General features: G+C 35.9%; 1 protein-coding gene across 6 annotated transcripts; it reads left to right on the top strand.

Annotated features, from left to right (window-relative positions):
* The first annotated feature begins 155,459 nt into the window (after positions 1–155,459).
* On the top strand, positions 155,460–283,606 carry LOC149566981 (uncharacterized). Of its 6 annotated transcripts, none has more exons than XM_089820184.1 (29): positions 155,460–155,716; positions 166,976–167,088; positions 167,192–167,253; positions 192,848–195,869; positions 201,302–201,654; positions 201,854–201,921; positions 202,013–203,769; positions 205,594–205,691; positions 205,886–206,071; positions 230,388–230,568; positions 230,664–230,849; positions 230,941–230,984; positions 231,283–231,339; positions 231,507–231,603; positions 233,112–233,284; positions 233,395–233,608; positions 234,060–234,185; positions 234,294–234,386; positions 256,062–256,178; positions 256,280–256,360; positions 256,548–256,655; positions 278,675–278,844; positions 279,051–279,129; positions 279,264–279,338; positions 280,005–280,102; positions 280,229–280,336; positions 280,609–280,666; positions 280,788–280,985; positions 281,084–283,606. In XM_089820184.1, the coding sequence occupies exons 2-29, from the start codon at positions 166,984–166,986 to the stop codon at positions 282,764–282,766; spliced, it is 9,597 nt and encodes a 3,198-aa protein (XP_089676310.1). In that variant the 5' UTR covers positions 155,460–155,716; positions 166,976–166,983; the 3' UTR covers positions 282,767–283,606. The 6 variants fall into 6 exon arrangements, with proteins under 6 accessions (XP_089676310.1, XP_089676315.1, XP_089676314.1 ...); XM_089820189.1 differs by having other exon boundaries at positions 155,521–155,712; positions 201,335–201,654; XM_089820188.1 differs by having other exon boundaries at positions 155,521–155,712; positions 202,037–203,769.
* The last annotated feature ends 4,752 nt before the right edge of the window (positions 283,607–288,358 follow it).

The raw sequence follows: 288,358 nt of genomic DNA, 5'->3' as shown, positions 1-288,358 counted from the left end.
GAAGTAGCAAGAGCTATGTTATTTGAGAATGATGTACCAAAGACATTTTGGAGAGAAGCAATCATTACAGTAGTATACACACTGAAAAAAGTGCAACTTAGGAAAGGTATGGACAAAACACCCTATAAATTATGGTTTGGTCACTCACCATCAGTCAAGTACTTCAGGATATTTGGAAGAAAATTTTACATCAGAAGAGATGATGATATCAGTAAATTTGATCCAAGGAGCAATGAAGGTATGTTTCTTGGTTATTCATTGAAAAGAAAATCTTACAGATGTTTCAACTATAAAACAAAAACTATAGTAGAGTGTGCAAATGTTAAAGTTGATGAAAAGTTTGGTACCAAGGAAAAGATAATGGACTATAACTCTGATGGAGATGATTACTCTAGAAAGGCTAATAGAAGTAATGAGATATTCTTCAAGACTAACAATGACTTGTAGAATAATGTGCAAATTGAAAATGTGAGACAAGAATAGAGCATAGTACCTGAGATAAGAATTGAATTAGAAACTCCTACTCCAAATAGGAACTTGATAAAGAATCATCCTACAGATTGGATAATACGTAGTAAAGAAAAAGGGGTAATGACAAGGAGCAAAATTAATGAAGAACTATGTCTAATATCTCAAGTAGAACCAAGAAGTGTAGATGAAGCAATCAAAGACAATTATTGGGAAAAATCAATGAAGGAAGAACTCTAGCAGATAATCAAGAATGACACAAGGGAATTTATTCCTAGACCAAAGGACAAAAATGTGATTGGCATGAAATGGGTATTCAGAAATAAAATGAATGAACAAGAAGAAGTGATAAGAAAAAAAGAAAGTCTTGTATGCAAAGGTTATTCTCAACAAGAAGGAATTGATTATGAAGAAACATATCCTCCTGTATTAAGAATGGAAGTAGTTAGAATGTTCCTAGCTTATGCAGCAAACAAGAATTTTAAGGTATATCAAATAGATGTTAAGTCAGCATTCTTAAATGGAGAACTTGAAGAAGACTTTTACATTGAGCAACCAGAGGGTTTTCCTTTAATAGAAGAAAAGGACATGGTTTGCAAACTAAAGAAAGCATTATGTGGATTAAAACAAGCACCAAGAACCTGGTATGAAAGATGGGACAAATACTTAGCAAAGCTTGGATTTGCTAAAGGAACGGTAGATGGTAACTTGTACTTAAAGAAAATAGAAGATGGTTTGCTATAATCATTGTATTTGTTGATGACATCATTTTTGGTGGAAATGATGAAGTCGGTAACAAATTCTCTGAGGACATGAAGAATGAGTTTGAAATGAGCATGATAGGTGAAATGAAATTTTTCTTGGGATTGAAGATTGTTTAGAACAAAGAAGGTATTTTTATTTCTCAAACCAAGTACTTAAAGGATTTACTAAAAAGATTTGGTTTAGAAAGTTGTAAACCTATTGGAACTCCTATGATAATTGGTCATAAGTTATCTAGCAAAGATGAGATACCTACTATTGAACAAAAGAAGTATAGATCTATGATTGGAGGATTACAGTATCAGACTCATAGCAGACCAAATATAGCCAATGCAATTGGAATTGTGGCAAGATTTCAAGCTGATCCTAAGGAATATCACTATGCAGTAGTAAAAAGAATATTCAGATATCTAAAAGGAACATCCTATTATGGTATTTGGTATGACAAAAATAGTGACTTTACTCCCTATACCTATACAGATGTTGATTGGGCCAGAGATAGAGATGACAGTAAAAGCACTAGCAGAGGAGCAAAATTTTCTTGGAGAAAAAATAGTTTCTTGGCTCAGCAAGAAGCAAGATTATACCTCACAAAGTACTGCAGAGGTAGAGTATGTTGTAGCAGAAAATAACTATAATCAAATCATATGGATGAAGTAGATGATGAAGGATATTGCAATCACATTCATAGAACCTGTTATCATTTATTGTGATAACACAAGTATAGTCATCATTTCTAAGAATCTTTTTTTGCATTCTAAGACTAAGCACATTGCTATAAAATATCATGTACTGAAAGAAAAAGTTGTAGAGAAAGAAATCAAATCGGAATACATCAACGCTATGGAATAGATTGCAGACATTTTCACAAAAGCCTTACCAAAGGACACATTTGAATACCTGAGAGGTATGCTTGAGGTTATGTCCCTACCTAGCTCAAAATAGAAGATGCAGAGGTGCATCAGTCCAGGGTACACAGCACCATTGTTAGACTAGACTGAATGTTGATGCTTCCTCAATGAGGGAGTGTCTGTGATGAATAGAGTTAGTCAAGGACTCTTAGTAATAGGTAATTAGTATACAATAGTATCTTTAGATACTTGTTTTATTTAGTTATATGCAAAGATTGTAAAGTAATAGACTGGCTTGTGGTTGTCTTAATAGATTGTTATATGTTCTATTATTGTACTACCTTTGATATTGATGTCAATGGGGGAGAGAGAGTGATATGAAAAACATTAGAATGAAAGAGAGTGATATGAAACACATTAGAAAGAACTTGCACTATGGGGGAGTAGTGTTGAAGGACTTACATGAAGCAAGATTTGATTGATGAAGAAAACTCATTGGTATTTTTGGAACTAAATGTTTTTCATTTATGTTGCCATTAATGCCAAAAGGGGAGATTTTTAGCATGAATGTTGATGCTATGAGAAAACATTGTAGAACAATGTTATGACTTTGTTTGTCATTGATGACAACATAGTAAGACTAACATAGTAGCAGACTAAGATTTATGTAATGAAGACATCACATTGTGTATCTTCCCATGTGTAGTTAATAGCATATGCTACAGCATGTATTTGACATGTGGTCAAGTGTGCAAAACTTGAATCGACAGTGTACAGAAGATATTGATGATTTACTAAGAACTGCAGGAAAACAAAGTAATGGGAAAATAGTTTCTATTGTATGATCAATGTAACATATTGTGCTTGGAATGAAGGGTTGTATAGTTAACTAGAGGAAGTACACTAACCACTGATGATGTCAGCAAGTGCATAGGTACAAAAGTCACACATGTGAAAGTTTGGATACAACTATGAGCCGACAGCATTAATTAAATGTTTATTTCATTTAGTTAAATATGGAGCCAACCCAAATGAATGTTAAGTGTATGAAGCCAACTCTAAAGATTAATAATTGAGTATGGTATAAAGGAAAGGTGTTTTCCAAGTTCTAAAAGTAGTAGTTGTGATTGCAAAGTAGAGAAGACTTGCGAATTGTGAAGTAGAAGAGAAGAGTAATCTGCTAATGTGTGTAAGTGACCTTAAGGGTTACTAACAAGTTCCATATTTGTTTGCATGATCTGAAGGTGAAGGAGTTTGACATACTAGATAGAGGAAAAGAAAAGATACTATTCTACATTTACTATTCTGAAAGGAATAGTACCAAGATCAATTGGATAGTGGGTTTGTTGATATGATCCTGAAGTTGTTTGGACTGTGGGTTCAGTTGCCTTCTTCAATCCTAACAGGGTTGGAATCTCCTAACAAGGATTCAAAGCCTCCTAATAGGGACTCTTTGTGCTAAGCATTGTAAAAAACTCCTAATAGGGACTATCCTCTAACAAGGAATATTCATATTAGTACATTATTCTGTGGACATCACTCCCACTAGTGTTTTCCCTCTGATCAAGGGTTTCCCTAGTCAACATATCTGGTGTATGTGTGTATGTGCATTTCTTTATAATTTTTGTTTACTTTGGTTGATAAATTAAGAATTGTTTAAAATTGATACATAATTTATTCCCCCACCCCCCAGTTATATTGGTGAACTATTACTTCTAACAAGCACAAGTAGTAGATGAAGAGCCAAAATAGATGTCAGCCGATGAAGTATCAGAGGAGGGATAGATACCTAAAGAACCTAAAAAAACTTCTCAAGATACAAAGGCAAGGACATTGGCTATAGTAGATATAGGGACTACTAATATAGATCTCTCTCAAAAGGAGAAGACTCTAGAAAGGAGTGATAAGGGAAAGGATCCAATAAGGAAAACCTCCTCTTTAGCCAAATATGTGTCTCCCATGGGCACTACATTGTCTTGGCTAGAGAGGGAGGTCATGCTCTAGCAAAAGAGGTAGCTAAATGTAACTATTGATGAGGGAATAGAGGAGTTAATCAAAGCTATCAATAAGCCTAAGCCACCTATAGGTGATGCACAGCCATTGGCCTTCATAATGAATAACAAAGACTAGAACTTGCTTGCACATATTGCCATCCCTCCTCCACGTGATGACATTGAGGACTTGACCCCTACAGACTATCAAATCAAGGAGATTCTACTAGGGAGACCCATGGTAGATACTACTAAAGTATTAATCACTATGGATATAAAGAAAGTGTTCAGGTGTATGGATGAAGAGGAGTCCAAGTTGATAATGATGAGGAGATGAAATGAGTTTATGAGAGGTTATTTACATGGAGTAGTAGGCCCCATTGACCTAGATAATCCAAATATCACTGTTGCTATAACATTAGAGATGAGAGATAAGGGAAGTGTATAGATAGATTCATTTTTAGGCATGTCATAAATGGTATGACAATTTTGAGGACAAAGGTGTATAGATTATAAAGGCTAATTTGAACCTGTTACACATATTCAGTCTAGTACAGTAAAGTTGGTGTCTATATTGAACTAGGATTTTGGGCTATTGGATGAGGTATATACCTAGGTAAAGGACCTCCAAGCACTTCAAGAAATAAAGGGTCAAATGTATTGTACACTTATGGAGGTGTACTTGGTTGAGGAACTAGATCAGTTAGAGGATTGGATTAAGAAGATAGCAACTAGTAATAAAGTAATGGAGACATTACATGAGGATCTATAGAAGTTGATAGATCAAACACAAGAGAAGATTTTGGAAACTAAGAAGTATTACAATAATGTCTGCATTGATATTTTTGATATTTTTGAAGATGAGTCAAAGACTAAACTCATTCTAGTGCAATCAGTTGTCTAGCAGTTCCAAAAAAACCTTTGAAGATGTTTTTTTAGAAGAAGATATCAAACAAGCATTCAAGATTGAAGAGGCATTGTTGAAGCTAGACACTAAACTTGATGATTTTGTAGATATTTGTATGGAGGTTAGAAATTACCAACAAATAGTAAAAGATAAGTATAACACCTTGAATTTTTTAGATGCTACTCAAGTGATGGAGACTATAGAGAAATTGAAGAGAAAACATCCAAACATTGCTCTACTATAAAGGGGAAGAAGACCTAGAAGCTAGAAATGTAGTTTTGACACTTGGGAGATTTTTGGATTTTTTGAACCTACCACCAAGGTGTGCAAGGTGTGCTTTTCACAGAGGTGCACCAAAAATTTTGAAGAAGTCATAGTGCTCCGATAGCTAACTACCAATTGGTAATTTAGAACTTTCCATGCACTAAAAACACAATCTAACTGTAGTTCAAACCCTAGAAATACCTAGAGAAGGTCAAGCTTCCATTTTTAGAGCTTCTAGTGACTCTCAGATCCTCTTACAGCTTCCTTCTTCTTATCTACATCTTCTTCTTCTTATTTTTAAGACATGCAAAGGCTCATGCACCCATTAATTGATATAAACAAGGGTGGAGACCTACTTAGCACCAATTAAAGAGTTAGTTTGTATATAATTAGATTTTTTTTATTAGTTTAGAAGCATATGTTTGCATTAAGAGATCTCTCACTCTCAACACAAATTGAGGAGATAGTTTCTTATAAATATAGGGATGTAATATGTATTACAAGCCATTATTTTAATGCAATAATATATGCTATTGGTGCTCTCATTCTTAGTGTAGTTATTCTTACCAGATTGTGTTATTTTTGTGAATTTTTGTTCATGAATAATAATGGAGCCAATGGTTTTTTGTGTTTATTTGATTGTGCAATCTTTTTTTAGTTCTAGTGTTTGTCATGTGTTGACAAATTATGCTAATGTACCAAGTTGGAGAAGAGATCACCCTATTATTCCTACATAGCTTCTTGTCTCGCATGTGCACACCTTTCATGGCCTTGCAATTTAATGAGAAGTGAAACATCTTTTGGTTATTACTAAGTTCCTATCGATGATTGCACCAATGGAGTTGAGGAAGCATTGCTCCTATTTTCATTGGTTCCCTACCCAATCTTTTTGATGATTTAACTCACAGATGTGTTGTTACTGTGGTTTATGTTCATTAGGAATTTCCCTTTCAAGTTATTGTCTTTAATCTCTCGTTACCTTATCATTGTTATTTTCTTTGCTAACACTTGGTTAGATTAGGAATTCATATTGTTGCATTGTTAAATTGCATTTCACATAAAATAGAAAATACCAAAAAATATATCTCTTTTATGGTTACTTTTCAAATAGAAAACAAATTGAATATATTATCCAAAATTGGTTAGAACCAGCAAAGGCCTCCCTATGAAAAAAAATATTTATCTTCAACTGAGTGAATTTCAATAGGTTGCATGATTTCCTAGAATCTTGGAGTTGATCCCATATTAGCTTTTCAAGAGAGGAATTTGAAAGGATTCCTATCATTAAGCATCATAGAAAATGATAGCTCAAATCCCAAGAAATATTTCATTTCATCAGTCATACTCATCTCAATTCCATTCTTCATTTCTTTTAAAAAATTCTCACTAGCCTCGTCATTGCCTACAAAGATAATATCATCAACAAAGACTTCAATAATTAGTAATCCATCTAAATTTTCACTTAATTGCATGTTATTATCTACATTACCTTTCTTGAATCCCAAACTTTTCAAGTGTTTTCCTAATCTTGTATACCAAGCTCTAGGTGCTTGCTTCAACCCATAAAATGCCTTTCTTAATCTATAAATCATATATTTTTCTTTAGTTAGTGGAAATCCATTAGGTTGTTCAATGTAAACTTCTTCCTTAACTTATTCATTCAAAAATTTTGACTTGGCACCCATTTGATAAACCTTGGAATTCTTGTTGGATGTATATGCCAAAAACATTCTTACTACTTCAAGTCTTGCAACAGGGAAAAATATTTAAATTCAATTCTCTCCTATTGTGAATAACCTTTACATACAAATCTTACCTTTTCCCTTACTAATTTTCCTTGTTCATTCATCTTATTCCTAAATACCCATTAGTGCCACCAATGCTCTTGTCTTTAGGTCTAGGGACCAATTCCCATGTATTTTTATTTTCTATCTCATTAATTTCCTCTCTCATAGATTTTATCCAATACTCAACTTTACATGATTCATCTTCACTTTTAGGTTCAACTTGTCATACTAAATGAATTGTATCTTACCTAATTTCTTGTCAAGACTCCTTTGTTTGTGCTTCCAATTATCTATTTCTCAAAGTGATTCATTTCCATGTATCTTGGTGTTCTTTGTCCTAATATTCCTTATTCTTCTCTAACTTTAGATTTTGATTCTTATCCTTGTTCTTCAATATGAAAACCATTATCAATGTCATAAAATGTTTCTTGTTCTGCATGTTGATTAGGAGGCCTTTGACTAGTACTTGTTTCATTATAAAAATCATAATCAAGTATCCTTTATTGTAATTTGAATTTTGCATCAACTTCCACATTTGTACTTTCAACTATTTTTTTCAATCTTTGATTAAAATATCTATGTCTTTATTTTCAATGAATATCTAAGAAATATACCTTCATCACTTCTAGGATAAAACTTCCCATGTCATCCTCTCTCTTGATATAACATTTTCTTCCCAAAACATTAACTTTTTTATGGTAGGTGTATTACCAAACCAAATTTCATAAGGTGTCTTACCAGTACCTGTTAGAGTAATGAGATATTTTTTAATTAACTCTAGTTTGCTTAAGCTAAAATTTATGCATATAATAATTAATTCTTTTATTAATTATTATTATAAAACCTATGTTAGACCTTTTTAGGGTTTCAATTTCCTTTATAAGGATGATCTCTCTTTGTAATTATAATTCATTCACTTTTGATAATAGCAATCTCTCTTTTTGCTCATCAAGAATGTCTCATCTATGGATCTGGCAATTCCAACCTCCATAGCTTTTTGCTTCTCTCTTATGTGACAGGTGTTTACATGTAGGTGATTTATAGGAGTTGTCAGGTTGATCTTTCATCAACTTCAACATGATATTAGAGCCCCAAATCTTCATGTCCCTATTCTATTTGTGAGAGATTTGGCATCAGTTTTCAAATCTAAGCTTTTAGCATTTTTTATTGGATTTATGGGATCACTATTTTTCAAAGCATTGTGAGTGCAAACAAACATCATCCTTGAGCTCAGAGAACTTGAAAACCCCTATTTCCATATAAATACATCTAGTTTGATAACTGTTGAAATCTAAGGCAAAAACAATTGCACCCAAGTCGTATTAACTTGGGCATGCAAATCGAGACAATGATATTTTTTATTTTTTGTCAAAAAAATTATTGCAAATTTTTGTTTTGAAAAAATTTTTGTAGGCATTTGTTTCTAAATATTTTTTTACCAAATACATGCCCTTTTGGATCACATGTCTCAAGAACACTTTGGACTAGATGTTGGTTTTGAGAAGAGCAATCTCACTTGTCATTTGCTTTGTAAAAGTATGCTTACATTGTGGCATGCAGGGGCCCATGTTACATGTTTGACATTTTTTTTGGACATGGTGTTTTTTCTTAAGATAAGAGATGACTATGCTAGTTCTCCAAGCCAATGTCAACCATTTTTTTGGTGGTGAAGGTATGTGCTCAACCTGTCTCAGTTTCTATGCACGTTGACTTGGTGAATACCCTTTCTCTGAATTCAGTGACTCCTTCATTTTCTTTGTCCCCTACACTAGTTTTGGTGGATGTGCTTCAGATCTAATGTGCTTAGGATCTCACACATGGCTTGGTGGAGCATTGCAAGTGTTAGGAGGAGCTACAGTTTTTTATTGGGCAGTGAGCATTTGTTTTTAATGTTGCACAAAATTTGGTGTTTGTTATTTTTTTTTGGCCTTGTGCCCATTTCTTCCAACACATGCATATGAATGCCTTGACTCTTATAAATCACTATGAAGGTAACGTGTTTCCCACATGCCTTGAGCCTCTTTTTTGGTCTTGATTACTGTTGGATTTCATTGGGGGCTCTAATCACATGTCGTATTCTACCTTTGGCCCTAACACTCTCAAATGAGTGCTCTTTTTGGGTGCCTTCATAGCACTCATGTGCTCTCAATATGGTCCTTTCAAACTAGATGTGTGAATTTTTCTCTATGATTGGTGCCAAAATTTGAATTCTCATGATTTGTTTGGGACATGTGTGCCTTGGAATGCACTTGGTGATCGGCATCATTATTTTTGGAGCCCTTGCCAAGCCATCTGTGCTTCATTTGCATTGATTTTGATGGAGAAAAATAGAGATTTTGGGTACGGATCTGATCTCCTTGACCTTGGCATGCAATTTGGAAAAATTCTTATCTCCATAATGATTTGTCAAAGGTTTGACTGGTGAACCTTCACCACATGCATATTCAGTGCCTTTATTAGAGGCTCCACTTTTTATGAGCGAATCTTGATTTTACTACCTAGGATTTGTTTTGGACATCCACCAATCACCTCTTTGGGGACCTATAGCTTCTTTGGGGATTTATGTCTTAGTTATGCAGAAGTGTAATTTCCATGCGGATCCTTTTGGTGGCCCCAATGCAATTCTCCTTTTTTTGCTTTAGAATTGGGCCTTTTTTTTGCCATTGTAGATCTATGTAAACCCCCATGGGCTTGCAATTCCTCCCACATGGGCAACAAATTATCATTGTTTCATGCATGAATTTGGTTTTTAAACCCAAAGTTTTATCAAGTTTTATTATGTTTTGAGCATATGCACCATTTTACCAATAGGAAAAGTCCATCACTTGATTATCTCATTTTTTGGCTTCATGAAATTTTTTGAAGGTTTAGATAGGTAGTTTTCTCACCATTTGCTTTGACATGTCAGTGGTTTGTGCCTATTTTAAGGCATCTTTTTTAAACAACACATGTACAAAATTTGGCCACTGGATTTTTACTCTAGCACTAGCTCTTTTACTGACAATAGTTTTTTCACATCTCTATCTTGTTTCTAGCAATTAGATTTTTTTCCAATAGGAGTCATATTTTTCTAGTATTGTTTTGCCTTGATGGTCATTTGACTGTCAAATTTGGGCTTGTCACTTACTGATATCAACACCATGTCAACACTGCATCAACATTTTCTATCACCTTTTCAGGCTCTATTTGGACCCACCTTCATGTTTTTTCTCATATCTCAGGCATATGGACTCCATTTTTTGCAAATGAGATATTGTTGGAAAGCTAGTTCTAATCCCATTATAGTGGTATAGTTATATTTCTATTTTTATTCTTTTTTATGGATTTTTCCTATCAAAGTTAGGGGTATAGTTTTGTACTTTGGGAGATGTATCTTGAGCACAGATCTTTGATTTGGGAATCCTTTATATCATTGGAAAGGTCTTTCTGAACTCGTTCTAGTGATGTTGGTTGTCTTCCTAGATTCTTCTCTAGGAACATTCTATTTTTCTTTTTGTATTTTTTCATTCTAGTGGTTAACTTGGTTGTTTCATGTCTGAGGATTAATTTCATTGCTTTAAATGATTCTTCATGACTTGTACTATCTATTTTATTAGTCTTATGTCTCTTCTAATCTATTTAGACATTATTTGTATGCATTCTTGCAATTGCACTAAGATAAAGTGTCATACTGCATCTATATTTTTGTATCAATTATTTTTCCTTATTTTGCCTTTTGATTCGAGTAGTGTCATCTAAGGACACTTGTGCAAATTATTGTATTCTTAGGATTCACCATATCTTGTGTTTTATTGTACATGCACTACTCATGATTAAAGTGCCATGGGGGGTTGATCTTTTTCCTTTATTTCCCATCTTCCTTTGTCCAATGAGTGTCTCTTTGGTAACATTAACCTCATGACATGTTTGAGATTGATCACTATAATACAAAAATATGTACTCTTTTTTACATCTTGATCGTGGTTCTTTGACATGTAGTTCTTTTGGTCCATTTTTCCCAATTGCCTATCAACTCATCCTTGTTTGCATTAGGGGGGTTCTTATGTTGTTTCTCATGCTTCCTTGGTTTGATTGATTAGCTCTTCAAGCTTTAGTGTTTCATTTCATCAATATCTTTGAGTTTAGGTTTTTGCCTTTGTGTGCCTCATAATTTGATGCAGATTTAGATCAACATTCAATTGTTTGCCTTTATATGCCTCCTAATTCGATGCAGATTATAGTCTTCTCTACCTGGCTAGGTTTTATTTCAGTGGAGGTTTTTCAATTTATTAGTTATGTTTGATAGATCTTTTCAGCTTCTACATGCTTCAATGGTGATCTTCATGGTCATCTTTTTTCCCTATCTTTTAGAACATTCCCTAGTTTGGAGGCTTCTTCAGTCCTTCACTAGTTTCTTTTCGTCATTTTTTCAATCTCTTTTTGGAGTAGGGTTTTTCCATGTAGTTTTCCCTCTTTCTCCTATTTTTAGAGATTTGGTTGTGCTTGGGTACCTCATCAGGCCTTGTTTGTCGAGACCCAAATCTACTTTTAGTAGTAGCTTCTAGGTTTTTAGCTACTCCCTAAGTTTATCTTAAGGGGGGTGTTAGAGTAATTAGATATTTTCTAATTAACTCTAGTTTGCTTAAGCTAAACTTTAAGAATATGATAATTAATATTTTTATTAATTATTATTATGCAACCTTGGTTAAATATTTTTAGGGTTTCAATCTCCTTTATAAGGATTATCTCTCTTTGTAATTATAATTCATTCACTTTTGATAATAGCAATCTCTCTTCTTTCTCATCAAGAATGTCTCATCTATGGATCTAGCAATACTAGCCTCCATTTCTTTTTGCTTCTCTCTTCTGTGATAGGTGTTTGCATGTAGGTGATTCTTGGGAGCTGTGGGATTGATCTTTCATCAACTTCAATAGTACCTTGTATGATCTATACTATGTTCATAGTGTATACTACAGTCTTCATTACTTCTCTCCAATAGATGTGTGCCTTATTTTTGCTATCCCATTCAGTTGTGTTATTTTAGGAGCTAAATTTTGTCTTTTAATGCCATTATCTTGAGAAAAATTATGGAACTTATTTGGTGTAAATTCTCCTCCTCTATCTAATTTTTAACTCATTATCTTCAATTTTAGTTCATTCTCTAGACTCTAGTCTTAAATAACTTGAATTTCTCAAAAGCTTCTAATTTCTCTTTAAGAAATTCTACCCATATCATCCTTATAAAATAATAAATAAAAAGAATAAAGTACCTTTCACCATAAAATGTTCTTATTCTTGTAGGACCACATAAATTTATGTACACAATCTTCAATTCATTTGATATAGTGAATAATTTTCTTGGAAAATAGTTCTTCTATTTCACCATCACATTTTCCTTACAAACCATGTTAAAGGGTTTCAAAATCTCAAGTATATATCTCACTACATTTTTAGTATTAATCTTCACAATATTATCAAATTTTATATGACAAAATCTCTTATGCCATAGTCAACTATCATCCGGTTGAGCAACCAAACATTTTATCTCAGCGGGGTTAAATTGAAAAACATTACCTTTAGTCTTTGTACATGTTCCAATAAGTTTACCATCCTTATCCTTGATTGTCTATGTCTTCTTAGTGAATTGCAAAAGATATCTTTTATCAACAAGTTGTCCAACACTCAACAAGTTATGTTTCAATGCATCAACAAAGTACATCTTCAGTGTTATTTTTTCCATCAAGTGTTATAGATCCTTTCCCCTTAATAGGACATGGTGCATTGTTACAAATTCTAACTACTCTACCATCATAACTATTAAATTAAACAAATTTATTCCTATCCCTTATCATGTGATCTGGGCATCCACTATCTATAATCTAATCTGACTTTTTCTTTTCTACATGTGATACTAACTATTTTTCCTCTTTTTTAGGACTTTATTATTTAATAGAAACAAAATGAATTTCATTATCTTCATCATAACTCTCTAGGAAATTTATTTCTTTCAAATAAAATTTGATCATCTTCATCAACAAATAAGAAATATTTTGTAATCTTTGATTGTTCTTAGGTTTTACCTTATTTTTCTCTCTTAGGAAATTGATATGAAAAATGACCAAATTCTTTACAAGTCCAAAAAGAAAAAGCTTTCTAACCTCTAGGTATTTTTTAATGAGTAGTGCAACACCTTAGTATATTTTTCTTTCTTCTTCATGCATAGCTTCCCATTCTCTAGCATAATCTTCACTTGTGCTTGCACTTTTGGTTAAAGTTCTTTTTTCCTTTAGTATACGGACTCTAAAAATAGTTTTTGTTCTAATATGATTATGATTTTGCTTCAATCTCTATTCAAATGATTGTAACTTCCCAAACAATGTTTCATTGTTCAAGTTGGGTGTAACGGTAATAGTTTCCTCTATAACTATTACCTTAGTCTCATAAGAAGGTGGTAATGATTTCTGAATTTTACATACCACTTCATCTTTTGTAATAGTTCCATCACAACTCTTGATTCTTGCAATAATATATTATATTCTTTAATACTATGACATTATTGATTCATCTTCTTGCATTCTAGCACTATCAAGAACATCCCCTCAATTTTTTAGTTTAGATTGTTTCGCATATTGATCACCTTCATAAAGAACTTCTAATCTAAACCAAAGATCATGAGAAAGTTGTAAAATATTTAACTTAACAAATTCTGATTTAGGAAGAGCATAGATCAATGCCTTCCTGGCATACATAGTATACATGAATTGCTCCTTTTTTTTTTGCATTACATGTTCCTAGATCTTTCTCTTCTATAATAGTCTTCACATCCCTTATGATCATCCAATAGTTGATTCCCTTTCATAGAAAATGAGTATCCATTTTCTCCTTCTAGTTGTCACAGTTCTCTCCATCAAATTTTAGACTTTCCTTCTTGAATGTCATGGATCTACTTAAGTTGTTAATCTTCTTGATCAAGGACATAATCCTTTGATACCAATTATTAGAATGTAAAGTCCACCAATACAATGAGAGGGGGGGATAAATTATGTGTCAATTATAACTTAAAACTAATCTTATCAAATCTAATTCAAATAACCAATATATGCAACAACCATAACATAAGAAACATGCACAGTAATACAATATTTGTTAACTAGGGAGACCCTTGATCAAAGGGGAAACCCCTGTGGGAATGATTCTCACAAGATGATATGCTAATATTAAATTTATTTGCAAAAGGATATGACCCTATTAGGATCTAATTGCATATAATCAATAAATGTGAGTCCCTGTTAGGAGACTTTGAGTTCTTATTAGAAGATTACAACCCTATTAGGACTTGTTCCAACCCTGTTAGGAGCTATTCCAATCATGTTAGTAGCTGATAAGAATCCAACTGAACCCACTATGCAAATTTCTTCAGAACTGTTACTCAAATTGATCACTAGGATAACATATCCAAATAGTAAACTAACCAATAGAACAACTTATTTTCCAATACTATTTCTTTGAAGTTATCAACATAATCTCATCATTATCTACTACTCTGCTCTCCTCAAAATTGTATCCTTGACATCAATACTATCAAAAATCATATATACAACCAAGGAAGCAAACTTTCCTTTATACCTTATCCTAATAACCAATTGAGTCAGCCTTGAGGCTTCCCCAATTTACAATGAATAATATAGGACCTCATTAAGACATGACAATACACATTACATTACATTTACACATCCCAAAATAATACAACCAAAAAGTTGACTGACAGTGAATATATCACATGTTATCCTTTAGTGGCCTTCACAAAGTAATCTCTAGAATTTACTACCTCATAAATTTAATCATGAAAATATCTTCAATAAATATCCAAGCTCACTCAACTGAATTCCATCTTGCTTAATAGATACAGTTGATTTATTTGTAAGTTGTTTCCTACAAATTTTCTCTATGATCAGTCTTCACATATCCAACTATAACTCATGCAATTAATCAAATAACTTTCCATGAACATAACTATAACATCTAGAGATTTCCACAAACATGAATATAATACTACTTAACTCTCCATACTCTAACCTTACTAAACAAATTTTCCTCTACAACTTTGACTATCATAACTAGAATACATATATGTTGACATTAATGAAAAACCAACTCATGAATGCAACACATAAGAAATAAATCCAAGTACAAACCTCTCAATCATCTCCCAAACATGCTAATAATTCCCCCTTTAGAATATACTCAATATTCATGCTAACACTCATATGGTATGTGCTCTTCTCCTTCTTCATGTTCTTCTTCTTCCTATCCATCAAGACCCAAAATGTTCCTTAAGATAGCCTCAATTTCATCTTGACTTAATTGAGATTTAATATTGAGTAACCTTTTCAATCTTTTCTTTCTCTTGAATGCAATTCTTGTTTTTCTTAGAGTATCTTTAATTTCTTCCTTTGACATCTTAGGCTATAACTCAACTAGGACATATTCAATCAACTACTTTTCTTTAATGCAGTAAGTTACCTATATTCAACCTTATTGTACAAGGATTTGGTGATCTATCCTTGCAACTCAATAAGATATTCTCTTAGTTTATTCATATTGAATGTAATTGTATCCTCAATTTTCTTCTACTCTTCTTCATCCATATTATCATAATGTTTCCTCACATTAACTGATATACCCCACTTTTTTATTTTACTCACTATTTTATCTATTGAAATAAACTTACTAATATAAGGGTGAATAGATTTCTTGGTTGGAGAACCAACCACCTTGGAATTATTATCAATGGCCTTCAAATCCTTCTCACCATCATTAGTTTTTAGTTCATTTGGTCTCCTCACTATTTTCATCATCCTTGTTCATTTGAGCTTGTTCATATTTTCTCTTTTTTATCACCTTCCTTGTCCTAGTTGTCTCCTTGAGCTTTCCAACATTAGTCTTAGCAACCTTAGAAAATTCATATTTCTTCTTCATTTGTAAATTTGTAGAAGAATATGAGTTATCCTTCTTTGCAGTGGTTGTACTTCTAGTTTTTCTACTGATGTGGCCTCACAACACACTATTAGAATAAGTAATTATTTATTAATTATTTATTCTTTTACTTAACTTTACTTAGTTAAATGCATTTATTTATTAGTTGTAGTCTAGGAGTTGTTGACAATATGGGAGTTTGTTCCTATTTAAGTCATACTTATCCTCTCACTTTGATTGAGGATATCCCACCTTTTGTGGATGTATACTTAGTTGTCAACCTTATCTTCTAATACTTTCCAACTTGTTCTGAAAGATTCCTTGAGGCCTTTATATTTGGGCTCTCTCATTGTATTTCTCATCTCATTTTCAAGGCATATTGTATAGCAATACATTTTTCTTTGTTTGCAATATCTTCTCTCTCAATCCATTTAGTTTTTCCAAGCTCCACCTCTTCCTTCTTTGGTTTCCCTTCGACAGGTTATTTGCATGCAGGTGATCTTGGTGAGCTATGAAGTTGGCTTTCATCAACTTCTACATGGTATTAGAGCCTCCCTGCTACTTCTTGGCTGAAGGTTTTTTGAAGTCGTGAATCAAAGACAAACCCTATTTTGTTTATGCATTTTTCTTCAATTAGGGGGAAGAGCAATTTTTCGGAGCACTTTGGGCCTAAACGGATGCTGCCATTGAGTTCAAAAGGCTCATTACAGTCAAAATCCATATTAAAAAAAAATGATTTTGAAGAAAGTCACTCCGAGAGGCAAAAAAATTATTTGAGCTTGCCATATGGACGATTCTGCACAAAAAATTTAAAAACCTAATTTTTACACTACCATTGGGCAGCCACCACCATGGAACCACCACTGTACAGCCAACGTGCAGCCCAGGAGCGTCCATAATTGGTCACGCCACCGCGGTGACACCATAACTTGACCACCACTAGCAGGCCTCCCACCCGCCACCAGCGGCCCACAGCACCACCAGCAACAGCCACTACCACTAGTAGAAACCACCAATGCTTAGCCACTCTATAGCCCTACCAACACCCCTACACATGTGGAGTTTTAGCGATAGTTGGCATAATTTACAGTTTCCATGTAGCATGGGTGCCATGTTGGCATCTGCCACATGACCCCTACCACATTAGCTACATGGTCAGCTTCCTGCCATGTGGATGCGAGATGGCAAGCCATGTGGCCTCTTTTTTTGTTGCAACAAACTCATGGCCATCAATTTTAACATAGTGGAATGCTGACATCAGCATGATGTCAACCTGCATCAGCACCCCTGCCAGCACTCCAAGTCCCTTTTTGACCTACTCGTAATTTTTTTGCTATAACTTGAGTATACAAAGGTTTTTTTTTAATCTAAAAGAAGCACTACAAGATGGTTCTGAGATGGAGACATTGGTGTAGGTTATTTCAAGTTTTGATACAATTTTTTTGCCCATTTTTGTAGTCAAAGTCTAAAGTTCTATTTTTTAGTCCAGGAAGCTTTTTTTTGCATCCCATCTCTATTTCTTGAAAACATTATATTTTTGAAAAGTTGGTTCTATCTACTTTTCAGAAATGCTGTCATTTCCTTCAAATTCTACCCCATTCTCTTTCTATCATTCTTTTGGCATTTTTTCTCTATGGTGAATATCTTGGGTGTTTCAGGTCCGAGAATCATTTTCATGGCATGGGATCTTTTTTTTTGGGTTGTATTATCTTTTGTATTAGCTTTTTTCCCTTTTTGATCATTATAGCTATCATTTGTAAGCATCTTTATGCAAACACACTAAGATAAAGTGTCACTCTTACATTTTGGGTTCATGAACGTTGTTTTGAGACAATTGTACTCACACTATTTTATAAAGCACCATGGGGGAATAGTTGTTTCCATTTTTGTGCCCTCTTCCTTTGTCAAGTGAGTGTCCCTTCCATGAAATTAGCCCCATGCAACATTAGTGACCATACCTTTATAAGTGTTTGTACCTCTTCAACTCTCTCATCATTCTTGGTTCTTTCTGCAGAGGATTTTGGTCCACCTTTTCAGTTGCCTGTCATCTCACCTCATCTACATTAAGGGGGGTGGTTATTCTATTTTTCTAATGCTTCCTTGGTTTGATGGTTTGATAGTGTGAAATATGTATTCAATACTTGATCCTATATACTAGGTGATTGCAGTGGCTGGCTACCTATGCATTTCGGTGAGATGGATCATCTACCATATAGACACGCCCAATTTGTGCCTTCTCCTTCCATGGAGGTTCTTTAGATCAAAAGTTTATTTTTTATCATAGAGATTTTGGCTTCTTCATGCTTTAGTGATGCTCTTCATGATCACTCTTTGTTCTATTTCTTGGGACAATCCACTAGTTGGAGGCTTCTTCAATCCTTCACTAGGTTTTCTTACCTCTTTTTGGGGGAGGGTTTTTCCCATGTGGTTTTCTCTCTTTACCCATTTTTAGAGGTTGCATTTCTTTAAATTTTACATGGGTACCTAACATCGCCTCATTTTCAGGACCCATTCTACATTTCATCTTAGTTTTTGTGAGCTTAAGGCATTCCTCTAAGTTGCATTTAAGGGAGGGTATTAGAGAAAATAATTATTTATTCTTTTACTTAAGCTTACTTAGTTAAATGCATTTATTTATTAGTTTTAGTCTAGGAGTTGTTCACAACATGGGAGTTTGTTCCTATTCAATTCATACTTTTCCTCTCACTTTGATCGAGCATATCCCACCTTTGGTGGATGTATGCTTAGTTGTCAACCTTATCTTCTAGCACTTTCCAGCTTGTTCTACAAGCTTCCTTGAGGCTTTTATATTGGGGATCTCTCATTGTATTTCTCATCTCATTTTCAAGGAATATTGTATAGCAATACATTTTTCTTTTTTTGCAATATCTTCTCTCTCAATTCATTTAGTTTTTCCAAGCTCCACCTCTTCCTTCTTTGGTTTACCTTCGATGGGTTATTTGCATGCAGGTGATCTTGGTGAGCCGTGAAGTTGGCTTTCATCAACTTCTACCCACACACCTCATTTTTTAGCCAAAAATAGGGACCCCATTTTTTTTCTTTTAGGGAAAAGGATTCCACTCTCTAAAATAGGGCATCTAGTCAAGTGCCCCAAGGGGAGGGTCCCTTTGAGGTTCTAGGTGAGTCTAGTAGGTTCAGTTGCTCACCGTCATTCAAAGTTAGGAATCCAAAAAGCCATGTTTTGATAGTGTAAATAAAGATGTGCATAAGTGCACCCTTAAGGTATGCACTAGGAACACACAATATCATAAACCTAAGGGGTGTAGATGCACACCTAGTGTGCCCTTGGGGCACACTAGGTGTGCCCTTGGGGCACACTAGGTGTGCACCTATAAATAGTCACCCCCCAAGAACATATGCTCATTTTGCATTCTAAGACCTCTCTAGCACAAAATTATTGTGTGTTCACACATCTGCTCCTAGCTAGACCTACACTTCCTTCGAGCACCTAAGTAAATAGGGGTGTGTACATGCACACCCTTGCAAGGTTTGATATGTGTGCCACTTATGACAAGCATCCCATTTGAAATGAGCACCCAAGGAGAATGTGTATGTGTGTATGTCAAAGTCCTATTAAGTCATGATGCACACCATGTGCACCTTGTGCACATGCACAGGTGTGCTTGGTGCGCAAGGTGTGTTAGTGCACTAGAACTAGTTCTAGGGCTTTTGTCAATTTTTGGCTAGTTTGTTTGAGTTGTTTTATGTCATTTTGGTCTGATAACACCAATACACTGACATATATCTCTTGTGTAGGTTAAATAGCATCATCGTCATCCTCCATGATAGAGAATATCACACCAAAACTAGTGACATTCAAGTTTTAGGATGCACTAAAGAAGTTGTGGTTTGTAGACAAACATTCAGAAGTTTGTAATATGAAATTGGGAAATATTGGTTGGATCTCGTTCTTGATCTTGTACAAAAAATCAAGGGAGAGATTAGAGATAATCTCATCATTGATTCTAAGTGGGTTTGTGAATGCAACTTCACATCTAGTATCTATACAATCCTTAGAATTGATCATGGTACTAGCCCACCATAATATGCCCAAGGAGAAAGTAGTGAAAAGCATCACTCAAGAGATGGTCTTGGACATATGCCTAGACAATTTTAAGAAGTTTTTTCACCTACCTCCTATAGATCAGTTATAGAAATTAACCTATGATATAGAAAATGGGTGGTATCAGGAGTATGAATAAGAAGTGAAAGGCTTAGTGTAAGAGAAATACTTTCTTGTTAGACCCCCTGCTAATAGAAGAGCTGGAAAGGTTGACATGACTCAAGGGTATAAGATAGATGGCATTAGCTATAGTATAGTCCTTCTAAGTAGAGCCATGGGACTCCAAATAGAAAGTTAGTTGGAGACATGTATGGTTCACTTTATAGAAACCATCAAGAAGAGGGATTTTCCAACTCGCTAGGCTACAATCATCAACAACAAACTAGATAAGAAAATCACCTCAATGAACTCAGACCCTTAGTTCTACATGACTTCATATGTTGTGTATCTTTTGGCGGTGAAGCCAAAAAACTATCTAGGGTTAGTGAAGAGAAGAAAGATGCAAGATGCGAATGCCTGGCCATATATAGTTTACCCTAGTTGGTGCAGAAGAAGCTCCCATTCAAGAGCCAAAAATATAGATTGGTCAATGATGGTTTTGTCTTCTCCATAATCTATTTCCTTGGAGGGGATTATGAAAAGAGGTTGTATGTGGCAGTCATTTCTAGAGAAGCACAAGTGGGTGCTTACTTCATTTATTTTAATACATTCACTTACATCTGGGTGGTTGGAACTCTCTTGTGCCCCAAGAAGCTTCCACGCTATCCCTCGAATAGACTTATACTCTTGGAGATTGCTAGGTAGTTGGCCTTAAATTATGAAACAATGAGGAAGTAGCATTAGAAAACATGGTTGTGGTTGATAACCATTGGAAATTTTGAGATAAATCAAAAGAAAGATACAATTGCCTATGAAATTGAATGAGATTAGTATCCCTTGGATGATTATCTAGTACCTTACCCCTACTTCAACAACATTGGGATGGTTCACATCTCATAGGAAAGTAGTTCATACCTAATGTTGTGATAGAAGATCATTAGATGAATTGTATAGATAACTACAATGTTCAAATTGAGAACTATTGTAGGATGGGTCTACAACTTGAAGAAAGAGCCCTCAATTTCATTATACTTTTGAAGGTATGGAACAAGGATAACCCATATGTACCTGATCCTCTCTACAATAGGGACAAAATCTTCAAGAGGCCCAAAATGAATGTTAGAATTGGCTAGGAAAAAAATGATGATATGCAACCAATTGACTAAGGATTAGGTGAAGAAGCCTTTCCACTTAGATCCAATTCCCAATGCATGAACTCTAAAAGCATCTACATAGCCCAAGAAAGGAAAGGGAACTAAAGTCATAGTTCTAACATACCATAAAAATTCCCTTATGTAACCAAAGACTATGTACAAGCATGAGCTAGAAATGACATACTTCCACAATGATAGAGTTAAGAAGAAGAAGAGGAAGAAGGCTACTAAAGAAGAGGAAGCCCAACCAAAAGAGGGTCAATTTGAATAAGCACAGGCTCAACCCAAGGAAGCTCAGGCTCAACCTAAAGAAGCCCCAGCTCAAGTAGAAGCCTCTCCATTAGTCTCAAAGAGGGATAGAACTAAAACACTGGTGGTGGAAAGAAAAGGTAGAAGTTGAAGAAGAAGAGCACGCTATCTCCTCAAATCCCATAAACTATACCAGAAGAGTAGGAAGATAAAGGAGAAGAGATTGAATATCTCTTGCTAAATAAGTGGATTCAATTGGTAAGGCCCATAGAAGAGGAGAGATGGAGGAATGCAACCCAGGCACCCTCACTAACTCAAAAATAATTGATCCAACTCAAAGGATCTACAGCTTAAGAACATTAAGGGTGGACCAATTTGGTGGAAGGATATGGTTAGGATGTCTTTGACCTCTCTAAATTTGATTTTATTCCCAAGAGGACTCATTTAGAAGGATAGGTAATTAAGGACACTCCTTGTAGGAAGTCACTCAATGAAGATTGGAATCAGTTTCCTTTTCTTCTACAAGGGTCAGTGGGAATACCAACTCTACCACCTAGGAATCCACTATCACCTCCTCCTCCACCACTAGAATAGGAATCCACTCCACTACCACCTCCAATCATAGAATCTGGTAGTCATAATATAGGAGGGGATGACTTCAGGAAACTCCACACTGATGAGGTTTTAGAGAAAATACAAATTTCTTGAGAGATGGAACAAAAACCACCTATACATGAATCAAAAACCTATCCTTCAAGGACTCTAGTAGCTACTCTAGTACCAGAGCCTCCATGAATAGAGAAAACATTGGAAAGGAGTGATAGAGATAAAATGAAAGTTTTAAAAATGACATCATCATCAGTCCAATGCATGTCTCCCATGGGTACCATTTTGGCATGGTTGAAAAAAGAGGTATTAACTCACTACAAGAGATATGTGGAGTATACACAAGAAGAAGGATTGGAGGCCCTAACGAAGGTAGTGAGTACATCGACACCCCTTGAAGGTGATCCTAAGTAATTGGCATTTATCATGATGAGCACAAGCAATTAATTAGTAGTGCATATAACTATTCCTCCTCCTCATAAAGCTATTGAAGATATTGCTCCCAAATATTATCAGATAAAAGATATAATATTGGGAAAGGCTACATGAGACATGGCCAAATTTTTGATTACTATGGGCCTTACAAAAGTGTTGTGATACTTGGATGAAGGTGAGGAATAAATTTTAGAATTGAGGAAGGAGAATGATCTATTACAAGAGTATGTGAAGGAGATAATTATTCCATTAGACCCTAACCATCCTAAGATCATCCTATCGGCTACCCTTGTGATGCAGGAGCATCCAATGGTGTAAAGGCAATCCTGTATCACCCAAAAAATATGTTTAGAGATAGTTTCTATTTAATGTGTTTTCATTTGTGGATACCCATTTGTATCAAATAAAGGTTCCAACTCTCACAGTTCCACTATTAGTTTTATGGGTTAGAGTTTTATTAGTTTTTAAGCACCTTGGGATATGTGTAAATGTAGAAAATGAGTTATTTTGTAATTAAGCCAAAATTATGATGAGTTAGAGGGTGTAAGTTGGAGGGATGATTATATTTGTAATTTAAAGTGCTCCAAAAAAAGAATTAGGTCAATAGGCTTTACGATTAGAAAGTTACTACAATTTTAATTTTCCTGAAGACCCCCTAAGAGTGCTTCAAAGTCAAATTTGGGGCACTAAATGGCCTCATATGGGGCTGAAAAATGGGTAATGATTGAAGCTAGTTCATAAGGCTATAGAGCACTTCAAGAGCTTTCTAAAAATGTAAAAGGTTCATCAATCGGAGTTACAGTTCAAAAGTTATGCCTCCCAGAAGTTGAACTACCATTTCTAGATTCTTCTAATTTTACACCACCTTCTAACATGACTTTTGGAACCTTCTATTTTGGTGGTGGATGCCAACTAGCATATTCTATAATGTATTCCTAACCCTGAACCATTTAGGGCTTATTTAAGAACATTTTTGGCATTGTAAAGGCAGTTCTCAATGGAGTTAGAGAAAAGGTATTGTGTGGAGGATTTATTTCTCTAGAATCATACTATTGTAAGCCCATAGGGAATTTTGATTGATAATAAGATTTTCCTTTTCCTATGTGTTCATTTTGGTCTTTGGTTGTGTCTCCATCAAGTGGTATTAGAGCAGGTTTTCCTAAGTTTGTAGATAGAGCACCGATTGTGAGGCAGTTTGCACCAGGACTGTGAGGTTGTGGGTTTGAGACAAGAAGATGCCTCCATGAAGGGAACATGGTGGAAGGGCTAGAGTTTTTACTCCTAAGGTTAGAGCCCTCTAGAGACAAGTTTAAGAATATTAGGAGGAGATTCGTAGAGGACTAAATGTTGCCGCAGGCAACGAAAGTGAGGAAGAAAATGAAGAAGAAGAAAATATTGTACAGGAAGGGGAAGATGAATGGGAGGTTCTAAATCAAGTAGAGGAGAGGCTTTTTAGGGCTATTTCTAAGCTCAAAAAAAACCTAAAATTGATGTGGATATGTTTTCAAGAAATCTAAACCCGAATGAGTTGATCAACTAGATCAATGAACTAGAGGAGTATTTTGAGTATGAGGATATTAGGGATCCAAATAGGGTTAAGTTTGCGAAGGCCAAAATGAAAGGTCATGCCAAAATCTGGTGGCAAGAGATTCATCTAGAAAGGAATAGAATAGGAAAGGAGAAAATCACAAGGTGGGATCGCATGATGGACAAACTAAAGAAGCAATTCATTCTTGTTGATTACGAGCTTGATTTGTTCAAGAAAATTCAAGGATTAAAGCAAGCAAGCAAATCTGTCTAGGAATATACGAAGGAATTTTATTGACTTCTTATTAGGGTAGGGCATCTATAAGCAAATAAGGAGAACATTTCCCATTACCTTAGTGGGTTACGACCTAACATTTAGGAGGAGTTAAGTCTGGTTAGAATGACTAGCATTGAAGAGGCATACCAATTTTCCTTGCGATTTGAAGAGAAGCTAAATAAAAGGTTTGAAGGAAGGAAAAGAGGGCACTGTCAAGGAGAAAGGGGTGGTAGTAGGTCATCTAGAGGCCGAAATGAGACCCAAAATAAAAATGAAGATGTGGTTACTAGCAAGAACCAGAGGAATGAGGGTTTCAACCACTCCCATGATCAAAACTTTGGAGACCAGAGAGGAAGAGGTTGAGGATGTGGAAGGGTTCAGGAAGAGGAGGCTTTCATGGTACCTATTTTCATTGCAATGAAGAAGTTCATCATGCATTTGAATGCCCTCAACAAAAAGGAAGGATCGATCAGAGAGCTGATGGTCAAGCCAAGGTTGCTCATGTGGATGAGGATGCATAGTCATCGCATTTTGAGGATGGAAAAAGAGGAGAGGTTCTCGTAAATGAAAGGGTCTTACTAAGTGGTGAGACTGAACCTGGAAAAAGGAGTTTGTTTCATACCAGGTTCAAGTGTGAGGATAAGTATTGTGATGTGATTGTTGATGGTGGAAACACTGACAACTTGGTGTATGAGGAGATGGTCTCTAAGCTAAAGCTCAAGAGGGAGAAACACCCCCAACCCTATTGGATTGCTTGGGTAAAAGATGATCATAAGGTCCTAGTTAGTGAATAGTGTTTGGTGAAGTTCAAGATTGGGAGTTACCATGATGAAGTTCTCTATGACATTATTCCAATGGATGTCTACCATGTATTGTTGGGAAGATCGTGGAAATTTGACAGACATGTTGTACATGATGGTCATGCAAATACATACTCTCTAACAAAGGATGGAGTTCACCACAAAATAAAGCCCTTGATAAAGGAAGGTGAAAAGGTATGTAGTAGTGTTAGGATATGTCTTGTTGATGGAAAAAAATTTTTGGATGGTATGAAACATCAGCATATGTGTTGTTCTTTGATTCCTAGAAGAGATAAGGAAGGCAGTAGTGAAATTCCACCTGAAGTTTTAGGCCTATTAAGTGAGAATGGAGATGTCATCTCTGATAATGTTCTAGAAGGGTTTCCACCAGTCAGGCAAATTAGTCATCAGATAGATTTAATCCCTGGAGCTAGTTTTCCTAACAAGGCTACTCATAGGATGACTCCTACTAAAACTAAGGAGCTAAATAGATAGGTTCAAGAGCTATTGAGGAAGGGGTTCATTTGAGAGAGCCTGAGTCCATGTGTAGTACCTACAATACTAGCACCAAAGAAAGATGGAGAGTGGAGAATATGCACAAACTCTTGAGCTATAAACAAAATAACCATCAAGTATCAGTTTCCTTTGCCAAGAATGGATGATCTTATGGACTGCTTGAGTGGGGCTCAGTACTTCACAAAGATAGATCTCAAGAGTGGCTATCACCAGATACGGATACGAGAGGGAGATGAGTGGAAGACTACATTCAAGACCAAGGAGGGTCTATATGAGTGGTTAGTCATACCCTTTGGACTGACCAACGCGCCAAGCACCTTCATGCGGCTTATGAATGAGGTACTAAAGAAATTCTTGGGAAAATTTGTTATTTTCTATTTGGATGATATTTTAATTCTCAGAAAGAATTTGGATGAACATTTATTGCACATTCATAGAGTCCTTGAAAGGTTAAGGGAAGAGAAAATGTTGATTAATTTGAAGAAGTGTAGCTTTGTAAAAAAGGAGTTAGTCTACTTAGGGTTTGTTGTATCATCTAAGGGTCTCAAAATGGATCCAAAGAAGGGAAAAGCCATCTTGGAATGGCCTACTCCAAGGTCTACTATTGAGATGAGATCATTTCATGGTCTGGTTAGTTTTTACAGAAAGTTCATTAAGAATTTCAGTGGCATATATGCACACCTGACTGGAACAATAAGGGGGGATAGAAAAGAGTTCAAGTGGACTATTGTAGCTACAAGGAGTTTTGAATTGTTGAAGAAGAAGGTAATAGAACAACTAGTGTTGGCACTTCCTAATTTCAATAAAGTGTTCCAAGTAGATTGTGATGCTAATGGCAGTGCTATTGGGGCCATATTGAGCCAAGAAGGTAAGCCTATTGCATATTTTAGTGAAAAATTAATGATGCAAAGAAGAAGTATTTTTTTTATGATGAGGAGTTCTATGCAATTATTCAAGCCTTAAAGAAATGGAGGCATTATTTATTGCCAAAAGAATTTGTCTTGTATACTAATCACCAGGCATTGCAGTACCTAAATAGCCAAGGTAAATTGAACCAGAGACATATGAAGTGGGTAGAGTTCATGCAGAGTTATACATTTGTGTTGAAACATAGAAGTGGAAGGTCTAATAGGGTTGTAGATGCATTGAGTAGAAGACAGTTGTTGCTTACAGTAATGCAGGTTGAAGTGGTTGGGTTTCATGAATTCAAGAATTTGTACCCGGAGGATCCTAATTTTGCTGAAGCATGGAAGGCTTGTAAAGAACCTCTTACTATAGACAAAACTAGGTGGCTAGATTATTTGATTCAAGATGGTATGCTATTTAAGGGCAGTCAGTTATGCATTCCAAGGAGTTCCATGAGGGAAATTTTGATCAAGGAGAAGCACGGTGGGGGGATGGCAGGACATTTTGGTCGAGATAAGACCATTTCCATTCTTAGAGAAGATTATTTTTTGCCTCAAATGTCACAAGATGTGAAGAAGTTTGTACAGAGTTGTCAAGTATGTCAAGCAACCCAAGGATTTAGTCACAATACGAGACTCTATCAATCATTGCCTGTTCCATCGAAGCCATGGGAAGACATAAGTATGGATTTTGTTCTAGGATTACCAAGGACATAAAGGGGTAATGACTTAGTATTTATGGTGGTTGATAGGTTCTCCAAGATGGAACATTTCATTCCATGCCACAAGACACATGATGTTATACATATCACAGATTTGTTTTTCAGGGAGGTGGTGAGACTACATGGTCTCCCAAAGAGTATTGTTTCTACCAGAGATACTAAATTTGTGGGGTATTTCTGGAGGACTTTATGGAAGAAGTTGAGGATGGAATTCAAGTTCAGTTCTACGCACCATCCATAGACTGATGGACATATAGAAGTGGTAAATAGAAGTCTGGGCAATTTGCTAAGGGGATTAGTAGGAGATAAGCCCAAGGGATGGGATTTGATTCTACCACAAGTGAAATTTGCTTACAATAATTCTATAAATAGGAGTATTGGTATATCACCATTCCAAATTGTGTATGGAAGTAGCCCAAGGAGTGCACCATAATTAAGGAAGATGGAGCAAGGGGAGAGGACAAGTTTCAAGATAGAAGAATTTGCTAAACATGTCAAGAGCCTACATGAGGAGGTCCATGCACACATTACCAAGATGAATCAACAATATAAAGCTAGGGCAGATAAAAGGAGGAGACATAAGGAATTCCAAGTAGGGGATCTGGTTATGGTACACTTATGAAAGGAACAGTTTCCAGTGGGTACTTACAATAAGTTGAAGATGAAGAAATTTGGCCCCTACAAAATTTTGAAGAAACATGATTCAGGAAAAGCATATGAGGTGGAGTTTCCATATGGGATTCACATTTCTCCTATCTTCAACATTGCAGACATAATAGAATATCATGATGATGGTGCCAATGAGGGGTTGATGCTAGAGCCATGTCCAATTCCTACTTCTAAGAAGGAGGAGATAGAAGAGATTTTGGATAGTCGTGTGGGTAGGAGTACCTAAAATAGGCAGTATGAAGAGTACCTGGTGAAGTGGAAAGGACAACCAATAGAGGACTCAACTTGGATATTAGCAGTAGAGGTTTCCCATTTGGGTTTTCATCTACCATAAAGTGACAGGGTCACTTTTCAATCTACCTTGGGTGTCTGATGCAGGAGCATCCAGTGGTGTAAGGGCAATCCTGTATCACCCAAAAAAATATGCTTAGAGATAGTTTTTGTTTAATGTGTTTTCATTTATAGATACCTATTTGGGTCAAATAAAGGTTCCAACTCTCATAGTTCCACTATTAGTTTTCTGGGTTAGATTTTTATTAGTTTTTAATCACCTTGGGATACATGTAAATGAAGAAAATAAGTTATTTTTTAATTAAGAAAAAATTAAGATGATTTAGAGGGTGTAAGTTGGAGGGATGATTATATTTTTATTTTAAAGCACTCCAGAAAAAGAATCAGGTTAACAAGCTTTGTGGTTAGAAAGTTATTGCAGTTTTAATTTTCTTGGAGACCTCCTAAGAGTGCTTCAAATTCAGATTTGGGACACTAAATGGCCTCATATAGGGTCAAAAAATGGGGGACAAGAAAAGCTAGTTGATAGGGCTATAGAGCACTTTGAGAGCTTTTCAAAAATGTAAACGGTTCATTAATCAAAGTTACGTTTCAAAAGTTATGCCTCTCAGAAGTTGAACTACCATTTTTGGATTCTTCTAATTTTACACCAACTTCTAATGTGACTTTTGGAACCTTTTGTTTTGGTGGTGGATGCCAACTGGCATATTCTAGAATGTATTCCTAACCCTAAACCATTTGGGGCTTATTTAAGAACATTTCTGGCATGGTAAAGGCAGTTCTCAGTAAAGTTAGAGAGAAGGTATTGTGTGGAGGATTTCTTTCTCCAGAATCATACTATTGTAAGCCCATAGGGCATTTTCATTGATAATAAGATTTCCCTTTTCCTATGTGTTCATTTTGGTCTTTGGTTATGTCTCCATCACCTTGAAAAATGAGTTATGGCCATTGAGAAGCGTGACTCATTTTTGGATGCATGCAAAAGATGGCATTAGAGTTTTGAAGATATAGGTGTACATATTATTGAGTCAAATATGATCTCATTTCTTAGTATACAGAAGAATGTTGAAAATTTGATTACTCTACTGGACTAGTATTTTGGGCTAATGGATGAAGTGTCCACCTAGACATATAACCTTGAAGCATTGCATACTATCAAAGACTAGATGTATTAGATGTTTCTAGATATATACTTAGTAGAGGAGTTAGATAAGGTGGATGATTAGATAGAGAATATAGCGACTACTAATAAGGTAATGATCGGGTTGTATGAAGACATCTAGGATGTGAAGAAGAGGGCCCTCAATCAAATTTTGGAACTCAATCAAATTTTGGAAGCCAATAGATACTATAGTGCAACCAATTTCGAGGATTTTGAAGATGACTCTAGAACTCAATTGTGTTCAAGTAAAGTAGTAGTGAAAGAGTTTCAAGCCTTGTTTGAAACTGCATCCTCAAAAAATGATGTCAGACACATTTTTAGAACTGAGGAAATACTCATAGAGTTAGACTCCAAATTGGAATATTTTGCAAGGATCACACAAGAAGTTAGCAAATATCACCAGGAGGTGAGAACAAAGTATGAATCCTTATACTTTTTGTACAGCCTAGAAATTATTGCCATAATTTAAAATTTCAAGGCGAAACATCCAGACATAATTTTGGTATAAGTGACACAAAATCTAAATACTAGAAACTAAAATTTTGACAAATTTCTTTAGTTTTGGTACTATCACCTTTGAAGGTGTGTAGATGTGTTAGTGCATAGATGCTCTAGTGTGAAGGTGTGCATCTTTTCAAGGTGCAAATTTGCACCGACTATTTTGGATTAGTAGCGATGGCATTAAGAGTTAACTACCTTTCTTTAATACAAATTTCTTCTTTTCCTTTATTATATTCCTCTCTATTACTAGTTCATTCAATTTTATAAATAATTAGTGTATCATATCAAATTGGAATAACTTCAATTTAATGATGGTTTATCACCTATTTAATGTATTTTAATAATAAATGTGTATTTAAGAAGCATTTACGCTTCTCTCTTTATTTCTCTTAGATAGATCTAGGGTAGGATCTAATAAATCCTCCTTAGTATTCATATTCTTTAGAAAAACTATTAAGGTAGGACTTATCCATGTGGTGTCCTTTTTTTAATCTTCCAATCACAAAATCCCCTGCCCACACCGTAATGGGTCTTCTCTCAAAATTTTGCATGGAACCTCTCAAAGCTAGTTCCAATTTAGGGAATCTCAGAACTTTCAAAGCTCATATATGAGAATTACACATATTTACTATTATTCAATGGCTATCCATGGAGGCGAGAACACCAAAATAGGGAGTTGACTAAGGGAAACCCCTACATATCCACCCAAAACCCCTTTTTTTGGATATCAACAAATCTTGGAAGACATAACAGTATACACATCTAGATACCATTTTTATAAAACTTTAGAGATATGAAATAATTTTCATGATCAAGCATATAAGTTTAAAGATTCACTACATCCCCCACCCCTATAGATTAACATTTCCCTTGCAAATCAACTTTTCCCTTGAGCCAAACGATTTTTGGGTTTTGTATATCTCATAGTTTTAGGTCTAAATCCATGTCTATTCACTATCTGGAGTAGTACATAGAGCAAAAATTAAAATCCAAATAGTTTTCATCTTTTGAGTTAAGTGCTCCATTTTATTTAGTCAATTTAGTAATTTAAATTTCTCATTTCTTATTCATAGATTTAGAATCATTTCACTTTCATGCTTGTTAGGATCTCAAAGAATTGAACATTCTTTCTTATATCCCCATATCTTTTCAATCTTGGCTTGTATTAGTAATATGTTATCATTTGGATTGTAGTAACCTTCTAAGATCCAATAACCTTAGGGTTATCATAGAAATTATCCTTCTCCTTGACCCCATCCCTCTTTAAGTATAGGGTTATGTGATGTTTTGAGACTTAGTTCCTTGTATCACATTTGACCTTATACATTTTGGTGAACCTAACTTCTGTCCCTTTTTTATTGGAGTTAGATTATCACATTCATTGGTGTGTTCATCATTATTATAAATTTTGGTGAACCCCCTTATGAAAACTCATTCTTGAATTTTGGGGTTATATTTTTCTACCTTGTGAAGTTATATTTCTTCTTTGTGCATCTAGATTTACACTTGTTTTCATTAGTGGTATTTAGCTAGATCTCTTTTTCAGGTCTTTTGCAACATTGAGTATGCACTTTCCATGCTTTATTTTTCAAATATTCATTGGTTTTTTCATACATTTAAATAAAATAATGATTATTTGGATATACTCTATATACACTTATCTTTTTCTTATGTTGCAAACAACATTCTCCAAACATCATTCCCTTATCTTTGACATAAAACACCACCCTCCTATAAAATTATCCTTACCATGTGATCTTCCTCTTTATGGAGATGAGTGGTAATTTAATCTTGGCCCTTCTCCTAATTTAGTCTTTGATCTAAGGATACATTGCTTAAAGGTGATCCTATATCTTCTTTCAGTCCTTCCACCTTTATGGATCCTAATTTAACTTGTGAATACTCCTCCTCTATGGTGTTCCTTATTGATAGAGATGCTCCTTCCATTCATAATATCACTATTTGGTATAAATCTATTGATAATGATGTTGACTATTCTCTTCCTCATGAAAAATATAACATGATGATTCTTACCTTTTCCTTTCAACATGACAAGCTTGATGTTTCATCCTCTCCTAATGTACATATCCTTCTCTTAGGTATATTTTAGAGAAATAAGAAGACATTATAAATAATTTTATAAATATGACCTTATCTTGAGATGATGAACCTAGTAGAGATGAACCATCAATGGAAATCCATAATCCTTATCCTAATAATTCCTTGTGAAAATAGGATATTAGAAATCTCTTTAATGCTCTCCCTTCTACTGGTGAGTCTATGGAGAAACAAGATCTTAATCAGGTTATTGTTTCTCAACTTATTCTTACACTCAAAGGTCATACTCTATCAAATAAACCTCTCATCATCATTAAGGGTTGTCCTTCTATCAATATTACAGGGAAATTTAATAATATTTTGGAGTATCATGTGGTATCTTACACCCATTGTACAAGGAATAATTGTCAACCTACTATTTCTCTTCCACCTTCTCAACATATTCTTTCTCCTCCAACTAATCTTTCTCAAAATCTTGGAATGGAGTATTTTTTGGTATCACAATTATGTAATACCCTTGCCAAAATTTCTCTTTGGTAACTTCTTCAAACATCTCCTACCTATCAAGAAGCCTTTAAAGAAGCTTTAGCCACTCTTCAGTTCTACCTCTTGTTGTGGTTTCACAATGGATGCCACATTTTGGACTCAAAATAGGGACCCCCTATATTTGTAAAGTGTGAGATTATTTTCAAGGCACCCAGTCAAGCACCTCAATGGATCAAGATCTCCCTCTGCATCTAGGCCAATCTATAGTATTTGGTCAGTCGAGTCTGTGCAATAATGAGTGGTAAAAAGGGAAAAGTTTGGCTAAAAAAATGAAAAAGATGCAACTATGCACCAGCATGTGCACTGGGTGCAAAAAATGCACACTCACCTCCAACCCCATAGGTATACATGCACATGTGTGTACCCTCAAAGGTGCACACTCGCCAAAACATTTGCCTATAAGTAAGCCCTCCCCCCCTTCGCCTCTTTGTATTCACTTATTCACTTAGAGACTCTAGGAGCACACCTTCACACCCCTCTAGACTCTACATATCCAAAGTGTCACACCTTCACACCAACACCAAAGCCTTTTTTAGGAGTTAAAAGGGAGGTGCGCACATGCACACCTTAAAAATGTGCACAAAATCTAGTAAGGAATCCCCCACATGCACATAAAAGTGTGCATGTTGTGCACATGTGCACTTCATTCCAAGTCATTTTTAGAAACTCCAAAAGGAGTGCATTAAACACCTATGTAGGTGTTTCATGTGTGCAAGGTGTGCAGATGCACATTCTAGGCCTTTCTAGCCTTTTTGTTAGTTTCTTTTATTTTAAACAATCTTATCCCAATTGGTTCGTGTCTATAGGGTCATCTTAGGTTACTCTTTAATAATAATACTCACTTTTCTCTTTTGTGCATAAAAATGGTCTCATCTTCATCTTCCATGGCCACAAAGATTGCACCTAAACCACTTGCATTCAAATATCAAGTAGCCCCCAAGAAATCATGATTTGGAGATAAGAATTCAAAAATTTGAGACATGGAGCAAGGACATATTGACTACAATGCCTTCCTACTACTATGCAAAAAGCCCAAGGAGAGATCAATTATGGTATCTACATTGATTAGAAGCCATGGGCCTCCCTATAATTGGTCACCTAGAAACATGGATAGTACACTTCATAGAGACCATCCAAACAAGGAATATGTCTATTGATTGGGCCACAATGCTTAGTGACAATCTAGATGAGAAGCTCATTTCAATGAAGAATAACCCCACTTTTACATGACCTCTTATGTTGCATATCTTCTAGAAGCTAGACCAACAAATTAGCCTAGGTTGGTTAGGAAGGGAAGTATGTAGGATGCAAATTTCTAGTCATATATAGTTTATCCTCAACTTGTGAAGAAGAAGCTTCCCTTCAAGAGCCCTAAATATAGGTTGGTCAATGATGGATTTTTCCTTTTCATCATTCATTTTATAAAAGGAAACCATATCAAGAGAATATCAGTAGAAGTAGTAGCATGGATTGCACAAGTAGGGGCATATTTTATCATGTTCAACACATTTTCTTATATCTAGATAGCTGATTTTTTTTGTGCCCAAAGAAGCTCTGGCGTGACCAATCAGATAGACTACTACTATTAGAGATAACAAGGCAATTGACCTCCACTTATGATAGGGTACGGAAATAACAAATGAAGACGTGGGTCAAACAGAAGCAAGACATTGCTACTTTTGACTTGGAATGGGACCAATACCACTTGGAGGAATATAAATTGCCTCACCCATACTTTGATAACATTAGGATGGTAAAACATTTAGTAGGAAAGACATTTATACCTAATATGGTGATCAAGGACCATTAAATGAATTGCATAGACAACTATGAGATTTGGATCAGAAACTATTGCAGAAAGAGTCTACAGCTCTTTGAAAGGGTTCTTAACATGGATATACCCCATAAATCATGGAATAAGGATGCCCCTAAGGTGTTGGATCCCATATAAAATAGGGATAAGATATAAGAGTGACCCATTATGAATTTAGAAATCAATTGAGAAGAGAATGATGATATTCATCATAGGGCCTGACATGTTATGGAAACAATGAAGGAATGGGTTAAGAAACCTTTTTGTTTGGACACAATTCCTCAAACCCCAATCCTATAAGCCATTGATTGACCCAAGAATGGAAAAGGAACAAAGATCATAGTTCCTACATACCCTACTAAGTCATCAATAAGGCCAAAAATAGTACATTAGAATTAATGAGAGGTCAAATACTTTCAAGCAGAAAGCATAAAGAGCAAGAAGAGAAAGAGGGTCTCTTGAGGGAGAGACTAACAAGATCAGGCCCAAGTAGAGCCGACCTCACAAGAAGATGCTCAAACCATAGAAGAGGGAATATTGGTACATGTGACACACCCTACATCCCCAGAAGAGGACACCCCATCAATGCATAAAAGAGCTTGAATCAAGATGATGGTGGTAAGTGAGAAGAGAAGGGACTTAAAGAAGAAACATGCTCTATTACCTTAGGTTCTAGAAACCATCCCTAAAGTACAAGATGAGGAAGAGGAGGAGAAAATCAAATATGTCCCACTCAACAAGAGAACCTACTCAGCAAGGGTTGCAAAAGAAGAAAGGAGAAGTTTGACACAAACACCACCTTATATTCCCCAAGAACCTATCCATGTAGAGTCCTTATAAGAAGAATAAGAGATATGGATAGCAGAGATGGAAGGTGAAGGAACTAATAATATTGACATTTTATACTTCAATTTCATGCTAGTAGGTACACAAATAGTAGCAAAGAAGATACAAAACACCCCTCACAATGAGTCATTAGAAGAAGATTGGGAAAAATTGCCTCCTTTACCAAAAGGTCCCCTTGGTATACCTCCTCCACCATCAAAAAATATTTTTTCTATGCCTTCTCATTCAGAACAAGAAGCAACTACTCTACCTCTTCTAATTGAGGATCATATAAGCTAGACTATACAAGAAGAAGAATATGTCCAATTACACATAGATCAAATATCAGAAGAAGGACAAATTGCAGAGGAAGGAGACAAAGATCTTCCCAAGATAGATACTAGGTCTTTAGCTCACATAGATACAAAAGCTCAATTTATATTCCTCCCTCAACATGAGAAAACTCCAAAATGAGGTGATAAAGGGAAAGGACTGGCATTAGGACCTATGTCTTCTATATAATATATGTCACCTATGGGAATTACCCCGAAATGGTTGAAAAGGGAGGTTTTGATCTGATAAAGGAGATGTATGGAGTTCATTAAAGAAGAGGAGATGACAGAATTGATAAAAGTAGTTAAGATGCTAGAATAGCCTAAGGAGGATGCTAAAACACTAGATTTTATCATGAAGAACCAAAATGAAGATCTTTTTACACATATATTGCAATTATGCCTCACCATGATGACACAAAAGAAGTAAATCCAAAGGATTACTAGAAGAAGGAAATAGTACTGGGTAAGCTCATAGTCAATTTTACCAAGGATTTGATCACCACGAGCATGAAAAAAGTATATTCACACTTAGATAACGATAAATCTAAAATCTTGGTCTTGAGGAAAGAGAATGAGCTATTGAGGGGATACCTAAATGAAGTAGTGGGCCCAATAGGCCCTAATCATCCTAAGACTACTTTAGGGGTTGCTTTGGAAAGGAAAGAAACAAGTCAAAATAAAAATGAAGTTGATTTGTTTTTGGAGGCAAAAGGTGGTGTCACAATTTTGAAGATAGAGGGGTATAGATTATAGAAGGTAATTTGAACCTTTTGCACAACATTTATAATAACGTCAAAAAATTGGTTACACTAATAAACCAAGATTTTGGGCTAATGGATGAAGTACGTACCTAGGCTAATGATCTGGAAGAACTAAAAGCTATCCAAGGGCAGAGCTACCAAATGTTGATAGAATTGCAAATGACAAAAGAGTTGGATAAGATAGATGAATGGATAGAGAAGGTATTTGCAAGTAATAAAGTTATGGAAGGATTATACGAGGATATTCAGGAGATAAAGAATAAAGCTCAAATGGCATTTTTTAGAAGTGGATAACTATAATGTCTCTAGCATAGAGGTTTTTGAGGACAAATCAAGGACTCAACTTTCTTCAATACAAATATTCATGTAGTAATTCAGAGCATTGTTCGAGGCCACTTTGTTTGAATATGATGTGTTAGGATTAACCTCAGACAAAAATAATGATTACATGAAAATATAACCAATATCAAAAAATAATAGATCTCACATAAGAGAACACAAGACACCAAGATTTAACATGGTTCATCCAATCCCTAGGCTACATCCACCAACAGAAAGTCCAATATTCTTATTATCCAGTGATTACAACCTTATTGCAATCTGTAATCCCTCATAGCTCAATACTACTGCAAGAACCAATTTTTGCATCACACATTATGAAAATACCTAACCCTAAGCCCCTTTTATATAAGCTTTTTTCCACTTACAAACTTAGGGCTAGAATAATAGCAAAATAGTAGCCGACACCTTTTACAACATAAGGGCATTTTTGGCTTCAAGAGTGCCACCCCTGAAAACCCCTGCAGGAGCATTGCCCCTCAACCCCATGTTGTACTACAATAGGGAGTGCATCAAGGGCACTGCCCCAGGACCCCGTAGGGGAACTACCCCTTGACCTCATCTTGGGGACCCCTGTAGAAATAATACGGGGAGAAAACCATGCTGAATAAACCTCTGAGTTTGATTAGACTCCATATCACAATAATCTCCCACTTGGAGACTAAAAAAACTCCACAAAATAACCTCCCAATTGGAGACTGATCATAGCACTACTAAACTTGTAGCTCCCATTGAAATATCAAATCACCTTGGATTCTATTGTTCTTTTATTTTGTTTAGTCAAGAAGACCAACTGAAGCTAAAGAGGATTTCAGTTTCTCCCTTGTCACTACCTTTGTAAACATATCCAGTAGTTTTTCATTTGTAGGTATCTTCTCCAGCTTTAATTGTCCATCATCCAAAATTGACTGAATGAAATGGTACTGCAACTATAGTTGTTTTGTCTTTGAATGTAGAGCTGAATTCTTTTTAAGATGAATGGCACTTTGGCTATCTATGAACAAATAATTATCTCTATGTGGGTATCCCAATTCTTTCATGAAGAATTGAAGCCATATCATCTCATTGGTTGCCTCTATAGTAGCAACATACTCTGCCTCTATAGTGGATAAAGCATTAACCTTCTATAACCTAGAAACCCAACTTGCGACTGCCCTACCAATTAAAAATATATAACCTATAGTACTCTACCTAGTATCAGTATCCCCTACCAAATCTAAGTCAACATATCCCTATAAATCAATAGTAGAGCCCCCAATGTGTAAACACTTCTTGGATGTTCCTCTCAAATATCTGAGAATCCATTTAACTACATTCCAATGCTCAATACCTGGATGACTCATATACCTGCTAACAACTCTCACTGCATGTGAAATATCTAGCCTAGCACATACCATAGCATACATCAAGCTTTTTATAGCTGAAGCATAAAGTACCTTAGACATCTTGTCCTCCTCTTCTTGTGTCCTGGGACACATCTCCTTAGTCAACTTCAAATGACCAAGTAAAGGTGTGCTGACAACTTTAGCATTCTCCATAGAGAAACATTGCAACACCTTCTCAATATAATCAGCCTAAGATAATATCAATGTCATGTTCTTCCTATCTCTACAAATCTTCATACTAAGGATTTGTTTTGCTGCCCCCAAATCCTTCATAGAAAATTCATGTGCTAACTAGCATTTCAACCCCTTAATGTGATCCATATTAGACCCAACTACAAGCATATCATTAACATATAAACATAAAATAATGTAGATGTCATCATCCAACCTCTTAAAATAATCACAATGATCTAAATTACACCTGTTATATCCATGCTCATGCATAAACCTATCAAATTTTAGATATAATTGCTTAGGTGCTTGCTTCAAGCCATATAAACTTTTCTTCAATCTACACACTAAGTTCTCCTTACCTTTGACCTCAAATCTCTATGGTTGTGTCATATATATCTCTTCATCCAAATCACCATGAAGGAAGTTGTTTTAACATCAAGCTACTCCAAATGTAAATCTTCAATAGCCACAATACTTAAAATAGTGAGAATAGAAGTCATTTTAACAACAAGAGAAAATATCTCATCAAAATCAATGCCCTTTTCTATGCAAATCATTTTACAACCTGGATTTAAATATTTTCTTACCTCCATCATCTTATTTTAACCTATAAACCCATTTATTCTGTAAAGCCTTTTTACCTACATGAAACTTGCATAAGTTCCATGTCTTATTTTTTAGCAAAGAGTCCATTTCTTCTTTCATTGTAGACTCCCACTAAATCTTTGTATCCACCTACATAGCTTCATCATAACATTTAGGTTTATCAGCATCAGTAAGTAAAATAGAATACAAAGAGGGAGAAAATATTTCTGGAGGTCTACTTATCCTTGTTGACCATCTAACACTCACCAGGGTGTGTGGTATTTGTTGTTTTAGTTGTCATGGTTGTTGCACATCATGAGGAATTACTAAAACATCAGCTTTTGGAGTATCATCCAGCACTACATAATCATTTTCTTTCTTCTCATGTTGCTACAACAGATCTTTGTACAACACTTTCTCATTGAATATGACATCCCTGCTTCTTACAATTTTACAATTTTCAAAATCCCAAAGCCTATAACCAAATTCATCAATGCCATATCGAACAAATACACATTTTTTTGACTTAGCTTCCAGCTTGGTTCTATTTTATGAATCTATATGAGCAAATGCTTCACAACTGAAGGTTTTGAGAAAAATAATAACTCACCTTCTTACCAGTCCATGCTTCCTTTGGAATACCACAACCCAAAGGAGTAGAGGGACCTCTATTAAGCAAATATATAGCAATATTGACAACCTCTGCCCACATGTTTAAGGGCAATCCAGCATGCAACCTCATGCTTCTTGAACACTCTATTATAGTCCTATTCATGCATTTAGCCACTGCATTTTCCTGTGAGTCCTTGGAATAATTTTCTATCTATGAATACCATTAGTGGAGCAATAATCTTCAAATTCATGACTGCAATATTCACCACCATTATCAAGTCTGACTACAATAATCTTTAGCCCCTTAATGTGATCCATGTTAGACCCAGCTACAAGCATATCATCAACATATAAACATAAAATAATGTAGTTTTTATCATACATCCTGGGTTTAAATCTTTTCTTACCTCCATCCTCTTCTTTTAACCTACAAACCCATTTATTCTATAAAGCCTTTTTACTTATAGGAAACTTGCATAAATCCCATGTCTTATTTTTCAATAAAGAGTCAATTTTCTTCTTTCATTGAAAACTCCCACTCAATCCCTGTATCCACCTACACAGCTTCATCATAACATTCAAGTTCGCCAACATCAATAAGTAAAATAGAATACAAAGAGGGAGAAAATCTTTCTAGAGGTCTACTTATCCTTGTTGATTGTCTAACATTCATTGGGGCATGTGGTATTTGTTGTTGTAGTTGTTTCAATTGTTGCAGATCATGAGGAATTGTTAGAACATCAGCTTTTGGAGTACTATCTAGCACTACATAATCATTTTCTTTCTTCTTATGTTGTTACAATAGATCTTTGTCCAACACTTTCTCATTGAATATGACATCCCTGCTTCTTACAATTTTATGATTTTTAAAATTCCAAAGCCTATAACCAAATTCATTAATGTCATATCCAACAAATACACATTTCTTTGACTTAGCTTCCATTTTGATTCTATTTTCTAAATCTATATGAAAAAATGTTTCACAGCTAAAGGTATTGAGAAAAGAGTAACTAACCTTCTTACTAGTATATGCTTCCTCAGGAATACCACAATCCAAAGGAGTAGAGGGACCTCTATTAATCAAATATAAAGTAGTATTGATAGCCTCCACCAACATGTTTAAGGAAAACCTAGCATCCAACCTCATGCTTCTTGCAAGCTCCATTGTAGTCTTGTTCATGCATTCAACCACTCAATTTTCATGTGGAGTCCTTGGAATAGTTTTATGTCTATGAATACCATTAGTGGAACAATAATCTTCAAATTCATGACTCCAATACTCACCACCATTACCAAATCCGAAAAAATTTAATTTCTTTCCAGTCTCATTTTCAACCAAGCATTTCCATTTCTTAAAAGTTTGAAATACATCATATTTTTGTCTAAGAAAATAAACCCATACTTTCTTAGTTGCATCATCAATAAATGTAACATAATAATGAGAGCCACCAAGGGAAGATACATAATCTAGTTCCCATACATCTGTATGCACAAGCTCTAATTTCACACTTTTATTTTCCTTCCCAATTATCTTCACAAAACTCACTCTCTTTTGTTTTCCATACACACAAATTTCACAAAAATTCATATTAACAAATTTTAGACCTAGTAAAACTTTCTTTGAATGAATTACTTTCATACCTTTCTCACTCATGTGCCCAAGTCTATTGTGCCATAGCGTTGTATCAAAATTTACAGTAGCTATTTGTTCTCTCTACTCAACTACAACAATTATTCCTGAACATTCATTTTTCTCTAAAACAATCAAAGCAAAAGGAACAATATGACCTATAAAAAGATATAAGGTGCCTACTTTCACACCTTTTGCTACTACAAGGGAACCTTTTCAAACCTTCCATTTTTTATCATTAAAAGTAATGACACAACCCTCATCATCAAGTTGCCCTACTGAAATTAAATTCCTACTCAGACATATAGTAGCCAATGATTCCCATTCCACAACTTAATCTTAACTTTTCTTTTTCCAACAATCTGACAGGGTTCATTATCTCACAAATAAACAAGCCCAAAATCCCCTTGGACATAATCAATAAAATAACCTCTATGAAGTGTAGCATGAAATGAAGCACTAGAATCTAAAACCCATGAATCATCAACACTTTCTAAAGATAGAAGCAAAGCATCCTCTTTAGAATCGTTATGTACCATATTTCCCTCCTTGTTCCCTTTTGGTTTATCTCCTTCATTATTCTTTCGAGGCCAACAGTCTTTCTTCTTATGCCCTATTTTACCACAGTACCAGCAATCTCTTGGTCCTTTGGATTGAGACCTCTTTCCCGTTGACTTTCCTCTTGATTTCTTATGATGTATGGAATTATTTCCTCTCTCAGTCATTCGACCTCTGCTTTGTCTGTTCAAAGCACTTCCTAATGTAGATCCACCTAAGATTTTCCTATGAGTTTCCTCACTCAAAATAACACTAATCCCATCATCATATTTTAAGGTATTAAATTTAAAAACAGAATTACTCATAGCCATTACCAAGCCATTCCAGCTTTCAGGCAAAGAACACAAAATCAAGAGAGCCCTAATTTCTTCATCAAAATTAATACCCATAGAAGATAACTAACTAGTAATAGTATTAAACTCATTTAAATGATTTGCAATAGATCCACCTTCTACTATTTTCATATTAAATAAATGCTTCATGAGAAATACCTTATTTGAAGTGGAGGGCTTTTCATACAATTTAACTAAGGTTTCCATCAACTCTTCTATCGTCTTTGTTTTTGTAATGTTAAATTTCATTGATGGTGCCAAGCATAACTGAATGCTTCCAAGTGCCTTTCTATCTAAAATCTCTCATTCCTCATTTTTCATAGTTCCTTGGTTTTTAGTTTTTCCTTCTAATAACTTCCATAAATCCTTCTTATAGAGATAGTCCTCCACGTGCATCTTCCATAACTAAAAGTTTTTCCCATTAAACTTATCAACCCTCAACTTACCCTCATTTTCCATTGCTCCCACTCAACCGTGAGACCTTCCTACATAGGATCGCTAAAAAAAATGATGATGGTCTAGCTAAAAAAACAAAACAAAAATGACGACGGTCTGGCTCTGATACTACTTGTTAGGATTAACCTCAAATAGAAATAATAGTTAAATGCAATAATAACCAACATCAAAAAACAATAGATTACACATAAGAGAACATAAGACACCAAGATTTAGCGTTGTTCACCCGATCCCTGGACTACATCCATCAACAACAAGTCCAATATTCTTATTATACAGTGATTACAATCTGTAATCCCCTATAGCTCAATACTGTCACAAGAACCATTTTTTGCATCACTTATTATGAAAATACTTAACCCTAAGCCCCTTTTATACAAGCTTTTTTCTGCTTACAAAATTGGGGCTAGAATAATAGTAAAATAGTATCCACGAAGGAAGCTTGTTTTAACATCAAACTGCTCCAAATGTAAATCTTCAGTAGCCACAATACTTAAAATAGTGTGAATAGAAGTCATTTTAACAAGAAGAGAAAATATCGCATCAAAATCAATGCCCTTTTTATGTGCAAATTCATTTACAACTAACCTGGCTTTAAATCTTTTCTTACCTCCATCCTCATCTTTAACATGTAAACCCATTTATTTTGTAAATCTTTTTTACCTGTAGGCAACTTGCATAAATCCCATGTCTTATTTTTTAGCAAAGAGTCTATTTCTTCTTTCATTGCAAACTCCCACTAAATCTTTGTATCCACCTATACAGCTCCATCATAACATTTAGGTTCACTAGCATCAATAAGTAAAATAGAATACAAAGAGGGAGAAAAATTTTCTAGAGGTCTACTTATCCTTGTTGACCATCTAACATTCACTAGGGTGTGTGTTATTTGTTGTTGTGGTTGTTGCACATCATGAGGAATTGCTGGAACATCAGCTTTTGGAGTATCATCTAGCACTACATAATCATTTTCTTTCTTCTCATGTTGCTGCAACAGATCTTTGTACAACACTTTCTCATTGAATATGACATCCCTACTTCTTACAATTTTTTTATTTCCAAAATCCCAAAACCTATAACCAAATTCATTAATGCCATATCCAACAAATACACATTTCTTTGACTTAGCTTCTAGCTTGGTTCTATTTTATGAATCTATATGAGAAAATGCTTCACAACCAAAAGTTTTGAGAAAAGAATAACTCACCTTCTTACCAGTCCATGATTCCTCTAGAATAGCACAACCCAAAGGAGTAGAAGGACCTCTATTAATCAAATATACAACAATATTGACAACCTCCACCCACATGTTTAAGGGCAACCTAGCATGCAACCTCATGCTTCTTGCATGCTCCATTATAGTCATGTTCATACTTTCAGCCACTCCATTTTCCTATGAAGTCCTTGGAATAGTTTTCTATCTACAAATACCATTAGTGGAGCAATAATCTTCAAATTCATGACTGTAATAATTACCACCATTATCAAATTTGAGACATTTAAATTTTTTTCCAGTCTCATTTTCAAACAAGAATTTCCATTTCTTAAAAGTTTGAAATACATCAGATTTATGTCTAAGGAAATAAACCCATATTTTTCTAGGTGCATTACAATATAAGGGCATTTTTGGCTTTGGGGGGTACTACCCCCACATCGACCCCACCCTATACTACGATAAGGGGTGCACCTGGGACACTACCCCCAAACCTTCATAGAAATAATATGGGGAGAAAACCATGCCAAATAAACCTCAGTCTAATTAGGCTCCATATCACAACATGGTGCTAGATGGATCTTCAAGACAAAAGAAGAATTACTAAAGTTAGATTTCAAATTGGAAGATTTTGTGGATACCAAGTTAGAGATTAGTAATTACCACCAGGTGGTGTAAAATAAATATGAGTCATTAGATTTACCCAAAGATAAGGAAATCACAAAAATTATCAAAAATTTCAAGAATAAATATCTAGACATCATTTTGGTTTAAAGGGAAGAAAATCCAAATGCTAAAAATTAAGTTTTGCTACTTAATAAAATCTTGGTAAATTTTGATCTTGTCAAGAGGTGCACTTTTTCAGAGGTGCACTTTTCACAAGGTGTGCCAAGTCAAGAGGTGTGCCAACAATTTTGAAGATGAAGCAATGCACTGATAGTTAACTACCAATTGTTATTTTTAGCATTCCATGCATTGAAAATGCATTTTGACGATAATTCAACTCCTAGAAACACCTATAGAAGGTCAAGCTTCCATTTTTAGAACTCCTAGTGACTCTCAAATCATCTCATGACTTCTCTCTTCTTATCTTCTTCTTCTTTTTATTATTTTAAGTCATGTAAAGGCCCATGCACCCATTAATTGATATAAATAAGAGTGGAAACCTACTTATCACCATTTAGAGAATCAGTTTGTATGTAAATAACTTTATTTTATTAGTTTTTAGCATGAGTTTGCATTAGAAGAGCTCTCACTCCAAACAAAAAAGGAGGAGAGGATTTCTTTCAAATATGATGTAATATGTACTCCAAGCTAACATTTTGATGAAATAATAAATGTTATTGGTGCTCTCATTCTGAATGTAGTAAATCTTGTTGGAGTGTGTTATTTTTATGAATCCATGTTCATGAATGATTATGGAGCTAATGGTTTATTATGTGATCATTTAAGTTTAGTGTTTTCCTTATGTTAACAAAATCTATTGCCATGATGAATTGGAGAAAGGATCACTATTATTCTTACATATCATTTTGCCTCATGTGTGCACACTTTCTATGGCTACACAATTTGATGAATTGTGAAACATCTTTCAATTTTTGTTAAAGTTCTAATCAATGATTGCATCAATAGAGTTTAGGAAGTGCTCCTCCTAATTTCATTAGTTTCCTACCAGATCCTTTTGATAACTTAATTCATAGATGTGTTATTACTTTGTCTTATGTCCATTAGGAATTTCCCTTTTAGTAATTTGCTTTAATCTCTCATCACTCTATCTTTGTTATTTTATTTTCAAACAATTGGTTAAAATAGGAATTCATATAGTTTCATTGATTAGAAATTGCATTCATCATGAAATAAAAAATGCAAAAATCTATTATGTTTGTGGTTATGTTTTAGCAAAGTTCTGCAGAATTGGTAGATACCAACAAAGGCCTCCTTGTGAACATTTACATTTATGTTCAATTGAGCTACCCTATAGGTTGAAAAATAATCATCCAGAACATTAGAGTTGGTCATTGATTAGCTTTTCAAGTGAGAGATTCAAGAGAATTTATGTCATTAGCATTGTGCAAAATGACTGCTCAACAAAAGTGGCACTAGAAGGAGGACCAAAAAACCATTATGCCCAAAAAAACTAAATTTTATTTGACAATTATACAATTTTCAAAGTTTTGTATATTTTGAAGTTTGTCATAGTCAAAAGGTGCACTTTTCAAAAGGTCTGCTTTTTACAAGGTGTGTTTTTTAGAAGGTGTACTTTTCAAAGTAAATACAAACTAGAAGATTTTGAACCACTGTCTCCATTTAATAAGCATTAAGATCTTCACCTAGTGGACACAAGTTCCTAGAACTCAATCACTTTTGCAAGCCTCATAGTGATAAGAGGATGCCCAAAATCTAGCCACTCGCATTTTAAATCCCATCATCTTCATATATTCCACATTCAAACTTACCCCCACCTATCGTTCCATCAAACCCTTCATCTACGGATTTCTTTGCAAATGTAGTAGATTCACCAATCAACTTGCAAGGTCCACTCAATGACCTTCCCAAGAACCCTGAGAAATTCTACCCAAGGTTCATCTACAAAGAAACATGGACAATTGAATATCACATCAAGTTTTTCAAAGAAATATGCAATTGAAAATAGATTCAAGAAGAAAATGTGGTCCTTTGTATGTTCTCATATACATTGGTAGAGGTTGCATTTAACTAGTATGTAAATATGCTGCCAGAATCTATTCCAAACTAGGAAGATTTTGAAAATTTGTTCTTGGATCAATTCAAAATGTTCATCAATCTAACCATGATACACCACCAGTTCATATCTATCAAGAGGGATCCAGTAGAGACTATCTCACGGTTCAATCATCATTTTCATGTGGCATACCTCAAGTTGGAAACCCCTTACACCATACTAGTGGGGGTTGCAATTCAAATCTATTTAAACTCTATAGACCACCTCACTACTATCTTCCTAAGGAGGTTTCCTACTATAGACATTAGCACCCTAGAAAGGGTCTTCAAAGAAGCAATCACCTTTACTAAATAGGCTAACCCCAATGGAGGAGGTATGATGGTTCCAACTCATGCCAGTTCAGTAGTATCACCATACCATGTTGGAGTGCAAGTGATGCCTAGTCAATTAATTTCATTAACTCTAATTCCATTACAATAGGCATCAGTTGCTTTAGCGCCAGCTATAACCTACCCAAGATACAAAACTCCAAAAGTTGCCTTCTTTGAGAAAAAGGTCACGCCATTTGTTGAGGTAGACAATAATGTTATGACCGTGATAGACCAAATGAAAAAGACTATGTCTCATATAACCAATGAGCTAACTCATCTTATACTATCACAAGGGTAGAATAATAATTTCTCAAGAACTAATGTAGCCCCGTACAATAATAGCTATGGTCAAAATTACAACAAGAATTTTAGCAAAAACAATACTGCAAGGAACAATTTTAACACACCATATCACAACAATGGTTTCCACAAACATAATCGACAGTCGAATACCCATCCAAACGATGGAAGTATCCTTACAAATGCTAATAATAATTCTTAGTTCATAGATATCAATTAGCTTGACACCAGTCAAAGTACACCCAATGATGACAACCCATTTTTCAATAGAAATCAAGAAATGATCTCGAATTCACATTGTGCTAATAATAAGTCCCCTATTCAGTTCAATGCCATGTTGTTAGAATCTTATGATTATCCATAAAACACTAAAATAGGAGACCTAGTTAATGAAGAATTCATCTTTCTATTCATCCAAGAATCAAATCCTAAACTAGCTAAGATGTTCACTTTTCCAAATGATAACCAAAATACCTATAACCGATGTAATCGAAGGGAACCCATGACTGATGGAATTCCCCTTGGATTACAAAAAACACCACTTGACCCAAGAGTGAATAACAATCCTACACCCACAAGAGCACCCTTCTTAGGACAACAAACTCAGAGATAGGGGAACATACCTACCATACTAAAATATCCTACCTAGTCAACGGAGAAGTACATTGCCATTGAAGAATTAAAAAGAACCAAGGCTAATATCTCAATGTATGATATGTTGTAGAGTTATCATATCCAAAGGGAAGCATTGTTGGAAACCCTTGATCGTATAAAGACAACATCTGATGCTATCTATCAGAAGATAGTATCACCACAAGTTAACATCTTTAAGGCTATGCCTACCATGTATAAAGACAAAGTTGAAATGCCCCACTTTTTCTCAACCTCAGAATTTTTGGAAAGAATCTTCACAATTTCCTCATAGATTCAGGAGCTTCTTGTAATGTCATGCCACTTTTGATATCTCATAAGTTAGGAGTCACTCCATAACCTATGAATCAAATAGTGATCCAAATTGATAAAACAAAAGTTAAAGTCATAAGAGTGTTGAGGGATGTTTGCATACAATTGACTATAGATCCCCAGATCTAGGATATCATTGACATACATGTAGTAGAAACTCTAGAAACATATGGTCTACTACTAAGTAGAGAATGGACCAGATGTTTTCGAGGATGGTTCTCAAAAAAATTCACTCAATTATGGCTACCTTGGAAAGGACTAAACAACCAAATTAAAATAGACACCAAGCCAAAATTAAAGACAATAATCATAGAGTATAATACTCTAAATGAAGTGGTGTTTCTCAATTAGATTTAAGCTCTTATAGATTAATGACTTTTGATATAGCTTCAACTAAAAAAATAACCAGACTACTAAAAGATCACAAGAACCCACCCCATTGGAAGAAATCATAACTTAGTTCATAGGGAGCATGGTTGTAAATTTATAGTGTTTGGGAGAAGATGCAAATCCAAATATCTTGCTCCTTATAGAATTCTACAGGTTGCATCATACAAGCCATTTAGAATTTGAATTCTTAGACTATCAAGAAGAGATTTCTCAAGCTTTAACTCAAGTGACACACTCTATAACCAGCCAAACCACAAGTGGAATACCTAATGTTAATTCAAGCCACCTATATATGCCTGAAATCATGAACAATGGGGAGGAGATAGAAGAAGATTTAAATGCTTCATATAGTGACACCTCCTCAGATGGGAGAGAATTATCTTCTCCTCCACCAGGGATGATTAAATTTCTTATAAGGAGACATTTTGTGAAAGGTCAAGGATGGACCTCAATTGTCATTCAACCTAAACCACAAACTACTAAAATCATAGAGTTAATTGAAGAAATTGAAGATAAAAAAAAGAAATAAACAATTCATGTATCAAGTTTAACCACTAGTGACTCATCAAGCCCAACATGGGGTAGGATGCAATGGGTCCCCAAGAAATAATATTTCAAAGTCTAAGTGAAAGAAAAGGTTTGGACAAATAAACCCAAGTCGAGGAAACCAAAACAACAACTAGTATGGACACTTAGGTTTGATGGTTTAAAATATAACCCAAAGGTAAGTTTTTAACACTGCATATCATATACAATTTATGTCTACTAGCAATGTCATTGAATATGAAGCCTTGATACGTGGACTTCTCTTCACACTAGGAAAGGATGTCAGAGCTCTCATAGTTGAAGGAGACTCCCAATTGATAATTCAACAAGTCAATTTAATATATTTGACAAAAGAGTGCTTGCTCACGAAAAGAGAGTTTGGGACTTGATGGAAGATTTTGAAGCCCTAAACATCAAATCTATTCCAAGAAGGAATATAGTTGTTGATGCCCTTCTAGTCTCTGCCAGTGCACTACAGCCCATGGAAAGAATGAAACTCAAAAGGTTTTTAGTAGAACTTGTGGCTACCTCATTTATCCCTAACAATATTACTAACTTCCAGGTCTTCCAAGATGATTAACACATTCTAGAATTCATTATTTGGAATGGTTTGTTTGAAGGACAAGAAAACGATGACACACCTAATGATAAGCCTAAAGGGTATGACCTGGAAGGTGAAGTTGGGATCATAAATTTAAAAACTAATACTATTCCTAAGTGGATGGTGGATCTAAAACACATCTTTGACCAAGATGATTCAACATACAGTAAGAGGATCAATGAAGAAAAGGGTAGCAAAGATGTGACTCTTATAACCTAGGAACGAAAGACAACCATGAGATGGTGAGAATTGGAAAAGCTTATAATTCCCAAGAGTGGGAAAATATGATCTAATTACTCACATAATATAGAGATATCATTGTGTGGAGTTATGAGGAGCTAAAGACATATGATCCTAAAATCATCACTCATGATATTCTTTTGAATCCTAATGCTAAATCTTTTCACCAAAGACCAAGACCAATAAATCTCATTATTGAACCCTTGATCATGAGAGAAGTTTAGAAGCTACTAGATGCCAAGATTATTTTTCCTATTGGACACTCCACTTGGGTCAACAACTTGGTACCTTTAAGGAAAAAGCCTAGGGAGATTTGCCTTTGCATAGACTTCTGGAATTTGAATTAGGCATCCTACAAAGATAACTACCCATTGCCTTCACTTGATGAAGTACTACATATTATGAATGGATCTAAGACGGTGTCTTTTTTAGATGGATACTCATGATACAACCAAGTAATGGTGGATAAGGATGATAGATTAAAGACATCATTCACCCCCAAGTAGGGAACATTTTCTTATAGAAGGATTCCCTTTGGTTTAATCAATGTTGAAGCTACATTCAAAGGGAAATGGATGAAGCATTTAAAGGTTTGGTAAATAAATGCATAGTTATTTGCATGGACAACCTCATAGTCTTTTCAAAAGAGAGGAGTACCCATATCACTGACTTGAAACAAGTTTTCAACTGATGTCAAAAATAGGGTATATCTCTTAACCCAAAGAAATGTTCATTTGATGTTAACAAAGGGAAGCTCCTAGGTTACATCATTTTGGAAGTTGGTATTTCAATTGATCCTAAAAGGACAGAAGCAATTCTAAAGTTGCTACCTCCCCATAGTCACAAAAATCTTAAATCTTTCATCGGGAAGATTAATATTGTATGTAAGTTCATTAGCAAGTTTGTGGAAATAGTTTTCCCCCTCAATGATTTACTAAATAAAGGATAAAAAATTGGTTGGGTTCCTAAAGGCGAGAAATATATTAAAGCTATCAAAGTGGTCATTTCAACTGCTCAGTCATTTCTACTGCCCTAGTATTTGTGAGTCATGATTATGAATTACCTTTCAAAGTCTATTATTTTGCTTCAAATAATTCATGTGTAAATATCCTCACTCAGAAGAAAGATAAAGAAGATTGAAGAACCATTGCATTTATGAGTTTCCCACTGAAAAATGCTTAACTCAATTATCCCAGTCTAGATAAACAATCATTCATCATAGTCAAAGTAATCAAGAAAAATTTTCACTACATACTTAGGAGTAAGGTGTATGCTATTGTACCAAATCCTATAGTCAAATCATTGCTAATGTATAATGGGTTAGGGGAAAGATGACGAAAATGGATGGTCATCTTACAAGAGTTTGATTTATAAATTCAACTAATGAAACTAGTAATAGGACAAGGTTAACAAAGATGATAAATGACAATGAAGAACAAAGCATAGTGTCTCAAGTAGACACTAATGAAGGGGTAATCATAGATGTCTAGTACCAAGAAATTGTATTCTACCTTTTACAAACCAATAGCCTCAATGGATGAACAAATCCTGATGTAGAGAACTAAAAATGAAATATGAGTCCTACATGCTTCAAGATAAAAAAAAATTGCAAGAAAAACTATGAGGGAATTTATTTTAAATGTTTAGGTCATGAAGAAGCAAGAGAAGTACTAGAACAATACCATGACAAGTATGGTACTGGACATGGATCAATAGATGCCATGACCTATCAGATTTTGAGATTAGGGTACTTTTAACCTCCCATGTTCAAAGACATGTATAAATACATGCATTATTATCATGTTTTCCAAACAAGTTCCAATAGGGAAAGAAACCCAACCATGCCATTGCAACCAATATTTAAGGTTCTCCCTTTTGCCAAGTGGTGGATAGATTTCATCAGGCCTATAAACCCACATTCCTCAATAGGACATGTGTTTGTTCTAACAACTACAAATTATTGCACACAGTGGATTGAAGTTGAAACTTTTAGAAATTGTACTACAAAAGTGGTCATTGACTTCCCAGAAGAGCACATTGTGACTAGATTGGGAATGTCATTCTTCCTGGTGTGTGATAATGGATCATCTTTTGCATCATTTTTTCTTACTTAGTGGGCATTAGAGAATCAAGTCATAATCAAATTCTCATCCAACTATAATCCACAAGGGAATGGCATAGCCAAGTCCACCAACAAGGCTTTGGTAATAGTCATAAAATGCTTGCTCATAAATAATCCAAAATACTAACATACCTAATTGAAATACATGCTATGGAAAGATAGGGTCGGGATAAAGAATTCTTTGAGAAAATCCCTATATCTACTAGTCTATGGTCAAGAACCAGTATTTCCACTCAACCTCAAGATTCAAGTGCTAAAATTTATGAGAGGATATGCTGAGGATGCTGACAGGGTCCAAATCAAGTTAATGGATCTCTTGGAATTGGATGAGAAGAGGATAGTGGCTTCAGAACATATGTCAAAACATCAAGTTTTCATAAAACATTGGTTCAACAAGAGAACCAATATCAAATCTTTTAGAATCTCAGACCTTGTTCTTGTGTAGGATATGAAAAAATAAAATATAGATAGTCATACCAAGTTTCAATGCTTGTGGATTGGTCCTTATCATATTGTATAGATTCCAGGGGAAAACACCTTTAGGCTAAGTACTTTACAAGGGGAATTGGTTCCATTACTAATTAATGGAAAATTTCTAAAACATTATTTTGAAGCCTAACAAAGAAAATGTACCCAAAACAAAATTTGTGTTTGATTTAAGTCATGTGTTTGCTTAAGTTTAGTGTTTATTTTAGGTTGATTTATGGTTTTGGGTTAAGGTATGATCAATATTCTTGTTTGTAAACAAGACCTTCCCAATTGGTTTCAATTTTGGGGAAGAGGTATTTCTTCATCAAAGCATTTGAATAACTTCATTTATTATATCAACTAAAATACAAGTGTCACTTGTAGGCAAAAGGGACTTCTAGCCTTGAAAGATAGAATCTAATTTGATCGCTCTCAACACATTACAAATTTAAAGAATTTATCATCTAGGTTATCTTCAAATCTAGGTTGATGGTAGCAAGGGGCAATTCAAAACTTACCAGCGTAGGTAAAAGGTCTCCTCAGAGACCTATAAAGGTCATTGTTAGGCATGAGAATCTCCCAAAAGATCATTAAAAGAGGAATGCAAGAGTTATCAAACTAAAAATTGATCTAGAAAGGGAACACCAATGCCTTGGCCACACAATCTAAATGTGGTCAAGGTAAGAAAAATAAAATAAAAGAAAAATTATCATGGTGTCATATACAAGATTCCAAACACTTGTAAGGGTAATCAAATATAGAGATAGCATTTTAGTTGCTATCATATTCTGCATAATGAACAAAAGACTTCAAGGAAGAATCAAGTGGAAACACATGAGCTCTACAAAGCAAGTTAAGAAGATTACCAAAGATTCAAAGAAAAGAAATCGATAACTCATTAGAGCCCTCTGAACAGATTCTCTCATATGGTCATACAGTGATGGATAATAGGTTTATGGGGATTTCTAATGTCTTTTCTAATCAAAAAAAGATTATTTTTGCATTGCTAGACAGTCATGATGGTTGGCACCTAGAAAAGTCAAAAGGAATTGAGACACTAAATACACATTAAGCATGAAAATTTGAGATTATGATTTTATGGTTTCCAAGTACTTAAAGACCACATATAATGTATAAAATCAAGTTGTAACTTGACACAAATTACAAGAATGCATGTTCATGAAGAAATTACTTTGTCATTTTTCCCTTTTGTCAGGGCTATTTGTTGTGTTTTCACAATGTACACCCCATTTTGGACTCAAAATGAGGACCCCTTTTTTGGCAAAGTGTGAGATTCCTTTCAAGGCACCTAGTCAGGCACCTCAATGGATCAAGATCTCCCTTTAAGTCTAGGTTAATATATAGTACCAGTTAGTCAAGTCCATGTAGTAGCAGGTGGTAAAAAGGGAAAAGTGTTGGCTTAGAAAATGAAAAAAGTGCAGGTGCACATGTGCACTGAGTGTGCAACATGTGCACTCACCTCCAACCCTAGAGGTGCACATGTGCATGTGTGCACCCTCAGGGGTGTGCACTCACCCAAACACTAGCCTATAGATAAGCCCCCCTCCACTCTTTGTATTCACTTAGAAACTCTAGGAGTGTACCTTCACACCCCTCCAGACTCTACCTCTCCATAATGCCACGCCTTCACATTAGCACAAAAGCCTTTTAAGAAGTAAAAAGGAGGTTTGCATGTGTGTAACATGTGCATAATATAGTAATGAGCCCCCTACATGTACATCAAAGTGTGCATGTTGCACATGTGCACAACATGCACACTTCATTCCATGCCAATTTTAGAAACTTCACAAGGAGTGTCTTGCATACATGTGCAAGTGTATCATGTGTACTATGTGCACACATGCGTATTCTAGATATTTCTAGCCTTTTTGCCAATTTCTTCTATTTTGGTCAGTCTTCTTCCAGTCGGGTCATCTTAGGTTCCTCGTTAATAATAATATTGAATTTTCTCTTTCATACATAAAAATGGCTTCTTCATCTTCCATGGTTGCAAACCAGTTGTGTTCAAATATCAAGGAGTGCCCAAGAAATCCAACTTTGGAGATAAGAGCTCATAAATTTGAGACACAGAGCTAGGACATATTGATTGGAATGACTTCCTACTACTGTACAATAAGCCCAAAGAGAGATCAACTATGGTATCTATGTTGATCAAAAGCAGAGTAGTGAACATGAGCTCTCATCTAGTATCAGTCCAGTCATCATAGTGGATTATGACACTAGCACACCATTATGTACTAGAAGAGAAAGTGGTTAAAAGTGTGACCAAGGAAATTTTCTTATACATTAGGCCTCAACACATTGAGAAGGTCTTCCATATACCACATGTAGATCAATACTTATAGATCTCTTATGACATGGTGGATATGTAGTACAAAGAAAATGAGTCAAAAGTAAACGAGATGGTACAGGGGAAGTACCTTATTGATAGATTTCATTGAACCAGAGTGGTAGAAAGGTTGATATGACCCAAGGTTACATGATAGATGACATTGGCTACTATATAGTCATTTTGACTAAAGCCATGGGCCTCCCTATAGCTACTCACCTAGAAACATGGATATTATGTAAGGAAACTCAGGTGCGGAAACAGCTTCCTACACTAATCTCATAAGGAAAGTATGAAGCAAATCCTATTAAAATCTTCTACACTTATAGATTCAATATCATGTAAACAATAATATTGCAGCAAAACATGCATACAGAAAATAGACAGAGAAAGGAACACATAACACAAGGATTTATCGGTGGGGAAAAACCTTTTAGTAAAACAACCCCACCCATTCAGAACCTGCACAATGTATTATCTTCAACACGAGGTTACAATACACTTGCAATGCAAGTTCAACATCAACAACAGAAGACTCTAGTAGCTACTTGTAGTACCAACAATACACCTATTTTGCATCACTTCGCAACCCTAAAAATGCTTATAACATGCACTTCACTTTAGGGCTACTCCCAAAAGGTAAACCGTATTATGGTTTTACCATTCTCCGAGAAAATAGGAACCCCAAAAAAAATATCCCACTATTGGGGTAGAGTGTACAGTACTCAAATATCTTAGTTTCCACATGTCTTCACCTATCATTGAATCTTCCTAACATAGCTCTTACGTGTCATAGGAATCCGTCATAACCATTTTAGTCATGATCTCCTTACACACAATTCAAGATGTTGACACATCAACGTTATTTGACAGAAATACATTTTACAAAACAATAATAAGAATAGGAATTATACAAGGTTGAGACACCTTATTCCTAACATTCTCCCACTTGTCGAACACCTTGTAAGAGCAACAGGAACATAATAGGAACTAACCGCTATAGGCCGAAAGGCCCATAGACTCCAAACACCATCTGAACTTCTTAGTGCCCACTAGTTTCGTTAATGCATCTGCAACATTCTTCATAGTATCTACCTTTTCCAAATTTACCTTTCCATCTTCCACCATATCTCCCACAAAGTGATACTGCACATCAATGTGCTTTGTTCTGGCATGAAAAGTTGGATTCTTTGCAAGGAAAATAGCACTCTAACTATCACACCAAATAGTAATATGTTCTGCATCAACACCAACATCAGAACACAATCTCTTAAGCCAAATGGCTTCCTTACAAGCATGAGTAGCAGCCATGTACTCAACTTCTGTAGTGTACAAAGCAACCATAGGTTGTCGCTTGCTCATCCAACTGATGGCACCACTAAACATAGTGAACACATAAGCACTGGTGGATCTCCTGCGGTTAATATCACCTGCCCAATCTGAATCCACAAACCCATGAATACAAACTGAATGTGGAGATCCAAAAGAGTTACCATGATAACATATGGAGTAATATGATGTACCCCTCAAATATCTGAATACTCGCTTAACTGCATCCCAATGTATCTGTCTAGGATTAGCCATAAATCGAGTCAGGACTCCCACTACTTGGGAAATGTCTGGTCTAGTACAGACCATAGCATATATAAGACTGCCAACTCCACTAGCATAAGGTACTCTACTCATGTCCTCCACCTCACTAGGAGATTTTGGATAATCATCTACAGATAACTTTGTTCCCACAGGAATAGGAACACATAGTGGTCTACAATCTGCCATGCTGAACCTGTCCAACACAGACTTCACATACTTACTCTGACTCAACCAAAGTTTTCTGTTAGACCTGTCTCTACTAATTTCCATTCCCAAGATGTACCTGGCTGCCCCAAGATCTTTCATCTCAAACTATATGCGGTTTTCTCATCTAGAACATTCAGAAGGACTGCATCGATTAAACAGTCTTATGAGACCCTTAGCTTTACAATCTTTGATATCCCAATCTGCTTGAGCTATAGTTGTTGGTCTTGTAGCACTTGTAGTTGCTTCCCATAGGTCATGATCTTCTAACATTCTTCCATCTTGAGTTTCCACAACTCAAAATTAGTGCCATTAAATTTCTCCACCTCCATTCTTCCATATGATGAACTTGCCATCTCAATCTACTAATAAAATTCAGGATGCTCTGCACAAGAATCCCACTCAACTTGAGATTAGCTCAAAAAACCCTACCCAACAACTAGGATCAAAAGTTGATCAAGCTCTGATACCACTTGTAAGGAAAATCAGATGCGGAAACAGCTTCCTACACTAATCTCATAAGGAAAATATGATGCAAATCCTAGTAAAATCTTCTACACTTACAGATTCAATATCATGTAAACAACAGTATTGCAGCCAAACATGCATACAGAAAATAGACAGAGAAAGGAACACATAACACAAGGATTTGCCGATGGGGAAAAACCTTTCGGTAAAACAACCCCACCCATTCAGAACCTGCACAATGTATTATCTTCAACACGAGGTTACAATACACTTGAAATGCAAGTTCAACATCAACAATAGAAGACTCCAGTAGCTACTCGTAGTACCAACAATACACCTATTTTGCATCGCTTTGCAACCCTAAAAATGCTTATAATATGCGCTTCACTTTAGGGCTACTCCCAAAAGGTAAACCGTATTAGGGTTTTACCATTCTCCGAGAAAATAGGAACCCCAAAAAAAAATTTCCCACTATTGGGGTAGAGTGTACAGTACTCAAATATCTTAGTTACCACATGTCTTCACTTGTCATTGAATCTTCCTAACATAGCTCTTACGTGTCATAGGAATCCGTCATAACCGTTTTAGTCATGATCTCCTTACACACAATTCAAGATGTCGACAGATCAACATTATTTGCAAGAAATACATTTTACAAAATAAATAATAAGAATAGAAATTATACAAGGTTGAGACACCTTATTTCTAACATATTACACACCATAGAGACCATCAGAATAGGGAATATGCCTATTTATTGGGCCACAATTCTTAGTGAAAATATGGATGAGTATCTCATTTTAGTGAAGAATGACCCCCACTTTTACATGACCTCTTACATTGTATATCTTCTAGTGGCCAAACCAACAAATCACCCTGGGTTGGTTAGGAAGGGAAGTATGCAAGATGCAAATGCCTGGTTGTATATAGTCTATCCTCAACTTGTGAAGAAGAAACTTACCTTCAAGAGCCCTAAATATAGGTTAGCCAATATGGATTCATCTTTTCTATCATACAGTTTATTGTTGGCAAAAGCAACAACACAGATAGCATAGGTAGGGGCATAATTCATCCAGTTCAACACATTTTCTTATATCTAGATAGTTGGTACTCTCTTGTACCCAAAGAAGCTCCCATGATACCCATAAGATAGACTATTGTTAGTAGAGATAGCAAGGCAATTGGCCTCCACTTATGATAGGGTGTGGAAATAACATAAGAAGGCATGGGTCTGGCCAATTGCCATTGGAGATTTCAAGTTCAAATAGAAGCAAGACATTGCTACTTTTGAGTCAGAATGGGACCAATACCTCTTATAGGATTATCAATTGCCTTGTCCATACTTTAATAACATCAGGATGGTACATCATTTAGTAGGGAAGACATTTATACCCGATATGGCAATCGAGGATCATTGGATGAATTGCATAGATGACATGAGGTTGAATTAGAGACTATTGCAAAATGAGTCTAAAGCTCATTAAATGGGTACTTAACCTAGATATACCCCCTAAAGTATGGAACAAGGATGCTCTTGAGGTGTTGGATCCCTTATACAACAGGGATAAGATATACGACCGACCCATCATGAATGCAAAAATCAATTGAGAAGAGAATGATGATATTAATCATAGGACCCAACATGTTATGGAATCTGTTAGAAATGGAAAAAGAAATATGTAAATAAGCAATACCAGGAAAGAATCTAAGTGAATTAATGCATGAAAAGATATTACCATAAGATAGGAGAGAGAAAGCTTCAAGATCCAACACCATGATACAAGATATTTGGAAAGGGGAAAGCAAAGAAAATCCCTTGTGACATTATGAATGAGGCATGATAAGCCTAAGAATAGAGAGAGAGAGAGAGAGAGAGAGAGAGAGAGAGAGAGAGAGAGCAATGCTCATACAATAATTGAGAAGAGGAAGAAAACCTCATTAGAAATGAGAGAGGAGGGTCATCTCTTAAATAGAGATGAGAGAGAGGAGTTAGAATGTAACTCCCATGTCTATGAATGCCACCATTCATAAGTGTGTGAGGCCAAGTGTGAGATTCCTCTTAAGGAGGAATAATCTAAATTACAAATTACAATAAATATGTGTCCTCACATATTCCACTAGAGGACAAAATAAGATGTAGTGGAAAAAGGACAAAAAAGAAATATATTAGGATACCTTGGCTTATATCCTAATATATTATAACAATAAAGAAAGGAGGTCTAACCTTGGTTTATAAACACACCAAGGAAATATTACAACTTCTAACACCCCCCTTTAATCTTTACTTGGGGTAATTACATCAAAGGGTATTAAACCCATAATTTACAAAAATTTGCAACGTAATCTTCAATATGAAGTAATTTGATTGTCTTCAAGCCATATGGTACATTTGCAAATCCAAGAGAAGTACATGAGTCCTTTGAATGTGATCCAGTGGAAGCCTAGACACATCTTCAAATGTGAAAAATCGAGAAGGTTCCTTGATGGATCACCTAGAAAAAAAGTAGAGAACAAAAAACAAGAGAACTATCCACAAGTAGAATTACATTGAATGGAGAAGTTAGTAAAAAAAATGAAGTTATAATAATTTAATCAAGGAGGAACTAAGAGAGATGAGGATAAATGAATGTGTTCACCAACATGCAATGGAGTTAACATGATATCTAAAATAAGTCATAAGCTCAAAATGATCATAATATGGGTCAAAATGACCAATCTTTATGCAATAACTCTCTCATGAAAGAAACATTCTAATTCACAAATGACCATAGACAAGGCCAACTAATGAAACATGCATCAACATTGCATCAATCACATGGATATAGAAAGTCCACTTAATGAATCATCTCACTGCAAGTTAATGGGTCGCGACTCCATCACCTACATGACCCACGATCTAGGCAATAAAGAATGCAGAACATTATCACATTGTATATTTATCAAAGGAATATAAGAGAGACAATAATAAATAAGTAGAACATGTGCCTCAAGCACCAAATAATTCAAGCTACAGTTTTTCCAAGAATTATTGCCAATGTGGACCAAAGGAAGGGTTTATGAGGAGTAACAACATATTGCCTTCAAAAAGAAATCCATCATGGACAAGCAACATCATTTCCATGAGGAAAAGATCAACATGGGTCAAAAAAACTTGCTCAAATAAAGTCTCCAATATAGGAGTGCTCCAAGATATGGTAGCCCCGTCACCTATACACTCAAAAATGAGCAAAGTGTAGGAAGTCATACCATGACTAAATCAGAACTAGGAGCATACACCAAGAAGACAAGGAGATTGGAATGGGAAATCCCCATAAGTATCATCCTCGCATTGAGGAACAACACGGAACAAATGGAGGGAAACTCCATTGAAGTAAGTGCACACCAATTATAGGTTGGAGGGATACTCCACGGGCCAGATAAGGCAACTATGAGTCAGTTTAAAACTGTCGGGTCCACCATAGTTAACCTTGATAAATTGGCTCCCAATGCAACTTACAAAAATATATATAATAAAAGAATGGTATTAAACCCTGACATGCTACTATGAGCATAAAGAGATGCTATAAAAGCATAAAACTGCAACCATGTGCAGATAGATCAATAGAACATAGTAAAATCAAATCATTAAATAAAGAAGGCAATAGTGTAAGATTACTCATAAACCTAAATAAATTGAAATAAAAAGAAGTATTTGGAAGAGAAATAAGCATAAATTATTAGATATTAGTTAAAATCTCCATGCAGGGTGAACACAAGTGAGAAGATATAAGGATGGGCCCACCATCAAAGACAAGAATCCTCCTAGATTATGGCAAAAAAAAGGAAATATAAATGAGGATATTTATTTATATATATTAAAAAAAGCATAAAAACTCTTAACTTGTTATGTAAAAATAATAATAAAACTTTAATTAGTTTTAATACTAAGAAAACTTCTTTTAAAAAAAATATCCTTAAACTTCTCCTCTCTTTTTTTAAACTTAAAACCACGTAATTTTAAATAAAATAGAAGTCAAATCTAATATTAAATGGAGAAGATTTAATTAGATTAAACTTATATTGAAAAAAAAAATTGCAACAAAGGAGTAAGAGAGATTTGAAGTAAAATATTGCACTTGTGTTTGCAATTGCATATTGAGTTGTTTGGCAATGAATGATTACATGCCAAAAATAGATTGACAAAAGGCAATGATAAAAGTAAATGATGCCTCTGTCGAGAGCTCAAAAAAGAAAAAAGAATCTTGCATGAAAAGACAAGAAAACGTTACCTAAATCATTTGGGATGTTTCCACTTAAATTGTTGCTATAAAGCTCCAAGTACTGCAAATTAGCGAGCTGCCCAAGCTGGGGGACCAATGTACCAAAAAGTTGTGCATTTCCTAAGTCCACTCTTGTTACACTATTATCGTTATTACATGTAACATGAAACCATGGACATGGGTTGACAAGAGTCGGATCCCAACTCTGCAGCACATTGTTTGGATCTACTAAGTCAAACCTTAGGCTATGTAAAGCATCACCTTCTGTATTAGCTTTAACTCGCCATAGCGGGTGATGCAGTAACAGCAGCCACAAAAATAGCGATACGTCTCCACGCCGCTTGCCCCTCTAACTGCAGTAATTTGAGAGCTAATATGTGCACCAGGTTTTCACCTCTTTGTTCCTTTTGCAGCTTTTGACAGTCTCACTACATAATGGGCAAAGGCAAAGAATACTAGGAAGAAGACAGTGTGTCTACCAGCTGTATATCTTCAGAACCCACTATGCAGGCCGAGGTCTCTAGTTCGACTCTCGCCCCTCTCGGGGATGAAAAATTTCATCTTGATGAGAAGGAAGCGCACGAAAGATCTTTGAAAGCAAGCGTTGTCAAAATAAGCACAATGTTGCTTTTCATGATCTCCTCTTTTATAGCGATCTTTGCTGCTAGATCGACTGAATTTCCCTTGCATTTCAAATCTTTAGTGGATCTGAAGATAGGGGTTCAAATCTTGAGATTCGTGTACATTGTCCTGAAGGAAATCAAAACATGGGTTTGAGTCTCGGGAGCTGTGTACGATGTTTTTCAAAGTAAATACAATGTCCATTTCGCATTTGGGTGTGCACTCGCAACAGTGTTGGTGATTGGGGCTATGATTTATTCTTCTTCTCAAAAGAAACAGAGCAAGGGGGTTTTCAATTCTATTGAGGAAATTGCCATTGAAGAAGCTCTGGCTGAAATAGAGTGCAAAAATGATGGTGTGCTAAAGCCATCAGTTTACACAAGTTCGAATCCCCCAGAGGCTTCTCCGCAACTTTCAGTAGAGATCCAGGCCAGAAACCAGAATAGGAGTATTTAAATGAAGATTCGGACAGGAAACCCGATCCAGAGGGTTTCGATTAGGAAACAGGCCCTAAATACTACCTCTACGGTTTCAATAGAGATTCAAGTCAAAAACTCGATCCGGAGGAGTTCAATGAGGAAAAAAGGTCGAAAAAAAATTCAATTTCTTCCAACTTAAGAAGATTAAAAAAAAATTAGTGAAATCTCTCTCAAGAGTCTCCTTCGAATCGTACCTTCATGCAAACACTCAAAAAACAAAGATTAAACTGCTCTGATACTATGTTAGAAATGGAAAAAGAAATATGTAAATAAGCAATACCAGGAAAGAATCTAAGTGGGTTAATGCATGAAAAGATATTACCATAAGATAGGAGAGAGAAAGCTTCAAGATCCAACACCATGAGACAAGATATTTGGAAAGGGGAAAGAAAAGAAAACCCCTTGTGACATTATGAATGAGGCATGATAAGCCTAAGAAGAGAGAGAGAGAGAGAGAGAGAGAGAGAGAGCAATGCTCATACAATAATTGAGAAGAGGAAGAAAACCTCATTAGAAATGAGAGAGGAGGGTCATCTCTTAAATAGAGATGAGAGAGAGGAGTTAGAATGTAACTCCCATGTCTATGAATGCCACCATTCATAAGTGTGTGAGGCCAAGTGTGAGATTCCTCTTAAGGAGGAATAATCTAAATTACAAATTACAATAAATATGTGTCCTCAGATATTCCACTAGAGGACAAAATAAGATGTAGTGGAAAAAGGACAAAAAAGAAATATATTAGGATACCTTGGCTTATATCCTAATATATTATAACAATAAAGAAAGGAGGTCTAACCTTGGTTTATAAACACACCAAGGAAAGATTACAACTTCTAATAGAATCAATGACGGAATGAATTAGAAAACCTTTTCTTTTGGACCCATTTCCTCAAACCCCAGCCCTAATAGTCATTGCTCGACCTAGGAAGGGAAAAGGAACAAAGGTCATGGTTCCTACATACCCTGCTAGGTCACCGGTAAGGCCAAAAATGATACATTAGCATGAACGAGAGGTAGAATACTTTCAAATAGAAAGGGTGAAGAGAAAGAAGAGAAAGAGGGTCTCTCAAGGGAGAGACCAACAAGAGCATACCCAAGAAGAGTCAACCACACAAGAAGAAGCTCAAGTAGAGAAAGAAGAGGCTCAACCCATAGAAGAAGTGATATTGGCACAAGTGACACACCCTATATCCTTGGAAGAAGTGACCCCATTAGTGCCTAAAAGAGCTCAAATTGAGACAACAGTCATAGGTGAGAAGAGAAGGGACTTAAAGAAGAAACACACACAGTCACCTCAGGTTCGAGAAGCCATCTCCAATGTAAAAGATGAGGAAGAGAGGGAGAAAATTGAATATGTCCCACTCAATAAGAGAACCTACTTGGTGAGGGTTGTAGAAGAAGAAAGGAGGAGAAGTTTGAACCATACACCACCTTCTATTCCCCAAGATCTCATCCATGTAGAGGCCTCAAAAGAAGAACAAGAGAGATAGATAGCAAAGCTGGGAGGAAAAGGAACCAATGTTTTTGATATTTTAGACTTTGATTTCATGCCACTATGTACAAAAATGGTAGGGAAGAAGATATAGGATACCCCTCGGAATGATTCATTAGGAGAAGATTGAGAACAGTTGCCTCCTTTACCAAAAGGGCCCATTGGTATACATCATCTTCTATCACAAGATCTTTCATCTATGCCTCTTCAATAAAAACAAGAAGCAACTACTCTACCTCCTCCAATTGAGCATCCTATAATATAAAACATAGAGAAAGGAGAATATGTCCAATTACACACAAATGAAATATCAAAAGAAGGACAGATTGTAGAGGAAGGAGAACAAGCTTTTCCTAAGAAATATACTAAGTCTTCAGCTCACATAGATATAGAAGCTCAATCAGTAGTCCTCCCTTAACATTAGAAAACTCTAGAACAAGGTGATAAATGGAAAGGACAAGCATCGGAACCTATGTCTTCTGCATAGTTTATGTCACCTATGAGAACTACATTGGCATGGTTGAAAATGAAGGTTTTGATTTGACAAATGAGACATATGGAGTTCATTGAAGAAGAGGGGATGATGTAATTGATAAAATAAGTTAAGATGCCAAAACCACCTAAGTGGATGCTAAAGCACTGGATTTTATCATGAAGAACCAAAATGAGGATATTTTGTCACATATTTCCATTCTGCCTCCCCATGCTGACAAGGAAGAAGTAACTCCAAAGGATTACCAGATGAAGGAGATATTACTGGGTAAGCCCATAGTTGATTTTGCCAAGGTTTTGATCACCACAGGCATGAAGCAAGTATTTTCACACTTAGATAAGGGTAAATCTAAAATCTTCATTTTGAGGAAATAGAACGAGCTATTGAGGGGATACCTAAATGAAGTAGTGGGCCTGATAGACCTTGATCATCCTAAAATTTCTTTGGGGGCCACTTTGGAAAGGAAAGAATTAGGATAAAGCACAAACAAAGCTAATTCATTTTTGGATACTTGCAAAAGATGGTGTCACAATTCTGAAGATAGAGGGTTATAGATTATATAAGGTAATTTGAACCTTCTGCATAGCATTCAAAATAACATTGACATATTGGTTACGGTAATAAACCAAGATTTTGGGTCAATAGATATAGTGTGTACCTAGGCCAAAGATCTAAAATCATTGAAAGCTATCAAAGGGAAGAGGTACTAGATGTTGATGGAAGTATATATGGTAGAAGAGTTGGATAAGATAGATGACTAGATAGAGAAGGTGTCAGTGGGTAATAAAGCTATGGAAGGATTATACAAGGATATTCAGGAGACAAAGAATAAAAAACTGAGGCATTTTTTAGTAGATAAGTATTATAATGCCAATAACCTTGAGCTTTTTTAGGATGAGTCAAGGAGTCAAATTTCTTTAGTACACATAGTTGTGTAGCAATTCAGAGCATTATTCGAGGTTGTTTCATTTGAAGATGATGTTAGACGGATCTTCAAGATGCAAGAAGCATTATTAAAGTTAGATTTCAAATTAGAAGATTTTGTGGATACCAAGTTAGAGATTAGTAATTAGTGTCAAGCAATACGAAATAAGTATGAGTTGTTATATTTACCCAAAGCTAAGGAAATCATGACAATTACCAAAAAGTTCAAGAAAAAACATCCAAACATCATTTTGGTCTAAAGGGAAGAAAACACAGACGTTGGAAATTAAGTTTTGATACTTAATAAAATCTTGGTAAATTTTGATCCTATCAAGAGGTGCACTTTTTCAAAGTTGTTCTTTTTAGAAGGTGTGCTAAGTAAAGAGGTACGCTGATAATTTTGAAGATAAAACAATATGCCGACAGTTAATTACTAGTTGCTATTTTTGAGCATTACATGCATCAAAAACATGTTTTGACGGTAGTTCAACTCCCAAAAACACTAGAGAAGGCCAAGTTTCCATTTTTAGAAGTCTCAGAGACTCTTAGATAATCTCATGATTTTTCTTTTATTGTTTTAAGTCATGTTAAGGCTCATGCACCCATTAATTGATATAAATAAGGGTGGAGACCTAATTAGCATGATTTAGAGAGTCATTTTGTATATAATTAGCTTTATTTTATTAGTTTTTAGCATGAGTTTGCATTAGAGGAGCTCTCACTCTTAACACAAAAGGAGAAGATAATTTCTTTTAAATATATGGATGTAATATGTACTCTAGGTCAATATTTTTATGCAATAATAAATGTTATTTGTGCTCTCATTCTGAGTGTAGTATATCTTGTCATAGTGTGTTATTTTTGTGAACTCGCAGTAATGAATGATAATGGAGCTAATGGTTTTATTACATTGTTATAATTGTATGATCTTTTAATTTTGGTGTTTTCCTTATGTTAATAAAATTTTTTGTTGTGACGAATTGGAGAAAGGATCACTATTGTTCTCATATAGCATTTTGTCTTATGTGCACACACTTTCTCTAGCTACATGATTTGATGAATTGTGAAACATTTTTCAATTTTCATTAAATTTCCCATCGATGATTACATCAGTAGAGTTGAGGAAGTGTTACTCCTAATTTCATTAATTTCCTACTAGATCATTTTAATAATTTAAATTGCAGGCATGTTGTTCCTTTGGCTTGTGTCTATTAGGAATTTCCCTTTCAATAATTTGCTTTAATCTCTTGTCACTCTGTCTTTTTAAAAAAAAATTCAAACACTTGGTTAAGATAGGAATTCATATAGTTGCATTGATTAGAAATTGCATTCGTCATAAAATTAAAAATAAAAAAACATATTGTTCTTGTGGTTACACTTCAGCAAAGTTCTGCAAAATTAGTAGATACCTACAAGGGCCTCATTGTAAACATTCACATTTATCTTCAATTGAGCTACCCATCAGGTTGAAAAACATGCATCAAAAACCTTGGAGTTGGTCATTGATCAGCTTTTCAAGAGAGAGATTCAAGAGAATTTATGCCTTTAACATTATGCAAAATAATTGATCAGCACCTCCTAGTCAAGATAATATTAATGCCTTTTTACCATGCATGAATGCTACCTTGATCCAACCTCCAATTATTCTTACTCATGATCATTTATCTCCTAAAGATATTAAAGATCATTGTGACACTCTTATGGTAGTTGTGTCCATTAATAAAAGTATCATATGCAAGAATTTGATTGATAATGGAACTTGTTTAAATGTTTATAATATGGATATGTTAAAGGCTATCAATATTAATCTTACATATATTCATCGAGATAACATTCCTATTTGGGGATTTGATAACATTACTCAGTGAATATTGAGTATTATAATACTACATGTTAAAGTGGGTTCGGTGATATTGGATACTCTTATGCATGCTATATGTGGACCCCTCAATTATAACCTTCTCTTAGGAAGACCTTGGTTGCATTCTATGCATGTTATTCCCTCTAATCTTCATCACAAGGCTAAGTTTTTTATAACAATCTTATGTGTGTCCTTCATGTTAATGATGAGCCTAATCCCTAATTAAATACTTAATATGCTTGATTTCTCCTCTTATGCAGGAGGTGAAGGAACCTAAAACTAAAGATGGACCTAAAAAGATATAATAACCTTCTTCCTCCTCTTTATCAAAAGATGATTAAGGTACATTAGATTTCACACCAACTCGTTGGTCAAAAGAATAGTCTTGACAATTGAATGTCAACACACTTAACCATTTTCACTATATAAGCCAAGTACACAATGTATGTCAAGCCAGAATTTCAATAAGTGTCAAGCCATAGTTGGTGCCGAGCAAGTTAGAATGTAGTATGTGCCAAGTGATCTAGGAAATGTTCAGGTGCTGAGTGATCTAGGAAATCTTCATGTGCCGAGTAATCCAAAAATGTTCAGATGCTGAGCAATACAGAACATACATGTGTCGAGCAATATAATGTTTAACATGTGCTAAAAAAACTAGGAAAGTAATAGATGTTGAGCAATCCAGGAATCAATTCATGCTGAGCATCAGTAATGTAATGAGTACCGAGTAACTCAGGATCAACATAAGAGTTTGTGCCATCACAAACTAAGATGTGAAACATTTTTTGCATGAATCACAAAGGGATAAGAAGATAAGATCAAATCCTTTCAATTACCTATGAAGACAACATGCAGCCAATCAGAAAATTTGTGACAGCATGCAACCAATAAGTGAAAACAAAGGATTTGAGCAAGAATTTGAGATTCAATGTGGATCATAGATCCATACCTAACCCTAAGTCTTTACAATATTTAAAAGGAGGCCAAAAACCCATTGCATGTGTGGATGAGAACACTATATGGGGAGATTATAGTGAAATTTTAGTGTGAAGAAGGAAAGACTTAGAGGAACAAAGCAACAATTTAATACCAAGTTGATTAGAACAATACAAGGGACAAGGAGCACATACAGAGATCAAATCAAGCAAGGATCAAAACAAGAAGAGCAGATCTAGTACCTGAACCCAGCACTTTGAGATTGCACTCAATCAAGTCAAATGTTCTAATACTCTCTCAGAATTGTATTAGAGGTTGAAATCCTATGTTGATAGGTTAGCTTAACAGCTAGGTAGGAGAACCTTTAGAGAAGATGATTGAAAATCCTATGTATTCGGTGGGTTTAAAAACCTATTGTAAATCCTTTAACAGGGTGGCACTTCATGTAAGTATTTGTAAATCCTCTAACCAGGTTGCTATTGACACAATGTAAAGCCTTTAACAGGGTAGGCCTTTCACAGGGAAAACCATCAGAAGTGGTTGAACATTGATTGTTACAGTAATTTTTGTGGGTGTCATCCTCACCCCAATTTTACCTTCTTATTCATGGAGGGTTTCTAGGTTATCAATTTTGGTGTTATGTGTTGATGCATGTTTTCATTTCATGTTTTCCTATATGTTTGCATGCATATACATTGCTTTCAATCATGTGTTAAAAATTGGTACTTTTGATTCACCCCCCGCCCCCCCTAGAAGTACTCTTCCCATTTGAACATTCCAATAATTGGTATCAGAGCACTAGTTCTCATAAGGAGAAGCCTGACAACTTGGAGAAAAAGGTCAAAAGATGGAAGTCTTCAAACTTGGGAAGATCATTGACAATTAGGTGATTGATGTGCAACTAGCTCTACAAAAAGTAGAGGAAGCCAAGGAGGAACTAAGAAAATCCTTGAAAAGAAGGAAGGAGATAGCCATAGCTGTAAATGACATACACTACAAGGAGATTGACACCACACAAGTGTTTTCCAATGGAGATTCCAAGGAATTTGATGCAGCAATAGCAGAATTAATGGAGAAAAATAGAGCACAAGCTGAAGAAATTAGATTACTCAAGCTTGAACAAGAATCACAAGCCATAATGCTTTGTGAAGTGACTAAACAAAAGAAAAGAGCTATTGAAGACAAGGCCATGATAGAAGATGACAAGAGAAATCTCACTAATAGGCTAGAAGAGAAGACAATTGAATTTGAAAAGATCTCAAATATGCAGTTGGACACCTCAAGCCAGATGATGAATGTTCATCATGAGCTAAACATGAAGGACATTGAGATCTCCACCTTGAAGATGCAAAATGAATAATTGCAGAATGAATTGAAGAGAGAAAAGGAAATAGCAAAAATTTACAACAAACCCAATGAGGCCATCAAGTACTTTGAGCAATTGTTGAAATCACCAAGGGCTAGTAATGATACTTCAAGACTTGGCTACATCAACACTGAACAAGGAGAATCATCCAAGATTGCAGAAGAAAGAAGCAACAAAGGTAAGAATGCTAAACCTACTTGTCATTTATGTGATAAAAAGGGACATACCTCTAATGTTTGTAGAAGCAAGAATAGTCATCAGTATGATAAGCCTACAAATGCAAATTTTTGTCACAAGTGCAAAAAGCAAGGACATTCAACAGAAGACTGCAAAACCAAGACCATGAAGACACCAAGATTTGAGGGTCACTGCTACAATTGCAAAAAGTATGGACATAGAGCATTTGAATGCAAATCAAAGCCTATATGGACACCTAATCAGCCTACAAGAGGAATCAATCATGCACATCACTACAATTGGGATTACAATACCAGGTATAGTTTTTACTATTGTCAAGAGTATGGACACATTCCTGAAAATTGCATAAGGACACATTTCAAGAGAAGTTATAGCAGGTGACTAAACCAAACTACATGTTTTAGTTGCTTGAAGACTGGTCATATCAACAGAAATTGTCCTACAAAGTCAAAAGCACCAAAGACTGAAGTCAACAAAGGAAAAGAGAAGATTGATGTTGAACAAATAAGAGGACATATGAACAAGAATGGAAGAAGAAAGGTGAATGTAGCACATCAAATGGAGAGATCACTTCACCCAAGAGGTCAAGTGATCACACCTCATCCAATTAAGCATAAGACAGATACATGGGGCTAATACATATAAAGATGTATCATACATCAGCCCAAGAAAAGATAGAAGTACTGCAAAAAGAAATATGCATGAGAAAAGATGTCAAGTTAAAAGTTAGAAGATGATGTTGAGCTACCTTTGGTTTTTAAGTGAAACTCTAGTATATGCCGAGTTGAATAGTCTAGTGGATGCCGAGTAAGAGATGTTAGTGGTTGCTAAGTAGATGAACTTCAGTGGAAGCTGAATTGATAAAATCTTTGGAAGCTGAGTGTACAATTGTAATCACAAATGCAATAAATGCTAGGTTTTTGAACCTAATAAAGTTGAAAATCATTCATTTTTTAATCATTTGAACACAAAGCGAAGTTGAGCAAAGCGAAGTTGAGCAAAGCGAATTTGAGCAAAGCGAAGAGGCTATTCTACAGCAATCAAATAGCGATTTGTAGTGATTCCAACAGCGATTCAACTTGATTTCATCGATTCACAAGTATTTCATTCAAGTGTTGAGTATGTAGAACTTGAAAGTATATTTAATTTAAACCCTAGTTCGGTAAATGATGGCATCTGGGTCAAAAACCACTAAGGAGAAGAAAATTCATGAAATTTAACTTGTTAGTAATGAAGTCAAATAGCCTGAGTTTAGGCCCATTCTTGAAGTTGCCTATAAGAATGATCTCGTTGATGCCCTATCCGTAATACCTAATAAAGTTGTTATGGTCCAAGACATTCAAAAGTGTTATAACTGCAAAGTTGGAGCCATAAGAGATTTGGAGATTTTCAATGCATTTGATAAACTATGTGATAATGGAAAACTTAAAGATGAATTCTCAATAGTTAAGAAGAATGGTCTGACCAAAGCCCTAGTTTTTTCCCTACTATTTTCAAAATGGAATGGATACGCATAGTGTTGAGCAGAATTCGCAATGGATCTTTTTGGTTAGAAATAGGGCCAATGAAGTTTACAAAGAAAACTATCCATAGCGTTACTGGTATTCCAACCCTAGATTGGCCAAAGACCCTGAGAAGTGACAAAAGAGAAGCCATAGAGAAGAATACAGGTGCAAAATGGAATAATAAGGGAATGAAAATAAACACCATTACAGAACCCCTACTAGATTTTTCTATGAGAGTCATATCCCACAAATTCTACCAGTCAAGCAGACTAAATAATGTACCATGCATTGTAGTAGACATATCCTATAAATTGGTAAAGAAAGATCATACATATGATTTTGCAGAGCTCATGTTATAACAAATCAATAAGAATTTGGGAGCTATAAGGAAGTCTAAGGGAGCTCAATGCAAATTTGGCTCAATTTTGGTTTGTATGTTTTTCTATATTATGAAAGAATTCCCTTCAGTAGGCAAGGTGAAATGGGATTAGAATAAGACCATTTTTGAGCAAATAAATGGATTCATTGAGCAGATGGGTGAGAATTTTGATGCCCAAATGACTAGCTATTTTGAGGACTTTAAGAAGTCCATGAAACAGAGGATGAGGATACTAGTCTCACTAGTTGAGCAGCATGTAAAGGACATTTACTTTCTAGTGGATATTGATTACACTTATATACAAGCAGTCATACCTAGAGTGAGATGGCTTAGGCCATTGGGCTATGAACTTGATGTTGATCAAGCCTCAGCAACAATAACAGCTCTACTTGCAAAGGAAATTGACAAGGCTGCAAAACATTTTGGAACTTATGACATTGTCAAATCAAGGGTGGTGATAGAACTTAAGACAACCATAGCAGTGAAAAAAAAAGGACAAATTGATCAAGAAGATCAAGAAAAGATTTGGAGTTGGAGCAGCAGGTACTACTGAAGAAGAGGAAGCAGGAGAAGAAGAAGATGATAGTGAAAATGAAGAGGAAGAGCCAAAGCAAGGGCCTCTACAATTGACATAAGTCTTAGATGAGGATAAAGAGGAAGGTGCCAACAAAAAAGAAACTAAGGAAGCACCTATCAGAACTAAAATCACCAAGAGAGGCTAAAACTCCACCTGCTCCTCAACCAAAAGCAAAGAAAGTGGCAAAACCTGCACCAAAGAAGCCTACTACCAGAGCCACCACCAGAGCTACAACACAAAAGGCCAAAGAAGAGGTAGAGAAAAGGAAGAAAACTACCAAGGAGATTGATGAGCAGCCAAGGAAGAGAAGAAAATATGTAGCTCAACCTAACTCAAATGAAGAAAAGATAGAAACAAATGATAATAGTTAATTCAAAGTGGTAAGTCGTCCACCCAAGTCTATCATAGATAAATTGTGTACAAAGATTATAAATGATGACTTGAAAGATTTAAAGAATTTTAATTTTAATAAGCTCACTAAGGAAGAGAAAAATAAAATAGAGGAATCTTTGTATGCTATGATGGTCAAGTACAAGCACACACCTCTAGAGCCAGATGGCTCAATGCCCAAGGAGTTGTATAAAATCGTTGAAGATAAATGGCATTTTTGTCTACAAATGGAAAAGGAAATAAGGGAATCTACTTCAGCTAGATTGTTGCCTACTTTGACTATGGGTCAAATAACTAATGCAATCAAGAGGCACAATAGTAGATTTACTCCAAAGCATAGGGCATTTAGTATTTTGCAAAATAAAATTGAAAATGTTGTGAACAAATCCACACTATTGTAGAAAATAATTTATAAGAAAATTGATGATGTTTTTGATGAGGAATACAAGGCAGAAGCAAGTAACAAGAAAAAGGAAACAAAAGAAACAGAGAAGAAGACTGACGAAGAGAAGAAAGTGGAAGAAGAAAAGAAAGATGAAGAGGAGAATAAAGAGCAGAAAGATGAAGAAAAGGGTACAGATGAACAGCAAGAGCAGAGTGTGCAAGATACACAACTACCACCTCCTAGCCCTCCTCATGCCACCATCACACCTACAAAGATTGTCAAAATAAAGGATGTTATTGACACCTCTTGTCAAAACATCAATCCATTGACTGCAGAGGATCTCACAAAGATCCTTGACCAATCAACACAAGTAGCTAGATTATGTTCAAGCCCAATATTGGTCAGTGTTGATGAGTTGCAAAAAGTAGTATTAAAATCAAAGGAAGTCAAGGCGAAAACACAAGAATGACATTTGACCACTCAAACTACTGGACTCTTATTGCTTCCACCTCCATCTCCACCAAAAACAATAACAGATGCACTTCAAGTGCCGAGTGCAACAACAAGGGTAGACACAAGAAAAAAAGAACAGCCAACAAGCTCACCCCCAGCCACTGATAGTGAAAAGGAGAAACAAGATGAAGAGAAAGAAGAGACAAGAGATGAGGAGCAGATTACCATACAAACTTTTGTTCAACTACCCAAAATAGGTACTCCCACTCAAACTCTTCAGAAGCTGAGCACTGAAATGCTAGCATTGCAAGTTAGAACACCAGGCTCGAGCTCAACAAAAGTAGCTAGGAAACTTTAGTATGGAATTCCTAAGCTTGATGAGGAAATCACAATACCTTACTATGAATCCAGCACTCTCACTGAGGAGAAGATTAATGAAATATAGAGTGCACTGGATAGAAGAATACAAGAAGAGGTATTGAGAAAAAAATATAAATATAGGCAAGCACTGAATGAGATAAAGGAAATCTTTATGGATGCCTTCAGCTTGCAGACACTTGATGAGTCAAGTTCAATACTAGAGCAACTATCTAACATAGTTGACCAGGTGACAAACGAATACCAAGATACAAATGCAAAATTAATGGAATGGTCAGAAAGGAAGTTCCAAGGAAAGGTAAATAAGAAAATATCTAGTGATATAGCACTATCTCAAGTTGAGTTGGCTAAGAAATTGGATAAAGTAAAGATTTTATTTGGGAATATATTCTCCATGTACAACAAGTTGTGTGATTTTTCCAACTTCACACAGGAGACTAGCTAGAGGATACTAAGCTTGGAGAGAAATCTAAAAATTTCTAGTATGCAACTCCCAACTAATCCAACTCAGAGTTAGAAGCATTTTGCTTACACGCTTCACACACAAAGAGAATTAGTTGTATTAACAGTAGAGGAGGAAAATACAAAAGCTAAGTTGATGCAAATTCAGTCCTCTATAACCCCTCACTTAGAAGTACTCCATAAGGAGCAAATGTATGCAAAAACAGTCCTCAAGAAAGATTCAAATCTTTCTACCTTAGATGGACTTGTACATCTAGTAGCAGAGATTGACATCCAGCATAAGTCATTAGACATTGCACTAGCAAATTGGGATGCAGCTCTGAAAATACTCCTAGAGGTAAATAGCACATTTTTGGCTAAGCATGGTATTACTCCATAGAACCCTTTGACATTAGTGTCAAAAAGGGGGAGATAAAGGGGGAGATATATGTATAAAGGGAGATATGTATTTAGAAATAAGGGAGAATACCAAATTTTTGAAAATTTTGAAGGGGGAGACTACTAATAAAGGAGAAAGGGGAGATGCAAAAATTTTGAACTTCACATAGATCAAATACAACACACGAGCTCATAATGAAAAACAGAGAGAATCAGGTACATTAGCACAGAATTTCAATCTCAAGAATGGACAAGGCATAATCAACTCAAGGGGAGTCATAAGGTATATTGTTATTCACAATATTTTTAAATTTTTTGCATGTACGCTGAGCAGATAAAGAATGTGCTCAATAAGGTTAAGTTCATAAATGCTTAGTTAAGTTTTTTTTATGCTCATGTCAAAGGGGAAGATTGTTGGTCAAAAGAATAGTCTTGAAAATTGAGTATCAACCCACTTAACCATTTTCACTATATAAGCCAAGTACACAATGTATGTCGAGCCAAAATTTCAATAGGTGTTGAGCCATAGTTGGTGCCGAGCAAGTCAGAACGTAGTATGTGTTGAGTGATCCATGAAATGTTCATGTGCTATGTGATCTAGGAAATGTTCATGTGCCAAGTAATCCAAAAATATTCAAATGCTAAGCAATATAGAACATACATGTGTCGAGCAATACAGTGTTTGACAGGTGTCGAGCAAACTAGGAAAGTAATAGGTGCCAAGAAATCCAGGAATCAATTCATGTTGAGCATCAGTAATGTAATGAGTACCAAGTAACTCAAGATTAGCATAACAGTTTGTGCCATCACAAACTAAGATGTGAAATAGTTTTTGCATGACTCATAAAGGGATAAGAAGATAAGATCGTATCCTTTCAATTAACTATGAAAACAACGTACAGCCAATCAAAAAATTGGAGACAGCATGCAACCAATAAGTGAAAACAAAGGATTTGAGCGAGAATTTGAGATTCAATGTGGATTATAGATCCATACCTAACCCTAAGTCTTTACAATCTTTAAAAGGAGGTTGAAAACCCATTGCATGTGTGGATGAGAACAATGTATGGGGAGATTATAGCAAAATTTCAGTGTGAAGAAGGAAAGACTTAGAGGAACAGAGCAACAATTTCATACCAAGTTGATCAGAACAATAAAAGGGACAAGGAGCACATACAGAGATCAAATCAAGCAAGGATCAGAACAAGAAGAGCAGATCTAGTACCTAAACCTAGCAATTTGAGATTGCATTCAATCAGGTCAAATGTTCTAATACTCTCTCACAATTGCATTAGAGGTTGAAATCCTATGTTGATAGGTTAGCTTAACAGCTAGGTAGGAAAACCTTTAGAGAAGATGATTGAAAATCCTATGTATTGGGTGGGTTTAACAACCTATTGTAACTCCTTTAACAGGGTGGCACTTCATGTAAGTGTTTGTAAATCCTCTAACCAAGTCACTATTGACACAGTGTAAAGCCTTTAATAGGGCAGGCCTTTCACAGGGTAAACCATCAGAAGTGGTTGAACATTGATTGCTATAGTAATTTTTGTGGGTGTCATCCCCACCCTAATTTTACCTTCTTATTCATGGAAGGTTTGTGGGTTATCAATTATGGTGTTATGTGTTGATGCATGCTTTCATTTCATGTTTTCTTATATGTTTACATGCATATACATTGCTTTTAGTCATGTGTTAATAAGGGTTTAAAAGGATAAAAATTGGTACTTTTGATTCACCCCCCTCCCCCCTCTCTTAGAAGTACTCTTCCCATTTGAAAATTCCAACACAACTTTTATTGGAGAATATAGAGTTAATGATCTTTCATTGATTAAATCTCAACCAACTCCTCTTTCTAAGAAAAATGTTTCTAATTTTACTCATGATTAATCTCTTACACCTAATGACATGACTTCTTGTTATGGTATTGGATATCATGGATTCACTGATAATGCATGTGTTAAATAAAAACAACAACAATAACAAAAAAATCATATGCCCTAAAGAAATGGGGGGCATGAGCATTCTTTCAACATCGTTGCCAATAATACATTAGGATGTATGCAATAAAGTGTTCAATCTCATTATTTATCCACGTCCTCTCCTTTATCACCTAACATATCCTCTCCTACTAATCCAGAATTATTTTTTCTCAACTTCTTTGTGCTAAGGTGATTACTATATCTAAACATAGAAATAAATAGTCAAAAATTTATGAATCTTCTATTTTAAATGTATCACCATTATCATGATCACTCTAGTAATGTTTGTCAAGCTTTACAGTACAAGATTCAACAACTTATTAAAAATGAGGTTATTCACATATCTTCTGATGATGTGCTCTATTAAAATTTTGATTTCTTTAAATAACGTCTAGGTCCCTATTATGTTTCTCCATTCCATGTAACATTATTATCCAAACTCTTGGGGAATCATTGTCATACATGGTTCACTTTGTAAGTAGCATAATATCTCATATTTTCTCTTTGTTCCTAAACTCAAGGGGGCAAAAGAACCCTATCCATCTTTCTCATTATTACAAGGATCCACTATTCCTTTGGTTATGTGTTATTTATTTATCATGAGACATCTAATCTTATTTGCAATTAGGTTTCCATGGTAAATAGATCACTTACCTTGGAACCTCATTATAGTGTGTTATCCCTTGCAAGGATTTAATTTTTCACTTCTTGCATGATGTCGTGCTAAATTCTACCCTTCCATGACTTTATAGGATTTTTGACCACTTTAGTTTGGATTGGGTCTCATTTTTGGATATTATCTTGATGTTGAAATTTATTTTTCCTTCTTCATCACTTCCCCTTATTTTCATATGTTTTCATTTATTTAAAGCACATGTAGAGTACACTAGTATAACAAAATTTTCTAGGGCCAACTACTCTTGCTTTTTACATGTCTTGGAATTGTTGACTAGCATGTCACACACACTTTAAAGACCATTTGACATATTCTTGCACATTCAAAAAATCCTTTCTCATGGTATAGGAGTACTATATCATGGGGATTTAAAGCCGCTACGAGGTGCAAAATTGATTGACTATCAAGAACTCAAACTTGTTAGACCATGTATTCCTACCCTTTTGATTTTTCAACTTACAATATGCTAAATCTTGTACATGGGTAACACATTAAATAATTCAAGATGCTAAATCCCATGCACCGGTAACACATTCAAAAATTCAAACATGCTAAGTCCCATACAAGGGTACCACATTTTTAATTATCCCTTTGGTGTGGTTCATAATAAGGAACACAAATCTTGTTGGATGAGATGATCTCTCTCTCTCTCTCTCTCTCTCTCTCTCTCTCTCTCTCTCTCTCTCTCTCTCTATATATATATATATATATATATATATCATAACTTGAGATAGGTAACTCCAATTTTCTTGTGTGGTTCATAATAAGGAACACAAATCCCTTTTTTAATTATCCCTTTGGTGTGTTTCATAATAAGGAACACAAATCTTGTTGGATGAGATGATCTCTCTCTCTCTCTCTCTCTCTCTCTCTCTCTCTCTCAACTTGAGATAGGTAACTCCAATTTTCTTGTTGTAATAGGTGTTGGAATAGTAATTAAGTTATCTTTCTCCTAAAATTGGTTTAGATAAGTTCAAGAAACTTCCTAATTAGTTTTAGGAGCATTCCTCATCATTCTACATATCCAGTTCATAGGGTTTGCTATATCACTCTATTTCATCTTTCTTAACGAGCAACTCGAAATAGGGGGTGGCATATAGGAACCTATGAACTTAACATAATCATCCCTAGTGAGCCTTAAGTGATTTTTTTTTCACTAACAAGTGTTCTCCAAGGAGCGAGTACTAACAATTTCTTATAAGATCTTAGCATTGTGGACTTTGCTATGTCATTTTTCTTTACTAAAATGTTTCTTTACTTTATCGTACATATTCACTAGTGTCATATCTAGTTAATGTGGGGGATAAATGTAACATCTTAAAATGGAAGCACTTAAATTTAATGATAAGTTAGCACCTATTTAGTGTAATTTAATAATAAAATTACACTTAAGATGCATTTTCACATCTCTCTTTATTTCTCCTAGACAAAATTGGGGTAGGATTTAATGGATCCTCCTTGGTATTCCTTTTCTTTGGCACAAATATAAAGCTAGGACTTATATACTTGGTATCCTCCTATTTTTTCATCTTCCAATCATAAAATCCATTTTTTGCACCCAAATAGGGATTTTGTTGAAATCTGCACGAAAATCTCTCAAAATCAACACCTCTTTTGGAACCACAGGGGAATACCAGAGCTTTTTGGGCCCTAGGATGGGGATGTATTACATCCCTACCACAAATTATGGATGTAGTGTGTCCCTACCCTAGGTTAGGGATGTAGTGCATCCTTATCCTAGGACCTATATTTTATCCTCTTCTCAACCCTTGTGTCCTGTTTGATCCAAGACATTATTTCGATGCTCGGTTGGGTGATGGGAGAAATTTTATTATGAATCCTTTATAAGGACACTCCATCACTTCATTTTGAATCTAGTGAGAAAGATAAAGTAATAATTTTCATACTTCATGTAGATAAGTTATTGTGTACATCCAATTTGGCATAGTGCAATAGCAAGGTGGAAACAAATAGGCTTGGAAACATCCTTTAAAGTAAAAGAGTTTTTCACTTTGTCATTCAAGCATTCAAGATTCAATAAAGGAGTGGAGAATATCAATGATGAGTATGGATTAGAGTAATATATCCTTGGGTTCTTTGTATGCTTTCTTGGTTGTCCTCAAATCTATGCATTTTCACTTCATCCTCATTATCAAGTTCAATCTACGTGCTAGGGTTTTTATCTAAGGATTTATCTCTTTGCATTGTGTACTTGCAAATCTCATACATGAGCATCATACACATTTACTCTAATGAATTGGCTATCCATGGAGGTGGGAATACTAAAATGGGGGGTTGACTAAGGCAAAGCCCTATATAGCCACCCAAAAACCCTATTTTCAAATATCAGCAAATATCGAAAGACAAAACATTATATAGATTTGGATACTTTTTTCACATAACTTCAAAGACCTAAAATTAATTTCATGGTTAGGCACAAAATGTTAGGGACACACTATGTCCCCCACCCTTATAGATTAATCTTGTCCTAGATTGATACCTCCCCTGCAATTTGACTTTTCTCTAGACTTGGATGATTTATGGGTTTTGTGGATCTAATTGATAATGGATCTGGACTTAATGTTTGTAGTATGGATATGCTAAAAAACATTAATATTGATCCTTCACATATCAAATATAATACTACTTCTATTCATGGCTTTGATAATATTTCCATGACAACTTTAGGCACCATCACTTTACCTATCAAAGTACGTCCATTTATTCTAGATACTCAAATTCATGTTATGCCTGGACCTCTTAATTACAATCTTCTTTTGGGTGGACCTTGGTTACATGCTATGCATGTTGTTCCTTCAACTCTTCATAAAAAAGATAAGTACATCTATAATAATATGATGTACACTCATTCATGTGGAAACTAAACCAAATAGTTGTCTAAATGTTGAGGAATAACAAAACCAAGCATCTAATGATGATCCTTCATCTACAAGTACCCTTCTAGGTGATTATTGGGGATCCTTAGATTTCACACCAACCTTTATTGGGGAATATAGAGTGATGGACTTGCCATTCATGAGAGATCATGCAGATCCTTTTTTTACCAACTTTGTTTCCACTTCTACTCATGACAAATATAATGATAAACATCATATGCCCTTAGGCAATGTGGGGCATATGCACTCTTTTAACAACATTGTCGATCGTAGTTTAAGATGTGCACAAAAAAGTATTGAATCTCAATCTTTGCCCACATCCTCTCACATATCTTCTCCTACTAATCAAGAGTTTATCTTACCTAAACTTCTTCATACTAACATTATCCCTAGTCCTAAACATAGAAAGAAACATAGTCAAGAAGTCATGAATCTTCCATTTTTCATGTATCATCATTACCATGATCACTCTAATAATGATTTTCAAGCTTTATATTCTAAGATTCAACAACTCATTAATAATGAGGTTATTCAAATCTCCTGATAATGAGTTCTCTTTTTCATCTAATTTTTTAGATAACATTTAAGGCCCTATTATGATTTTGGACTTCTTTCTGGGGGATCATTATCATACATGGTTTTCTTTGTGAGTGGCATAATAGGTTGTTTTCATTTCTCTTTTTCCTATGCTTGGGGGGAAATGGAATCGTGTCCTTATCTCTTTTTCTCATTGATCTACTATTTCCTTTAGTTGAGTGTTATTTTTGTATCATGTCACATCCAATCTTATATAATTATCGAGTGGGATTTCATGGTAGATAGGTTACTTACCTTGGAGACTCATAATAGTGTATCATCTTTTTCAAGGATTTCATTTTCTCTTCTTGCATGGTGTATTTGCATTCTATCCTTCCATGACCTCATAGTAGTTGTGCCCTCTTTGGTTTGAACTGGGTATGCTTGTAGATACTATCTTGATGTTACTCTCTCTTTTTACATGTCTTGGTTCGGTTGACTAGTATACCCCACACACTTGCTAGACCATTTGACCTATCCTAGCCCATACATAAACCATTTTGATAATATAGGAGTACTCTATTATGGGAGTGTAAATCTGCAACAAGGTACAAATTTGTGGGTTGAATATTGGGAACACAAACCTGCCAAACCATTCAATCCTCCCCCTTTCTTTTCTTCATGGGATTAAATTCTGAGTACACAAACCCGCTAGACTATTCAATCCTATCCCCTTTTGTGTGATTCACAATAAGTAACACAAACCTTATTGGACAAGTTGATTACACTTCCCTTCTCTCACTTTCCTTCTTTTCAGTGACATCTCTCTTACTGTGATTTTGAGATTTGTTGAAGACTCAAGTTTCTTGGGGGAAAATATAGATCTCAAGTATGAGTTAGAGTAATTTAGTCTTTATGCCTTGGTATGATTTCTAGGTTATCTTCAAATCTATGCATTGTTTCTAGCTTGATGATTTCTTTGTCTCCTAAGTTTTGATAAGATCATATTTTTCTTTTGATCTACTTTACTATGAGTTTAAGGCAACTCATACTCCCACTAAAGTGGGGGATAAATATACCATCTTAAAATAGATTGCACTTGATTTTTAATTCCTTTTAACACCCTTTTCCATTATTCCTCTCTTGGACCATGGATGGACTTATGCTCAATGTCTCATTTTCTCTTCTCTTCTTCCATTTCACTCATCTTTTTCATCTCTCATTTTCTTACATGGTCTTCTAAGTGTTATTTTGGTACCCTTTTGACCATACTAGTTTGTTTCATCTATACATCCTTCTGGACCTTCTTGGGGTTTTTTCTCTCCAATCTCTAAGACTAGGTCGACTTAGGTCGATCGAGTCCTTTCTGAGGATTTTTCTCTTCAATCTCTTGGAATAGGTCAACCTAGGTCAACCTAGTCTAGGACTAGGTTGACCTAGGTTGAACTGGTCCTTTCTTAGGCCTTTTTCCTTCATTTTCTAGGTTTGGGTTGACCTAGGTTGACCTAGTCTAGAACTAGGTGAAACCAAGTCAACCTGGTCCTTAATGAGCATAAATTTTACGGCTTGAAAGGCCTTGATTTTACAAATTGATTTATTTCACTCTCTTTTTGGCCTAAAGATAACTCTCTACTCAATAGTCAACCTAAAGTCAACTCTCCACTTAATAGTCATCGTACAGTTAACTCTCCATTTAACAATCAGCTTGTAGTTAACTCTTTATTTCATAATCAACCTTAAATCGAACTTTAATTGCTTTCCCACTAGGAAGATAGTATAAAAAGTGGCTTAGGAGATTCATTTTCATATCAATCTCATCAAGTATTCACAGTTCATCAAGCGCTCAAGGCAAGGAGTTCCAGCATTCAAGCAAGCGAGTTTTCTTCATGCATTCAAGGATTCTTTGTGGGCATTTCCTCTTGAATATCTAGCTTATTATTGGCCATCAAGGAGGAGATATACATTGAGGCATTCATTATCTTCTTTATTGATGTACATTTACATCCATGGATCCATGATGTGGTTATGGTAGATCCATTCCAATTGTGGAGATATCCTACATCCTTCATACTAAATTCAAAATCTACAATACAACATATTTACATACATTCAAGCAAGCTAAATCCTAACATTTATCTTATTTTATAATCATTTATATTTACATGTCTTAATCACAATTAATTCCTTAACCTAGGGCTTGACCAAGGTAAGCCCTCATCAAACCTCAACCCCCAAACCCTTCTTTTTTTGGTTGATTTACAAGTTAGGAGCAAAAATAATTATAGATTTGGACCTACAGTTTGCAAGATTTTTGGAGTCCTCAATTTCGGAGTTGCAGACTACATCATCTTGGTTGTAGGATGTCCTTCCATGTCAACCTAGTCATTCAATCTCATCTTTTGGGGAGCATTTTGGGTTTTGTTCCTTTTTTCATTTCATTCCAAGATTCGTGGACATAAGCTCAGAAAATATTTAGATCCAATAGTTATTGAACATAAATATATCTTCCTCTATGCATTTGGAGGTGAGTCTTTCACATTTCATTTCAACTCGTGTCTTTACCCTAGATTTGCATTTTAATTGGGCTAGTTGTCTTTTCATAGCATCTAGATTTATTGTTGTCACAAAAGCTTGCACCCTTGTCCAAAGTCTTACCTAAGGATAGCCTTGTGAAACATGGAAACAACCTCCAACTTGTGGGACTTGAACTATAAGGTTGAGTCTTAGGAGAAGGTCAGCTTCCTCTACTATTAGGATGCACGTAAACTATTTTTGAAGAGAAAAGGGAGAAGGAATACATGGAAGCAACTACCTAATCTATTCTAATGAGTTGCTACACCAAAATAGGGTGTTCAAAACAGTCTCTACCTATACATTCATAGTACTATAATTATGGTAGCCCAAAGATATACTGATTCAAACTTGCTTTAATCTATAAACTACATAAAGATCAGACAACCACACGAGTGACATGACAAAAAATGTTTCACTTCTTCTCATTCACAGGCCAAAGAGATACAAAAAATGTAGACTACAGATATCCATAGTACATCGAGAGAGGCATGCAAGCTTGCATAGTACGACGGTGATTAAAAAAAGATCAGGCAAATAGTCATATAATTCAAAGGCAAAGAGGGAATTTACAGTAGTATGCCAAGGAAATACTAGAGAAAATAGAGAAGATTTGACCCCCAAAAAGAGTACAATATTTTCCTTTATAGTGCCAGTATATCTTGAATGACTTCCCTCACAAGACAAGGAAATCAACCACTACAATCAAATCTTCAGAGAATAGTTACTGCAAAACTGAAAAGGTCTAGCCATCGCGTAAATCCATATATGGGAGGATCACTTCCACACCAAAAAAATATCTGAGAGGTAAGGAGTGATGGCTATTTAATCTTTTACTGAATGAATAAATCAACTAATAATAGTGGAGTACCCCCTTTGCATTTATCAAGCCTAGGGATCAATGAGATTGGTTACAGGAGATCGAAAAGATCGGATTCATCATTCAAAGAATTATTTTTGCAGCCACCAACCCCTAACTCAATTTGATTCTTGATGATTGATTTTTAATCATCAAGTCTTACTACGTGGACCAAACACTTCTTATCATTATGCCAATCTATCATCAGTTCAACCCTTATGCTTTACATTAACCATTCATGACCGCAACCTCACCACCACCTTCCTTGGATAACAGTTACAACTTGCAATAACACAACCATTAGTTCATTGTTGCCTCACAACCTGCCTTTAGCATTCCTTACTAACCATTGTGACCCTGTGAAGGCTAATATTTGACCATATTTGCATCATCACCACCCTAAGTTCATGTCACTGTCAGACCCTACGATCAAGCGAAACAAAGGAAACTGCTCGATCGCGATTGAAAACTTGGCTATCCTTTGATCCATTGTGAACATGTTTCTATCATAGATCTAAAAGATCCAATAGTGTGAAATGTATTTTGAATGTTGCAAGCTTGCTTCTTTTTGCATTATCACAACTTAATGGCAGCATGTCCATATAACCATGTGATCGGGCAAAATAAAACAAAGTGCACCAACACCACCTTGACCCCAGTCAACACTCAACTACCTATGACTAGGTGCATCGCATGATTTTGATTTAAAAATATTCCAAGGCATAACATGAAATAAGGAATATGGCTAGTGCTAAATCATTTCATGAGGACCCTAGGTGATCGTTAAAACAGATCATCATTTGAATTTGATTTTATTTTTTTGGTGGGAGGGAAACTTTGGCTAACATTTCTGGTTACTCAAGGGGGATGCAAGCCTACTTAGCATATGACCAATGATCATCAAAAGATCCATCGGGCTATGGAGTCTCTGAAACTATGAAACTCATCAATTTACCACCTTTGTTACATCCTGAGACATAACATGCCCCTTTCCTCTGCAACTTGCAAAAACTAAAAACACCTTCAAAACAAAATGTGTGCCCGTGCACTTCTTGGGAAACTGGAAAGAAAAAGAAAGAAAAACTACTCTATCTGTATACATAAAATATTAATCTCCATCAAAAACAGGGCTTAAGATATATTCCATTAACTAGAATAAGCAAGACTTCACCAGTAGGCCTACCCAACTAAAAAGCATTAGATTGTTTGCAACTGATGATTACATAAGGACCACTCCATAAGGCATCAAACTTTGAGTGCCTCCCTGCTTTTGCTCTATCTAAATCCCACTTAAGCACAAGATCGTCTTCCCTAAAAAATTTGGCCTTAGCATTCTTATCAAAAATCCTCTATATTTGTTGTTGATGTGTCTTTAAGGTCTAGATTGCTTGACCTCTTTTCTCCTCCAGCTCCATTAGATCTACCATTTTTACAGATATAGCATCATTTTCAATTAGTTCTAGCTAATGAGCTAGCTCAAGAGCAGGAAATTCTAGTGAGATAGGAAGCCTAGCATCCCTACCATATACTAACATAAAAAGGGAATTCCCTCTGGCTCTCTTGGGTGTTATTCTGTCAGCCCAAAGGGCAGTCTTCAATTTCTAGTGCCAACACCTTTGGCTATCTTCAACAGTTATCTTGATGATTCTAACCAAATTTTTATTGGATGACTCAACTAAATCATTGCCTTGAGGATAATAATTGGAAGATGTGCTCAAGTAAAAACCATGATCAAGTTCCCATGTACAAATTTGACCTCTTATGAATGATTTAGCATTATCTAAAATGATAGTCGAAGGGGCACCAAACCTTGTGACTATTCCATTAAGGAATTCTACAATTGAAGATTATGTAGAGTCTTTCAAGGCTATTACCTATGTCCATCTTGTAAAATAATCCATGGCAATTAGAATCCACTTATGACTAGAGCTGGAAGGTAGGTTAATAGGACCAATAAAATCCAATCCCCATTCAGCAAAAGGTTGATCAACCTGGATGGGATGAGGTGGGAGAGCCGCAAGCTTCTATTTACCTGAGAAGAAGGTGCACTTCCTAGACTTAATTACATGCCTGTGATAATCATGGAACAAGGATGGCCAATAGTAACTAGCTCTCATGATTTTCATTGCAGTGGTTCTTGCTGAAAAGTGACCACCATCAGGACCATCATGAAGCTCTTTAACTACCCTCTCTGCTTGATCGGCATCAATACATTTTAGCAGGGCTCCATTGAAGTCTCTCCTAAATAGAACACCATCAATTGTAGCATAAGGAATAGACTACAATCTAAATTGTCTCCTTTTAGCTTTGTCCAACCCTTGAGGATATCCATTCCTAGCTAAGAAAGTCTTCATATCATCTATCCAACTCCTTGGATTATCACTTCTTGCCCCCTGTTGTTCTGCCAATACTAGATAACTTCCTCATTTATCTCATGAAATGAGATCATCTATTTGAACAATCCCTTTCCCCTAATTAGTTTGGTGATCTGAATATCCACATCATATTCCATTACCTTGGTGATCCAACCAGCTCTTTTTTCACTAATGTCTTTGCTTAACAAGAAATCCTTAACACTAGCATGAGGGACCAACAAATGGATTTTGTTATGAGACAACAAGTGTCTGAATTTCTTCAAGGCTCTTATGACCGCAAGGACCTACTTTTCTATATAGCTATACATATTTTCATATTCCTTGAGTCCTTCACTAAGGAAAGCAATAGGTTGCTCTTCATTTTTTTCATTTAGCTGAGTGAAAACAACAAAAATATTTGACTCACCTCCTAAGGTGTATAAAATGAAATCCTTATTAAAATTTGGATTAATGAGATTAGGAGCTAAAGCTATGGATTCTTTGATTTCTTTGAAACTAGCTTTCCCCTCCTTAGTCCATGAGAAGGCCATATTCTTTCTAAGCATAGTTGTAAGAGGTTTCACCATGTTAGCTAGGTTAGGAATAAACCTTCTTGCAAAATTTATTCTCCCTAGAAAACTGTGCAGACCTTTCTTGTGACTAGGAAGAGAAAGGGCAAGTATTGCCTTTTTCCTCTTTGGATCAATAGCCAGACCATTTTTAGATATGATATGTCCTGATAATTTTCCTTGATTAGTGGCAAAGACACACTTGCTTGGATTCAAGGATACTCTGTACTCTCTACATCTTGTAAACACTTATCTTAGATGACCAAAATGTCCTGCTACATTTTTAGAATATATTGTGATATCATCAAGGTAGACTAACGTAAACCTCTCAATCATATTTTTGAAGGTCATCTCCATTTCTTTTTGAAATGTGGCACTTGCATTTGTTAGTCCAAAAGACATCTTGCTATAGGCATAGGTACCCCATTTGGTAGTAAAAGCAATTAAATATACCTGTTAGCTTCCTTGACTAACACCTGATTATAACCTAAGAATTCATCCAAGAAGGAGAATCTCTCTGAACCACTAACCTTAGAAAACATACGTTCCATGGAAGGGAGAGGATGATGATCTTTGAGGGAAGCTTGTTAAGATCCCTAAAATCTATGCACAATCTAATCTCTCCATTTTTTTCTGACAGAGACAAGGTTCGCCACCCAAGAGGAGTGCTTGATAGGGAAAATGATATTGGCCTCAATTAATTTGGACAGCTCATTTCTCATTAGGGGCTCAATCTTGGGGTTTACTAGCCTCTGTTTCTACCTAATATGCTTGACATTATCCACTAGATCTATAGTATGCTAAAACAAACTAGGGTCAAACCCCTTTAAATCATCATATATCCAAGAAAATACATCATTAAATTATTGACATAGATGGAAATAAACTCCCTTACTTATTTTTAGAACATACCTTTCCCATGTTCAGCGTCCTTCCATCAACAACCATAATTGGCACATTGTCTCCTTTGTTCACAAAAAGATTCATGCATCTTTACCTCACTTAGTCATCAGAGTTGAAGACACTTTCTAAGGTAATGAGACCCTTAGGCAATTTTTTGGAGTTGAGGTTGATGATTTGATCACTAGATTGACCATGCAATCTCGACTAATTTATATCTGAGAACTTTGCTTCATTCTGCAAGAAACTCACAATTTGCACATCATATTCAAAGACCTGCCAATTGGTATCATTATCAGGGACGGTGGGTTTGACCACCACATTAATCTTCTACTTCCTTTCATCTTCGAGGCTCCTTGGACATCATAAGATGCACCCACCACTACAAGCCTGTCAGTGTGTCTATTTCCTCTTCTAGGGATACTTTGAATATTAAATGCACTGAAACCTTCAAGCGAATCCCACACTCTATGTTTGTAAGACTTAAGAAAATTATTCTTAGTGACATTTTGATTCCTCGCCTGATTGATCACTAGCTTACTATCTCCATACACACTCAATGCTTGAATTCCTCTTTTTGGAACAAGTAAGAGACCCTGAATCAATGCCTCATATTTAGCTACATTATTAGTACAACTGAAATGTAGCCTAAATGAGAAATAACACTTTTTTGATGTAGGAGAAACCAATATTAGACCAACCCCTAACCCATTGTTATTTCTTGATCCATCAAAATACAGCCTCCATATTCCACTTGTATCTTCTTTGGCTTTTATCAAGTTAGGGACAAGAGTATCCTTTTTTTATATACAATACGTGCCCAAGCTGGTCTCTAAAGTCTCTGATATAGGATCAAACTAATAACCATCAACCCACTCGTCCAAGAGGAAATTAGGTGTATCAGCTAAAGAAGTGACAGGCTCATTTGTTGTATCATTTTCATGTATTTCCAGGATGGTGCAATTCATATTGATGAGATTAGGAGTATAAGAATCAATGTGGTGGAGGGCTAATGGTTCTACTCTAATTGAAGTCTTGGTTCTATAGCTAGTTCTAAAATATACATATGACCAATCAGAAGATACGTAACCACCTATTTGAGTAGTGAAGTCTCTTGACAAACAAATGGAAAAATGTGGCTTGACCTCAGCAATTGATATATCCTGAACTATAGTGCAACCTGGACATGTATGTAAGGCCATTTCAACATTCCTAATGATTCCCATGGTCTTGATGGTACTACCATCTAATTGCAATACATATTTAACAATGGGTTCATATTTCATTTCTAAGGTATCAACAACACACTTGGGCATTATTGAACTACTAGCCCCTAAATCAATCATACAGTTGTGGACTGGCTTATCTCTTATAATCAAAGAAAAATAAAATGGAGGAGGTCTAACCTTTTTTCTTATTTCCACTTCCTTAGATGGTTGTACCAAGCTCATAGCATTCTCCATGCTACATGGTTGATCTTCGAGTTCAATGTTTTCCAACTCCTGCTACAGTAACCTCCTTTGTGATGGTATAGTAGTTATAGCATCCCACATAGAAATGCTTGCATTGGTCTTCCTCATCTTCTCTACCACACTAAAAGGAGCATTAGATTTTATGATAGGAGCCTTGAAAGTAGATGCTTGAGGTGGGATAGTTTGTGGGTTGTTCACATTATCTCTGCTTTCACCCTATCTTTGTCGTTGAGAAGCATTGGTGGGCTAATTCACATTGTGTTGTTGGGAAACTACTTGTACATGTGGTGCTACACTTGATGTAGAAGGTTGACTAGGAGTTTGAGGAGCCATCTCCTAAATAACTCTTTTCTTGCTCCTGGTATTGTAAGCACAGGAATCCTAGTTTACATTACCATGTTCTTCCACTAGGTAATTCATAAAAGAACAATCATCTTGTTGAAACGTATCAACAGGTTGATTAGCATTGTGTTGCTGGATAACTGCTTGCTCTGGTACAGTTAAAGCCAAGTAAGGTTCTACCTCCTGACACATACAATATCCATAGGAGTAGTTACAATAAGGGCAAAAATCTTGATCTTGGACAAGGTTATTTTTAGGGACTAAAGCCCTGTTTAGGTTGGTGTTTAAAGACTAGGAGTGGTTGATAGGTCTATTCTAATTGTAAAGGTGATCGATGGGTCTATTCTAATTGTAGGGGGAATGAATCTAGTTTGGAGGTCTACCATGAATGGGACCTTGACTCTGGAGTTGGAGAGGCTTATTATTTTGAGTGTGTTACCTCTTTATGGTTACCAACTCATTTCTCATTTTCTGCACTACTGCACTATTTTCCTCCATCTTCTTTTCTTGATCCAACATCCTTCTATCTACATTTTGCATTAATGTCTGCATCATAGCCTCAATCCTATCAACTCCATTAGAGGATGTAGAGGCTATTGGAACCATAGCTAGATGCTAACTTATAGAAGGGACATAAATAGGGGGCACAATAGGTTGATGATTAGGCATGTTGGGGAAGAAAGGCATTGGAGGCCTTGGAGCTAACTTCCCTCCCTATATCAAAGCTCTTATGGCAACCTCATAAGCATTTGGTAAAGTGTCCCCTCCCATAAATTGTAAAATGGTAGCTATATCACTATTGAAGGCTCTGAGATAATACAAGAATGCATTACCAGAAGAGGGTTTCACCGCAGTCGATATTATGTCCCATGTCTTCTAAAAGCTATAATTGAAATCGGTCATACATTCGTAGGTGGCCCTCTTGATAGTCGTCAGTTATTCCAAAAGTGACAAGAGGTCACTTTTATCCTCAAAATGCTTGCATAGGGCTGCCCCTAGCCCATCCTAGTTAGTAATGGAGTTATGAGGCAAACCTCTATACCATCATAATGCCTTTCCTTTCAAAGATGAGGCCGACAGTATAACTACTACATCATCCTCAATGATACTATGAATATTACAGACATTTGACACCTCTTGAATATTTTTAATGGGGGATGTAGAGGTTTCACCAGTAAACTTAGGTACACTTTTAAGAGTTGATACTGGTACATCATGCCTTTGGGCTAATAGGAGGGGACTCCCACCATTAAAGGTGGCAAAAGCATGAGCTCTAGCCATATAAACAAGGGTTTTGATGATATAAGCAAATGATATTCTAGGTTGAGACCTAACAATAGGAGGAGTGGAGATAGATCTTGCAGGAGTATTTGTTACTACCATGCTCCTAACTGGTGATAAGGATACTCTAACTTTTCTTCTTGAATTAGAGAGAGAAAGCTCTTGATATTGGAACTTACCTCTAGAAGATTCCCTTTTTTGTCTCTTGGGCATGAATCACAATAACTTTGGTCTAGAAACTAGATGCATTTAAAGCTTAGAGTTGCCAAGTACTTTTGAACATTGAGCCTCTTGAAGGCTTTATACTGAAGGTAGTATTATCTCTTCAACATGAACAAGGAATCTTTTCCCAATGCTAGTGAACTTTAAATATTTTAAATATAATGTCCCACCGAGTGTGCCAAAAACTGTTGTCACAAAAGCTCGCACCCTTGTCCAAAGTCTTACCTAAGGATAGCCTTGTGAAACATGGAAACAATCTCCAAGTTGTGGGACTTGAACTATGAGGTTGAGTCTCCAAAGAAGGTTGGCTTCCTCTACTATTAGGATGCTCTTAAACTATTCTTGAAGAGAAAAGGGAGAAGGAATACATGGAAGCAACTATCTAATCTATTTTAATGTGATGCACCAAAATAGGGTGTTCAGATCAGTCTCTACCTATACATGCATAGTACTATCATTATGGTAGCCCAAAGATATATAGATTCAAACTTGTTTTAATCTATAAACTACATAAAAATTAGATGACCACACGAGTGACACGAGGAAAAATGCTTCAATTCTTATCATTTACGGGCCAAAGAGATACAGAAAATGTAGACTACAAATATCCACAATACGTCAAGAGAGGCAAGCAAACTTGCAGTGTACAATGATAGTTGAAAAAGATAAGGTAGATAGTCATTTAATTCAAAGGAAAAGGAAATACTAGAGAAAACAGAGAAGATCTGGCCCCTATAAAGAGTACAATATATGCCTTTATAGTGCCATTATATCTTGAATGACTTCCCTCACAAGAAAAGGAAATCAACCACTACATTCAAATCTTTAGAGAATAGTTAATGCAAAACTGAAAAGGTCTAGCCATTGAGTAAACTCGTATATGAGAGGATCACTTCCACACCAAACAAATCTATGAGAGGTCAGGAGTGATGGTTATTTAATCTCTAACTAAATGAATGGATCAACGGACAGTAGTGGAGTACCCCCTTTGCATTTATCAAGCCTAGGGATCGATGAGAGTGGTTATTGGAGATCAGAAAGATTGGATTCATCATTCAAAGAACTGTTTCCATAGCCACCAACCTCCAACTCGACTATTATTCTTGATCAACTAATTTTTAATTATCAAGTCTTGCTATGTGAACTAAATACTTCTTATCATTATGCCACTTTGTCATTGGTTCATGTTGAAATCTAATTGAAAAGATCACTATTAAAGAAGGGAGATTGTTGAGAAGAAGGGAGATTGTTGGTAAAGAATTTTTTCAATCATTATTTTGTCACTAATGTCAAACCTACTATTTGCTAGAATGACAATTGCTTATAAGATCCAAGTACTATCACTTAGTTGATTGATGAAGAGGATTTAATCAACAAGATGTAACAAAAGAACCTAAGGGAAAGGTTGAGTTATGGTTTTGTAATAAAGTACAAGGATCAGTTAAGACAATGGTAAAATGATGTATTGATAATACACTTGAAGATACAAAGGTTGGCTACACTTAAAAACTCTAGAAGAATGAGTTGTAACAAAGTTGTCTGCAAAGCTTGACTAAATTCATCAATGGGTGTCGAGCAAGTTAGTTCATGCCAGGCAGATTATTAGTAAGTTTCGAGCAAGTGTAAAATCTAGTGTGTGCCAAGTGAGACAAAAGGTGCCAAGCAAGTTCAGGTGTCAAGAGCATCAGTAAAATTTAGTTGATGCTGAGTGAATCCACAATAGGTGTCAAGCATCAAAAAAACTTAATTGATGCTGAGTAACATAGTATGTGTCAAGTATAAAGAATTCAATAGTGCCCAGCTACTGCATTATTTGAAAAGTCAAAGATTCACCAAATCTGAGCTAACAAGTTTGTTACCTTGAATTTTGTGAACCAGATGGAAGATAAGAATGTTGCGCTGGTGGCATAGAATTTTAGGTAAACCATTTTTAGGTGAATACAAGAGGATTCTACATGACATTTCTAGAAGAAACAAGATAAGGGATAGATTCACTAAATCTTACCTAATCCATTTGAACTAGAAATTAAAAGTAGAAGATTTGAGTGAGAAAAGTATTCCAGACTTCTATTTAAGGAGTTATAGATCAAGAAGCAAGAGTGGTTGGAGAGAGAGTGTGGTGTCAAAGAGAAGGCATTGATATAGAGACTCTGCTTCAATAGGTGAGCACAAAGGTGATTGCATTGGCACAACAAGCATGGAGACTCTAAGAGACAAAGCTTGAAAGGAGGACAAGCTGTTAAGAACTGCAGAGACTGAAGGCCAAGAAAATTGTGTGAGCTGAATTGAGATCTAAACTCTACAAGTTAAGTTGTGAGTTGTATCAAGTCAAAAGCCCTTATTGTTACTCTCTAGCAATTGTATCAGCTAGGGTAAAATCCTATGGACTTAGGTTGGTTTAATAGTCATTTGTAAATCCCTCAATATGGTGACATTCCAAGTGAATGTTCCAAAGTCCTTTAACTAGACCTACTTCTAACAGGGTGGTTGAAATCCTTTAACAGTGTCACATTTAATGGTGTATTTTGTAGCCTTTAACAGGGAAAGCCTTTCATAGGGCATCACTTCAGAAGAGTGAGAAAGGAGTAACATGTTATTGGTGGTTTTTCCCAAATTGGATTTCCACGTAAATCACTGTGTTATGTGTTGATCTTTCATGTTTCATTCTTGCATGTTGATTTTTCAGTAACTTGCTAAAATAACTAAGTAGCTTGGATGCATGGTTAGTTTGGATGGGCTCACTATTATTAGTGAAAAAGTTTTATTAGGACATCTAGACCTTGAATAACTGATTCACCCCCCCTCTCAGTTATTCTAAAGCATTTTTAACAATTGGTATTAGAGCCATTTACTAATTTGGTTTAAAGGTACTAGAAGCAGAAAAGATCAAGATATTTAGGAGAGAAGTTCCCAAGCTTAATAGATATAGCTTCACTACATGGAAAATTTTAATAAAGCTACATCTTGGATTAATGGGTGATCATGCACAAGTCTCAATTGAAGTGGAACATGTTGATCCAGCTGGAGTCCCTACTACAAAAGATTTGAATAAAAAGAAGGAGCACAATCAAGCAATATTGGAGATTGCCTCTGCCCTCAACTATGATCAATTTGATGACATCAAGGGATGTGAAAATACATTCAAGATGTGGAAAGCCTTGACAGATATTTATGCAAGAGATCATAATGTCCGAAGAGAAAAAAGAGAAAGCCTTAGAGGAAAGTTTGATGATATTAGAATGGAAGAAGGTGAGAACATTGCTCAGTATGCTTCTAGAATAAAGGAAGAAGTAAGTGCAATAAGAATTTTGGGTGGTCATTTAGATGATGATATTGTCAATATAAAATTCTTAAGAACCTTGCTCCTTGTCTATGCTATTAGAGTATCAACCATCCAAGAGCTAAGATGCATACCAGGAAACAAGCTAACTCTTGAAGGTATAGTGGGAAGACTTACTACATTTGAGTTATCAACTTTGATAACTACAGATCTGAGAATGTTGAATCTTCTTTCAAGGCCAAGTAGTTGTTGAAAGATATTGAAGAAGTGAAACCAAAGAATAAGGGAAGAAAGATAAAATATGCGTCCAATGAGAGCAGCACAGATGAAGAAGATGTGGAACAATTGGAAGCATTACTAGCTAGAAGATTTCACAGAGGCAAAGGTAAATTCAAAGGTAATCTACCTATCATTCATTTTAATTTCAATTATGTACGACATATTGTTGCAAGGTGCACATAGAAAAAGAACTACAGAGAAGGCAACAAGCACAAGAACAAAAGAGAAGATGATAATAGAGATTACAAAGATAAAGGCAAAAAGTGTTATATTGTTAAAGAAGAGGATTCTGATGAAAATAATGATGAGGTAATCTATGTAGCCATGAAGGATAATTCAAACAAAGATGAGGCAATAGCACTGGTAACCTGTGTGAACAAGAATGACAGGTGGATCGTAGACAGTGGGTGCTCACATCACATGACAGGAGACAAAAGTAAGTTTGTTACTTTTACTCAATATGATTTGGAAATAATGTTGCATGTCTAATCAAAGGAAAAGGTTCCATTAAGCTTATAGAGAAAATTTCGTAATGCATATTATGTTGAAGGATTGAACTACAATCTGCTGAGTGTCTCACAGTTAAGCAATGTAGGATGCGAAGTAGAATTTGGAAACAAAACTACCAAAATCTATGACACTGGTGGAAATCTAATAGGAAAAGAAGATCAAACTAGGAGTAATCTCTTTTACCTAGATATGGAGGATGTTGCCTATCTCATTGTAAGATTTGATGATGTGTGGCTATGGCATAAAAGGCTATGTCATGTCAACTTTGATAATCCGATTAGCATCAACAAAATGAAGAAAGTCAGAGGCTTGCCCAAACTGAAGAAGCCTGACAATACAATATGCAAACAGTGTCAGGTAGGAAAGATGACCAAGTCAAGTTTCAAAAGCAAAACCTACACTTCCAAAGAAGTACTAGAGTTAGTCCATACTAATTTATGTGGCCCAATAGAAGCAAAAAGCTACAAAGGAGACATATATATAATTTTGTTTGTTGATGACTACTCTAGAATGATGACTATCATGTTCTTAAAGCAAAAATTTGATGCTTTTCAAATGTTTAAGTGGTATTTGGTCAGGGTTGAGAAGGAAACAAGGAAGAGTCTAAAGTGTTTGAGATCAAACAAAGGAGGAGAGTTCACATCAAAATAAAATGGAATTTTAGAGAGAAGGAATAGATTAGTGATTGACTATTCCAGAACATTAATGATGGAGAAGAACATTGCTCTAAAGTACTAGAGAGAAGCTATAAGCACTATTGTCTACACCCTAAATCGAGTACAAATTAAGAAAGGTACAAATGCAACACCTTTTGAATTATGGTATGGTCACTCACCCAATGTAAAACATTTCAAAGTGTTTGGTTGTAGATGCTATATTCTTAAAAATTCTGGAAATGGAAAGTTTGATGTAAAAAGTGATGAAGGCATATTCCTTGGATACTCCACTAGAAGTAAAGCATATAAGTGTTTAAATACTAACACTAACAAAATTATGGAGAGTGCAAATGTAAATGTTGATGAGCATATAGAAGTTCAATGTGATGAATCCATCAAGAAACCATAAGAGTATAGATCCTTTGTATACTTCTATGAAGGAATGCCTATTAGAGAAGAAGCTGCCAATCAACCAATGAATGTCAAGTTGCATTCAAAAGCTGAGTTGCAGAATGAAGAAAATGCACCTTCTAATTCTGAAATATGTACACATGAAATAGATGCTAAGCTACCTAAAAGAGATGTGTACAATGACTCTAAAACTGAAAGACCAAACATGGAGACAAGGACAGAACCAAGGCTATCTAAGTATGTGAGAAGACATCACCCTACTGAAAAAAGCATTGGTGACAAGGAAGCCAAACCAATGACAAGGAATAGACTAAGAAATGAATCATGTCCACTGAGCAAGATTGAACCCAAAATAGTGAAAGATGCACTACAAGATGATGACTAGTGTAAAGCTATGGAAGAAGAAATTGATTAGATAGAGAAGAAAAAATCCTAGACTTTAGTTCCAAGACCAACTGCTAAGATGTGATTGGTACCAAGTAGGTGTTTAGGAACAAGCTAGATAAGAATGGTGAGATCACAAGAAACAAGGCAAGACTAGTATTTAAAGTTTATGCACAAGAAGAAGGACTGGACTATGGGGAAACATTTGCCCCTATTGCAAGGATGGAAGGAGTAAGAACTCTACTTGCATATGTTGCTTACAAAGGTTTTTAATTCTACCAAATGGATGTAAAGTCTACTTTTTTGAATGGTATATTGGAAGAGGAAGTCTATGTAGAACAACTAGAGGGATTTCTTGATGACAATAACAAGGATATGGTTTACAAATTGCATAAAGCACTTTATGATTTGAAACAAGTGCCTAGAGCATGGTATGAGAGACTACACAAGTATCTAGTGAAGATAGGATTTGAGAAAACAGATGACAACAACAACTTGTATATTAAGGCAGAAAAAGGTAAAGACATTTTGATATCTGAAATCTTTGTTGATGATAAAATATTTGGAGGAAAAGATGCACTATGTAAAGATTTTACTAATCAAATGAAACAAGAGTTTGAGATGTCAATGTTTGGGGAAATCAAATCCTTTGTTGGATTGCAAGTACATCAACTGAAACATGGCACATTTGTGACTCAATCAAAATATATCAAGGAGATGCTCAAAAAATTTGGCTTAGAGGATTCAAAATCAATTAGTACACCAATGGTAATAGGACATAAGTTATCCAAGAATGATGAGTCAGCTGAAGTAAATCAGACAATGTACAGATCAATGATTGGAAAGTTGAAGTATGTTGTACACAGTAGACCAAACATTGCATTATCTGTTGGAATAGTGGTAAGATTTTCTACAAACCAAAGAGAAAATCATATTATGGTAGTAAAAAGAATAATGAGGTACCTAAAAGGAACAGATGAATTTGGCTTATACTACAAGAGGAGTGAAAATTTTGAGTTAAATGCCTACACTGATGCAGATTGGGGAGGCAATATTGATGACAGAAAAAGTACCAGTGGAGGAGCATTCTTCTTAGGTAGAAGATTAGTCACTTGGACTAGTAAAAAGCAAAGTTGTACCTCACAGTCCATAGTTGAAGTTGAGTATGTTGCTGCTGCTATCAACTGCACCAATATTGTATGGATCAAGCATCTATTGAAAGGTATGAAGGAAGAAATAACTGAACCTGTGATACTCTATTGTGATAACACAAGTGCCATCAACATATCAAAGAATCCTATGATGCATGTCAAAACTAAGCACATTGCAATTAAGTATCACTATGTAAGAGAATTGGTGGAAGACAAACAAGTGAAGATGGAATATGTCAACTCAAAGGAACAAATTCTTGACATCTTCACAAAACCATTACCTAAAGATGCATTTGAATATCTTAGAGGTAAGTTAGGGGTGATACCCCTATCTAAGGCTATTTGATTATCAGGAATACTGTCCTGCATCAAATGAATTGATTGTTGAAATGTTATAAATTGATGCAGGGGATACTTACTTTAGATTTTTCCTGAAGCAATTAAAGTACTAAAATTCCAAATCAGTCACAGGCAAGGTGACAGAGGGAGAAATTGGAGTTCCTACAAATGCTACACTTGCATGATAAGATACTAAAACAATATGTCTTTGGCATTGTTGTCAAAGAGGGAGAAACAGTAGAAAGTGATCTCAAATCTACATAATCAAATGTGTAGAGGGAGAAATAGCAAAAAGAAAGGAGAAAGGAAATAGCAACTAAGAGGGAGAAGTAGAAACATAGGAATCAGTCAGGATAACAGATCAAAGAGGGAGTAAAATAAAAAGGAGGAGACTATACATCAGCAAAAAGAGATATCCCTAATACTTTGAAAAGAGGGAGTTGCTTACAAAATTCACAATTCAGAGGGAGTCATAAGAAATTCAAAGTTGCTGAATAAAATGTTTTCTTTTTGGCATTTGACTTACTGTTCTAACCTAGTTAGCATTTTGGTAACTTGGTTGATCAGTTTGGTTTGCCATCAATGCCAAAGAGGGAGATTGTTGAGAAGAAGGAAGATTGTTGGTAAAGAATGTTTTCAATCATTATTTTGTCACTAATGTCAAACCTGCTATTTGTTGGAATAAAAATGGCTTGTAAAATCCATGTACTATCACTTAGTTGATTGATGAAGAGGATTTAATCAATAAGATGTAAAAAAAGCACCTAAGGGAAAGGTTGAGTTATGGTTTTGTAATGAAGTACAAGGATCAGTTAAGACAATGGTAAAATGATGTATTGATAATACACTTAAAGATATAGAGGTTGGCTACACCTAGAAACTCTAGAAGAATGAGTTGTAACAAAGTTGTCTGCAAAGCTTGACTAAATTCATTAGTGGGTGTCAAGCAAGTTAGTTCATGCCGAGTAGATTATCAGTAAGTGTCGAGCAAATGTAAAATCTAGTGTATGTCGAGTGAGACAAAAGGTGTTGAGCAAGTTCAGGTGCCAAGCATCAGTAAAATTTAGTTGATGCTGAGTGAATCTATAGTAGGTGTTGAGCATCAGAAAAACTTAATTGATGCCAAGTAACATAGTATGTGTCGAGCATCAGAAATTCAATAGTGTCAAGCTACTACATTATTTGAAAAGTAAAAGATCACCAAATCTGAGCTGACAAGTTTGTTACCTTGAATTTTGTGGACCAGATGGAAGATAAGAATGTTGAGTTGGTGGCACATAATTTTAGGTAAACTATTTTCAGGCGAATACAAGAGGATTCTACATGAAGTTTCTAGAAGAAACAAGATAAGGGGTAGATTCATTGAATCTTACCTAATCCATTTGAACTAAAAATTAAGAGCGAAAGATTTGAGTGGGAAAAGAATTCTAGACTTCTATTTAAAGAGTTACGAGTCAAGAAACAAGAGTGGTTGGAGAGAGTGTGTGGTGTCAAAGAAGGGATCGAGAGTGAGGAACAGAGTATAGAGACTCTGCTTTGATAGGTGACCATAGAGGTGATTGCATTGGCACAACAAGAATGGAGACTCTAAGAGACAAAGCTTGAAAGGAGGACAAGATATTAAGAGCTACAGAGACTGAAGGCCAAAAAAATTATGTGAGTTGAATTGAGATCTAAAATCTGCAAGTTAAGTTGTGAGTTGTATCGGGTCAAAAGCCCTTATTGTTACTCTCTAGCAATTGTATCAATTAGGGTAAAATCCTATGGACTTAGGTTGGTTTAAAAACCATTTGTAAATCCTTTAACAGGGTGACATTCCAAGTGAATGTTCCAAAGTCCTTTAACTAGGCCCACTTCTAACAGGTTGGTTGAAATCCTTTAACAGGGTCACATTTAACAATGTGTTTTGTAGCCTTTAACAAGCTAGGCCTTTCACAGGGCATCACTTCAAAAGAGTGAGAAAGGAGTAGCATGTTACTGGTGGTTTTTTTCCAAATTGGGTTTCCACATAAATCACTGTGTTATGTGTTGATCTTTCATGTTTCATTCTTGCATGTTGATTTTTCAGTAACTTGCTAAAATAACTAAGTAGCTTGGATGCATGGTTAGTTTGGATGGGCATATTATTATTAATGAAAAAAAATTATTAGGACATCTAGACCTTGAATAACTGATTCACCCCCCTCTCAATTATTCTAAAGCATTTCTAACAGTTCAACCCTTATGCTTTGCATTGACCATTCGTGATTGCAACCTCGTCATCACCTTCCTTAGATAATAGCAACTACTTGTGAACCCATGATCGTTAGTTTGTTGCTACCTCACAACCTGCCTTTAGTATTCCTTACTATCCATTGCAACCCTATGAAGCCTAAGATCTAACCATATCCACATCATCACCACCCTAAGTTCATGTTACTGTCAAGCCCCTACGATCAAGCAAAACAAAGGAAACTGCTTGATCGCTACTCAAAACTTGGCTATCCTTTGATCCATTGTGATCATGCACCTATCATAGATCTTGTTGGTCTGATTTTTACAAAATAAAATTTTCCTAGTTCTAGATATAAAATCAAAATGAATTCTATGTCTTGCATGCTAGGGTTTTGGTTTTATGTCTTTGCAATTTTAAAACCCTAAGCTTTGTGCCCAGTTACGCATGTTAGGTCTTGTTCTTTTTAAATTTTAATTAAGCATGAAGCTATTTTGAATTTTGAATATTCCTTTAGGATCTTTTTAAATTACCACTTTTCCAATGCTTGTTATCGAAGTTGTTTCCATTGTCTGATCTTTATAAGATCTACGGTGGTCATTATGTTGCATAGAGGAGTTACAAGGTTTTTAACCCATGCGACATAGTGACTACCATGAAATACAAGGACGATGTCGAAAAGTGGAAAGTGGGTGCTAGAATCTTGATTGATTCAAACTTTTTCATGATGTGATTGATGTTAGAATTGTCAATGTCAAAGAAGGGAACAGCTGGAGTTTTATACAATTTGCGTCACCAAGTTTTAGTATATTCTGGCGGGTCACTATCTCACGACTAGAAAATGTAAGTGCCCTACCGGTAGCAACATAATGCCTTACCAGAAAATAGAAAGGATGGCAAATTTTTGAAATGGATGGGCACTATAAAGTTCCTAATTGTTAGTGTAGGTATGTGACTTCAATTCCTTGTCAGACGAATTGATTCCAGTAATCATGGCAGAATGTGGATATTTTCATGATACCGAGTCTTCAAAGGGCTTTAAGGAGGTCGCTATGTCACAATCAAGAAATGAAGGAATCCAACTGATAGCGACATACCACCTTAACAGAAAAGGGAATGCAACAACAACTACAAAAGGTGGGTCCCACGTATCACCTTTATCAGTAGCAAGCCATGTCATCACTTTGTCACGTTAGAATCATTTGAGCACATGTGTGTTTTGTGCACCAGAGTTTGCAAGAAATACGGGAGGTCGCTATTTCATAACTAGAAAATCCTTATTTTCTGTTGGTAGCGACATAGCGCCTTACCAAAAAAGATGAAACATGGCAAGGTTTTGTTTTATGGTGGCACAAGAAATGATTAAAGTATTATATGACTAGCCAACATATAAGAATATTTCCAAGTCACACATGATGTGGAATCACACTCAAACTAAAGAGGAGATGAAGAATCTTGATCATTGGATTAAAGTTAAATCAACGATCATTGCCAAGTCGTTATCAAAAATTACACACTGATTATTTAATGCGACATGGCGACTAAGGAAAGGAATGCATGGACCCACCACAGTTAAAGTAAAATAAATGCAAATTCCTCACCATTAGATCATATGCACATCAATGGTGGGCGCTTTGTCACTATGAGGAGTTGCTCATTTTTTAAGGATAATGATATAGCGACCCAAGGAAGAAAAGGAGGGGCCCACCACAATCATATTAAATCACTGATCAAATGGACATCATTAGATAGAGAGGGAATCAACGACTATCACTATCTTGCATAGACAAAATGCTCACTTTTTATGTATGGTGACATAGCGACATGGCGACACGTGTCCTCAAGTGCCAGTGGGTCCAGTCAAAGCCGCCAGTAGCAAAAAAAATGCTTATGTGGAGAAAGCTTACTAGATTGATTTCCAACTTGGCAAGTGGAAAATGAGTCATCCCTAGTTTTATTCCTGGATCATCTGATTTTTGCAAATCAATGGTGTAGTTTTAAAATCTGAATGTGATGCCACCCTATTTTCCTTACAGCTTATTTATGAAGAATGAAGGCTCCTCGTGTGAACCAGTAATAGGATATATTGCAAAAAATCTTGTTATCTTTTCATACTCAAACAAATCTCCAGACTTCCAAAAGAATTCAAAGCTATCAAAACTTGTTCTTGGGGTGATCAAGACGTGAAAGGATTTCTACTTGTTCACAGAAGTATTGCAGAATTGCAGAGAAGAGTGGCAGAGAATCAAGTAAGTCCTTTTTCTCACTATAAATATTTAAGTACTCCAATTTTTTGCAAATTGTATCCACCATGCCTCTGAAGAAGGTTTTCTCTGGTCAAGAAGATTACTTGGCTAGAAATATTCTTGATGATCTCCTCAAATTTTTACCTGCATCAACAAATGAGACTGTTGAAGTAAAGAAAATAATCTCTTTAAACCCTAGGCTTAAAATTGTTGATGGATTGTATGATAAAGGAAATTGGGTTAGGGATGCCAAAACCACTCAAATAGGGCTCACCCTTTTTAAAAAGTGGTTCTCAGAAAGGAAATTATTTGCCCCTCATGCCAATATCTGGAATTTTGACTTGGGAAAGCTAGTGGTCCCTAGTGTCTTCATGGATGTTGATTTATTAATGACTATTGCTAAAAACTATGACCCAGCAATTAGGGTAGTAAGAAGAATAGATGGTCAATGCCTGATCCCAATAAGCCCTGAGGAAATTAGGGAAGTATTTGGCCTAGCACCACTATCAGATTTTCATATACCCATTGACCTACAAGGTCTAGAAAAAGAATATGTGTCTAAAAAGGATAAAATCAGGTAGGGTGCACTGAGGGCGCATATAGGCACAATTGGAAACTTGCTTGTGATTATAGCCTCCTCTAGGGAGCCTTTTAAGAAGGAATATTTCACTTCCTAGGTTGTGGAAATATACCTGAATCTATGTAGGGTTTTTGGGGAAGATGAACAGAATTTTATGCCTATAAGTTTCATGTATATGATAGCTCAGATTTCTTCTTTTGGTGTTGATATCATTTTTTATTTGTCCTCCTACTTAGTAGAAGAAATCCATATAGGCCTGGTTGGAATTGCTAAAGGCAAGATTGAAAAAACTTTTGGTCATTATTCTTTGCTAATGCACATGTTCTTTTTCAAAGGAGAAACATATTTTGGTAAAGAAATGCATTCGAATAGAGATAATGAGGGAGAGGCTCTACTGGTTCAGTTGTGGAGAGCAGATATGACTTGGGATGCAAAAAATGCCATTTTTGTCAGGTTTGATAGGTATTTTGCCTCAAAGTTGAGGTGCCTTTTATTAAGTGACAGTCCCAGAGTGCCTAAGGCACTAGTAAATTTTATTAGACCCATGGATAACCCATCTAGTTTGAAAGTATCTCATAACTGGGGAGACATTAAACAATACCCTATTTCTACTATTATTAGAGTTTATGGTTTTCAAGGGGCTCCTCATGTTTTACCTTACCAAGTGCCACTGAAGATAAGAATAGATGAGATATTATGGCAGCTAGGAGGATTGGAGGAGAAATATTTGGTGAAAAGAGGTTCAATTTTCCCAACTTGTACTATAGCCCACCATTTTTTTATTACAAAGGGAGGCTAGTTATTTTTGTACAAAATTTTAGATCAATATAAGATGGCAGTGTCTCATCCACATTTTTGTGACATTGTGGGTTTTTATGACTTAGTTTTTAGACACAGAGCTAAGTTGGGTGAAATAAAACATGAGTCTTATTTACCCTGAAGACATAATAAGGAATGAGTTCTCTTTGCAGGAGCAAGAGACAAAAAAGGAAAAGTGGAGAGTCTTTTCAAGAGTTTTGGAATTTATACATTGTTTTGATAAGGATTATCAACCTCTCAAGAATGAAAAAACAGAGGCAGATAGAATAAGCAAACTCATGAAGACTTTTCCTAAGATAATGGAAACAATGAATGAGAAGAAGCAATTCTTTATTAATGCTTATCCTAATAAAGCCAGTGAGGCTATGAAAAGCTTGGCATTCACTCCCAATGTTGGAGCTGGGCAATTGATTGTCCAAAAGAGACCAAGCTATAATATAATCCAAAATAAGAAGACCACTGTGGACAAAGGCAAACAAATAATAGGATCCACAAGTGTTGTTTGGGAAGAAAGACTTGATGAGCCCTCTCCTAAGAGGCAAAAAATAATGAAAGAACAAGGTCCTCACATTGAGGAATATTCACCTGCTCAATCTCCTTTGTGCATTGGAGAGGAGCATTTCACTGGAGAGCAGGTTGAACAGTAGGGGTCCCAAGGAGGAGTATTCATTACACAGGAAGAGTTAGATGAAGGAAACCTTCCAAAGCCTCCAATGCCAAGCATTGATTTGACAATGGTAGATTATAGAGGAAGGGAATTGGACCCTGTAATAGAATAGGCCAGCCATGAATTTTTGTCTGATGACAATTTTGTTAAAACAAGAGCCTTCTACCAATTTGCATGGAGAGAAAATATGAGAAAATATGAGGAAAGGTGCAATAAATTGAGGACTAAGCACCCAGAAATGGAGGAGACAACCATGAAAAGTCACATTAAAGATGAAATGATGCAAGAGTTCCAAAATATAACCCCTGAAGAGTGGAGACAAATGGTGAAAGCATCAAATATTCTACTGCTACCCAATTGGGATATAGCAGATGCCCTAGTTTTTAACTCTGTTTCAAATAAATTAGATTTACATGATCAAGACAAGAAGGAAATAAAAGGTGCCACCTTTAGTGAAGACCAGGTTGCTTTAGTTATTTGGTCACTAAGGAAAGGATCCAGAGTTGTATCATCACAACCAAATGATACTGGTTTAATGGGGAGTATCATTGTGAAGAGAGTTGCAGATACAACTCATGTGGAGGCTGCACATTTAAATGTTGGTACATCTCACTTAGTTTTGGCTACTACAAAGAAAGAAAAGAAGGCAATTTTTAAATTGTAGAGTAAATATGAAAAGGTTTTAGAAGCCTATAATAAAGAAGTTCAAAGAGAATTGAACTTGAGACTAAGGTGTTAGGATGGTCTACTACGCCTAGGATCACATACCCTCATCCACCAGTGGAACCTTTTAAATCCACTCCTCTTATTGAGATCCCTGATACACCACAAAGGCCACAATATTATATAGTTGAAGATTTTGAAGAAGAGAAGAGCAAACTATAGGCTCTACATGTAGAGTTAAATGTGTAGTATGAGGACAAATTAAGAAAGGCTCTCATGTATCTAGTTGATAAGATTGAATGGCCATTGTTTTATGATCAATTAGCAAAAGTAATAAACATATGGGATGAAATAAAAGAAAATGATGAGACCTTGAAACCTATTGTCAATAAGTGGAGTAAGAGGAGAAAGCAAATCACATTCTTATGCTACTCTATCATATTTTCTTCACATGATCACATTCAAATAACTTATGATCTTGCTCATGATCTCCCAGAATTTGATGATACTACAAAGAAGAATTGTTAGCTATTTGGATAAGTACAAGAGTAAGGAATTTGATTTATTCTCACTTTCTTTGGATAGAAAAATAAATTGAAAAATAAAGATGAATGGGCTAAAGAATTAGATGATCTATTTTGTTTAAGAATGAATGAAATCATAAAAGAAAAAGGACATGCATGGTGGGCAGCCACAATAGAAGAAATAGTGAAGGCCCATTTATTCTTTGATTCTTTAAAGCAAGATTTTGTTAGTATTGATAAAGAGGTAATATGTGATCAAAAAGAAAAGTGATATTTTACAGTTTAACTAGCCAGATGACACACTTTTTGACAAGTGGATGGCAGATATTGCTTCTGATGAATAGTTGGAAGAAGTTGAAACTGATGATGATGAGGTGCATGAAGATGAAATACAGGTCATTGATACACTTGCACAGGACCAGAGGAAAGAAGAAGATAAAAGCAAGCAACCAATTTTAGTTGCAGGTTCGGAGGCCCAAGATGATGACATGACAGAGGAAGAAACAAGAACAAAGGTAATTTTATCGGTTCATGATGAAAATGGTGAAAACCCTTGAGTTGAAATTGGTTTGCAAGTACCAGAACGAGACATCATTGGCCAATCTAGTAGCTGCATATCCTGAAGATTCAAAATAGCAGTAGCCAATCAAGAAATTAGTAGCATGTGAAGGTGTAACAGAAATGGGACCTACCAAAGGAATACTATGATGTATTAGTTTTCTGTTACACATTTTTTTTTTCTTTTGGACAGCTATCTTTTTCTCTAAGCCTAAAGCTTGTTGCATCTCACCCTATATAAGTGAGATCCCAAGGCTAGAGAAGGGTTTGAAAAGTTGTATAATTTTTGCTTTTGTTCAATAAATGTATAGTTGGTCCACTTGTGTGTGATTGTTTGGAGTTTACTTTTAAGTTTTGTATTCTCTAGTGTCTATATATCAATGACAGAATCAACAATGTATTTAGAATTCCATTGAGTTCTTATTGGTTGTATCAGTCTATTCAAAGGATAATACAAAAGGGTACTTACACTACATCTGTCTTATCAATTTTTGTCTCCATTTTATGAGCTTGTTTAAGTTGAGATCGATTAAATAAGGTTCAGTTGATTAAATGCAATCTAGAAGGGTTGTATACTAACTTTATTGTTGCTTTTGATTCAAGGAATTAAGGAAATGCTTCAATAAGTTAGTAGGGTATATGAGTTTATAGAAGGGATATTTCATAAGAATGGGAGTTTGTAATTATAGTTGATAAATTCATTTACAAGTTATCTAAATTAGATCCCTTGCTAAAAGTGGACTATGTGTAACAAATGGATAAGACACTGGTCATATGAATTAGAGACAAATTGAAGTAAATCATGTTGCACACATCCAATTTATATTCAAATCTAAATCAATTAATTATTTTATCAAGTGTATAAGGTTGGTTATTATCTATGTGTTGAAATTCATGAAGTATTTTTTTGCTATTGTAGTTCATGTTTGTTTTGCATATATCAGAGAAAATGGACCACATCTACTATTCCTAGGGATTAAGGGTAAGAGTCAAGAAATTAATTAAATCCCTAAGGTACTCCCACCTTGGTTTTGCAGAGCCAGAAGTGTACGAAGCATTGTGCTTCATGTTGTTGGCCCAAAGATATGATGTATTATACTAATCATGAGTATTGGCTACCTCTAGGTGTAATACATTTTATTTTCTACTAGTAACAATAATCACTATTAAATCAGGAGCCAATAGATCTAAAAGATCCAATGGTGTGAAATGTATTTTGAATGTTGAAGGCTTGCTTGTTTTCACACTGTCACAACTTAACCACAGCATGTAAATATAAGCATGTGATCGGGTGAAAATAAAACAAAGCGCACCAACACCACCTTGACCCCAATCAACACTCAACCAACTACGACTAGGCACATCACATGATCACAACTTAAAAATATTCCAAGACATAACATGAAATAAGGAATATGGCCAATGCTAAATCATTTCATGACAACCCCGGGTGACCATTAAAATAGATCATCATTTAAATTTGTTTTTGTTTTTTTTTGGTGGGAGGGAAAATTTGGCTAAAATTTACATTTCCTATGCAATTAGCTCAATTTCACATTCACATTATCTAATCAAGGGCCTAAGAGAGTATATTTATTGGTATTGATATTTATCTAATCAAGGGCCTAAGAGAGTGTATTTATTGGTATACACTTTGACACAAGATATGGTAACCCAAAAACCTTCCAGTTAGAAAGTAAAACTAGGGTGGGGATGATACCCACAAGCTTTAGTACTGCAGTATAAATTTGACCTGTTAAGGCTTACAATTGACCACTTCTGGTGATCTACCCTATTAGGAGCAATAAGGACTATGAGGTCCACCTTGTTAAAGGATTTACAAACATACAATGAAGTATGTACTCGATAAAGAAATTTAGAAAAGATTGTTAAGTCTACTATATTAAAGTATTTGATTGATGCACCTGTTAGGATGAACCATTTTCTAATCTTTGATCTGCAACTCTGATTTACTGGTTGAGATTCCTTGAATTGCAATGATCACTTGATTGTGATAGATAAACCTCTATTGACCATTATACTACTTGTAGCCTTCTTTAATTCACATTTTTTCTCATCATATACTCTTCATATACTTACTTGGATATGATACAATGTATTCCATATATATCAATCCAAATCATAATTTACTAGACTTGGCTACAATGCCAATTTCATCATAATCCACAAAGTCAGCCCAACTGTTATAACTCAAGTTTAGAAGACAAACTTGGTAATGTTCAGATGCATGACAAACATTGTCAATGCTCAAAAATCTCTGACACTTGGTTGAACTTAAAGCTTGATCCATACTAATCACTTCTAAGTAGCTTGAACTTGGTCAGCACTGTGTGACTCAGTGAATACTAAGAAACTCAGTCGCAACTAGATCACTCAGTTGACACTACATGACTCAATCATCACTAGATCCACTTCATTAACCCTGTGATCTTAGTAGAAACTGTTGGACTTAGTTAACACTATTATCTTCTTCACTTCCACTAACTATCTTGGTTTGCATTGAACTTTGCCTTTGAAGCTCGATGAACATTGTGTAGCTTAGTAAACAATGCAAATTGACTTAGGTGCTCAGTAGACACTATATCCTAACTACTTATCTTAGGAACAATTAAATCACTTGGTTAACACTATTGATTGAATGATAATCTCCGTAACAACTATAGAGTTTGATAGCAATGTAACCAATTGACTAAGTATTGAATCACTGATAGACAAATTGACCTTTATGTCAACAATCTCCCCCTTTGGTATTAATGACAAAAACGCTTATCAAAAAAAAAATTGATCATTCAAAACTATAAGTCGAAATTTCCTTTGCCATCATTCTATGTCTTCAACTCGATTTTGACTTCCATCTGTTGTGGCTTGGTAACATACTCTATTTTTCTAGTTTTTCAAAATTGCTTTTGTAGAGGTGTATTTTCCATTTATCCATACTATACTACTTCCCCATACATATATCTCACTATATACATACAAATGGAGTATAGTATATTTCTCCTTCTTTACATATTACTTATTCCCCGTTATTATTCATATAATATTCACTTCTCCCCCTTTTTGACATAAATTCCAAAGGTGTATAATAACTATATGATAATACCAAAATGTGACAGGAATTCAGAATGTACCTTCAGAATAAGTACCATTCTCTTGTCATAATTTTCTTATAGTACCTTACTTGCATGCAATGCAATCTGAACTTCTATTGATAATTCCATCATGTGATTAGCTATGGAGAAGTTGTTATCATGGATGAATGTCTTTTCATACGGAATGTGTTTCTACAATGCATCCATGTTTGGAATAATCAATCCTTGGATTTATGCAAGTGTGACCCTAATCCTAGATTCTACCTTCAATAATTCTGTATGCAAATTTTTTAGATGTCTAATCTTTCAATAATGTGTAGAACTATGGCTTGGGTCAAGTGACAGCTAGTATGCACTTTCCTTCATGTCTTCATCTATCTTGGATAATTTCTCCTTGATATCCCTTGTAAAGATAGTTGTTTCACTTGACAAATAATGATAGAACATTATTGATAGAGGTTTCTAATGAACCAAGAATAGTAGCTAACTCTACTTGATCTATTGCAATTCTTTGTGCAACTTCTTCTAACACTCTATTCTCAAATTTCCTTTCTGCTCTTCTAAGTAGCTTCTCTTGTCCATTCAAGTCTTCATTGAATTTTTGGACAATTTCTACTAATTGATCAAGAATGGGTTGAGTACTATCAACCTCAATCTTCAAAGCATCAACAAATATGCTCTTTATGTCTTCAAAAACTTGATTTTCTTTCTTCTTTCCTTCTCTAAGCTTTTGATTCTTAGCTCTCTTCTTCAATAATTCACCCAAGGTGTCCATTTGATTAGGGGTGAGGTTAGAGATACCCTAATTTGGAAAAACTATATCCTCATCTAGATCATTAGCTTCTCCTTCTTTGCCCTTTTCCTTCAGAAAGGTAGAAATAATTTATTTTCTCTTGTCTATGACTTCAGTACTTGGTTGAGACTAGTTCTCAACTGTCATTGTACTAGCTGTGGATATACTTGGGGGAATAATAGTGGAAAATGATGGACTAGCAAAAAATGTTGAAATAACACTAACAATAGAAATACCTTATTGTTGCTCAGTCAAGCCTGATGATGGAGGACTTTGTTGCTTGGTAGATGAAGTGTTGGGCACTTCAATCATTGTAATATTTAGCTGAATAGATTTAGAGCTTGGTTAGCTTGTTATAGCAGTGGTATCCACAACCAACTTGGTAGAATCTATCTCTGAGCTAGATTGCACTAAGATTGTGCTCAAAGAGTGAGGAAATAAGGTCATGACTATTGCTACAATTTTCTCTACATTTGTTTCCTCAATGCTTTGAATCTTTGGAAGGCTTCCTCCAGTGGCTTCCTATTCTTCCTCTTCATCATCTAGATTGACATCATCAATCTCGTCATCTTTTATTTCTACATCCTCTTCCCCATCTTCATCATCCTTGTTATCAACATGGACAACAAAGTCACTAGGTTGATGCAACTAATAGATGTTCTTCCATGCAATTGTAGTGACCTTCACTACATACTCAATGTCCTTAAGCAGTATCATACAAGTATTCATATTGAGAGTGAACTTCTTCTCATTTTGCTTCAAGGATTCTTTTACCTCCTTCTTACTAAGATTTGGCATGAGTTGCTTCAAGGCCTGCTCAAAGATGTCCTTGGCAATCTTCTTTGCATTCTCCCATCTAGGCTTTATTTCCTGCATAAGTTCATTAGGAATTTGTTGTGCAAGATCATTTGGTGAATACTTCCATTTACCTAGCTTGGTCATAACAACATCCTTAATCTACCTTTTCTCTTCCTAATTCCTTGTCTCATACTTGAGAAATTTGAAGTTTGCCATGCCAAATCCTTCTTCCATCTTCTTTAACCTTTCTTGAAGTATAGGTGTAGATCTTTTGAAGATTATCTTCTTGGCTTCATCTTCACCTAACTTTAATATGTTCCTTGACTTGGCTACCCTTCTGGTGAATACAATAGGGGATGACTTGGCAAGTCCAGTTATGATAACCTTACCTTTCTTCCTTATAGGTTCTTCTTCTTCAAATTTGGCTTCTTCTTCTTCATCCTTTGCATCATCATCTTCTATATCATCACCTTTTCCCTCGGTAAGCATTAGAGGAAAAATTTCTTGTTTAGTGTCTTTTAGTAGCTTTTCTACTCTTTTCCTTCCTTTATTCATTGCCTGAGGTAGCTAGATCTCAAGCTTTATTCTTTCCTTAGCCTCATCATATGTTCTGAAGTATGTAGCTTTAGGACTCATAGGCTCATTCAGTAGAGCATCTACCATATCTTTAGTATCATCAATGTTAAACTCATACTCTAAAGGCTTAACCCATGCCACTCTAGGTCTGACTGCCTAAATATATACTTTGCCATAGTCCACTATGAAACATATATCATCCTTGTAATCTTCTACAAGTGTCTTGGGGATCCTAAAACTATTCTACATCTTCTCTTTGAATGATTCAAAATAGTTATCCATGATGCTTTCAAAAGTTTCACCCATCTCTACTATATACTCATTAATATGGATTATTATTTGATTCTCTGATGCTCTCCATATTCTTGTTGAACTGGTTCAATAATAACTCGACAAGGTTGAAGGATAGGTTATTCTTTACGACCTTGTATGCGAGATAGATAGCTTCGCATGATATGTTGTTTAACTGACTAGAGTTGTAAATCTTGTGTGCAATTACGTGAATGTCAAACTTTAGCTCCATGTCTTTTATACCACTAATCTTCATACCTCTTCCATCCCACTCGACAAGAGTTCACTTTTCCCATTTGACCCAGCCTAGGGTTTTGGTTATCTCTGCTTTATTAAGCATTGGAAGCCCAATGATTCTATAAATCATTTTATTCATAATATGAATATGTTGTTCCAATTATAACTACCTATTGTGAAAATGGCTAAGAATATATCTTATCCACTTGACTTGAAAGTCTCTTGGCATATGAGATATATGTGTCAAGCCCTTGGTTTCCAAATGTTGATGTTCAAGTTTTAATGCACCATCCACACACAATTCCTTGAATGCTTAATTCATCTCTAGGGTTCTGAGTTCTTGGATAGAATAGTGATAAAAGGAACAGATGTCATGCACAAGTAATACCTTAGGCAGAATTTGTGACTATGCACCAACTGGGTCGAGCACCTCTGCAATTGTTGGAATCAACTTGAAATTAGTTGCCTTGTTGTCAACTCCACAAACCAACATTTCAGAACCTTTCTTCACTTTGTTGCTTGAAGATGCCATGCTTGGTAGGGTGTCTAAAAAACTCATAGAATTATTCAACAACAAATACTCAAATTTCTCGAGGGCTCTAAAATCGTTCTTCATAAATAGCTCTAGAAATTCATGGTGAAATAATACCTTTGATTTCTTATCTTTTTAATTAATTCCCTTTTTTCAATCACCATTAATGCTTCATACTTCATACTCACTTTGTGATAAGCTTTCCTCCACTCGACTTATTCTTTAATGCTCTAGAGACATCTATAGCTTGGTAGAGTCACCATCACTCGATAGGAACTACTAATTTGTGTCAGCAACAATATGCAACCCAACCTTGTTCGGTAAGGTCTTGTGACCCAACCCCTTGCTCAATAAGCTCTTATGCTTTTCATCATGCTCAGTGATCCCTGTGTATCTTGAATGTTGATTGGATCATTCTACTTGTTGGCTAGAATTGATATTAGATTACTTCTTATAAATCACAGTTCCAATGATCTCCATAAGGAACTAAGTTGAAATTATTGAACCATCCAACTCATTAACTTGGATGCCATTCACTTCATGATCTTGGTTTGCATTCTTTGGAGATTTTGGTACCCATTTTTGCCTCATTTGTTTTATGATATTGTTAACTTTGGCTTTCTTTTCATCTTTAATTCTACCTGTGTTCATACATTTCTTAGCAAGATGGCCAAGTTATGTACAAATAAAAAATCTCTTTATAGTATCTCTTTTCCTCATATGATTTTTTTCATAGTTTGCTCCAATGTGCCCAAATTCACCACAGTACTGACATCTACACCATGTGTTGTAATCCCATCCAAATATTTCTTTCACAATTTGTTATGTTGGGCTCCACTACTTGGTTTTGCACTCTAAAGATTTGTGTCCTTATTTCTTGCAATTGTGACATTTACCTTCAAACTTAGGTTTCTCTTTACATCCACTTGCTCTATGACCATGCTTATTGCAACTATAACACTTTCCGTTAGACTTAGCTTTACCATTACTCCAACATTTGTTTGATGTATGACCTATCTTACCACAATGATTACAAGTAGGTCTTTTATTCTTTTGAGCTCCTTGCTGAGATGATTCACCTTCTGCTATGTATCCTATTCCAGCTTTGCCTTTGTGTCTATATTGACTTTGTTCATTCAATTGATTCATGCTTTCCTAAGATTTCATCATTCTTTCATAGGTTTGCTTTTTAGTGTTGGGATTATTCTACAGTCTTTCACTCTCTGATCTTAAATTCATAAGCTCTTTAGTTGCATTAGTTCATTAATCAATGAAGTCTACTTGTTGAAGGGATGGATGTTGGATTTCATTGTTCTTTTCTTCTATCTCTTCTTTGGCTTTGTATTTTTCTGCCATGGCTTCACATAATCTGACTGATTGGATTTCTTGTTCTCTTTTTAGCTTTCTAACTTCTTTTTGAAGATTGGAATTATTTTCTAATAGGTCTTTGATTGCTTCATCAGCTTCATCTGAATTTCTTTCTAGATATATGTCTTCAATTCTTTCTTCAGTGTAGAGATTTCCATTCATTTGTACTACAAGGTCTTTCCTTCTTTTCAATGATTGAGAGAGTTGCTCTTTTGCTTTCTTGAGTTTCCCAATGGCCAATCCAAGATCCAACTTTTCATTTTCAAAAGCCTTATTTAGCCTATATACCTCCATTCCCTCTAATCTTTTCTCAAGCTGCTAAACTTTTGATGTGAGAACCAAACACTTTGATACCAATTGTTGGAAATATATAAGGTAAGCAAGGTTACGAAGAGGGGAGGGGTGAATCAGGAACTAATACAACTTTATCTTACTTCACCAATTAATCCTTCATATAATATTATGATCTAATTGTATGCATGAAAGAATGAAAGCAAATAAACATTCATAACACTTTGACACAAGATATGGTAACCCAAAAACCTTCCAATTAGAAACTAAAACTAGGGTGGGGATGATACCCACAAGCTTTAGTACTACAATATAAAGTTGACCAGTTGAGGCTTACAATTGACCACTTCTAGTGATCTACCTTGTTAGGAGCAATGAGGATTGTGAGGTCCACCTTGTTAGAGGATTTACAAACATACAATGAAGTATGGACTCAGTTAAGAGATTTAGCAAAGACTATTAAGTCTACCCTGTTAAAGGTTTTGACTAATGTACCTGTTGGGATGAACTAGTGGTTGATCTTTGATCTATAACTCTGATTTTTTGGTTGTGATTCCTTGTATTGCAATGATCACCTAACTATGATAGATAAATCTATGTTGTCATGTATACTACTTGTAGCCTTCTTTAATTCGCACTTCTGCTTATCATATACTCTTCACATACTTGGATATGATACAATGTATACCAATTTCATCATAATCCATAAAGTCGGCCCAACTGGTGTAACTCAGGTTTAGAAGACAAACTCGATGATGTTCTGATACACAACAAACACTATCAATGCTCAACAATCTTTGGCACTCGGTTGAACTTGAAGCTCAATCCATACTAATCACTTCCAAGTAGCTTGAACTTGATCAACATTATGTAACTCGGTGAATACTAAGAAACTCAGTAGCAACTGGATCACTCAGTTGACACTACATGACTCGATCAACACTAGATCCACTTTGTTAACCTTGTGAACTTGGTAGAAACTATTGGACTTGGTTAACACTACAATCTTCTTCACTTCCACTGACTATCTCGATAGCCTCTACTACGCTTGACTTTTATTGAGCTTTGTCTCTGAAGCTCGGTAAACCCTATGTAGCTCAGCAAATAATGCAAACTAACTTAGGTGCTCGGTAGACACTATATCTTGATTACTTAGCCCGAGAACAATTGAATCACTTGGTTAACACTACAAACTAAATGATAAGCTCAGTAGCAACTGTAGAGATCAGTAGAAATGTAACCAATTGATTAAGTGTTGAGTCACTGATAGACAAATTGACCTTTATGTCAACACTACTAAGGTAAATGAAACACTTTATAGATCTATGACTAGAAAACTATAATGTGTTATTCATAGCAGACCTAATATTGCTCATGTTGTGAGTATTGTGGCAAGCTTTTCTTCTAATTATGATTAGACACATATGATTATTGTGAAGAGAATATTTGGATATCTAAAATGAACTAAGAATTATGGTATATGGCATAAGAAGGATGTAGGTTTTGAGCTGACAGTCTATACTAATATTGATTGGGTAAGTAATGTGGATGACCAGAAGAGTACAAGTGGTGGAAATTTCATTTTAAGAGAAAGACTGGTGACATGGATAAGTAAGAAGCAAAGTTATATTTCATAATCTACTGCTTAGGTAAAGTATGTAGCAGTTGCAATCAATTTTTCTAATATTGTGTGGATCAAACAATTATTAGAAGCTATGTAAGAAGTGAGTGATCATGTCATAATTTATTGTGATAACACTCACAAGTGCTATAAAAATTTAAATGAATTTGATGATGCATGTAAAAACAAAGCACATTTCAATCAAGTATCATTATTTGAGAGAGAAAGTTCAGGAGAAACAAGGCTAGAGTATGTGAAGTCAAAGGAACAAATTGTTGTTATATTTACTAAGCCTTTACCCAAGGATGCCTTTGAATATCTATGAGGTAAACTAGGGGTCATTCCCTTATCTAATGTTTAGTAAAGAAGATGCAAGATTGCATAAATTCATGATTTATCAAAACATGATCTATTTGTGAGTTGATGTAGGAGTTCACTCTTTAGGAGTTGCCTAAAATTGCGAAGAAGGTGGAAATGATATAATGAGACAGAAAGTGATAAGTACATACAAGGTACTATTTGATTTGAGAAAATATGCAAATCAAATCCACAAGCCCTCAAATCACCTGCACTCAAAAAACCTGTCACAAAGAAGAAAAAGACAAGAAGAGGCAAGGGTTTGGTCTGAAAATAAGAAAATTGTGTTCTCAGATAAAAAGTAAATTGTTGTACAATATGATATGAATTTACAATGAGAGAGACTGAATATAAAGGCCTCAAGGAAGCTTGTAGAACAAGCTAGAAAGTGCTAGAAGATAGGGTTGACAACTAAGCATACATCCACAAAAGGTGGAATATCCTCGATCAAGATGAGAGGATAAGTATGACTAGATAAGAACAAACTCCCATGTTGTCAACAACTCATCAACTACAACTATTAAATAAATGCATTAACCTAAGTAAACTTAAGTAAAAGAATAAATAATTAATAAATAATTATTTACTCTAATAGGTACAAGGTACAACTACATGAAAAATGTGAAAGTTTATTGTTATGTTTGGCATTACTGTCGAAGGGCAAGAAGTTTGGTAAGAGGAAACAAAAGGTTAATTGGAAGATTTGGATGAAGTATTGGATGAGGACTAAGTCACTTGAATGAAATATACAACTAAGGGAGAGAATCACCAAAGGAGGAGAGGATGATGAGCAAAGATGAGTGTATGATGTATGATGAAAGAGAAGATGACTTGTGTGAGGTAAAAAGAATGTTGATTATTTTCAAAGGGGGATGAAGAGTTAAATGAAGCATAAGAGAAAAGAGAATGGAAGTAAGGAGGAGTAAAGACTAAAATAAAAATGAGATTATGATGAGTAATGTGTGAAGAAATGAAGAACATAGAGCAAATCAAAAGGGAGAGTATTACAGTGTTGATGTGTTGCCATCAATGAAGTGTGAATGAAGTTTGGTATTGGATGGTATATTTCAAATATGTGCTCCCATCAATGTCAAAGGGGGAGATTATTAGACACAATAGATGTGGATAAATGAAAGGGAGAGATTGTTAGACATAAGTGATACTAATGAGGAAGAAGGCCAAAACCAAGCTATGCGTTGTATGTAGAAGAGTTAGATCAATTGTTATATTATCATTGATGTCAAGTTGATTGACAATTATAATTCATGCAAGTTGCAATCATCTAAAGGATGTGGTGTTGAATTGAGAAATTAATGGTAAAGTTAGAAGATGGAATGAAGAATTGATGTTGAGTATGTGATATTAATTGGGAAATTGATGAATTGGTTGATGGTAAGATAATATTGATTTGATTGGTTTAAATGATTTAATGAAGATTTAAGATGATATAAACGCAAGTATTTTTGGTCAATTAGAAAGGAATGAAGTTGCAAGGTGGAAAGGTATGAAATCATCAAGGTACACTAAGCCAGAAGTGGTGGTCAGTAAAAGAATAAGTTAGAAGGTAAAGTAAGCTCGTATTAACCAACCAACAAATGTATCGAGTGAGAATAGTTATAATTGAGCGCAATATTAATCGAGTTTTTACCTAGGGCTTTCAAACCCTAAGTATTTCCCTCCTACTCAACTATGTGAAAAAGTATTAAAAAGAAAGCTTTTAAATTAATCATTTATTAATTATTTTGCTTTATATAATATTTAATTCTTAAAAGAGTTAAATATTAATATTTTCAAATAGAAAATAATTAAATGTCAAATTAATTTAAAAAGAGCATTAACCTCTCACATAATTAATTCTACAAGAATTAATTATTATTATGTGAAAAGAAATAAATTAGATGAGTTGATAGGAGTGGATTAGATTTGAAAAATGTAAAATAAAAAATCCTTTAATAGAATTAATTATTATTGTAATGTGCTTGAGAAGATAAAATTGGTTCGGTAAGAAGTTGTGGCAGTTGCCAAACTTCTTTGGGAAATTATTTAATGGGGAAAATCTATTGTACAGAGGTTCTTCGATGGCTATGACATGCTTGTGCATTTTTCAAGACAGGGAAGGCATTTTTAGTTTTAAAATTTTTAACAAAGAAGGGAAGGAAGGAGATTCCATTTGTTTTGATACTTGTTTATGATGTAAGGGCAAATAATTATATGGTTTTTTGCTTGTATATTTGGAATGAAGAGAGTTTTACTTCTAAATCATATGGTTTGAATGTATGTTTCTCTAGTTGGAAATGATCTTGTGATCATTCTAATCATATTCAAAATATCATCTTGCTCTAATTTATCAAGGTTATTGTGTGTCATGGAATCTTATAGTTTTATACATCATATGTGTAGTGAGTGTCAAGTCTCCCTTTTGGTTCCTCTGTAAATGGGAAGATTGATTAGATAGCCTGTATGCTATATTTTTTATTTCCTTTTAAAATTATTTAAATCAAGCTCACATTCATATCATGTTGATGAATGGATGTTACTATTCCTTATGTGCCTTATTGTTAAATGCTAATCTAAAAAATTACTTATTATAAATCAAAAGGATGGAGTTGTACCTTCATTTCAAAATTCAGAGAGTACTCAACAAAACAATTGCAAGTGACTCAAATTGTTGGTTTTAGAATTGTCTTTCAATTTGGGCATTTTAGAGTTATTTGTGAAGGATTTCCATAAAAGACAAATCTATGTACTAACAGATTTTTGGTGACTCTATTGGGGAAACAAACTAGAGTGCCTTGTACAATTGATTTGTAAAAATTTTAAGGGATGGAGGTTGGCGACTCTATTGAAGTTGAATACCAAAAAGTATTTCAAAGATATCCAGAAATCTTGAAGGATTGGATTCTTGAAAGAAATGAAAATGATGTGGATATCTTTATTTTATACCTTCATTTAAAGAGGATCCAATCCAAGAAGTCGTAGGGGATTTGACAAAAATGTAGCATTTCTAAAGTCTTTTTATGGTGTTATCCTCATCCAAAGAAAATCTCCCGTGAAAGAGTTAGAAAAGGAAGAGAAAAAATGTTTGAAGAAATTGAAGGAATGACTAATGAACAAGAAAAGGATCTTGAGCATCAATCGGGTGGCAATCAAGAGGAAGAAAAAAATTCATGCATTTTTCAGCCCCTTGCAAATATATTCCCCTCTCTTCATTTGGAAGAATCGATGCAACAAATTACAATGAAAAAATCACATGAGCAATCCAAAAATCAAAGGAGTCAAGGTATAGAAAAAGTAGTTGACATTTCATCTATCTTTTTAAAAGATAATGCTGATTTCAAAAATGTTGAAGGAAATCTTGAATCTGTATTTATTTTCCCTCCTCTACATTCATTTTCCATACGTGAGTTAAAGATCATATTGGCCATGTTGCTCACTTGTGTACAAAACCTTCCTCCATTTACCAAAAAATGGTTTGAAAAGGCTCATACTTTTTTTAGCTTGTAAATGGTCACATTTAGTTTTTAGGTTTTTCCCTCTCCATTGTAAGTAACTGCCCCGTTTTGCAAATTTGTCTTGAGTTTGTTTTCATTTTCATTTGGCTTGTTGTTTCTGTCCAATAAATTTGCATCATCTTTGAACCGTCCCCTTTCCTCAAGTCAATCCATATTGTTGAAATTTCAAGAAATAAAGGCCCTGCTATGTTGGTTGGAAAAATCCTATCCTCGCCTACTTTCAATATACAAAATCCTTAGATTCAATTTTTATAATGTCATTATATTTCTTAGAGCCATGTGTAGAAATCTTATGATGGGAAAGGGATAGTGGAAATATTGAACTCTTTTATCATTAATATATTTGGAGCCTTCTAAATATTTGACACAGATAATAGTTTTGCTCCCTTACAAGACTAATTTACAATGACAAATATTTGGTGATAAACTATAGTCTGAAATTAATATTTGAAAGAGGGGAGTTCTTTTAGTGGATGAACACTTGCAGTCCTTTTGTATTGGAATATGGGTCAAAAATTTATGTACGGTTAGCTATTATTCTACCATTTCATCTGAATGTATATGGTTGTGGATCAAAGATAGACACCTAGACTTGAAATCAATGCAACACATCTAAAATGTTTCAAAAACAATTTTATGTTGAGGGAATTCTCGATGATGGAGGCTCGGCAAGATGAATGACAAATGAATAGGGAGTGTACACAAAATTCCATCTTCTATAATTGTGGTAGTTTGCAGGTGGACACTTGACAAATGTGCAACTATCAAAATTTCAAATGGCTTTTAGGGCATATTTGGAGCAAAGAGCCTTAAATAAACTAAAGGATTTAGTTATATTGTTAACCATTGGCACCTAAGAATTTTGATAATCTTTAAATAACCAAATATGAGAGCTAAACATTCCAATGCATGAGCAATAATTTTGAAGAACATCTTTCTGTTGAAGTGCACATGATTGTACACATGGTTGAAGTTGTGCAATCAACAATATGATCATTACATCCAAACATAGAGATGTCCCATGCATATGATGGCATGATAAAAATGGGATCCCTAAAGTAATAAGTGAAAAATAAAAGGGAAAACAAAATACTTTGTGACATTTTAGGGTTGATGCTTTTGATGCAATTTCCAAAGAGATTGGTAACATGCAGTGGAGAAGATGGCACCCAAGATAGGAAGTTTCTATTGGGAGATTTGATATCATTGCACCATCGGGAGATCCTAAACACAAAGTCACCACAATACTCAAGCCAAAAGTCAATTTGGCTCATGCGAGTAGAAGCAAATTGATATTAACAATGAATGGATTAAAAAATCAAGACATGGTAGGGGGTTCTAGCATAGCAAGGCATATAATGTATAAGAACTTTGAGATGAAAAATACATGAAAAACATGGTGAAAATTTTCCATTTGATAGATCATGACTAATAAGATTTACCGTGTTGATGAAATGGCATGTTGAGAAATAAGCTTTATAAAAACCAAATTTGTGGATAGTTAAAGGTAATGGACTGCTCAAATTTGCGTAAAAATGAATTCAAATGTACAAAATTCTCACTTGATAATATTCTTGCATCATTATGCCATTATGCATGAAGAGGTGCATTTTTTAAAATAGGACAGACAATGGAATCACAAGCCTCAAAGATTAGTGTCACTCCTTCCATAGATATTCATAGGATATGTTTGATGCTCTACTACCTATGCAACTGAAAAGAGAATTAAAAATAAGATTCTAATCATCGGTCATCACAATGCATATAAGAAAATTTGTGAGATCATTCAAAAATGGTATTATTCAATGCATTTTGAGATTAATGATTTTGGTGCTCATTTACCAAAATCTTAAGAATGAGCTTCATTGTATACAAGTTGAGCCAATTGGAATTTTTGGGGGATGAATTAAAAAGAGAAATTTGATTGGTGAATGAGGTATCAAGCCTAATAAATGAATCTATACTAGAACATACTGAAAAGTATAATTCTAGGGTTTCATAACAGGTTACAAATTCATATTATCAGATCAGTAAGATGAAAACTATTAGTAAAGTTGTGGTAGAAACTGCTGAGGAATCCAAACTAAATCAAGGGGTGCCAACTCTCATGGAAGCCTAATTCAGACATTTGAATGATTTCATCAAGCCTCGCAACTTTAAGTATATGGTTTAGAATAATTCATGGTGGCTTAGCCTTCTTACATGTGATGAGTAGCACAGATGCATAAAGTTGTTTTGATATAAATGTAGTGATTCCTAAGTGTAACAACACTTAAATACATATATGGGCCCAAATCAGTAAATGTTGTTGTGAATGAACAACAATGTGAAGGTGTTCCTCAAGCTCAATGCAAAGAATAGGCATGTCTTGTTGTTGGAGTGTAGGGTTTGTACACATATTTTCAAGGTACTAGTGAACCACAGTTTTTGACTTCGCTTGAGTATTGTTTCCACCTCAACAATATCAAGATGGAGACAAAGAACATTACCAATAATCCTCATCATCATGAGAAACAACAACCAAAAGGAATAGATGAAAATTATTGATAGAAGATATTATTGGGCAATGCACATGGTTTCATCAACATGCAGAATCATCAAATGTGAAAATTGATACCCATAAGAATATTTATGTAGTCTAAAATTGAAAGATATGCGGGTGGTATGAAACATGATTTTTTGATAGTAGTGGATTTGTATTTGAATGAATCTCACCAAAAACCTTAATGGTTGTGAAAATATGAAGTTTTGTAACCATTATAATGAAATCAATATATACATAATTGTGGCAAGCACACGAGTTTGTGTGCATGGTTAAAACATGTTCCTAAATATTTGGCATATAGGTGTGCAGTAACAAAATTGAAAGATATCTAGTGAATTTGAAGATGGAGTTTACTACCTTGAAACCCACAAGATCTATAATAAATATGTGTTCATAGACATACATTGGGGAGTTACTGACCTAAGTTTATCAGGCATACTTGCAAAGCTATTGTCCCTCCTAGAACCTCCACTCTAATCACATAGATGTTGCAAATGTTAATGAATAGTTTGATTTCCATAGCATTGGCTCTAGCAGTTGCATAATTAACAAGCTAGAATGATATTTGTTTGGACTCAGAAAAGGCATGATCTTAGGTGATTGGCCTTACTAGAGGTATTCTTAGGCACTATATGTGCTATAATGGTGACACCTAGTCTTCAGAATTTGGTGTTCTTAGTAGCAGCCAACCTCAACTCATTTCTACCTTGAAGCATGTTTCGCATGGAACAAATGGAGCAATGACAGTTGTAGGCATTCTTGTTGTTGCTAGAGGAAGTGGTGTGATAAGGTTGATGTCTATATCAGTAGGTTTATTCACAAATAAAATGTGAAGATATGTGCTTTTCTAAATTGAATTGTATAGAGGGTATTAGGTTCACAAATATAATGAAGTCTCAAATGCCCATATATGCATCTTCTAAATCATATATGTAAGTGGATTTTGAAATTCTTTCATTAAAAATTTCACAAAAGTCGAGAGCAGCCCAAACTGTTATCAAAGCTTGATGAATAATTCAAATCATACCATTATTAACAAGATTATGAAAGACCTAATAAGAAGGATCTTTCTATTAGTTTTGTAGTGTAAGAACAACATTCATTGGAAAAAAGAAGCCAAAGATATTGGTAAGGGTTTTATCAAAACACTTTGATAAATGAGTTGATAGCCCAAGGAATAAAGCACTCGATAGCGACAACCAAAGATTATGGAGTTCTCTGCATCCAGGCATAGAACGCAACCCCTAGAGAGAACCACTATTACCTAGGGTTTTAAAACCCTAAATATTTCCCTCCCACTCAACTATGTGAAAAAGTATTAAAAAGAAAGCTTTTAAATTAATCATTTATTAATTATTTTGCTTTATATAATATTTAATTCTTAAAAGAGTTAAATATTAATATTTTCAAATGCAAAATAATTAAATGTCAAATTAATTTATAATGAAGTCTCAAATGCCCAGAATGCATCTTCTAAATCATTGAGTTGAAGGTAAGTGGATTTTGAAATTCTTCCATTAAAAAAATCACAGAAGTCGGAAGCAACCCAAACTGTTATCAAAGCTTGATGAGTAATTCAAATCATCCCATGATTAACAAGATTATGAAAGATCTAGTAAATAAAGTCTGTTGATATAACATTGCCCCAATCAATGAAGAAGATGCAATCACATCCCAAGAGTCACTGAGAAAAGCTTATGTTGTGAATGCATCAAAGAATATCAAGGAAATATTGCTAGTAACTTGAGGTGATCACCAAAGAATTGGGATACGAAGGAATAAGAAGGATCTTTCTATTGGTTTTACAATGTAAGAACAACATTCATTGGAAAGAAGAAGCCAAAGATATTGGTAAGGGTTTTATCAAAACACTTTGATAAATGAGTTGACAGCCCAAGGAATAAAGCACTAGATAGCAACAACCAAAGATTCTAGAGTTCTCTACATCCTGGCACAGAACATAGCTCCTAGAGAGAGCCACTGTTACCAAGGGTTTTTAAACCCTAAGTATTTCCCTCCCACTCAACTATGTGAAAAAGTATTAAAAAGAAAGCTTTTAAATTAATCATTTATTAATTATTTTGCTTTATATAATATTTAATTCTTAAAAGAGTTAAATATTAATATTTTCAAATGCAAAATAATTAAATGTCAAATTAATTTATAATGAAGTCTCAAATGCCAAGATATGCATCTTCTAAATCATTGAGCTGAAGGTAAGTGGATTTTGAAATTCTTCCATTAAAAAAATACAGAAGTCGGGAGCAGCCCAAACTGTTATTAAAGCTTGATGAATAATTCGAATCATCCCATGATTAACAAGATCATGAAAGATCTAGTAAATAAAGTATGTTGATATAACATTGCCCCAATCAATGAAGAAGATACAATGACATCCCAAGAGTCACTGAGAAAAGTTTATGTTGTGAATGCATCAAAGAATATCAAGGAAATATTGCTAGTAACTTGAGGTGATCACCAAAGAATTGGGATATGAAGGAAGAAGAAGGATCTTTCTATTTGTTTTGTAGTGTAAGAACAACATTAATTGGAAAGAAGAAGCTAGAGATATTGGTAAGGGTTTTATCAAAACACTTTGATAAATGACTTGACAGCCCAAGGAATAAAGCACTGGATAGCGACAACCAAAGATTCTAGAGTTCTCTGCATCTTGGCACAGAACACAGCCCCTAGAGAGAGCCACTATTACCTAGGGTTTTAAAACCCTAAGTATTTCCCTCCTACTCAACTATGTGAAAAAGTATTAAAAAGAAATCTTTTAAATTAATCATTTATTAATTATTTTTCTTTATATAATATTTAATTCTTAAAAGAGTTAAATATTAATATTTTCAAATGCAAAATAATTAAATGTCAAATTAATTTAAAAAGAACATTAATCTCTCACATAATTAATTCTACAAGTATTAATTATTATTATGTGAAAAGAAATAAATTAGATGAGTTGATGGGAGTGGATTAAATTTAAAAAATGTAAAATAATTAATTCTTTAATAGAATTAATTATTATTGTAATATGCTTGAGAAGATAAAATTGGTTCGATAAGAAGTTGTGGTAGTTGCCAAACTTCTTTGGAAAAATATTTGATGGGAAAAATCTATTGTAAAGAAGTCCTTCTCCGGCTTTGACATGCCTGTGCATTTTTCAAGAAAGGGAAGACATTTTTTAGTTTTAAAAATTGTAAAAGAGAAGGGAAGGAAGGAGATTTCATTTTTTTTGCAACTTTTTTATGATGTAATGGAAAATAATCATATGGTTATTTGCTCGTATATTTGGAATGAAGAGAGCTTTACTTTTAGATCATATGGTTTGAATGTATGTTTCTCTAGTTGGAAATGGTCTTGTGATCATTCTAATAATATTCAAAATATCATCTTGCTCTCATTTATCAAGGTTATTGTGTGTCATGGAATCTTATGGTTTTCTACATCATATGTGTAGTGAGTGTCAAGTCTCCCTTTTTGTTCCTTTGTAAATGGGAAGATTGATTAGATAGTCTGTGTGCTATATATTTGATTTCCTTTTAAAGTTATTTAAATCAAGCTTCACATTCATATCATGTTGATGAATAGATGTTAGTATTCCTTACGTGTCTTCTTGTTAAAGGCTAATCTAAAAATTACTTATTATAAATCAAAAGGAGGGAGTTGTACCTTCATTTCAAAATTCAGATAGCACTTGACAAAACAATTGCAAGTGATTCAAACTGTTCATTTCATAATTGTCTTTGAGTTTGGGCATTTCAGAGTTATTTGTGAAGGAATTTCGTTGAAGACAAATTTGTTTACTGACACGAGTGATGGAGGCATTTGGCGAAGCTTAAACATAGTTTGATAAAAGAAGAACAATTAATGGAAGATTGAGTAAAAGGATGACATCAAGAAAATTTCTTAACTATTCTAGAAGATTCTAATATAAGACAAAGCTATTTAACAATATCAATGAAGGATGTTGACAAGGAAATATCAGATGGTGAATATTTGAAGTGTATTTAGTGATCCAAGGTGAAGCACAAAGTTTGAGGTTAAAGTATTTTCTCAAGTGTCTAGATTCAATGCATCTAAGCTGGAGGGTGATCAAACGATCATAATTAAGTGACAAAAAACTTAATGAATGTGATGAAGTGGAAAAATATATTTATATAAAGAAGACACAAGATGAAAAAATGTTGCTAGTCTATTTGCTATAAGGTGGTGAAAATTTTGTTGAATTAATTAATCATACTCAGAAGATTTGAAGTATGAAGTTAAGAGGATTGATGATGTTAGTGTGATGGAAAATTAGTGAAGGAAATATGTGAGCGAAATGGAGATCTGAACAACCAAAGTGAGTTGCAAATCTATCAGATCATTTTACTGCTACTATCTAACTGAGTAGACTTGGCAGTCTTTATTTGCAAATCCTTTTGCAAGGTGACATTCATTGAATGTTTGTAAGTCTTTCAAATAGGTAACTCATTGAAGGGTGGTAAGGTCTAAATTATTTTTCGTGTAAATCCCCTAATAGGGTCACATCTAGCAAATGTACATGCAACCTTTAATAGGGTTGGCTTTTAACTAAGCTCACTTTAAAAAAGTTAATTATTTTAGGTGACTAGTCCTAGGTGGTTTTTACTCTAACTAGGTTTCCACATTAAAATTATTGGTGTCAATCTGTACATGAATGTTTTACATGTTATTTTATGTTTGCATGTAAAAATTATCTATATCATTGTAGTTCGTTTAATGAAGTTGATACTCAATAGGAAGTTGAATGAGTTAATTTGTGCACCAAGTGAATTTACTAATAATTTTATGTTGTTAAGAGTTGGTGAATTGTTTAAACGACACAAGGATAACCAAGTCACCCCCTCCCCCCCACACTCTCTATCAATTATCTAACAAATGTTTGTTATATGTATGTATGTATGTATGTGTATATGTATATATGTATATATGTATACATATATGTATATGTATATGTATACGTATATGTATATACATATATACGTATACATATAGATATACATATAGATATACATATATACATGTATATGTATACGTGTATATGTATATGTATATGTATATGTGTATGTGTATATGTATATGTATATGTATATGTATATGTATATGTATATGTATATGTATATGTATATGTATATGTATATATATATATACATATACATATACATATACACATATATACATATACACATATACAGATATACATATACACATATAAATATATACATATACACATATACATACACGTGTATATGTATATGTGTATACATATACACATAGTATATGTATATGTGTATACATATACACATAGTATATGTATACACATATACACATACACATGTGTATATGTATATGTGTACATGTGTATATGTATATGTGTATGTATATATGTATATACACATATATACATATATGTATATGTATATGTGTATGTGTATATGTATGTATACATATGTGTACATGTGTATATGTATATGTGTATGTATATATGTATATACACATATATACATATATGTATATGTATATGTGTATGTGTATATGTATGTATACATATGTATATGTATATACATATACATATGTATATGTATATATGTATACACATACACATATACATATACATATGTGTATGTGTATATGTATATGTATATGTATATGTGTATGTGTATGTGTATGTGTACATGAATATGTGTATGTATATATGTATATACACATATATACATATATGTATATGTATGTGTGTATGTGTATATGTATATGTATATGTATTTACATATATACATATACATATGCATATATATACACATATGTATATGTATATGTGTGTGTATGTGTATATGTATATGCGTATATGTGTATGTGTATGTGTATATATGTATACATATACATATATATACACATACACATACACATACACATATACATATACATATGTGTATATATGTATACACATATATGTATATACATGTGTATACATATACATATACATATATACATATATGTATACACATACACATACACATACACATACACATACACATACACATACATATATATATACATATATACATAAACATATATACGTATATAGATCTATATGTATATATTTATATATATATATATACACATATACACACACATATATATACATGTATACATATACATATATATACATATGTATGTATATATATATATATAGAGATATGTATGTATATATACATACATACGTATGTATGTATAGATATAGACATATGTATGTATATATATACATACATATGTATGTATGTATATAGACATATGTATAGATATAGACATATGTATGTATATATATACATACATACGTATGTATGTATGTATATAGACATATGTATGTATATATACATACATACGTATGTATGTATATATATAGACATATGTATGTATATATATACATACATATGTATGTATGTATATAGACATATGTATGTATATATACATACATACGTATGTATGTATATATACATACATACGTATGTATGTATATATACATACATATGTCTATATATACATACATATGTATATATATGTATATGTATATATACACACATACATATGTATATATATATGTATATGTATACATGTATATATATGTGTGTGTGTGTATGTGTATATATATACACATATACACACACACATATATACATGTGCGTGTGTGTGTGTGTGTATATATATATATATATCTTATAACTATTTTTTATACCCTTATATTCAATCTATGCAACACAAAGGTAGTAAGAGAAAAAAAGTGGGTATTATGGCACATGAGATAAGGATTGAATAAGAGGTAAAAAAACATAATATATTCTCATTAAAACTTAGTAGAGGGAGGAGGTCATGAAGGAATACTAGATCCATAAATTTATGCAAAATAATAAACCACTCAAATATGTGGGTGAAAACAAGAAATGCTAAGTGGTTTAATATAATAGTTGGATGATTTTTTGTTGGAAATAATATAGGAAATTTTAGGAAAGGTTTCACCATAATGCTATAATTTTAGGTCTTACTTAGATGGATATCTAAGATTTTATAATTATGCTTTGATTTGGCTCATATATGTGCTTACAAAAATGGTCTAGTTCATTAAAAACTAAGATTTAAGAATTAAGCTACACTAAGAGACACCCATCTCCTTGTCTTGGACTGAGACTCCTTCCTACACCTTTCATTCCTCCTAATTATTGTTTAATTTCATCTCCTATGTCTTATAGACACCTTGTATCCTCTAGCTCTCAACCTTGTGAGGTTCTTTTCATTCCTCCTCTTAAGGAAGAAACAAAGTTGATGTTAATTGATCCTAAACCATCTCAAATTTCATACAAATACAAATGCAACCATTGTATTAGACAGGATACTAGGGCTTACAATATTTCTTCCCAAACCATATCCTCCTCCTAGCCGCATTCTAATTCCTTCTTACCCTTTGACTAGACCATGACTACTCTAAGGGAGGAAGTTAATCTAAAGAGATCAAATTGTCTAGAAATAATGGTTGTTCTTTTCAAATCAAATATCCTATTTTGATTCATTTAGATAAAGAGAATTATCTTGATGATGACAGTAATACAAATGATACACATAATAATGTCGGTTCTAATGATTCTACTAATATGCACAAGGTTGTTGAAATTAATCATGATTTATTGCTACATTTTCACATATTTCAGCCTTGGATCCTAGTGACAAACAAAGTAATTCATAATTAGAGCATGGTCCTTGTTTGGAATGTGTAATGGATCCATATATCATGCTTGATGTTGTGTTTCTTGCATATTCCCCATTGTCCCTAAGTGATGAAAACTAAGATGGGGCCAAAGCAATATGCTTGACTAGATCCTCTTGTACGATGATTATTTTATTTATTTCCTTGTTCATAATGTGTTCCCTGTGATGTGCTACTTTATATATATATATATATATATATATATATATCTTTAGATGACCCTTGTTTCTCTTTTGGTGCAAGGTAATAAAGGGATAAAAAATGTCATGATTTTCTTTCATTTACGTTTCAATTCTTCTATATGTCATTTTTTTTTTCATTTGTGTCGCCTAGTTTAGGAAGATGCAAACTGATATCAATCATCTATTAGTTTTTTAATCATTGGAATATTGACCCAAAAAGTTGTTTTTGTGTATCTTATGTGCTCTTCTCCTTTATGCTCATTATTCTACTAATTTTGGGGGATGGTGTCAATCTACTTTGAAATAATTCTTGATATATATGAGCTATCAATGATCCAACCTAGAGTTAGCATATCAATTTGTGCTCTTCTTTTATCATGTGGTTTACTTCCCTTGGTTTGTCCTCACTTGGGGGCATATAATTGGGAAAATCACTTATGGATGCATGTATGGTCTGTCAAAGACATTATCCTATTAAGGCATTTATAATTACTTTAATGTAGGGGCATACACTCTACTCCTTGCCACACATTTTGCACACACAAAGTGACCAATATTTTGTGGGTTTCTTGGAAAGCATTACTAGTTTCTTAGTAATACTCTTCTAGTGATTTTCTTAAGGGGACAATACTTTTATTGGGATTATCATTTTATGCCCATGTACATTATTTGGTTGATTCCTTTGGAGATAATGTATTCATTAGGTCTAATCCCCCTCTAGTGAATTTCCTTATGGATAATGCTTTACTTGGTTATCCTTTTAATGGATTGGCTAGCATAGCACAAATTTCCAGACTAACAATTCCATATTTCTCACCTATCTCTCTTTTTGCATGCCCTATAGTAAGTCAACTCTTACTAGACTAGCTTGGTCATTGTCCCCTTTATCTTTTTTGAGTATTTCTTCTTTTTAATTCAAAATTTGGATTTGATAAGGACCCAAGTCACTTGGGGACTTGATGTTCCCTTATCTCCTTGACCTTGATATAAATTTCCCAATGTTTCAATCTACTTTATGATAAGTGTGATGCAATCTCATACTCTTTCTAAAATAGGGACTAAATGCATCATCCTAATTTGTACTAACATACAATTGGATGCTCATTTAGGTCCTATTTTAGTGTCCTCAAGCTTCCATGTTTGTCATGCTTTATCCAATCTCTTATTCCACTTTCCATTCCAGCAAGCCCTCCATAATTACGACCTAGAGGGAATATATTGAATTGGCCAATCTATTCCAAGGAATGGGCCAACTAGTCATCTTATTTCCCTATATATACTTTAAATATTAGATTGTGTAACAATATTGATATTAGAGAAAAACATTAAAACTACCATTGGACTTCTTTGATTTTTGAGTTTCAAAATATTTATGAGGGTTTTATAAGAAACCTACCTTTTGTCAGTTGGGTAACACAACACATCATATGAGATGACATCCTAACCTCAAGTACAGGTTCAATCTCTTTGGCATCTCAAGCATTCTAAAATAGATTTTAAGCATCCAAGCTATGTTCAAAGGCAATATTATCCTTGTAGGAATCTTCTATCCCTCAATAAAGGCCAAGAAGAAAATACCTTGCTCATGCAATAAGATACTTCTTTCACATGTAAAATATAAATGTGAATTAATTTCTTCTTGAGAAAAGTAACATTGAGCATAATAACATCGAATATTTGAGGATTATTTGTAGATATAGGTATTTTTGAAAGGAATCATTGATCCTTCTCAATGACTTAATGACTAAAAACTTTCAAGACAACTTCAAGCATCGTAATAAACATTAATACTCCAACTCCATTTGCGAAGGCATACACATCTAGCATCTACTTCTACTAACACACATTCAATTCAAGTTTTATTTCATTTAAAGTTCAAGGTTGATTCCCTAAACAAGGTTTAACTAAGGAAACTCCCTCTCTACCTAAAAAATTATCTCTTTTATGTGTGCGAGAATAGGCAAAACCAACTTCAGGATCAAATGTGGCAAGTATAGGATCTTGACTATAGTCTATAATTGAAAATAATCAAAAGTTTAGGGAATAACCCAACTTAGTCAACCTAGTCCCAAGAATAGTCTAACTTGGTTGACCTAGTCCCTCTAGTTTGTCTCCAAATTGAATATGTAGGTCAATCACAATTTTTAGGTTTTGTTTTGATAACAAAACTTGTCTTTTAGGCCTTTGTCAGTTTATGTCTATTGAAAGTCAATGTTGTTATCCATTTTCACCCTAAATCTTGTGTCTTCCCATTCATTCTAAAGTTATACAACCACTCCTCAATTGCATTGCAATGAAGGAACCATTACATTAAGTTATTTCTTTATTCCCCTTTTAATTCTAAGTGGGTCATACTCCTTCCAACACGATGTAAAAGGAGATAGGACCAGGTGGACCTACACCCCTTCAAAACACTCTCATTTCTTTGTATGTTACAAGAATAAAAAATACCTTTTTTTACATAGTTGTTTCACTACATACAAGCGTAAAACTATCATATTAATAGTTGTAACAACAAATCTCAAATATAGATTAAGAAAATAGTTATCAAAAAATAATTTATTAGTAAGAATTATATGATTGGCATGTGCAATCACGAGCTATAAAAATTCAACATTATCCACCTTCAATAACATGTTGTGTGAATTATTTTCCAAGCCTAGAATGATCATGTTTGTTAGTAAATACATTCTAAAATATAACTTTTATATTTTGTCTTATTATTTTTTTAAAAACCCTTATTTATATCTAATCTATGCAATACAAAGGTTATAAGAGTAAAAAGGTGGGTATAAGGGTACATGAAACAAGGCTAGAATAAGAAATAAAATAAAGCATGATCTCATCTCATCAAATTTTAATGGAGGAAAGATGTTGTGGAGGAATGCTAGGTTCATAAAAATATGCAAAAATAAATCACATATATATTTAGGTAGAAAAAATAAATGCTAAGCTAAGTGAACTTAAATATAATACCTAGATGGATTTTTTGTTGGAAATGATGTAGAAAATGCTATGAAATGATTCACCACAATGCTAGAATTTGAGCACTTATTTAGATTATGTTAGATTAAAGGATTAATTTAATTACATTATTAAATTACCTTTACTCTCTACTTAAGATTTCACTTTATGCATGTGCATTTCTATTTAATGATTAACTATCAATTATTAAATGTTATTTACCTCTTATGGTTTCCCATTTAGGTTTTATGATCTCCTTCTATAACGATTGATTCATTAGATATTTACTCATTACTTTTTTTTGATAATATATTCTTGCATATTTCAGAGCCAAACCCTTTCCTTCTCTTGGTTGTTGCTTGTGTGATTGGTTCTTGCATGTAAGTGTTCTACGAGATTTATGGATTTGTTCTTATTAGATCCTTCATGGTATCAGAGTCGAGTTTGTTGTAGCTTGTTCATGTTTGAAGAAAAAGAGGAACAAGGGTTTGACAGAACATAATTGGCATTTTTCTAGCATTTTTTTTGTGGAAATGGGGGGGTCTCTAAAATTTGGAGCACTTTGAGTACAAACAAACATCACAGTTGGATTCAAAGAGCGCAAAAATCCCTCTTTTAATGTAAGACAATTTGATTTTGGACATCATTGACAGGGGAGGAAAAAAAAATTGCTACAAGGGTGGTACGACCCTTGACACACATGTTGATGTAATTTTTATTAGAATAAAAATAAAAGTGCATTTAAAAAAGGTGTGTAGTGTTTAAAAAGGCACCACACCCAGTTGCTCAGTGACCAACCCACTATTGTAGCCTATTGCCCTTTCACCACCAACGAACAACCTTTGTGCTACCATTGCAGCCTTTGGTTGGGCCCCATGTTTCCCAAGTGCCTCCTCTATTGGCCTCTAGTGTCGACACACCATTGTCAGGCTACCATCCCTAGCCACACCTTCTTATATTCGCATGAGCACCCAGGGGGCGAGCTGTTGACGACTTAAGGGGTTAATTATGGTTTTTTTTTTTGCTTTCAGATAGCCTATCAATTTTTTTGTGATAACTTGAGCATACAAAGGCATTTTTTGGCAAATGAGATATCGTCAATTTTTTTATTCCAATATGGATATAGTGGTGCAGGTTTTACTAGCATTTTTTCCCAACATAGTATTCATTTTTACTATTGAAGTACAATGATCTTTTATGCATTCTAAGGGGAATAACTTGCTCATTTTCGCTCTAATTTTCAATCCAAAAGAAGTGTTGGAAAGCTCTTCTTGAGAACTTCTCAAATTCTCTATTATTTTCATTAAAAAAAAATTAAAGGTACACATAATACTCAATTGAAGCCTTTTTGTTCATTTCTTGTATACACATTCTTTCTAGCATCTAGGGTTATTTTTTTTATATGTTGGGGGTATTTTTTATTCTTATTTATGTCATTTACATCAGTAAACCAAAACCATATCAAAACAAACACCTTAAAAAATGGCCAAGACCTCTTCTTGTCTAGTTCCTCTAAACCCACATAAATATCACACATGGACATCTACCAGGACACAATTTCTTTGTTCAAAGAGCTTGTGATCTTGTTTAGATGAAGTGCAACTGGTATTTGAGAGTACCTATCATACCTTGATAAACATGAATAAGATGGATGAGGCCATGGGTTTAATTTGTTTAAGTGTTTTAAACACCTTGTAATTTCATCTTGATGGGTATGATACTCCTTGAGAGATGTGGGCCAACTTCAAGAACTTGTTTGGTACCATCAACGAGTTCAGAGCACTTCAAATTGAGGCAAAGCTTACATCACTTGTACCTAATTCCTTTCCCTCCATTCAGGACTTTTTGATGAGGTTTATGTTGAAATGATGAAAAATCAACCCCATAGTTCCCAAGAATCACCTGCATGCAAACACCTATCGCACAAAGAGAGAAGCGAAAGCTCTGGAGGCTGGAATTTCCAGATCCACAGATGAGACATTCTTGATGAGCAAAAAAAGAGATTACTATTCTCAAAAGTGAATGAATAAAATTACAAGGAGATCAATCCTTATAAAAGGAGATCAAAACCCTAATAGGTATAACCTAGGTGGCATGATAATAATTAATAAATGAGTTAATTATTATATGCCTAAATTTTAGCTTAAGTAAACTAGAGATAATAAGTGACTTAATAATTAAATCAATATGATTTAATCAATAAGAAAATACTTTATTACTCTAACACCCCCCTTAAGATAAACTTAGGGAGTAGCTAAAAAACCTAGAAACTACTACTAAAAGGAAATTGGGTCTAGGCAACAAGGCCTGACAAGGTACCCAAGCACAACCAAATCTCTAAAAAATGAGAAATAGAAAAAACATGGGAAAAACCCTACTCCAAAAAGAGATGGAAAGAATGTTCCAGAAGATAGGAACGAAAAAATGATCACGAAGAACACCACTGAAGCATGAAGTTGCAAACACTACCAAACTGCTAATTTGAAGAACCTCCACTGTATAGAACATGACTAGGTAGAGAAGACTAAGTCTAAAGAGCTGATCAATTGAAGATGGAAGGTATCTTCATGGCCTCCAAAAATAGGAATGAAAGAATGTCTATATGGTAAATGATCCATCTCATCGAAATTCATAGGTATCTAGCCACTGCAATCACCTAGTACATAGGATCAAATACCGAATACATAACTCAATCCACTAAACCAAGAAAGCAATAGACCCAACATGAACATTGAAACTAAATGCAATATCTCTTGTAGAAAGAAAAACCAGGAATATTGAGAGTGCAAAAGAAGTACAAACACCTATAATGGCACGTGTCATTGACACATCATGAGGTTAATGTCATGGAAGGAACACTCACTTGATAAAGGAAGTTGGAAAATATGGAAAACATGAAACCCCCCAAGGCACTTTATAATGTAGTGTGATGTGCAAGATCCCAAAATGTAATAGAGTGGTAGTGTGTTTACAAAAATACTACAAAAAGATGTCAACAAATATCACAATAAATATAAGCATGATACAATAGATAGTATAACCCATGAAAAATCATCTGAAAACAAAAAAATCAATACCTAGACCTGAAACAACCAAGATATCCATTAGAATGCATAAAAGCAAAAAAATGAATGGGATGTGCCTGGAGCAAAATTTGGAAAATATATGTCTCTTAGAGTGCAAAATAGAACTTCTAACTTTGACAACAAAAATAGGCCACCAAATAGCATAAAAAATCCAAATAAACTACACCATCATGATAGGCTCAGAAACAACTTTCTAATGCTTCTTTCAAATTAAAAAACATAGTCTAGATGAGCAAGTTATGGCTAAAAAATCACATGTAGGTCAAAAAAGTGCTGGAAAAACAAAAAAATCCACCTCAAAATATGTGTTAAATATTTCAAAAAGTGTGCCCAACAACACCAAAAAATGCCTCAAGAAGTGTGTCAATTCTGTACAAAACTGAATTGATTTGTGTGTCAAAAAATATCGATTTATGTGCAAAAAAAGCACAAAATCATCACCTTGGGAAACATGCAAAATCTTCACTTTCAAACAAAAAATCTCAATTTGCATACCAAAATTCAAAAAATCACCACCTCAGGAAATGTGCCAAAATAAAAAATAGTTGCCTCGAGAAATGTGCCAAATATGAGAGCAATATTTTTTAGCCTCAAATTCCAACTATGTCTAAACTGGACAAATTTTATATGAAAATAGGGGTTTTTTGGCACTTTGAGCTCAACGGTGATGTCTATTTGGGCTCAAAGTACACCAAAAAATGGTGACCCCCCCCAAATTCATTTGAAAAGAACTTTGAAAAATGAAACCCTTTGAAAGAAAAAACACAACTCTGAAACCCAAGCCAAACTTCTCATAAACACAACATGGGCATGAAGATCTAAAGCTCTAATACCATGTTGAAGTTGATGAAAGATCAACCCCACAATTCCCAAGAATCACCTACATGCAAACACCTGCCACAAAATGTGAGAAGCAAAAGCTATGGAGGTTGGAATTCCCAGATCCACAGATGAGACATTCTTGATGAGAAAAAAAAATTGTTATTATCAAAAGTGAATGAATAAAATTACAAAAAGATCAATCCTTAAAAAAGGAGATCAAAACCCTAACAAGTAAAACCTAGGTTGCATGATAATAATTAATAAAAGAATTAATTATTATATGCCTAAGGTTTAGCTTAAGTAAACTAGAGATAATAAGTGACTTAATAATTAAATCAATTTGATTTAATTAATAAGAAAATGCTTTATTACTCTAACAGTTTAAACAAAAGAGATCTTTGGTATAGGGTTGTGGGAAGAACAAGACTGATATGGAGTGCATTTACCTCATTCTGTCAAAGCTTTGAGGAAACATTCAGATTTTCTCTTCTACCTACCATTCCACTATGGATGCTTTGGGTCGTAGATTTACCATACCCATATATGAGGTATTTTGTGATTGATTGATTAGAGAGCAGGCCAACCTTACATAGTTGGATTCTCTAAGAAGATCAAAAAATTAGGCATTGGTTGCTTAGACATCTACAGGAAGCAGAAACCAAAATTGAAGCCCAAAACAAATTCAGTTGCCAGTGAGAGTTCCTTTAAGCCATCTCCTAGATCAGATACACATAAATCCACTTTGGGGGTAAACCTTCTAAGTTTGGCAAGTCTTCCTCGAAGGCTAAGAATTTTATAGGTGATCCTTGTAGTTTTTTTGGTGAGGAAGGATATCCAGTTTCAAGGTGTTGGAAATGTCTTGAGGCTTTAGAGGAGACCATGCAACAACATAGTATTTCTTCTCTGAAGCCACCACCACCTCCTTTAGGGAAATGACATGCTCTTTTTGCACAATATTCGTCTTCTCCTATTACTTGGATTGTTGATTCAGGTGCTTCACACCATATGACACACTCACCTGCTTTGGTTACCTCACTTGTTGTGAGTGTCACTACAAAGATTGCAGTTAGGTACTCCATGCAACTTTTAGTTTCATGTACTGACACTATTTCTTTGGAGGGTGGTTCCCTACAGAAAGTTTTATTAGTTTCGACCATTTCTATGAGACCTCCATGATCCTAATTTGGTTGTTGCTACTGAGAGTGTTGATTTACAGTCTCACTTATATCAGTTTGATGGCTTTGAGAACTTTGATTCTACATGTGTTTCTCTTTTTTCTCATGCAGACATAATGAGCAAAATTTGGCATGAGCATTTTGGCCATGTCAATTATAGATATCTACAACAAATGATTACACAAGAGCTAGTGATTGGACTACCTCAATTCTCTTATACTGTCAATGTCTGTCGAGGTTGTGCACTTGGCAAACATCACAAAGATCCTTTTCTGGAAAGTATATCCACATGTGTTAAGGCACCATTGGAGTTGATACACAATGATCTAATGTTATTCTTCACTCTCTCATTTTTAGGTGCTCAATATGTGCTTACCTTTATAGGTGACTTCTCTAGGTGCACATGGGTGTACTTTTTGAAGTACAAGTCTGATGTCTTTGATTCATTTTGAATATTTAAGACATTTGTGGAGAAGCAGTCTGGTCTTTTTGTTAGGCATATATAAACTAACAAAAGTAGGGAATATGTGAATTAGTGTTTCAAATATTTTTTCACTGAGCATAGTTTACATCATCAGTTCACAATTCCTCATACCCCTGAGCAGAAAGGGGTTGCTGAGAGAAATACCATAATATTACTGGAGATGGCCAATTGTATGATATTGTCTCAAGATACGAGTCCTTAATTTTGGGTTGAGGCTATAAATTATGCCAACTTTATTCATAATTGGATGCCTCACAAGGCATTATGACATTTAAACCCTAAGGAGGCTTGGACTCGTGTCAATTTTGTTGTTTTTACATTCCATATTTTTGGTAGTGAGGCTTGGGAATTTATTCCAAATGCTCAAAGGAAATTCATTGAGATGAAGAACTAACCACTCATTTTTTTGTCTACTGTGAGGATGCGAAGGTGTATGGGTTGTTTGATCCTAATTCTAGAGAATTCCTATTTGGGAAAGATGTCTAGTTTGATGAGCATTATCCTCCGATGGAGCCTCCATCACCAACTTCTCCCTCACTGCCTAGTACTTCATCTTCTCTTCTACAAGATTATTTATCCTCTAAGGAAGATCTTGATGATGATTCACCTTCCCCACCTCCCCTAGATGTTTTGTGAGTGCCCAAGTGGGCTCGTGATATTGTTGATACAGCTGGACCTTGTATTGCATAAAAATGTAATAAACGAAATAAACACTAAGCAACTAACATCTATTCCTACATGATTATGCAAATCTCAAAATATGGAAGAGAACATGTAAATGAGCAGAACATGAAATCAAAATAACTTAATCTACTAATGCAAACCTCATGAAATCACCAAGTGGATGATGATTTCATTGTTATTGGGATGTGGTTGCTCACAATTCCTGCAACATAACAATGGGCTAGATGGTAGATGTGGAAATGAGGAGAGGGCTCTCCTTTTATAGGAAAAGAGATGCAACGAAGGGTTGAGATTCAAGGCAAGATGAAGGGCTAGGATCTCTCAGGATCGATGAGGTGTCAATGAGGTGGAGGCCAAGTAGACTCCACATGGATTAGGGTTTTGACCATTCAAAGGGGGAAATATACTCACACATGTGTGAGCAACCTTTGATGGTGACATGAGCATGAGGTGTGAGAAGCATAGCTTCTCGCACGTGTGAGACAACTTGACTCTCATGCAAGAGGACAAGTGTGCAAGAGGTGTGAGAAGCATGGCTTCTCACACATGTGTGAGACACCTTGACTCTCATGCAAGAGGACAAGTGTGCAAGAGGTGTGAGAAGGCATGGATTCTCACACATGTGTGAGACACCTTGACTCTCATGCAAGAGGACAAGTGTGCAAGAGGTGTGGAAGGCATGAGGGGTGAGGAAAGTGTGAACATCTCTCACACATGTGTGAGCACACACTTAGGATTAAAAGGTGATTAGAAAGGATGATTAGGAAAAACAAGCATGATTAAGGAAGTGGGTAGCTTTAGCATGATGGGTTAGGTTAGCAAAGTGAGGTTAGGTGAGGGTTTAAATAAACTTTAGTTTATTTAAATCAAGGAAAGGCTAAGGTAACTAAATAAATGTAAATTTATTTAATTAAAGGTAGGGTAATTAAATAAATAATAAATATCTATTTAATTGGCTAGGAACTAGGATTTGGACAATTTTAGGTGTCTGCATTTTGCCCCTCTTTGATATAGCATTAGTAATGTTATATCAAAGAAGAATAAAATATAGTGGCTAGGAGGATAAGACTAGTAGCATGATGCCCCAGTCATGGAAGGATGAGGAAGGATGACGAGGGTGGAAGGGTATGCCCCCTCGAGGGGACATGTGGGTTAGGAGAACACAAATGTTCTCTCGAAATGGATGGAGAGTGTGGAAGGGAGGGAAAAATGATAAGAGTGATAAAGTTATGTTGCAATGGTGTAAACAACCTAAGTTTGATATTGTACTCAACACTAGGCACCAAGGTATGAGGAACCAAGATGACAATGTGTCAAGTACGTGATAAAAAAGGGGTCTAATACAACCAAATGCCTTGTGAAACCATGATATGAAAGACCATGATTCCTGGGACAATAGGATGTAAAGACCATGAGAAATGCAAAAAATACTATTACATACAAGTAACAAGAAATCATGCACAATAAACCAAAAGCAAACCAACATTTTTCCCCTAGTCAAGCTGAAAACCTATTAATGGATTGATTGATGATGATCGATTAAGGATGGCAAAGCTAACGATAAGCGTAATGCACATCCAAGGATTGGGAAGGATTCATCCCATGATAATGTTTGAATATGGTTAATAGATTATCAATTGATTGGGTCAAATTGATTGATGTACAAGATTACAAGATTAGATTGATTGAATTAGTATTGATTACACATGATTGAGATTTTTGATTTTTTTTGATTTTATGGTGGATAGAAGAATGAACGTGGATGAGATTGGAAGAATAGATATTGATAGGATGAAGAATGATGAAAGTAGAATTGATTTGATGTGAAAGAATTAGAAGAAGGGAAAATTGATTGAAATAGAGGATAAATGAAGTCGATTGAAGGGAGTTGGAAGAATTAGATTGAATGAATGTGAGCTAGAATGGCTAGAATGGATAGAAATGAATTGATTGAATAAATGTGGGATAAAATGGATTGGGACTAATGACAAGGGAGAGCTAAGGCAGGGTAAATGGAGGAAAAGAAACATGAGTTGGTGGATGAAACGAAGGGCGAAAGGATATGAGGGGCCAAATGATATGGTGTTGGAAAATGCAGAGCCAAGGACCATGTTTCGAAGGAGTCCCAATGCCCCATACCAAGGATAGGAAAATGGAAGGAAATATGGTGGGAAAGGATGCATGAAAATGGAAAGATGTTATGAAGGCTAGCGTATGGAGGAAGGGAAGGCATGTGCTCTACCAAAGCATATATGAACAGTTTTGTATTGTGCCTCTAATAGTGATCATGAGCATGGGTATGAAAGGGGAATGAATAAGGGATATGGGAGGGAGGGTATGAAAAAAGGATAATGATATGAAGGATATGGATGAAATGGAAGGGATAACCAAGATCAAGAACATATGAAAGGGGGATGGAAATATGTAGAAGTATGGATGGAAAATGGATGAACATGACAAGAACTATGGAGTGCAAGATTTGGATAGCATGTCAAGATCAAATATATGGAAGAATTATGGAAGTATATAGCAGAATGTATGGATAAGGCGCAAGGGATATGTTAAGTGCTTATGGATGGATGGAAGGAAAATGATAGTCAAGATCAAAGATGGAAATGGATGATGAATAGTAGATGGAAGTATGGAAGATATGTAAGGAAGAGTGGTATGGATGGAGCTTGCCCCTAGTGTAGAGTGCAAGTGGAAGAGGAAAAGTGAATGGATGGATAAGTGGAAGTGGAAGACATTAGATACATGATAGGAGAATGAAGGGAGGACTCAAGCATCTATTTTCATGGATGGTATCCCTTGATATTGTTTTGTTCTTTTTCTTTCTTATTTTCAAGGAATTTCTGCTAGTTGCTCATAGATGTTGGTAGCAAAGTGAATGGAGGACAATGACTTATGAAAAAGTTTGGATTAAGGGGTGGAGTGGGTGGGAGGAAGACATGGTTGATGGATGCTAGGTTGGAAGACTTGTGGATGGGTAGATGAAGGAGGCGCAGAGATCATCATTGGCAGACACCTTGAAGGGTGATGGAAAGGAGGAAATTGTGGAGGATATGTAGGGGAAAGTATGGATTTTGGGATATAGGGACCCAAAATGGATGAAGGAGATGATGGATTTAGGATGGTGGATTTGGGTATATAAGGACCCAAAATGGATTTGGAAAATAGAAGCTTAGATGGTTTAGGAATGAGGGAAGCCTTTGGATTAGTAGAATTGGATGTTGTTTGGAATCTTTCTTTGAGATTTATTGCTACATTAAGTAGCTTTGAGATCCACAAAATTTTTGCATTTTTTATTTTCAGCCTTTGTGCCCTTTTGATTTTGTTTTGGATCAGATTTTTCTTTTCTCGGACATGTCTTTTAGAGGGGACATGTTGATCCTTGGATTTTTGTGGATTTTTAGCTTTATTCTCTTTTTCTTTGGCATCCAAATTGCTTCCATTGGCCATGGTATGGGTGCATGAAGATAAATACGGTGGAGAGCTTATGGATGGTGAACATTGTAAGGAATTCAAGGATGTGTGCCTTTGTTGATCTTTACTAGGACTATGAGGGGATGAAGTGGAAAAGATGGATATGATGGATGGATGTATATAAGGACCCAAAATGGAAGAAAGGGATGAAGGATTTGGCAGTGGAACATAAGGACCTAGAATGGATGGAAGTGAGGAAGGAATAGGGATATGGATATAAGGTCCTAAAATGGATTTGGAAGAGGAATGATGGGAAACTTTAGGTTTGGAAGGAGGAATTGTGGAATTGGAAGGAGTGGAAGGTATACCAACATCTTGAGACATTATTTCTGCAATGGGATACTTATCATTTTTAATACAAGATGCAAGTTTAGGTATATGGGGTTCATGAGTGGATTGGATAGGTGTGATAGGATCATGTGGAGGATTAGGATAATGAGGGGGGGGTAATGGGGGATAATAGGATTTTGAGTGGAGGGGGACCATGAAAGGAAAATGAATGGGTACTTTGATCTTGACTGAAAAGAGGATCATGTAATGGAATTAGTGGATCATGAGATGGAATGGAATTATGAGATGCAGTGATTTGATCTTGACATGGAGGAATATTAGTGGATGGAGTGGAAGGAGCTTCAGTATGACGTGGAGGATCTACGGATGCGAACTCTTGAGAAGGAGTGGAAATGGTAAGATGTGTGGTACATGGAATGTCTTGATCTTGATTAGGAAGGGGATCATGAGATGGACTAGGAGGGATAAATGGATCATGAGGGATAATAGAATGATGGGATGAAGAAATGCTCGGATCTAGAGAAGAAGAGGAATCTATAATGTCATGCTTTGGAGGAAGGTCGTGAGATGGAATTGGTGGTATGACTTTAGGTGATTGGCTTACTTTATCTTGTTCTTTACACTTAGCCAAGAATGATGAAAAATACCCCTTACGAGGTGGGGATGATGTTTGTGGAGGATTAAGATGATGGTTTTTGGCATAAAGGTTAAAGTGTGGGGAATTGCATGGAGGATTTGGGTTGGATGGGACATGAGGACTATGGTCTTCAAAACATGGGGGAAGAGGACACATGGCATGGAAGGTGGACTCTTTCTGTTGACTTGCTAAGAGATAGCGCTTTAGTTCCTCCATTTCCTTGGCAAGGTCATTTGTGTTTGAGGAAGTGTGTGGGCTATGAATGGAATTGTTTGTGGTGTAAGGATAATGAGGTGGATTTCCCTTGTCAAAGGTAGAAGAATAATGAACATGAGATGGATGAGAGTTGGATATGAAGTGTTGAGGATGGATTTGATATGCAGGTTGAATGGGAGGTAGAACTCCATATTGTCATGCAAGATCGTCAACCCTTTGCTGAAGCCAATTTGGATCCATAGATGTTAGATGAAGAGTAATGAAAGATTTGATGATGGATGGAAGATGAACTTGGGACTAGGAGCAACTTTGGACTTTGTGTTGATTTGATTTGGATTTGACTCAAAATTGGTTGGATTTGATTTGATTCGATTTGATTGGATATTGATATTGAGATTGACTAGGGTTTTATTTGATGTGATAAAAACCCAATGATTTTACAAACGAGTGAATGTGGGATTTGAATGAAAGTCTAATGTGTACAATAGTACTCCTTTGTCCAAAGTAAAAGATGTGATGCAAAGTTGAATTAGAAGAAGACGTGAATGAAATTGGAAAGATTGATTATGGATGAAGATGTAAATGGATCGAATTAAGAATTGATTAGAAATGACTGAATTTGACAAGGAATTGGATTAGAATGATGATGATTTGAAGAATTGAATTAAGGATGAATTATGAGAATGACGGAGGAAATTGAATTGAGATTTGGATTATGGATCATGACTAGGATAAAGATTATGGATTAGATTGAATGACAAGGAAATGATTTGGATGAGTAGAGATGATAAAGATGTCAAGGAATGGTTTGAATGATGAAGACAAGAGATGTATGAGGGTGATGAATGTGATGGAAATAAGAAGTGACGTGGAATTGATGCGGACAACTTGACTAAGGGAACCTAAACCAAGACTTGTTTTTGTTGTTTTTTGAATATTTTTTAATATTTTTTTGAATTTTTGAACTTTTACAATTTTTTTGATTTTTAAGTTTTATGATGTTTTTGGGTTTTTCAAATTTGGAATGCAAAATCAAACAAGGAAATATATACAAGACAAGTTTAGATGGTGTTTCTCCCCTTCGAATGGGGAGGTTTTTGAACATTCAAGCATGTAGAACACACCAACAATCCTATAAGGCTTTGACTAGGATGCACAAGGATCAACTAGGGGGCGTCTTTGATATATGCAAGGTACATGAGGCTCAAATCTGTAGATGAAAGAAAATACTGCCACATAGCTAGGGGGAGACGGTAACCCAAATCTCCTCCTTCACTTCCCAAAGGTATAAAGTTCTTTGGGGCTTAGCCAAGAGTGACAATATTTTGCTTCCAAGAGAGGTGTCTTTCAATTCACCTCTTGATATTTATACTCCGCCAGAACACTAGAGTTGAGGTTGTCCCAAGGGGTGATGAAATCCCCAAGTAGGCCTCCTAAAAAAAAGAAAAATAAGACCACTTATTTCTTGTGCACCCAAGATCACCCTAAGGCGCGAGGGGAGATAATACATAAGTGGCCTCAGGGTTTAAAAGACGCGCGTTCTTTCCCAATGAAACTTTAGGTTTTGTAATCTACTTGAAGACACATGTGATTAAACCATACAATGTTCTTTCCAACTTGACAACGTCATAAAAATCGAGAGTTTTCCAATCATAAGTAAATCGAGTGTCATCAACATAAGCAAATTCGATAAGGAAAGATCAATTTCGTTTATGCATTCAAGATTGAGTGATGGTTCATTTTAAGCACCAAAAAAAAAAGTGTATTGCAATGTTCATTAATCCTTAGACATACAAGATTGTGTTTTGATTCATTCGAAAGAAAAAGTGTTCAATTAACCGTGCATTCAAGATTGAGTTAGATTGTGTTAACGTTTAACCATGCATTCAAAGATAGTGTTTAGGCATACAAGTTCATTCCTAAAATAAATTTAAGATAAAAACTTGCAAGCAATATGGTTAGTGAGAAAATATCCCTGCAATGAAAAGGTTAGCACAAAGTTCAACCTTTGACAGAAAAATTAGAGATCTAAACAACATCAAAATCTCATGAAACTAGCACCATGATGACGGGCTCGGAATCAGCTTTCTGGCAATATTTCATTTTTTAAAAACAGAGTCCGTATGCTCAAGTTATGAGCAAAAAACCAAAGGTTTCTTTTTATGGCTTAGAAAGGCATGTGGACTGCTGATGCAGTGCTAACATCAGTGACCTGCAAGGTTAAATTTGACGGTTAGGTGCATGTCAAGCAATTTTTTTTTGTTTTTTGAAAAAAGAAGAAGAAAGATATCTATCTTGGTTTATAAAAAAAAGATAAATGTGAGTTTTTTTAACAATAAAGCTGAAAAGACACATAATCCCCACAATGTTAATCTAAATATTAAAAATAAATAAAAACCAAGGTTTTGGAAATGGATGGAGGGGGTGAGCGGTGGAAGGGCAGGTGAAGTAGGGTTTGAGCGCGGGAGAGGAGCGGAGGATGTCGTAGGAAGCGGAGTGGAGGGGGGTGGGTTGAGCTACGAGCAAGGGAGTTTTGGAGGAGGGCGGCGGGAATGGGTTGCAATGGCGCGAGAGTTTGAGTGGCGTGGGGGTCTGTAGTGAAGCTGCAGGGAAGTCCATCGGGAGTGGGGAGCGGAGCAGTGGAAAGGAGGAGCGATGCAAAGGGGGTTTCGGCGGAAGGGTGAGTTAACAGTGGAAAAAGCTGTGAGTGGTGCTCAGGCGAGGATTGGATGCAGGTGGTGGTGGGTTTGTGGTTAGCAGGTGGAGGCGTTAATGGCGGTGCGAGGATGAGCATATTTGACTGCGGGATTAATCGAAGGTAGTGTCGTGTGGTTTACAAGTTGCGGGAGGGTGGCAACATGGTGGAGGAAATGCAGGGTTTGGGGTTTTGGGTGGTGCCACAGATGTTGGGCGGTAGGATGTAGGGAGCTACAGCTTATGTGAGTGACTGCGAGAGTCGCAAGTGATGTGAGAGTTGTAGTTGACCGCGGTGGCGTAGAGGACGTAGCGAATTGTAAAGCCGCAGTGGAGAAAACAACAGTGGTCGAGCGTCGTAGGTGGCGGGAAGAATAGAGCGCGTGGGTGACGGAGGAGGGTGGTACATAGTGACCGCGAGCAAGGAGGGAGTGGCACCCATGGGAGGAGATGTGGGTCGTGGTTGCGGAGGCGAGGATTGGGAGGAGCGATGTGCAAGCAAATGGCGGGATCAATGGCGTGGGAGGAGAGTTGTGGTGGAGCGGCTGGTGGGGAGTGGCCGACGATCGGCGTGGGGGCTATGGAGAGGCAGACACAGGGTAGAGGATAAGGGAGCTGTCGAGGGGTGCAAGGGCAGTGCTTGCGGGCACCGCCGCTGGTGGTGCCACGGGTGGTTGATCCTGCAACAAAAAAGTGGGTTTAAAAAAAAAAAATATATATATATATATATATATATATATATTATTTTGAAATTTTTTTGTTAAAAATTTTATTTTTGATTTTTATATAAAAAATGCTACCAAATCAACTTTTTATATATACACATGCTAACCTTTTTTTTTTTTTCAAAACAATTTATATATATGTTTAAAATGTATAAAAGAAGAAGATATAGATAAAACTAAATAAGCCCCCCCCCCCCCCCCCCCCCACCACACACCCCCCCCCCCCCTTTTCTTCTTCTTCTTTTTAGCTATTTATTTACCCATTAAGAGGGAGATTTTTTATTTTTTTTCTATTTTTCCTATTAGCAAAGAAATATATTCAACCTATATACACCCTTAAACTTGAAAATAGAGCAATAAGAAATAAAATATAGAGTGTTATATGTCAAAAAACTTTCCTTATGCACTCCAAACACGATGATGGGCTCTATGGCTTGATTAGAGGCTCCTCATGAAACTTGATTTTCAAATGCAAGTCTTCAACCTACAAGCTTGAACACTCATAAAATACTCAAAAACACATTAGATGGTTAATTTGAACCCATGAAGTGGGTCCCACCGGGTGTGCCAAAATGTATTGCATAAAAATGTAATAAATGAAATAAACACTAAGCAACTAACATCTATTCCTACATGATTATGCAAACCTCAAAATATGCAAGAGAACATGTAAATGAGCATAACATGAAATCAAAATAACTTAATCCACTAATGCAAACCTCATGAAATCACCAAGTGGATGATGATTTCATTGTTATTGGGATGTGGTTGCTCATAATTCCTGCAGCATAACAATGGGCTAGATAGTAGATGTGGAAATGAGGAGAGGGCTCTCCTTTTATAGGAAAAGAGATGCAATGGAGGGTTGAGATTCAAGGCAAGATGAAGGGCTAGGATCTCTCGGGATCGATGAGGTGTCAATGAGGTGGAGGCCAAGTAGACTCCACATGGATCAGGGTTTTGACCATTCAAAGGGGGAAATATGCTCACACATGTGTGAGCAACCTTTGATGGTGACATGAGCATGAGGTGTGAGAAGCATGGCTTCTCACACGTGTGAGACAACTTGATTCTCATGCAAGAGGACAAGTGTACAAGAGGTGTGAGAAGCATGGCTTCTCACACATGTGTGAGACACCTTGACTCTCATGCAAGAGGACAAGTGTGCAAGAGTTGTGAGAAGGCATGGCTTCTTACACATGTGTGAGACACCTTGACTCTCATGCAAGAGGACAAGTGTGCAAGAGGTGTGGAAGGCATGAGGGGTGAGGAAAGTGTGAACATCTCTCACACATGTGTGAGGATTCCTCACACATGTGTGAGCACACACTTAGGATTAAAAGGTAATTAGCAAGGATGACTAGGAAAAGCAAGCTTGATTAAGGAAGTGGGTAGGTTTAACGTGATGGGTTAGGTTAGCAAAGTGAGGTTAGGTGAGGGCTTAAATAAACCTTAGTTTATTTAAATCAAGGAAAGGCTAAGGTAATTAAATAAATGTAAATTTATTTAATTAAAGGTAGGGTAATTAAATACATAATAAATATCTATTTAATTGGCTAGGAACTGGGATTTGGACAATTTTAGGTGTTTATAGACCTATGACAGGAGATCCTTTAGATTCCAATCGCACCCATACTTAGACATTTGGTACTAAACTATTGAGTCATGCCATTTCAAATGATCCACATAATTTTTCACAGGCAATAGAACACTTAGATTGGGATAGGGCTGTGGATGAGGAGTACTCTTCTTTGATGAAGAACCACACTTCAGATCTTTGGCCTCTTTCAAAAGGAATAAAGTTGGTTCAACGTAGGTGGGTGTATCTTACCAAGTATGCTATAGATGGTTCTATTGATAGGTACAAGGCATGTCTTATAGTGAAGAGATTTTCATAGGTGGAGGGTATTGGTTACTCTAAGACCTTTACTCCTATCGCCAAGATGAATTCTATTTGCCTTGTCCTCTCTCTTGTAGCTTCTCAGGGACAAACAATATTTTAGACGAATGTGAAGAGTTCTTTTTACATGGAGACCTACATGAGGACATCTATATGAAGTAGGCTCTGGGTTTTGTGCAGGACTCTTCTATGGTGTGAAAACTTCAAAGGTCATTGTATGGTCTCAAACAAGCTCCTTAGGCTTGGTACGAGAAGATGGATTTCTTCCTGCTTACATTACACTTTCATTTTGATCCTACAATGTACATTCGGTGACATAGGGATGATCTATTGATACTTGTGCTATATTTTGATGATCTCATTATTACAAGTAGCTCACCCTCTATGATTCAAAGTGTTTAATGAGCTTTAAGAGCACAATTTGAGATGGCATACCTTGTACTTCTTTACTATTTTTTATGCCTATAGGTTGTTCAGTCTTTAGATGGGATAGCCAAACTCCAATAGAAGTATGTTATTTATATACTTTAGAGATTTAACATGCTTGATTGCAAGCCTGCTCCCACACCTTTTTAGTCTGGTGTTGTTTTATCTACCACTTGCTCTACTCCTATAATAGATTCTACTTTGTACAACTTGTGGGTAGTTTGATTTACCTGATGCACACACGTCCTGATCTTTCCTTTGCAGTTGTCCTTGCCTCTAGATTCTCACACGATCCTCATGAGAGTCTTTGACAAGCTTCCAAATGTATTTTGAGGTACATTCGAGGTACTACATGTTATGGCATTCACTATACATTAGGGGATCCTCACATTGATATTTATATAGACTCAGATTGGGTTGGTGATATTGATGATCAAAGTGTTGAAAATAATTATTCAATTGTATGTTGTCTTTGATGTTACACAAAATGTCAAGCCTTTACGGAGCAATCAATGATAGCCGAGCTCACTTGGGCACTGAAGGTAGTTTCCTATATATGCCAAGCGATCAGTTATAACGAAGTTTAGAGACAATATTGACCGAGCTCAGTCAGTTAATGAAGTGAAGTTAGTATTGATAGAGTTGGGTTGGTTAACATTAGAACTCCTATTCTAACCAAGTTCGATCGGTTAACAAAGCGATCATTTGTGTTTGACGAAGTACTCAATTATGTATTAGCTGACTGTCAACATATTTAGTTTGATAAATTTATTCGTTAGTACAAATTGACTCGAGGGATGAAAAATGTTTGATTAAAATAGTATTCAAGTTGTCTTGACAAGGTGAATCATATATATGAAAGGTCAAGTTGAGAATTGAAATGTGAAATTGAAGAAGAAGAACATGAAAGCAAATTTGGAAGGATATTTGTAAGAGGACAAAATATTTGAGTTAATCGAGCTGTATAGAACATTTTGATCAAGGAGGATCAAGTAATCAAGCTAGAACCGAGATCTAAATCAACAAAGCCAGTTGCATCAGCAATCAGATCAAGTCATTGTTACTATTAGATAATTGTACCCGAGAATCAAATCTCCTAATGAAGTTAGCCTAACAGTTATTCAACAAATCCTCTAACAAGGTGGCATTTCTAGGTTAAAGTGTTTGAAGACCTCTAACAAGGCCACTGCTAATAGGGTGAATTAAATCCTCTAATAGGGTCACACCTAACAATGTGTTTTATAGCCTTTAATAGGATTGGCTCCTAATAGGGCTCACTTTAGAAGAGTGAAAAATAGTAACTAGTTGCAATTGGTGGTTTCCCCAAATTGAGTTTCCATGTTTTGGTGTCTTCTGTGATCATGTTATTTCCTTTATGTTTCTGCAACTAAGTTAATAAAGACTAATCACATTAATATCTTAAGATCTAATTATCTTTGTGCTAACTGAGTGACAATAATATATTCAGTGTTAACTGAGTTACAACAAAATATTCAGTGTTAATCGAGTCACAACATGATTTGGTTTTATATTGTGTTGACATCTTAAAAGGGACTTGGATTTGTTTTTGTAGTAACTGATTCACCCCTCCCCTCTTAGTTACTCCTTTCCATTTCCAACACAAAGGTCTACTTTTAGCTTTGTTTTATGTCTTAATTTTGGTCCTATCACATGGTCTTGCAAGAAGCAACATACTCACACATTATCATCTACAGAGGCAGAATACAAGGTAGCTGTGCTAGCTAGTCAAGATTTTTTATAGCTTCCATAGTTGATGAGAGAGTTTGGATTTCTCTCTGATAGTTCCACCTTTCCTTGGTGTGGACAATCAGAGTACTATATACTTTTCCAGCAACCTAGTTAAGCATCAGTGGACCAAACACATTGAGCTTTATATGCACTTCATCAGGCATTTGATTTAGGATGGCTCTCTTAGCTTGGAGTATATTCCCATTGCTAAGTAGGTTGCAGAAATCTTTGCCAAACCTTTTGCATCCTTGCGGTACCTTTAGCTGTATTCTATGCTTGGGGTGAAAGAAGTTGTCCTTAGGGGGTCTTAGTGATGAGTACTTCCTTCCTTATTTTAGCATTCTTCAATCTCTTTTTGGAGTAGGGTTTTTCCCACATGGTTTTCCCTATTTCTCCATTTTTTTGAGATTTGGTCATGTTAGGTACCTCATCAGGCCATGTTGTTGGGATCCATTTATGCTTTCAACATTGTAGTTTTCTTTTTCGTGCATTGTTTTTAGCTACATTGTTGCTCATATTAAGGAGGGAGGAGGGGGTTAGAGTAAATGATTAATTTAATTACACTTATTAAATTACATTTACTATGTACTTAAGATTTCATTTTATGCACATGTATTTCTATTTAATAATTAAATATTAATTATTAAATGTCATTTACCTCTTAAGGTTTCCCTTTTAGGTTTTACGATATCCTTCTATAAGGATTGATTTGTTATATATTTTACTCATTCTTTTTGTCTGATAATATATTGTTGCATGTTTCAAAGTCAAACCCTTGCCTTCTCTTGTCTTTTGCTTCTCTCTAACAGGTTCTTGCATGCAGGTATTCTACAAGATCTATGAATTTGTTCTTATCAAATCCTTCAGATGAATATCTTAGATTTATAATTATGTTTAAATTTTGCACATTTACATGCTTGTAAAAATAATCTAGTTCATAAACTTGAACATATGCCCACAAGAATTAAGCTAATATAATTTGTTTGTTGAATCTGCTTGCTTTAGTCTTCCCATATTTAAAAATTGGCAGGGATTAACAATGTTTACATACATTGTTTTATAATATTTTGAATTTATAGGGGCATGTTCTCCTTAGTCAAATTTCTTTTTGGTTTGAGTTAATGACTTGAGAACAATAATCAATGAGACCAAGTGTAAATATGGAACGAAGACACTTTATTGTTTGATAGATGCTCTTCAAAATTTTCAAATGAAATAAATATATATACTTTTCAAAATATGAACCTAATACATAAATCAACACAAAAATGTGCTAGGTTAGTTCGCAAGAACTAGTGAACATTTTGGCAAGGCTTAAATTTGAAAATTTGATTTTGAAAGATCATTGGTCTAATCCATAACTACAAAAATCACTTGAATTGAGTCTATACAAATGAATACAAAATAGGACTATGAATATATAATTTAATAATCAAGACCATTCTTTAGATTGTAGTGATACTAAGATCATAATCAAATTTATCATATATACTAATAATTCATTTATATTTCAAAATTACATAAAAACACTCAATAACAAGGCAATTGTTTTTACCAACGTACAATTTCATAATAATAATTACACATGATAAATAAATCACATTTAAAAATAAAAAATAAAAAAAATTTCTTTTCCCTTTCCTTAATACTTGCCTTCCGTGTAGCATAAATTGCAGATGTAACCTCTCCCATGAAAATCCATCATCCCAAACTCTCAACATAATGGGAGTGCATGTGTATATGGCAATGACGATGAAAGGAAATGAAATGTTTTAATGACATCCACGAGACTACTAGTCTAAGGGACCAAAAGGCTAGCTAAGCAGTCTGCTATAATTTCTCTAGGTTATTCCTTTTGCTTTGGATTTGTATTAGGAAGCTTTTCGTCTCATGTGATGTTGCCTCTTCAAAAAGTTCCTTCATGCTACGTTATTGTGGGTTATCCTTGTACTAACTGCAAATATCTTCATAGTCAACACACTCTTCGATAAAGTATCATTTTTTTTCCATCACTCCTTTGCTACAAAAAAGTATAGATTCTTCTTCCTACTATTCTTTAGAGGCCTTCCATCTACTAGTTTCACATAACAATGCGAGTTGGTCTTTATCTAAGCAATTAAAATTTTGGCCTCTCCTTTAATCATAGATCCTGAATATTCTTTCTCCCCATGTTCCCATGTCTAATTAATTTTTTTGATGTAATAGGCCTTTTTCCTACCTATCAGATTTATCCACATGACAATTTCGAATTTCTTTAACACCCATTTCTTTTTTTCTATATTGGTGCTTGGACACTCTTTAGAGTTAATGTTCCATTTGTTCAACCACTTGCTATTTTGTTTCTTCCATATTTTTTTTCCTACATTATAGCTCCTCCCAATCCACCAATATAGTTTTTGATGTCTATGCATATTTTCCACTTTTTAAAATAGCTTAATAATTGGATAATTGTTGAATCCTCAATTGGGAACATGCTTGCCTTTGCCAAAAGGATCTCGTAAGAAACCATTGACTTGACCTTAAGATTAGTAGTAATGGGATGTTTATAGATTCTTTCTTTTTGCTGCCATTTATGTTTTGACACATTGCTCCCCCAAACCTCACCCATAGAGAATAACTGAAACCACCAAAAGACCAAAGAGGGTCTTCCAAGTTTTCCAATCCCATAGGTCTGCTTTCCTGCATCCATTCTGAAGAAGGTAAGAGGCCTTCCATCCCCCTTCTATTCTTTTTGATTTGCATGTCTCCCAACTTAATCTATAATGGAAGTTAATGCCGAGATAGTTGTACTCCACTATTTCTAACAAGTTGCCCTCAAATATGAATGTGTGTTGCTATTTTTCTTTTCAAAGAAAAGATCATGACTTTAGTCTTAGAAATATTGACTTCCATCTGTACCTTCGAAAAAAAGGACTCTAGATTTTTCAATTTCCCTCTCAAATCTTGCACAATTTTTGCAATAAGGATAAGGTCATCAACATAATGAAGTAATTTTATCACATAATTTTCCAACTTATCAATGTAGAGGCTGAAGAGAGTAGGCGACAAAGGGCACCCCTACTTGACCCTAATGTCACTCCCAAAACATTTAGACATGTCTCTTTAGTTCTTATTTTTGCTTGAGCCCATTTGTACAATTTATAAACAACCACATATTCTTCTGGGACTTCCAATTCTCCCATTCCGTGCCAAAGTTTATCCCTAGGAATAGTGTCAAAAGCATCCTAAAATCCACAATGCAACAAAAAGCCTCCTCCCTTTGTTTTTCCCACACTCTTTCAGTGAGGTACCTTAAGGTGATGCAATGGTCAATGGTGGAGTGTTTTGGTTTAAAACTAGCCTAACCCTTTTCCTCTTTCTCCCCTTTCTTTGCCCAAAGAGTTTGCCTAAAAGGGGTTCACCATTATGGTGCGGTAATTGGAGGGATTGTTAATGTCCCCACCCTTATACAGGGGAATGACCATGCTATTAGTCCAATCAATAGAAAAGTAACCTCAAATGACCTTGGTAAAAATATTTTGTATGTAACCCATCAATATCATGAGCTTTGCCACTTGCGAACCTCCTTATAACCATCTTAATGTCCTCAACAAAAAATAACTCTGCTATAGTGTTGGGTATAGAAGGTGGAACCTCTTCGACCTCTTCCATCCATTATCATTATCATCATGTAAAATCAAACAAAAATAAAAGTTTAAACATAAAAAATAAAATGATAAAACAAATTACCACCTGCAAAGCGTATCGTACTAAGTTTACCCGACGTGGCGAGGTCAGCTAAAGTTCACGGCGATCGAGAATGAAAATAAAAAGAGGCAACGTCGCCTTTACCCCTTTCTGGCTACATGCCTCTTTTGCGAAACAATTTCAGGGATATTATACAGAATGAAAATTAAAGATGCTCGGCGGTTAAGCAGCCCTAGTGATCGCAGTGCCAAAGAATTCATACTATGGGCGCTCAATAATTTCACAGTCTTTCATTGATTGTCTCACAGCTGTGTATGTAAGCCATGCCTTCAATTTCAGTCAGCGAGCTTGCATTTTAATCTTTATGAGTTTACACAAATTTTTTTTGAAAGAAATTTATGGGTTCGAACTTAAATATGCGAACAAGTTTGCGAAAATGTTGCAATTAGTTTCTTGCTTAGGGCATTTGAAGTGGACAGAGAAGAAAACGGGCACAATTGATGGTTCAGGACAGATTATTTCAATCTGGCGTTAATTATTTCACAATATTTCATATCTTTTAGGTTTTTAAAACAAAATATATATCCAAAGCTCTTCTGGTTTTAATTCGCAAGTGCCTTGGCAAATCTTTGAGTTATCAGGTTTCAGAATCGGATTTTTTTTTGTTTAATTCGATTCTTTTCTTTTTCTTTCGGCTAACATTTATTCTCTAATGGGGAGCTATGAGACATCGGGCTATTACTTAGGAGTTATCGCGTCAAATACTCAAATTCAACACACACAGATGCTTTACGCTGCGTGGGGGTTGAATCCTGGCCTTTCGTGTCACAATGCTCTGTCTCAAGTTTTAGACGGCAGCAGTGCCGAATATGTAACATTGTTTGAGGAGAATTTGGATATTCCCTGCCATGTCCATGTACTTAATGGAGCACCAGATATGTAGTGTTTTTGATTTTAAGGAAGCTGAGAATACTGGCGCAATGTTGAATTGTGCTTAGTTTTAATGGGTCGAGGAGCTTGACTTAATGTTGCAACAATAGAATTTATACGCGGTTCATTTTGAAGATTCCACAAACAATCACTCACTGCAATTTTTATTTTTTAAAAATATCTGTATATTCCCATTAGGCTTACATGATATATATACCAGCACTTATTTTAGCTAATTTCCACACTTTCTGATGTCTTGACTAAATTTGATGTGTTATTGAATCTATCGTCTGTCATGAGAGCCCCTGTGCTTTAACCATTCATGCTGTTCCCTTTTGTCTAGCATTCCTGTAGGATAAAGGTAATTTGCAGACTAGAACACGGTCGAATAAGGAGTTGCTGAGTTCATTGACCTCACCTGAAAGTTCCATTCTTATGTAGGAAAACACTTACAACTGTTTATTCTTCTTGAATAGCCACCACATTCTGACATGGTAATACTGATGCCAAGTCAACTTGGGCATGGATGAGTCTTGACAAAAGATCAACTAGGTGCAAACTTCTAAAGGACAGGAAATTGTACTAAAATTTAGTTTGAAACGTATCCACTAACAAAAATTTAAAAGCCATTATCCAATTTGAATCTTTTGGCTGAAAATCTTTGCTCTTTGTAGGCTTGTTTTGGAAATTTTAATTCATGGCAAAAACTGAGTATTGTTCAGCTGACAAACCATATCTGCGCTGCATTGACTTGTCAGTAAATAAAGAATGGGAATCTACTCAAAGTTCTGTCATCTTTGAATGAATGAGTGAAAGATTTTAATAATGTCTGTGAGGCCCAAGCAGCCTATGGGATCACCAAGAAAATCACACCTTTCGAAAAGGGCGAGAGAACATTAAGCCTTTTGTAACTGCTTCTTTAGGTCCGCTCTTCGACAATGAATGTTGATCATTTAATTTGCTATCCTGTCAAGCTGTGTTTCTTCAAAAATAGTTTCTAAATCGTCAGTTGCTAGGATATCCCCGTAGCTGGAGCAGATGTCTATGTACACTAAGCGTTCCATGGTAAAGTGTTGCTCTGTCTCCACCACTCTCACGTTGCAAAATAAACACATTCTCTCCTCCCATTCTTCCTTTGATAGTGTCCATCTGTCCGTTTCACACTTCAAACGATGAGAATCCGTTCTAAGTTGTGCTATGAGCATTTAATCTGCCAAAGATCAAAATCTTTAGTTGCATCCATTTATTAAGTTTCTCGAACGGTCCAGCGCTTGAAAAGTGTTATCTGATAAGTTCGTGGGTGTGCAAAATTAGAGAATAGTTAAGCAAGAAGCTGTTGAGATCGTTGACCCTATATGGAAATTTTCCCTTCGTGCCCCCCCTTATAGTATAAATGTTCAAAGGCCTTAGTTGTGGCGACTCTTATAGAAGTCCAGGTAGCTTACATGAGTTTGCGGTGCCTTGACAAGTCTATCTCGGCCAGTCAATTTGGACCTTATCAGGTTATCAAGGTTTTTTAAAGACGAGACAAGTCTTGATTTAATGATTATGTTTTTGGCCAGTGTAGTTTATAAGTACTTATGATCTCTATGTTGTGAGATTCACATGTTCAAGACAGAAAATAGAATTCTCCAGAAGTAGTGTGAAAATATTGCCTCATATGTTGTTGGCCAGGATTTAACCTTTTCAAACTCTCCAAAAAGAAAATTATATTCAATGTGGGATGTGTCTGAATATTCATTATTGTGGTATTTATTCTGCATTGTTATTTGTGCTCATTGCTACCACTGTGATACGCAGACCAAGGGTTTTATTTTTTGTATAGTAAGGCTATATTGTGAGGAAGTGCTCTTCGTTTGACTATGAGACCTGTTAGATCATGATAAGATGTTTGAGATGATGTAGGTGCATGTTAGTTTTGTGAAGTTTTAGAACCTATTGTTAAAACATAAGTGATGTAGATTTGTAGTTGTAGGATAGATTTGCATGAATACCTTTCTTGTGCTTATTATATTTGTTGTCTTTTTGTATTGTTTCTGGTATTCCCTTTTTGAAAATTTGTTAAGATTATATTTGTATCAAATTCTAATTTGTAAATTTTCTTCTCTTTTAGACTCATAAATGTATAAGACTAATGCACACAACCAGATGCAATTTGTTCTCAGTGTTGTGTCTAGCTACATCTTATTCATTTTTTAATTTAAAAAATCATTGATAGTTCAAAGAATTTGTCAAGCATTGGCCACAACATCAACATTGACTGGTTGCTTGTGCAAGAGTTGCAAAATGAGAGACCACATGTTTTTCAACTTAAATTTATGAATCACATGTAGAGCATGTTCTAACAATGCATGGGTGAGGAAAATCAAATCGCGTTCATCTTCATCCATATTTTGTCCAAACAATAATTTGGACACAAGATACTCATTCTTGATTGTGATGATACAACTTGAGGGCATACATCAAGATATATCATTTTGTCAGGTCACAAAATGTAGGATATTGGAAGTGCATATTAATCCTTTAGCTACTTGTGGTTTCACATCTGTTTTCTCAATCGTGAATATACAACCCGAGGGCATACACCAAGATATAATTATTTGGTCAGTCCACAAAATAAATAGGATACTTTAATTGCATACAATGCTCAATCCTTTAACTAGTTGTTGTTTTGCATCCAACTACTATGCACAGTACAAAAACTAACTATTGATAGTTGGAAAGTATTCAAAGTACTATGATGTAGCCACTTCACTCCCTTAGTTCTAAATGGGAGCACCTAATATGTTGACTTTATCTTTATTAGACATCTGGATGTTAAATCCAACATTGCATTAATCAAAGCAGTCCCCTCTATATTAAGTAGTAGGTGCAAGACCTTGAGGAGGTCTTTAAAATAAGACTTGTTGTATGTATGTATGAGATCTTCACATGACTTTGTGAAGCATTCATCCAATGTTCACCTCAAATTTGATGACTTCTAAGGAACCTTTGAAGCCTAATCAGTGTCTTTTTGTCTCAAAAAAATGAGCTCATTTTATATCTCTATCAACTTGTGTATTTGTGCTAGTTCATCATTGAAGAATGGAAGATTATTCTAGAATTACACAACAAAGGGACCATCTTCATCTAGGGATAGAAATTTTGCGCTTATCACAAGGACAATGAACATTTGCTAGAAATATTGTATCCTTCAATTGGAGAAGGCAAAGTTCCATGTAGTTGGGCAAAAGTCTCAACTGAGATTCTGTCATTTAGTGGTCAATGGTTACAATATTAAGAATAGGAAAACTGTTTTAAAACATTTTCAGTAACTTTTTCAATAAAAGAATTATGAAGAATCTGCTTTGCTAGGGTTTCTGAGTTTTTTTCTTTTGTCTTCTCTGTTATGCTCTTTGTCCTTGGTCTTACCATTCTCTTGATTTACCCTTAGCCGGTCCTAGCAGGGAGGATTCATTTCCCTAACCTTTCTAGAATTGTGCTTAGAGAATTTGGCAACTCAATTCATTATATGGAAATCAATGTGTTGCTATTGGTTGTTGGTAATTGCAAACTTGATCAATGTAGAAATAGTTTTAATTATTGGATGCCATTTTTGAAGGACTTTCCTATCATGAACATTGATTACTATGAATTTTGACAGTGTATGTTTAGCCTATATGGTAGATGCCTAATATGTAGATTCCTTGGCATGCATTTATCTCTTGAAGACCTATTCTTGGTGGCTTAAGGACTTGGAAAACAAACTGAGATTATGAGTTGCTTCCTTGTGTTAGATAAAGTTGGTTTTGTTGTTTCTTTATTTGTCAATAGATTATATAGGGATATGATCTTTGGCAGAGGTCCCCATTTGTTTCAAAATTATTTTCTCTTGACCAAGAATTGGCACATGAGTTTCTAATCCTTTGAGAAAATGCTTTTTTTACCAGGAGTAGCGTGGATTGCATTGCAGTATGATCTTAGGAGTTTTGCTGCCCTCATGTTTTCAAAATAATAGCCAAATCCTTGGGTTAAATTGTTGACATCTCTTAGCTATTCAAGAGAACGGTTTTTAATTTTATTCCAGAGTTTATGTGGAATTTTATGCCATTTTTCCACTACCAAAAGTACTAGTTTGAAGGTTGGTGGTAGAGTGGATCCATGCTTTAGATTATGAAAGCCTACCATTCAAATATCATGATTGTCATGAATATGGACATCTTATTAGAGATTGTTGAAATCTTCAAGTAAACTTGTAGACTTAGGAGGTCCAAGAAGATTCTAAGAAAGATCTAGATGGTTTTATCAGACCTAAAAAGAAGACTATTATTAGGAACATTGATCTTAGCAACAAAAAAAGGTCACTGAAAAAGTCTTTATTATAGGGAGTGGAGATAGTCAATGAGACATAATTTCAATTTTCACGAGTGATTTCAAGAACTAGGAGGATCCGTTAAAGACCTACAAATTCAAAGGTGATTCAGAAAAGTTAATTGATGAATAAGAAGCTAGGGAAGGTTCTCTAGATCTAAATAAGACGGATAAAAGGTTTAGTCCCATGAAGCATAGCATCAATAGTAAGATTAATGAAATCTTGGCCATCGTTTGGATCTCCATGAAGGATCAAGTTTTGAACTAGAGGATTCAGGTAAGGTTACTAGCTATAGACAATCTAAGAAAGGAATAGGAGAACTTGGGCTATTTAAGCTGGGAGACTTAATATAAAGACTTCCTTTCGAGCTGTAGCTTTGGCAGATGTTGCTTTTGTCAACCAATCTTGACTAGAAAGTGTCTTTGTAAGCACCAAGAGAACAAAGAATAAAAAATGTCTGTGATCTCTTGGAACATTTGGGGATGAATTCTGCCTCCAAGAAGAAGTTTCTTTGAAGATTCTTGGTGGAATTTAGTATGGATATAAAGCTTACCAAGATAAGTCACTTCTTTAAGGAAAATGGGGACTTGTGCACGATTCTGCTAGAGGGTCAACAGGTGGCTTAGTTGTTATTTGGAATTAGTCGGATTTCATTTTTTAGGAAATGCTCTCTATTGAATATTGACTTGTTGGATCAGTTTGTGCGAAGCTTGTCTCTCAGTCATTAATGTCTATCCATTGCAATCTGCCTGGGACAAGATTCATTGCTGAAGCCAAACCAAAAGTATTTTGAGAACGGAGGAAGAAGTTAACTGGATTATTGTGGGAACTTTAATGTTATATTTGTTCTGATGAAAAGCAGCATGGATATCCTTCACTTCCTAATCATGAAGGGGTTCCCTCTGTCCTCAAATACCGTAGCCAATGGGATACCCATTTAAAGAAGTGTTGGCTCACCTAGACCAATAGGAAAAAAATAAGAGATCAAATCCTGGCAAAGATTTATAAAGTTTCTTCTGCTATGTGGTGGGATTCCTTATTTTATTCAATGCCAATGCTCCATAGTAGCCCATGGTGGTTAACCAAGTTGCTTTTTGCTTTTTTCAAATATAACTTGAAGGATGGCTTGTTCTATAGAGTAACTCAGCTCTACATCTTTGTCATCCCCTCACCTCCTTTAGGTATAAAAGCTTACCCATATTCCAGTGTTGGAGATTATGACATACAAACGCTATTGCAATACATTTAGCACTAGTTTGATCAACCTTTACTTGGCAACAGGCTGAGGATATCTGATGCAGAGTTGTCAGCCAGAAAAGTGGCTTCTTCAATATTCCCTACCTACTTCTCCAAAAGGGTTCTTCACTACCCTCTTCCTAAGAATGGTTTCTAGGATCTCCAAATGACCCCCTAAACAACTCCAACCTTTTCCAAGGCTTCCCTTGCACTTTGGCTAAAACTTGGAGTTTGATGCAACTCTTGATTTTAGGACTGAAGTCCCTCAAATTGCTGATTTGGTAGAAATTCACCCTAAGCCCCTCACAGATCCTTCCTTCCACTTGGAATGGTGTCTTAGGCACTCAACTAGGGTGTTTCAACAGTTGGTTTGATCCCCACAAGTCTCCAAACCCAATTGGGGCTAGTAGGGCAATTAGGCCTCCCTAATTGGTTTTTCCTACTCAACTTCCAAGCTCTCCAAAGGACTACCCAAACAAATCACTGTTTCAGATACTCTTTTAAGTTTTCAATCTTCCTCCTGATTCCAAGAGATCAAAACCTGACTCTACTCCAGCATCCCCGAACCCCTACTTTATACGCAGACCTAATAGGCCTAATTAGGCTTGGTTTACAAAGCAAGTGCAAGTAGATGGGTGCATAGGACCAGTCTAACCCCTTGGATATGTTCCTCCAAACTAATTCACACTATTCCCCAGTTTTCATGTCCTGCTGAAATGGATTGTTCACTCAAAAGCTTGATGCTGCATTCTCTAGTGTCAAATACATTGAGATATTTGACCTAGGGCTGGCTCGTAAAAATAGAAAACCATGGAAATTGATCACCAATCTTTGGAATCTATTAGTACACATACCCAACTTGCCTTCCCCAAATGGCCGTTGAATTCCATTGGTGGAAATGCAAGTTAGGCCCCCATCTCTGTTACACACCCTAGAAATGAGGGTTTCTAGAACAGCCTGCACAAAATTTGATATAACTTTAGTTGGAAAAATCACACAAGCCTGAAATCAAATACAATGGTTAACTACTTCATTCCTCTAGCCAACTATGCAATTTGATCCAGTCTGCCAATCTGTACAATCATAGAAAACAACAAAATTGATGGTAATTCTCTGTTTTTATTTCTCTTCAATGCTTCAAATCTTCATACAACTTCACCTCTGGTATGAGAGATGTCTAATATGCTTATATAGGCCTTCCCCAACGGTCACAACAGACCAAGGCCATTTACAACCAAAATTTGAAAAGTTGCATCAAAATTGCAAATTTTCAATTATGCAGAATTGACAACTTTCACAATTTTCACTTAATTGCCACTTAAGACACTTTGATCGGTTAGGACAAGTTTGAAATGACTTGTTATGATCCTAACACCTTTATCTTAATTAAATAGACAAGAAATGTTTGAAATCCTATAGTGACTCAAGGAAATCCATGATTTATAATGCTTCATTGGATCCCTTTGCCTTACAATTTTGGATTTTCAAACCAAATAGCCTATTATCTAATTTCTTTTATTCTCCTATGACCTTTCTAGGGAATTTTCTCATGTTGTTGCTTGGGTGCTCTGCACCAATATCATTTGTCATTTTTTCTCTTTCAGGTTAGTGTATCTCTATTCACATGTTTCCACTTCCTTGATGAATTTATCAATAAAAAAGCTTTTGTGGGCAGTCCTGTGTTTTCCTAAGCATTGATCTATTCAAAACAGCCTTTTATGTTTTGCTCTGGTATTTGCTCTCCTTGACTTGCAGAAGTCATTGATTTTGAGAGTGAAATTTCTTGGTGTACTGCCTGAAGGAGGACTTGTTGCTTAACTTCAATCAGCACTGCATTCGTGTCAGGCTCTATCAGCAATTCAGCTGAAGGAGGTTCATGCATACTCTTATGGTGGATTTTTTGACACACAAATAACTTTACAACATCTTTGGAATTATTTTGATTAGCTTCTACCTAGATGTAAGTTGAGGACTTCATCTCTCATTTGTAGCCCAATATTTGATCTTTTAAAAGATCTTTATACTATAATAGAAAGGATCTATTTCTTGTAAACTTATTTGATACGTTGCTATTTTCAGTTTTTGCTGTTTTTTGCGTTTGGTGTGGCTAGGTTTGATTGCAGGCTATGTATTATCAACGATAAATAAAAATAACCAGAATTTGTACAAATATAGTAAATTAAATAGTGAATTGAAAACACAACTGAAAATTGATAATTCAATGTCATTTTCAAAATCATAAATATTAAATATAAATGAAAATGGTTTATAAGTGCAACTGCACATGTTTAATAAATGCAAATCATTTATCATAATATTGCTTCATTGGGAGCATCAATATTATCATTTGGTTGATTAGAGCCATAAGCAACACTGGGCTAGGGCCACTCCCACTGGTTGTACTGCAGTCTTGTGTAGCATCTGTGTGCCTTCTATTCCTCAATTGAAACAAAGGAAACCTGTACAATATAAGTATCCAAGTTGGCATGTTCAAAGGTTAATCCAAATGCCTTGTTGTGTCTTCCTTGTACTTGATCTGCTTGAGTGAGAGGAGGTGCAAGTTGGGTCGCACATGCAGTAACTCTAAAGCCTTTCTGGCTGCAAGCTGAATATGCTTAATTGAGTGGACTAAGGAGTAAATCCTTAAGCTAAAACCAAACTTGTGACAGGTTGATTAAGGACAAAGTCAACACAACATATAAAATTATCATTGGGAGAGAAAAGTAAGAAAAGTAAGAAAATAAAAAATGTCTATGATAGAACTTTGATGGCAAGATGCTGCAGGTAAATATATACTTGGCGATGGAGGTAACACCATGTATACAGGTCCTTATACTTGCGAAGAAGAGTACCAAGGCTTCGATTTTGTTGAACCTATAAATTTATCTTTATCTTGCCTATAGCTATATTCACACATTGATCAGGGAGCAGTGTAGTGAAATTCACCTTGAACTCCTTTGCTAATCTCTTTGTATTGCAAACCCTCTTGGGCAAAGAAAGCTTTATTGTGCAATTATGCTTAAGGGTGAAAGCTAAAGTTGGGGGATGGACAGTAGGTTGGCTATTGTGTTCAACTGTTCATTTATATTTTTTGTACCAATTTGAGAAATGTTTCAAAGGGGTCTTGGTTCTTAGCTGCTATTGGGCCCCAGAAGTTTCTCTCATGGAGTCAATGCTGTCATATATCTATTCCAAATTTGGTGCTTCCTATCAATGAACCAGATCATTTCCATGATGGTGTCAGTGAGACTAACACACTTATCAATAGTCCACCTGTTACTGTCTAGTACCAGTAGTGAGATACTCTATTCCTAGTAGACTGCCAACTTCTATTGTATAGGTCGCTGATAATCATGATGGGATTTAAACAATTTAATATGGTGTTAAAGGATAAGAACAAATTTTAAAAAATTCAAAGTTAAAAGATCATCTACTTTATTTATTAAAATATAAAAAATAAAGTAAGCCTTGTAAAACATAAAAATGTAGATTATAATTTTAAATTTGAAGTAAATAAAAATAAATTTTAAATTTTTGATAAAGTAACCTTCAACAATTGTAGGAGGACCTACAAATGGCTTGTGGCATATGATGGATGTTTTATGGACTTAATTTTTGTGCCAAGCTCTTGCATCATCAAGTTGAGTGAGTGGAAGGCACGTGTTGTCTAAAATTTGTTTTTGCATCTAGCCTCAAAACATTCTTGCATCTTTGCAAGTTTTAGCATTGGCCATGATGACTTTGATGGTGGTGTTTATGATGCTTGTATCTAGCCTCAAGCACTGATATTGCAACTTTGCATGTTCAGGCATTGTCCATTACAACTTTGATGATAATGATTCTATGAGGATTGCTGACTATGAATTTTGTGCATTCACTCACTTCTCACATCTGATTGCCTTAAAAATTAGGTGCTTATCTTTACAGTATTTCCATCAATAAGAGATGGTTGCCTCATGTTGCAATAGAGTATCTATAAACTTTCCTTCTATGGCTTATAAAAAGGTGCATACCATTTCAGATCTAGGGTTTGTGTATGATGAAGGTGCCTCATTTACACTTCTTACCCATTTCTTACTAATGTGGCAATGTTATGAGGTTGAAAGGAAGCCCATTGGTATAAATTCAATGCTCAATGTGCTCATCATCAGTAGCCTTTGCCTTCTTATGAAATGCAATGTCTAATGGGTTTGAATCCTTAGTTAGTTCTTATGAAGCCACTATTGAGTGCTTGAGGATGATGGACTGCTTGCAGTATAATTTCTTGGCCAAAGGATGATTCAATGATGTGAAAATTGATCAAATTTGTAAGTCATCAATCCTTGGCTCACAAAGCTTGAACTTCCAGCCGTTGTAGACTAGATTTTTATCTGCACATTTTGAAATAAAAAAATACTACAAAAAATATTCCATTTAAAAAAAAAAAAAAGAAATAAAAGAAGCCCTTGTGGAACATGAAAATAAATTGTAAAAAATTTTCAGACACAAAAGACATACTTACTTTGAATGAATATCCAATATTTTCCTTTATGTAATCTCGTCAATCTTCTTTAAACCTATCTAACACTCTTTAGAGCCATAGGAATGGCAAGCTCACTTGTATGGACACAAAAATAATTGCAGCCCTGAGCAATCAATGTATGAACACAAACACAATTGTAGCCCCAAGCAATCATTAGAAATGAAATTTTGGATGAGTGAGGACAGAGATTTAACAATGTATTTACACTTGGTTTTGTGTTTTTAGTGTTGTAGAACTCACTTTTCAGGGTCAGTCAGTATTACCTTTTTTGGTTTATCTTTTACCTGAAGTTCTTGAATTCATCTTGATTCTATACAAATGTATCTATATGTGATTGGAACAAGAAAGAAATTAAGCAATCAGTTTCTAAATAATGTGAGCTGTTTACAGCACTAACCAAACAAAGAAAAGTTGAATGTGAAGGCCTTTCTGTTTCATTCAATTCACTTGAAATTTTTAGATGCTGCCAAACATCTAGCAAGCTATAACTACCTTCCAGATTATATGATTTCTATTTGTTTTGTTCTTTGGCACAGTTTACAAGATGGCGTTGTCTCCTCATGTAGAAGTAGAAGCTGCCAAATTTCTTCAGAAGTTGATACAGGAATCAAAAGATGAACCTGTCAAATTGGCCACCAAACTTTTTGTAGTAAGAACAGTTGATTTTCACATGAATGACATGTTTTAACAGCTAGATCTATTAGACAATGCACTTTATTCAGTTATTTGACAATTTGGTGATATGTGTGTAGATCTGCCACCACATGAAGCTGAGTGGAAAAGAGCACTCCTTACCCTATCAAGTAATATCCAGGTGAGATGTTTTGAAAAGTATCCTGTGCTTTTAATGGAGCTGGTCAACCCACTCATGCTTTTTCATGCTTAGTTTTTCTCTCTTGGATATAGGTACTTATGATAAATTGTTAGTTTTCCTTGCAACCTGTGTATTAACTGCAACCAGTGCATTACCTTCTGAAGTTTATAACTGGTTAAAAAAGTCTCTTATTAAGTATATAAAACGCCATAGTACTTTAGATTGCCCTATATGTTAAGGGAGACATCTGACTGTTGTTTTCTAAGTTGAATTTATTTAATCTATGTGTTGTATATTCGGACACTAAAAGGAAGTAATTGACCTTATTAGGGAAAATGAAGCAAAAAAAGAAACACATCGTAGGATTTTTTCCACGTTTTGCACTTTAACACATGCTACATCATTCAATTTTTTCTCCTTTCTTTGAAAAAGCTAAGTCTGTTATTGTTAATTGATAAAGTTTATGGCTGCAATGATTAAAAACAGAAAGAATGAACTTCAAAATGATGATTAGGAACCAACAGTTAGATTTCTTTTAATTATTTATTCTATTGTATTATATCCTTAAATAGAGATAAACAATATGTCCAAAAATACGGCACTGAAAATTCTGAATTTTAATTTGAATTTAAGAAATTCGTTAACAAACTCAGATTTGCATTCTAATTATTGAACTGATTTGTCGGTTAATATAGATAAATTTCTGAGTATAGGAAAAGCACAGAAACCGAAAATCACTCTAATTCTGCCTAGAAACTTCAGAAATGATTCACATTGACCTGCTTTTATTTTATTGAATTGAAGGTAATTAGCAGTATGTGGATTTTGGCACAAATGCCTCTTTGATGCAGCACAAGGCAGGAGAATCACCAAAGGAGATGTCCTAGCCCCCAGCAAATAACCACACAGCGGAAACACAATAACAATGCACAATCTGATATCAAATCACAACTCTTTATTCATAAAATAACTGTTACATGCAATGTGCCGGGCTGTAAGGCCTTTCCGGTTACGGCCAAATACAATAGCAATTAATCCCTCAAGATCGGATCCAAACCCAAGCTAGTCCAGATCCACACTCTGGTAGAAACCTCCAAGATCTCAACTTGTGCTCGCAAGCCACCAAGCAACCTCCTTGTTTCTAAATTGCAACCACTAGCTCTTCTCACAAACTCGCATCTCCACCACAAGCCTGCTGTAAACTGCCTCACATTCAGCGCTCTGTCCACAGACTCAGGAAAACTCACTCTTCACTTCCTCCTTCTCTCCAAGCTTTTACTAAGAAGAGATCACATCTTGAAGCTTTCACACCTTGAAGCCTTCACACCTTCCTGCTTAATTAGAAATGCTCATATGCCTTGCCTATGTAAGCACTTACAAACATTTAATTCCCACCCAAATACAACTAAGCACCCAACAAATATTAAAAGCTGATTTAATTAAATATTTAATTCCCACCCAAATACAACTAAGCACCCAACAAATATTAAATGCATGATTTATCCACAACCTTGAAGAATTCCACCTACACAATATCCACAACCTTCTAGAATTCCACCTACACACCTCGATAAATGGAATGACAACCATTTTTATTTTATTTTTCTATTTATGCCTAGAAATTCCTTTTTTCTTTTCTCCTTTTTCCCCTTTTTATTTTTATTATGATTTTTTTCCTCTAATTTTCGTCACTTTCTCTCTCCAATTTTTTTTCCCCATGCAAGATGCTCCTGCATCAGATTCCCCAGGTAGATAGAAAAAAATGTGCCCCACACTTTGATGCCAAAAGAAAGATCTGCAACCATCTTCATCTTCACCAAAGGTTTCCACCTCAACAGGGACAAGAAAACCAATCTGCACATCCACATATGCATCACTCTGTCAAACACCAGAATATCAATCATCCAACCTGCATGCTCACTCCCAAGAACAAATTGAACATAATACTTCATCAACAAATCCTCATCCACATCAACAACTAGTGAATCCACACTAGTAGCAACAAACTCTACATCAGCAAGAATATGTAGATCTCCATCAACACACGTCAAACTCACAATACCAACAATCTCATTGCTCACAACAAGATGCTCTGCAACATACAGGTCACCCCCCAATAGCAACTAGATCATCCACGACCAAGTGCTCTGCAATTTCCATGTTAGACTCAACCAATTGATCATGAAAATCAATCTCCATCCCAACATCAACAAGGTTAGGAATATCTTCAGCAACAACCTCTAGTTGCTCTACAGGTCCTGCGTTAGACTCCACAATCTGATCAACAAAACCAACTTCTTCCACCTCAACCTTACGATGCCATCTTCTCTCTCGAACAAGTCTGTTAAACGGCCAGAGAACCCTCTTCCGGATCGGTAGACTCCAGCTCCATCTATGAAATGCCTTCCTCATCTTGTCCTTATCTCGATCAGCTGAACTAGTTTCAAATAGAGCAACTTACTTCTTAGTTCAATTAACCAAACTAGCTTCCAACCGAGCAGACATTTTAGAAAAATTCCTCTCCACTATATAATGGATATTCGCAATCATCTTAGGGTCCAATCCTCTCAGGGCCATCTCCTAAGATCTTTGTAAACCCTCTGCAACAAATCCTTCCTACGCTCCTTGTGACAACTTTGAATTGTTTGCAAGTCAGATTGCAACCTGCCACCTCGCATGAACAATCAGGAAACACATCACAAGTCCACAACCACCGATTTGTAATCCACAAAATCTCTACAATCATGCCTCAACAGGATCAGTCTTCCATCTTCACATCCATTGATCCATTTGCAAGCCCTCTGCAATTGCAAGTCAGAATGACGATCTGCCACCTCACAACACTACTAGATCAAGACTTGGTGCAAACTGCCTCAGCTTCGGTGATCTATCTACACGCTTAGGAACTCCCGCTCTGATACCACTTGATGCAGCACAAGGTAGGAGAATCTCCAAAGGAGATGTCCTAGCCCCCAACAAATAACCACACAACGGAAACACAATAGCAATGCACGATTTGATATCAAATCACAACTCTTTATTCATAAAATAATTGTTACATGCAATGTGCTGGGCTGTAAGGCCTTCCCGGTTACGGCCAAATACAATAGCAATTAATCCTTCAAGTTCCAATCCAAACCCAAGCTAGTCTAGATCCACACTTTGGTAGAAACTTCCAAGATCTCAACTTGTGCTCGCAAGCCACCAAGCAACCTCCTTGTTTCTAAACCACTGCTATTAGCTCTTCTCACAAACTCGCAACTCCACCACAATCTTGCTGTAAACTACCTCACATTCGACGCTCTGTCCACAGACTCAGGAAAACTCACTCCTCACTTCCTCCTTCCCTCCAAGCTTTTACTAAGAAGAGATCACACCTTGAAGCTTTCACACCTTGAAGCCTTCACACCTTCCAGCTTAATTAGAAATGCTCATATGCCTTGCTTATATAGGCACTTACCACCCAAGATGTTGCAACTACCTTTCAACAAACATTTAATTCCCACCCAAATACAACTAAGCACCCAACAAATATTAAATGCATGATTTATCCACAACCTTATAGAATTCCACCTACACAATATCCACAACCTTCTAGAATTCCACCTACACACCTCGATAAATGAAATGACAACCATTTTTATTTTATTTTTCTATTTATGCCACCTGTGCATCTTGAAAATAGAAATTCCTCTTTTCTTTTCTCCTTTTTCCCCTTTTTATTTTTATTATTATTTTTTTCTTCTAATTTTTGTCACTTTCTCTCTCCTCCATTTTTTTTTTTTTTTCTTTAATTTAAAATTTTCCCCATGTAAGATGCTCTTGCATCACACTTAATGTCTTCAAACCGTAGCTGTGCTTGCCAAAACACTTAGAAAGTTAGAGCTAGGTCTGTTCAACCTGATTCAACTTGTCCTTGTTGCTATCTTCAATGAAGCTCTTTAATATGAAGACAGCTTGCTGTAGTTAACCTAAATATGAACCTTATGCTTGAATTTCACCTTCAGAAAATGGTCTCTAAAACTTAGAAGGAATTGTAGCTCTGAGAATGATGTGCTAGGGCATCACAAACTAGAGCTCTTCCACTGAAACACACTTTTCTGACTAGGGGAAGCCCACATGTCTTTCCATACCAGGGATACTTAAGGGTTTTAGACCTTAAGCCAATGATTGGAGCAGCAATAGATAAAAGATTGATAACATAATGAGCCCTAAAATATTCTTAGAATGTTATATAATAACTCCCAAAAAGATGATTTAACCTCATCCCTTGATCCACAATAAACTCAGTCCAATGCTCCACATTAAAACACTAAAAATAAGCCAACAAGCTCCTTGAAAACCCATGCTCCTTTGGCCCTTTTATCTTTGTTTATTTAAACCACAAAGTACATGTAAAGGAGGCCAACTTAAGCCTTTAGGCTAGGAGTCACTTAAGTTGCATAAAAAGACGTGCTCACAACTTAAGAATGCAATAGAATACATGCCAAGGACTCCATACTTAATGATAATAGAATAATATCTTTGAATATCTTGTTTATTATTCTTTTAATGGACAGTATTGTGCATCTTGTAATTATTAGAATTTTTCTAATAACAACTATTTTGTAATAGAAACATTGTCTTTGTAAACTATATATGAGTGTTTTGCTCATTCATCTATCTATCTAATATTTTACCAATTATCTCTATAATATGATATCAAAGTTAGATTTTAATTTCTTTATTGAAATTATTTGCTAACCATTTTTCGGAAATTAGGTTGTTTTTCACACAATTCCATTTTTAAAAACTCTTCTAGGGTTTTTGCATTATATTGATGACACTTGTGCAATAGTTTTAGGCGTTGTTCATTGTTGTTTTTGTGCTTGCTGGACATACTGCATCCTTGTCGAAGGTTTTTTGTGCACAAATGACCATACTCTTGGTAGTTTTCTGCTGGAAAATGATGCCCTTTTTTTTGACATCTTCAGCCACCATGTTTGCTATTGGACATTGTTTTTGTAGGCTACTGGTTTAAATGACCATATCCCTAATTGTTCTCTCTTGCATACCATTTTTTGAGGATTTTTTTTTTTTGTAAACAACAACCATTCTCTCCAAACCCCATTTTTTGTGGTTCTAAGTTCTAGTGTCTTTCAACCTAGACAATTTTCTGTAGTTTTATTTTCTAATTTTTGCCCCACTTCACACTTTTTGAGCCAACCTCGGGTTTTAGTAACAAGCTTCTGTGTACTTCATTCAGTTTTTCCAGATTTGGCTCTGCTCTAGGGCATATTTTCTCCAGCCGACAAGGGTTTTTTCAACAACCATAGACTTTTTGTCGGATTCTACTTTCACTTACAAATCCTTGATGGGTTTTTCATGAACTTTTTTGGGTTTCTTTCAAAATTTCCTGGGTCTTCCAAATTTTTGCACTGGGATCCATGTTTAGGAATGTTCTATTCACCCTTGAAATCAGTTCTCGTTTTCTGCCTCAGTCTTATTCAAAATGTGATTTTTACGTGTTAAACATCTGTCTCGATATTTGAGCCACCATTTGGTCAACCACCTTTGACCTCAGTTATCTACAATTGCATCTTTGATGAATATATTGCTTGAGGGGAATTGAAAATTAAATGACAATTTACAATACTTGGAAGTTGCATATGATTACGAGTTTTGAATATAGATGTCTTGTCAAAATTGTTTTGGACAAGATTAATTGTCTCGAGGAAGAATTAGAAGGCAAAGAACATGATAAATTTGATGAGAAAAATTGAGATGCTATTATGCTTATCAAACTTTTAGTCACTGATGATCAGATACAAAACAACAGCTGAAATTTGTATGCATCTTAAAGATTTGCATGAAACCTCTGATAAGAGCCGTGTGTTCTTCCTAAAGAACATGCTTTTCACAATCATGATGGATGAACAAGTGACCTTGCAAAATCAACTCAATAAAATCAAGGACATTTGAATTTAGTTGGAAGCCATTGGATGCAAACTGGAAGAAGTCATGGTGGTGATCAACTTGAAGAGTCTATTGTCATCACATGAGCACTTTGTTGAAACTCTCAACATTGCTTCCCCTCATTCAAGTGTTTTGTTTTTCAATCTTTCCATAATGCTTCTGCAACAACATAACTGAAAGCAACAATTCAATGGTGGTACTAACTCATCTTCAAACACACAATATTTCTCAGCTGACTCTGTTTATAAACGTAACAACCACTTTTTCTGGGCCCTAGCTAACAACCAACAATTCAATGAAATAGAGATGCTACTTCATGTTCATGAGAAGGTAGTTATAACACTTATGTGCATGTGAAAGAGATTAACGGTTACAATCAGTTTAACTGAATTATGGTAACTAACAATTGAAGGCATCATCAATAAATTTAAATGGAGGATTTAAATTTTCCATACCTTAAATTCTGAAACCGGAATCTGCCTAGGGAGGCCTCTGCAAAACCTAGGTTAGTTCACATATACCACGTAGGGAAAAAAATAGTTATACCACTATCCAAATCAATTACCATTTAGGGCATCAAATACCATTGCATCATAATGACAAATACCATCTAGGGCATCAAATACCACTGTATCATAATGACAAATACTATCTAGGGCATCAAATGTCATTGTATCATCCTTTTTCTTTCCAATTGTTCATTATGGCAATATCATATAGTTAAAAGATATATTCATTTTCATTATTCACATAAAAGGAGGACAATTATAACCAACATCAAGTAGGCCCATCTCAAGCATACATATATAATTCATGTCTAATTGGAAGATCAATTCATCTAACCAATTACCATTTACATTGACGAGAAAAAATGATTTCCTTGAAGGAAATAAATAATTCAACGATATAAATCAATCTAACATAACTTCAACTTGTAATTTCAAATATCATAAAAGTAAAATACTTGTTATTAACGAATGTTTGAATGCATAACTTATCTCTGTCTTGTGCATGTCTTGGCATTTGATGGAGAGGGGAAGCATTGTTAGGGGCTTAACCTCCCAACTGTGGACCTTAAATATCCCCACACAATCTCATTCGAGAAAGGCCCTTCCTACCTAGAAATAGACATGGAACACCTTTTCCAGTCAGTGAGCATCTTGGTACTAGAGAATCAATTCCACTGCTCAACTAGGCATCAAGATCTCAACATTGGATTACCATGAGCTGACTTGGACTAATGCAATCTCTTTCTTTAATTGATCATATATTTAAGACACTGAATAATAGTTTTCTTTTCTTTTCTTTTGCAGGATTCCTCTCCTCTTCACCCATTTATACTTTAGCTCTATCGGCCTTGGGTGCATCCTAAGAGATTGTTGATAATCATGAGATTCTTTTAAATCAGAAATGTTTGTGAAACCATTTGAAATCAGTTACAACTGGTACATATCAAGTAGCAAAGAAAAACAAAAGATATTTTCAAGTCAGGTTTTACACAACATAAAGCATTATATGATTTCATTGGTTGGGCATTCCTTTCCCCAGATTTATAGCATTTGATGCTTATGAAAAATAACTGATAAAAATATGAATGAGAAATAGGGAGCAAGCTGAAGCCTCTCAAATGCTAATCGTGCTCGATGCCAACACTGCATTTGAAAAGAGAAAGAAGCTTTCTTGAATCGAAAATGCATTACTCATAATGTGAAAACATAAGGGAAAATACGTGACCTGGATACAAAAGAAAATATAAGACCAGGTGTTGGTGTGGTAACAAACACTAAGCAATATACGGCTCCACATGAGTGGCTTAGTACCTATATTGTTGTGATACGCTTATGAAGTAAGCCAAGAACAAGAAGAGTTTAAGAGAATCGTGTGAATATAGAGAAAGAACGCGTGAGGGAGAGAGAGAGAGTGTCAGAGAGAGTGCTCTCTCAGCCACAGGGAATGGAAATATAGTGTCCCGCTATGGTTACAAGAAGGAGCTCGATTTGCAGTTACAAGAATCAGTTACAAGAAGGAGCTCTATTTGCAGTTACAAGAATATTTTCAAGTTTAAATTTTAAAAACCAATGTTGATAAAAGATGACGACGCTTTTGTTTGGAATCAAATAATATATCAAGATAAGTATATATATATGCGTCATGGTATTGTGCCATCTCTAATTGTACATACATGTTTATGCACATGTTCATGTATTTTTATTATATATTTATTTTATATCATCGTATTCATACATGCACATATTGATATACATATACATGTATACGCAAGTATGGATGTCATAATAACATGGTGATAATATACTTAGGAGACTCCATAATGATCAAAGGTAACAATTTAAATTATATTTCAATTTATGCTTAGTGATTTCTGTAATTATTCAGTGATATATAATTTAACCGGTTAGCTCATGGTTGTCCAACATACACTCTTGCTTGCTTAGCCCTTTACCCTTAGTCATGGTGGTTCAAGACTCATACCTATTTGCCCAGTGACAGGTGGTGCCTTTGTGCCTAGTTCCTTTCTGGCAATGGTCCCCCCCCCCTTCGATGTGCTCGTGCAAGGAAAGGAAATTTTCCGCGATTATATCATAACCCTCAACAAAATCAAAATTACCATGACAAGTTATTATTCATAACCTTCATAATGACTAACCACCATTTCACTTTCCAAGATGAATAACAACTTCCCAAGATTTGAAGATAACAACATAATAGCATCATAACAATTAACTTACTTGTCGTGTTCATATGAAAATTATGACTAACCATCTTACCATTTCACATAACTAATTTTACCTGTCAATTGACTTTGTGTGAAACCTCAATGGCTATATGGACATTTTAAAATAAAGTCAAAAAATGGGATGTAATAATAAGGATACATGCAACTATCAATTCTCCTAGCCGTCTTAGCAAAATCCCTCAGCACAGTCATCAGAAGGCCCAAAGAAGAAAAATATTCAATGAGCCCATCATGTCTATGCTTCAATTTCTTGACATTAATGAGCCTTGTTTGGGGGCCATCGATGATGCCATGGATGCTAGAGGGAGTGAAATCGGTAAGTTTAATACAGTCCTCTATCCTTTTTTATTGAAACATTTTAGTTTTAGATCTTTAATTAACATTAGATCAAGATAACTTACATGAACATCATTTGACATCCCAAGTCATTCATAAGAGAGAGCATGATCCTAAGGACACCTTGTAGAAAAGGCGGAGTCAATTGTTCTTCATCATTGGAACAAGATGACTACACCTTTACACCTCCTAGAATATGCACTGTCTCCTAGGTATTATAGTGGCGAGATGCTATTCTTGGTAGAGTCCCACCATACAAAGATTTTAAGGTTGCTAATGGGTACAAGAAGGCATTCAATAGGCTCTTTAGCATTAGTGGCATCAAATGTTAGGAGAGAGTTTGCAGAGTTTATCTTAGGAAAAAATGCAGACCCTGATGCAAATAATGATCAAAGTAGAATGGATGGTATTAGATGGTGGTACCTATATGGGCAAGACTATATGTACCTCTAGCCTTTTGCCATTAAGATCCTATCACAAGTAAGTTTTTAAGTTTTTATACCTTTTTTATGGCCACTTCTTGTAGATTAACACTTAAATTATATTTTATGTCTAATTTTCTTAAAGTTTTGTTGGTTGTCTCTCTAGGTTGTGAGCTCTTATGCTGTTGAGCGGAATTGGAGTACATACTCCTTTATCCACTCAGTGAAGCGTAATCGGTTGGGTTCTAAGAAAGCAGAGGACTTGGTATATATTCACAACAATGGGCGCCTCCTGTCACGCAAGGATCCAAAATACAAGAAGGGGCCAGAGAAGCTTTGGGATGCAACACCTGAGTCTACTGACTTGGATATGACCATCCAGGATCTAGGTAGAGCTACCTTGGTGGATGTTGTTGATATAGCACCATCTAGGGGTAGTGGAACTAGTTTGGGTTCCAATGACGAGGATATTGATTTAGTTGCAACTGGGAATGAAGCCATTGATCCCTCATTTTTTGATGACCCATTTGACCCTTGAAGGGCATTAATACAATGATAAACTATTAAACACGTATTATGATTTTCATTTATCATTATGTTTCAAACTTCATTATTTGATGAACTGGTCTATGTTTTGAAATTTCATTTTGCAATTCAGTAATTCAATGTATGATTTTCTTTAGAATTGTGAACATAGATTAATGAGCGAGTATTTAATGTTTATCATTTTCCTTCAAGAAAGAAAGCCATTAGATGCAAATTGGGCTGTAAAGTCAAATACAAGGCACCTTAGTTCCGACGTCAAAAGTGCCTTCCTAAATGGTGATTTATAGAAAGAGGTGTACATGACACAATCTCCTAGATTCAAGGTTGTTGGAAGAGAACATCAGGGACTCAAACTGGTGAAAGCACTTTATGGCCTCAAACAAGCTCCTCTCAGGTATGGTATATGAAAATTGACAAGTACTTCACATATCAAAGTATTCGGAGGAGTCATTCTAACTTGAATATGTATGTCAAGACTACTGGCAGTAACACCATCCTTCTGGTTATGTTGATGAGCTTATCCTTATGTTGACGAGCTTATCATCACTGGTAGTTCAACATCTTTGATTCAATAAATCTAATTGAATTTATGCTATTCTTTTGACATGACCAACCCTGGGCTTCTGTACTACTATCTAGGTTTTGAGGTTTGACCAACGTCACATGACATCTTTATCTCTCAATCTAAGTTACTATAGGCTCTACTTGACAAATTCAAACTACAAGATTGCAAACCTGCTTCTACACCTATAGAGTTTGGTCCAAAGTTGTTAGGCAAATCTGGTTCTCCTATTGAGAATGAATCCACATTCAGGCAACTAGTGCAAAATTTGATCTATCGGGCTGCCATTGGATCTGATTTCAGATTCACAATGAGTTATATATCTTGCTTCATGATAGGTCCTTTTTGAAATCGTTGGGTTGCAACGGAGCAAATCCAACACTATGTCAAGGGGACACTTGTCTTTAGTATCCTTGATGGATGAACCGAAGATCCTTGACTCATTAGTTATGTAGACTTGGATTGGGGAGGCTTTGTTGATGACAAAAAATCCACTTCCAGGTGTGTCATCAGTTTGGGCACAAGTGCTATCACTTGGACTTGTCAAAGTAGGTTATGAGGCAATTTGGGTGCAAGATGCTTTCCAACATCCATGTCTTAGGTAGGCCTGTCATTCCATCTGCGATAATCAAGGGTTGCTCAAACTTGCCAAAAATTTGGTCTTCAACGAGCGAACCAAGCATATTGACATTCATTGACACTTCATTTGTTGGTTGGTTGAAGATGGATATGTGGATTTGCATTATGTTCTTGCAATGGGCGAGACTGCAAATATTCTCTCACCTAGTTACTTCTTCCAGATAAATTTGTTAAGTTTAGGGGGTTCCTTGTTGTAGTTGATAGATGGACCATTAAGGAATGGTATTAGAATAATATCTCCAAATATCTTATTTATTTTTCTTTTAATGGTCAATATTATGTATCTTGCAAATATTAAAATGTTTTTAATATTCTTTTATTCTTTCATTATTAGAATGTTTCTAATAACAACAATTGTTTAATAATAGAAACATTGTCTTTGCAAACTAGATATGAGCGTCTTTGAAAAGAAGAATAAATGAATCAAGAAAATGACAAAACCCAAGAGAGCTAGTTGATGAAGAGAATGTTACCATGAAGAAACCATAAACTAGGAGCTTGGACAAAAAGATCCATCAATGGAGACACAAGTATGTGAAAGGGGAAAAGCAAAGAAAAACCCTTGTGACATTATGAATGAGGCAAAGCCTAAGAAAGAGAGAGTTAGGGAGCATGGAGCTCATTATAGTAACATCCATTGTGATGTGTGTTGTGTTGTAGAATGAGAGATAGACTGTTAAGTTTAGCCCGGAAAATATAAGATAAACAACAATAACAAAGAGAATAAGAAATGCAAAAGACACAAGAAGTTATCATTTGAAAACCCTTCCACTTGAAGTGGAAAACCCAGCCACACAACAAAATTATCACTTTTATTGAACAAGAAATGTTCAAGTGTTCAATGCTTTTTGCTTGATGTGATATATAAAACTCTTCACATTACAACCAATGGTCCCTTCAATTTCCTAGAACATGACTCTTCATATTCCAAACGCGTGCCTCTATGCATGACGTATGGCACATGCCTTTTATATTTAATATTATCTTAAATTTTTATCACCAATGTCTTCTTCAGATGAAGATTACCATAAGGTTTTTTACTATCATATTTATTAAAATTAGAGATAATGATCTATATTGGAGATACAATCTTCAACACTCCCTCTTAATGAGAGAGAGATCTTTGGCATGGTAGTCACACATAGCTGCAACAAAAAATATCAATGATAAATTCTAATCACATAGATTTTCCTAAAAAATATGTTATCTCATCATAACATAATTCATGTAATCACTCAACATGAAATAACTGCAAGAATCATAACCAGCTTTCATCATAGACTCTCTCAACTTGATGCTGTCATGGAATCTCTTAATGTGATAAGCCTATAAGGCTCTTACATCACAGACCCTCTCAACATGATGCTTTCGTGCAATCACTCAACATGACAATCCCGTAAGGCTCACAAAAAGTTACATCACAGACTCTCTCAACGTGATGTTGTCGTGGATCTCAACATGGCATCTAACTCCCATCAAGGAATCTCTCAATGTGATGACATCATGGGCTCTCTCTACATGATGTGCACTATGATTTCCCTCATATAAGTGAAAGATTTTTCAAAGCTGTCCTTACAACTATAATAAATTTCACACAAATAAGAACTCATAATTGACAAGGAATATCACAGCTGAGACTCACTTCCAACAAAAGTCTCAAATTCTATGATTTGGCAGAGACCATAAAAGCAATTTTGACTATGGTATGCTGCTTGCTCTTATTTGTTGCATATCTTACCTTCAACAATCTCATCATTGTGAAAATCACTAATGGTCTTGACCCACCACTTATGCTAGAGAGTAAACCAAAATCCACTGCCAGAGGAACTAAAACACCTGAGATTCTTTGGATGTGGAAACAAATTTTCTTGAGGAAGGATGGTTGGCACACTGTTAAATGAATCCCTCTCATCAGGTGAACCGAATGAAAGATGGACATCCAAATTTGTAGCCAGAGGCTGATCCTCAAGGCTTAAAATTGGAGACTAAAGGCTTAAAACTGGAGAAGTATGTAAGGTCCCCTGTTTGAATTAGGATTAAAGATCAATAAAACTAATAAGCTTACATAGTAAATATAATTATAATAAAATATAAAAATAATTAAAAGTTGAAATTAAATTATAAATATAAATAATAATCAATAATAAAACAATAAGTAGTAATAATAATGCTAATAAATAATAAATAAATAAAAGACTAAAGTTAAATATATAATCAGATATATTAATACCTGATTATATCTACCAAGTTAATAAATTAATTAAATACATTCCAAAATTAATTAAATTTAATCTAACATTAAACAATATATTCTTTAAATATGCTATCATTTACAAATTATAATCTTCTCGTCAGCGACCAGTGAGAACAACCATAAACCCCGATTGATGAAAAGGCACGACTAATACTGTTGGGAACCCACGTGGGAAAAAATGTGTCCATTGGGAAGATATACAAATCTCTTCCCTTCCTTTCCATCAGCATCAGGAAATCATCCCATGGGACAGCAGCATAAGTATTTATTTGAAGCTGTTCACTCAAAGCAAAAGGGATATGCAAAGAAGTTTGAAGCTATAGCAATTTGAAATATTTCCATTAGTTCTGTTATTGTGGTTTTTTAATAATCAAGCAATTCCTTTCTGTGATCTGACTAACATGAAGCAAATATCACCTAATCAACACAACCCAGTCAGCGATCAAATAACATGAATTTTCCACTCCTATTTACCTTTGAATTATTTGGCTCAAAACAAGAAGCTCAACAAGTATGGGGAGGAACAATGTGGCCTCATCAGCACAAGATGGATATTGGATTCCTCTCAATCAACAGAACATCTGCTACAGGTCATCCTTGGAATATAAAGATACTGGGCTTGAATTGAGACTAGGATATCATCGAAACTACGTGTTAGATTGACATTGTTGTTCACATATAAAACTCATAAAGATTATAGAACCACTTCTGAATCTGCAAACAAAGGTTGTGTCCTGAAGTATATTAAGTTATTAACCAAAGCCACAGTTCCATTCAACAATATGGCGAGGTTATGAATCAGTGACCCTGCAACAAATATATCATGCAATGGATTTAACAGGAGTTAAACTATCAGAGGCTGTGTGAACATCCAGTAAGGAGGTCATGTCTTGTAGCTGGGTATAACTACAATTGATAGGAAGACTCTGTGACCAGTCAGTTTGTGCTGCTTTTAGTTTACCCCTACCTCAAAGCTACTAATGAGATGACAAATATGTATATATTCTTATCTGTTAAGTATTCATGAATAAAGTATAGTTGTCCTGTCCTGATTATACTTCAGAAGTCCATATAATTTTTTTGAAGGCCCATTCCATGAGTAGCTTTTGATGAAAAAGAAGGGTAAGAAGAGTTAGTAGGGATTTTTTTATCACATTATAGATGAGAACTCAATATATAGGCACGAACAAACCACAAATGATTTCTAAATAGTTAAGCCATTTGGTGGAATCATTGGCTCACTTAGATGTTCATATCCATGCATGAAATCCAATGCCTAAAACAAGCCGAGTTAAATGACAGAAATTTGGAAATTGCTTCCGAAGATGCCCAATTCAGTTTCTTCATGTCCACTATTAGCTCCCTCTCATTATGTTTTTTCACTTTTCAGCAACTTTTTAGATACCTCACAAGCTGTCATAATTGCATTTAAAACTTCCCATATATATAATGCTCTCTGAGTGAGATGCTCCAGATATGTGGGTGTTACAAATAAAAAAATACATAACTAATCAAATACTTCAAACAATAGGATTGCAAGATGTGTGAATCTATCACAATTGGCCCAGAAAAGAGAACTTAGAACCATGTCTTCATAATATTCCATGTTATGGACCAAATTGCCTATTTCCTACTTTCTTTGCATCCTGTGAAATGACTTTGTTTGTGTTATGTAGCTGCATAAGGTCCGGGGCATGTCTGGTTCCCTGTTAATGTAAGTCGTTGAATGTGCAGAGTTTCCTTTCTTGGCATGCCCTTTCCTCTATTTCCATTGAGGTATTGGAGCTCACCACATTGTCATTCTCTTGTTCATTTCTCATTCTCATTCCTTATCTCACTGGAACTTAGTTCTCCATACCACCAGAACTATCTGCCAAACACTATTCCCTCACAAGCATTTGTTGGAGAGTCAAACTTCCTCTCATTAGCATTAGTCCTTTTCAAACCCCATTTACCGACTTATGGTACAAATTGTGTAGTACCCTCCTTGCGGAAACTTTTTGCCTTTTTCACTATTCACCTCACATACCACCTTGCATGATCAAATCACCATTAATGCTCAATTGGGTGATGCACCTTCTAGATGATTTTGCAAGCATAGACGGATCATTGAATAATGGTGATGTGGATCTATGTGTGTAAGAGCCCCTGCTATTTTTACCAAGTTTTTTACTGTTTCTCCTTAATGTATTTCATCAAACACTTGTCATGAAGGTGTAAGTGTGGTTTCAATTTCAAGTGAGAATGATGTTGCTTTGCAAAGAGAGCAGGATTCACAATGCTTGATAGAGAACACACTAGAATCATTAATTGTTTAGACCTGATAATAGTAATTATATTTGAAAGAGACAGAAATGAACTCCCACAATAAATTTCATGCCCGTTATAAGCCAATGAACACAATTAAATATTTGTGGAATATCTGTCTATGAGATAGCCATGGTAACCGTAGAGTCCATAGTAACCCCAGGGCGTGTCCCCCCCCCCCCCCCCTTTTTGCCCCACACACCAGGCACGAGGACACACCCTAGACTTGGGGACTCCGTTCTCTCGTAGCTAGCATCGCCCCTAGATTCCACCACCTCCGCCGAGGATGGGGGTATTACAAAGTAATTGGTAAAATACTTGCTTGTTATTAACAGAGACCAAGAGGTCTATGTATACAAAAAATGGAACACACGTTCGTAAAGATTAGAAACAAAAAACTAAATATTAGAAACATTCTAATATGTACATAAGATTACAATAGATAACCATTATATACTAAACAAAGATAATAGAAACTATCTATTATTGTAATACCTTCCCGTAATGGTTAAACTATCTAGAACACAAACTTCTCAAAAAGCGTAAAAGGCATATTCTGTTTGCGTAGAGTGGTTCGCATTGTTCGTTGTGGGCTGCGAACCAAATTCCTTAGATAGGGCAGCTAAGCGCTTTCGACATTCAACCTTCATATGATCAAACTTGTGGCAATAGTTGCATTGAATGTTCTTCTTCCGAGTGCCTTCTGAATTTGGAGCAGAAGATTTCTGCTAAGACTTGCCCGTATCCTTTTGAAAGGATTTGGTAGTAAAGGCTTGTTCTATGGAGGTGGAGCTAGAACTGCTACCGAACTCTTGTTTCCATCGATCTTGCTGAAGCAAAAGTGTGCAGAGATCAGTGAACTTCAGATCAGCACCAGAAGACATGATGTTGAGTCTCGATAAAATGCTCATAGGACTTTGGTAAACTCCGGAGAGTGATAACCAAAATATCCTCTTCCTCCATCTTGCGACTGATGGCAAACAATTGATCAAGGATTTCTTGAATCCTATTCAGGTGAGCTTGGAGTGAGGTTTGCTCATCTATGATAATAGAAAGTAGAGTGTTCTTCAACAAGAAGGCTTTTCTTTTGTCAGAAGTCTCATTAAGACTTTTGAGATGTGCCCAAATCTCAACAACTGTCTTACCAGATGGAATCAGAGAGAGCTGACCATCAGCCACGAATAATCTGAGAAGCATCACCGCCTCTTGATTATTTTGATCTCATGAATCTTGATCAGTGCTAGGGGTAGTCGGACGCTTCGTAACACCCAGAACAATTTGATCGGTATTTCGATATTCAAAAATTGCTATGATTTGCTGCTTCTAAGTGCCATAATTTCGACCATTGAATTTTGAGTTGCTCTCAAGCAGAATATTTGTCAATGATGCCATAGCTCATTTTTCAATGAAAAGGCGTGAAAGTCTGTGAAGGCACATTTTTCGAGGCAAAAAAATATAAAACTTTGAAAATTTGAAGAGTGACCTAGAAGAGAGCTCAAAAAACCAAGAAAGAATATGTTGTCCGTTTTTGGATCCGTTGGCTCGAAAATTGAGGCACCCAAAAAAATCGGACGACAACCCAGTTGAGCTCTCGAAAAACCCATCAAAAACTTGTAATCAAAAAAAATTTTCAAGCTCAAAATTTAAGGTTTCAAGCAAAACCTTGGTCGGCAGCCACGGAGGAAAGAATAATAGAAAAAATGGTGATATCGGATAGCACAATGCTCGATTTTCCATAGAGAAGTTTGTAGTTGGCTAAGACATCGCACGAGTTGTAGAGGTGGCATTGGATCTGTATGTCCCTTTCTGAACGGTGATTAATTTGCTTGATGATTCTTCAAAGTTTTGTAATTCTCCCTTTATAGATATCATCAGTTACGAATGGTAACCAATGATTGCACCCCTTTAGTTAATAATATTTAATATAATTATTATAGATAAGTTTTAATTAGTTCACATTTTATAATATATATTAATAGTATTTCTCATATCTCTAATATTAAATAATACATTATAACTTATTCTATATTCGCATGTTTTTATTATATTCATAACTTCATTCTTTCTAATATTTTGCATTATATCACTAATGTAGATGATAGAATAATGCTGACATTATTTATTTGGTATTATTACTAGTATTAATACTTCCATTCAATTATTGTTATATTAGTAAATGCTAATATTATCAGTTTATATATAAATTATATTAAAATATATCCAAAAATATGTATTAGACAATTTAATATCTAATATTATTATTTATTTCTTATTTTATATTAAAACCTACTCTGAAACTAGGGACATCACAGTCCTCCACTCTCAAAATTTGCTGTCCCTCAAGCAAAGACAATTTATATGAATATTTCCATGTAAAGTTAAATCCATAAAAATATGATGTAAGCAAATATAAAACATATATTGATTATACATATTGATGCATAAATACATGAAGCAAACACGAAGTAGATACATGAATGCATGAAGTCACAAAGCATACACAATGTAGACAGATGATGCATGAAGGCACGAAGCATACATGATGTAGACATATGATGTATGAAGACACAGAGCATACACAATGTAAACACATAAAACACCCATTATGCAATTTCCTTGATTAAGTTTTGAAATTCGCAATTTTTAGGATTAGAGAAAGGAATCACAAAATTTACTTCCTTATTGTACTTGATTGTGCACCCTGTAACCACAAAATCATTAGTACAAATATACGTTCATATATAAATTTCAATGAAGGGTGTGTCACAATAAATTAGGTTCAAGTTAATACCATACTAAGCCCAAGAGCGGGACGTTGAACCCCTTGGTCTTGATGGCATGTATTAGGCATCCATCAAGGTGGTCTACTTAGATTCACTTAAAGGTTGGAGGAAGGATTACAATAGGGTGCCTTATTACCCGACCCTAGGCCCAAGGGCAAATCCTCTACCCCCTAGTAACCACAAAATCATTAGTACATATATACATTCATATATAAATTTTAATGAAAGGCGTGTCAAAATAAATTAGGTTCAAGTTAATACGTTACTAAGCCCAAGAGCGGGACTTTGACCCCCTTGGTCTTCATGGCATGTATTAGGCATCCATCAAGGTGGTCTACTAAGATTTTCTTAGAGGTTGGAGGAAGGACTACAATAGGGGCCCTGTTACCTGACCCTAGGCCCAAGGGTAGATCCTCTACCCCCTTGGCGTCATATCATATGGAGTGGTATACCTAGTGGGCCTCACCGTTCCCCCTTATTGTTGTCACCTCTTTCCGATCATTACTTCCAAGATAGTGCCTTTGTATGATGTAACTGAAGCCCATTCCACCGTAGGCCTTACCTAGTGCCCTTGTATGATGTAGCTCATGCCCATTCCACCACAGGCCTTACCTAGTGCCCTTGTATGATGTTGCTCATGCCTATTCCACCGAAGGCCTTACCTAGTGCCCTTGTATGATGTAGCCCATGTCCATTCCACCGCAGGCCTTACCTAGTGCCTTTGTATGATGTAACACAGTCCATTCCATCGTAGGCCTTACCTTATCTTGTAAAGAAATGATTTAATGCAATAAAAATATAAATACACATGGGATTCTATCCATATATCAAACAAGTATCATTTATCATTTCATATAATTTTGGCACGTACCTTTCCATAATCCTTTACTTTAATTTTGTTGCCAATATTTATTTTTATACGTGGATCTTTGGACCAATATGTCCCTCTTGATTTAGGAAAAAGATGGTTGAACAATATCTCTAATTACTGTATAGTTTATTCTTCCCCATTTTATTCATTTTCTTTAACTTCAAGGTTCTCTAAGAAGTTTAATGATTCTCTAATCTTCATTTCAAATATCTATCAACTCTTTTTAGCTCCCAATACTCGAACACTATTTTCATGTGTGATGAACAATAGCTATTCAATAGTAAAATAATCATATATGATTCCTTAATCATCCACAGGTTGTTTTTATCATTGAATATTATGAGGCCAGATGGATCGCTATTAACTATTTGGAGCACCAAATAAGAAGTTTGCTTATGTACAACTTCAAATGTCCGATCTTCCAACTATTTGCCAGACTTATTCTTGTATGCTACTGACAATATCATTGGAACATTCAAGTGCTTATGTCACTGGCCTTATAAGCAGCTTTTGAAGATAATGTATGTGCAATTGTTCACTTTATCTCTATCAAGAGAGTCTTTGAATACACCTTCAAATATTCTTTCATTTTATATTTGGGAATCATGTAGAATTGGCACTATTCTTTCTAAATACCATTATAGACTTCTTTATTTCTGTCATATATACATAATTTAATCCAAAGAGAGATCAAGGAGTTCTCTACAAGTCCTCGTGTAATGGTAAATATTGGTCATAATCGTCCGCTGTGTCACATGTTTGATTCATTGTTGTTGTCATAAAGAACAAACTTTGAATCCGAACATCCATGATACTCCTCCCGTCTTTCTTAATACATATGAATATAAACTTTCCGTTAGTGAGAGATTTTTTTAAAAAAAAAATCCTACGATCTTAACAACATTAGATGACTATGGCCAATCGTTCCCAGTGGTGACACATTCAAAGGATTTACTCCTGAAATTATATTTTGTTCTTTTCTATCATGCTCAGCGTCTTCAATACTGATTTTTGTTTTTCAACACTCGATGATTTCACTCCTTGGGCTTTATCCCAATATTTTTTCTTAAATCATGCCAAAAATCTCTTCTAGCTTATCAAAATATACTTCTTTGGTGAATCTAAGTCTGGTATATCTCCTTCCATTGATCTACTATTCCCTATTTGAAATCTGTATGCTTAATTTATATTGTTATTTGTTGGCACGCTTCCCTGCCACGTCACACCAAATATGTAGTTTCCTATAACTGAGTTGGTTGAGCATGAAACATCTTCTTTCCATACATATTCTCTCTATTGAATGAGAAATAGAAATGAGGTACTGAATGTATTCCTCCTTCATTGAGCTTCTATTTCAATTTAATACTACCCTATTATTCCATTTGATATCTTCTCAATATGCTATCCCTAAGTTTGAATGATCTGGGATGTCAAGTATCTCCTTTCTTCTTTCCTGACTTATTTGCGTACTGCTCCATCATTCCCAGACTTAATAGTTAAATGTATATTTTATATATTGATATGCACAAATTAATGCTTCACTCTATTTAAGTATTCCCCCGTCTCATATAATATTTCCCTTCATTGGCTGAATGTTCTGTATAAAATGTTCGATGTTCTTGGTTACTACGTGCTAACTCTGCGATTTTCCCATTCTCCCTAATAGCTTCAATTAAAAATTTAATTTACTGTCAATTGCACTTTCACGGAAGACATTAATTTCAAAAGCTACAGGTATAAAGTTTTGATTATGCCCAACAGGATGGCAGGTTCAATGCTCTGATACCACTCGTAACGTCCCTTTCTGAACTGTGATTAATTTGCTTGTTGATATTTCAGAGTTTTGTAATTCTCCCTTTATAGATGCCATCAGTTATGAATGGTAACCAATGGTTGCATCCCTTTAGTTAAAAATATTTAATGTACTTATTATAGATAAGTCTTAATTAGTTCATATTTTATAATATATATTAATAGTATTTCTCCTATCTCAATAACATTAAATCATGCATTATAACTTATTCTATATTCTCATGTTTTTTATTATATTCATAAGTTGATTCTTTCTAATATTCTGCATTTTATCACTACTGTAGATGATAGAATAATGCTGATATTATTTATTTGGTATTATTACTAGTATTAATACTTTAATTCAATTATTGTTATAGTAGTAAATGCTAATATTATCATCATATATATAAATTATTTTTAAATATATACAAAAATATATATTAGATAATTTAATATCTTATATTATTATTTAATTATTATTTTATATTAAAACCTACTCTGAAACTAGGGACATCACAGGATCTCTAGTGGTAGGAACAAGGGGGATGACTTGGGAGATGTGTTTATTAGTGTCCCCCCCTGCCCCCCACCCCCCCCACAATTTTTTTTCTTCGAAGTGGCTGTGCGGCTATGGGTTTATTATTATTATAACTATCGTGTTTCAGTTTATGATGCTGGTGAATAGCTGTGTTTATAAAGCATTTTCAACTTGTTTAATATTAATATAGTTGTACAGATTTCCTTCCATGTGAGCATGATTTGTGATTTGGGGGTTATCCATGTAAGCAAACAAACAAAATTGAATTTTGTAGATTTTAATTTTTTTGGTGAGAATAGCTGTGTTGTTATTTTAAAGGGAATATAGAGAAGTCTGAGTCATATTTAGGAGATGATAATGCTGCTGTCCAATTATTAATATAGTTTAGGGTTTTATGAGGCTATAACTTAAGTCACAAGGTTTGAATTTGAATTTGAGTTCGTCGATCATAAAATTCCAATGAAATTTGGGGAGCATAAAAATTCAGAAAAAAATATTGACATTAAATTTAAGTATATATATTTATGTATTTTTAAATATTAGTAATATATCCACAAAATTGTCAAAATAGTTTAACATAGCTAAATAATTTAACTAAATAACTCATTATCATTTTAAAATAAAATAATATTATTTAAATAACAGTATTATATTAAATATCGTAAAATTCGGATGAAGTTTGGGAAGGGTAAAAATTCGCTGAAACTTGAATCTCATGGATGGAATTCGATATATCTTGTGACTGAGAGGCTAACAGTGATACAAATTTAGGGTTTGTATGGTTCGAAGTTCGAAGTTCGAGAACCGGTTCACAGGTTCGTCAAATGTTTTGAAAGGGGTTTGCGTTGGTTAGTACAAAAACATGTAAAAATTATATATACAGACATGTTCATGAAGCATGAGTTAAAATTAGAATGTGCCATAGTGCATAAACACATTTAAACATCAAAAACATTGCAAGTGGAATGCTCCAGAACCCTTGCTTCAGCAGCCAACAAGCAATACCAACTTAAAAGGCGTTTCAAGTTTTGACAGCACAAATAGTTTCAGAAAAGAGAGAAAGGAAACAATGTGAGCTTGGCCAGCTATTGGACTCTTAGAAATTCAAACTTGCCAACCGGTATCCCAGAAAGCAGCCTGTGCATCTAACCCCATTGACTTTGACAACCAAACCCTAACAACCAGAATCTACACATCATTTTGTATTTTCTTTTAAATGATTTTTTGAACTAGTTCATATCCATTTCAGGGAATGCCCAGAGTAGGTCAAATATCCTTTCTGGTAGATAAGCTATACTGCAATTATCTAAAACAATCCTTAATCCTAAATGTTACCATTCAAATGCATGGAGCAACAAATATGTAACTTGTAAGTGCAGCAACAAATATGTAACATAATTGCATACATCTAAAATTTGTAAATGTTGCAGCATGGAATTACTTTCATTGAATAGAGGGGACAAAACTTATTCCAAACTTAAGATAACATCTGAAATTTCCTTTCCATGGCCAATTTTCTATTGCTTATGAAGTTGCTCAGCAAAAAAACCTGATTTTCACTGTCTGTGGGGGCCCAAAAAACAGGCCGGTTCAAACTTGGTTCGATTTTTCTGGCTTGGTCCGCCCGGGTTTGAACTTGTTTCGAACGTAATCGAACCCGCAGTAAAAAATTAGCACCCTGCCCAAACCAGAGTTTGAGCCGGACCTGAACTTCAAACCAGTTCGAACTCCTGCTGGTCTGGGGGAGGGGAGGAACCATGGTAACTGCTGGCTTGAAAATTCTGAAGTCTGACAACTATTTGTTCACAAAATCAGAAGGTATATGAGAGTAACTGATTTGATTAAGATCTGCAGAAGGTTTAATAAATTATTTGTAGTTATATAGTCTAGGGACTTACACTATGGTATTCAAAGAGTTGTAGTCCTAGAAAAAGGTGTTGTTGAGGTACTGGCTGGATTGGAGATGTCACCATTTTACAATTTCTTTAGTTGTGCCCTCCGTCAAAGTTGATTCTCAAGTGGATATTCCAGTATTGATTGTAAGAGAGTAACTTCTCATGAGCATACATGGATACCTTTCAAGGGCTCGCTAAGCTCGGTAGAAGCCATTCAATGTAATGGATATCAACCCCCCCTCCTAAATATCAGAATTGATAAAAACTCAACTGGTCTTGTAATTGGTGTCATATTCATGCATTTGAGCCTGGGACAGCTTAGTTTTGAATAGTCCCTTTCTAGATATGTCCACTCTGTTGAAATAAAACACTCATGAATCATTTGTTTATTTTGCAGACTTTACAGTACTGGTAGGATACTTGCCTTTGATAAATGAATTAAAAGATCTTTTATTAAATTTGACAACATTACTTGCCTTGGCAGCCTCCTCTTGTAAGAAACATGTTATCTGTAGGTTAGTGCTCTTATCCTTCATAATACCACAATATCCTAAAGATACAGCTCCTCTATGGAGGATCAGAGTCTGAAACGTGGAGGTATATATTTTAGAGGCTCTCTTATCTAGTCACATCCCCCAAGATCTTGCCTTTTGGAAGTAGCCATCTTTACAACCAGTTGAAGAATAAATGTAGAAACAGAATCAGCTTAGCTGTTCAATGATAATAATTACCTACCAATCAACAATTACAAGTGTATGTGTGCTTCATGTGCAATCAATTTATTGTCAGCATCTCACATGCTGCATGCTAGGCTTATGCCAATTTTGAACCTTCATGTAGCTTGCTGACACTGCATGCTTAGCTTCAACATCCACTGTAGAAAAGAAACCAGTGAGCCTACTCTGAGCCATCTTTCACTTATCTGGCAATAGTTTTGTGAACAGTGTTTGGAAATCGAACGCATTGATTTGTAATCTTCAGCAAGTTTGTGGACACACAGATATATGATATTATGAAGCACCTTGCAAGAGTATAATCAATTTGGAGAAAATTAGGAGAGCAGTAGAGAAAGAAATATTATTCCTGATTTGAGCATTTCAGAAAGCTCATCGCCTTCAAAACAAATGATACCAGTAAAAATATATTCCTGCATCCTGTATTTTATGCATTCATCCAAAAATAGAGTGTCAGTTTTACATTAGCATTCATGTACCTATCTAAAACTCAAATGATAAAAAGTTGTAATTTACTCACAATTTTTGAATTATCACTACACCATATTCAGTCAACTGGAGACTTAATTGATATCTTAAATGAAACTTAAAAATCCATTCACTTGATTGACATATTAACCCATAACCCACATAAGTGAACAAATCAATCAAACTCAAGCACTAAACAGATGTGTCAACTTTTTCTTCACTGCTGAAAAGTCCGATTTGAGGTCATTCTTTACTTAGTGATCAGTTCAGTTTGATTAACTGACTTGAACTGAATAATTGAACTAGGAGAGCTTGTGTTTGTGGCACCTTAATTATTCTACCATAGCTGTTAATATCAAGGATGATGTGTCATCATGCAAATAGCACCAGTCCAATCTCATTAGATGGCCAATTACAAGTTCATTAATTTTTCTGTTGTGCTATAATAAATGCATTTTGAGTTAGTAGATCATTACTTCTTACATAGACAATGACACGTGAATAAAAAGGAGAGAACACCAGATGAGGAGAATCTTTTTGCAACAAATAAATGAGCAAACTGCTGGACCCACCATTGTTATTTAGATATCTCATATCTGTTACCATATATTGAATTGGAACATGGAAATGGGTGGGAGGTTGCAGCAAATTATATATGTTCTTAGCTATGATTTCTCAAGATATTCATTACAGCAAAATTTTCTATTAATAGTTGACATGATTATATGCTTCCAGGGCTATGGAGACAGTTCTTGCTCGGCATGGTCTTGATCGAAATGCTCTCAGATCATCAAGTCTTGCATTTTCCAGTGGCTCCCTTTCTTCTGATGTGAATTCACAATCTACAAAGCCTGGGAATGAAAGCAGAATGCCTTTGGATACTGGCAATGCTGAAACACACAAGGCAAAAGGCAAAGAGATTCAAGAAACCTCAACTCTAGTTCACACAGATAATGTGCCCATACAAAACAGAATGGTAACTGGGAAAGCTAAAGAAGCAATGTCTTCTAAAACTGGGCCATTGACAAGTGCTATAGGTTCTGCAAGTTGCCAAATGCTGTCATCTGGAAATGATTACTCTAAGCGTGGACCAAAGGATCCTGTTGTAGATTCTAACAGAAGCTCGAAAGTCCTGCACGCAGATTCTTCTTGTTTTGAATATTCTTCTTTGCAAAATCATAAACTTCTGGAGGCTGATAATTCAGCTGTGCAAACTCTTGATAGTGGTAAGAAATTAGATTTGCAGAGGAAGGATTTAATGATTTCTGATGTCCAAGAGAGCAGAAACTGTTTGGTGGAGGGTTCTAGTAAGAAAGCATCTGCAAAGAGAAAAAGAGCAGCTCCTGGAACCAGTTTGAAGGATGAACGACCTCGGACAAGACAGCAACAAAAACAAATGTCTGTTGAGTTTACTGAGGGCAAACAAGAGGTGGTCAAAAGAGATTGCATCTTGGATGATGAGGAAAAGAAGGATAGTATAGGTTTTCAATCACCTAATGATCAACCACAACTTTCATCCACATTTTCTAGAGTTCCTCAGAACCGAGGATTGCCTCCACAAGTGATATGTGCAGTTGACAATAACTCTATTGATGGAAGTGGTTCTGATATAACAAAGGGAGATGGGGTGATCAGTCAAGTTTCACAGCTTACAAGTGTAAATTTTGATGGACACATTGGAAGGGATGTAAAGCAGATCTCTAAGTCAAAAGAACTATCCGGTGAACCTGACACTTCAAACCATCTGGTACCAGGAAACAAAGAAATGCCCATTGAAGATTTAAAATTTGACGAAACTATTCCCGAGTCTGGTGCCCAAACATCCCGTAATGAGCCATTGAAACCTCCTACAGAGAAGCAGACTAACTTGAGTTGTATGCCTGAACGTTTACAGACAACAATTTCTTCAGGCGCAGAGGCAAGGGAAAAAAAGTCTCTTGGAGGCTCATCACTGGTTGATTTTGGATGTAATATGCCATACCAAAAAATGATTAAAATAGATACAATGTCACATTCTGGGGCAACATCTGATACCAGTTTGCCGGATGAGAATCCTCAGATGATACGGCAAAGAAAAAACTTGTCATCTGGGATTGATGATAATAAACAAGAGGTGGTTACAAAAGATAGCAACTCTGCTGACAAAGGAACAAAAGATGATAAGGCTTTTCAACTACCCTGTCCATCATTACAGAATGATCAAACACAACTTTCATCAAGTTTTTCTAAAGTTTCTCATACTCAAGGGGTACCTCCACATGTGACATGTACAGTTGATATGAAATTTGTTCATGGAAATGCATCTCTCTTAACAAGTGCGAGTAGCAGTAATGGCCAAGGTTTGCAAGCTGCAAGTGTAAACTTTAAAGGCTATTTTGGAAGGGATAAAAAACATCCAAACGAGGCTTCCAGTGAATCTGATGCTTCACACCATCTGAAGCTGAGAAACAAGGAAATTCCAGCTTTTGATCAATCTACAGAAAAATCTTCTCACAATGAGCCACTCAAAACTCCTGCTGATCGGAATATTGACATAAGCTGTATGCCTGAGCATTTACATGCAAAGACACCTTTGTTGGTGCAAACAAAGAGAGAAATTACTGCTGGAGGTCCATCGTTGGCAAGTTTTGGATGTAATGTGCCATGCCAAGAGATTCTTAGAATAGATACAATGCCACAAAATGGAATGCAAGGGCTTCATGAAAGCTCTCACGGGCTTGAAACTTCACAGGCACATAAGGAAACTACAGAGAAAAGTTCTGTTCCTCAGAATTATGAAGACCCATTTTTGACTAGTTCCAATGAAAAACAAGATTCATCTGTTCATGGGCTCAAGTGTCCATTACAAGATTCTTCCCAGTCTGCACAGGTTGTTTCCAATACCGGGATACGAGATCAGTACAAAGTGGACATGGCCTCCCAGATGTCTGCAGTTACTAATGCTCCATTAAACCCTAGTGCACTACATTCAGTGGTTGATTCCATACCCCAAGAAAAGTGGCCATCACATGAAAGAGCTGATCAAGTTTCTCTCTCATCAGCAAACAGATTGGGTTCTGATAATGCACATCTTTCACCAGCTTATTCAGGGAAGCAAGAAATGCTGCCAAAGCAACAGGTGGGAGAAAATAGCAATGGCCAAGTTAATATCAAAGAGCAACAGTGCAATGTGGAACACACCAGCTTGGCTATGAAAGAAGAAACAGCTCCAAATTATGTTGAAGTAGAATCTTCTTTGGGGGTACCACATGTTGGTTTATGTGAGCCAAATCAGTCAACAAAAGTTTTGGGTCCTGACAACCATAGCATCCATGTCAAAATGAATAATGCAATTCATGGCATGTCTAATTCTTCAGGGGTGCTGCAAACAAGTCAGCATGTTCACCAGTTTCCTGGAACAGAGAACAGTAATTCAACATCAATTACATGTCAGGCAAGAGTGACTTCTTCTAAAGCTTCCTCCAGTGAACAATTTCCACAGCAAAGTAGTCCTCCAAGCAGAGTTGTTTTAACTGTCAATTCCCAGTCAAGTGACTTTAGTTGCAATAAGTCTTTAACTAATTCCAAAAGTATGACTGACAATGAAGCAGCCAACTTGGAACATGTGAAAACACTCATGGCACCAACGGACAGAGCAATAGACAAGCATCTAAGTTCATCTACAGACAGAGCAGAAGTTTCTATGGTCACTCAGAATAGTAATAATGCAGAAATAAGTGGCTCATCACCTTTGATGAATCAGTGCAGGATCCCACAGGTTTTTGTTTACCATTCTTATTTATTTCCAAGTTATGCTTCTTTTAGAAGTTAATGTGAATCTCTTATCAGAAATGGCCATGTGGCATGGCTGCCATTGTGAAATTACCATGGGAAAGGTTTTTAAATAAATGTAGTTAACTAGTCACTAATTTTTTATGTAAAAGCTCTAATTGCGTATAACAATAAAGGCAGGCAGTGGAGAGTGATTAACCGTAATTCATTTCATGATCCTTAGCATAGATACTTTTTTTGCTGGCCTTTTCTTTCAACCGTGTCTTCTATCATGCCAGACACATCTTTTGCCCCTTCATCTTCTTTTACAACAGACTTTTCATCTGTCCTTTCATCTTCTTCTGCGAGGAACTTTGCATGCTCTTCAGAGTATTCTAGCTTGCAGCATCCTATGAATGCTGGAAGCAAAATTAATTTGACCATTGAGGTTGAAACCAGAAGCAAGAGAAGTCATTTAAAAAATGGCCAACATTAGATCTTTTACAGATTTGCCTGTCGTGTCTATCATTTTCCTTTTCCGCAATTCTTCCACGATGTCTTTGCTACGGTGTGCATCACCTATGCATTCAAGAATTGCACTCAGCTGAAATTTGAGAGCTTTAAAGTCTTCTTCTTGTTCAGTTTTTGGCTTATTTATCCAGCCATCCCACCAGTGCACATGACGATTAAATTTGTTGATGATGAAATCAACTTCACCCTCTTCCATCTCTGCTCTAGCCTCACCTAGGCTCTAATACCAATTGTTGAACTTTGAACTCAAAATGAAGTGCAGAAGAAGAGGAATAAAATAAATAAATCAGAATAATAAACACTAACATAGCAGACGCAAATATTATAGTGGTTCACCTGTAAACAACAGGCTAAGTTCACTCTCAACCTGGGATTCTCAGTTGTATTAATTTCTCACTCAGTGATACAACCACCATAAGAATGGATGTGTTCATCAATATATAAACAGTGTTTATGGAATATGTCAGACTAAGAGTTTTACTCTCACAACTGAAGGACTGATCATGGCAGTCAGAATATTTCCATACAGAATATTCCTAGTCAGAATAATCCAAAACTTGTTTCTCTCCTCTTTTCTCAGTGTTTGAGAGTTTACTTGGCTGATATTGTCTTCCAGTTCTCGTTTTTGAATGCAAAAATGAAAGCACACAAACAGCAGAGGAAGTTCATATCATTTTTTTGATCCAAAATTTGTTTCTCTCCACTTTTCTCAATGGTTAAGAATTTCATTGCCTGATATTATCTTTCTGTTACTTGTTTCTTAATACTAAAAAGATTATATTTCTGTTCTTGTTTCTGAATGCTAAAAAGAAAGGACACAAACAGCAGGGGAAGTAAAAGATAGCTACCACATGTGATTGCTTTGCACCCTTAAATAGATGGATAGATATACAAGGATGAGTGTGTGCTGGGTATGAGAGGCCAAGCAGATGCAGAAAGCATAAAAGGTAAAAAGAAAAACATACAAACTGCAGAGGAAATAAAAGATAGTTACCACATCTGATTGCTTGGCACTGATAGTTACCACATCTGATTGCTTGGCACTCTTCAATGAATGATGAGCATACATAAAAAATCTAGCAAAAAGAGAACTGTTTTGAAAGGTAAGTCTTTATTGCTTGCTCATTCTTCAGAGGAGGTTGTCCTCAGCAAGTGGAGTCAATGAGAAGGTTTCTGCTAAGATAAGATAAATTTTTTAATGTCCAACAAGAGATCACAAAGGGGTTCTTAAGGGATTGAAAGCATACATATAGGGGAAACGCCAACAACAGGAGCACCTAACAGCTTCCAGGGAAATAACAAACAAGAAAGCAAAAGAACCGAAGAGGGAAGACTAGAGGTCCTTCCTAGGAAGTAAGAAGTCTAGCACCAAAGGATACGGTCTGGGGTGAGAGTGATCTGCAAATGTCTCAGAATAGCACTGGAGGTGTGGTGCCACTGCTGAGTGTACTTGTTACGAGGTCTCACAGGGGTGGTGTGACGGGAAGTAGGAGTGACGAGTGGTTGCTTCATGGTTTGGGCCCCCATAATGATCAAGAAGAATGAAGTGATAAGCTGGTTCGATGTCTGATGCGAAGGGAACATGAGTTACAAAGTGTGCTCATGAAGTTGCATAACCTCCTGGAGATAAAGTGCAAGACACTGCTGGATGGTGTATCTGAAGAAAGATGAAATGGATCTGCATTCTTTGAATAAACAATGAAACCTCCCCTTGTCATTGTAGTAGATGGGACAACAAAAGATGAAGTGAGTCTCCATTTTTGCCTCTGCCAAGGCACGAAGGTTGCAAATCGGGCTAGCTTTGTTAGAATGTGGAGCTAGTGGGAGCCGATCCTAAAGGAGCCCAAATAGAATTGAAATTTAGACATGCAAGTTGGAATCCTTTAATCTTTTGAAGAAGATGAGTGGGCACCACCTCAGCTTTATCTTGCAATCTTGGTTTCAACTCTACTTTTTCATCCTCCAAATTTTGGAAACCTTCTTATTGAGATGTTCATGAACTTGTAGTTATTATCTTGATGTCTTGGCCTTGATCTTTCTTCATGACTTTGAACTCGATTTGCATCCTCACTTTCTATATACCATGAGATGTGTATATATGCAATTCAATCATCTCCCTTGGTTGAGGTTAATAACACATTTGGATATACAACATTGGTCCTCACATCAATTATGGCTTCTTGTATCATTTTGCAAGGCAAGATGTAAATAAGGCATCTCATAATCCTTTTCCTTTTTGGCTATTGCATTTGTACTTCCATTTTCTACTTTTGATTCTCAACCTTTACGTCTTCTCATATCACTTGAAATTTCCCTTGGTCTAGCGATTTCATGTTGGTTCTTGAATTTGAAATCATATTTCATGCTGAGATTGGGTCTCCTTTGTGTTGATCTTGGAATTCCTTGTAGCTGTGATTTGAGCCTTGGTGTTTGTAATTCCAACTCAACCTTTTACTTTCATCTTACTTGACGTCTTGAAATCATGATGTTCTTACTCCCTGTCCTTCAACCCTCCCTTCTTCATTTCCTTGCAAAACAATTTCAAAAAAACATCTTTCCCTAACAATATGATTTAAAACTTAAACAGTTCGACAGCTGAATTCTGATAGCAATATCACAATATGATTTTAATTTGACATTGGAGTTGCATTTGGATGAAAGGATTTATCTGGTTTACTATCTTAACCCTTTCCATGCATTGACATTAAACAATTTCTAATTTCCATTTGAATTCTGATTTCTGATTTTCTAGGTCTGAAATACTCTATTTCCCCTTGAAAACACCCACCAAGACATTTGATTTTATAATTTTATCATTAGCAAAGTCGAGCAAAGTCGAGCCCCAGTCATACTTGATCAAAATGTTGAAAGAATTTTGAGTTTCTTGGTTTCAAGTCTCCCAAAATTCGCACCCTTCAGCCTGATCCTGACTTTAATTTGCATCTAATCAGCCATGTGCTCAAATGTTTGGTGGGAATCTGATTGAATTTGCCTTGTAATGTTTATACAATCTTCCGTCAAGCATAATTTTGTCGCTTGTTTATGTTTGATTTTTTAATTTAAATTCCAATTTCAAATTTCAGAAATGGAATTGGCCTCTCAGAAATGGAAACATTCTTTCTTATTGAGGGCCAAGATTGCCTTCCTTAGCCAAAAAATATTAGAAAGATTGACGCCATGCAAACACTTACCTTTAATGGTAGTGTTTTCCAAGAACAAGAGAGAACAAGCCTAGAAAAACCTGGAAAGATTGATGCTACACAAGCACTTACTATAAATAATAGTGTTCACTGCGTGTGAAAATTAAACAAACCTAGAAAGACCCAGAAAATTTGGTGCCATGCAAAATCTTACTATAAATAGTAGTGTTCTGTTTAGACCGAAGAGAACAAACCTTAAAAAGCACAGGAAGATAAGTGCCATGCAAGCATTTGCTATAAATTATTAAATAGTAACTACTGTTGAAATCCTCTAAAACTGAGAGTGGAGCTCACCAAGAACATTGGAACCACCCTAGTGTATCTAAGAACCTTCAAACATTCCCCAAAACTAGCCAATGCTTGCAGCACAAAATGGCATAAAAAAATGGGATCATTACATTTATTTATTGTTTGTATTATGTAATACTTGTTCTTAGGTTTGAATCTCAACATTTTAATCTAATTTAATTCTTTCATACCAAACTCATATCCAATTTCTAGCTCCTTTCCTGATATAGTATTCTCCTGCATCGCCTTAATCCTGAGCAGTAATTCTATCTCTAGAATTTGATTTCTCAGAATTGGTGATTTTCAACCTTTCCCCATCATTTTTGGAGGATATGCATCTGCTATTTCCCATTTGAATCTTATTTCAGCAGTTGACTAGAGGATTGCGCTGGACTTGTTGATTCCTTAGAACATGGTTTAGAAAGTTTCTTCAAACATTTCTTTACACAAGCAAAGCGGAAAGTACAAGAAAAAGAGAAGGCCCAAAAGATGGAAACAAGCTTCATTGCCAAAACCCCACAGGGAGCATGAAACTTAACCTGCCCGGCAAAGAAACTGTTAAAAAACTACCAGAGCATTGAAAAATGCTGAGAATGAGAATCAGAGAAGGGATGACGCAAAATAAGTTTGAAATATCAACCAGCAAGTCCTCAGTGCCCTCACTAAATCAACAAGAACCCACAAGATTTGATAAAGGAAAGCGAACACAAGGTTTTTCTAGACTAACATTAACTCTAAGTGTTCAATCCACAGAAGTTATGCTCACTGAAACTTGAAAACTTAAATGTTAGCTTGTTCTTTTAGCCACCAGCCATTGAACAGAGTAAGTCAAGAGCAGGTCGAAAGCCTGGAATATACTAACTTTATTTCCCACAAACCAAGGTCGTTACAAACTGGCCTCAAAAAATCACAATCAAGCTGAAATAAGTCATGGATACATTCTTACCAGATCAGCAAGGATTGGACACCAAATTAGACTGAGGATTGTTGGACGACTTTTTTAGCAAACTATAGAGATAAAGAAGATTAAAGTTGTTGAAATCTATAGTTAGTTGACAGGAGACTTGATTTTGAGTGGAAAGAATAATGGTTCTATGACACAGAGAGCTTTATTAACAATGATATTTCCCTTTTTTTTCCCTAGAAAATTAGAACAGATTTTCCCTCACAACAATGTTTGAAGGGGTCACAATGACTGGCAGGCCCAGTTTTATCCTCAACTGATCTATTTAACTCTGGAGTCTCTTATCTGGAGAAATCTAACAATTCTTAGTTTTATAAAGGTTCCCTTTCCACCATGCTCTTCTAGAGTGGTTGGAAAGAGATGAAATTTTTCTTGTTTGTTGCAGTATAAAGCATTTTGGAAATTCATGCTGTTGTGGTCATGATAAATACCTTATATTTGAATATTTTCTTACAGGAAATTAACAAGGGTAAATCATCATTGGATCAGATTGGAGTTGCTTCTGCTCAGGATGGTGTAATGTTTGATGCAGAAGCATGTGCAGAACAAGGAATGCAGAAAAATGAGAAGAATGTCAATGATGACAGAGAAAATGTTTCAGCCTTAAAGTCAATATCGGCAGGGTCTGTTAAAGGAGTAAAAAATGAATCAAGTGTTGCCATACAAAGTGTGAAGTCTGATAACTCGTCTTTACAGAATAATGTGAAGTATGGGTCTGCTGTACAAGGACCTTTGTTCCCAAACTCACCATTTAAGGATTATCAACTCAAACAACTCAGAGCTCAGTGTCTTGTTTTCCTAGCTTTCAGGTTGGGATTTTTCTCAGCTTAAGCCAGTTTTTATACATGATAATCTGGGTTATATTAATTAAATGTCTAATTTACTACCACGTATTATACTATGCATATTAGATTTATCAAGATATATCCATAGTTTTTAATTGTGAGTTTTCTGTATTTTATGTCTTGAGATAATTGAGAAAACCACTGATCTTTTTTTCTTTCGCAGAAATAAAATTCCTCCAAAAACGGCACATTTGGAAGTTGCATTGAATATCAATCAGACAAAAATCAAAGGTAGTGACTGATAAAGCCCTAGGGAATTTTAAATGGTAGTTTTTTAATGGGAATAATTCTTTATATCTAAACATGGAATTCAATTGATCAGGCACAAATATTTGTTTCTCAGCAGGAACTTCTGAAACTGAAATTGGAAATAGAGAAAAGCATGGGTCAGATAAGGAAGACTTCTTTGAGGGAAAGGCAGGTGAAGGGCCATCTAATGCAGTCCAGGAAAGGAAAGTGATTGAAAGTAAAGACAATGAAACTGAAAAGTCCCTTACTCCAAAGCTTACCCCTTCCACTTCATGTAGTGGAAGTCCAGTGGAAGCTGAATCATCATCAAAAGAAATGGAAACAACACAGAGAGGGAAACGTAGAAAATATCCACGTATTGATCCAAAGTTAACAAGAGAAGAGAGGAAACAAGTTATGGCTGCACGAAGGAAAGCTGAAGCTGCAGAACAAGCACAGGAAAGAACAAAGTCGAAAAGAAAGCAGTGCGACTCTTCTCAGCTTGATTCACAATCTCAGATAAATTTTGGGGGACCAGATATGCAACCTCAGTCAAAAATTGCAGGATCTGAATTGCAAGGTCAAGCAAAGGTTGCTGGGTCTGATGCACAAACTCAAGCGAAGGTTGCAGTACTTGATGATCAACCTCAAATAACAAAGCCTGGAGGATCTGATGCACAGGCTCAAACAAAAAAGGTTGCAGAATTTAATGTACAACCTCAAGCAAGGGGTGCTGGACAGGACCCACAGCCTCAAGAAAAGGATGCCAGGCCGGATTCTCAACCTCAATCAAAGGTTGCTATACTGGATACACAACCTCAAGAAAAGCTTGCGATATTGGATGCACAACCTCAAGAAAACGTTTCTGGACTGGACATGCAACCCCAAGAAAAAGTTGCAGCACCAGATGCACAACCCCAAGAAAAGGTTGCATCACTGGAGATACAATCTCAACCAACAGTTGGAGGACAAGAGACACAATCTCAAACTACAGCTGAAAAGGCTTCCTTGGTGGAACTTCAGGAAGTTTCTGTGAAGTTAATAAGTAGCAGTCCGGGGGCAGCAAATGAAAACAGCATGGTTACCTCAGTTTTAAGCCCAGGGAAGCAGCTTGAGAGGGTACCTTCTGGTGTTCTTGAAGCTGGAGCATCAAATGCAACTGCCAAAGATAAGCAGAACATTCCGGATGGTAAACAAACACTTGATAACAAGAAAACTGAAGATACAGTAATGGATTCTCAGAACAAAGATGGAAAGAAGCCTGCAAATGCCACTCATTTAGCCAGTACACAGAATGTGGCTGCAGGATCTCATATGGACAGGCCCATGTCTTCCTCCGGAAGGATGATTAGGATGCCGAATGGGGAATTTATTACATTGGAAAGATTCATGCACATAGCCAAATCTATGGGGTTGCCTATTGTGCAACGAGACAGTGGAGTGTTAATGAAACCAATGATGGGTGAAAACAGCACCATTGGTTCAGAATCTGTTAGTGCAAAAAGTATGAGCGAATCATACCCTAAGCTTGCAGGTTCATTCCCTCAACATGTAAGCAAGCAGGGTAGTTTTGATGGCCAAAGGAAAGCAAGTTCTTCGTTTACTATTAACAATGGAGCCCTGACTGATAACTCCAGATTTCAAAATGGGAATCAAAACATGGCTCTTGATCAAGAAGAAAAGGACAGTTCACCAGAGGATTCCCATGCTTTTCTGTCCAAGCCAAACTACACTACTGTTGAGAAGTGGGTTCATAACCAGCGGAAGAGGAAGCAACTTGAAGAACATAATTGGGCACAGAAACAAAGAAAGACAGAAGCAAAGATTGCAGTTTGCTTCCATCACTTAAAGGCATGTTTTTCTTGTATCAGAGATGCTTCTTTACAATTTAGGTTGATGTCTAACTTGTTTTTCTAGTAGTAGTGTTTTTCTGTAGATGAGAATTTAAATAGTATGTGCTAAATTGCCTTTTGGTCAAGGTGCATTGGCTACCTGCTAAGTTTTATTTAGTAATATTTCTGCAAATTAATTTATGCTGAAGTCATCAAGAAATACATTTGGCTACATATAGTGATTATAAGCTACCTGGCTTGCCAAATGTCATTTCTTTTACCGCTTGCACGATTTTAATCTGGCTAGGTATGCCTGTACTATAATGTTGAATATAAGCTTCACTAATACTGACAATTAAAACACAATGCATGATTCCAATAGAAGATTTTTGAAGTAGTTTATTTTATATCCTAGGATCCGAATAGAATGTTATCAAAGTAGTTTGATGCAAGGGTTATTTAAAAGTTCCACTCCCTCACTCTGGTTTTAGGTGTTATTTACCCAGTTATATATTTTATTTCATATGATGTGAATTGGCTAATGAAAGTAAGTTAGTTTGACTTTACTAAGCCACTGTTTGGAATTTCTATTCAACGCGATGGAGTATGTTATGAGTGATCCAACTACAGCAGAATCAAAGAACACTTGTCATCGAGAACCAACATAAACAAGGTGGTGGCTTTTCAGTCTTATCATTGTGGGTTTAGATCTGCCATGGTGGATGCAGAAGTATCATGGCATTTTTCCCTATATCAGCTAGAAGTCTCTCCATGTTCTTTGGCTATTGAGATTCTCTTTGAACCTTCGTAAATTATTCATTCTTTTGCACCGAATCAATGTACTGCTACCTGTTTGAGTTTTTTAAGGAGGTATTACAATTGTGCAGTAGGAGAGTATGCATTGAAGCAATTTATTGTACATTTCAAAGGTAAGGGAGTTGTTGATATTCTATTGGCATCTTTGAATTAGTGAGAAATTCTCTAAAATGTTTCCATTGCTTTCAAACATTAGGAAACTCTTCAATATTGGATAAAAGTGTCCTAGTTTGGTTCCAAAATCTGCATTTGGCAACTTAATATTCTTGTTCTTTTAAAGCATTGGGCTTTACTATTTTAATTTGTAGTTTATTTTGTATGTGTTTTAATTGCAGCATTACTGAAATGCATTTTAGGTTTCTTTCTATTTAAAACTATAAAGTTAATACATAGGTTTGGGTAAGGCCAGAAGATCTTTCTGGACCAAACCTCATTCAGTTGTTTCTTATGCTGGTAACTGTGGTATTCTTTATGCTAACAAATGGTGTCATGACTCTAAAGATTGGTCGCTTTACTATTTTATGATTACTTGGTACACCACTATAAGATGTGACAATGAGTACGTATAGGTGGGAATTGTAGTTGCTAAATTTATCTCTGTAATATGTTATAACTCACTTAGATAAGACAGTGCTGAATAATTGACATAAAATACAACAAAGCTGGACTAGTAATATGGATGAAATCTTGAGATGGAATGTGTACTATATTTTCTCATACTAAACTGTATCATTGCATTCTGACTGCTGTTATTTTTAAAGCTTTTATGCTAACTAGAATCATTGATCTTCACTGTTGGTAATTGTTACTGTTCATGTTCTGTTTTGTTTCATTGACAAGCATTGATTCAAAAGATGAATTGTTTTTTGTTTATTTTGTGGACAAAATGCATTAATTGCTATCATAGGATCATAGTAATACTATTAATTATAAAAACATAATGTTTCTCATAAATGTCAATATCTATGGTAATTGCACTAATATGTCCAGATGGAATAACTCTTACTCTGATGATATAATAAAGCAGGAGGTTGTTAGCTCTTCAGAGGATATTTCTGCTAAAACTAAGAGTGTCATTGAACTTAAAAAGCTTCAACTTCTTCAATTGCAGCGGAGATTGCGCGGGTACTCTACATTTCATTTTCTCCTTATGCATTGAGAAATTGTCGCTTTATTGTTAATTCCGCTTTTTGTTGGAAAGCAGTTTTGGTATATTTTAACCTAGATTTGATATATTGAAGTGGGAAATAGTTTGAAAGTACTTGAATGTGGAAGGTTCTTTCATCTGATACATTAACTGACTGTATGATTAATACTAGGGACTTCTTACATGATTTTTTCAAGCCCATTACATCTGACATTGAGATCTCAAAAACAATGAAGAAGAATAGACCTGGAAGGCGCATCAAGCAGTTAGAAAGACTTGAACTGAAAATGAAAGAAGAACGTCAAAGGAGAATTCGGGAAAGGCAGAAAGAATTTTTCAGTGACATAGAAGCTCACAAGTAAGAAGATTGAAATGGTGTTTCCATAATGATTTGCCCTTTTGTTGTTAGCTTAGATGTGTATCTAATTATCCCTTATGTCAAACTTTCAGCATACACATTATATTGCATTACTTTAGATTCATATCCAATCATCTCTTTTAATGCTGTAATTTTTGAGAAAAGCATTCCATCACTGACAAAATTAGTGCTAGTGAATTTCTTTTCCCCTTTATTATCGAATTCCTCTCTTCTTTATTTAATCTTTTTCTTCAGGCAGTGCTCTCTAGTGTTGTCTACTAATAGTGTGTATGGTTATTCATGAACATTATTATAATTTATTTCTTTAATGCAGTGTAAATATCTATATGTAATTTTTTTTAAAGGGGTTTTGGTAAAATGATAGGCTGGGGAATTTGAGTAATCTGAGTGGTAATGGTGTGCTTTGAGAAATGGAAGCTAACTGGTCCATCAATGAAGTACCTCAATTCTCCTAGAAGCCTCTTGTAGCTCACCATCATTACTCATGCTTCAAAAGATTCAATATCTCTAATTTTAAAGTAGAAAGAAGCTTGTTATGTGAATCTGCCCTTGTAGCTTAGGGGCTGATGGAGAGCAGCAGTTGTGGTTTGAACGCCTTAATAGCCCTAACTTCACATCTTTTCTTCTACAAGAAACCGATAGTGGTCAACTGGATTGTATGCAATAATTTTTGCAGCTATCCCTGATCATTGAAGTATAACTAGAAGAGGACCTCATCAAGAAAAGGGAACAATGAGTAAATAGTTAGGTGAACATTGTAAACACACCCAACTTGTCCTGGAATAGATACATTTTCAGAAGACATGACTGGCTAGCTCCTTTCTCCAACATAAAATTCTAAAAGAAACTTATTTGCCGCCCTTTTGAAGACTTAGTTTGACTACCAAGTCTTGGTAAAATACTAGCCACACAAAGACTTGTGTTTGAAAGAAGTCCTTGATGTTTACAAAGACCGCTAGGGCCTTTTTTTTTTGTGCTTCAAGATTATGTGGCACATGTTGATAATGCAATCAATGGCAACAGTGTGCTTTTACTTGGTAATGCAAATGTTATTCTATGTAGTTGTACAAAATCTTACCAGAGTTTTCTGCTGGCCGGATTCTTTAAGGTGCATTCCAAGAGCATTCTTTCATTTCTGTCTGGGAAGGATTAATCCGTCCCATAACTTAACTTCCCTTGCCCCTTTTCGTTTCCACCTGTTTCAAAATATTCCAAATTCTATTTGTGTCCCCTATATTTTTCCCTCCCACCTTTACCTTCCTTGTCTTTGCTTTGGATTGGCTAATCATTATTTTCATCACAACTTCTCTGATGTCCTCCAAACTAAGAATGTCGTCTTCCTCTGATGATTCAGGATCAGTAGCATCCCTTGATTCTCCTTCCAAAGAATCAGCTCTTTTTTCAGCCCTTGATAAAGAAGGTTTAACTGTTTTAGAAGGGGATACATGTATGTTCTTAAAAGATGTAGGTGGTTCCTCATCCATGGAAATCCCATGATCCTTTTTAAAAAGCTTCCTTGCGTTGCCAAGGCTTCCATCAAGGATTAGATCTTGGGGAAGGAAGGGACCTGGCCTGGAAAAGGCATCCCTCTTCTGGAGTCCTAAAAAACATTTTCATCAACTACTGACTTGATTATTCCGGATCACTTCACTGGGAATTGGGGTGAACTCCCTACAAGCTCAAACGGATTCTGTTCTAATCAACACGTCCTTTGGTTTCTCTTGTTTTAGAGGTTTGTTTTTTGGGTCATTGGTCAGGTTTTCTGCACTGCCTGAGATTGCTTTTTGTTTACCAACCATTTCAAAGGTAGGGACTTCTCCAAGAGTTTCTTTGTCTAGCATTGGGTCCTCACGAGCTTGGCAACCCACCCTTAGTGGCACTGGCCCATTGTCTGAAGCTCCATGTTCCTGAAAGTTCTCCTGTCTACCACTTTCTCTGCCTCTTAGTTAAGGTCTTTCTTTCCAACTCCCAATATTCATAAGATCGAGTGTTTCCAACTCCCAATAGTCATAAGATTGTAAAAATAAATCAAGAAGCCTATAAGGGATTAAAATTTGGAGACAAATCCTATTAAAATCACATGCCTCCCATTGTGAACAACCCATTATTTAAAATCAATTGTTTCTCTCTACCACTTTAACAAATAACCAGATAAAAATAATTTTGAAGGGTTTTGATCCCAAAGTTCTTATCCCATTGTTGATCACTCCACTGACGAATGCTAGAAAATGTTGACCAGTCTCTGCCCATTTCATAAACAATGCTCTTCCCTTCAACATCTGTAGATTCATGCTATTCTAGATAGTTGACATGAAGAATGATTGCTCAATTCGTTTTCGTCACTGGTTGATGCTTGGATACTTCCGAGCTGCATGGCTTTCCTTTTGGACGCCACACCTTACTGTCATGGCCCCTTCTCAGCACTAGTATTTTCAGCCCCAGTTTAATCTATCTCCACATCCGGATAGATTAACCATGTTATCTAACAGGATGCCCACTAGTCACAATGGAAGTTTAATTTTATTTACTTCAGAACTTTATTAAAGTGTGGAATTAAGTCATTTTTTATGTTATAAAGCTATTTATTTTATAAAGTGGCTCTAAGTGACTACATGATGAAAATGAAGTTTTAATCCCACATTCCTTGCTCCTTGTGTTTTCCCTCACTTTGAGGTTATAAATGGGAGCTTGTATTGGGATTAGAAAACACACGAGAATTTATGAACTAAATACTGTAAGTTCTGGTTGCTTTAATGTGACTGGTTTGGAAACTCTGAGGACGAAAACCCTCAAGTTTCATTTCTGGAATTGGTTGGACGTCACCCCAATCTTTTCAATCTTGGAATTCAATATTGGCATAATCGGCAAGTGGTTTAAGGATTGTATCTGGGAAATTTTAAGAGCCAGGCATACGGATTCTTCAGACTGGGTACGTGCTAGATTGTTCATTAATGTTCTGCATTTGAGAGGAAGGAATAGTATGGACGCAGGTTCAGTATTGAGGGAAAATCGAGGGTGTATGTCTTAAGCGACGGGAATAGTGTTGGCAAGAGAGGATGGTGAACTGAAGAAAAGGAAAATCCGACTGTGATTCTTGTATTTTGGAATTGTCGGCATACAGGTGGGTTAACAACAAGGGCAAGATACTTTCTAAATGTGGGTTGGCAGGAGGTTGAAAGTCTGCATTCGCCAAGGTGAATCGTGCATTAATAAGGAAGCACAAATACATTCAGCATCAGAAAAGGGGGCCACCCATATCGCCTAGTCCGCAGCAGAAGATTAATTATTTCACGCAGAGTTTTGAAGTCTCGTGAGGCAGTTCGGGGGTAAAACTTTTGCATTTCTAAGATGGCCATATGAACTTCGGGTTGGACGTGATACTTCTCTGCAAAACCAATTAACTCACCAAGCTGGGCCACATGGGTTACGAGTTTGAACCATTATGCTCCACGTAAGCTATTTTGCTGTTGTTACTCTCAGACTTATTCTGCCTTAATTGAAATGTTATCACATTTTGTAATAAAGTTGGGCATAGAATTGGGTTAAAATCTATATGATCTATATGTGAAGGAAAAATCTAGGAGAATTTTGATTAGTGTTATTCATAACATTTCCTAAAATATAAAATTTTCTTAGTTGCTCCTGAAGTGAATGTTTGAATTTTATGCCAAGTATTTGATAGAATGACTTAACCAGTTTATGGTGAGATTAGACAAACTATTGAAGTTGTTTCCAGCTTACTTGAGAATTGTTTGACCAAATTCCCCTCAGTTACACATTCAATATTTGACACAAAATTAAGGGCGGAATATTACAGTGGTATCAGAGCCACAAGACCTGCCATCTTGTGGGAAATAATTAAATTTTTGCAGACCATTATCACCCTAGAAATGACAGCCAGGAATGAGTAGAAGACATCATAAATTCAACCACTTATAGCCAGAACAAGCAGACTCCTCAGTACATATTGATATTGAAGATAGTTTTTCTGTTGATGAGGAAATAACTTTGGAAACAAGTGAACAAGCTGATATTACTCAACAGGTTGATCATTTGGGACAGGTTGAACCAGAAGACAACATTCAAATGGCACGTAATGAAGAGGAGCAAGACAGGGAAGTCCAGGAAACTTTATGGGCTATCAGAGATGGACAAAACAACATTGCAAATGCTCTTCAGCAATTAGCAGGTACTATACAACAATTGCTTCCGGTCCACAGAAGGGCTCCTAGCCATCATAGTGGAGGTGATAGTATAGCTGGGTCTCCTTGGGCAGCTAGAGCTCCTACACATAACACAGACAGACCCTTGATGCCAGTTTTTAATGTAGAAGAGGAAGTCGTACCACCTGCAGCTCCAAATTTATTACTAGATAATGTTATGGCAACATTAGATGAGTGGGATTTGTTTCCGGATCCTATTAGACAAAATTTGACCTTCGTTTAGTATTTAAATAAGAAAAGAGAGGTTAATAGGCAGCAGCAGGATTAGAGATCGAGAGCACCTAACAGGGATTTAAAACATGTTATGAACAAACTTACTCTCCCCACCTTTGATGGCAGTGGTCAAACATCTACAAGAGCTTGGATTCACAAGCTGGATATTTATTTGACACTTAAGCCCATGGCTGAAGCGGAAGCCATCAGATTTGCGACCATGCACCTAGAGGGAGCCACGTATGATCAGTGGCATCATGGATTAGTCACAGAGAATCATGGCCTCATAACTTCATATGATACCTGGTTTGACAGGAAGGATGTTGAAGTCTATTACAGGGATTTGGCTCAGTTACATCAGAGTGGATCTTTAGATAAGTTCATTGATGAGTTTCAGCATATATTAGTTATGGTGCCAGATATGTCAGAACAACGGAAAGTGATGCTATTCACAGAAGTTTTAAAGGACAGATTTAGGGGTTTGGCTAAGGTCCTTAAACCAAACACTTTGGATGACGTGATCAAGATAGCTCATGATTTGGATTCGCCCTCATCAATATTACAGCCTCCAAAGAAACCTTACAGGGGATCTACATCAAGCCAAGGAAATAAAAACCAGTAGAAATCCACTTCTCCCCTGTTGGATTTTGAAACACAGAATGAAGGAAATACACATTCTGGCTCTGAAGCCAGTACACATGAAAGAGATATAGAACTACCTGACAACGAAGTGCATAGTGATCCTGAATCTGAAAGATCAAACATGGAAATAAGGACAGAACCAAGATTATCCAAATATTTAAAAAGACATCACCCTGCTGAACAAATAATTGGTGACAAAGATGCAAGACCAATGACAAGGAATAGACTAAAAATGAATCATGTCTGATCAGCAAATTTGAACCTAATACAGTATATGGCGCATTACAAGATGATGACTGGTATAAAGCTATGGAAGAAGAGATTGATCAAATAAAGAAGAATAAAACCTGGAGTTTGGTTCCCAGACCAGTTGACAAGAATGTGATTGGCACCAAGTGGGTATTTAGAAACAAGCTATATGAGAATGGTGAGATTACTAGAAATAAAGCTAGACTAGTATGTAAGGGTTATGCTCAAGAAGAAGGATTAGACTATGGGGAAACATTTGCCCCCATTGCTAGAATGGAAGGAGTAAGAACTTTACTTGCATATGCTGCATATAAATGTTTTAAAGTCTATCAGATGGATGTAAAGTCTGCTTTTCTGAATGGTATATTGTAAGAGGAAGTCTATATTGAACAACCAGAAGGATTTGTTGATGACAACAATAGGGATATGGTTTGCAAACTACATAAAGCACTCTATGGTCTAAAACAAGCACCTAGAGCATGGTATGAGAGACTTCACAAGTATCTAGTGCAAATAGGATTTGAAATAACTAATGATAACAGCAACATGTACATCAAATCAGAAGAAGGTAAGGATATTATTGTATCTGAAATCTTTGTGGATGACATAGTTTTTGGAGGAAAGGAAGTGCTTTGCAAAAGTTTTGTTGACAAAATGAAACATGAGTTTGAGATGTCCATGTTTGGAGAGATCAAATTTTTTGTTGGATTGCAAGTACATCAACTAACACATGGTATATTTGTGACATAATCAAAGTACACAAAGAGATACTTAAAATGTTTGGATTAGAAGAATCCAAACCGGTCAACACACCAATGGCAATAGGACATAAGCTATCCAAAAATGAAGAGGTTGAGGACAGCGAGTAGGAAGAAGTTGAAGAGCAGCCCCTTAAAGATAAGAAGAAGAAAATTGTCACGGAACAACCTCCAATTATAGCCACTCTTTCTAGTGATCCGGCATGTCATCCTTTTAGAGTGAGGGGCGTGGTTAAGGGACAACGCATTGCGTGCCTCTTGGATATAGGAGCCTCACATAATTTCATTAGTACACGGATGGTATCTAGGAGAGGTTTGCAGATAGTTGACATTCTCGAGTTTGAGGTGAAGGTTGTAGGAGGTGAAGTGTTGAGGTGTACAGAGAAGGTAGATGGTCTTCAAATACAGTTTGACGATTATCTTTTGTTGACTGATTTCTACGTTGTCGATTTGGATGGTTTGGATGCCATTCTAGGTGGACAGTGGTTAAGGACCCTTCGCAGGTACACTTTTGATCACGAGACCATGCAGTTGGAATTCGCACAGGGTGATCGGTTAGTGGTCCTAAAAGCCATACCAGATGGTGGTCCCAGATTAATTACAGCTCACAGGATGGAGGCCATTTTGAGACATGTTGATATAGAGTGGGCTACGGAGTGTTTCATCTCCTCAAAGGAGACAGGATATAGGGCAGCAGTATCATTATGACATTCAAACAGTTATAGACAAGCATAGGAGTGTGTTTGAGGATATACCTCCGGGAATCCCACCAGATAGAGGTTTGAGCATATTATTGAGCTTGAGGAGGGAGCCAAACCCGTCATTACCACCCCTTATCGTCACCCCAGGCACTACAAGAAAGAGATAAAGAAGACGATCAAGGAGCTTTTGGATATGGGTAATATCAGACCCAGCTCTAGCCCCTTTGCCTCTTTAGTGGTGTTGGTTAAGAAGAAGGATGACACCCTTTGGATGTGTATAGACAACCACGCACTGAACAAGAGAACCATTAAAAATAGGTATTTGATTCCCCGCATTGATGAGTTACTGGATGAGCTTCATGGGGCAGTTTATTTCTCGAAGATAGACCTTCGATCAGGATACCACCAGATTCGAGTCCGTGAGGAGGACATGCATAAGATAGCTTTCAGATGCCACTACGGACACTGCGAGTTTTTGGTGATGCCATTTGGGCTCACTAACGCACCTACCACTTTCTAGTCATGCATGAACCATATTTTCAAGAAACAACTAAGGAAGAGTGTGTTGGTTTTCTTTGATGACATTTTGATCTTCAGTAGGACTTGGGAAGAACATTTGCAGCATTTGGATGAGGTCCTTAGTCTCATGGAGGAGCATTTCTTATTTGCAAAACAATCTAAGTGCGAATTTGGGCTAACCGAGATTCTCTATTTGGGGCATGTAATTGGTTCCGAGGGGGTTAAGGTGCATCAGGAGAAGATACAGGCAATTCTGGATTGGCCACCACCGAGAGATGTATTTGAGTTACGGGGTTTCCTTTGTCTTTGTTCCTATTATCAGCGGTTCGCCAAGGGTTTTTCCCAGGTAGTAGCATCTCTTACCGATCTGACACGAAAAGGGGCATTTAGTTAGACAGAGGATTCTGAGGCAGCGTTTGATAAACTGAAATAGGTGATGAGTACATGTCCAGTGCTAGCACTTCATGATTTTTCTAGGCCCTTCATTTTAGAGTGTGATGCTTCAGGAAGCCGAATAGGGGTAGTATTGATGTAGGACCATCATCCCATTGCTTTGGAGAGCAGAAAACATAGGGGCAACGAGTTGCTATATTCCACCTATGACAAGGAGATGCAGGCTATAATGCATGCCTTAACCAAATTTAGGCAGTACTTGGTGAGAAGTAAATTTACAGTTAAGACTGATCATAACAGCTTGCACTACTTCCTGGAACAGAAGGAGTTGAAAGAAAGGCAGCAGAAATGGGTCAGCAAGATACAAGCTTATGATTTTGACATTGAGTATGTCAAAGGGAAAAATAATATAGTTGCTGATGCTCTTTCCTGACAACCCCTAGTGCTAGCATGTTATGCCATTTCTGAGATTTCAGCAGATTGAAGGTCCCAGCTATTAGTGGAGTATTCCAAAAAATGCTCATGCTTGTCAGATTATGGATGGTATACTTCAGGACGAGCGGTACAAGGTAATGAATGATGTTATATATTACAAAAGCAGAATCTACCTAGTACTTGAATCTAAACTAAAGGGGGATATCGTGCGCACTGTACACAATGCACCATCAGTAGGGCACTCGGGGTTTTTTAAAACCTACAAGCAGATCAGGGAGAGATTCTGTTGGAAGGGGCTTAAGGATGATGTATCGCAGCATGTCAGAGAGTGTCAAACTTGTCAGCAGAACAAGTTTGAACAAGATTTTCTTGTAGGTTTACATCAGCCTCTCCCTATTCTAGCCTAGAGGTGGGAGAGTATCTCCATGAATTTTATTACTGGGTTGCCGAGGGTGTAGAGTAGGGACTGCATCTTTGTCGTGGTAGACAGATTGACCAAGTACGCGCACTTCTTCGCGATCGCCACAGATTGGTCAACCTCTCAGGTAGCTGAGCTGTTTTTTTGAGAGGTTTTTCGGCTCCATGGGTTACCCAGGACTATTGTGAGTGACAAGGACAGTAGGTTTCTCAGTACCTTTTGGCAGGAGATTTTTAGAATGACAGTTACAGAGCTGACTCCCAATACTAACTATCACCCACAGACAGATGGTCAGACCAAAATAGTGAATAAGTGGGTGGAAGGGTACTTGAGGAACTACATTGCAAGGCAGCAGAGAGTATGGGTTAAGTGGTTGTATCTGGGGGAGTATTGTTACAACACCACCTACCATATGTCCATTCAGATGACTCCATTCCGTGCCCTTTATGGTTATGAGGCCCTTTCTTTTATTGATTTACCATTACAGGACAACAGGGCACCACTGGCGAAAGATTGGATCATGGACCAACAGGATATCCTCCGAGCTCTGAGGGATAATATTTAGCAGTCACAGAATCAGTAGAAATTATACGCTGATCGACATTGCACTGAGTGGAGTTTTGAGGTGGGTGATAGAGTTTTTCTTCATCTACAGCCATATAGACAGAGTTCCTTGAAGAAAAGTGGGTAAGAGAAACTTAAGCTCAGATTTTATGGACCTTTTTATATCACCAGGAGGGTAGGAGAGGTCGCTTATGAGCTGGATTTGCCGGGTGACAGCCGAATCCACAATGTTTTTCATGTTTCATGCCTCAAGAAGGCCGTGGGTCAGCAGATTGTACCCTCAGAGAGTTTGCCTCCGCTTGATGAAGTGGGTAAGCTTATTTTGGTGATGGAGGAAGTTATTGAAACCCGAGAGAGGAGGCTGCGTAACAGAACCTTTTGGGAATATTTAGTCCAGTGGAAAGACTTACCATATGAAGACGCCACTTGGGAAGGTGAGTCTATATTGCAGCATCTAGCATTGAGATTGCTTGAGGGCAAGCAATCCTGGGAAGGGAGGACTGTCATGTCCCCTTCTTAGCACTAGTATTTTGGGCACCAGTTTAATCTATCTCCACATCCGGATAGATTAACGATGTTATCTAATAGGATGCCTACCACTCACAATGGAAGTTTAATTTTATTTACTTTAAAACTTTATTAAAGTGTGTGGAATTAAGTCATTTTTATGTTATAAAGCTATTTACTTTATAAAGTGGCTTTAAGTGACTATAGGACTAAAATGAAGTTTTAATCCCACATTCCTTGCTCCTTGTGTTTTCCCTCACTTCGAGGTTATAAATGAGAGCTTGTATTGGGATTAGAAAACACACGAGAATTTATGAACTAAATACTCAGATTCTTCAGACTGGGTATGTGCTAGATTATTCATTAATGTTTTGCATTTGAGAGGAAGGAATAGTATGGATGTAGGTTTAGTATTGGGGGAAAATCGAGGGTGTATGTCTTAAGCGGCAGAAACAGTGTTGGCAAGAGAGGACGGTGAACTGAAAAAAGGAAAATCCAACTATGATTCTCGTATTTTGGAACTGTTGGCATACAGGCGGGTTAATGACAAGGGCAAGATACTTTCTAAACATGGGTTGGTAGGAGGTCGAAAGTTTGCATTCGCCAAGGTGAATTGTGCATTAATAAGGAAGCACAAATAAATTCAGCATCAGAAGAGGGGGCCACCCATATCACTTAGTCCGCAGCAGAAGATTAATAATTTCACGCAGAGTGTTGAAGTCTCGTGAGGCAGTTCGGGGGTAAAACTTTCGCATTTCTGAGACGGCCATATGAACTTCGGGTTGGATGTGATACTTCTTTGCAAAACCAATTAACTCACCAAGCTGGGCCGCATGGGTTATGAGTTTGAACCATTATCCTCCACGTAAGCTATTTCGCTGTTGTTACTCTCAGATTTATTCTGCCTTAATTGAAACATTATCACATTTTGTAATAAAGTTGGGCGTAGAATTGGGTTAAAATCTATATGATCTATATGTGAAGGAAAAATCTGGGAGAATTCTGATTAGTGTTATTCATAACATTTCCTAAAATATAAAATTTTCTTAGTTGCTCCTAAAGTGAAGGTTTGAATTTTATGCCAAGTATTTGATGGAATGACTTAACCAGTTTATGGTGAGATTAGACAAACTACTGAAGTTGTTTCCAGCTTACTTGAGAACTGTTTGACGAAATTTCCCTCAGTTACACATTCAGTATTTGACACAAAATTAAGGGCAGAATATTACACTTACCTTTCAGGCTTTCAAATCCACCACTAAGCCCAAAGTAGATTCTTGAGAAAAGCCATTTATTCGATTTGTAGTTCTTGCATTACAATGCAATAATTCTGCTACATTTGTAAAAATTGGCTAAATTGGTTCATACTTCCACCTGGAATAAGGAAAAGTGAGTTAAGTAAAAAAAAACTGTGCATTTGGTTGGTTCCCGTTCAACCTTTCTATTTTTCTGCCTAAATTAGCAAAAATGTGGCTATATAATACAAAAACCTATTACTTGAGGTGTAATAATTTATCCAATGAGGTTTGTAATCAGTTAAAATATCAGAGAACATGCAATATGTTATCTTGCAAGTATAGACTATGTATTGACAAGTGGGCAAATGACAATCACGTGGATATTTCAGTTCAAAAGTATGTAGCAACCTAAGAATCCTTTTCCGTGATGTATCTAGAAAAAGGAATATATAAAATTACAAGATTTGTAGCTAGTTGTTTCAATGGCCATTTTTTATGTTAGCTTCAGCAGAATAATCTAGTAGAAATTGTATATAATCTTCATTTTCAAGATCAACACCATTTCATCCACCTATAGCACAAGTTGCAACCATACAATGGCACAAAATCTTGAGACTGAGAACCAAAACATTAAATGTAATGTTCCCTTTTTGGGACATTAGAAATATTGAAGCCTAATTTAATATAATGTTAAAATTGACTTTGAGACAGACTCAAAATATTAAATTGTCAATTTAATGTTATAAAGTGGACAAAAGGCCGAGGAATAAGACGAATAATCAGAGGGAAGTTGAAGAGTCACAGGGGTATAGGACGAAAGCCAGAGGGAAGGCGAAGAGTTGTAAATATGTGTATTAAAAGGGGAAAGAGGCTCATTGTTGGCATGCTTGATTTTATGATTCAGTTCAATTTTCTCTCTAGTGAGAGTTTTCAGGAAGCTTAAGCTTTCAGCTAGTTTGAGGACGTAGCCCCTCGTGTTGGCAGATAGTGGACGTAAACCCATTGTCCCGGGAAACATCATTTCAGGTGTTCCATTCGTGCTTACAGGTTCTTATTCTAGCATTCCAATCTGACTGTTAATCTGTATTTAGGATTGGGTTTTGTACTGGTTATTGTATTGCTATTGTAAAATGCAATAAAGTATTTTAAGGAGTTATAAGAGTTGGCTGGTTTTATCTTATTGATTTGTAACACATGGTTATATGCTCGATAACTTGGATATTATTATGAAATAATGGGTTATATTCTTGTGGAGAATTCTTCGGGTTTTATTATAACATTGTACTCCATTTTGCCTATATGTGAGTTTGAATGTTATATTTGAGAAAAGTTGAATAAATCCCTATTGAAAATTCTACTGGTTTTCGATTGTGCTAGAAACTATCTGCAAAGTTTTATTTCTGATTATATTGTTAAAAGAGAAATCAGTTAATATCCGGATAGGGATATTACATTAAATAAATTATTGCCATGTAACTGCGACATAATTTGCTCATGGACTAATAATATATAGTTGTTTTCGTATGAAGTGTCTCTGGGCATAACTTTCCTTGACAAAAAACAACGAAGTATTTGCGGTAAAATCATAATTCAATCAACATTGTGTTTCTTCAAGGACAAACAAACACTCTCCATGGAGGTGGAATTGTTACCACTTGAACTAGTTTGTGTTTTCTACCTACCTGAATGAATATAATAGAAGACTTTGTACCTATGCCAAAACTTGACGGAATCAATTTGCTTCAGAGACATGCATTTGTCTGGCTTCTTCAGACTACAAGCCAAACTTCAATAAAGTCGAGGCTACAAATGTCTCATGGCCAGAATTTGGGTCTTCAAATTTGAAGATTTTCTATTTGCACCATGTGATGACAAATCTAGAACATGGTATATGTATACTCAACACAAAATTTCCATATATTTGCACCAAAGACTATGACCAGGGGAGAGCATCACTGCAGTAAGGCGTATGATATAGCTATACTGCCATTAAAATCTTGTAAGCTTGTTTCCATCATATAATCCTTCACTCCCTACGTACAAAATTGAACATAAATAATTCACAATCACAAGATGGACAAAGGAAAGTAAATATTAACTTACCCATCAAAACCTAGAGTAAATTAATGACATTATTTTGCATTTAAATTTTAAACAGTTAAGATTCCATTAATATTACTAAAGAGAAATTCTGCAGTGCGAGACCTAAACATCTTAAGTTTGTGTGATCTACCAATGGTAATATTTAATGCCATCCGTAAAAGCAATCGACAATTTTGAGCACCTAAAAGTAACAAGAGACCTCAAGACAAAAGCTAGAAGTGTAACTTTGAAGGATTCTGACCAACTTATATGGGTGAACCCTAAGCATATCTTGAAAGGCAATTTTATGCAGTATGAAAATTATAAATGGCCATATGAGAGGAAGACTCATTCATTACAATAATAGATAAGCTTCTATAATTAGTTAATGGTTATCTATTTGTAATCTATTGTAAATATTAGAATGTTTCTAATATTAGTTAGTTTGAGACTCTGTAGTTATTTGTTAGCTTTCTTTAGCTTTCTTTTAGCTAGAATAGAATGTTTCTATTCTTTACGATCGTTTCCTAAGGAAACATCGTTTTATTCTTTTGTATATATTGACCCCTCGGTCTTTGTTAATATCAAGCAAGTATTTTACCAATTACTTAGTAATATGGTATTAGAGCCAATTCTTTGAATTTTTTCGAAAAATATTATAATTTCTTGTTCGAAATTATAAAAGCAATATTTTTCGAAATTATTTTCAGTGATATCTGCTTCTTACGACCATTTTTTTGCAACTGTCGTGTTTTTTTTGCGGCAAAGCTGTTTTTGTTCAAAACCCGAATTTTTTGTATTGGGTCATATTTTTTTACATATTCTTGGTGGGTTTTTCAAGATCTCAACTAGTTTGTTTTATTTTTGTGCCTCGATTTTTGAGCCAGTGGATCTAGAAATTGACAAAATATCCTTTTTGGGTTTTTCAAACTCTTTTGGGTACCACTTCAATTTTTTTGGGTCTTTCTTTCTTTGCCTCAAAGTACGTGCCTTCACAAATTGTCGCGCTTTTTCATTGAAAAATGTGCTATGGCATCTTTGACTAATATTCTGTTCGAGAGCAATTCAAATTTCAATGGTCGGAATTATGGCACTTCGAAGCGACGAATAATAACAATTTTTGAATATCAGAATACTGATTAGATTGTTCTGGGTATTACACAGTGTTTGACTACCCCTAGCATTGATCAAGATACATATGATTTGAATAATCGAGAGGTGGTGATGCTTCTCAAATTATCTGTAGCTGATGATTAGCTCTTTCAGATTACATCCGACAAGACAACTATCGAGATATAGGCACATCTCAAAAACCTTGATGAGACTTCTGACAAAAGAAGAGCTTTCTTCTTGAAGAACACTCTATTTTCTATTATCATGGATGAGTGAACATCGCTCCAGGCTCACCTGAATAGGATCTTGGAAATTCGTGATCAGTTGCTTGCCATTGGTCGCAAGATGGAGGAAGAGGACATTGTGGTTATCACTCTTTGGAGTTTAAAGATCTACGAGCATTTTATCGACTCAACATCATTTCTTCTGGTCTTGATCTGAAATTCATAGATCTTTGCACACTTTTGCTTCAACAAGATCGGTGGAAACAACAATTCTATAGTAGTTCTAGCTCCACCTCCACAAAGTAAGCGTTTGCTACCAAATCCTTTCAAAAGGATACAGGCAAGTCTCAATAGTCTTCTCAGTAGAAATCCTCTGCTCCAGGTTCAGAAGGATCTCAAAAGAAGAACATTCAATGCAACTATTGCGACAAGTTTGGTCACATGAAGGTTGAATGTCAGAAATGCTTAGCTACCCAGTTAAAGCAATCAGGTTCATAGCCCAAAGTGAACAGTTCAGAGCACACCGAGCACATAGAATCTGCCTTTTACGCCTTCATAGCTAAAAGACCTGCAGAGCATGTGAAGTCATCTGCCTGGTACATTGATTCAAGTCCCTCTCGTCACTTCACCCATTGCAGAGACTGATTCACTAACTATTTGCCTTATTCAGATTCTGTTATTTTTGGTGGCATAGAAGAGTACACAGTTGTTTGCAAAGGCAACATTTAGATTCAATCTGTTGGGAGGAATCTCATTTTCCTCAATGTGTACTAGGTCCAGGGATGGAACTAAATCTACTCTTAGTCAGTCAATTGCTGTAGCATTCTCCACAGTTGGATGTCACCTTCCATTCACATTAGTGTACCATCACTGATAGGGTGACTCAATCTATTGTCGTAGTGTGTCTTGAGGATCATGGTCTTTTTCAACATACTGATTTTGGTAATTCTCGGAACTTAGCTATGGCTGCTCGATGGTCTTCTATTAGCATACTTTGGCATCAATGGTATCGACACTTAAATGTACATTATCTCTCTTAGCTTGCTCGAGAAGAGCTTGTCCTCAGTTTGCTAGAGATTCAAACTTCATACATTCTCACCAAGCCTCTTGGTCCTAATACATTTGTTAAATTCAGAGGACAACTTGGTGTTGTGGATAGATTAAACATTAAGGGAGGATATAACGATAATAGATAAGCTTCTATTATTAGTCAATGGCTAGCTATTGTAAATATTAGAATGTCTCTAATATTAGTTAATCTGTAGTTATTTGTTAGCTTTCCTTTAACTAGAATAGAATGTTTCTATTCTTTATGATCGTTTCCTTAGGAAACATCATTTTATTCTTTTGTATATATTGACCTCTCGGTCTCTGCTAATATCAAACAAGTATTTTACTAATTACTTCGTAATATTTTGACCAACTATATGGGTGAATCCTAAGCATATCTTGAAAGACAATTTTATGCAGTATGAAATTTAGAAATGGCCATATGAGAGGAAGATTCATTCAAGAAAGGAAAAATTGATTGAGTCAATGGCAAAAGAGAAAACCTATTCCTAATCATTATTTGAATGTATTAAATACAAAGCATCAAGTTCCTTAAGAACCACCATAAAAGCGCCAACACATGATTTGATAATATAAGTAGAAAAATGATCTTGGATCAACAAACTCGGTTGCAAAATCATATAGGACAAGGAACATCTCAAAACTCTCCAAAAACCCATGGCTAATGTTCCTCCACAAGTTCAACAGAAGCCGGTAATGTGTTTATTTTAAGATTCTAAGATGTAAAGGGCAATAGTTATCTCTTTGTGCTAAAAAACAAAGCACTGACCCATTTTACCATGGAAAAAGGATTGAAGCACCCCAATAGTTTCTTCAACCTTCTCATGGACTTACAATCTCACTAGTTTATCACCATATAGATAGCTTTAACTTTTAAGGGTGCTTAACACCTCCAATAGCTTAAACAAGCTACAAGGAGGTAATCAAGCAGTCCGTCCCTTTACTTTTATGGATGCTTGACATTCCAATAGCTAAAACAAGCTACTCGGAGGTAACCAAGCGGTTCTTCCCTTGTAAAATCTAATGCCGGAAGGTGACAACTTCCTCAAGGTAGAAACCCAACCACCTCGAATCAAGATATAATAAAAGGAAAGTAAGTAGTCCTTGATTTCTGTACAACGAATAATTGTTCTATCCAATGTCACAGTAGTGTATAGGAGAGAAAGTAAAGTAATCCTCTGTCATCACTCTTCACCACACGCACAAAGATGGCAGTCCCATCACCTTAGAGAAATGGCGGTCAGCCTTGATGTGTAAAAATCAAGTGTATATTTTTAATCAACCACAACGAATCCTAAGGCTGTGAGTATATAATGGCATTGAGTATCATTGGGCTAGGTGATGGTGCTTGTTGACACAACTTCAAGCACACATCCTATGAGTAATATAACAAAGCACACTCTACTTGGAAGATAAGAATCAGTTCTCCCAAGGCTCAAATACCTTTGGTTGAAATTACTTAATCAAATAGCCAAGTATGTGCTTCTTTTACACTGAGGGTACTGTGGAATGTAAGTCTATGATGAAATCTCTAAGCCCACAAGGAATTTTGTGTAATGTGTAGCAATATTCTTCCCACAGCCATGTTTTCTAGTCTCCTCCTGCTATTTAGGATTGTGGCAACATTTCTTCAATGTAGAGGGGATTCATGGTTTTCCAATGGGAATTTCCACAGGTCTGAGATAATAGTGGTTTGGTATATTTTGAATCAATTTAACCTCAGTTAGGAAATAGGTGATTCACTAGGCAAATTCTTATTATTGGATCAACCAACATATCCTGTTTTAAAATGTACTTAAATCATAATTGTAAAAGAACCTGTAGCTCTAAATGACATTGAAAACAAGGCTGTACTATCGGAACATTGTCTACGAAGTTTCCGAAAAAAGGTTACAGAAGAGATAGAAGAGTTCAGGGTTAAAACAAACTCATTTCATAAATCATTCAAATCTTGATAACTTTTCAGTATGGCCATGGGTTTCTTCTTGTCAATGCTAATGCTTACAAATCCCTCTTCTTGGCTGATCCTCACATGCCCTACCTGGTGGTTGCCAAGCCAGGATTTTCCTGTATTGGTCCAGATGCAGCTCCAAAACCTAGTAGACTCCTGCAACATTTCTGCCATGAAACCCTAATCCTCTACTTGTCAACGCCATCTTCTAGCTGTTTGAAGTCACTAATTATAAATATTTATTATTTAACAAGAATGCATTTAAATCTAAATTATGGTAAAATTAAATATAAAGAACTAAATAAAGAATAATAACATTGGCAGATAAAAAAAAGGTAAAAAAAAAAAACTGATAAAAAAATCTTGACAAAAATAAATATAAAATTCACTTCCACATTAATTTTTAAATCTTAATTGAAAAATTAAAACTGTGTTAAAATGAGTAAATATTAATTAAAGCAACATTGAAATTTTAATATTGATTATTTAGTAATGAATAAATAATTAAATATAGAATTTTTATGTATAATTTTGTTTTGAAAATCTCTAACCTTCAAACAGCATAACATATGCAAATATAAATTTATAAACAATTAAAATAAAAAACTGTAGAAACTAAATAATCAAATAAATAGTACAGTTGTGCTGGAAGAAGAGCCAAAACAATGTCTTTTAAATAGAAAGAAATTTCATTTGTCTTCCTCATTTGGTGTAGGTTTGATTTATATAATAAAAAAAATGCACAATTGAATTCTTTTAAATTAAGTTTATGAAGATCCATATCAAAATATTTAAATCCAATCACACAGTATCTGTTATAGCTGGAAAATCAAGTTTTACTAGGCACACTTGGGTATTGTATTTGATGTGTAGCCATGCAGTATTTGATATGGATATGGTGGTACGTGCACCTAGGAAGGTGCGTAGGGGTGTCTGGCTACTCTGCCAAAAAGAAAAGTGTTTTCTTGTCAAACCAGGAACATAAGGAGCATTGTGAACACTTCACATCTTATCTTGGCTTCACCCAGATATCATTGAATTGGTTCTAATTCTTGTGTGCTTTGTCATGTTTAATGACAAAAAACGTTTCTGCAATTATTGATTTTGTGTTTTCGAATCCAGTTCTAAACACCCACATGTTTTTGGATTCTTTGGTCAAATAATGTGTGTTGAATATTAAGCAGGCCATTGTGAATTAAATAATCTGTAATTTTGAAGAATGACAATATAAACACAGAATTAATTGTCAGGAAATGATGAATTCTTAAATTGATGGTCAAGGAGTGAGTGAACTACATAATGTATGGTTTAAACTGTACAATATTTTCTGAGAATATTATAAATAAGTAGCAAGTTAAGCAGGCCTAATCATAGGGAAAGCTCCATGGTTAAGTAGGTTTGAGCCTGGGCAGTGCTGAGATAGGTGATCTCTTGAGACATGCTGATGCTTCACCTATATGGGTATCACCTATTTGAGCATCTCCTAGATGCAACACAGATAAAGTTGACCATTTAATGCCATGGAAGAAGGGTTTTTGTGAACCACTGCCCATGAAAGATGGGTCTTGAAGAGCTATTCAATCTGACGTTTCTTGGAAAGTGATAGATTATTTCAAGGGTGCCATGAAAGTGGTACTGGTACTGACAAGATAGATTGTTACCGGCACTGGTACATCTATTTTTGAAAAATAGGAGACAGTTACTTGGAGATGCCATTATATATAGATGAAAACGTGGCTGATGGGTCTTGAAGAGCTACTCAATCTGATGTTTCTTGGAAAGTGATAGATTATTTCAAGGGTGCCATGAAACTGGTACTGGTACTGACAAGATAGATTGTTACCGGCACTGGTACATTTATTTTTGAAAAATAGGAGACAGGTACATGGAGATGCCATTATATATATATGAAAACGTGGCTTGTCTGAGTAATAAATATATTTCTCTACAATTGAGAGAGAGAGAGAGAGAGATGTTAGTCTTTTATCTCATTGCACCTGTGACTCTATGTGTATAATGATACCAGCCCCGTTCCCCCCCCCCCCCCCCCCCCCAAAGTCTTTAATGATGACCCCATGCTTGTAACATGTGATACCAAATGATCTTCAGCTCATATTTGACTGATCCCTGCTTCTATATCAAACTTTGAACAGAAAAACAAATCCTCGCGAGGATGTTACATTCAAAATGAGCTGAAAATATGACCATCTAGCAGGAGTGGATTAATCTTTTTTATTGCTACCTTTTCATCTGCAACACATTAACATGGCTCACAGATTAATTAAGCTTCCAGAACATGACTGGGATAATATGTAACGTTAGTGCCATACCACATTTGAATTTTCAGTATATTTCTTGCATGCAGAACTGTTCTTGCTGGTTATGGGTTATTTTTGTTATGGTAAATCAATGTTGTTGTAGTTGTATTAAACAGAGGAGATGAAAATCTCCTTTAATAGATTTATGAAGACGATATTACTAGAAAAAACAATCATGAACTAAAGACAAAAATAGAAGCTAACTAATAAACTAAAGACTAACAATTAAAGAAAGACTACAATACTACCCTCCCCAAACGGTCATCTAACTGCTGTCTTTTGGTCACAATTTTTTCAAAACACTCTGCAGCTGTTGAGACCCTTCTTGGATCTACAAAATATAAATGATCAAGAGCCAAAATCCATCCAGAAAAGAATAGAGAAGGGTGTCCCTTGCTTCAGAATGCTTTGCAACAAGAGACAAGAGCCTTCTGTCAGCAAAACATCCGAACATAAATCATCACAAAAGCATCCAACCTGATGTTGGATAACGGAGCTGCTCCTCCCTAGAGACAGAGACAAACACTGAGAACAACTAGCAGATTTTAAGGAAAAATTGACAAACCCTCTACACTTTGCACATGAGCATGATGTTACAAGATTCAAGAAGAGATGGCAGATTAACGGATTTCCGGATGATTCATTGATTAACAGAGGAACAAATGTGTTCCTTATAAAGAATTACAAGGACGTTGTTTATAAAAGAAACAACGTAGACTGAAGACGGAATTAGAAACAAAACTAGAGACAGGATAGGAAACATTCCTATCTGGACTGAAGAAAAAAGAGACGGGATAGGAAACATTCCTATCTAGACTGAAAGACGGACTACAGACAAGTAGTTGACTATTATAGAAAGTATAAGATATTATCTTAATACCCTCCCTTAATGGTCAACGTACGGATGTTGGAACATTTTGGGATAACTGAGACCCTCCTTGGATCTACAGAATGTTGAAACCAAGAAGCTTTGCCAGAAGAGTGCTATGACTCAAAATAGATTACAAAGCTTCGTTTTTGTGAGAAAAACGGTAAAACCCAGAATCTCACGCAACCTTGCGTATTACAGACAACTTGAAATGATTTTTGAGGAGAAAATCAACAAACCCAGAATCTCACACAACCTTGCGTATTACAGACAACTTGAAATGATTTTTGAGGAGAAAATCAACAAACCCATGAAAAACAGAAACAGATTCAAAAGGCGAAAAATGCAGCTTCGCCTTGATCAGGACCCAGAGAAGTCGGACGCTGCGTAACACCCAGAACAAGTTGATCGGTGTTTCGATATTCGAAGATTGCGATGATGCGCTGCTTCCAGTTTCCATAATTGTGGCCATTGAATCGTAGACTGCCCTCCAACATCAGATTAGTCAAAGATGCCATTTGCACGAAGTTCGAGGCAATGTTGAGGCTGACCCAGAAAAAAAATGACAAGTGCCTAGAAGAGTAGACAGAAAACCCAGAAGGAATCTGCAGTCGCAATGTAAAACTGCCGGCTCGAAAATTGAGGCACAAAAAATGAGGTACCCAGAAAATTTTGACGAAGACCCAGATGAGGTCTCGAAAAACCCACAAGGAATCTGTTATTTAAAAAGGAATCCGATTTTGAAAAGCTAGGATTTCAAGCAAAAAAGCGCCAGGTCGCTAGCTCAAGAAAAATAAATTCTTACTTCAACTCAGCTCATACAAAATGCGAAACACCAATCAGCAATGTGAATGCCCAAGACACGAATGTAAGGCACAGAACTCGGATGCCTAACTGCGAACACCAGTTGTTTGTAGAGCCCAATGAATACAGGTCGCGCTCATAAAAAAATTGGTCGCAAGAAAGAAACGAACGTAACCCATAAATAGGTTGTGTGAACAATAAGACACAACACGCAGGTCGCGAGTGGAAAAGAAGCGCAGCTTGGTCGAATGCGAACGTGAATGCAAGCAGAGAACAGATATCAAGAACTAGAATGTGAGCGCGAGCAGAGAGAGGACAAAACACGTGAATGCGAGCAGAGCGAGAACACCAGTAAATTGCAATTTTAATGGTGCAATTTTCCAGTTCGGGATTTTCAGATTTTGAAAAAAACCCTAGTCGAAAAAATGTGATGATCTCCAAGATTCGAATACCCCCAAGATTCGGACAGACGAAAGTCTTCACAACAAAACTGAAACCCTAGCTGGGTTTATGTGAAAAATCTCAGAAATTTGAAGTATTTGTTCAATACTTATACCAAGCTCTGATACCATGTTACAAGATTCAAGAAGAGATGGCAGATTAACGGATTTCCGGATGATTCATTGATTAACAGAGGAACAAATGTGTTCCTTATAAAGAATTACAAGGACGTTGTTTATAAAAGAAACAACGTAGACTGAAGACGGAATTAGAAACAAAACTAGAGACAGGATAGGAAACATTCCTATCTGGACTGAAGAAAAAAGAGACGGGATAGGAAACATTCCTATCTAGACTGAAAGAGGGACTACAGACAAGTAGTTGACTATTATAGAAAGTATAAGATATTATCTTAATACATGATGCCCTAGACAGATTGCAAAAAGCCATGATTTTTTTGTAGAAAATTTGGATTAACCAGACACGATTTTTGAGGTGAAAAATTGATTAAAACCAGGCAATAGAATCCAAGACACACATCAACATATGAAGCATTGTTTAATGGGTTATTGTACAAATTTCACAACATTCCGCAGTGGCTGAGACCCTCCCTGGGTTTGCAAATTGTTAGAGACCAAGAACTTTTGCAGAAGAGTACTATAACTCATAACAGACTGCAAGAAGCCACAAATTTTGTGACCTAGAAACCGAAGTTTTACAAAGCATCGCCTTTTTTTAAAAAAACAGTAAAAACCTAGAATCCCACACAACTTTGCTTATTACAGATTCCAAAAAACAAGTTTTGAAGAAAAACTTTACAAATCCAGAAAACAAAATCACACAGGAAGATCACGGATTACAGATGATCGGATACAATTTTTGAGGAAAAAATCAATCAAACAGAACATGCACAATTTTTTTTGACTAAATTGTCGAAAGATGTAGAAAAATTTGGCGAAGACTCAGAAGAGATCTCAAATTCCGACTGCTATGGAATTTGAGACACGAAAACCAAGGTACCCAGAAAAATCTGATGATGACCCTAAGAAAGTTGTAGATGAGCTTCAAAAACGAAGCTGCATGTGAAAACAGCCTCGCGAGTTGCAGACAACCATAGATGGGTTTAACAGAGGTAGAGCAAGCAAACCCACAGAAATACTGCAAACTGATTATTGAACAGAACCCCTGACGGGTCTACAAATAAATGGATTTGAATGGATTTATTTCAAAAAAATTAAAAAACATAAGATTTTATAATGAAATTCTTAAGTTCTCGAAAAATATTTCCCAATCTCTGATACCATTTTACAGGCCAAATGATAGAATAATGAGATGTTTATTAACAAAGAACGGAAACATTATAGAATGTACAAAGATGTCTCTAAAACGAAAAATGCATTGACAAAAGACAGAATAGGAAACTTTCCGATACAGACTAAAGATGACTAGATGACCATAAAAAAACATTCTATCTTGGAAGATATTATCCTAATAATTTGATTATGGATCATAATGTTTAAAAATCTCGTGGCCAAATTTGCATTTGCTCGAGTTCTGAGTGAAAAAGCAGACCTCACATGACAGTGGATTATAAATTGTGTTTGTAGGATTTTTTTCATGTTTTTTTGAGCAGTGGAAAAGCACGAAAACCCTCACTTGACATTTTGTAGGTTGTATTTTATTTTTTTCGATTTTTTAAAACAGAGATGCAAAGAAACACAGGCTGGACATTTCCTACAGTCAGAGATGTCTCCACCCCATTCCTGCTAGAGAAAATATGTCCTGGTCCCAGGGACGCATTCCAAAGGGTTAGAGATGCGTCTTTCTGCAACCATGTATTATGATGATCCACTGCAAACAGCAATAAATCATTAAAAATAATAAACAACAACATTTACTAAATTTATTAATTTTTGGATTTCCACAAGTAAAATATTCCCTTCCACTCAATGTCTTACAAAGACTATATTTGAATGCAATATGTAGTACTAAAAGTTTGTGTTTCCCATGTGAATACAGATACCTTAGAACATCTATTTCCCTGAGAATATTTATGCATATGTTTATTTATCTATTTCTAATTTTTTTTAATGCTTATGAAACTGATTGTCAAAAATATTTGGTTTCTGGTGGTTCAATGCAATTTAGATGTTAGTACTAGTTTGATGGGGTTCAGGGCTTAACATTATCTGTCACTGAACATTGACTTCTGTAATCCAATGTATCTTGATCATGCATCTAATGCATATAAAACTGGAATCTGAAACATAGAGAACTTCTCTTGTAATGCTTTTGTTTTCTGTTGTGTGAAGTGTCAACATACACAATGAAGATGAATTTAACACTAGAGTAATGTGTTTTTAATCTTACATTTGAAAAGGGTATCTGCATTTTAACACATATCCTGTAATCGTTTACTAGTCTTTTATTTTGCTAATGAGCTGCAAGTCTTGTGAGAGATCTAATCAAGCATTTCTTACTTGATGCCTTTCTGACAAGGCTCCAAGTGCAACCTTTTAATGATTATATATATTATAACTCGTAATTCTTAAATTTCATGCAGAGAAAAAATGGAGGACTGGTTTAAACTTAAGAGAGAACGTTACAGAGGTTTCAATCGGTATGTCAAGGAATTTCATAAAAGGAAAGACAGAACATATCGTGAAAAGGTTGAAAGGATTCAACGGGAGAAGATTAACCTGTTAAAGAATAATGATGTGGAAGGGTATCTTCGGATGGTTCAGGTATTTCAGTTTCTTCAATTCAATCGTTGGATTCCAAATGTATTTTGAGCAGTCCAAACATAGTTTTCTCTGCTTATTTTGTTTTTGCTCTGCAGGATGCCAAATCTGACCGTGTAAAGCAGCTTTTGAAAGAGACTGAAAAATACATTCAGAAACTTGGACAAAAGTTGCAAAATCAGAAAGTTATGGTGAGGAGTGAGATGGACGAAAGTCGAATAGTTAATGAAATCAATGGGAATGAGATTAGTTCTGGGATCACAGAAGGGAATGATCAAGCACAGGCAAGGATCTTTAGTTTGTTTATCTCAATTTTAGTTCTTTTTAAGTTTTTATACATCCCTCTAACGAATGACAAATTTTTTTCTTATGCAGCATTATCTGGAAAGCAATGAAAAGTATTATCTAATGGCTCACAGGTATAAGTATCTTATGAATTAGTTCTCTGTAAATATTCCATTTAAAGTACAGTTAAAATTGTTGGTGGCTGGTACTTGTTCAGTGTTGATTATTTTGGTTGTCAGATCTTACTTATAGATATCTTATATCTTGATCTACCTCGGTAACATTTTCTTTTCTTGTGTTTCTCTTAGTTTGTGTATACTTCCAAAAAATCTGATCATATTCCTTTCACATTATACCATATTGGTTATGATTTTTTTTTATCTCTTAACATCATGCAATCTGGATTTTATACTCAAATGCTTTTTGAATTAGTGTGAAAGAGAGTGTCTACGAGCAACCACGTTCATTGGAAGGTGGGAAACTTAGAGAGTAAGTCATCTTTCTTGCAATTGGCAATGTAAAAAGTTCTAATAATTTTGATTGTAAGAAAGAAAATCATGTTCACTGTATCATAGCATTCCTTTATTTTTTATGTGTATATACTATATATCTTGCATTTTAAGATATGGTAATGCATTATTCTCTTCCTGCTTCAGATATCAGATGAATGGGTTGAGATGGCTTGTATCTTTATACAATAATCATCTCAATGGTATATTGGCAGATGAAATGGGTCTTGGAAAAACAGTTCAGGTAAATTAACATAGCAAGTCAACCTTTCTTTTATCCAGGCCTTTGTTACTTACATCTGTCTTGATGATTGGTAATATATTAATGCTTATAAATTTCAATGTGATTAACAAAATATAATAATCAAAATGTTTTTATTGAAGCTTAAAAAAAATTGCATTCAGAAGATGTTAGTTACAATATTTAGATGTAGACATAATTATCTTAGAAGAGTGTGTTATTTTAAATTCTAATTTTGAAATTCTCAGCATCATGTGCACATAATTATCATTGATTATTGAGATATAGCTCTTGAAACACAACACCAGCTAATGAAAGGACCAGGATACATATTTACTAGCCATTAGGATAGCATAGTCATACATGTGAAAGAGGTAAGCTTTTCGTAGCAGTTTGTCCTATCTTAACTAGCTGCAGCCCTTCATAACTAAAATGTAAAAATTAAATTTTAATAGAACAGTAAATGCTAGTAAACTCCCACCTCTATATATAGGTTAAATGCTATTTATAACATTTGATGTACATGTATTAAATTTGAGGGCTACAAACTTTAAAGCTATGCTACCCCAAGTTTCCAGAATGGGAGGACAGGGGAATCGGTTTATGGGATGGATTTTTTTTTCCTGGGGCAGGGGATGGTAGGGGAAAGCAGTGGGGGTAGCTATATAAAAAATAGGGAAAATTTTTAATATAGTGGAAAATTTTAAATATTCATATGAAAACATGGACAAAGTATGCTTATATACATTATAGAACCTTAACATATAACGTTTGTGTTAAATAATTTAAATTGGGAGTTCACATGATAGTGGAAGTCAAACACATTATCAAAATTCAAGCCCTAATTTATGGGCAGCCAGGGGCTAGAGTTTCTGGAAGTTTATTAGTTTCTGGGACAGGTAAAATTATGCCAGAAACACATCCCATGTAACACTGCTTTAAAGCGAAAACACAAGGAGCTAGATTTTTTTTTACTTGGACAAGATTAATCATTTTTTCTGAATTACATTGCATAACTTTTGCCTATGAAAATAATTGTTAGGAGCTGAAATGGAATGCACAGCTATTAGTTTGTGTTTTGTTGACAGAAAGTCTCTGAGTATCCTCTGAACAATATAGGTTTAAAATCTATTTCTGCTACACGCACATCTGAGGCCGAACAAATAGAAATTTCCTGCTACTAACAATTAAGGCTGAAATTTAGAATTCTACTCTACTTGTAATGATACTTTGGCGAAGAATATACGGTAATGATCATATCATTTAGATTTTAGTGTATTCTGATGTTTAGTTGATTTCTGTCGCAAGTGTTTCTATACAAATAACATCATATATACAAGACAAATCACAAATCTTTATAAGATGTTATTCATATACCAAGATGCTATAAAATTCTTTCGGTTTTATAGAGAAGTTGATGTGGTTATTTGTATACCAATAGAAGTAATCAATATAATTTAGATGAATATAGAAGACCCATAAAGGAATTTCTTGTTGCTGTTTATTTGCAGGTGATTGCATTAATATGCTATCTAATGGAGACAAAGAATGACAGAGGACCTTTTCTGGTTGTAGTGCCATCCTCTGTATTGTCTGGTTGGGTTTCTGAAATCAGCTTCTGGGCTCCTAGCATTTCTAAAATTGCATATATGGGCTCTCCAGATGAGCGCCGTCGATTATTCAGGTGGTGACATGAGTTGCAAAAGTGTCATGGGTTACTTCTGTACATGTTATTTGATGGTTGATTAAATGAATATTTGACTATTCTTGTGTAAATGTTTATGGCTATCTCAGGGAAAAGATCTCTCAGCAGAAATTTAATGTCCTCTTGACAACATATGAGTACTTGATGAATAAGCATGACAGGCCAAAATTGAGTAAAATTATGTGGCATTATATCATTATTGATGAAGGACATCGTATAAAAAATGCATCGTGTAAATTGAATGCCGAGCTAAGGCATTATCAAAGTACTCACCGGTTGTTGCTGACTGGAACACCGCTCCAGGTTTGATAGATGATCAACCTGTGCTTTATTCTGTCATTTGCTATAGGATTGTGATTAACAAATGTGCATGTGCATGTATACATATACCTATACTTACATGTATGTGTATGTATATGTACAAATATATATGATTTATGCAGCTATACCTGTGTGTGCATGCGTACCATACATATAGGTGTATGCGTATATGTGTACAAATATATTTATGTAATTTTATTGTAGTAAATTAATTATAAGTATATAGTTTCTCGCTTTTTGTGCTGTTCTCTCTTCATTTTTCAGTTGGACAAGCACTGGCAAAGTTCATACCCATTTCATTCTTATAACTTCTAGATCATCATTTTTCATTTCTTAAGACAGAATAGTCTGAAGATTCAAGAAAACTTAATTTATTAATACTTTAAATATTTTGTAAATTATAATATTATCAATAATTTGCATTTTACTCCAGAATAATCTTGAGGAACTCTGGGCTCTTCTGAATTTCTTGCTCCCGAATATTTTCAACTCATCAGAAGATTTTTCACAGTGGTTCAGTAAACCTTTTGAAAATGTAGCAGAAAATTCTCCAGATCAGGTATCTAATGTCTTTTTACAAAAGATTATATGCTACCTAGCAGTGCAAATAGAATGTCTTGTTTTCTGAACTGTTCTCATCCTGTTCAAATCTTTTATTGCTCATTAGCAGGCCTTGTTGACCGAGGAAGAGAATCTTTTAATTATAAATCGCCTTCATCAAGTATTGCGTCCGTTTATGCTTCGGAGGCTAAAGCACAAGGTATGATCCCCACCCATTATATTTTTGAAGTTTTTAGAAAATTTGATGGCTTTAGTATGAATGCAAACTATCATTTTCCATGTTAAATAAATTGTTTAAATGCATCACTTAAATACTTAAGAGTGCATAAGAAGAAGTTTATCATGGTCTTTATGTTTAAATGGTATGTACTATAGCATTTTTGAGCTAAACTTGTGTTTAAAAATTGACTTATATCCTGATTGACTAGAACAACACATACTCATCTATTTTTCTGCTTCATTGCCTGTATGTTTCTGGCCTAGTCATCAATAGCTTCTGCTTGCTTCAATCATAGTTAACTAGCAAAGCTCATAGGACTTTGCCAGTTTTATTGAGTGAAGCAAAATCATCTTTGAAACATCAGGCCACATTTTCTTTTGGAGCTGATAGAAAACTGTGAGGCTATACCATTGCCCTTTTGGCCATTATAGGCCTAAACTCTGGTGACACAATATTTTCTTCCTTCATTTCCACCAAATATCTATGGTCCTATGTGCTTGGTCACTTGAGCATTAATGAAGAATGAGTGTTGGCAGTAAAAATGAGGATGATTAAGCAATGCCCTTTGAAATAGTGCAACACATTCATTGTTTGTGGTGTGGTAATCCCATTAAGGCTTACACATTAATCTTAGGGGTTGATTTATGACACATAAAATCTTGTCAGGATCCTCAATTGGATTGTGTAGTATTGAACGCACAAGGTTGTGGGTTATGAGTTGAGCTGTGTTAAATGTCAAGTATCTTAATGAAATCAAGGTCATAAAGTGAAGATATTCTTTTCAGACAAGCTGTGATTCTTTATATAGGAGAGATTAGAGTGAAGCGTTGAAGGGCTTTACATTAGATTCAACAGGTCTTGCCTTTTGGGTTGGTTCCCCAACTAGAGTTTGTGCCTAACCTGAATTGGATTTGGTGCTTTGAAGAGGGTTGGCACTCTCTGTGCGTTGTGCTCACTCTTGTAATCTGGGTTTGTGTCCATTTTGTTAATGAAATCTTTGTATGCCATAGTTTCTTACCTGCGTTTAATGAAACATTAAATTCGAAATCAAAACATCATGACAAAAGAAAACAAAATATAAATTGTTCGAATTTGTTGCAATGTCAAACAAAATGCATTGTAATATTTGTAAACTATTCAAGGCTCAACCGAGTTCATAGAGATTAAAGAGACAATCATTGTTTTCTCGCTAGTAAGATCCCTTGGCCACACCAATGATAGAGCCAAATCTGGGCCTTTTGGTTGATGAATTGATAAGGCAGGATACAGCCAATATGGGATAAGCCCCTGCTTACTAAGAATTCATTATATTATAGCAATTAAATATGATGCATGTGGGATAAATCACATTTTGTAATATTAAAAATTTCCTTGTTAGAAAGAGACTCCTTTCTTTACTCTAGTGCTTGCATTTGCTAAATTGTAACATCCATTTGAACGTTAGATGGATGCTTCCCAATATGCCAAAGACAATTTACTCAGGCAAGGATTCATCTAGTGGCTGGTCATTTTGAAGAACTGTCACTAGTCAGGTTCAATCATAGATTTTACAGTATGGAATGTTTGTCCAAACATTCAAGCAATGCCCCCATTATCTTTGTGATGAGCAGTAACCTTGCCTACCAATCAATATCCACTTCAGTTGTTTGGATGCTGTCTTTCACTTATACAAAAAGGGGAATTCATATAGAAAGAGACTCCTTTCTTTACTCTAGTGCTTGCATTTGCTAAATTGTAACATCCATTTGAACGTTAGATGGATGCTTCCCAATATGCCAAAGACAATTTACTCAGGCAAGGATTCATCTAGTGGCTGGTCATTTTGAAGAACTGTCACTAGTCAGGTTCAATCATAGATTTTACAGTATGGAATGTTTGTCCAAACATTCAAGCAATGCCCCCATTATCTTTGTGATGAGCAGTAACCTTGCCTACCAATCAATATCCACTTCAGTTGTTTGGATGCTGTCTTTCACTTATACAAAAAGGGGAATTCATAACAGAATTCACATATATTTAAAATGATTTTTTCAATATGATAGTAGACCACACTTGAACACTGATATTACCAATTTTAAATAGAATTGGGGAACAAATAATATCTCATCCGTTAGATCGACAATCCATCTTACAGTTTATATATAAAAAAGTACATTAACAACATATTGGTTCTATGCTGCATAATCCTGTCTGATGGGTCAATATCACAAGACAACTTGCGTTCCAAGGTGGAAGCGCCCATAGTCTTGTAACCTTGATATGTTGCAATTTCTTCTTGCGACTCCAATCTGATTCCTAACAAGAGAGACTTGCATTCCTATGCCTCGGGAAGAGAAATTCGGATTTAATCTTTGTGTACTCACTGCAGTCTCTAAGTATTGAATGTTAACCATCCACACTGCACAAAAATGCACTTTCCTATATACTTGGGGATTGATGTTGGTCAAGTCTGGAACGATGTGTTAGACTCTGCAACATCATAGTGTTTTCTTGTATAAGATAGTCTAGTTGTTGTTGGATCAGCATTTCCTGTGCTTTGAAAAATACCCTAGGACATGAAACCCCTGCCCTTGTTATAATTTTGAATTACCCTTTTAGCAACTTAAGGGCCCGTTTGGCAATGGGAATACAAGTGGAATAGGCATATGTATATTCTTAAAATTTTGAATTCTCTGTTTGGATGCACCAAATCGAAATTGGAATAGGAATAAAATTGGAATACGTATTCCAATTTTGGCCCAAAAATGAGCATTTTCTATTCCACCTAAATAGGTAGAATAGGAATACATATTCCTATTCCGATTTTTTGTTTGTTTTGGAAAACTTAAATTTTTGAGTCCGTGAATTCTGCATCAAATTTTGGGTGAACCAAACAAGAATAGAATACGTAACCCCATTTTCTATTAAAAAATAAGTATTCGAGAATAAGTATTCTTATTCCCATTTTTATATTCCAGCAGCCAAAAGGGCCCTAAGGGAAGGGTCTTGTTACTGTAGGAAAGGGGACCCTTTTAATTTTGCTTATCGGTTAAGTTGCTAGTTATTGATTCCCCCCTAAAGTTACATTTTCCTAAGTTGTGTTTGTCTTTTGGGTGTGGGGTGTGTATTTTTTAGACAACAATTCATTTAAATTGGGTCATGATAGCATGCCAAAAAACCTGATAAAATATATAATGTGGGCCCAGTGGTATTATTTAAATAGATACTTTTCTTTACCTATGTGGGATAATGCCATTTGTTGTAATATGCCCAGAAGAATGAGCGGACCCACAATGTATTCATTTTTTATGATCGTCGGATCATGGGAGATCTAACGGTTGTCCTATTGTCGCTACCACAAGATGCAGGGAGTTTAATGAAAGCGACCAAGCAAAATGCTAACATGCATCCAAGTGGGTCCAGTTCTACAAGAAAGTAGTAAGTGGATGGTCATTTTCTCAACCGTAAGATTTAAGTCGATTTAAGGACTGTTGCTTAGTCGCTTTGAAAAAGTGTAAGGCTCTTAACTAATGCGATAAAGCGACTGTGCGCCACGTGTCCCAAATCAAACATATGATTAAACTAATACAGTAAAGATGAAATGATCAAATCATATTCAGACACGTGTATAGGTGTGGGCCAGCTTTAGTATGGGCAATACATAAAGTATTTATTTTCATAATTGTTAGATCAGATTGATCCAATGATTGTTGCTTGGTCGCTATAAAAAGATGCATAACATTTAACCAATGTGACGAAGTGACATTTAGACATGTTCTTGGTGGGGGCTGTTAAACGTAGAAAGAATTGAACTTTGTGACAAATCAATGCGTGACATGTGTTGTACACAGGGCGAGTGTGAAAGCCACCTAGGAGAATTTAGGTGTACTCTGGATCTTCCGGTATGATTGAGTCTTAGGGTTATCGTTTTGTCGCTATAAAAAGGTGCAAGGTTTTTAACAAAAGTGACATAACGACATTGAGCCATTGTCTAAAGTGGTCTTGGTTGTAGATGCCTCCTATTTGCTTCACGATTGTCAGATCAAAAGAAGATCTATGGTGGTCACATTGTCGTTATCAAGAAGTGCATACTATTTAATTTTTGCGATAAAGCGACAATGTGCCACGCGTCTAGGGAAATTAAATGGTTAGATAGGGGTCCATAGTGTTGAGGTGGCTTACGGTTGTCATTATATTGTTGGTTTGACTTCCCCGTCACCCTAAGAAAGGTGACTCAACATGCACAGACTCAGTTGGAGCCATAGATTTGCATTTTAATCAATGGTCCAATTTTAAAGTTGATCATGACTTTTTTCAAGCCTGTTGTCAATGACATTGATTGCTAATTAATTCAAAATGCATGTGGGCCTTATGAGATTTTCTTGTCCCTATGTCATTTGAATGGTACATGGTTGAAGTGTGATCAATTCCCGAGTATGAGTGTGTGTGAGGCAAATATACAATGCTGGAAAAGGTTGCAGAAAAAGCTAGGGTTTCACGGAAGAAATTGCATCAAGCGTGAGTCAAGAACCAATAAGTATTCTTGTCTCAAAATTTGTAGAATTACTCTCAAAGAAGACATTGTAGTTTCAGCCTTTTGTGGATAAGATATTTAATAAACCATAGACAATGCCACCTAGAAAAGATTTCTCGGGGAAGATAAATTATCAATTAAGGAGTGTGCATGATGATTTTTTAGAACAGTTAGATATGTCTACCAATGATTCTGCTAAGGATAAAAGATTTGTTCCCAATTCACCATGACTACAAATTGTGAGGGTATTGTATGATAAGGGAAATTGGGTTAGGGATGCTAAGACAACCACAAGTGGCTGGGAGCTTTCCTTGAAATGGTTTTCTTAGAGAAATCTATGAGCCCCACATGATAATGTATGAAATTTTGTAATGTCCCCTTCTCCACGCTAGACGTAATGACGCCTTGTTGGTCTATCTTTCCATCTGGATAGGCTAACGACATTAATTTTGAGAATGCCAACCAGTCATAGGAATGCATTTGTTTTCATTGGGGGAGATATTAAAGTGGGAACTCCTAAGGTTAAGTCCCTTTATTTTATTATGTTGATTTATGAAGTACTTTATCATTTAAAGTCACTATATGACAAAAAATGACTTAAGTGACTAAAAAACAAAACAACCTTTTATCCCACATTGCCTAGTTGTTCGCATCGCCCCTCACATCGAGGTTATAAAAGCAAGCATCTGCATTGGGATTTATGCCATGAGATTAATATTGATAAAATACAAACAGGTTGCTTAAATGTGATTGGTTATCTCTTAAGGACGAAATCCCTTAATGAGATTTGTGGAGACTGGCTGTAGCCCCAATATCTCTTCGAAATAGTTTCAAGATCAGGGAAGAGATCTCAATCTATTCTATTCAAGTTGTTTATCCCAAAGGCAAAATCGAAAGGTAACAACATCATTTGGGAACCCTTATTTCTACTGGAAATGTTTATGGTTTTGATTTGCACCGGTGATTATGGGAAGAACGCATAATAGGTATAAGAAGAAAAGTAATACAAGAGCAAGGTCTGACCCAGATGTTCGGATCACTAACAACAAAGGAGTAGTGATAGTGTTACAATCAGCAACATACGAGACTGAGCAACGGATTGCAGAAGGCAGCAAAGTTAATGTCTTGAATGGACGTGATTACCAGGACATGACTGCACTCTCATCAGTTAGAGGCAGTAACAGGTTACCCGAATAGCAGTGTTTGCAGACTAGTCGCCAAGGTATTAGGGTCGAGAGTGACTTCATTGGACAACACCAACCAGTGTACATTCACCGTAACTAGCATTATATCCCAACTTTGTGTATGCCATGAGGAATTTGGGGGTCCGTGTGATCAGATGTCAATTGCAACTCCCAAAAAATCGGGTGGTAGGCAGCGAAGAATCCATTGATGGGATTTAGAAAAGTTTGTGGCCACACAAATTGTCATGCCCACACGGAATGCTAGGTTTTGATTTCCTTCTTCACGACATATTACTTATTGCTTAGATAGGCAGTGTTGTGCGGTAATGTTGGATGAACAAATGCCTTCATATGGTTATCAAAATCGGTATTAAGCAAAGAAACTTGAGGCAATATTCTAAGGCTTAATTGAATGTATTTTGAAAATCATTGTAGACTTAAACTTATATTTTGAATATTCCTATTATTCTATTGCTGATCCAACTGTAGTGAGGGAATTTTTATGCTCATTAAGGGTCGTAGACACATATCCTTCTTATTACTGTTTTTAATTGAGCTCAAGCCAGTATTATCGGATTTGGAATATTATAGTGGTATCAGAGCCATAAGTCCTCCCAACTTGTGGGAAAAATTATTAACGGGCTGGATTTAACAAGGATAATGTCAGACATGCATGAATAGGAAACCATATAGGTTTAGTCACATTTGTTCGGAACAGACAAGATCTTAAGACCAGATTGATATTGAGGACAATTACTCAGTTGACGAGGAGTTAACATTTGGGACAAACTTACGGGTTGAACAGGGTGAATGAGTACAGGACACTCAAATGGATCATAATGAGAATGAACGAGAACGAGAAGTGAGGGAACCTTGTGGGCTATTAGAGATGGGAAAAATAATTTCAGGTGCTATGTAGTAGTTAGCTCCACCTCACAAGGTAGCACCGAGTCATCATAGTGGAGGTGGTAGTGTGGCAGGATCACTCCGAGCTACTAGGGCCCCCACATGGAACATTGACAGGCCTTTGATGCCTGTTTTTAATGCAAAGGAAGTGGTAGCACCACTCGCGGAACCAGGCTTACTGCCAGATAACGTTATGGCTATGTACGATGAATGAGATTTATTCTCTGATCCGGTTAAGCAAAATCTGTTCTTTGTTTAATACTTGAATCGAAAAAGGGAGAGTGTAACAAACGGTTAACAAACGGTTTTTCATATTGGAAACAAAGACGTTTTAAACAGAGAACTTCCAATATTTAAAAAATATACAACTGAAATCCTTTTCACATGACGTTAACTGCCTTTAACAATTAATTGAAATAACCATAACCTCATCAATGTTTGTTTAAAAATAACTAGTTTAGCTTTTAACTGATAACTGCATTCATGTTCAACTGAAATAACTAGATTAACAATTGACTAAACATAACTGTATTCATGATCAATTGAAATAACTAAATTAACGATTAACTAAACATAATTGTATTCATGTTCAGCTGAAATAACTGATTAACGATTAACTAAAACATAACTGTATTCATGATCAATTGAAATAACTAGATTAACGATTAATTATCCTTTCTTCATACAAGTAAAGTAAATGCTTATCAAAAAATGAAGGAATGGAACATACAAGTATCATCCGAAGGATCTTTAGCTGGTTGTGTAAGCCTCAACTTTGGTGAGAGGAGAAGCATTGACATAGGCTTGATCTCCCAACCTCGGACCATACTTATCCCCACACATTCTATTAAATCAGAATGGCCCTCCCTACCTCAGGATTGGGCTTGGGATGTTCTTTAGTCCAACCACCTGAGCATCCGGGTGTTTTGATTCTTGAATGTCCACTCAGTTATGAAACGGACATGCTTACATAAGTGGCACTACTGACATCAAGTGATCATTAGATGGCAAACATGCCTATAAACTACCTTGACCAAGGATTTCAGATGGGCTCAACGACCCGATCACCACCACTTGACTTGACAACAGGTTTCATTATAGGGATGAGCATGAGCTATTAAGTATATTTCATTTGGGTTATTCATGTTTGATTTCTCTTCTGTTTTCTTCCAGATTTATTTCACCTCTTCACCATACATGGCTACATAGCCGGTGATTCCTAGGTTTATTGATAGATTATGCGCACTTTGTCCTTCTACACCTCTTCACCATTACATGGCTATATTACCGGTGAATCCCAAGTGTTTTGGAAAAGTTATGAGCTTTCTACTCTTGATATCTTTTATCATGAATTGTGGCAAAATAAAACTTGTTCTTGAGATCAGCAACATTCATACAGATTCTTATTACATTTAGAAACTCTTCTTTAAGGGATACTATTCAACTGTATACAATGAAAGTAAGAAGAAAGTTCGTTATAAATCACAGGGATTATTCAGCAAGTTAAATAACATGATTATAGACATAACAAAAGAGGTTCCTGTTCCTAGCCAGCTGCTATAGAATTGTATTTAAAAACTTTGGAAGGATAACTCATGACCTGATAAGAATTTGATATTATTTTGGAGAACTTGAACTCTGATTGGTCCTCTCCAGTTGTTTTGAGACATTACTTGTAGAGCATATGGTCTTTGATCTTTAGCTGGATTGCTTGCATGGCAAGGAGCGGTAATTCGAATTGCTTGAACAAGGCTTCAATGGATGGTATTGCAGGTATCAGCAGAAGATATGATGAGGAGAAGTCGGGTGTGGAGGCAATGAAGTTTGAAACGCAAAGCAGAAAGAAGTCGGCAGAAAGGAATATGGTGCCCGACTCCCCTCACGGCTTTCATATAAGGAACAAGCCATGACTTCTTGGCTTCCACCAGTTTAAAAGATTATATGACAATTTGAATTGCCAAATGTTAAATTGATTAAAAAGAAAAAGGGAAAGGTAAAAGGTTGGAAGAAAATTATAATTTCAACTATTATTATTATTTATATTTACATACGTTCATGTAAGTATATCAATGTGGTGACATCGTTTAATTAAGTTATAATATAATGGTGTCATTTCATTTTTTATATTTATATGTACGTATATAAATATATATTATAGTAATATGATGAAAGATCAATTAAAATTCCTTGAGGTATGTTTTATATTTTAAATTAGATTATTTTATGTTTTCTTAGATTATTTTCTTAATAGCTCATGCAGGTCCCACTAATGTATCCGGTGTTCAAGTTGTCGTGTCCTTTCCAAAGAAGTTTAAGGTCATACCTACTGATCCTGATGACTGAACTAAGTGAGCATCCCATTCCGATGATCACCTTCTTTGATACTACAACCTCCTAAGAAACCTTATAAGGGGTCTACTTCGTTCTAGAAGAACAAGAACCAACATAAGGCTACCCCTCTCAGGTTGGACTTTGAGGCACGGAATGAACTTAGGAGGAAGAAGTTATGTTTCACTTGTAGGGAGCTACAGACACCGGATCTTTGATGCCTTGGCAAAGGCAAAATAAATTATGTCGAGGTACTCTCAGAGGAGGAGGATGAGCAGCAGGAGGGCAGCGATGTTGATGGCAGCGATGAGGAAGAAAGTGAGGAACAACCACCTAGAGAGAGAAAGAAGGAATTTACTCAGGGACAATCTCCTAACATAGCTTCCCTTTTCAGCAATCCCTCGGGACACCCCTTTCATTTGAAGGGAGTAGTTAGAGGACAGCGTATTGTGTGTCTTTTAGATACAGGTGCATCACATAACTTCATAAGCACGCGTTGGGTTACAAAGAGAAAGTTATAAATTGATGGTATACTCGAGTTCAAGGTTAGAGTGGCAGGACCTGAGAGATTGAGGTGCACAGGGAAAGTGTCAGGACTTCTGATTCACATTGATGACTTTATTCATGAGGTAGATTTTTATGTGGTTGATTTGGATGGATTAGATGCCATGTTGGGAAGATAGTGGTTGTAGATTATTGGCATGTACAGAGTTGATCATGATAAGATGCAGTTGGAATTCTTACGGGATGGCCGACAGGTGATCCTCAAGGCTATGCCAGAGGGTGAACCCAGGTTGATTTCAGCCCACAATATGGAGCCTATTATGAGGCATGATGACATGGAGTGGGAAGCACACCGTTTCATTTCCTCTAAGGCTACCTTAGACTCAAGGTAGTAGATTCATATTGACATTCAGTCGGTGCTTGATAAGCACAAGAGGGTTTTTGAGGACATACCTTTGGGCATTCCCCCAGATAGAGGGTTTGAGCATATCATTGAGTTAGAGGAGGGCGTCAAACCCGTCATCTCTACACCTTATCGTCATCCTAGGCACTATAAAGAGGAAATAGAAAGGACGATTAAGGAACTCTTAGACATGGGACACATCAAACCCAACTCAGTCCCTTCGCTTCTTCAATTGTATTGGTGAAGAAGGATAGCACTCTTTGCATGTGTATTGGTTACCACGCTCTCAGCAAGAGGACCATCAAGGATAGGTACCCTATTCCTTGCATTGATGAGTTACTGAATGAACTACATGGGGCAGTTTATTTCTTGAAGATAGAAATCAGATTTGGATATCATTATATACGGGTTCAAGTAGGATGTGCATAAGACAACTTTTCGATGTCACTATGGACACTACGAGTTCTTGGTTATGTCATTTGGACTCGCTAATGTGCCAGCTATATTTCAGTCATGTATGAACCATATTTTTAGAAAACAGCTACGAAAGAGCGTGTTAGTATTTTTTGACGATATCTTGGTTTTCAGCAGAACTTGGGAGGAGCACCTGCAACAACTAGATGAGGTACTTTGTATTATGGAGGAGCACTCATTGTTTGCGAAGGAGTCAAAGTGTGAGTTTGGATTGACCGAGATTCTTTATCTTGGTCACGTGATTGGTGTAGATGGGGTGATGGTACACCGGGAAAAGATTCAGGCAATCCTAGATTGGTTGCCATCGAGGAACGTATTAGATTTGAGGGGCTTCCTTGGTCTTTGCTCTTATTAAAGGAGGTTTGCTAGAACTTCTCACAGAGAGTAGCTCGCCTCACCGATCTCACACGGAAGAGGGCATTCAGGTGGATAGATGATGCAGAGGTGACCTTTGATAAGCTCAAGAAGGTGATGAGCACATGCCTGGTTTTGGCACTGCCCGACTTCTCTCATCCTTTTGTACTAGAGTGTGATGCTTTAGGGAGTGGAAGTGGTGCAGTTCTGATTCAGGATAGGCATTCGATAGCATATAAGAGCAAGAAGCTCAAGGACGGTGAGAGATTTTACTCTACCTATGACAAGGAAATGTTGGCCATTATGCACTCTTTAGCCAAGTTTAGATAGTAGTTGGTGGGTGGCAGATTCACAGTTAAGACGGATCACAACAGTTTGCGCTACTTCTTAGAATAGAAGGATCTAAATGAAAGACAACAACAGTGGGTCAGCAAGATTCAGGCCTATGATTTTGACATCGAGTATGTCAAGGGTAAGAACAATGTAGTTGTTGATGCACTTTCCAGGAGACCTTCAGTAGTAGAATGTTGTGCTATTTCCAAGATATCGACAGATTGGAAGCCTTAGTTGCGGGTTGAGTAGTCTAAGAATACTCAAGTGTGTCAGATTATGGTTGGACAATTTCAGGACAACAGGTACAAGGTAATCGATGATGTGATTTTTTTGTAAGGATAGGATCTACCTCGTACCAGATTCTAAACTCAAAGGAAATATTATGGAAACTGTTCATGCTGCACCATCAGCAGGACACCCAGGTTTCTTCAAAACCTATAAACAGGTGAGGAAAGGTTTTCATGGAAGGGCCTCAAGGACGATGTCCTCTAGCATATCAGAGAATGCTAGAGTTGTCAGCAGAACAAGTTAGAGTACGAGTTTTCAGCTAGTTTATTACAAACTCTTCCTATTCCAATGCAAAAATGGGAGAGTATCTCCATGGACTTTATTACAGGGTTGCCGAGGGTGCAGGGTAGAGATTCCATTTTTGTGGTGGTGAACAGATTGACTTATTTCGGTCACTTCTTTGCTATAGCAGCAAATTGGTCAGTCTCTCAAGTAGCTGAGGTATTTTTTCGAGAGCTTTTTCATCTACATGGTCTTCCGCGAACCATCGTGAGCAAGAGGGATAGCAAGTTACTCAACACCTTTCGCCAAGAGCTATTCAGATTGGCAGGTACAAAGTTGACACCCAACACGAGTTACCACCCTAGACGGATGGGCAGATTGGATAGTAAACAAATTGGTGGAGGGTTATCTCTAGAAATATGTAGCAGGGCAGCAGAGAGCTTAGGTTAAGTGGTTATATCTAGGGGAGTATTGCTACAACTCCTACCACATGCCCATCCAAATGATTCCATTTCGAGCTCTTTATGGAAGTGAGCCTTTGTCGTTTGTAGATCTGGCTTTACAGGACAAAAGGGCACCACTAGTTGGGGATTGGATACAAGATCAGCAGGACATTCTCAAATCTCTTCGGGAGAACATTCTACAGGCTCAGAATCAGTAGAAGATGTATGCTGATTGCTGGCGGACAAAGCGGAATTTTGAGTTGGGTGACATGGTTTATCTTCGTCTCCAACCTTACAGACAGAGCTCCTTGAAGAAGAGTGGGTCTAAAAAACTTCAGCCTAGAATTTTTGGTCCTTATCACATTAATTGGAGGGTTGGGGAGGTCGCTTATGAGATGGACTTGCCAGATGACAACAAAATTCATAACGTTTTCCACATTTCTTTCCTCAAGAAAGCGATAGGTTAGCATGTAGTACCCTCCATTGGATTGCCCCCACTTGATGAGGAAGGGAAGCTAGTATTAGTTCTAGCAAAGGTAATAGAGGTCAGAGAAAGGAAGCTGCGTAACAGGTCCATCAGGGAGTATCTAATTTGCTGGAAGGATTTGCCATATGAAGATGCCACTTGAGAAGGCGAATCAATCCTGAAGTATCCGACACCAAGATTGCTTGAGGGCAAGCAATCCCAAGAAGGGAGGACTATAATGTCCCCTTCTTCGCACTAGACATAATGGTGCCTTGTTGGTCTATCTTTCCATCTGGATAGGCTAACAACATTTATTTTGAGGATGCCAGCTAGTCACGGGAATCTATTTGGTTTCATTGGGGGAGATATTTAAGTGGGAACTCCTAAGGTTAAGTCACTTTATTTTATTAAGTTGATTTATAAAGTAGTTTATCATTTAAAGTGACTTTATGACAAAAATGACTTAAGTGACTCAAAGACAAAACAGGCTTTTACCGCACATTGCCTAGTTGTTCGCATCTCCCCTCACATCGAGTTATAAAAGCAATCATTTGCATTGGGATTTACACCATTAGATTAATACCGATAAAATACAAACAGGTCGCTTAAATGTGATTGGTTATCTCTTAAGGATAAAATGACTTAATGAGATTTGTGGAGACTAGATGTAGCCCCAGTATCTCTTCGAAATAATTTCAAGATCAAGTACGAGATCTCGGTCTATTTTGTTCAGTAAGTTTATCCCAAAGGCAAAATCAAAAGGTAACAACATCATTTGGGAACCCTTATTTCTACTGGAAATGTGTATGGTTTTGGTCTACACCAGTGGTTATGGGAAGAATGCGTAATAGGTATAAGAAGGAAAGTAATACAAGAGCAAGGTCTAAACTAGGTGTTTGGATCACTAACAACAAAGGAGTAGTGGTAGTGTTACAATCAACAACATACGAGATTGAGCAGTGGATTGCAGAAGGCAACAAATTTAATGTCTTGAATGGACTTGTTACCAGGAGGACACGACTGCACTCTCATCAGTCATGCGATAGTAACAGGTTGCTCGACTGGCAGTGTTTGCAGACTAGTTGCCAAGGTATTTGGGTTGGAGTGACTTCATTGGACAACACCAACCAGTGCACATTCACCGCAATCAGCATTATATCCCGAGCTGTGTATGCTGTGAGGAGTTTGGGGGTCCGCGTGTTGGACATCAGTTGCAACTCTTAGAAAATTGGGTGGTAGGCAATGAAGAACCCATTGACGAGATTCAACAAAGTCTATGGCCGCATGAACTGTCATGCATGCACGGAATGCCAGGTTTTGATTTCCTTCTTCATTGCATATTACTTATTGCTTAGATAGGTAGTGTTGTGTGGTAATTTTGGATGAAGGAATGCCTTCATATGGTTATCAAAATCGGTATTAAGTAAAGAAACTTGAGGCAGTATTCTAAGGCTTAACTGAATGTATCTTGAAAATCATTGTAGACTCAAGCTTATATTCTGAATGTTCCTATTATTCTATTGCTGATCCAACTATGGTGTGAGGGAATTTTTATGCTCATCAAGGGTCGTAGACACACATATCCCTGTTATTACTGTATTTAATTGAGCTCATGCCAGTATTATCTGATTTGGAATATTATAAATTTCGATTTAGGGAAACTGGTTGTACCAGGGTTTTTTTATGGATTTAGACCAACCCTACTCACCAAAATTTATGATCTAGTCCTTTGTTTAGTGATAAACCATGCTAGAAATTGGCTTGTTTAAGATCACATCAGAAGCGATTCTGAGGTTTTCATGCTGGACCCACCTTCTGTTCTCCATGATACCATAGATTTTGAGAAATTACAAGAAGAATATGAAGCTCAAAAGGTTTATCTTAGAAGTGGGCCCTTGAAGGAACATTTTGGAAAGGTTGGAAATCTAATTTTGGTTTCACCAGCCACTCTTGAACCATTATTGAAGAAATATTTCAATACGCGTGCCCAAGCCATATATATGTCCCTGTGTAAAGTGTTGGGTGAGGATGAGCAAGATTATATGCCTGTCCCATTAATGTACATGATGGTTCAGATTCTCCACTATGGGGTGGATGTGATTTTTGATTTTGCTTCCTATCTTGTTGAGGAGATCCACAATGGTTTGATCGGAATTGATAAAGGAAAGGTTGGCAAACCTTTTTGATGGTACTCAATGCTCATGCATGTGCCTTTTTAAGGGAGTTTCTTATTTTGAAAAAGAAATGAAGTTGGTAAGGGAACATAATGGAGAGAAATTGCTTGTTCATTTATGGAGTACAAATATGTCATGGGATAGGAAGGATGCTAGTTTTGTAAGATTTGATAGGTATCTTTCCTCCAAGATGAGAGCCTTGTTATCCCCTGATAATCCTAGAATTCCTAAGGCATTGTTGAAACTACTTAGGCCAAAAGGGTTTGCTATAGGTCTGAAGGTGAGCCATAATTGGGAGACATTATCCCTTATCAGTTTCCACTATTTTTCAGAGTGTATGGTTTTCCTGGAACTCCCCATGTGAACAATCTCAAGACTGCACAAATGGAGGTGATGCAGAGGTATCAACAAAATGTAAGAGATAACATTTTGCACTTTGCATTTAATATGGATACCAGATTGCTCTACCATGGGATATCAAAACTTGCAGCTATCGAGAGATCTCTTGGTCAAAATGAGAATATGCTGAGACAGAATCTGAACAAATAGGTCAACAGAGAAGAAGAGTTGGGTGATAGATGTGAAATTGTTATAGATAAGCCCTAGGTTGAGGATCTAAGTGAAAAGACTTATGATCTGTTAGCAACCTTGGTAGAATTTGATATAAATAAGGAGTTATTATAGAGAAGGGTAAGATTTTATCTTTCCAAATCTGAAAATAAAAGTTTTGACCTTATCCCTTTGGCCTTCAAAAGGGAACATAATCTAAAGACTTATAGAGAGTGGGAGGAAGAATTGTGTGCTTTGCTTAATATTAGAATGAATGACATAATAAACAATGATGACAATGCTTTATTTACAAGGACTATAGAGGAGATTGTAGAAGAAAAGATATTCTACAATTCTTTCAACTTCGAAATAGGACAATTGAAGGTGAAATGGAAAGATATCACAAACAAAGAAAAGATATTGCTAAAGCTTGTGTTCTAGGAATGGTTGATTGTGCTCACATCTTATCAATATCTTATGAAAACAAAAAAAACAGATTCCATGCATTGCAGGTGTGAAGGCAATGTCAGGGAATCTCTACTACCTACATTAAGAGTGAAGATCACCCAACAATATTTGAGGTGGGCAGAAATATATTGGCCCTTCTACGTAATAACCACGATTCTTCTGAAGTCAGGGCTATAATAAATTGAATCTTCATTGAAAGGACAACCTGATACTCCACTGATTGGTGACCAGCCTGCCCCTAGCTATCCAATCCTAACTACTATGGACCTGCACAGGCTGGTTGAATGGCTACTATTAGTAAAACGTAATCTGTACTTCTTATTTTATTTAATGTATGTCAACTCCCTGCCCCTTGTAGACTGGATAGATAGATTTATAATAGAGGATAGGGTAGGGGTGTGGGAGTACGAATCCGCTATCAGTTTGGAGTTACTGGATCCAGTTACCACAGTGCCGGGAGAAAATGAAGGAACATATTCTCCATAAAATGTCCCTGGATTGATATCAATGATAGCCTATGGGCATGATATTTTATTATTAAGTACGCATTTACAGTTGCAATTTTAATATTATTCTGGCAAATTGATCATGAAGATTTTGAGGATTTGTTAAGGCGTTATTTTATAACCAATTGGATTTATCTCTTTTGAAATATATAAATGTTGTCAAGTAAGAATTGAAGTGGTTAAAGTACAATTATTTATGTAGCTGTGACATGGATAAGGAAGGTTCCATCATATAGGTTTCATATGCAGATTAATTTTTGACAGAATCTGAGTTTTCTTCTGTCAAGAAGAAATTGCTAGAATGCTCGAGCCCATACTTTAGTAGACACTATTTTTTATCAACCTTCATATATATGATAGCGGGTTGCTAACAAATCATCCCTCTAATTCTCAAGAAAAAGGTAAATGTAAATCTCAACTCATCGAAATATCATTTTAAAATGTAAACAGTGCCAACACACAAGTGTTATTAACTTCAGAATGCCACACATGGTTTACCAATTTCTAACGACGTTGAATATTTGGCAGAATATATATTGTATGTAGTTCATAACTATGTAGTAGAAGTTGGGAATGTATAGCAAAATGTAATGTCCCTGTTTTGGTTGACATCGTTTTGCGTGCCGGATCAGTCTATCACGGACTCTCATAGACTGGTGGTTGTGATGAGAGAGTCATTCTGGCATTTATTTGGTGATTAGATGGCTCATTATGCTCTTGGAGATATTATTTTATTTATATTTTATCATCACTTCTTATACGGGGCCTACATGTTATAATTCTAAGTTGAGTTGCTCTTTTATTTTACAAAGTTATTTATTATTAAAAAGTGCATTATAAGGGGATTTTATAATGGATGTTTCTAGAAGTTCTTAGTAACTTTTTAGGAAAGTAGATAAATAGAGGGCTTGGGCTCCCATTTGGATATACGGGATTTGATAATTCAACTACATCTTCTATGAGCATTTGTGGAGCTGAAACTGAAACCAGGTTTAAGCTGATTGGAGAATGAGAAACAATGTTAAATCTGAAAATCAGGTCATCACACCAATCCTATGAACAAAACTCACCACTAGGAATTGTGACTGGGTCCCATATCCTCCAGTCAAGATCATCCTCATCACGGAAATAAGAAACATCTTTTGTATTCAACTCAAAAAGTGGATTATCAATTGTCCAATCAACATCCACTGCAAACAAAGAATTGTCTACTAGCTTAAGATGATCCAAAATTTTGTTATGTTATCTCTTGGGGCAGCTATGCAAGTCACAAGTCTGCTGAATGCTATCAAGTTCCTCAATCACTTGGAAAAACTCATAACTTCCTTTATCCTCCTGTTCCCTATATTTTTTGGTGACAACAATCTGATTTTATGCTTCATGAAGAGCAACCTGTGTATTATCCAATGCCTTTTGAGAAACATTAGGCTCCTTGTTGAGTCTATTAACCTGAGAAACATTAGGCTCCTTGTTGAGCCTATTAACCTCATCTTCTTTTTCCCTCAATTGCTTAGCATATGTTCCAACAACCTAGATGATGAAATATCTGTCTGAAAGTAGACATAAGTAATCTGATTTCAAAGTCTCCAAGGCTACTAAAACCCTTTGTAAATCAGCAGCTTAGGATCACTTTCCATTCCCTTTTGCCTCTTTTCCATTTGTTGATTCGGTCACAACTTCTAACTTTGCAATATTTGTTCAAACCTTCCTGTAAACTCTGCAAATGATTTTTCATGTCAAACACAAGTGTATTACAGACTTTGCCAGAAGAAGATATTTATTACCAAAAACTATAAGATGTCGATTAATATTACTTAAAGTCGCTTGGCACCAGAAAATGAATGGTCTGGTAATATAACTTTAATATACGCTCTTGAAATTTTTTTCTTCTAGACTTTAGAATAGACAGTCCCTTCCTTAATTATTCAACATCTATCAATAGTAGCGCTCAAATATTTTACCAAAAACAAACTTTAGAGAAGACCCTATATATATATCAGGTCTGACATTTTTAATTTGATATCTCCTTTATCCAGCGCTTTCACATTAACATAATTGCTCAAATGTCCCTCTCGATAGATTTAGTAAATCTAGAAAAAAGAAGAAGAAAAAACACAACTTCGCAACCGGCAATATCTCTCCGAATATTTCACTGCGGCTATAGCCTTACATTAAAATCATTTATTCTATAGAATATGTCTTTGCCTAAATAAAATATATCTTTTCTTCAAAACAGATAATTTTTTTTCGGAGCTTTAGATACTTCAATTTGTGTTCTTCAAGCAACTTCATAGGTTGGCGGGATTCACTGGCTGTGAATCCACTATAATATCCTACCTAGATAATCTCTCCAATTTTCTCAAATACATTTCAGAATCGTAAACAAGAATGTATACAATAATAACCAGAAAATAATCAGTAAAGAATCAACAACATTAACCAGTAAATACTCTAGAATTCATTATAACATTATAAACCAGCAAGGCAATAACAATCCATTTGTATAAACAGTGATAATAGTCAGATTGGATAATTAGGAAAGAACCTAAAATGTAATTGTGAACTCTGTCATGAATTTTTGCAAAGATGAATCGAGGCTCTGTCCAATCCACCCAAGAACCTGAGGGTTTGCGTCCTCGGATCCTGAATAGAAGTTGAAGCTTCCTTGATTTCTCCAAGAGAAAATCTCAAACCAAATCAATATCTAAGCATGCTTGAAAATGAAATCCTCATCCTTCTTTTATGCTGATCTAGGAAGGGTCTCAACAACAGTAGAATGTTATGAAGAATTCATGACCACAAGACACGTATAGTCTTTTGTAGGGCAATTAGATGATGAGCATTAAGGGAGGGTATTAGAATATTGTAGTGTTTCTGTAATAGTAATCTTAGTTAGGCTTTAGTTTATTTGGTAGTTTCTAATTTGCACCTTTAGTTCATGATTGTGTCATTATAAAAACACAGCGTGACATGGGGACTTACACCCTCCTCCCAAACCTCGAAGTACCCGTCCCCGCACCGGGTACTTGAGTACTCAAGTACACCCCCACCTCCACCATTCCACAACCATGTCATTGCTAGGATGGGTACTTGAATTTTGATTTTTGAATGTTATTACTGGGTATGTAATATGCGACTATGTTGAATGTTCAATGGTTCTATTTCATATAGCAATTTTGCTATTTTAAAGTATTTTAATTTGGTATGTTCTACTGAAACATCATTTCATAACTAGCATTTTGAGTTCATATGTATACAATACAACACCCCTCCCTGCCCCGTCCTACCCATGCCGCTGTCCCCCCACTGTCCCAAAGATGAGGCCCATTTTCCCCGCATCTCGAAAGCTCGTTTCAACGTCTTGACGTACCCCAGTACTGCTCTGTAAAAAAATGACGTTGTTAATCTATATAAGGAGCTTTCATCTCCTCTTTTTAATACAATATCAATTTGCCATGACAAACATTTGGGTAGTTAATTGCACTTCGCCAGTTCAGTTTGTCAATAGCTTGATATTCTAAAACTAGTTGGGTTTTAATCACAATGTAGTTCATGCTCTCTAGTTCTCTCAATGGTAAACTAGGTAGTGGAACACCTATTTACATGTCATTCAACATATTTATGGTCGACACCTGGGATAATCAAGCTTTCTGAGGAGATCTTTCTTTTAAAGTTTTTTTGTGACTTCCAACAATTGGGACCTTATGAGATGCTAGATTCTCTTCCAGTTCCAAATATGTCCCATTGGCAAGGAAGTGCCATACTTACAATGTGTGTGAAATTTGGCGAATATCTACATAAAATTTGATGACATTCTTTAGCAGACTGAAGCCAAATTTAAGGTACCCCATGCCTGACATAGCGTACTTGACTCTTTCCAATTTTTTGACTCAGTGGATTCTCTAGGAGAAACATAAACTAATGTAATGGACACCCTAAAAATACCCAAAAACTGAACCAACTGCTGATAGGAATTTAGTCAAATAATTTGCATCCAACTCTTAATTTCACCGTTAAATGTTTAAACCCCTTTATGGCTCGGGAAATAAATTGTTTGTCTGTTTTTATGTCTTTACATAGATTTGAAACCACATAACATGAACAATAAGAAATTTATAATAATATGTAAATTGAAGATTGAACTACTGCTGAAATAATATTAATTTTCAAACTAATAAAATCAAATACATAGTAGACTTTTCAACTCACTAATTACTTGAGCATTATAACATAATATTCCAGTAATAACTTCCCATCTTGGTGCTACACTAATATGAATAGTGCCGCGTTGCAGTGCTGCTACAGTAAGATTTGCCTTCAATCAGTCCAAGACCCTCTTAAAATCATCCCTTTACAATGGCATAAGCATCAGACAAGAAGTGAGAATGATATGAGTAAACACCCAATCTGCCTGCAACTAGAAATGCGCTCAATCTGCCTGTTAATGAAGTTGATAGCAATGAATTATAAAGGCCAAACCCCAAGGGAATGACATCTAGAATGTCACAAGAGAGGATAAACGTCCTCTAATGCCAACAACGGATTTGCAACTCACACATCAATTTTCTTCTCATATTCCACCTGCCGAATGCAGCCACTAATGCTCCCTTTTATTCTTTCTTCAAGGATCAGTTCAACTCACATGAGCAATGTGGGATAAAAGATATGCAATATAAAACATATTAAAATAATCACTTATGTCTCCCTTAGGTGCCCCCTTTGATTTGCACACATTCCCATAAAATTTAATATTAAAGTAACACTTTAATATTTTACAACTAAATTAAATGTTACTTTAATAATACTTCAGGCATAAAAAATATATTAGCTATTAGACTACAAACAACACGAGTGATTGCTCGTCGGAAAGCTCTCGCTAAGGAGTATCAATTTCAATCACCAAAACAAGCCTCCCTTGTGTCTTGCTGATTTACGAAAAATAGTGAGTATGCCTAAAATTGAGTAAATCAAACTCCGTTTTGGCCCAAATTGGAGATGACTAGGCCAAAACACTCTAAGATCTGTTTAAACCCTTCATTAGCCCTCGAGACCATGTAGAGCTAAGCTAACACACACACACACACACTTGGTCAATTGCTAAAGTGGGGACATTACAAGTAAACTCTTTTTTCTGATGCATTGTTTTTGGGTGATACCTGTTCATTAGCGAACCCAATATGAGGATTAATAAGTACTATATAATTAGCTGCCGAAACGGACAATTCAGATTGAGTAGCAAGATGTGTATTGAGCTTCTTGTGTGAGCATCTTGTATTGGAATTAACATCTCAGAGTAGGGTTTGCATTTTATCTTCAGTCTGAATCCAAGTTTCCCTTTTTTGCATGTAGGAAACAAATATGTGGTGACATGTAGCATGTGTTTTCTCAGTAGCATATTCTTTGTTATAGTATGCACTGTAAATGCAATACAATGCCATTGCTAAGAGACTAAGATAGCACCTGCCGATATGATTTATAAGATTTATTATTAGTAGAATTTGATTTGAACTGGTTGAGTTTTGTGTTGCTTCTTTTGAAGGTTGAGAATGAACTGCCAGAGAAGATTGAGCATTTGGTAAGGTGTGAGGCATCTGCATATCAGAAGCTTCTCATGAAAAGAGTTGAAGATAATCTTGGATCTCTTTGTCATGCCAAGGTATGCAAAAAATTTGTTGACAAGTTCTGCCTCTGTTATCAACTAAATATATTGGTGATGAAAAGATCTCTAATAATATTTATTTTAAATTGCATGTTCAGGGTAGATCAGTGCATAATACAGTAATGGAGCTTCGCAATATCTGCAACCATCCATATCTCAGCCAGTTGCATTCAGATGAGGTTTGTCTCAGACAACGCTATTATACTTTTATTAATCATTAGCATGAGATTGAGTATAATATTCTGTTAAATTGTCTGTATTCTTTGATCTATTCTGAACTTTTGTGCTTCTGAAATATGGAAGTGTGTTATTTAATGAAGTTTTATTTCTGATATGCAAGAAAATACTGTTTTTTATGATTTTCAGATTCAGAATATGTTGCCTCCACATTTCCTGCCGCCAGTAATCAGACTTTGTGCAAAGCTTGAGATGCTTGATCGTATACTACCTAAGCTTAAAGCAACTAACCATCGGGTGAGTAACACTTTCCTACAATGAAGTGAGAAAATGAGTTCAAATTATTTTTGTTTTGATCACCAGTCACAAGTATCCTTGTATGGTTTCTTTATATACAGTAAAGAAACCCTATTGATTGTGATAAATCTTTTATTAGCATTGGTGTCTAACTTGACCTCTAGAATCTTAACACAATAGTATTACCAAACACATAAGACACAGATAAATCTAATGTCTTCACTAGGGATATTGAGAGACTTATAAAGATGAGATCTAACAGTATTTAGATTGGGGTTCATGCAAATGAGATGTAATTTAACTTCATATGTGCTGCAGGAATGTAATGTGCTAAAACTTTCTTTTGTGATTCCATTCAAGAATATACTATTTTGACACACTTCTTCCTAATATTCCCTACCTAAACCTAGGTAAAGTGAGTGATAAAGCAATAACACTTTTTACAGTTTGCAGTTGTCTGGATTCTGACTAATCTGTAAGGGTTATGATCTAAGTTGCCGATTCAACTATGATGGGTGTGCTTTTATAAATTTTTAAACCTGGGCTCAGTATGCCTTAGGTTGGCTGAGCAAAATATATATGTAATATTAAAACTAGGTGTGAGTCTGCCTAGGGCAGCCTCTGCAAAACCCAGGTTAGTCCATACCCTAAATTCCGAAACTGGAATCTACCTAGGGCAGCCTCTGCAAAACCCAGATAGTACACATATACCACTTAGGGCACAAATAGTTACACCACTATCAGAATGTCAATTACCATTTAGGGCATCAAGTACCACTGCATCATAATGACAAATTCCATCTAGGGCATCAAATACCACTTATCATCTTTTTTCTTTCCTATTGCTAATCATGACAATAACATATAGTTAAAATAAACGTTCATTTTCATTATTCACATGAAAGGACAGTTATAACATCCATCAAGTAGGCCTATCTCAAGCATATAGATATAATTATTGTCCAATTGGAAGATCAACTGATCTAACAACTAGTTACCATTTACATTGACGAGAAAAGTTGATTTCATTGAAGGAAATAACTAATGCAACGATATAAATCTATCTAAACATATCTTCATTTTGTAATTTTAAATATCATAAAAGTAAAATACCTATTACCAAATGATGTTTGAATCATAGTAACGAGAATCTCAGTGATTCACGTGATTAAGCAATTCGGCGATTCAACTCAAGCCAAACAATTTTTTGTGAATCAGTGAATTGAATCAGCGATAAAGGGTTTATGAAATAAGTTATTCACTAAATTTCAAGGGTTTTTTTAATTTGGCGACTCTTGGCCAATTCGATTCCGATTCATGGCTGATTCATGATTCAATTCGGCCTTGCCGATTCCGATACTCGTTACTTTGGTTTGAATGCATAACTTATCTCTGTCTTGTTTACATCTTGGCATCTGATGGAGAGGGGAAGCACTGTCAGGGGCTTAACCTCCCAACCATGGACCTTAAATATACCCACACAATCTCATCTGAGAAAGACCCTCCCTACCTAGAAATAGACATGGAACAACTTGTCCAACCACTGAGCATCCTTGTACTAGAGAATTAATTCCACTACTCGTAGGCATCAAGATCTAAACATTGGATTACCATGAGCTAACTTGGACTTATGCAGTGTCTTTTATAATTGATCATATATTTAAGACACTGAATAATAGTTTTCTTTTCTTTTCTCTTGCAGGATTCCTCCCCTCTTCACCCATTTATACTTGGTTCTACCAGCTCTGAGTGCATTCTAGGAGATTGCTGATATTCATGAGATTCTTTCAAATCAGAAATGTTTGTGAAACCATTTGAAATCAGTCACATCTGGTACATATCAAATAGCAAAGAAAAACAAAAGATATTTCAAGGCAGATTTTACACAACATAAAGCATTATAGGATTCCATCAGCTGGGCATTCCTTTTCCCAAAATTTATAGCAGTTGATGCTTATGAAAAATAATTGATCAAAAATAAGGAGCGGGCAAGCCTCGCAAATGTTAATTGTGCTCAATGCTAACTTGCATTTGAAAAATAAAGCTTTCTTGAATCGAAAATGCATCACTCATAATGCGAATATTATGAGGAAAATACATGACCTAGATATAGAGGAAAATAAGACTAGGTTCTGGTGCAGAAACAAACACTATGCAAGATATGGCTCCACACAAGCGGCTCAGTATTGTATTACTGTCTTAGTGATATGCTTCTGAAGTAAGCCGCGAACAAGAAGAGTTAAAGAGAATCGTATAAATGGAGAGAAAGAAAGCGCGATGGAGAGAGAGCTCTCTCAGGCGCAGGGAATGGGAAATATAATCTCCTGTTGTGGTTACAAGGACTTGATTTGCAGTTACAAGAATACTTTAAGTTCAAATTTTAAAACCAATGCGAACGAAAGATGGCAACGCTCATTGTTTTGGAATCAAATAAAATATTAAGATAAATATAACGGTCCCCCCTTCCACATGATATAAAATATATATTAGCATCATGGTGTTGTGCCATCTCTAATTGTACGTACATGTTTATGCACATGTGCATGCATATCAATTATATATTTATTTTATATCATCCTATTGATATATGCACATATACATATACATGTATATGCAAGTATGGATGGTATAATAACATGGTGTCAATATACTCAAGAGACCCCACAATGATCAAAGGTAACAATTTAAATTATATTTAAATTTATGCTTAGTGATTTCTTTAATTATTAAGTGATATATAATTTAACCGGTTAGCTCATGATCGTCCAACATACACTCTTGCTTGCCTAGTCCTTTATCCTTGGTCATGGTGGTTCAAGACTCGTACCTATTTGCCCAAGTCATAGGTGGTGCCCCTATGCCGAGTTCCTTTCTGGCAATGCTTTTCTCCCCTTTAACGTGGAAATTTTCTGCGATTATATCATAATCCTCAACAAAATGAAAATTATCATAACAAGTTATTATTCATAACCTTCATAACGGCTAACCACCATTTTACTTCCCAAGATGAATAACCAACTTCCTAAGATTTCAAGATATTAATATAATAGCATCATAACGATTAACATGTTGTCTTCATATGAAAATTATAACGATTAACCATCTTAACATTTCACATAACTAATTTTACCTATTAATTGACTTCATGTGAAACCTCAACGGCTATATGGACTTTTTAAAATTGAGTTGAAATTGGGATGTAACAGCTAGCTACATTGGGATGGTTTTAGTATTAGTAATGTTAATTGAGCATTCTTCTTATTCTTTGCGATCGATTATTTCTTCCCCAAAAAATCAGGGATGGGTCCGTTCAGCCAATGCCCATCTCCGAGATTGGTTTGCTCACCAAAGGCCTGTATGCTATTGCCACTTGCTCATTCCCTATCTAGAAGATCTCAGACCCCCTATATGGGCATTAACTGTCATCCTATTCCACATCGCGGAATGGCGTTCTCCCTTTTAATATTTTCCTCTAGAATTACTTTTAGATCTTGCTGAATGAGAGATACGTCCATGACTGCACTTTTGCCTCTTCTCCGTACTCCTTCATTTGCCAGCCAATCTGCCACCTTATTCCCTTCTCAGTAGATGTGTGCCATCGAAACATCAGTTTGTTGTTTTGGTGAATTTTGAATGCTGGGAACCCATTGTGTTAGATCCCAATGTGAAATTTGTCTTGTGGATATAGCATTGAAAACAAACCGGAAGTCTCCATTAATTTCATTTGTGCAGATTCCCTGTTCCTTGCATAGGTCCAGCCCTCTGTTTAGAGCCACCATTTCGTCTTTAATGTATGTGGCCAATCCAATCAATCCCTAAGCTGCCAATATCAGTTGGCCTTCTTCATCCTTAAGAATAACCCCATAGCCAGCGTCCCTGGGATTGGCTTTTGCTGCCCTGTCAAAGTTCATTTTGTACCAACCAGGGCTTGGCCTCTTACATTTCACCATCTTCTATTCATCTTTTTGCTATCCATTCTAGGTGTCCCAGCAATTAGTCCTGCCCTTTTGTCTTCCATTCTTTTATCTTAATATATGTAGTCAGTGACCTTTTTGTTTAAGTATTTCCTGTTTGTAACTTCCATAATGGTAACCTTTATCTTGCTAATAATAACTTCAATTGGATTCATCTCATCCCAGAATATTCTTCCATGCCTTCTTTCCAAATGTGCCATAATCATTGGTGGTCCTATGATCCATAAATCTGCCCATTTCAATTTCCTTTTATCCATTGGCCAAGAAGTAAGAAAATCATATTAATCTACCTCCCTAGCTGTTACCTATCTAGCATTTCCACAGTCAATTCCAACACATCATTTTAAATGGACACCACAAGAAGAGACGATCAGCTGTTTCCTCATCTTGTCTAGACAATATGCATATACTGGGCCCCTCAATCCCTATTGCCTTGAGTCTTTCCCCAGCAAGGATTCAATCCATAAGAATGCACCAGCCTTTGGAAGCACCGCCTTGTCCCAACACAATCTAATCTTTGTTTCTTTTTCTCTGCACCACATATCATAGACTTACTTTATGTTCTCACTCTTAGCTGCACACCAAATCACCTCATCCTTCTCCCTAGAAAGTACCATTCTTCTATTGTCCAGTATTTCAGAGAGCCTCCTATTTTCATCTTCATTGATTCCTTCATTGGACTGCTTCCATTTGATGATGGCATGACTCTCTTCAGGATTCAGCATGTAGTCTGAAACAAAAACTTATCTCCAAATACATCTGCTATTATCTCCCTCGCCCACCCCTCCATTCGAAGAGTCCAGTCAAAGTTTCGCTTTTCTTCCATTTCCCACTTTCCATGTGATTGATTATAGATTATCCTTCTACTTTCCCATATAAATTTCCATACTTCTGATCCACTCCTTGTATTGGCTATCACGAGGTTCGCTCAGGCTCATCTGAATCTAGGTTCCTTTATCTCATGATAGTGCACCATCTTTTATTGGGATCTTTGTACAATTTCCACACCAACTTGGCACCGAAGGCCTGGTTCTGCAGATTCATTTTTTCTCAGGCCCGCCTCTCCTGATTTTATCATGCATGCAGTCTTCCAGTTAATTAGAGGAATTCTTATTTTGTTCTTTTGCATATTACATAGAAACTTTTTTAGGAATCCATCCAAAATTGTTATGGTTCTAGCCGATAATCTGAAGCAAGACATGACATAAATTGGTACTGCAGAAAGCATCGACTTAATCATCTAAACTCTCCCCGCTTGTGTTAGCCACTTGTTCTCCCAGGCCTGCACTTTCACTTGACAATTGTTGATTATTTCCTCCCAATATGCTGTCTTATTTCACCTGTAAATAGATGTGTGCTCAAGTATTTTTCTGGTAATGATGAGATTTCAAAGCGTAAGATTCCCAGATCCTTCTCTGACATTTTTTGATGGTACTGTGAAGAAATCTTTGACTTGTCCTTGTTCATGTGCTGTCTTGATGATTTTGCATAATCTTCCAACATGGAATCTAGAACCTTAACCTCATCTGTAGACGACTCACCAAATAGCAGTGTGTCATCCGCAAACTGCGAGTGTGAGATTGGCTCAATCTCCTCATGAACCAAAATCCCTTTCCATGAACCATCCTTACTTTCTTCTTAATATTTGTGCAGAGAGCCTCCAGCATCAATACAAATGAGAGTGGAGAGAGTCGATAGCTCTGCCTTAGTCCATAGAATCCTCTCAGAGAGGCATTAACTGCCACTGCCATCCTTGGAGAAGAAATGCATAGTTGTATACAATCAATCCATGCTTGTTCGAATCCATATTTCCTTAATATTTGTATGAGTTTCCTGTTGACCCAATCACAGGCCTTGTTTGTGTGGAACTTGATGATGATACCCCTCTTATTGCCTTTTCCATCAAATGAATTGTTTCTGTGGCAAGAATAATGCTATCTATGATTTTTCTGCCAGGCGTGAAGCTGCTTTGCTCCTCTGAGATCTTGCTGTTTTGTTCCTCTGAAGCCTGTTAGCCAGGGCCTTCACTATTATTTTGTACACTATTGCACAGAGATATCAGTCTATAGTTTACCATTGTTTCACTTTTGGGGTTTTTAGGAGTGAGTGCTGTAACAGTGTTTATGATTTCTTTTTCTTTCTAAACTTCTCAACCACTTCTATTATATCTTCTCCTAAGAGTTGCCAACAATTCTGGAAAAAATCTGCAGTGACAACATCTGGCCCAAGTGCTTTGTAAAGTTGCGTTGTAAATACTTTTTGTTTAATTTAATCCAATGTGAATGGCTGCAAAAGAAATTGACTCTACTCACTTATGACTTTATTCTCAATCAACTCCAGCATTGGTTCCCATTAACTGCAATCTCCTTGTTCACCACCGCCCAATAGTTTCTAGAAGTATTAGACCGCTACTCTTCAATACCCTCAGAATCTGTATATGCCAGTCCCCGTGCTCTCCTTTGACTGCATCTATCCCATTAATGACTCTTCTGGTTTTGACTGAGGGATGAAAGAACTTGGCATCTAAGCCCCCAGCATCTATCCACACCTCCCTTGATTTGTGCTTCCAATATAACTCCTCTCTTTCTAGTACATCAGCTAATCTGGAATTCAGTTATTTTTCTCTTATATAATCCTCATTGTTCATACCATTTTGTATTACCTTCTCGTTAAGTTTGCTCAGTTGCAGTTGCTCCTCAATATGTAATATCCCTAACCGGATATTTGCTAATTTCTCTTTTAACAATGTAATCAGAAAGAAAACTTTGCAGATAGTTTCCAGCACAATCGAAAACCAGGAGAAATTTCAATAGGGATTTATTCAACTTTTAACATTCAAACTCAGATATAGGCAAAAATGGAATACAATGCTATAATAAAACCCGAGGAATTCTCCACAAGAATATAACCTGTTATTTCATAATAATATCCATGATGTCAAGCATATAACCATGTGTTACAAACCAGTAAGATAAAACCAACAAACTCTTATAACTCCTTAAAATACGTTATTGCATTTTACAACAGCAATACAATAACCAGTACAAAAACCCAATCTTAAATACAGATTTAACAGTCAGATTGGATTGCTACAATAAGAACCTGTAAGCATGAATGAAACACCTGGGCTGATGTTTCCCGGGACAATGGGTTTGTGTCCATTGTTTGCCAACACGAGGGGCTACGTCCTCAAACTAGCTGAAAGCTGAAGCTTTTTGAAAACTCCCACAAGAGAGAAAACTAAATCATAAAATCAAGCATACCAAAAGGAAGAGGTCTCTTCTCTTTTTATTCTCGCAACGTTGATCCTTCGACTTCCTTTCTGGGTTTTTCATCTTATCTCCTCGTCCTCTTGTGACCACTTGGAATATTAATTTGACCTTTAATAATAAATTTCCAGCTCACATAGTCAAACTTAATATTGTAAATACGTCCCTTCTTAAAATTTCTAATGTCCCCAAAAAGAAGGGACATTACATATATCCCCTTCTCGAGATTGCTTGCCCTCAAGCAATATGTACCAGGATCCCATATAAATCTGTAGTTAACCCAGTAGCCTAAACTGACAACAATCCTGACCAAACTGTGAAGCACTGTACCACTCTGCAAACCTCCTGTCAACTGAATCCCTAGATCCCATATTACTCTACGAAGAAACGTTGCGCCTGTAAACTGATTAACATTGGTCATCATTATATTCAACCTCAAACCTAATAGGACCACAATAAAATCCTCGTCCAACCATAGATACAATTTGCCAACATCTGGATCCCAAACTCTGTTACGTTGCCTCGTTGCTATGATGAGATAGAAATATATCTAGGCTCCATGTATAATTCAATAGAATGTGAAGAGCTGACCTAAATGGATGATGTAAGAAATGAGCTGCTCAAAAGCTGAAACCACCATCCCATAGACATCAAAATTCATACTATTGGCATAAACTTAGAATTCCCAAGCGCATAGGTGCTATGAATATGAAAGATGCTGAGAATCTAATCACAAGCCTCACATAAATATTCCATTGAGAATTGTTCAAAGGTTGATGAAGAAAATTCACCCAACTCCTGAATGGGGTGAAATTGGAAAATATGTTGGGGCTGATCAAATGATCAACAACATAAGTTGTTTCATCATTCGCATGCTGAGATCCGGATTCACTGCTAGGATCTAAGCCAGGATTCCAAAGTCTGAATCAAACTCTTCCTCTTCATGGCAAACAACCGATGATCCCTCATTTAACACAAAAAGAGGATTTTCAGATGTCCAATCAGCAACAACTTCAAACGAAGGGTTTTCAACAAGCTGAAAGTGTTCTGAAATTTTGCTACTTAACCGTTTGGGGCAGCTATCCAAGTCATACATCAGCTGAATGCTCTCAAGTTCATCAATGACTTCTTGGAAGAACTCCTACCTCATTCTATTGTCATGTTCCCGAGAGTGTTCCATGAGCTTGATTTGATTTTTTGCTCCCTGTAGAGAAAATTGAGTTTCACTCAGTGCCTCCCGAACGTACTTAAGCGTCCTGTTGAGATACTCAATCTCATCCTTTTCCCTATTTGACTGTGCTGCATAAATTTCAGCAACCTTAACAATATAATCCCTGTCGGACAGCAGATATAAGTAATTTGATTTCATAATCTCAAGGGCTGTTTTGACCATTTGCAAATAAGAAACAAGCCAATCTGCTTCCACTCCCCTTTGAACTTTTTTGTAGACATCTTCCAGCATCTTGTGAGTGCTGTCATAATGAACCAGTGATGCCACAACCATGTCATTACTAACCTTAAATTGATTTCTAAATGCATGCATTTCATTATCAGGTTGATACAACTCATAGTCATGTAGTGTCATCTTACTATGAGGTTGAACTGTCACTCGCCTTATCCTTGTCATGAGCCTGAGATAATGATCCCTCTGATAATTTGAGCAGACTACATATGGTCATTGATTTCTCATTCATCTCGATGAAATCCTCTAATGACCTCCTCCGTGAATAAAAAGTAGCTTGACAGCAAGGTTATTTAAGTGTTTCATTGATATGTGACCGCTTCCAAATGATGACTAACGCACGACAGTGTTTAACGAAGATTCTGGTAACACTGAGGCTGTTGTGCTACTTCACCCGTGCCAGATTGGGATCGGTTTGTGGTTTGTTTGCTTGGTCTAGACTCGTGGCAGTCTGTAAATGAATTCTCCTCTACTACCCGTGATAGATACTGGTGGTCACGTTGTCCTGTTCTCTGGTTAAGCCACCTGTGGGTTGAGATGGATGAATTGTCTTCACCACTTACTCAGACGGTGATGATGCCAATTACTCCTTATACCATCTACGACCTGTTATCTCTTTAGGAAGGAATTCTGTGTGGTGTGTATATTGTGGGATGATGATATGATGCCAACCGTTGCTTCCAATCTGCTTACTTTAATCCTTACTATCAACCTTCGACAAAATATATACGCTTGCAGGATATTTACGGGAACTGAACCTTTGCCGATTTGTGCCTATTATCTATCCCGTGAAACGACTAAATAGAAACCCGCTGCCAATATACAACTTAGATGATAGGGATTACACTTACATTCAACTCCTCAAGATGCATCGACTTTGAGAATGTCTGTCTATTGGAATTACCGTCCCACTTAAGATGGTGTCTTGTAGATGTTGTAACAATGATGAAGGCCGTCTAGAGAGTTTGAAGAAAACAACCAACACTCAGCTGTCCCCACTTCCAGGTGTTTAACCAGTCTGCGACCTGTTACTAGGGTGCATTCTGCCAACCCGAGCTATGGATAGGACTCGACTCGGTTGTTGGGAAAAGATGAATTCAATGCAATTACCCAAAACAAGGGATGTGAAGTACTCGTGCTGCAGAAGGAGGTTATATTACGTCTGATGCCTGATGAAGATGCTGTTAACACACAACAACTCTTCAACTACGGTTGTCACGCATTCTCTCTAAACCTTCATTTACCGAAGTCTTCTGATAAATCCTTAAAGTTTGTCTCTGTTATAACTTCACAGGCTGGCAGGAAGACCAGCTCTGATACCACTATACTATCCCTAATCGGATATTTTCTATTTTTTCTTTTAACAATGTAATCAGAAATAAAACTTTGCAGATAGTTTCCAGCACAGTCGAAAACTGGTAGAAATTTCAATAGGGATTTATTCGACTTTTAACATTCAAACTCAGATGTAGGCAAAAATGGAATACAATGCTATAATAAAACCCAAGGAATTCTCCACAAGAACATAACCCGTTATTTCATAATAATATCCATGATGTCGAGCATATAACCATGTATTACAAACTAGAAAAGATAAAACCAGAAAACTCTTATAACTCCTTGAAATACGTTATTGCATTTTACAACAGCAATACAATAACCAGTACAAAAACCCAATCTTAAATACAAATTTAACAGTCAGATCGAAATGCTAGAATAAAAACCTATAAGCGTGAATGAAACACCTGAACTGATGTGTCCCAGGACAATGGGTTTGCGTCCACTGTCTGCCAGCATGGGGGGCTACGTTCTCAAACTAGTTGAAAGTTGAAGCTTTCTGAAAACTCTCACAAGAGAGAAAACTGAACCGAATCATAAAATCAAGCATACCAAAAGGAAGGGGTCTCTTCTCCTTTTATTCTCGCAACAGTGACCCTTTGACTTCCTTTCTGGGTTTTTTGTCTTATCTCTCCTTGTCCTCTTGTGACCCTTTGGAATATTAATTTGACCTTTAATAATAAATTTCCAGCTCACATAGTCAAACTTAATATTGTAAATGTGTCCCATGTCCCCAAAAAGAAGGGACATTACACAATATTCAATGTCTCAGCAAATTTTCTAAATTCCAAATTCCAAATTTTCTTTAATAAACTACAATCTTTCAATTAATTTAAAACTGGACGTGCTTTGTATTGACTTACCCTCTTCCCACCACTGCTTTAATCTGGAAATGAATGTTTGATCTGGAATTTGGGAGCATGAACGATGAAATCATGTTATTTGACTCCATCCAATCCTGATCTACAAGGAAGTGGTAAGCCTTTCAGCAATTCTTGTGAAATCCTGCCTTCTGTTTGTCCATGTAAATAATCCATTCTTTGGTTCAATATCCATAGTTTGTTATTGAAAATGAAGTTTCTGAAGTCTTCCATCACTCTGTTAATCTTTGCAGTCCTTCCACTTTTTTCTCCGAGTTCCAATATTGCATTAAATTCCCATGCAACAGTAAATCTTTTCCTCCAAATACCTCAATTTTTTCTGTCAATGTGGTTTCCACAGGATGCCCATCCCCCCAACTGTGCCCTTAGCATCTTGCAAGAGTTCATTCCACATGTTAGAATAACTTAATAAATTGTCTTCACCTTCTTTAGTACATTTTATCTCTTGGACAACAATTATATCATTAGAAGTATCAAGGGCGCACTTAAATAAGTGCCTTTTGCCAGGGGCCTTGAGTCCCCTGATATTCCATGTAAGGATGCTCATTGGTGTCCAAGGAGGCCCTCGCTACCTTGGATTTTTTCATGAAATTAACGACACTCATGATATCTTTCTGAGATGCTCTATCTTCCCTGATTTATATTTTAGTCTTCCTGCCCTTTCCCCTCTTTGCCTTATCCAGGATTTTGTTTGCTGACTCAAACTCCTTGACTCTAAATTTCTAAGATATTGAATTCTCCTCTATGTCAATTCCCTCCTCAGAATCTCCTCAGAGTCTGATTTGTTATTGACTGTTTCCTTGTACATATCACCCTCCATACTTTGGTACCCCGACATTAGCATCAGCTTTTGAATCCTTCACATATTCCCTCTATTTTGCCAATTCATCATTTGTATTTAGTTGGTTTTCTTCCATTCGATCTTCCTTTTCCTTTTCCTTTTCAATGGTCATGTTCTCTGTGTTTAGACTTTCCCCCCTACCTTTCCATCCAATGCAGTCACATTCGGATCCTCCATTCTTGCTCGCTCTTTTGGGATCCATTTCTCTGTCATCTTTTGTTTTGTTCTACAGTCCAATTCTGAATAATTCCTTTTTATACACATCCCACAATATTATTTCTCCTTTCTAATTTCTATTTTTTGGATTCAGTGTTTGTCATTCACTCTTAATCTTACTTATTTTGGGATCGTTTTAGCTGCCGCAATCTGTATCCTTGTGTATAAATAAGAATTGTTTTGTATTAGCTCCTCATCTATTTCACTTAGTATTCCCAAAGACTTACCAATTTTCTCCTTACAATTTTCTGCAATTGGTAGGCTCTATAATCTAATCCTTACAGGGGATTTGTAAGGTTCCAAGGAGATTGGATTAAAGTCTGGCATCCATGGTTGCATATAAATTGGGTGTTGACCAATCTGCCATAGCCCACTCCTTAATATTTTTAACTTTTGTTCCCTCTTTGAAAATTGCAACAAAGAATCCGTTCGGAATAAGTTTTAGGATAATCTGTGTTTTCCAATTCTCCTTCACCCATGCCCTAATCTTATTTCTTTCTACAATTCATTTTTGTTTTCTCTGCAATTCTCCACTCTACTATTTTTCTCCATCCTCTATTAATATATAATGCTATATTAAACTTCAATATTACTTTATAATATAGATAGATAGATAGATAGAGTGATTTTAACTTTTATAGTGATTTTGTTTATTATAATTGTAGATGTATTTGTAATGTCCCCTTTCTAGCATTCATAGCATGATGTTGTCGTTAGCCTATGTCCCCACAGTCCCGTAGGCTAACTAGGACATTAAAGGGGCTTAGAGGCCATTTGGCCTAGACAGTTTCAGTTGCAGGTCTTTCTGAGGGGTTCTGAGGCAACTTTGGGCATACTTACTATTTATAGTAAGTCATCTTGGACATGGCCGGACATTCAGTGACAGTGGTATGTCGATGGTAATTGTTTAAAATAGACAGGAAGACTTCTTTATCATTGATAAGATTTGTTATGCATTGATAAAGCCATTTTATAAAGTTAAATTTAAATATTTAACTTTATTAATGCATAGACTATAGTTTGTGGGAAATATTTAAATTAAAAGAGTTCCCTTTATTTTTATAACACATTGGAGACATAAGGTACATAAAGGGAGTTATGTTTTATCCCACATTGAGAAAACGAAGGATTGAGCTCTTGTGAGAACACTATAAAAGAAATGGAAGAGCTTTTTTTTTGTATGCTTGGATGAAGATTAATGTTATGTTGCTGGATATCTGATTATCGGGCTTGGAGGACGGAATCCCTCTTTGCTAGCATTCTCTTCGTTGTTGGAAGACACAGTCAGGAGGATCAAGGGTGTTTTCACTTCAGGAAACACACTGGGTTACATTTGGGGCGTTTGCATAAAGAAATTTACAAGGGTTTGAGGTGCAGATCTGAAGTTAGTTATTGCTATAGTGCCGCATGAACAATATTTTGCTACAGTCGGCATGAACAGTATTTTTTTATAGTACGGCGTGAACAGTGTTGGTATCAAGTTTACTTGTTTTTCCGTCTGATTAGAAGTTTGGAGGGCTGACCGACTACATCTGCAAAATACTACGGCAACTAATTCCAGGTTTCTTCTGTCAAATTTTGATATTTTGCATAATAATTGTTGAATACAAGTCTGAATAGTTGTTGCAGCCTTTAAGGCAGCTGTAAGTGCACATCTACATTTAAAAATCACCCTTTATTAGCAGATTGAAAGAGTTTCCAGATTTTTCATATACTATTGAATGTGTGCCAAGTGTTTGCGAAAATGTTATGATGTGTATTATGCATTTTAATGTCACTTCATAGTTGTTCGTAAATCTACTCATTGGAAAGCAATTTATTGAGGAAATCAGCTTTATGAGTTTGCATACAAAGTGTTTGACAATATTCCTTAAGTTAAATTTCTGCAAGTCAAAGTTCAAATCAGGGGAGGATATTACAGTGGTATCAGAGCTATAAGTCCTGCCATCCTGTGGAGGTCTTATAGGAAATTTGGAACTGGCGGATAGAGGGGAAAGTGTTTGATGAAATGTCAAAACACTAAAATCAGAGCATTTATGTTTGAGATTGCGACAGGGGCCTTATAATTTTCGCAATACCAGAGCAAGACAAAGTAGGAGTTCAGACCTGCAAAGCAAACAGTCTAGTTCATTTGTACAAGGGGGTATAGAATCCTGTCATACAGACACAACGGAGGTATTCTTTGATCAAGACAGCAATATGGGTGACCGAGATGACAGGAATACAAGATTAAGTGGAGGCGGGAATGCCGGTCCAGAGCCTGGAGAGGAAAGATTCTTACAGTTATTAGAGACCTTGGTACAGGGTCAGCGAGTAGCAGAACAAAGGGCACAGGAACAGAATTAGAGATTGGATCTTATGATGCAGATGATGGCTCGTCAAATTGGGTTGAATGCTAACATGGGTGGAGGAAATAATCAGAATGGTAACAATCAGAATGGAAATGATCAGGATGGGACACATAATGGAGATGAATAAGTTGGGAACAATTTCGGTCATGCACCCCAGCGAGCTAGGACAGTGAGTTCAAGGCCCATGATTCCTACATTTCCTCCTAGAGCTCCAGAGCAGCTCGTACCAAAGCCCCAGATTATTGATAAACAGGACCAGTTGAGGAGAGATTGGGAAGCCGGAGGGCCAGATTTTACTGCTGCAATTACCTTTAGGGAGTATATGGATGTGCGGATGAAACATATGCCACGTGGACATGATAGGAACCAGAGCTATGAGCTACGGAAGAAAGTAGGGAGACTTGAGTTACCATATTATGATGGCTCAGGAAAGTCTACAGCAAGAGCTTGGGTTCAAAAGCTTGACACATACTTTCAATTGAACCCTATGCCCGAGGAAGAAGCTATTAAGTATGCAGCAATTCATCTGGATGGGTTAGCACACGAGTGGTGGCATCATGGTATGGTCACTATGGGACATGCACACATTACCTCATATGTGGAGTTTACAGAGAGGCTGATTGAATGTTTTGATAGGAAGGATCTAGAACTCCATTTCAAGGAGTTAGCTAAGCTTAAACAGTGGGGATCATTGGAAACATACATTTCAGAGTTTCAAAAACTTGCAGTGTTAGTAACAGATGTATCTGAACGGAGGATACTAGTTCTATTTATGGATGGGTTAGCTGATCCGTTGAGAGGGTCGATTAAAGCTCTCAACCCTCCCACTTTGCAGGAAGCCATTAAGAAAGGTCGTGACATGGATTCCTCTTCATCTTCAAAAAATAAATTCCAGGCAAAGAGTTTCCCTTCAAGGAAAGATAAGGACAGGAAACCTTTTCATAAAGAGGTTCAGCCAACTAAGGAGGAAAGTAAGAGGTTGGACAATGAGACACTTAATGATGTCAAGAAGAAGAAGCTTTGTTTTCATTGCAGGGAGCCTTGGGATTTGTCACATAAGTGTCCATTGAAAGCAAAAGCTAAGCAGATGGAGTACTTTTCAGCCGAAGAGTCAGTAGATGGAGATTCAGAGCAGTCATCCGAATTAGATGGAGATGATGATAGTTCTTCACAGGAGGAAGCACGCGGTGATAGCACGATAGCTCAGTTGTCAAGTATACAGGAGGCCGTCACTTTCAGAGTTAGGGGAACCTTGGATGGACAGAGAGTTGTGGCACTCATTGATACAGGGGCGACACATAACTTCATTGATGAGAAGTTTGTGACACGCAGAGGGCTACAGAGGAGCATAGGGGATTTAAGGTGATGGTTGCCAATGGCTTCAAAATTGAATGTACCAAGAAAATCTCCAACTTGCAGCTTCGTTTGGGAGATTATGACATGACAGGAGATTTCTTTGTGGTCAACATTGGTGATCAGGATATGGTGCTTGGGATGAACTGGATGAAGTCTTTGGTAGAGTTTACATTTAACCTTGAGAAAATGGAAATGAGGTTTGAGGCAAATGGTAAGAAGATAGTGCTCAGAGGTTTGTCAGATGGGAGAATTCGAGTGGTGTCACTCAAGCGGATGCAGAGTTTCTTTAGACATGATCAGGTGCAGTGGGCAGCAGAGTTTAGAGTAATGCCTGAGATGACAGAGCAGCATAAACTAGAGTATCCACTTGATGTACAAAAAATAATAACCAAACATACTAAGGTGTTTGGTAAGATACCTCCAGGGAGACCCTCGGATAGGGGAATCGAGCATGTTATTGAATTAGAGGAAGGGGCTAAGCCAGTTATCATCACACCTTACCACCATCCGAAGAGATATAAGGATGAAATAGAAAAGGCAATTAAGGAGTTGATTGACATGGGGCACATACGGCTTAGCAAAAGTCCTTTCGCTTCTTCAGTAGTATTGGTGAAGAAGAAGGATGGTACAATGAGGATGTGCATTGATTATAGGGAGCTAAACAAGAAGACAATCAAGAACCGATACCCTATCCCGCGCATCGATGAGCTTATTGATGAATTGCATGGTGCATGCTACTTCTCCAAGATTGATTTGAGATCCGGCTACCATCAGATACGGGTTAGAGAGGTGGATGTGGAGAAGACAGCTTTTAGATGCCACTATGGACATTTTGAGTTCTTAGTCATGCCCTTTGGGTTGACAAATGCCCCTGGCACTTTCCAGTCCTGCATGAATAGAGTGTTCAGAGATCAGTTGAGGAAGTTTGTGTTGATATTTTTTGATGATATACTGATATACAGTCGTACCTGGGAGGAACATTTGAAGCATATTGATACAGTGCTCAGTATTCTAGAGAGGGAGTCATTATATGCCAAGATGAGTAAATGTGAGTTTGGGATGACAGAGTTGCTCTATCTAGGGCATATTATTAGTGCAGGAAGTGTTCGGGTTGACCCAGACAAGATCAGGGCCATTCTGGATTGGCCACCACCGAGGAACACTTCACAACTCAAGGGATTTCTCGGGCTTTGTGGGTTCTACCGCAAATTTGTGAAGGGATTTTCACAGATAGCAGTACCACTTACAGATTTGACACGGAAAGATAGTTTCAAGTGGTCAGAGAGGGCTCAGGATTGTTTTGACAGGTTTAAGGAGCTGATGAGTACATGTCCTGTTTTAGCCATTCCAGATTTTACGAGGCCTTTTGAGCTGCAGTGTGATGCCTCGGAAGAGGGCATAGGAGCTGTTCTCATGCAAGACAAACATCCCATCGCATATGAGAGTAGAAAATTACGAGGTGTGGAGAGAACCTACAACATCTACGACAAAGAGATGCTAGCAATCATGCACGCGCTAGCTAAGTTCAGGCAGTACTTAGTGGGAAGCCGATTCATAGTAAAAACAGATCATAATAGCGTGAAACATTTCCTTGGACAGATTGACCTTAATGACAGGCAACAGAAATGGGTGAGTAAATTACAGGCCTATGATTTCGACATAGCCTATGTCAAAGGGAAGAAAAATATTGTTGCAGATGCTTTATCTAGTAGGCCTCATTTGCTTGCTGTTGGGATAGTCATGGATGATTGGAGAGAGATGATCTTGGCAGAATATGCTAAGGATAGTTGAGCATCTAGCATTATTGAGGGAGCTATTCAAGATAGTCGATACACTGTCGTAAATGATCTGATCATCTACAAGGAAAGGATTTATTTAGTACCCGGGTCTGCTATGAAGCAGAAGATTTTGAGGGCATTTCATGATTCACCAATGGCAGGACATCCCAGATTCTTTAAGACATATCGGCAGGTGAGAGAGCGCTTCACTTGGAAAGGATTCAAATCAGAGGTGCTTCAGTTTGTTAGGGAATGCCCTGTGTGTCAGCAGAACAAACAGGAACATTCTTTTCCGAGTGGTTTACTACAGCCCCTACCCATACCAGAGAAGAAGTGGGATAGCATTTCCATGGATTTTATCACAGGCCTCCCCAAGGCACAGGGTCGGGATTGTATCTTTGTTGTGGTAGACAGATTGACGAAATTTGCACATTTCTTTGCAATTTCGTCTACATATTCAGAAGCACAAACAGCAGAACTATTTTTTCGAGAGGTATTCAGACTACATGGGATACCACGGAGCATAGTCAGTGACAGAGACAGCAGATTTATGAGCCACTTTTGGCAGGAGTTGTTCAGGTTATGTGGAACAGAGCTCACTCCGAGTACCAGCTACCACCCCCAAACTGATGGGCAGACAGAGATAGTGAACAAATGGGTTGAGGGGTACCTTCGAAACTACATTGCAGGAGAGCAGAAGGCTTGGGTGAAGTGGCTACATCTAGGGGAGTACTGCTATAATACCTCTTTCCATATGTCTATTCAAATGTCCCCTTTTATGGCACTGTACGGGTATGATGCTCCTAATTTTTTGGATTTGTTATTTGGGGACAGTAGGGTGCCTAAGGCCAAGGATACTTTGCAGGAGTGTCAGGACATTATGCGATCCTTGAAGGAAAATTTTTAAAAGGCACAAAATCAGCAGAAGCAATATGCTGATCAACACAGGGTTGAGAGGTCTTTTGAGGTGGGAGATATGGTGTACCTCATGTTACAGCGGTATAGACAGTCCTCTCTCAAGAAGAGTGGAGCAGAGAAATTGAAACCACGCTACTATGGACCGTTCAAAGTAATCAAGAGAGTGGGCGAAGTAGCTTATGAGTTGGAGTTGCCTGTAGACAGTAAAGTGCATAATGTGTTCCATGTGTCACGCCTTAAGAAGGCATTGGGTCACAATGTGGTGCCTTAGTAGTATTGCCACCTCTTGATGATGAGGGAAAGCTTATCTTGGTTCCCGAGGCCATACTTGACTCCAGGGAGAGGGTGCTTCGCAAGAGGACTATCAGGGAGTATCTAGTGAAGTGGAGGAACCTACCTGTCGAGGATGCTACTTGGGAAAATGAGCAGATATTGCAGCATCCAGAGCTGAAATTGCTTGAGGACAAGCAATTTTGGGAAGGGTAGACTGTAATGTCCCCTTTCTAGCATTCATAGCATGATGTTGTAGTTAGCCTATTTCCCCATAGTCCCGTAGGCTAACTAGGACATTAAAGGGGCTTAGAGGCCATTTGGCCTAGATAGTTTCAGTTGCAGGTCTTTCTGAGGGGTTTTGAGGCAACTTTGGGCATACTTACTATTTATAGTAAGTCATCTTGGACATGGCCGGACATTCAGTCACAGTGGTATGTCGATGGTAATTGTTTAAAATCGACAGGAAGACTTATTTATCATTGATAAGATTTGTTATGCATTGATAAAGCCATTTTATAAAGTTAAATTTAAATATTTAACTTTATTAATGCATAGACTATAGTTTGTGGGAAATATTTAAATTAAAAGAGTTCCCTTTATTTTTATAACACATTGGAGACATAAGGTACATAAAGGGAGTTATGTTTTATCCCACATTGAGAAAACGAAGGATTGAGCTCTTGTGAGAACACTATAAAAGAAATGGAAGAGCTTTTTTTTTGTATGCTTGGATGAAGATTAATGTTATGTTGCTGGATATTTGATTATCGGGCTTGGAGGACGGAATCCCTCTTTGCTAGCATTCTCTTCGCTGTTGGAAGACACAGTCAGGAGGATCAAGGGTGTTTTCACTTCAGGAAACACACTGGGTTTCATTTGGGGCGTTTGCATAAAGAAATTTACAAGGGTTTGATGTGCAGATCTGAAGTTAGTTATTGCTATAGTGCCGCATGAACAGTATTTTGCTACAGTCGGCATGAACAATATTTTTCTATAGTACGGCGTGAACAGTGTTGGTATCAAGTTTACTTGTTTTTCCGGCTGATTAGAAGTTTGGAGGGCTGGTCGACTACATCTGCAAAATACTACGGCAACTAATTCCAGGTTTCTTCTGTCAAATTTTGATATTTTGCATAATAATTGTTGAATACAAGTCTGAATAGTTGTTGCAGCCTTTAAGGCAGCTGTAAGTGCACATCTACATTTAAAAATCACCCTTTATTAGCAGATTGAAAGAGTTTCCAGATTTTTCATATACTATTGAATGTGTGCCAAGTGTTTGTGAAAATGTTATGATGTGTATTATGCATTTTAATGTCACTTCATAGTTGTTTGTAAATCTACTCATTGGAAAGCAATTTATTGAGGAAATCAGCTTTATGAGTTTGCATACAAAGTGTTTGACAATATTCCTTAAGTTAAATTTCTGCAAGTCAAAGTTCAAATCAGGGGAGGATATTACAGTATTATATATTATATATTTGATATGTAAAATTAATTTGTAGTTTTAGACTATGAATCTGTGTATAGTTGTAAAAGTTAAGTATATTTAGCAATATTTTATTATTTTAATAATTTGTTTACAACCAACTTTGTATAAGGCAAATTTTTTTTCTTGTTGAACTTCATCCAAATTCTATTGTTTCCAAACATGAGCACAAACTTGAACCTTGTGAAATTTCGAAAGATTTCCATTATACACACACACGAGACAAAGTTACCGATTTGGATGTGGATTCCAAAGCAGATGTGGGTTCTTTTTTTTTTAAGGGGGGGGGGGATGCAAATGCGTATCTATCTATCTATCTAGAGAGAGAGAGAGAGAGAGAGAGAGTATATGTATATGCAAATAAATGAGAATTTCAGTCCTGTATTCTTACCTTCAAGATCAAAAGATGATCTACATTGTTTCTTTCATATATTTTGTTTACATGAAAAAACCCTAGAAAGTTATTTGTATGAGGTACATATTCTGCAATCTGTTTACTTGTTTCAGATTTTAGGAATAGATTAATTTAAAAAAATCGTGGCCTATAATTTGAAGAGAGAATTTCCTGTCACTATTTGTCACAAAAATGACAACCTAAAATGCCATCAAACTTGAAAAGCTTTGCAAAATGCATTTCCATATATGCTCAACTAGCCAGCAGCCCAGAAGAAACCCTTGCAAAGAAACCTATGGCAATTCAAAAGGAAGAATCCAACTTTAATTGGTTTGTGGGGAGTTGGACATTATTGGAGTTTTGCAGACAGCCAAAGGAGCTGTAAAATCAGTTTTGTAAGCTATTTTTAAACACTAAGCATATAGTCACATTTGGTTGAAGTTTTCACCCACAAACAGTTTCTCTGAGTTATCTTTGTCTCGTTGCTGTTCAAATCTATTGTATCGGCTCTTATCTTTCATTACAACTGTTTAATTATTTCACTCATTTTACTCATGATTTAAGCCTAGCAGAATCATGCCACATGTCAAAAAAAATAAAAAAATGTTAGTCTTTCTTTTCTCGGCGAGGAAGCCTGTGGATGCTCCTGGGTGCCACCTGGATGCCACTCACTGGCGTCTGTCTAGATCCGGGTGCCTGTGAGTGGCATTCAGGTGGCACTCAGAGGGCATCCGTCCATATCTGCTTCTGCCTCCAGCCTCCAAGAGGCTGCAGCGGTATCTTAGTGTGTGTGTGTATATAAAATATGACATCTTGAAGTCCTTGTTTTCTTCTTTGAAAATGGCGGTAACAACATTAGTTTCCTAGCAACCTTTCATTGTCTTTGTTTACATTAAATTTTTTTGTTGGGTGTGTTCCTTTAAATGTTTGGATGTGTACTGCTCCATTTTCACATTTATTTGGTTCTTACGAACAAAATGATTTAGGCCCCTATATACCTGCACCTATGTGCTACATAATACATGCGTTGTAGTGAAAAAGTGTTTGACAAGGAATAATTTTTTGGAGATTCCTTATTTTCATACATGTTTATTCGTCAAATGGATACATTAACTTGTCTATATTTCATGATTCATGGGGTAGACTCATTTTTATTTTCTTTGTATATATCTATGCTATTAAAATACATTTGAATTTGAAGATCAGCAGTTATTATTATTATTATTCTATTAGTTTGTTCTACATATTTAATTTAATTTTTTTTTCCCATCAAATCTACTTTGTTAAACAAATCTTGAACTTTTGGTTTGCGAATATTTCCCCAAAATATTTTGGCTGCTTTGCAGTTATTCCTATATAAAAGTAAGGCCAAATTTTGTACGTATCAATTTCAAAATGATCATTCACGTTTCTGATGATTGAACTACTGGAAGCTGTGCAATTCACTTACATCTCATCATTTCTAATTTTGTTTTACAGGTATTACTTTTTTCTACAATGACTCGGCTATTAGATGTAATGGAAGAGTACTTGACATGGAAAGGTTATCAGTATCTTCGCCTGGATGGACATACTAGTGGAAATGATCGGGGAGCTCTTATTGAGCAGTTCAATAGACCTGATTCGGAAGCCTTTTTATTTTTACTCAGGTGTCTTGCCTGTTTAATGTCTTCTCAACTTTACATTGGTATTTGCATATATTTTAACTGACTCTAGAACATTCCTTAAGTAATGATATCTCTCAAGTTAGAATTGCACATCTAAACGTCTATGAAATAGATGATCTTGATCTCATAGTTCTCATCCTGGGAACATCTTTTTGTTTGATGGCTCATGCTACCAAGTTTGTTTTCAGTATCCGTGCCGGAGGTGTTGGAATCAATTTGCAAGCTGCTGATACAGTTATTATATTTGACACCGACTGGAATCCTCAGGCAAGTTAGGAGAAAGATGCTGGACAATTAATCTTTTTCTATACGGTTCTTTAATAATTTTGAACATCTTTGCTGTCAATTCAGAAAACTTAAAAGTGGACACTTATCTATTAGTTAAAGTTGCTGTTTTTCAGGTTGATCTACAGGCACAAGCAAGAGCTCATAGGATTGGCCAGAAACGTGATGTACTAGTATTGCGTTTGGAAACGGTACAAGAATACATTATCCTCTCATTTTTGTATTGTTATGGATTTTATGGGGTCATATACAGCACAATAATCCTGAAATATATTGTCAATTTTTTAATTTAAGGTGTTCCTAGCACACCTTACAGATACATTGCAGGAGGATTGGAAAGTATGAATATACTACTGCAATAGAATTGCTATTCCAATCTCAGCAGTTGGCACTACTAACATAATCCAAGCAAGAGAATTTTTTTTCTGATGATTACTCCATTACATGCATATTATAGTTGCAACAAACTGTATTCAGTGAATAAAAACACTGGAAAATATCACGTGATTCAAAACTAAAGCAATTGACAAGAAAAGATTAATATACTAAAAAACAGTATGTTTAATTTCAAGCTTTTAAAAATATTTTAGCCTGAAAAGTTTTCCTTAATTGATTATTCATTTCTTTATTATTTGCATTCTGGAGTTCCATTTTCTGTGATACATACATTGTTAATGTGAAAAAATGGAGCGGCTTTTCTACAGTACATCTTTAATAAAGAAGAGAATGTGACATGCTCATCTTTTTGTTTGTACTGATTCCTTCTCACATTTGACCAGTATAGAATTCTTTAGAAACAGTCAAAACATTCACAGATTATTATATTTGTACTCACATTGTTGACATTGTTAAATCAGGTTCATACTGTAGAGGAACAAGTTAGGGCTTCAGCAGAGCATAAACTCGGAGTAGCTAATCAGAGTATTACTGCTGGATTCTTTGACAATAATACAAGGTCTATTCTCATTCAATTAGCTAGTTACCCTGGAAATTTATTTGTCATGCTTTTGATTTAGAAAATAGAAAATCGATTTTGTAAATTTTGAATGGTGAAGATGCTTTATTGTACTTTCCACTGCAGTGCGGAAGACCGAAGAGTGTACTTGGAAGAACTTTTGAGGGGTTCTAAAAAGGAAGAAGATACCCATGTGCCAGATGATGAAGCTCTAAATTATCTTTTAGCTCGCAGGTTGTGCGGGTTTTGGCATTCTCTTTGGGAGTCTTAAATTTTCTAAGCTCAACAAATCTAAAGTGATAGTCTGCTTTGTCATTTTGGCAGCAATATTTGAATCAACTGATACTTCTCTCTTGATTTCATTTCAAAAGCTCTTAACATCAACATATATATTGTGATGTTTGTTTGACATGTAGCTTTTGTTCTTGAATATTATTTTGTACCTTTTTAAAATGTTCTAAGAAGCACTATTGACTACCTTGATGAAATGATCTTCTTACTGCCAGTGAGTCCGAGATTGACATCTTCGAGGCTATTGATAAGCAGAGACATCAAGTTGAACAAGTAATGCATTTTATGTTTAAATATACATGGTGCTGTCATTCTTTAGTATTTCAATTTCAACCACTAAATGGGGTTGCATGTTGCTGATACTAGTGATTTTCCTTGAAACAATGTGTTCCAGGAAGAGTGGTTGAAGTGCATACAAGGAAATGGGGATGATCAAGGAACGCCCATACCTCCTAGGTTGTTAGGGGAAGAAGAGTTGAAGCCTTTTGTTGCGGCAATGCAAGCATATGACAATGCACATAATGGTGGAAGAAAGAGGTCTTCATCTGCCCTGGATATTCAACACTATGGAAGGGGTAAACGAGCTAGAGAGGTCAGTTGAGAAGTCTTGGTTGTTTCTATCATGCCATGTCATAATCACTGATAAATTGATCATTTGCTGACAATTGACACTCTTCCTGCCTTTATCAGGTACGCTCGTATGGTGATCAATTATCAGAGGAAGAGTTTGAAAGGCTTTGTCAAGCTGGAGCTCCAGACTCTCCCAAAAATAATGATATGGGGAAAGATCGTAAAACCAAAAGTGCAGTTAAATCAGGGCCAGCAATAGGTGTAAATGAAGTGGTGCCAGTAAAGCGAGGACGAGGCAGACCAAGGAGGGTACCAATTCCACCTCTTTTGCCAAAAGCTTCTGGTATATGCAGTACAGAGGGCAGTTCATTAGGTATACCAGTGTTGGCTTCTATTAATGAAGTCAATAATCGTTCTAAGAATTCTTCAGGTACACCAGTTTCAGCTTCTATTAATGAAGTCAATAACCATTCCAAAAAGTCTTCAGGTACACCAGTTTCTGTTAATGAAGCCAATAACTGTTCTGAAAATTATTCAGGTACACCAGTTTCAGCTTCTATTAATGAAGTCAATAATGATTCCAAGAATTCTCCAGGTACACCAGTGTCAGCTTCTGTTAATGAGGTCAATAATGAGTTCAAGGAGTCAGCTTCCGTTAATGAAGTCAATAACAAGTCAAATAATTCTTCCATTACACCAGTGTCAGCTTCTGTTAGTGAAGTTGATAACGACTTTAAGAATTCTTTGGTTATACCAGTTTTAGTTTCTGCAAAAGAAATCAATAACGAGTCCAGGAATTCTTTGGTTACACCAGTGCCAGCTTCTGTTAATGAAGTTGATAAGAAGTCCAATAATTCTTCAGGTACACCAGTGTCAGCTTCTGTTAACGAAGTCAATAACCAGTCCAAGTATTCTTCATGTACAACAGTGTCAACTTATGTTAATAAAGTCAATCGCCAGTCCAAGAATTCTTCAGATACACCAGTGTCAGCTTCTGTTACTGAACTTAGCAATCAGTTTAAGAATTCTTTAGGTACACCATTGTCAGCTTCTGCTATAGAAGCCAATGACCAGTCCAAGCATTCTTCAGTTATACCAGTGCCAGCTTCTGTCGGTGAGCTCAATAATCAGTCGAAGAGTTCTTCAGATAAACCAGTTTTAGTGTCTGTTATGGAAACTGATGATACTCCTATCATCAATTCTCAGTCAAGGGCTCAAGGGATCTGCAATATTGAAACAGATGTTGATAATACAGCCATATTGGCTGAAAATAGTGAAATAGTCCATGGAGCTAGGAAAGCCAATAAGCATGAAAATAGTGGAATTGAGAAGGAAATAGAAAACTCTACCTGTGGAGATTTGGATGTAAAGAAAAATTTGTTACTGTGTAATGTGGCCATGGAGCATACACCAGACAAGCTGGATAAACAAAAAGAAAGTATGGAGATTGACATGAGCCATCATCAGCAAAGGGATGAGGGATCCATCTTGCTAGGTCCAAATGACATGCAAGAAATAGGTGATGCTCAGAGAAATTCAGAAGCATCTGCTTTAAATGTTCCAAAGGCAGATCCTGTCCATGAAATAGGAAAAGAAGTTGCAGAATGTCAAGAGGATAATGCTGGTTGCATTTTTGATAAAACAGAAAGTGCACATTCAGAACCAAATCTTCCAGAAAATTTGGTCACTATGCATGCAGAGATCGAAACTTGCACTAAACAGCCTGTAGAAGAACCAGTCATGGATCTGAAACCTGTCGCCATGGACAAAGTATCCAGTATAAGTGATGCAAATAATAATTGATTTGTGTGACGAGATTGAAAAGCAGTCAAAATCAATACACATCTCCGGGTATGCAATAAAAAACATACCGCTCCAGAATTTGAAGAGTTGTTGGATTATATGGATAATGACAAGGAAACAAACGCTAACAACTATTGTTGAGAAAAACAACGACAGAAAGCTTGCGGAAGGTATTTACTGATGTCAGCTTCTTTGCAAGGCAATAAAATCATATATGGTGTAAAAGAGGGAAGCAAAACGTCGAAAAATTGCTCTTGCTTTGATTGACACTTGTATTCTATTATGTTCTGTTGCGGCTATATATGACTGGTAACAGTTGTGCAAGAGCTCCGATCAGAATCAGGCCTTTTAATAGACATAACTTCTCATCTCAAATTTAATGTTAACTTACCTGGTCATTTTTCGTTGATCAGGTAAGAATAAAGTCATTTAATAGGATGGATGAGCAAGTTATTTGTTGTGTACAGTGGTCCTCTTCAAGATCTCATAGCTTTAAGATTTGGCACTCATTGAAATTTGATTTTTTTTCGGTGACCTGGTTTTTCCGTTCTGGTAAGATTCCAAAGAGACGTGTAGATTTCATGGGCCCAATTAACGGCCATAGATCCATCTTCTAAGGAAGGAGGAGCACACATGATGTTTCTTTAAGAATCATTATCTAATAGATAAATATCTTGAGGAAGTCAACTAAGAAACGTAAAACAACCGCTTACATAAAATTATTTTGATTGCAAATCAAGTTCAAGAGCATGTCTCATATGTGTTATGATTAAACATGTGAGCACAGTATGTTTATTGCAAATCAATTTCAAGAGCATTCCTCCCGTGTTTTATGATTAACATGTGATTCATTGACTTAAAGGCAAGTGAAGAGCACTACAATAAATTTTATTAAATCAATAAATATCGTTTAAGGTATCAAGAAGTGAATTTGTGAGCAACTTTATAATTATTTTAATCGTATCAAATTGTTCTACTTTTTGAAGACAAGTTTTAGTTGGTTAAGTTTGGTTCAATAAATGTTTGAGATTCAAAAGATTTATCTAAAACAAGAGTATTATGTGCTAAGCTGATATTAGCGATAGTGAATATTCATAAGAATATCAGAAACTAATACATAAATAAAACGAAGAATATTTCCAATCTTCTCTCTATGTCAAGGAAACAGGTGTTTTGTCTGTGTGTAGTGCAGGGTGGCTTCAAGATTGGCACTGGTCAGAAGTTTCGAGTGCATGTTGAGTGACAAGCTTGGGCCAAAGTTGGGGTGCTCATTTTTGGGAGTCGTCAAGATCAATATAAAGAGAGGTTCCAACTTTAGCTTGCACATGTTACAGTTACTTTCAATCTACAATGGTTGGGACTAATGATAGTCTATTCTCAACCGATAATCGACTTAAGTGAGAATTAGTTATTTATATATCCTAACATCTAACATACATGTATCATCACAAACTTGGAGAGCGTAGTAATAAAAAGACTTATTACTAAAACCCCTCATTGCCCTCTTTTTCGGAACTTCATGGGTTGGTAATAGATTCTTTTAGAGACCCTAGGTTTCTGATAACAATGTGCTTTTCCCATGTTAAGAGTTTTTTTGTTGCTATTTTTTATTTTTATGTTGACAAAGATCTGATGTTGAGCAATTATGGACTCATGGACTCCTTTTTCCGCAAAATGTTTGAGACTCTCCTTCAAAACTCTTACAAAACCACGTAGAGTGCGTCTAGTGTGAGTTCCTCTTCCTAATCTTCCCCTACATTTTTGGGATAGTTCATGTTTTGAGGCCATTGGTCGTTTCTTATAGGTGGATGATACTATGACCTTTTGGTTCACTCTAGTTTTGCATGCATTCTACTTGACATTGGTATTTCTGTGTCTCTTTTGAGGGTTGTGGTTCTTTGTTTGGGAATAAACCATGTACTTAATGGATAATGAGGGCCTCCCTTTTTGATGTCATCAATGCTTTTCAAAAGGTCACCTAATAATAGATTGTTCTCTTGCATTGTAAAGTTGTCACCAGTTAGTGGAAAGGCATTAATGATGGTCATTTGATTGTCTCGACATCGAATTCTTCTTTTGATGACTCTTCATAGGTTGATGGTGACTCCCCTCAAGAGGATGCTCTTTTGGTCTTCCAAAACCTAGTGGATTCTACCCTAATTGTTGTTGGTGCAACCTTATTTGAATGTATGAACCTTTCTTAGTTTGCTACTCCAATGTGACTGCAACCTTTGGTTGACAATGTGCCAATTTACCAACACTTTGCCCCTTTTTGAAAGTGATGAAGGGTGCTCCCCTTAATACCACACACGATAAAAAATAGAAAAATAACAATTTGCGAGAGCAAAATATGAGCTTATTATCTCTCCATGTGTGGAGTTACAAAACTTAGAAATACAATATGCAAATCCACATGGGTGCCTTCCTTACAATCTTTAGTAAGACAAAGTTGCGAACCACCACCAAAAATTGGCCTAGACAACCGAGAAGCCTTTTTTATATAAGCATTTCCACCATCCAGGAAGGATCTAAAAACTTAACCCTAACTCTTGACGCTGACCAATCTAATATTATATTATTTTATTACACTTTGTTACATAGAATCAACTCAAGACAATTTGCAAATTACACTTTTGGTTAGCCCAACTTCTGGAGACTATAACTTGCAAACCGCTGCCTTGATTGGCTATTATAACCCCTTTTGGAAATGGTAGCTCCTGTTCTACAATGATTGATTGTGCACAATTTTGTCATTTGAGGTTTTACCTCATTTTGGAGCCATCTAGGCCTTCAAAATTGAGCTTGACGTTTTGATATAAAAAATTCATATTGAAAATTTACAATAACTTTACTAATACATATGATATGACAATGAAACTCATCTGATAGACTGATATATCTAAGATGAACCTCCACTCATGAAATTAGAACATTTTGAGCTCACATGACCAACTTAATAAAATTAGCAAGTTTTTACAAACAACTTTGCATTGAAATAACCCTTATTGAAAAGATAGAAATAGAAATAGAAATAGGTGATGCAACATTTGATAAAGTCTCTCCAAGATGCTCCTACATCAGAAAATCTCTCCAAGAGGGTTCCACCACTTGCTATAGGAAATTTATAGTAATAGTAACACTTGTACAATTGTTTTGATGAAGGATTCTGTTGCTGTCTCTGATTTTTCAAATGATGTCCTTATGGTGGTGACGAAGAATGTTGCAGCAGTCCCTTCTTTGATTGTTGTAACTATTGATTCATTTGATGCCTCTCTTGCAGCTTTGTCTCAGGCTGGTGTTGTTATCCCTTTTGCTATGGTCTAGAAATCGTGTGGTGGTGTTGTTTCTTCTCTTGCCGCAAGGGTGTTGGGGGTTGGTTGCGGAGTTGATGACCTTGTATGGCAGAAGGCTGCTGGGATGGACAATAGTAAAAGGAAAAAAAGTCAAGCTCTCCAATCCTTCGTTTGATATGTCTTTATGTTCTCAGAAGATGGGATTGAAATGTAAATCTTGAGGCTTGGTTTTGTATTAGGTTTCAGGTCCTTTCAAAACCTGTTGCTCACCTATTCTTTTGAGGCTGTCCCTTTTTGTTTGGCTCACTTGGCCTTTTTGGCTTGTTGTTTCTTTGTAGTTTGTCATGGTTTAGGACTTAATGCCTATTTCTTTTGCAACCATGGGGTTTTATGCACCCATTTCAAAACCTGTCTTGGTTGGTAGAAGTGTACTGCGTTACCTGTGAGGCCACCTTATTTTGGTTGGTGACCTGTTTCTCCTTTGGTCTATTGTATCTTTTGTTCGAGCTACATTGAAAGTATTTTGATTTGTAAAGGATTTCAAACACCCTTCAAAACCTGTTTTCCTTAATAAATATGCTTGGACAATTGTTTGATGGCATAGGAAAATCATTCTTCAAGTTTTCATTCTCCTACCCACATTGTGAGTGAGCTATTTACCAATTCTTGAGTTTGTTAATCACCATTCTACTAGTGTTATTAATGGTTTGTCCCTTACCTTGTTGTAAATAACCTTATTATCATTTAATACCCGTCTCAAAAGAATCATGCTTATGATTGATGCCAAAGCTAAAGCTATTTGATTGAAGATATTGGGCAAAGGTAAATGTCTCAAAGGGCTGATTAGCGAGAGCTTCCTAGGTAGGGATGAGACCTTGAGATCTACTCTCCACCAAATTGTGTAAAGTTTGGGACAAGCCATGCTAATGTCATTATTCACGTTCAAAAAAGTTCTCAACACACTACAGTTTATAAGAGGCTTTATTTGGTTCCTACAATCTAAAAAACAAGGTAAATGTCTTAGACAACCAAGTTGTCTTTGATCAAAATGTGGAAAGTGCTCAACCATTTAAGCATGTGCACAGAGACCACACAGGGGAAAATAAAAGTGGTAAAGCCTTTTTAATATTGAGTAGAGAAAAAGTCTATAATGTTAGATAATAATAACAAAGACCTAGAGTTAGTAGATTCCTAAATGATGTTACATAGACTACTAATGCTAGCTAGGACTACTATGCCCAAAAGGAAGGAAAACCTATCTAGGTAAATCAATATAAAAATTGATGATATGATCAAGGTCATCTTTATCATCCTAGCCATAGTAGTCCAACTTGGACTCTACAACTTTGTTGACCTAATTTTCAAAAAAAAATTAGGACAAGGCAAAAGCTTTGGAAAATTGGCAATAACTTGCCAAAGTCGTCAAAATTTTGAAAATATGTTCTCATAAATAGTCTTAAAAAACACAAACACACATTGGATTTGTAGAACATATTAGGAATTTTCATCATACATAATCAAAGACTGAGTTAAAATATTTATTATAGATAAAAAAACAAGTGCAACCTCTGAATAAGTTTGAGTTCAATACGTTGTCGTATACCACAAGAGAACTACCTTTTAATACAAATTAAGTTCCAAATTTTGGTATGAATGAAAACTAGAAATTGTAAATTTCATTTATGATTAAAGCTCAAAAGACTTTGTTGTCGTTGTGTGGGTGTTTAGTGTTGTGTATGACTAAAGCTCAAAATAGTTTGTTGTTGTGTGGGCGAGCAATTACAACATTCTGAACAAGTGCCCTGGTAGGTGGATTAGGCTATTTTATTGAGGGGATTCCCTATGTTGAATGACAACCCCGCTTATTCCTCATTTGTTGCCACTCCTACCTCTCACTCAATTGCTTGTCTCTCCAACTAAACTAAGTGATTATAAGTAAAGAATGGATCAATATCAATATCAACACAATTAGGTTGAGCAATCTAATCTAAGGAATACAGATTAATGCTACTCAAGTCTAGTGCTTCATGTGAACCTTGACCTTGTACCTTATTTTCATGCAATAGAAGGTTGCATTACACATAGAAAAGATTTTTTAAGAACTCTTGACTTAATATATGGTGCTTTTGAGTCAACTTATAGTGCATTTTTTTGCGAATGGCGTAAAAAACAAGTTGCACTTAAAATTAGAAACTTTATGAGGCTAGGATAACATATGGATAAAAAGCCTTTGAAGATTAGGCATTGGGTCACTAAACTTCCCACCACAACCTATGAAGATAAACATTGTCAGGTTTTG

The sequence above is a fragment of the Cupressus sempervirens genome, chromosome 3, assembly GCF_028749045.1.
Source record: "Cupressus sempervirens isolate cs-2001-9-10 chromosome 3, ASM2874904v1, whole genome shotgun sequence".
NCBI classification, from domain to species: domain Eukaryota; kingdom Viridiplantae; phylum Streptophyta; class Pinopsida; order Cupressales; family Cupressaceae; genus Cupressus; species Cupressus sempervirens.
The sequence above is the reverse complement of the archived record's forward strand: the minus strand, read 5'-3'. Positions and strand labels throughout refer to the sequence as shown.

Coding starts and splice junctions, on each gene's coding strand:
- LOC149566981 (XM_089820184.1), top strand. CDS start 166,984: ATGGCGTTGTCTCCTCATGTAGAAGTAGAAGCTGCCAAATTTCTTCAG. Junction 205,692..205,885: donor TTGCAGCGGAGATTGCGCGG/GTACTCTACATT, acceptor GATTAATACTAG/GGACTTCTTACATGATTTTT. Junction 278,845..279,050: donor GCCTTTTTATTTTTACTCAG/GTGTCTTGCCTG, acceptor GTTTGTTTTCAG/TATCCGTGCCGGAGGTGTTG.